This window comes from Loxodonta africana, chromosome 2 (genome assembly GCF_030014295.1).
Source record: "Loxodonta africana isolate mLoxAfr1 chromosome 2, mLoxAfr1.hap2, whole genome shotgun sequence".
In the NCBI taxonomy this organism is placed as follows: domain Eukaryota; kingdom Metazoa; phylum Chordata; class Mammalia; order Proboscidea; family Elephantidae; genus Loxodonta; species Loxodonta africana.
Genome location: NC_087343.1, coordinates 165126234 through 165404104, shown reverse-complemented (window position 1 = coordinate 165404104; position 277871 = coordinate 165126234). Strand labels below are relative to the sequence as shown.

Below are 277871 nucleotides of genomic sequence, written 5' to 3'. Positions count from 1 at the left end.
GGCAGAGCCCAGGGGGCAGACGGCACAGACAAGGGGCCCAGCCCTACCCCCCGAACTCATCCCGGGAGGGAGCCTAGCTGGTTGGCGTGGGCAGCATAGCAGCGCAGCCGGTGAGAGAAGCACCCGGGAGGCAGTGACTGATCTTGGAGCGGGGAGAGCAGCGTCCCAGCCGGGGAGCCGTCCCGCCAGGAGTTTGGCGGGAAGCGGGCGTGGCGCGAGCGTGGGGATCAGCTATATTTCCCTAAAGAGACCCCGGGGGTGGGCCCAGCCGTTCGTACGGGCGACGCCCACCCAGTTCGCGCGAGCAGTGCGGCGCACCGGAGGGCGAGGTCTCCGGGAGGAAATGACTGGTCTCGGAGTGGGGAGAGCAGCGTCCCAGCCGGGGAGATGTCCCACTGGGATTTTGGCAGGCGCGGGTGGGGCGTGAGCGCGGGGACTAGTTATATTTCCCTGAATGGACCCCGGGGGCGGAACCAGCCGTTCGTGCGGGCGACGCCCACCCAGTTCGCGCGAGCGGAGCAGCGCGCCGGAGGGAGAAGTCCCCGAGAGGAAGTGACAGGTCTTGGAGCGGGGAGAGCAGCATCCCAGCCGGGGAGCCGTCCCGCCGGGATTTTGGCAGGCATGGGCGGAGCGTGAACGTGGGGATCTGCTCTATATTCTGAGATGCTACACTCCTAGCTCTCTGATCCCTCCCCCACCCTCCCCAGGCGGCTCCATTAACATCCGAATACCCTGAGCCAGAGGGAGAATTCAGATAGGGATCTGACTGCATTTTTTTTTTAGCTGATTACCTGGAAAAACTAGTTTCCCAGTGATGGCTCGGAGACAGCAATCCATATCAAACCACATAAAGAAACAGACCATGACAGCTTCTCCAACCCCCCAAACAAAAGAATCAAAATCTTTCCCAAATGAAGATACAATCTTGGAATTATCAGATACAGAATATAAAAAACTAATTTACAGAATGCTTAAAGACATCACAAATGAAATTAGGCTAACTGCAGAAAAAGCCAAGAAACACACTGATAAAACTGTTGAAGAACTCAAAAAGATTATTCAAGAACATAGTGGAAAAATTAATAAGTTGCAAGAATCCATAGACAGACAGCATTCAGAAATCCAAAAGATTAACAATAAAATTACAGAATTAGACAACGCAATAGGAAGTCAGAGGAGCAGACTCGAGCAATTAGAATGTAGACTGGGACTTCTGGAGGACCAGGGAATCAACACCAACATAGCTGAAAAAAATCAGATAAAAGAATTTAAAAAAACGAAGAAACCCTAAGAATCATGTGGGACTCTATCAAGAAGGATAACTTGCGAGTGATTGGAGTCCCAGAACAGGGAGGGGGGACAGAAAACACAGAGAAAATAGTTGAAGATCTCCTGACACAAAACTTCCCTGACATCATGAAAGACGAAAGGATATCTATCCAAGATGCTCATCGAACCCCATTTAAGATTGATCCAAAAAGAAAAACACCAAGACATATTATCATCAAACTTGCCAAAACCAAAGACAAACAGAAAATTTTAAAAGCAGCCAGGGAGAAAAGAAAGGTTTCCTTCAAGGGAGAATCAATAAGAATAAGTTCAGACTACTCAGCAGAAACCATGCAGGCAAGAAGGGAATGGGACGACATATACAGAGCACTGAAGGAGAAAAACTGCCAACCAAGGATCCTATATCCAGCAAAACTCTCTCTGAAATATGAAGGAGAAATTAAGATATTTACAGATAAACACAAGTTTAGAGAATTTGCAAAAACTAAACTAAGACTGCAAGAAATGCTGAAGGAGATTCTTTGGCCTGATGACCAATAATATCAGGTACCAGCACAATACAAGGTCACAAAACAGAACGTCCTGCTATCAACGCAACTCAAATAGGGAAAGCACAAAAAGAAACAAATTAAGATTAATTCTAAAAAATAAACAAAATAATACACATAACAGGGAATCATGGAAATCAATAGATAAACGATCACAATAATCAAAAAGAGGGACTAAATATAGGAGGCATTGAACTGCCAGATGGAGAGTGATACAAGGCAATATAGAACGATACAAGTTAGGTTTTTACTTAGAAAAATAGGGGTAAATAATAAGGTAACCACAAAAAGGAATATCAATTCCATAACTCAAGAAAAAAGCCAAGAAAAATGTAACGACTCAGCTAACATAAAGTTAAACATTATGAAAATGAGGATCTCACAATCTACTAAGAAAAACCTCAGCACAAAAAAGTATGTGGAAAAATGAAATGGCCAACAACTCATATGAAAAGGCATCAAAATGACAGCACTAAAAACTTATTTATCTATAATTACGCTAAGTGTAAATGGACTAAATGCACCAATAAAGAGACAGAGAGTCACGGACTGGATAAAGAAACACGATCCATCTATATGCTGCCTACAAGAGACACGCCTTAGACTTAGAGACACAAACAAACTAAAACTGAAAGGATGGAAAAAAATATATCAAGCAAATAATAAGCAAAAAAGAAGAGGAGTAGCAATATTAATTTCTGACAAAATAGACTTTAGACTTAAATCCACCACAAAGGATAAAGAAGGACACTACATAATGATAAAAGGGACAATTGATCAGGAAGACATAACCATATTAAATATTTATGCACCCAATGACAGGGCTGCAAGATACATAAATCAAATTTTAACAATTGAAAAGTGAAATAGATACCTCCACATTTATAGTAGGAGACTTCAACACACCACTGCCGGAGAAGGACAGGACATCCAGTAAGAAGCTCAATAGAGACACGGAAGACCTACTTACAACAATCAACCAACTTGACCTCATTGACTTATACAGAACTCTCCACCCAACTGCTGCAAAATATACTTCTTTTTCTAGTGCACATGGAACATTCTCTAGAATAGACCACATATTAGGTCATAAAACAAATCTTTGCAGAATCCAAAACATCGAAATATTACAAAGCATCTTCTCAGACCACAAGGCAATGAAGCTAGAAATCAATAACAGAAAAACTAGGGAAAAGAAATCAAATACTTGGAAAATGAACAATACCCTCCTGAAAAAAGGCTGGGTTATAGAAGACATCAAGGAGGGAATAAGGAAATTCTTAGAAAACAACGAGAATGAAAACACTTCCTATCAAAACCTCTGGGACACAGCAAAAGCAGTGCTCAGAGGCCAATTTATATCGATAAATGCGCACATACAAAAAGAAGAAAGAGCCAAAATCAGAGAACTGTCCCTACAATTTGAACAAATAGAAAGTGAGCAACAAAAGAACCCATCAGGCACCAGAAGAACACAAATAATAAAAATTAGAGCTGAACTAAATGAATTAGAGAACAGAAAAACAATTGAAAGAATTAACAAAGCCAAAAGCTGGTTCTTTGAAAAAATTAACAAAATTGATAAACCATTGGCTAGACTGACTAAAGAAATACAGGAAAGGAAACAAATAACCCGAATAAGAAACGAGAAGGACCACATCACAACAGAGCCAAATGAAATTAAAAGAATCATTTCAGATTACTACGAAAAATTGTACTCTAACAAATTTGAAAACCTAGAAAAAAAAAGAAATGGATAAATTCTTGGAAAAATACTACCTACGTAAACTAACACATTCAGAAGTAGAACAACTAAATAGACCCATAACAAAAAAAGAGATTGAAACGGTAATCAAAAAACTTCCAACAAAAAAAAGTCCTGGCCCAGACGGCTTCACTGCAGAGTTCTACCAAACCTTCAGAGAAGACTTAACACCACTACTACTGAAGGTATTTCAAAGCATAGAAAAAGACAGAATACTACCCAACTCATTCTGTGAAGCTACCATCTCCCTGATACCAAAACCAGGTAAAGACATTACAAAAAAAGAAAATTATAGACCTATATCCCTCATGAACATAGATGCAAAAATCCTCAACAAAATTCTAGCTAATAGAATGCAACAACACATCAAAAAAATAATTCACCCTGATCAAGTGGGATTTATACCAGGTATGCAAGGCTGGTTTAATATCAGAAAAACCATTCATGTAATCCATCACATAAATGAAACAAAAGACAAAAACCACATGATCTTATCAATTGATGCAGAAAAGGCATTTGACAAAGTTCAACACCCATTTATGATAAAAACTCTTACCAAAATAGGAATTGAAGGAAAATTCCTCAACATAACAAAGGGCATCTATGCAAAGCCAACAGCCAATATCACTCTAAATGGAGAGAACCTGAAAGCATTTCCCTTGAGAACGGGAACCAGACAAGGATGCCCTTTATCACCGCTCTTATTCAACATCGTACTTGAAGTCCTAGCCAGGGCAATTAGGCTAGATGAAGAAATAAAGGGTATCCAGATTGGCAAGGAGGAAGTAAAGCTACCACTATTTGCAGATGACATGATCGTATACATGGAAAACCCTAAGGAATCCTCCAGAAAACTACTGAAACTAATAGAAGAGTTTGGAAGAGTCTCAGGTTATAAAATAAACATACAAAAATCACTTGGATTCCTCTACATCAACAAAAAGAACACCGAAGAGGAAATAACCAAATCAATACCATTCACAGTAGCCCCCAAGAAGATAAAATACTTAGGAATAAATCTTACCAAGGATGTAAAAGACCTATACAAAGAAAACTATAAAACTCTGCTACAAGAAATTCAAAAGGACATACTTAAGTGGAAAAACATACCCTGCTCATGGATAGGAAGACTTAACATAGTAAAAATGTCTATTCTACCAAAAGCCATCTATACATATAACGCACTTCCAATCCAAATACCAATGTCATATTTTAAGGGAATAGAGAAACAAATCACTAATTTCATATGGAAGGGAAAGAACCCCTGGATAAGCAAAGCATTACTGAAAAAGAAGAAGAAAGTGGGAGGCCTCACTCTACCTGATTTCAGAACCTATTATACAGCTACAGTAGTCAAAACAGCCTGGTACTGGTACAACAACAGGCACATAGACCAATGGAACAGAATTGAGAACCCAGATATAAATCCATCCATGTATGAGCAGCTGATATTTGACAAAGGACCAGTGTCAGTCAATTGGGGAAATGATAGTCTTTTTAACAAATGGTGCTGGCGTAACTGGATATCCATTTGCAAAAGAATGAAACAGGACCCATACCTCACACCATGCACAAAAACTAACTCCAAGTGGATCAAAGACCTAAACATAAAGACTAAAACGATAAAGATCATGGAAGAAAAAATAGGGACAACCCTAGGAGCCCTAATACAGGGCATAAACAGAATACAAAACATTACCAAAAATGATGAAGAGAAACCAGATAACTGGGAGCTCCTAAAAATCAAACACCTATGCTCATCTAAAGACTTCACCAAAAGAGTAAAAAGACCACCTACAGACTGGGAAAGAATATTCAGCTATGACATCTCAGACCAGCACCTGATCTCTAAAATCTACATGATTCTGTCAAAACTCAACCACAAAAAGACAAACAACCCAATCAAGAAGTGGGCAAAGGATATGAACACACATTTCACTAAAGAAGATGTTCAGGCAGCCAACAGACACATGAGAAAATGCTCTCGATCATTAGCCATTAGAGAAATGCAAATTAAAACTACGATGAGATTCCATCTCACACCAACTAGACTGGCATTAATCCAAAAAACACAAAATAATAAATGTTGGAGAGGCTGCAGAGAGATTGGAACTCTCATACACTGCTGGTGGGATTGTAAAATGGTACAAACACTTTGGAAATCCATCTGGCGTTATCTTAAACAGTTAGAAATAGAACTACCATACAACCCAGAAATCCCACTCCTTGGAATATACCCTAGAGATACAAGAGCCTTCACACAAACAGATAGATGCACACCCATGTTTATTGCAGCTCAGTTTACAATAGCAAAAAGCTGGAAGCAACCAAGGTGTCCGTCAACGGATGAATGGGTAAATAAATTGTGGTATATTCACACAATGGAATACTACGCATCAATAAAGAACAGTGACGAATCTCTGAAACATTTCATAACATGGAGGAATCTGGAAGGCATTATGCTGAGCGAAATTAGTCAGAGGCAAAAGGACAAATATTGTATAAGACCACTATTATAAGATCTTGAGAAATAGAAAAAACGGAGAAGAACACATACTTTTGTGGTTACAAAGGGGGGAGGGAGGGAGGGAGGGAGAGAGAGGGTTTTTTATTGATCAATCAGTAGATAAGAACTGCTTTGGGTGAAGGGAAAGACAACACTCAATACAAGGAAGGTCAGTCTAATTGGACTGGACTAAAAGCAAAGAGTTTTCCGGGATAAAATGAAAGCTTCAAAGGTCAGCGGAGCAGGGGCTGGGGTCTGGGGAACATGGTTTGAGGGGACTTCTAAGTCAATGGGCAAAACAATTCTATTATGAAAACATTCTGCATCCCACTTTGAAATGTGGCGTCTGGGGTCCTAAATGCCAACAAGCGGCCATCTAAGATACATCAACTGGTCTCAACCCACCTGGAGCAAAGGCAAAGGAAGAACACCAAGGTCACACGACAACTAAGAACCCAAGAGACAGAAAGGGCCACATGAACCAGAGACCTACATTATCCTGAGACCAGAAGAACTAGTTGGTGCCCGGCCACAATCGATGTCTGCCCTGTCAGGGAGCATAACAGACAACTCCTGAGGGAGCAGGAGACCAATGGGATACAGACCCCAAAAGACCATACTTAATGGTATGACTGCGACTAGAGGAATCCCGGAGGCAATGCTCCCCAGACCTTCTGATGGCACAGGACAGGAATCATCCCCGAAGACAACTCATCAGGCATGAAAAGGACTGGTCAGCGGAGGGGAGAGAGATGCTGATGAAGAGTGAGCTAATTAAATCAGGTGGACACTGGAGAGTGTGTTGGCAACTCTTGACTGGAGGGGGGATGGGAAGATAGAGAGAGAGGGAAGACGGCAAAATTGGCACGAAACGAGAGACTGAAAGGGCTGACCAATAGGGGGAGAGCAAGTGGGAGAAGGGAGTAAGATGTATGTAAACTTACATGTGACAGACTGATTGGAATGGTAAATGTTCACTTGAAGCTTAATAAAAATTAATTTAAAAAAAATACCAAAAAAAGGGTTTGACAAAAATCTATATCCATCACTAAAACTCTCAGCAAACAAGGAATTTAAAGGAATGTCTTCAACCAGATAAAGGGTACCAACAAAAATTCACAATAGAATGTTGAAAGACTGAATCAGGGACAAGGCAAGGATGTCCACTATCACCACTCCTATTCAACATTGTACTGGAGGACTTAGCAAGTGCAATATGACAAAAAAAAAAAAAAAAAAAGACATACAGAAAGAAAAGGAAGAAATAAAACTTTCTTTAATGATGATATGATTGTCTTAATAGAAAAATCTCAGAATTCACAAAAAATCTATTGTATTTCTATATTCTAGCAATGAACAATTTGAAATTGAAATTTTAAAATGATTACGATTAACAGCACCAAAAAACAGGAAATAGATATTAATCTAACAAAATATGTACAAGATTTTATGCTGTAAGCTACAAAACGTGGATGAGAGAAATCAAAGAAGACCTAAGTAAATGTAGAGAGATACTCTGTTCATTCATTGGACGACAGTATTGCTAGGATGTCGATTTTCCCCAAATCTATAGATTCAATACAATCTTGATCAAAATCTCAGGTGACCCTTTTGTGAAAATGAACAAACCGATTCCAAAATACATATGGGAAAGCAAAAGAATTAGAATAGTCAAGACAATTTGAAAAAGAAGTTGGCATGCTCACACTGCCTGATTTCAAGAATTACTTTAAAGCTACTGTAATCTAGACAGTATTGTGTTGACAAAAGGATAAATATGTAGAAAATGGAACAGGATAGAGAACCCAGAAATAGACACACATATGTATGGTCTGTTGATTTTTGACAGTTGCCAAGGCAATTCAGTGAGGAAAACATTCTTTTCAACAAATGATACTGAAACAATTGGATATTCACATGCAAAAAAAAAACCCTCACACCATATACAAAAGTTAACTCAAAATAGATCACAGACCTAAATGCAAAACCTATAATTATAAAACTTTTAGAAGATAATATAGCACAAGACCTTTGTGATCCTAGGCTGGGCAAAGGCTTCTTAAATAGGAAACAAATATACAAACCATAAAAAAAAAACTTAATGAACCTCATCAAAATAAACTGCTTTTCAAAAGTAAATAAAAAAAAACAAACAAAAAACAAGCCACAGACTAGGAGGAAATATTTGCAAAATACATACCTGATAAAGGACTGGTCTCTAGACTATATAAAGAAATCTCAAAACTCAACAACAAGAAAACCCAGTTTAAACAGTGATCAAAAGATTTGAATGGACAACTCACTAGAGACACAGATGACAATACCAAACCAAAAACCCACTGCCATCTAGTCGATTCCGACTCATAGCGACCCTATGGGACAGAGTAGAACTGCCCTGTAAAGTTTTCAAGGAGCACCTGGCAGATTTGAACTGCCAACCTCTTGGTTAACAGCTGTAGCACTTAACCACTACACCACTGGAGTTTCCCAGATGACAATAGGCACATGAAAAGATGCTCTACATCAATCGCCAATGGGAAAATGCAAATTAAATCACCATAAGATACTAAGTCACACCTATTAGAATTGCTAACATAAGAAACTGACAATACTGTACAAGATCAATTGAATTTCTCATACATTGCTGGTAGAAATGCAAAATGGTTCACCCACTTGAGAAATCAGTTTGGCACTTTCTCGTTGTGGTGGTTGTTAGGTGCCGTCGAGTTGGTTCCGACTCATTGTGACCCTATGCACAACAGAACGAAACACTGCCCGGTCCTGCACTATCCTTACAATCGTTGCTATGCTTGAGCTCATTGTTGCAGCCACTGTGTCAATCCACCTTGTTGAGGGTCTTCCTCTTTTCCGCTGACCCTGTACTCTGCCAAGCATGATGTCCTTCTCCAGGGACTGATCCCTCGTGACAACATGTCCAAAGTATGTAAGACGCAGTCTCGCCATCCTTGCCTTTAAGGAGCATTCTGGCCGCACTTCTTCCAAGACAGATTTGTTCGTTCTTTTGGCAGTCCATGGTATATTCAATATTCTTTGCCAACACCACAATTCAAAGGCGTCAATTCCTCAGTCTTCCTTATTCATTGTCAAGCTTTCAAATGCATATGATGTGATTGAAAATACCACGGCTTGGGTCAAGCGCACCTTAGTCTTCAGGGTGACATCTTTGCTCTTCAACACTTTAAAGAGGTCCTTTGCCACAGATTTACCCAGTGCAATGGGTCTTTTGATTTCTTGACTGCTGCTTCCCTGGCTGTTGATTGTGGATCCAAGTAAAATGAAATCCTTGACAACTTCAATCTTTTCTCCGTTTATCATGATGTTGCTCATTGGTCCAGTTGTGAGGATTTTTGTTTTCTCTATGTTGAGGTGTAATCCATACTGAAGGCTGTGGTCTTCGACCTTCATTAGTAAGTGCTTCAAGTCCTCTTCACTTTCAGCAAGCAAGGTTGTGTCCTCTGCATAATGCAGGTTGTTAATAAGTCTTCCTCCAATCCTGATGCCCCGTTCTTCTTCATATAGTCCAGCTTCTCGTATTATTTGTACAGCGTACAGATTAAATAGGCATGGTGAAAGAATACAACCCTGACGCACACCTTTCCTGACTTTAAACCACTCAGTATCCCCTTGTTCTGTCCAAACAACTGCCTCTTGATCTATGTAAAGTTTCCTTATGAGCACAATTAAGTGTTCTGGAATTCCTGTTCTTCACAGTGTTATCCATAGTTTGTTATAATCCACACAGTCAAATGCCTTTGCATAGTCAATAAAACACAGGTAAACATCCTTCTGGTATTCTCTGCTTTCAGCCAGGATCCATCAGACATCAGCAATGATATCCCTGGTTCCACGTCGTCTTCTGAAACCGGCCTGAATTTCTGGCAGTTCCCTGTCGATATACTGCTGCAGCCATTTTTGAATGATCTGCAGCAAAATTTTGCTTACATGTGATACTAACAATATCGTTCTATAATTTCCACATTCCGTTGGATCACCTTTCTTGGGAATACTCATAAATATGGCACTTTCTTATGAAGGTAAATATATACTTACCATATGTTCCAGTAATCCCACTCCTAGGTATTTATGCTTGTGAAATGAAAATCTATGTTCATACAAGGACCTATATATAAACGTTTTTAACAGCTTTATTCATATTCACCAAAATCTGGAAACAAACCAAATGTTAATCAACTGGTGAATGGATACAATAAAATCTTAAACCTGTGGTACATCCATGCAATGGGATTCTACTCAGCAATAAAAAGGGACAAATCACTGATGCATGTAACCATATGGATGAATCTCAAATGCATTATGCTAAGTAAAAGAAGTCAGACTCAAAAGACTATCAGATTCCATTTTATGATATTCTGGTAAAGGCAAAATTATGGGACATAACAGAGATCAATGGTTGCCAAGGGCTGGATATAGGAAGAAAGGGATTGACTACTGGCATGAGGGAATGTATTGGGATGATGGAACTGTTCTATATCTCGATTGTAATGGATGGAAGTTTACTGTATGTAAATTATACCTTAAATAAATCTGTTTTTCACTAGCAAGTGGCCATCTAAGATGCATTAATTGCTTTCAAACTACCTGGAGTAAGGAAGAATGAAAACACCAAAGACACAAGGTAATTATGAGCTTAAGAGACAGAAAAGACCACATAAACCAGAGACTACATCAGCCTGAGACCAGAACAACTAGATGGTGCCCGGCTACAACCAATGACTGCCCTGACAGCACACACAACAGAGAACCCCTGAGGGAGCAGGACAACAGTGGGATGCAGACCCCAGCTTCTTGTAAAAAGACCAGACTTAATGGTCTGACTGAGACTAGAAGGACCCCAGTGGTCATGGTCCCCAGACCTTCTGTTAGCCCAAGACAGGAACCATTCCCAAAGCCAACTCTTCAGACAGGGATTGGACTGGAATATGGGATGGAAAATGATACTGGTGAAGAATGGGCTTCTTGGATCAAGTACACACATGAGACTGTGTTGGCATCTCCTGTCTGGAGGGGAGATGAGAGGGCGGAGGGGGTCAGAAGCTGCCCAAATGGACACAAGGAGACAGAGTGGAGGGAAAGAGTGTTCTGCCTCATTAGGGGGTGAGCAATTAGGAGTGTATAGCAAGGTGTGTATAAATTTTTGTATGAGAGACTGGTTTGATTTGTAAACTTCCACTTAAATCACAATAAAAATTAATTTAAAAAAATAAGCCTTGAGAGATGCGGATGAAGAGTGAGCTATTTGTATCAGATGGACACTCGAGACTGTGCTGGCATCTCCTGTCTGGTGAGGGGATTGGAGGGTAGAGAGGGTTGGAAGCTGGCAAAATTGTCACGAAAGGAGAGACTGGAAGGGCTGACTCATTAGGGGGAGAGAAAGGAGGAGTATGGAGTAAGGTGTATATAAACTTATATGTGACAGACTGAATTGATTTGTAAACATTCACTTGAAGCTCAATAAAAATTATAAATAAATAAAAAGATTTAAATAAATAAAAATAAGCCTTTTTTTTTAAGTGGTAATTTAAACAACTGTTAGGTAGTGTCAAAAGAAACCGAGTCAATAATACAATTATTCTATTAAATGAGATTTATTTGGGCAGAAAATTCAAGAATCAGGTAGCAACAAATCACATGTGGAAAGATGTTCCACCACCATCAGCAGTAACTGGCTTATACTGTATTGACAAAACGAAGAAGCAAAAGAAGCTTATTTCTCTTCTTGGATCAAGTAGACACACGAGACTATGTTGGCATCTCCTATCTGGAGGGGAGATGAGAAAGCAGAGGGGGTCAGAAGCTGGTGGAATGGACACTAAAAGAGAGAGTGGAGGGAAGGAGCAGCCTGTCTCGTTACGGGGAGAGCAATTAGGAGTATACAGTAAGGTGTGTATAAATTTTTGTATAAGAGGCTGACTTGATTTGTAAACTTTCACTTAAAGCACATTAAAAACTTTTTTAAAAAGCTTATTTCTGATTGCCTTATACAATTTACTATTGAAATGCTGTCACAATTTCATTGGTCAAGGAGGATGGAAGAGATGTCAGAATCTCATTTGTCAGCGAGAGTGGCCTCATTACAGGAATGCTAGGCTTAGTTACAGTAAAGAAAAGTCTTAAGGGCATTGTCCACTTGACTGCTGATGCCATTTTGTCAACCACAGGACTCCATTTTTATTTCATGAAACAATTCCACCTTCTGATCAAGACCTTCAAAGAAAGTGTTTGATCAAGTTACTGACTTCTCATTTTGCCTTCTCCTGGGCCTTCTGCCTGGGTTTTGTTGACCAACGTTTGACAATAGCCTCTTATTTCCAAGTCTTCATTATGCCCTGATTGCTTCCAATTAGGATCCTAAATTCCTCAGTGATTTTTTTTTTTTTTTTTTAGGGTCCTTCCTGGATTTGGAAAATTCCTTTACAGTAGTGGGATTCTGGCTCCCATCAGAAGTGATATCGATAGACGGTTTAATCTTGAAGGGTATCTGTTGAGAGGAGTTAGGGTCAGAGGAAGAGGGGACTTCAGAGACAGGGGGAAAATGAAGTTCAGCCAGAAGAGACTTGGATCAGCTGGGCAGGGCACAGAATAAGCAGGCAAGGTAGGCTAAAGAGGTGGAGGGGCAGTCAGTGTCTCATACATCAGGTCTACTAGCATTCTTTGAGATGCAATTGATCAGTCTCCTGAACATTTGGAGGCTTCCAAATACCAATCAAGGAAAGTCACATTTCTTGAAGGCTCCTCTGATATGCTTTAACTTATGTATCAGAAAATTTCCCCATAATGGTCACAGTAATTCTAGATTGTTCTAACTCAGTTTCATCCATTTTTACCCACAAAGTTTGCCAGCATTCCTTAGACCCCCAGGATCCCGTGTCATACCTGCAAATAGCAGAAGACCTGGATGAATATAGTTCATCAAGAGGGCCAGACCCAGCCTGTCCTAGTCCTGAATAAAGCTCAGAAAACTCAAAATGCAAAAGGATCCTAGTTCAGATTTGAGAGGAAACTTACCAGACAACTTCCACAAACAGCACAGAGACAGAAAGCCCAAATGGTTTTCCTGGTACCAGCATCTGCAACTCCAACTTCCACAGAGTCCTTGGGAGTCACAGGAGTCTCCAACAGAATCCCATGGCTGATGCCAAAACTGTCAAAAGAAACTGAGTCAATAATAAAGTTAATCTATTAGATGAGGTTTATTTGGGCAGAAGAGTTGAGAATTGGGTAGCAACAAACCACATGTGGAAAGATATCAGCAGTTATCAGCTTATATTGACAAAAGGGGGCAGCAAAAGAAGCTTTTTCTTTTTTAGTTTTTATTGTGTTTTAAGTGAAAGTTTACAAATCAAGTCAGTCTCTCATACAAAAATTTATACATACTTTGCTATATACTCCTAGTTGCTCTCCCTCTAATGAGACAGTGTACTCCTTCCCTCCACTCTCTCTTTTCGTGTCCATTCTGCCAGCTTCTGACCCCCTCTGTCCTCCCATCTCCCCTCCAGACAGGAAATGCCAACATAGTCTCATGTGTCTACTTAATCTAAGATGCTCACTCTTGACCAGTATCATTTTCTATCCCATATTCCAGTCCAATCCCTGTCTGAAGAGTTGGCTTTGGGAATGGTTCCTGTCTTGGGCTAACAGAAGGTCTGGGGACCATGACCACTGGGGTCCTTCTAGTCTCAGTCAGACCATTAAGTCTGGTCTTTTTACAAGAAGCTGGGGTCTGCATCCCACTGCTCTCCTGCACCCTCAGGGGTTCTCTGTTGTGTTACCTGTCAGAGCAGTCATGGATTATAACTGGGCACCATCTAGTTCTTCTGGTAAGAGGCTGATACCGTCTCTGATTTATGTGGCCATTTCTGTCTCTTGGGCTCATAATTACCTTGTATCTTTGGTGTTCTTCATTCTCCTTTGCTCCAGGTGGGTTGAGACCAATTGACTCATCTTTAGATGGCTGCTTGCTAGCGCTTAAGACCCCAGACGCCACTCTCCAATGTGGGATGCATAATGTTATCTTAATAGATTTTATTTTGCCAATTGACTTAGATGTCCCCTGAAACCATGGTCCCCAAACCCCTGCCCCTGCTTCGAAGCGTTCAGTTTATTCAGGAGATTTCTTTGCTTTTGGTTTGGTCCAGATGTGCTGACCTTTCCTGTATTGTGTGCTGTCTTTCTCTTCACCTAAAATAGTTCTTATCTGCTACCTAATTAGTGAATACCCTTCTCTCTCCCTCCCTCCCCCCTCTCATAACCATCAAAGAATATTTTCTTCTCTGTTTAATCTATTTCTCGAGTTCTTATAATAGTGGTTTTATACAATATTTGTCCTTTTGCAACTGACTGATTTCACTCAGCATAATGCCTTCCAGATCCCTCCATGTTATGAAATGTTTCATGGATTCATCATTGTTCTTCATCAATGCGTAGTATTCCATTGTGTGAATATACCATAATTTATTTATCCATTCATCCATTGATGAGCACCTCGGTTGCTTCCATGTTTTTGCTATTGTAAACAGTGCTGCAATGAACATGGGTGTGCATTTATCTGTTCATGTAAAGACTCTTATTTCTCTAGGGTATATTCCAAGGAGTGGGATTGCTGGATCATATGGTAGTTCTATTTCTAGCTTTTTAAGGAAGTGCAAAATCAATTTCCAAAGTGGTTGTACCATTTTACATTCCCACCAGCAGTGTATAAGTATTCCAGTCTCTCCACAACTTCTCCAACATTTATTGTTTTGTTTTTTGGATTGATGCCAGCCTTGTTGGAGTGAGGTGGAATCTCATTGTAGTTTTGATCTGCATTTCTCTAATGGCTAATGATCGTGAACATTTCCTCATGTATCTGTTAGCTGCCTGAATGTCTTCTTCAGTGAAGTGTCTGTTCATATCTTTTGCCCATTTTTTAATTGGGTTATTTGTCTTTTTCGTAGTTGAGTTTTTGTGGTATCATGTAGATTTTAGAGATCAGGCGCTGACTGGAAATGTCACAGCTAAAAACTTTTTCCCAGTCTGTAGGTAGTCTTTTTACTCATTTGGTGAAGTCTTTGGATGAGCATAGGCATTTGATTTTTAGGAGCTCCCAGTTATCTCGTTTCCCTTCTGCATTATTAGTAATGCTTTGCATACTGTTTATGCCATGTATCAGGGCTCCTAACGTTGTCCTTATTTTTTGTTCCATGATTTTTATCGTTTTAGATTTTATATTTAGGTCTTTCATCCATTTTGAGCTCATTTTTGTGCATGGAGTAAGGTATGGGTCTTGTTTCATTTTTTTGCAGATGGATATCCAGTTATGCCAGTACCATTTGTTTAAAAGACTGTCTTTTCCCCATTTAAGTATTTTGGAGCCTTTGTCAAATATCAACTGCTCATATGTGGATGGATTTATGTCTGGATTTCAATTCTGTTCCATTGGTCTATGTATCTGTTGTTGTGAAATGGTATCTCATTGTGGTTTTGATTTGCATTTTTCTGATGGTTAATGATGCTGAGATCTTTTCAGGTATTTGGTCACCATTTGAATGTCCTCTTTGGTAAAGTGTTTATGATTGGATTATTTATCTTTTTGTTGTTAAGTTATGGAAATTTTACATACATTTTGATTTATTAGATTCTCTTTGGTTATATGGTTTCTGAAGATATTGTCACAGTTGGTAGCTTGTCTTTTCACTTTTTTGGAAAAGTCTTTTGATGAGCAAACATTTTAAATTTTTTTTACTTTAGATGAAGATTTACAGAGCAAACTAGTTTCTCATTAAACCATTAGGACACATATTGTTTTATGATATTGGTTAACAACTCCACAACATGCCAACACTCACCCTTCTTGACCTTAGTTTCCCTATTACCAGCTTTCCTATCCCCTCCCGCCTTCTAGTCCTTGCTCCTGTGCTGACGTGCCCCTTTAGTCTCATTTTATTTTATGGGCCTGTCTAATCTTTGGCTGAAGGGTGAACCTCAGGAGTGACTTCATTACTGAGCTAAAAGGGTGTCCAGGGGCCATACTCTGAGGGTTTCTCCAGTCTCTGTCAGGCCAGTAAGTCTGGTATTTTTTTGTGAGTTAGAATTTTGTTCTACATTTTTCTCCAGCTCTGTCCAGGACTCTCTATTGTGGTGGTAGCCAGGCACCGTCTAGTTCTACTGGACTCCCTTTGGTGGAAGCCATGGTAGATGTGGTCCATAGTCCTTTGGACAGTATTTCCCTTGTATCTTTAGTTGTTTTTAATTTTTACGAGGTCTCATTTATTTTGTCTTTTGCTGATTGTGCTTTTGTTATTATATTAGAGAATCTATTGTTGAGAGCTAGGCCTGACAGTGTTGCCCATTGCTTTTTCTTCTAAGAATTTTGTGGTGTTAGTTTGTACAGTTAGGTCCTTAATCCATTTAGAATTTGTTTTTGTGTATAGTGTGAGGCATGGATCCTCTTTCACTTTTCTGGATGTGGAAATCCAATTTTCCCAGCACCACTAATTGAAGAGTCTTCTTTCACCACTGAATTGACTTAGCATCCTTGTCAAAAATCAGTTGACCATAGATGTGTAGGTATACTCTCAATTCTATTCCATTGGTCTCTGTGTCTATTGTTATACCAGTACCAGGCTGTTTTGATTATGGTAGCTGTATAAAAACCAAACCTGTTGCTGTCAAGTCATTTCCAACTCATAGCAACCCTGTAAGACAGAGTAGAACTGCTCCAAAGGGTTTCCAAGGAGCGGCTGGTGGATTCTAACCGTTGATCTTTGGTTAGCAGCCATGCTCTTAACCACTGCACCACCAGGGCTACATAGCTGTATAGAATGTTTTAAAATCAGGAAATGTGGTCCTCCTACTTTGTTCTTTTTCAACATTGCTTTAGCTATTCGGGACTCTTGATATTCCACATGAAGTTGAGGATTGGTTTTTGTATTTCTCCGAAGAAGGCTGTTGGACTTTTGATAGGGATTGTGTTGAATCTATAGTTCTCTTTGGGTAGTAATGGCATCCTCACAATATTAAGTCTTCCAATCCGTGAACATGGATGATCTTTTCATTCACTTAAATCTGCTTTAGTCTCTTTCATCAGTGTTTTATAATTTTCATTGTACTCAGTTTCCTTTCCTATAAGAGAAGGCTAATCCATACTTGCCTAGAGGGTCCAGTTGCCAGATAAAATGATTGTTTGTTCAAAATTCAAATTTAACTGCGCGTCCTCTATTTTTGTTTGCTAAATCTGGCAGCCCTACAGAGAAGTTATTGTGAGACTTAGAGACACTGACATGGAAAGTCTTTCTCCCAGGGCTTAACACAATAAACGCTCAGTAAGTGATAGCTAATGCTGTTTTAATCCCAGTCCTCCATTCATTATTGTTCTTTCATTCTTTCGTCCAGTTTTTAAATAAGTCACTTGAACTTATGGCTCTTCATCCCAAGTAGGCACAAACTCTTTGCGCCACCCAGAAACCCACAAAGAAGCATCAGGCTATGCTACAAGCACGAGGACACTAATTAAGCGAAGAAATTCCAAGAGCGGACGACGTCATGACGCACAAGGCCCGCCCCCAAGGGCGCACTGGACGCACAAATAAGACGTAGACAGGCCAGGTACCAGCTTCCGGGCGCGGGGTTGTGGCGGTCCCCTCTTCTAAGTCGGAAGCCACCGCTGCCTCCGGACGCTCTCAAGATGGCGACCTCTTTAGGTTCTAACACCTACAACAGGCAGAACTGGGAGGATGCGGTGAGTGTGCCTGCCGGAGAAGGACGGAAGGAGGTGGCCACGCTGGCCCTCACGCGGGCGGGCAGGGCGAGGCTGCCGAGTGCCCAAAAGAATCCCGGGGAGGAGCGAGCGCCGCGGCCTAGCTTGGCCGGAGCAGGAGGCTGGAGGGGCAGCCCACATACAGGCTTGGAGAGAGGGGGCTTAGCCGGGTCCGGGTCCAGCCCCCTTTCCATTCCTGCTTCGCCAGGCTTTCGAGCTGGTTGTCTTTTCTCCCGCCGCCTGCCGGAAGTGCAGACAGCGCCCCCTCCCGCGACCGGGCCCGTGCTGGACCTAGGGTTCCTGCCCTGTCCCCCACCCTTGATTGCCGTTCGCCTGCCCGCATGAGGCTGGCAGAGATGTCAGGGTCTTCGGAACCTGGGCTTCAACCAGATTTCCCATTTTCACCAGGACTTCCCCATTCTGTGCCAGACGTGTCTTGGAGAAAACCCATATATCCGAATGGTGAGTGGTCGCGTGTGAGAGGGGAGTTATTTGTGTTGTGTCAGTGTTGTGGTACTTGGCTGGCTGTCCGTGACGCTTCTTTGCAGACCCAAAGTGCAGGCCAGTTTGCAAAGGAGTGTCATGCTTCTTTTCTCACGTTGGAGTTCAGCAACAATCCTGTCATATAGGAGTCATGATAATAGCTAATATTTGTTGAGCATTTACCTAGGAGGTTGGTCCATTAATCTGAGGCACAGAGAGTTTTATAAGTGTCTTTTCACATACCAAGTAATGGGTAGAGGTGGGATTTAAAATAAAACCTTGTGACTCCAGGGTCCTCTGCAAGTTAGGAAGAGAACCAGGACTAGAATCCAGGGTCCAGACTCCCAGTCAGATGCCTTTGGGCCACTGCACCTTGTACTCTCATTATTGTATGTGGGTGTGGGTCTTGGGTCCCGGGGTGAAGCAAGGAATCCCCATCCTTATTTATAAGTGTAAAATTTAGTGGCGGCTAACATTTAATAATTAGACTGGGGCGAGTTATTATATTGTGATCGGTCTTAGAGCGCATGTTGATACATTTGAGATGTTTGAAGAGCTTATGGGAACAGAGTTTACTATACTGTACAGGGCATCAGCACGGGGATAGTCTATAGTAGTTGCCTTCTGACTAAACTGGTAAAATGGGCTGGCCATGGCTGTACCTCCCTCATTTAAGGATCATGAAAACCATTAGGAATTTTAGTTCTTTACAAGAGAACTTGGGAGCCAGCAGTGAATCTTAAAGTGCTGTGGCTGTGGAAACACATGCACTTACCTAGTGGTAGATCCATGAGACTCTTGGGAGATTTATAACACTTAACAAGTGATTAGAATAGATCCCCGCCCCACCCCCAAAAGGATTTTTTTTTTTTCTGTTTAGAATGCCAGGGCTATATCCAGACACATTTTATGGGTTGTATTTAGGGAGGATGTAGACATCTGGTTGTTTTATTTATTTATTTTTCTGTTAATGCCACTTTTCTGTATTTTTTATTTCAGACCAAAGAAAAGTATGGGAAGGAATGCAAAGTAAGTAGGTCTATTAAAGAGTAATGATCTTACTTTATTTTCCTTTGTATACCAAACTCACCTTCAACTTGCTGAACTCCGAAGGCCTCTAATAAAAGTCAGTGAAGGAGTCCTGGTGATGCAATGGTTAAGCGCTCAGCTGCTGACTGCAAGGTCAGTGGTTTGAACCCACCGAGCAGCTCTGCAGGAGCAGAGACCTGAAGATCTGCTCCTGTAAGGATTACAGCCTAGGAAACTCTATGCAGCAGTTCTACTCTAGGTAGTCATATAGGTTCACTATGAGTCAGAATTGAGTCAGTGGCATGCAACAACACAATGAAAGTCAGTGCTACAGAACTTTCACAGGTCATTTATGTACTCACTGACTGGTAACTGTTTATTGTAGGAGGTAAGAAAATGAGCCCTTTAATGTAGAGGTTTTTAACCTGGTGTCGTAGATGGACTTTGAAGCCCCTGAGTTTGTGTACCATATGTTATATGATTATGCATGTGATCATTTTAGCTGAGGAGGAAGGTCATAGCTGTCTTAAGATTCTCAAAGGAGTATATGACACCCTCCCCCCAGAAAAAGTAGTTAAGGTCCAGATTGTTAAAAGCAATTATCTCTAGGGTAGGGAGACTTCAACTTTTTGAGTGTTTTACATTGCTGTATTGTGCGAATTTTTTAACTACTGGTAAATGGTGTTGTAAATAGAATGGGAACATCAGGTAGCATTCAGACTAGGCGATTGCCAAGGTCTCTTCCAAATCCTAAGTTCAGGACTCCTTTCTTCGAATCCTCTGCAGTTATTAAATCCCCTGGATTGATCGTCCAGCTGAGGGCCATTAACACCCTGTGGCTCTTGCTTTGTGTTTCAGATCTGTGCCAGGCCATTCACAGTATTCCGCTGGTGCCCCGGCGTCCGAATGCGCTTCAAGAAGACTGAAGTGTGCCAAACGTGCAGCAAATTAAAGAATGTCTGTCAGACCTGCCTCTTGGACCTAGAATATGGTGTGTCTGCCCTGTCAAATAGATCTGAAAATACGAAGATACAGGTGCCCTAGATAACAAACATGTCTTTTTGTCTCCCATCTCTCACTCAATCTCTGGTTCTGACCCAATTTTGCAGTGTAGTCTGCTTTCCCAGGGAGAGGAGAACCATGCTAAGCCATTCTAGAGTCCTCCTGAATAACAGTAGGAACTTAAGACAGATTTGGGAGTTAATCAGAATCGTCCTAACCTCCCCCATGTATATGCCTGTAGCAAAAGTAAGGTAAAAGGTATTGAGCCTGTGATAAATAATTTCTTGCCTGGGGCCTCTTTCTTGATGCAGAGCTTTTTTTCATAATCCCAACTCAAAGCTCATAGACTAATTCTGCTTTATATTTTTGTATAAAGAGTGTTGTTAGGACTATATATTATCACATTGCTACTGTTTCAGAGTAACAGCTTTGGGGAGTGGTTTTTTTTAATGGTGGGTGACATTCGAAGAAAAATAATAAAAGGGTTTGTAGTATACACCAAAATAAAAGAGAAGAGGGGAATGTGAGTTCATATATGTTTAAAAACTTTATTAATGAGAGTCGTGTCATGTTGTTTAAGATTATTTATATGTTTGTTAAGGAGGTATTCTAATTGTAGAATAGAATGACTCTTACATGACTATAACTGTGGTACAGCCTAAAATAAACCTTATTTTATGTTTATTTTGAAATTAAATCTCATAATATTAAAAACTAGATACATCATTAATCTGCAGGTCAAATCTAATATAGTCAGTTTGTTCATCTAAAAGATTTTCTAAAACTTTTCATCAAATTTTATGACAACTTAGGGATTTGGGCAATTTCTTAGAATGCTCTGTAGCGCTCAAGCTGATGGTACTAAGATTTTCAATAAAAATGTAATAAATGTCTGGTACCAAATGGGAGTAGAGAAAGGAAGGACGATGATATATTCTGTGCTGCATATATTTAAATACACGTGAGTTTTTTCCCTCCTTTCTTTTATACCAGGCCTGCCCATCCAGGTTCGTGATGCAGGGTTGTCTTTCAAGGATGACATGCCAAAGTCAGATGTCAACAAAGAGTACTACACACAGAATATGGAGAGAGAGGTGTGCTGCCACTTTCTTGATGTAGCTTTACATTTGATGTTTGATACAAGAATCCCTGCGAATTGACACAGTCTTATCTTTGGAATTTGTCATTGCTGTGTAGATTTCTAACTCTGATGGAACAAGGCCAGTTGGCATGCTGGGGAAAGCTACATCCACTAGTGACATGCTGCTCAAACTGGCCCGGACCACACCCTACTACAAAAGGAATCGACCCCACATTTGCTCCTTCTGGGTGAAAGGAGAGTGCAAGAGAGGAGAGGAGTGCCCCTACAGGCAAGAGCTGAACCATGTTTTCAGTATTTCTTTCAGATGCTATGTCATCCAAGAAGTGGGAGATGTTAGCTTACATTATTTCTGCTTTAAAATCATACAACTAGTTAATATATCTCATGTCTTGAAACTGTTATATTTAGAAGAGCTCAGTTAATTTATAGTTTGGATATAGCTAATAACCGAGCCTTGGAAACCAAGTTGCTGTGCCATTGTAATATAGATCTTGACCCTAAAAGTTTCTGCCTGAAATGTAAGTCTTTACTGTCATGGTATAAATAACTTGAATCCCAGTGTATAGGTGAAGTCAAATTAGGCCAGACTCTTAAAGGGCGTGTGAGTATGTTTCAGTCAAGACTGCCAAACATCTGGGATTGGGAATTCTTAACTTGGGGGTTGGTTCACACTCTCCCTGACCCGACCCCCTTCCCCCCCCCGCCCCCAGCACAAACACAAATTATAAATGCCTTTTTCTGGGGCTGGGTCCATAGCTTGAATCAGATTCTTAGTGAAATGCAGGACCTCAAATACATTAAGAAACATTGACCTGAAGAACGGTAACCATTCGTCCCATTTTGTCTTGGGGTGCATTGTGCCAAAAGTATTTCTTCATGTGGAAACTTTGACACCCTAGATGGCTGTTTAAAAGGCTTACAGGAGGCTAGGAAGTCCTTATGTAATAGGGTAAATCTCGTATTTCGATAATAACTATAGTAACTCTAGGAGTGCTGGTGGTGCAGTGGTTAAGTGCCTGGCTGTGAACCGATAGGTCAGCCGTTCAAACCCACCGGCCACTCCATGAGAGAAAGATATAGCAGCCTGCTTCCATAAACATTGCAGCCGTGGAAACCCTATGGAGTAGTTCTACTCTGTTCTATACAGTCACTATGAGTTGGGATCAACTCGATGGCAACAGGTTGGGTTTTTTGTTTTATAGTAACTATAGAAGCCCTGGTAGCCCAGCAGTTAAGTGCCTGGCTGCTAACCAGAAGGTCAGCAGTTCGAACCCACCAGCCACTATGAAGGAGAAAGATGTGGCGGTCTGCTTCTGTAAAGACTTGCAGCCTTGGAAACCCTATGAGGATGTTCTACTGTGTAGGGTCACTATGAGTTGGAATCTACTTGATGGCAGTAGGCTTGGTTTTTGTTTTTATAGTAACACTATTTTGATCATTATATTTTGGCATGACTTCTAGTTCAAAAGTCATTTCAGGGTATACATTTGGGACTTTAATATTACAGCTATTGTTGGGAGATGCTTGTAAAAAAAAATTTTTTTTCCTTTGTCTCCCATTTATGCGTTGTCTTCTCTTGATCCATAGACACGAGAAGCCTACAGACCCAGATGACCCCCTTGCTGATCAGAATATCAAAGACCGATATTACGGAATCAATGACCCTGTGGCAGATAAGCTTCTAAAGCGGGCGTCAACAATGCCTCGTCTGGACCCGCCAGAGGACAAGACTATCACCACACTATATGTTGGTGGTCTGGGTGATACAATTACTGAGACAGACCTAAGGTTTGTGGATACAATTCTGAGCTCTTTAAGCCTTTAATGGCCCTAGAAGAATTTACTGGTTAAAACATAGGCAAGCATGATAATTCTATATGGAGTACATTTTTCTTTAGCCACTGTAGTTAGTGTCGTGTTGACTAGAATTTTTATAAAATTGTTGGGTATGATGCCAGAGCAGTAATGCTCATCAACAATGCTTACTCCATCCTTGCACATGGTAATTGTTACATGGGGTTCTATTTGGCCTAATAGCCCATTAGAATTTTTAAAGGATGGCTCATGTCTAAGCATGGTTAGTTATGCAGAGGAGGGGGAGCTTCGAGATTATAAAACTCCTATGGTTTAAATGGTTGGCTTTTTAAAGAGACTAGTATTTGGTAAATTTGTATTTTGTTTGGCTAGATGAAACAGCTGGGCAGATGGAAATTACCTCTTCCAAAGAGATAAAGTCAAGAAGAAACTTCTTTAACTTTGTAGCCTGCCCTTGGTAGTCTATCTCCATTAAACCCTGGCTAAGTGAGCTAGATAACCCCCATGGGTTGGCAGACCTTTTCTTTAGCAGTCCAGATAGCAAATACTTTAGGCTTGTGGGACATATACAATTTCTGTCAACAACGTCTTCATTTTTTATGTTTTACAAGCCTTTAAAAATTTTAACAATCTTGGCTCATGGCCCATAGTTTGCCAGCCCCTGATAACGGGGTTTAGGATCCTTAAGGGACCCGTTGGAGCCTTCTTCCTCCCTGGGAAAGCCCCGAGATGTTTGCCAGCCTGTTTCCTCTCATTATTTTTCTTTTCCTGTCTCAATAGGCTGCACCCAGATTAAGGTAAGGTAGTTAGGCAGGTCACCATGGGGTCCACCTGCCTGGTGCTGAGTCATTGAAGGAGTTAATAATCCAGTTTCAATCTCCTGGGAATGTCTGTATGTTGTTGACTCTGATTTTTCTCTGGCTGCATCCTTTCAGAAATCATTTCTACCAATTTGGAGAGATCCGGACGATCACCGTTGTGCAGAGACAGCAGTGTGCTTTCATTCAGTTTGCCACAAGGCAAGCTGCAGAAGTGGCTGCGGAGAAATCCTTTAATAAGTTGATTGTCAATGGCCGCAGACTCAACGTGAAATGGGGAAGGTGAGAATTAGATAATTTTAAAATATCTTTATGGAGATTTTCAAGAAACTTTCATTATCTTGGGACTAGTAAGCTGTTTGAGCCCTGGTGGCACAGTGGTTAAGAGCTCAGGCTACTAACCAAAAGATGGGCAGTTTGGATCTACCAGCTGCTCCTTGGAAACCCCATGGGCCAGTTCTGCTGTGTCCTGTAGGGTCGCTATGAGTTGGAATCGACTTGACGACAACAGGTTTTGGTTTAGGAAACTTTTGACAAACAGGCTTAAATGAATAGGATCTTTAAAAAGAATTTCTTTTTAATTCTCTGTCTTATACTTGTTTCCTGTGGATGTTGGGAGAATCATGCTTTGAAAATTTGTTCAGAGTCTTGGTATAGTAATCTCCTTTGAAGGTTTGTATTTTTCTGACTGAATGTTATAGGGCAAGTATTACGCCAGGGAATGGAAAGTAGAATTGAGTGTTTACTAATGAATTAACACCTAGATTCTGTCCTCTAGAGGCTGATTGTCTAGTGGAGGCACTGAAACAGGGAAGAATAACTATTTTAGGTTTGAAAGTGATGATTTCACAAAAGAGATCCAGGTAAAAACTCCCCGAAAGCTCAAAAGGGAAATGAGTTTCCAGCTTGGAACCTGAGAGGGCGAATCACTGGTAGCAGCAGCTGCCCTTATGGTGTGCGTTCTATGTGCTAAGCACATAGGTGTTGCCTCTTCTAGTTCTTACAACAGTTCTAGCAAGGAAGTTTGGAACTCCAGGCTTTCTGGCTTCAAAATCTTTGCTGTTGTTCACTCTGCACTGTGGAATTTATGGGGGAAGAGTGGTGAAAAGAAGGCAAAAAGTGAAGGAACCTCATTTGAGTGCGGAACATGAGAAGCACAGGTGTGAGATAAGGTGGATAAAGTGCTGATGGCATGTGTCTGTGTCTGTCAGATCCCAGGCAGCCAGAGGAAAAGAAAAAGAGAAGGACGGAACCACAGACTCTGGAATCAAGCTCGAGCCCGTTCCAGGACTGCCAGGAGGTGAGTGTGGACTTCCTGCCCAGCCAGCAGCTTGCTGACTTGAGATGCTCCACCTGCCCTGCAGTTCCTCTGTCTGATGAGGTGTTGAACCTCCTCTGGCAGCAGCTCTGTTCTCCTAGCAGGACCCTGGAGGACCTAAAAGTGGATGGAAACAGTGTTGTGTAATAATTGTGTTCCTCTCTACCCTTGGCTGTTTTCTCTCCTCCAGCTCTTCCTCCTCCTCCTGCAGCAGAAGAGGAAGCCTCTGCCAACTACTTCAACCTTCCCCCAAGTGGTCCTCCAGCTGTGGTCAACATTGCCCTGCCTCCACCCCCTGGCATTGCCCCGCCCCCACCCCCAGGTAACATCCATCCTCCTTCTTAGTAAATAGATCTGACTTCCTTAGCTCAGAAAAATCCTTATGGAAGTCCCATCTTCACACTCACTGTCAAGTCTCAACCATCTAGATTCTTTGAGTTTGCCCTGAAGAAATTTGCAAGTAAACTTGATTTATTTAGAATTGCTGGTATTTTTTTCCTGGCCTTTCCAAAGATCTGAGTATGTGTATAATCAGAGCAGGAGTAGTTACTGGACTGCAGCCATCTGTCACTAATTTGTACCCTGTTGTAAACTAATCCCAAACTGATGACCTAGGCCACTCTTACTGAAAGTGTGGGCTGTGGACATGACATCTCACCTTCATCAAGGAAGTCTGATTACAAAAAAATGGTTAGATAAACCAAACAGTGTGCTTGGGAATGTAATTGAGTAACATTTTGGCTCAAGCCCTTCATCTTCTTGGTGACCAGTAATGACGAGCTCAGGGCCGGCACTTAACACACAGTCCTAGAGAATGTCAGTGATGGTAAACTGTGAGGAAGTCACAAGTAGCTGGGTCTCCTGTGGCAGCGATCCTGTACTCAGAAGAAAGCCCTGGTTTCTGAACACCCTCCATTCTGGTATAGAACATCTAGGTTAATCATCCAGGTTGTGCCATCAGCATGATGTCTCCCTCTCTTCCCAAATCCTGATTGAATCCTGCCCCTGTCTGGTGAGTTTGGGCATACTTGATTCATAGCAGGCTCAGAAGACATACTAGCAGGCACATGAGTTGTGTGGAGTTTTTTGTTTCTGTTTTTTAACTTGGACTCAGGGGAAAGGTCTCCAAAACCAAGGAAATCATACAGGTAGACAGTCCTAAGCAAAGCAAGTCTTTGTTGGCTGATATTTTCTTAAGCCCCTTGTCAGTTTGATCTATGTGTAGAATATTTTGACCTTAGGATGATTTCGAGGTATCAGATATTGTCAAGAGAACTGCAAGTCTGACAGATCTGTTCTCTTGCATCTGCAGGTTTTGGGCCACACATGTTCCACCCGATGGGACCACCCCCTCCTTTCATGAGGGCTCCAGGACCAATCCACTATCCTTCTCAGGACCCTCAGAGGATGGGAGCCCATGCTGGGAAACACAGCAGTCCCTAGCACATTGTCACCACTCCTGGGCTCTACAGAAGAAAGGGCGCTTAAAAATCCCAGTAAATGAATCTTGGAATAAATATATTTTTTTCTTCCTTTGTAGTTTCAGTGGTAGCTGAATGTGTTCAGATATGGGCAGTCAGAGAACTACAGCCTTGCTTTCCTACATGTATTCAAAGGACTGATGGACCTCTAATCAGCTGCCATTAACACATCTGGTTACTACTGTAACATTACTAATAAAACCTAATGGCTGTTCCCGTACCTGGGTAGGGGACAAGTGACTGGTGAATTGGAATGTTCAACAGAGTTACCATCCCAACTGTATGTTCATTTTGTATCTTTTTTTTTTTTTTGGCGGGGGGAAGGGAAGGGAGTTGACCGGAAAAAAAAAAAACTTGACCATTTTTATGTCCATTGAGTATTTTCCTTTTTATCATCTAAAAAAAGAAAAAAAATGACTAGTACTAATCATTGTAGTGGCAGGAGTGTGATTTAACTCTTCTGAAGTCACACCCTCGGAAAGATAAATAGAAACCAGCACCTAGCACAGCCCGGATCTTTTCTTTTCCTCATTTCTTACTGAAGGAATCTGGCTGCCATTAAAGTCTATGCCACCAATAAAAAAGACGAAATTACTTTTTCTTCCTCTGAGTCACATGGAAATGCCAATATCATGGAGCTGTGCATCATCGAACAAGCGTGGTGTCTGGGATTGATATGATTTTCAAGAACTTCCTGTGAAACACCTTAACAGACAAATGAAAAGCCTTGGAGTGTGTTTGAACGGAAGCCTTGACGGACAGCTGGAACTCCGGTCCGCAGCAACCACCTTCATCTTCAGCGTCTCCTTTCCATTCTCTGCTGCTGGGCAGGGGTGATCTGTTTGGTCTTAGAATGTTTGGCTATAACTGAATTGTAGATGGCAAAGGAAATGTGAGGTTGTGTTTTGTTTTTAAATAATTAAAACGGGTCAGTTTTCCAAATGTCATCGACTTACTCTAGATTGCTGTTTTCTTTATCCTTGGGTAGCAGAACCCAAGGTCAGTGGAAGTTGGAAACAAGTTGTATATAAATGTGAATGTTTTTTAAATCTTGCTTTAGACCGTTTTGATTTTTATCTCTATATTCGTTCCATGCTGATAAAAACACCCAGGCCTTTTTAGTACTTATGTCAAAAGTTGGTTGTGAGGTTGAAATAAGAAAATGCACAGAAAACACTTAGCTCAAAGCGCAGCGCGTGGCCTTTGATAAGTGATAGCTTTAGAAAAACATCCTCATATTACATAAGTCATTTTGAAGGGAAACAGGCAAAATTTTATCTACAAATCCGTTTTTCCTAAAACCAGTATCATGTCACTTTTACCTAAAATATGTACTTAAGAAATGTATGTGCCGCACATGACGCTGTTTTAGCTTATTTGGAAAGTCTGTTTTTCCACAGAGGGCTTGACACATGCCCCTTTTTTTTTTTAATTTAAAAATCTAGGAGCACTTAGAAAATTTCATTGTGTTTCTAGCAATAGCAATTGTGAAGCAGTGTAGGGTACCTCCAAGTATTTTTACAACCTGTCTTAGTTATCTAGTGCTGCTGTTACAGAAATACTGCAAGTGAATGGCTTTAACAAATTTATTCATTCACAGTTTAGGAGGCCAGAAGTCTGAATTCAGCGGGCTGGCTACGGGGGAAGGATTTCTCTCTCTGAGGGCTCTGGGGGAAGGTCCTTACCAATTTTCCCTAGGTCCAAGCTTCTCAGCGCAGGGGCCCTGGGTCCAAAGGATGCACTATTCTCCTGGCTCTTGTTTTTTGGTATGAGGTCCCCCTGTCTCTGCTTGCTTCTCTCTTTTATATCTCCTAAGAGAGTGACATTTAACAGACAACCAAATCTTGTAGAGTTCTGCCTTATTAATATAACTGCCTCTAATCCTGCCTCATTAACATTATAGAGGTAGGATTTGCAACACAGGAAAATCACATCAGATGACAAAATGGTGGCCAGTCACACAATACCGGGAATCATGAACTAGCCAAGTTGACAGATGCTTTGGTAGGACATAATTCAACCCATGACTCACCTTTTTAGTTTTCTGGTGCTGGGGGGTTTGTTTTGTTTACTTTGGAGCATGTAGAAGTTGTGTAACGAATTTATCTAAAAAGCTGATGTGAAATTTATGCGTACCTTTTTAATAATTGGTCAAGTTCAGTGATTTTATATGAATATAACTATCCAATCGTGTATGCTTGCCTTTCATGTGTGTGTGTGTGTGTGTGTGCGTGCACTTTAGGCGAAACTTTTGAGCTCAAGTTAATTTCTCATCCAAAAATTTATACACACATTGTTTTGTGACATTGGTTGCAATCCCTACAATGTGATAGCATGCTCTCCCTTTCCACCCCGATTTCCCTGCATTCATTCATGCAGTTCCTGTCCCTTCCGCCTTCTCGTCCTGCTTTTGGACAGGAGCTGCCCATCTAGTCTCATATATTTGACTGAACTAAGAAGCACATTCCTCATGTGTGTTATTTTTTGGTTTATAGGCCTGTCTATGTCTGAAAAGTGGGCTTCAGGAATGCTTTCAGTTCTGGGTTACCAGAGCGTTGGGGGTTGGTGCATAGTTTTGGGGATTCCTCCAATCTCTGGGAGATCAGAAAGTCTGGTCTTTTTATGTGAATTTGAATTCTGTTCTACATTTTTTTCCTGCTCTATCTGAAGCTCTGTTGTGATTCTGTCAGGGCCGTCCTTGGTGGTAGCTGGGCACCATCTAGTTCTTCAGTTCTCAGGCTGGTGGAGTCTGATTCATGTTGTTGTTAGGTGCTGTCGAGTTGGTTCTGACTTATAGCAACCCTGTGTACAACAGAACAAAACACAGCCCGGTCCTGCGCCACGCCCACAGTTGTTGCTATGCTTGAGCCCCTTGTTAAAGCCACTGTGTCAGTCCATCTTGCTGAAGGTCTCCCTCTTTTTCATTGACCCCGTACTTTACCAAGCTTGATGTCCTTCTCCAGGGACTGATCTCTCCTGACAATGTGTCCAAAGTATGTCAGATGTAGTCTCACCATCCTCGCTTCTAAGGAGCATTCTGGTTACTTCTTCCAAGACGGATTTGTTTGTTCTTTTGACGGTCCATGGTATATTCAATATTCTTCGCCAGCATCACAGTTCGAAGGTGTCAGTTCTTCTGTCTTACTTATTCATTGTTCAGCTTTCGCATGCATATGACTTTATTGAAAATATCATGGCTTAAGTAAGGCGCACCTTGGTCTTCAGGGTGACATCTTGGCTTTTCAACACTTTAAAGAGGTCTTTTGCAGCAGATTTGCCCAATGTAATGTGTCTTTTGATTTCTTGACTGCCGCTCCCATGGGTATTGATTGTGGATCCAAGTAAAATGAAATCCTTGACAACTTCAATCTTTTCTCCATTTATCATGATGTTGCTTTTTGGTCCAGTTGTGAGGATTTTTGTTTTCTTTATATTGAGGTCTAATCCATACTGAAGGCTATGGTCTTTGATCTTCATCAGCAAGTGCTTCAGGTCCGCTTCGCTTTCAGTAACCAAGTTTGTGTCATCGGCATAAAGCAGGTTGTTAATGAGTCTTCCACCAATCCTGATGCCCCGTTCTTCATATAGGCCAGTTTTTCAGATTGTTTGCTCAGCATACATATTGAATAGGTATGGTGAAAGGATACAACCCTGATGCACGGCTTTCCTGACTTTAAACCATGCAGTATCCCCTTGTTCTGTCTGAACAACTGCCTCTTGATCTATGTACAGGTTCTTCATGAGCACAATTACGCATTCTGGAATTCCCATTCTTTTGATGATGAATGCAGCACCATTCCTCTGGTTCATATGGCCCTTTAATCCTTTGGGTTAGTGTTTTCCTTGTGTCTTTGGTTTTCTTCATTCTCCTTTGCTCTGGGTGGGGTGGGACCAATAGACATACGTCACATGTAGCCTTTTGAGATCCCAGACACTACTCACCAAAGTGGAATATATAACATTTTGTTTATAAACTTTGTTATATCAATTGACCTGATATCCACTGAGACTATGGTCTCCGGCCCCAGTGTGGTCCCTCAAAGTAATTGGATGTGTCTAGGAAATCTCTATGCTTTTTGCCTTGCTGTTTTGAGGAAGAGGACATTCTAATTTTTGTGTACTAATTAATGAATTAAAAAAAATTAAAAGCCATAAGCCAGCATAAATTTAGCTATAGAATAGGTGCTCAGTCTTTCTTGAATAAATCAGAATATGAGTGATTTGATTGTGATAAAAACTCTTAGGCACTTTCCAAATTCCATTTCCTTTTCCTCTAGGGCACACAGCTGAGGCACCACTTGGTGAAAGCAACATTTGCCATTCCCAGACCTGGCCTGTGAAAATAACACTACGTGCTCCTCCTCCAACTGCTGGCTGAATGCAGAGCAGGACGATGCCTGGAAGATGGCAGCGTCACACAATGGAAGAAGCCTGGGTGCCTCTACCACCACTTAGAGGAGAATGTTGTGAAACGAGAAATTTTTGTTTATGAAGTCGTTGAGACTGGGGGATTTATTTGTTACAGCAGCTACTGTTAATCTAACACGAACGTAGTTAAATCTGTTCATAAAAATTAAAGAGAAGCCCTGCTGTTGTTTACTGAGTAAAGCATGGTGGTTTGAATGTAAACTCTGAAACCAAAAAGCCTGGGTTCAAATTCTCACTTCAGCACCTCCTAGCTGTGTGACCTTGGGCAAGTTATTTAACCTCTGTCCAGTGGTCATAATGCCCCACTTCCTGACCCTTCTTGCTGCCTCTAGTATTTTGAGCTCCTCTGCCACTGAGAAGGGTTGGGAAGTGAAATGGACAATTGGACTAAGGCATTGACTGTTCATGGGGCAAAGAGTAGGATGTGACATGTTTTGGATATCGAGTCAGCAAGACATTTTGACCTGAAATAAGTGGAGATGAAAGAGGAAGAGTCTAGAGTGACCCCCAGGTTTCTGGTTTGGTCAACTGCATGGGAGGAGACCTTTTCCTAGAATGGGGAATGCTGGGGAAGAGAGTGAGACAGGGAAGTAGGAGTAGGAAAATGTGAGTCCAATACAGGATCTGGAGGGTTTAAGGTGCCTGTAAGGCAGGCCAATGGAAATCCCTAGCCCAAACGGGGAGGGAGCTTAAGAGAGATCAAAGTTTTAGAGTCAGCAGTGAAGTGGGGGCAGTTGAAGGCCTGGGTGTGGAATGAAATTCAACAGAGATGGGAGTAGAGAGCAGTAATTATTAAATGTCTGTGGGCCCACTTAAGTGCCGGGGAAGAATCTGTTAAAAATGCAGTTTATCAAAGCCACTCCCATAGATTTGGAAATGTGCGTTTTTAACAAGCACCCTTGGGTGTTTTACATGTTGGTGAGGCGAAGTCTACCCTTTGAAAAATGCTAGTTTAGGACAATATTGAAAATGCTACTCCTCACAGAGGGTCTTTATATTTCCCCCTAACATTTTATTATAAACATTGTCAAATATGTATACAAAAAAATTCAAAGAATTTTACTCTGAATAGCCATACACCCACCAATTAGATTCTACGATTAACATTTTGCCATATTTGGTATACCACCCATCTATCCACCCTCTATCCATTATCAGTCTTTTTTTATGTGTTTCAGAGTGAGTTGAAGACATCAGTACACTTCACCTTTAAGCGCTTAAGTATGTATATAATTGACTAGAGTTCAATATTTGTTTATTAATTTTTAGGTCAAATTTACATAGGTTGAAATGCACAGATCTTGAGTATGCCATTTGAAGAGTTTTGACAAATGTATACATCTATGTGACCCAAACCCCCATCAAGATATAGAACATTACCATCACTCCAGAAAGCTCCCTTCTGCTCTTCCCAGTCAATACCCACCACCCGCATCACCAATCTCCAGAGGTAGCCACTGTTCTTAGTTTTGCCTGTTTCAGAACTGCAGGTAAACAGAATAAATCATGCTGTATGAACTCTTCTGTGTTTGGCTTCTTTCCACCAGGATATTTTGAGATTCATCCATGTTTTGTATAATTTTATTGAGTAGCATTCTATTGTGTGACTACCGTAATTTATCCATCCTTCTGTTAATGGACACCTGGGCAGTTTTCAACTTTTGGCTATGAATTAAAGAATGAATGAATTCATTAAGTAATAAAAATTAATGAATTAAAGCTGCTATAAATATCCTTGTACAAGTCTTTTTGTGCACATGTGTTTTTATTTCTTTTAAGTGCTTAGGAGTGGAATTACTGAGCCATAGGATAGAGGCGTGTTGTGTTTTAAAAGAACTGGACAGATCTCCTCCTAAAGTGGTTGTACCATCTTACATTACCATCAACAATGTATGAGAGTTCCAGTTGCTCTACAGCCTCATCAATATTTGGGTAAACAGTTGTTACTCATTGAATTTTGCCCCCCAGAAATATGTGTTGTAAATCTTAACCCTTATACCTGTGGTTTATAATCCCACTTAGGACCGAGTTTTCCTTGTGATGGTAATGAGACAGTATTAGTATAGGGTATGTTTTAAGTCAATCTCTTTTGAGATTTGAAGGATGCAGATTAAGCAAGCAGAGACGGGGGAAGTGAGATGCCAAGCCACATGAAGATCGTGGAGGAACAGAAGCTCAAAAGAGACAAGGATATCCTCTAGAACCGATACAGAAAACCTTCCCTTAGAGCCAACACCCTGAATTTGGACTGCTAGCCTCCTAACTTTGAAAAAATTTCTGTTTGTTAAAGCCACCCACTTGTGATATTTCTGTTATAGCAGCACTAGATAACTAAGACAAATCTTTTGAATTTTAGTCATTCCGGTGGGTACTGGTGTTATTTCCTTGTGATTTTAATTTGCATTGCCATTATGACAAATGATGTCCAGCAGTTTTTCATGTGCTTATTGGCCATTTATATAACATCTTTTATGAAGTATCTATTCAATTATTTTGTCCTTTTTTTTTATTATATAGGAGTTTTTGTATACTGTCAATATTAATCCTTTCTCAGACATATGTTTGCAAATATTTTCTCCCAGCCTATGATTTGTCTATTCGTCTTCCTAATGATGTCTTTTGATGCTTTGATGCCTTTGTCAAAAATTTAGGGTCTGTATAGATGCGTATGTCCGTTTCTGGGCACTCTATACTGTTCCATATATCTGGGTGTTGATCTTTACACAGTACCACATTGTTTTTGTTGTTGTTATAATTTATTTTATTTTTGTTGTTGTTGAGAATATACACAGCAGAGCATACATCAAGTCAACAATTTCTACATGTACAATTCAGTGACACAGCACCACATTCTTTTGATTAACCTATGCCTTGAAGTCAGGTAGTGAAAGTTTTCCAACACTATCCTTCTTTTTCCAGATTGCTTTGAATTTTCTAAGTTCTTTGCATTTTCATGTGTATGTTAAACTCAGCTTGTCAGTTTCTACAAAAACTCTGACAGGGCTATGATTAGGGCAGTACTGAGCCTATAGATCAATTTGAAAAGCATTGATATCTTAACGATATTGAGCCTTCCAATCTATGAGCATGGCATATGTCTCCATTTATTTAGATCTTTAGTTTCTCTCAGCAAAATTTGAGGTTTTTCAGGTTGTGTGTGTGCCTCTGTGTGTGTGTGTGTGCCTGCACACGTGTGCGTGAACATGCATAAAATTTGTTTTTTGTGTCTATGTTCATGAGAGATACTGGTTTTTAATTTTCTTTTCTGAACATCGTAGTCAGGTTTCTGCTGGCCTTATAAAACCCATTTGGAAATGTTACCTCTTCCTCTATGTTCTGAAAGGGTTTGTGCAACCTTGGTATTGTTTATTCCTTAAATGTTTGATACAATTCACTGGTCCACCTGCCAGGAATGCCCTCTCATCACCCCACTTCCTGTGATGGATTTGTACCTCTCATCCAAGGCCCTGCTCAAATTCTCTGGGAAGCTTCCCTGAATCCCACCCCCAACCCAGGGTTAGGAACCCCACCCCCACCTCACAGCACTTTGTTCCCCAGTTGCCAATTAGCACACTTCAGGGAATTTTAGGGTGATTTTTTGCTTTACAAATGCGCCTTCCCAATTGTCTTTTCCTCCTCTAGGTCAAGGCTGGGGCTTACTCACCACATACTCTCACCAGGTCCACCACCTTTCCTAGATATATTCAAAGGCCTGATGGGCCTCAAATAAGTTGCCACGAACACATTTGATTAATAAGCTCAAAGAAGTTTCTATTAACACACCCCATTCAGTCTAGCACACTCTAGGTGATGAGCACATGTTTACAGCATGAATAAATAGATGGGGACTGGCTGCATCTCAGTAAAAGGAAAAACATTCAAATAATTCTAGAAGGACTAGACTGTTACTAGTTTATGGGAATAGGGCAGAATGCAGGAGGCTGGGAAGGTCTGTCTATGTACCTGGGGGAAGCTATGTGTCCAGATACTGTTACATTTTACTGCCTCGTTTACTTATTTATTTAGTTAATTTTTTACAATAAGCATCCTTATCTTTTTTACAACATCAGCAAAAGTTACATGATCAGAAGAAGAAAGGAATGACGACTTGCTTTTGGATGCAGTGTGCTCCGCTCCAGGCTCTCCTCTTTGTGCCAGGCGGCAGCTATTACCCCGCAGAGCAGACAGAGCAAACCCAAGGCAGAGTCCTGAATTCTAGGCTCCCGACAATTTAATGGCTGGCCTCCAGCTCCAGGAGTCATGGCTTTACACAGAAGTCCTCAAATTCAAGAGAACACAGCGATTGCAAACAATTCTCAACAGTGAAACTCCAGAGCAAAAGGAAAAGGCAACCACTATCCTGTCCACCCCAGAAACCATCCAGACTCCTGACCTCCTCTCCTTCCCAGGAAAAGGAGGGAAGCAGGCAGAAGACAGAGAAGGAGGTCATTCATGTCCAAAGGGTCCCTCCTTCAGGTTTCAGCATTACTGACCCCAAATGACATCTTAGCAGCCTGCTTCTCAGGCTGCAGCCACTACAAGAACATCCTTTCCAGTCAAGAGCAGTAGCTGCACAAGACCTAACACTGATTAAGCCCTTTTATGTATGTATCCTGCACTGTGCTTCCAACAGCCCTATAAGGAGCTTCCATTCTTGTCCTTTTTTTATTATACCTGGAGACACCGAGGCCCAGAGGTGAGAAGCAGCTTGCCCAACATCACAGGGCTAGCAGTGGAGGGCCCGAACCCAGCCCATCTGGCCTGACTCCTGAGCCTGCACTGCCAGCTTGGAGGCAGGGCATCAGGACTGATGCCAGAGTGAGTGACCATCAGTTCAGCCACCCAGTGCAGTACAAAGAGATGCTCATTGGAATCACACAGGCTCCCATTTGGCTCTGCCCCTGGACAAGCCACTTCCCCCTTTGAGCCTTGGTACCCATTTCTGTAAAATGGGCATGACACTACTTTTCTCTCAGGGTTGTGCTGAGAACTGGAAATTGGATATGTAGAGAACCTACTACTAGCCCAAGCCCTGAGGCATTCCATAAAAGGCAGCCATCATCATCGTCATCACCATCCTCATCACTTGAACTGAGAAGCATTAGTTTCTCTCCTTTCCCTAAACAGCTAGAGCAAAGCCCTAAACTAAGGGGGGTGGGGGCAGAAATAGGACGAGATCTACTCTTGGGGCCTGCTCAGAATAGGAGGTGGAAAGGAGGAGCCCTGTAAGTGCCCCCACTTTGTGCCTGTCTGTAAGATGCCCGGGTTGGGGGTGGCCCCTTCTCCCCACCCCCCATGGCCATCTCCCTAGTCCTGGCCTCATTACTTGCAGACTTCCCGGCTTCCAGCATTACTCCTTTCCAATGTGTTCCCCACACAGCAATCAGCAAGATCCTTTGAAAATGTAAACCTGGCTTGTCACTACCTCACTTAAAAACCTCCCCATTCCCTCGGTAATGCCCCCACCCCGCCCTCGCTGCCTCCTCTCACACAGCCCTCTCCCTTCTCCAGAGCACCCCGCCCCAATGCAAGACCCGGCATCCATGCTCAGGCTGCTCCACCTGCCAGGAATTCCCTCCCATCACCCTCTTCCCTAGGTGGATTTGTACCTGTCCTCCCAGGCCCTGCTCAAACCCTCTGGGAAACTTCTCCAAATCCCAGCCCTCACTCTAACCCTGGGCACTTTGTTCCTTGGTTGCCAATTAGCATACCTTCCTCTGCTAGTTTGATTTGTTGAAGGAGCCCTGGTGGCGCAGTGGTTAAGTGCTCAGCTGTAAACCAAAAGGTCGGTGGTTCAAACCCACCAGCAGCTCCACAGGAGAAATAGGTGGCAGGAGAAAGGCATGGCAGTCGGCTTCCTTAAAGATTAAAAAACCCATTGCTGGGAAGTCGATCCTGACTCATAGAGTAGAACTGCCCCATAGGGTTTCCAAGAAGCACCTGGTGGATTTGAACTGCTGACCTTTTGGTTAGCAGTCAAACTCTTAACCACTATGTCACCAGGTTTTCCTCTATAAAGATTACAGCCTTGGAAATCCTATGGGGCAGTTTTACTCTGTCCTATAGGGTTGCTATGAGTCAAGATGGACTTGGCGGCAACAAGTTTGGCTTTTTTGGTTTTGGAGAACTTTAGGGTGATTTGCTTTACAAATATGTCTTCCCAAATGTCTTTTCCTCTTGTAGATCAGGGACTGGGGCTTACTCATCATACACGTTCCCTAGGTCCAGTACACTGTAGATGATGAGCAAATATTTACAGCGTGAATAGATGGATGGAGACTGGCCTTGTCTCAGTAAAAGAGCCCTGGAAGTGCGATGGTTAATTGCTTGGCTGCTAACGAAAAAGTTGGCTATCTGAACTCGTCCAGCCACTCCGAAAGAGAAAAGACCTGGTGATCTGCTCCCATAAACATTACAGCCTACGAAACCCCACAGGGCAGTTCTACTCTGTCATATAGGGTCGCTATGAATCCGAATCAACTCAATGGCACACAACAACAGCAAAGATGGGCTGCCAATTACCTCCCTGTCACTGAAGGGGCGTAAGCTGGAGCACGGGGCGGGAGGAGTTGGGGCATGGAGGTGGATTCCACCAGTGGTTTTGACTCCTAATGGCACAAGGCATGGTCAAGTTACACTGGAATCATGTGGGAGAGTCCCTTACTGATACAGAAGCCCTAACCAGGAGATTCTGAGGCTGCCAGTCTGGGGTGGGCCAGGAATCTGCATTCAAAACATTCAGGGGATTTTGAAGCATAGCCACTTTGGGGGACCAGTGAACTTTGTGACCTTCGAGGCGATTTGCAATAAGACTTTGTGTGTGAAGGCCCTTTGTAAACTGTGAAGTGCGGTCCACAAGCCTGAGCTCCAAGTGTTACCCGAACTCCAAGACTGGGGAGTTGAAGATTCAGGCTGGGGCTACAGGTCCTCGGATTCTGGGAGGTGGCGGACCCAGCCCTGGGCCACTCTGTTGAAACTGGGTCTGCGGCGGAGGAGTTCCAAGCCAGTGGTGAGCTCTGGGACAAAGGGCATGGCTGCCTTGGGAACAGTGTCCCCAACAAGGGGTCCTCCAAATGGCACCGGGATCCTGGGGAAAGAAGAGAGGCAGGAGGGGTAGGCTGTACAAGAAAGGGATGGCAGAGCAGCGATGGGTGGGCCACTATGTGTGGCCCCCTCCCCGTCTCTCTCTGGGCCTCAGTTTCCCCTTCTATACAGCACGTTTTGTACTACTTTTGACAGGGTTCTCCCACTCTGCCCTTTTCTGAGACTTCCCCTAGAGGGGTGGTTTATTGTTTAGGAATAGTCATTTTAGAGCTAGAACTGACTTGTCCTAAGCTAAACTCTAAAACTCTAGGCTCCCCTTAAGTAAACTCCAGAAGGAGCAGAGTTGGAAGTGGAGTTTTTCCGTCCTCTCATCACCTCCCCTTAGAACAATACACCCACAGACAGGAGAGAGGAGGCGGAGTAGAAGGAGGATGGAGAATCAGGGAAATGAAAATGACAACAGAGACATGCCATTTCTCACCCATGAGACTGGCAAAATGAAATAATTTGAGAAGAGAGCAAAGTTGGTGAGATGGTAGGGGCAAAGTTTCACTTATATAGTCCTAGTTGGAGAGTAAATTAGTACTGCTGGCTTAGAGGATAGGGGCAGTGGTGGGTCAGTGGTGGAATTCACACCTTCTCTGCAGGTGACCTGGGTTCGATTCCTGGCCAATGCACCTGAGGCCCAGCCACCACTGGTCTGTCAGTAGAGGCTTGTGTGTTGCTATGATGCTGAACCGGTTTCAGTGGAGCAACTAGACTAAGATCAACTAGGAAGAAAGACTTAACGATCTACTTCTAAAAATCTGCCAGTGAAAACCTTATGGATAACAATGGTCTGATTTCGTCGTGCATGGGGTCGCCATAAGTTGGGGGGCTGACCTGATGGTAGCTGACAACAATCACCTTGGCGGACCTTTTGAACCCGAAAATACGTAAGCCCTGTCGCCTCCAGGCTTATAGTTTAGGAAAGCACGTGCACGTATGCATAAGGTGGTAGGTGTGAGTCCTGCGTTGGCGAAGAACTAGAAACAATGCGCATGTCCATCAGCAGAGGAATGGACAAGACAGATGCAGAGTAGCCACACGGCAGAATACTATACAGCAGCTTAAAAGGCATGAACTAGATCTATGCATATTAACTAGGGTAGATTTCAAAAACGTAATGCTGAGTGAAAAAAGCAACTTACAGAATGAAATGCAAAGTATTAAAACACACATACATACACACAAACAAAGCCATATCCTCTACAGGTAGGTAGCTGTCCATGCAAAAAGTTCTGGAGACAAACACGTTAACCTGACAACAGTGCCACCTTTGGGGAGAGAACTAGGAATGGAGGACAATGGACAAAGGGGGCCTAGCTTTATCTGTAATTGTCTTTTTTTTTTTTTTTTAAGAAAATACTCTTATGTGATTTAAAAAGAATTTTTTTTTTTTTTTTTAAGAAAAATAAAAAGTAGCCCCACATGCAGAGTTTTCCCTCAGTCTGGGACCATGGGAAGAGGAAAGTGCTTCCCCCTGGGGCAGAAAATCTTGGGCCAGGGCCTGGGGTCCAGCCAGGAAGTTTACTGCCTGAACCACCCCAGCTTTGGCGGCAACAGCAGGCCCCACCAGAGCAGGCTGGGCAGTTTCCAAGCTGAGCAGGCCTCAAGTTCACCCTTGACTGGGAGCCCAAAACACTGGGGTCTGAGCCGAGCTCGACCACCAACATTGCCATTCTTCCTCTCTAAGACTAGCTGCCCCTTTTGTCCCAAACGGGGACTGGGCTCCGGCCTCCCTAGGCCCTCCTTCTACTTGTAGTAATGTGCCTCAGCCTACCACACCTGAGGCTTGAGCTGGATGGGGGCTGGGCCGAGCTGGCTGGCCTGGAAGCTACCTGCCAGGATTGAATGTCTGCTGAGGGTTTAGATAGCCAGGTAGAGGGGTCTGAGGGCCCCAGGAGAAGTGAGAAGTCAGTCCTGCCTGGCCAGAAACTCCAGAAGGTCTGCCATGGCTCGTGGCTCACACAGCGCCTGTTGGCCCAATTCTTCCTATAAGTCATTCCCCGGCTCTTCAGCTGTCTGAGAGCAGTCATATCCCTCCCGAGCCATTCCTTCTCAAGGCTGACCACTCCCAGTTTCTTCAGCCCTTTCTCATGTGGCGTGGTCTCCAGACCTAGCCAGCTCCTGGTGCCTAGCTGTCTGTCTGTCAGACAGACACAGTCTCCATGTGTGGTCTGAGCAGGTGCCAGAAGAGCTGAACTGGGGCCTCCTCTCTGTGGACCCTCCTCCTCCTCCTCACTTAATGCAGCCCAAGCCAGAGGAACATTTCCAGAAATAGCATCAGACCAAGGAAGCCAATTGCAGTTGAAATGTATCCTCCACCCCAAGGCCTTTCTGCAGTGCCAAGTCCCTCTCTTCACTCCTATAACTTGTTTTAGGTCCCCCAGGACAGAATGTTAAGTTTACCTCTTTCAAATTCTACCTTGTAGCTTTTCCATGATTTCAGCCTGAAAATAATAATTTTACCAGTTGCCGTCAAGTTGATTCTGACTCTTGGCAGCCCTATGTGTTGCAGAGTAGTACTGTGCTCCACAGGGCTTTCAAAGCTGTGATCTTTCAGAAGCAGATCACCAGGCCTTTTTTCCTAGGCTCCTCTAGATGGGTTCAAACTACCAGCCTTTCATCTAGTAGTTGAGCACCACCCAGGGACTCCAATAATAATAATAACTATTGTTTATTGAAAGCTTAGTGCTGGCCAGAAACTTTCCCTGTGCCTTCTCATATCATCCTCATAACAATCCCATAAAATAGGTACTATAATAGCCTCATTGTACAGGTGGGAAAACAGAGGCTCCGAGAGGTAAAGTCACTTACCCAAGGTCACACAGCCAGGCATGGAGTCTGCATTTGAGCCCACATTGAGGGTCCATGCTATAAACCAGCACAGGACACTCCTCTGTGCTCTCGTCTTAGGGGGCCAGCATTTCACTGTTAGTCCCCACTTTGGGGCAACCCCAAAGCCACCCTCTAGGCCTCTTCCAAAGGAGCCCTCCTGGAGCACTTGTTAAGCACTTGGCTGCTAACTGAAAGGTCAGCAGTTCAAACCCACTAGCCGCTCTGCAAGAGAAAATACCTGGAAATCTGCTTCCATAAAGATTACAGCCTAGGAAACCCTCTGGGGCAGTTCTACTCTGTAATACAGGGTCACTGTGAGTTGGAATAGATTCGACTGCATCCAACAACAACAGGCCTCTTCCCAACTATTGATGAAAGTGAGGAGAAGACCTGGCTGGCCTAGCACTGATGAGATTTGGGGCCCCCACCCAGGGAAGAATGTGCACCTGGTGTCCATCAGAGGGACTGCACACAGCAGTTACAGAGAACAAGAAACTGGGCCCTGGAGTCAGACAAACCCAGACTTGACTCCCAGCCCTGCTGCTGCGTCCTTGCTTTGTGATTTGGGGCAGGTTGTTTGATATTTCTGAGCCTGAGTCTCTCCATCTGCAAGATAGGAAAAATTGTAGTACCCACCCTACCCTGATGTGGCAAGGACCCAACAAGATGTGTGGCACCTTGGTCCATTCAGTTCAAGTACGTTTATTGAGCACCTACTGTGTGCTGAGGCACTGTTCTAGCAAGAGCTGAACAAAGGTATATAGTGTCTCAGGTAGAACCTGGCATGCAGAAAGTGTGCAGTAAATGCAGGCTACTGTTGTGGTTGGCATTGGCTACCTGGGCACCAGAAAGCCCACCCCATCTTACTTGTTAAAATTGCGGTACTCAGAGGCGCTGGGGATGTAACTTCGCCCATCCCCTTGGTAATCTCGGTAGCTGACGAACTCCTCCCAGGGGCATCGGTAAGCCTTGGGGATGGCTGTGTGGTTGAACTTCTCGGGCGGGACACTCTTCAGGGGCTCTGAATAGCCTGCGGGAGGAGAAGGGCTCGTCAGAGGCTGGCGGGAGCGGGCGCCCCGCTCCTTTCTCCCTCAGCCCCCACTCCTGCCCACCCCACCGACCTGGTTAGAATAGGGACGACCAGAACTAGAAAAGAGGTGAGTGGCGGAAGTGACGCCAACGTTGCCCAGCAAAGGAGACCCTTTCCCATCCCAGGAAACTGGAGGACCAAGGCAGAGGAGCCAGCAGTTCCGGACGCAGGTTCTAGTCTTGGCCCGGACTCTACGCGCTGCGACCTTGGGCGCGTCACTGTGCCTCTCTGGGCTTCAGTGTTGCGGACAATAGCTTGGTCTAGATGTTCTCTGGGGGCTCTTCCTGCCCCCACAGTGGAGGATACCCATGGTCCTGGCCGCCTGCCCTGGTCCCAGGACCCGGGGAGGCCACTCACCGGGTGCCAGGGCGCTGGGGGTGCGGGGGCGCTCCGCTGAGGCGGTTGCGGGGCGGGCATCCTGGGGGGGCCCGGACGTGGCTGGGAAGATGTGGAGCTCCGAACGGTAGTTCTCCTGCCCCTCGGGACCGTTGACAGCCTGGACACAGAAGTGGGCGCTCAGAGGCCACAGGCGACCCTATCCGAGCCTCCCTGGCCGCTTCCCCTCAACTCCCCCTCCCTCAGGGCCTTCGTCTGTGCTCATCGTCCCTGGCTCCCCTGTTCTGAACACCTTCTCCTTGGCGCTTCCAGCCAGGATGGGGGTGGGGGGCGGCAAATAAACCACAGCATGGCTCGGCGGAGCAAGGGGCCAGAGTCTCCACCAAAAAATATGAACATAATCCTAGCGCCCATCTCGTGGGGGTTTGGGGAGAGTTAATAGTGTAGCCAGCTAACCCAGCACCTGGGACAGAGAAAGGCTAAGAGTTATTGTAATATTGGCCCTGGGCAAGCAAGCCTCAGTTCCTTCTCCATAAAATGGGGATGATGATAATATCTGCCTCATGGGGTTCTACAGCATTAAATGAGATGATACATGGAAAGTGCTTAGCTAGCAGTGTTAGGCACATAGGTGTTTTGTTATCTTTTTTATTCTGCCACATCACCCCCCTCTCAGTTTCCCTCCCTTCAGCCCAGAAATTGAGTGGAACACATGGGCGGAATGCCCTGGACTTCATAAGAAGGACTGGAGACGGCCTGTTGCCTTTCTGAGGCCTGGGAATAAACATTCTTGCCACCTTTCTCTGCCAACAGACTAGGCTGTCCTGTGGCCTCTTCCTTCTTCCAGTGGGAAGAAAAGAAAAGGGTATTTTGTGTTTTCCATCTTAGGTTGAGCTCAAGCCTCACCTAAATCCTGCTTGTTGCAAATTCGGCCCAGAGCATGTGACGGTCGTTCAGCACTTTTTTGTAGGAGCCAGGGCCCCTTGACCCACAGATCACCTGCCCAATCGACTTTATGTTTTATATCTGGGCAAAGATGCCTACAGAGATAATACTTCTAGGACCACACAGCAAGTCAGGGGCTCAATCTGATAAGAATGTCACAGCTAGAGCTTGAGGGACTCACCAGGGGCCAGAGGTCCTCAACCTCGCTCACTATGTGACTTTAGGCTAACCACTGGCCCTCTCTGGGCATCAGTTTCCCCATGAGCACCAGGAGGGGCCGCTCACCCCCCGTTGGCTGGCTGTAAGCTCAAAGATGAACCTCTGCACACGGCGTTGCCTCTTCTGGAAGAGGAGGGAGCCCCGGTTGTTGCGCAGCGACAGCTCCTCCATCATCAGGTCCTGGGGCACACTCAGCTTCTTGCCCAAGTCCAAGGAAGGGACTGCCAGGAGAAGCCAGAGCAGGCTTTTACTACCCAGTCTGGAAGGCACCCCAGGCCACAGCCTGTAAGGCACTGCTTCACAGCACTGCACCATGTGTGTGAAAATGTCTGTTTCTCCCCATATTTGCCAACACTGGGTATCATCATTCTTTGGAGTCTTTGCCCACTCGTTAAGCAGAAAAGACACCTCAGAGTTTAGGAAATTCACATGTGTTTAATATTGACCAACATTGAGCACTGTTTCAGAAGTTTAGTGGCCATTTGTATTGATCCCCGTGAATTTCTGGTGCAGCTTTTTGTCCACCGTAGTGGAGGTAGAGAGAAATGATCAGATTCTAGACGTCTTTTAAAGCAAGCTACGGGTATGGGACATGAGCAAGAGAGGAGTCGTGGATGACTGCAAGGTTCCTGGCCTGTGTCACTGGAAGGGTGGAGCAGCCACTCACTGAGACAGGGAAGACTGGGGTGGGGGAGGGGGAAGGTTTAGAGAAAGATCTGGAGTTGTTTTAGACATGTTATTTTCATTTTAGAATAGCCTTTTATTATCATACAAAAGCATCTGTGTACATTGTAGAAAATTAGAAAATATAAAAAAATATAGGTAAGGAAAAAGAAAAGTACTGTTTTCCACTACCCAGAGATTGCCACTATTCACACCTTATTATATATCCTTTCATATCTTTTTCTATAACTATATATTCATATACGTGTTTTTAGCCAAAATAATGTCATATCATACATGTTTTGTAAATTGCTTTTCTCAATTAATGATCTTCACCTTTGCAAGTGAACAAACTTTTGTTTATTTAATACCTAGTATTAAATTCACATTCACCTAGTATTCACATTCCCCTCACTGTCTCCAAAGTCAGGCATGTTAGGTTTGAGGAGCTTTGTGGACATCTAAGTGGAGATGCTGAGGAGGGAGGTGGATGTATGAGTCTGGTGTTTATGGACAAGAAGTGACCTGTAGACAAAAACGTGGGCGTCAGCAGTTTATAAATGGTATTTTAAGCTGGGAACCTAGATGAGTTCACCAAGGGAATGAGAATAGAGAAGAAATCCAAAGACCGAGTCCTGCAGCTGCCAACATTTAGACGGAGGAGATGGGGAACCAGCCCAGGAGCCTGGGAAGGTGCACCCAGTAACCCAGAAAAAAAAAAAAAATCCCAGTGCCGTCGAGTTGATTGCGACTCATAGCGACCCTGTAGGACAGAGTAGAACTGCCCTGCACCCAGTAAGGTAGGGAGAAATCAAAAGAGTGTCCTGGAAACCAAATGATGAAAATCTTTCTGGGAAGACAGAGTGGTCAGTGGAGTCAAATGCTGCTGACATGTAGAGTAATATGATGGCTGGAAAGTGACGATTATTATATTTAGCAACATTGAGTCACTGGTAATCTTCACAGGAGTAGTTTCTACGGAGCATTTGGGTGTGAAGGCCTAATTAGAACAGGTTCAAGAGAAAATGGACAGAGGAATAAGTTAAACCACACCACAGTGAAGCAATGAGCCAAATCCAGCAGGTGGCACATTCTGCAGAACAACTGGTCTGGTTTCTTCCAACAAGTCAATGGCATGGAAAAAAGGTTGGGGAGTTGTTTTGGATTAAAGGAGAGTTAAGAAGCATAACAACCAAATAAGAACAAAGTTTGGATCCTGATTAAAACAAACTGACTGTAAAATGACATTGTAAAGAAATTAGAGAAAGTTGAATATGGAATTGGTTACTCGATGGTATTAATTATTGTTAATTTTGTTTAATGGACTAATATCTTTGTGGTCATGTAAGAAAAGTCCTACTTATTTTTTCCAATAATTTTTTTTTAATTTGTGGTAAAATATATATGGAATCCCTGGGTAGTGCAAACAGTTAATATGCTCAGCTGCTAACCGAAAAGTTGGAGGTTTGAGTCCACCCAGAGGCACCTTATCAATTAAGCAGTAACTCAACATTTCTCCTTCCTCCAGCCCCTGGTAACCTCTAATCTACTTTATTCATTTGCCTATTCTAGATATTTCCTAGAAGTGGGATCATACTATACTTGCCCTTTTGCATCTCAGTTACTTCACTTAGCATGATGTCTTATGATTTTTGAAACATTCTGAAATATTTGGGGGATGAAATGGCATGCTCTTTAGGATTCGCTTTGAAATGACCCAGGAATAAAAGGAGGGGGGTGTCCTAGGGACATGTACTTTCTACTTTTGTATTTGTTTGGAAATTGTTATAATGAAAGGTTGAAAAAAAAAAAAGGGGAGAGTATGGTAAAAAGTACAGACAACTGCTTGGAGGACTTGTGCTCTAAGGAGCACAGCTGGAGGCAGCTGTGGAATCAAGTGGATTTCCCTTTGTTTTGCTTTAAGAGGGAAAAATAACAGCGTGTTTGTAAGCTGATGGGAGACTTGACAATGCAGAAGCTAGGGAAGGCTTGCTGAAGGAATGTCCTCTAGCAGGAGGGAGGGGAAAGGAGGGTGTCCAGGGCACAACCAGAAGGGTGAGCTGCAGACAGGTGCAAGGAGCATTCGCACACACCAGGAAGGACAACTGAGGATGTGAGCACAGGTGCAAGCCCGGAGGGAGCTTGGAGAAGTTGTTCCTTGGTTGCTTCATTTTTCTCAGTGCAATAAGAAGCAAGGCTATTAGCTGAGAATGAAGATGGGGAAGGAGGTACTGGAGGTTTGAGGAGAGAGGAGAAGGGTTGACAGAGTCACCTAGGAGGTAGTACAGGAGAGTGAATGGACGAGAGAAGTGGGAGTGGTTACTGGCCAGTGCTGAGGGCTCACTCAGGAGCTGTGACTGACTCTACACAATGGAATACTAAACAGTCTTTTAAAAAAAGAGGTTGGTTTTTTTCATTCCTTTAACAAATATGTATCGGGCACCTTCTACACACTACTAGTAGAAGGATATCCACTGTATGTAGGTTAAATGGAAAAAAAAAAAAGGTCCAGAAGAATATATATTGTAAGATCCCACTTGTATATTAAAAAAAATAAGTATGTGTTTGTGCATGCATTGAAAAATCTGCAAGGAGACATACCAAATATTAGCAGTGACTCTTATTCCCTGAGTAGTGCAAATGGTTTGTACTTGTTTACTAAGCTAGAGGTTGGCAGTTTTAACCCACCCAAGGGCACTGCAGAAGAAAGACCTGGCAATCTGTTTTCATAAAGATGACAGCCAAGAAAACCCGATGGAGCAGTTTTACTGTGTAACACACGGGGTCGTCATGAGCCAGAATTGACTCCACAGCACCAGGTTACTTACGGGACATATGAAGAAGGAAGACTAGAGATTGTTTTCACTGGGGTTTTTTTTTTTTTTACTTAAAGGTATGAAAGACTATACCTAAAAACAAAAGGCCCACTTGCATCATATTCTCAAATACTATCCAGATGAGCTGAACTCAATATTTTTAAAAAAAGGAAGGGATGGAGGAAAGAATGAAAAACAATAGATAAAACATGTTTGACGCAATTCCATTTCTAGGGATTCATTTGTGGGGAAAAAGTTAAATAAACATACCCAAAGATAGATATAATATATATATATATACATATATATATATATATATATACAAGGATGTTTATTGCAGTGGGTTTAAAAATTATGGAAACTGGGTACCAGTCTTGTAGCGGACGTTGCTGCCCAGATGCCCTTTACCAGCAGCTAAAAGTTCACAGCTGTCGCCTTCTGCAGAGAATTGCCTGGGGGCGTGGAAGCTGCCATGGTCCCCTTGCCTCAGGCAGAATGAATTCTGTGGTGCAATTCCTGCTCCTGAGCCTTTCGCAGGTCATACTGAACCTGGACCACATCCTTGTTTAAGCAGTTTCCCCAGGCCATCCTGCTTCCCTCACTTCCCTGCTCCTGAGAGCACACCCTCAACAAGTCACTTGACGAGAGTCCATAGGCTCTACTCCTAAGCATTTCAACGTTCATGACCACCACTGGGTTGATGAAACATATTCTGATCTGTCCAAACAATAGCACTCTGGGAGAGTGGGGAGAGGGCAGGCGGTGAGATAAATAAATCATACTGGGAACATACAGGGTTGTTAGGAGTTGGAATGGACTTGATGGCCGTGGGTCTGGGTAAGATGGAAAGAAGTTTGTGGTATGCTGCTAAATGAAAAACAACCCAAGCTGAAGAACACAACATACAGTACACATGTTTATATAAATAAGCTTATATATGAACAGAAGAAGGGTTCATACAAATATGTTAACAGCAGTTATCTCCAGGTGGTTCCATTACAAGGAACCCTCTCTTTCAAGGCATCATGTGTGTCTTCTCTAAATTTGTAATAAAATGGATTATTATTTTTATAACCATATAATAAAAAAGTGGCTCTGTAGACAAAGGGATCTAGAGTCAAATCTCCGCTGTACCACCTCTCAGATGTCTGACCACCCAGCCCCCCTCTGAGCCACAGTTTTCTCAGCTTCAAAATGGCAGCAATGAAATATTTAATTTACAGGGTTGTCGTGAGGATTAAATGACGTAAAATGTAAAAGCTCAGCACAGTGTCTTGACACCGTACGGGCACAATGAGAGTGTTTTTGTTTTATCACTTTACAATGGCTGTGTTTTGCTGAGGGTTTTTTTTTTCTTCAATTCTAGTTTCAAAATTAGTTTTTAATTAATACTCTAGCGATAATGAACAATTGATATACTTCAAAAAAAAAATACTTCAAGTCAGGCATAAATGATGTGTGCCAATATTCGACAGCAACTGGCTTGGGTTTTTTTTTTTCCCAATTATTTTTGGTTCTGTAATTAATTACTTAGACATAAGAGAAGGGAATTTGAGGCCCGGCTCTAGAGCGTCAATACGTCACCAAGAAACTTGGCATGAACAAAGGGAGGCAAGAAGGCACAAAATAGGTTAAAGTGATAAGTTACAAATTAGGATTATGTACTTCTTAGCTCTCTGACGGAGTCAAAACAGAAGTGTTTACCAGAGCTGGGTTCTCTGTCCACCTGCATCAGAATCACCTGGGCACTTGTCTAAAAGGCAAATGTATGGGCCCCACTCCAGGTCACGGAATCAGGATCCCTGGGAGTTGGTGCCAGGAATCTGTATTTTTAATCAACATTGCCACGTCACTATGATTCATACTAAAGTTTGAGAACTCCGACTTAGCTGAATTAATTTTAAAAATACTTCAAGTGCTCTAAAGTAGGTCAAATTAACAGACTCCAAAATTAACCCAAGAGTTCCGGAAGAGGTCTTGTAGAATCGATAAACATGAATTTTAGCATGATTTAGTCATTTTTTTTTTTTTTTTTTAGTCATTAGATGAGTAGGCTTTTAGGTAAAATTGCTTGAGTCAAATTGGGTAGCCTGCTCTATCCCACACCCCCCATGCCTCATCTCTAGCCTTGAGGCTGGGCTGTCCTGAGCCATCTTGGAGGCCTTGGTGAAACCCACGGTTACGGTAAAACCAAAAAACCCAAACCCGTTTATGTCAAGTCAGTTCCGACTCATGGCGACCCCATATATTACGGTAGGGTTTTCTTGGTTGTAATCTTCATGGAAGCAGATCACCAGACCTTTCTCCCACGGCGTTGGTGGGCGGGTTCAAACCGCCAACCATTAGGCTAGGAGTGGAGCACAAACCATTTGTGCCACCCAGGGATCCTTACAGTTACAAAAGACAAGGGTAAAGTGTGGGGAGCTTGTGGCCACAGATAGGGCGAGGTCTGGGACCACAGCCCTCAGAGGTCTCTCAATTGAGTCCTTACCTCAGTTTGGGGCCAGGACCAGGGTCATTTTAGGACCAGGGATAGAGCTCAGTCTGGGGCACTCAACCATAGCTCCTGGATTTAAGGGACGCGGCCCTTCCCAATACCTCAGTAAGCTTCCCAGCCCTGGTGGCAGATTCTGTGGGTGCTCTCTCAGGACTGGCCTGGAACTCACACCTGTTTGCCCAGGTCTGGGACCCAGAGGGGATGGCGCCTGAGGAAAGCACAGGCTGGGCCCATCTTACCTGGTCCAGAGAGGTCCCCCATGGCACTCATATGTTCCTTCTGCTCTTTGGGGATCATCCTGTGGAGAAAATACTCCTATAAATGAGCCAGGCTGCATTCCCCCCGCCCCCTCCGTCTTCCTCCACAAACCTCCTCCACCGCCCTGCTTCATCCTCTCCAGCCCTGCACCAGCCTTAGCCCACTCCAGAGAGTGGGGTCTCTGTACAGAGGAGTAGACCTAGGCCCAGGGAAGGTTAGGGTGGTGCTCCTGGTCACATAAATCTGCTTCTATGTTGCTAGGGAAGCACTCTGTCTTCGGGGGCGGTCTCTTCCCAGGCCTAGAATCTCCATCAGGAGAGCTGGTGGTACCAGGGACACAGGAGAGGAGCGTTGAGGGGAGAGAGGGTTTCAGGCATTCTCGTCAGCTGCTGACCCTGGAAAGCTCTGATCAGAGAATGAGAGGTAGGAGCTTTAAGTCAGAGGCAGCAGACTTGTGGACTACCGGGAGCGAGGGAGCTGGGCTGCCACAGCAGGGCCTGCAGGGCTGGCCCTCCCCCGCTATTCCCCCTTACTTGGCCCCGAGGAGACTCAAGGGGACAGAGGTCCAATAAAGCTGTAAGACCATCTCACCTCCTCCCGTTCCTCCACAACCCTGGGCCAACCTGCAGGGCACCCTCCTCTCCCTCACCCCCTGTCCTTCCTCCTCTCTCCTTCCCTTCTCCTCTTCCATTCCCCAATTTGTGTCTCCTGGCTCTTTCCATGAATCTTGGAGGAGATTTACAAATAACACAAGGTCCAGAGCCCCAGAGAACCCTGGCGGGCCCAAATCCAGATTCCCTAACTTACCCCAGGAGAGAAGGCAGAGAGACCTTGAGCTTCCCAAATGGCTGTCCACCCCTGTGCCCACCTCTTTGCTTCCAGATATTTTTAAGCTCCTTCATTAAAACAATCCGCCTTCATCTGTACCCCCCGATCCCAACCCCTGGCCTCAGGTCAGTGTGTTCTGGCCCCTGACTGCCTCTGTGACTGCGAGCAAGTTGCTTTCCTGCTCTGTGCCTCAGTTTCCCTGTCTGTAACATAAATAGGTTGGGCTAGGTCATGGGGACCCATGGGTGGGTTTCAGGGTATCTGTGAACCTCTAACCGTATGCAAACATGAGTGTGTCTGCATACATTTGAGGTGAGAGTCATGAAGTGACTGAGAATGCCCTGACTGTGACCATTGAGGATCCCACAGTGCACAGATACATTCTTGATAAATTCACCCCTTGCAGAGACTCACAGGCACTGGGAAGGGCCCCTCACTGTACAGACAGGGAAGTATTTCCCTTTATTGCCTAAAGATGCTGACATCCTGAGCAGAACCATTACCTACCCCCGCCTCTAACCCTAGGCACCCCTTCCCCATTTAACAAAGAGTAACCTAGAGCTTAGAGGCCCTCTCTTCCTAACCCAGGGCTCAGGCGCCAGGAGTCCCATACTCCCCCAACCCTCTGCACGGCCCTTCCATTGTCTGTGGGGAGGTGCCCTGGGAATTGGCTTGGCTCCCCTGTCTACTCCCCACAGGTCCCCTGGGATCCCGGTACCTGAGAGGATGGGGCCACAGTGGGCAGGTGGGAGTGTCAGGCCCTCAAGGTCAATCCCTCTCTCAGGAGCTGAGAGTGAGTGGTCAGGGTCTGTGTCGGCAGTTGGTGGTCATTAAGCAGTGTGTGCCCGCAGCTGGCTCTGGCCTCAGCTGATGAGTCGCGACCCTACCCTGCCATGGGTCACAGCCTTATTTCGGGCTGCAACAGGAGCTGGGGCCAGATGCTAAAAGCACTAGGCCCTAGGGAAGACAGGTGCCCCGGCAGCAGGCCCTTGCAGATGGAAGGGCTTTCGTTCATGTGCTCTCGCACACGCACGCAGGCACGCACGGACACAGGCACGCAGGCATGCACGCACACAGGCACACAGGCACGCACACACTTGCATGCACACCCCAAAATCACCTGGAAGTGCTAAGACTCAGTTGCCACTCACTTCAGCTTGTTATTGTTGTATCCTCAGTGCCTAGAACAGTGCCTGGTACGAACTCAACAGGTAATCATTGAATGAATGAATGAGTTGTCCCCCAATATCTTGCTTGACTTATTCTTTCCTTCCTTCTTTTCTTCTTTCCTGCATTTCCCCCTTCCTTCTTCCTCTCTCTTTCCCTCCCTCCCTCCACCTTCTCACATTCTCCAAGCCTTTCTCTATGGGCCGAAAATAAATAAGGTGGAGCTCTGTCCTCAAGGAGCTCAGCCAGGCCAGAGTCAGATAGTAAACAAGCCTTTGGAATACATGATGGGAAGTGTTCTGGTTGAGCCCAGGGGAGGGTGTCACCAGCTCACCTCAGCCTGGGTATAGAGGGGGTGGGGAACGCTTCCGAGAGGAGGTGACATTTGAGTTGGGCATTGAGGGATGAGTGGGAGCTCAGTGGGCATAGGAGGGGCAAAACTTGTCAGGAGAGGGCACAGCATGTCTAAAGAGGTTAGAGGATCCCCAAGTAGAGCTAGGGTGTGGGGGACAGTGGTTAGAGATGAGGCCAGACAGGTAGACAGGTGCCAGATTACAGCAGGCTTTTCAATGGGGTGCTGTTGAAGAGTTTAAAGCAGTGGAGTGGAGTTGTCAGATGGGCATTGTTCAGGGATATCTCTGAGTGCCATTGTAAAATGACTGGAGGGGCGAGACTGGAGGTAGAGAGACTGTGAAGAGGATTTCATGATAGCCAAGTGAGAGATAGGAGCCCTGATGGTGGTTCAAACCCACTATCCAGGGGCTCCACAGAAGAAAGACCTGGCAATCTGCTCCTGTAAAGATTACAGCCTAGGAAACCCTATGGGACAGTTCTACTCTGTCACATGGGGCCACTATGAGTCAGAATCGACTCAATGGCACCTAACAACAAATGAGAGATGGTGGCTGGACTAGGGCAGTGACAGAGGAGACAAAGAGGAGAACAGGGATTTGTGGGGTATTTGGAGACTAAGTTTTGGTAAGAGATTGGATGTGGGGGGTGGAAGGAAGGTTTCTGGCATGGGTGACTAAGGTAGGTAACAAGGGGAGGAGCAGGTTGGGGTTCGGGAAGCTACAGAGTTCAGTTTTGGATGGACTTGGTCTGAGATGTCTGAGCACTGGGATGTGATGACCAGTAGGCAGAAGGATGCTGCATTTGGGGGAGGTTTCAGGTAAAGATAAAGATCGGGTCAGAGGTACACCAACCACAGCTCCCGGAAAACCAAATCAACGTACTGCCATGAAGTTGATCCCGACTCATAGCGACCCTACAGGACAGAGTAGAACTGCCCCACAGGGTTTCCAAGGAGCAGCTGGTGAATTTGAACTGCCAATCTTTTGATTAGCAGCTGAGCTTTTAACCACTGTGCCACCAGGGCTCTAGAGCTCCCAGGAAAGGGTGAAATCAGCAAGGTGCCCTGGTCGTGGGGTGAGAAGTGCTTGTATCTGTGTGTGGGTGTGTCTCTGAGACCCTCTCAGGGTAGAAACCTGAGCTCTGCTGCTGTGGACTTACCCTTAGTCCCCTGCCCCTCAGGTTCCTCTGCCCAGCCTCTGCTGGGCCTGGGCTTCCAGAGAGGAAGGGTGAAGAATGTAACAAGGGCAGGTCTGGCCTCACCTGGGAGTGGGACCCCAATCCCTTCTCTAGGCATGTGATGATGCCCCCGTCAGGAGAGGAGGGCTCCTGGTGGTCTGGGTCCTGACCTCATGAGGGTTTCCTTGGCTCAGTGTGACCTTTCATAGTGGCTCCTCCTGCTGCCCTGGAGCCCCGACCTACCCTGAGGAAGCAACCCCAGAGCATTGGGTCCAGACCTAGCTCAGCCTCCATTCCTCCAGTGACTGGGCCCTGTGACCAGAGCCTGAGATACTACCCTGAGATACCACCTACCCCAGCGCTCTCATTACACAAATGGGGAAACTGAGGCCTGGAGAAAGAGGGGACTTAGCCAGGGACACCCAGTGAGACAACAACAGGACCAGGACTTGAACCTATAACTTCTCCTATGGCCCCAAGTTTTTTTTTTTTTGTTCCCATCTCACCTTCCCAAAACTCCCATTCCATGTGTTGTAAACATTCCTACCCACTCAGAGCCCCCATGTATTCTTGCATGGTTGGGGAGAAAGAAAGGGCTCCAGTGCAGCTGAAAATGACATAGGAGGCAGAAGGATGCAGGAAGCATTTATTGAGAGCTGGGGCTGATTTCTACATGAGGCAAGGGCTGGACACAGGCAAGCTCTCGTGGGTTAGAGCTGTGGGCAGGGAAGAGGCAGTGACCAGCAGAGAACAGCCAGAGACAGAACTGCAGCTTCTCAAGGCTGCCTCCTGCTGGCCCTTTGGGGAAATGCAGGTAGAAGTGGATCCTCTACGCCACTGCACCAGCCAGAGTTCAGATCGTGTCTCTTCTCTGAGACAGCCCTTCTCAGCCCCCTCCTCCCACACTACAGGAGACCTTACAGCAGATGGGCAAGTGGTAAATGTGATGACTCATCATTGACCCAGCAGGAGCACCCTCAGCTCTTCCCACCACCAGGGCCTGTGTTCCAAATCCTCAGGGATCTCTTTTATCCCAAAGCACTCTGCTCCCACCCCAACTCTTCTACCCTGACCTCAGCTGTCCCCAACCTCACTTAGGGGCCCTGGGTCTAAATCATCCTAAGGGGTGGGTGACTCCACTGGTACCCCCAAATCACACTCTGTCCCTCAGCAACATCCTAGCATCCTTTCCACCAACATACTTTGATCCTCACCCAACCCAGAGCATCCTGAAGCTGACAGTCTGATCTCTAGAGGGCGCTATCAGCCAGCTGTAGACCAATGGAACTCACCGCCACATTCCTTCCCTGTCCCTTCTGGGGATTGGAATCAGAGCCACCAGGCTTAGAGGACAGGCTAGAGCCTGCAGCCAGGCTCCCCAAGGTCGCTGGGTACCAGGCACTAGTTAGGCCAGTGTTACAGGAAAGAAATTAGGCAGAACAGCCATTCCACTCATCTGGGCCCAATGTGAACCCTGGGGCTGGGGCCTGAAACTGAAGAGGTGGGTACCTCCTACTGGGCCAGAAACACAGGCAGATCCTGGCGCAAACCCCTCACTCACCCACCTAAGCTCATCTATCTCCCCCTAAGTTCAAGCCCCCATCCCCCTTCATAATATCATGGAATCCATTTTGGAACTGAAAGACCTCCTCAGAGGTCATCTGAGCTTAATCCCGCCCCCTGCTGGAATCCCCTCTATTGCATACCTGCCCTAACAAGGAACTCTTCACCTCCCTCTTTCCAAATGGACAACCCAAAACTCAGGGGCCATCAGCTAAAGCCACAAGGTTGCTCCTTATCTCCCTCTCTCTCCCCAGCTCAGCTTTGAGCCCAGAGCCTGCCACGAAAGGGTTCAGAAGGGAGAGATGGGTGGGAGGCACCTATAGAGACCAGGAGGCCCAGACTCTGGCCTGAGGGAAGCCATAGTCTCACAGCTGTCCTCCCTGGCTGCAGATGAGATACCCTGGACAGCCTGAGCTGGGGTGGAAGAGAACGTAGCATTAGCAGAGCTTGGGGGAATCATCCCACTTCTCTCCAAAGGGGCCAGCGGGCACCTTGAGCTGGCCCAGGAGGCCTCTCTAAAGGTCACCATGGTAAAAATAGAGCTTGTCTGGGAAAGGATGGAAAACAGCTGCTCCTGGCTGGGACTTGGTGCCAGGGAGCCAGGTGGTCAGGCCAGGGCCTGGACAGGGGACATGGGCCTAGGATCTTCTGAATACACTCATTTGCCAGGCTCCAGAGTACAAAGCCAGGAGGGGAGAGGAGTCTGGAACCCTGGAATGCAGCAAGTCTAGGGGTCCATATACACAACGCCCTGCCTCTTAAGAAGCAGCTGCTGGATTCTAACTGCGCCTTTTGGTTAGCAGCCGACCGCTTAACCACTGCGCCACCAGGGCTCTGTATATTGATAGGAAGGGGGGATTTAGACGTTCAGAGATCGCCTTGGCCAAAGCCCCATTAAACAGATGGGAAAGCCGAAGGCCAGAGAGACGGTCTGTTTAGGGTCACACAGCGACTGAATGACAGAGTAAGGCCTAGGATCCAATCTTGGATCTCTAAGTCACCCCCAAATCCAGAGCTGTTCTCCCCTGCCCCTCCCCCCAATCTTTGGAACTGTGCAAAGAGGCCAGACCCCGGGGGACGTGATGCCGGAGTTCATCAGGCCCGACGGCTCTTCTCCGGGCCCGGCCCGCCTGGGGTGGAGTGGGGGACAGGATTTATGTGGTGCAGGAGGCCTCGGCTGGCAGGCTGCCACGCTTGAGCCTCAGGCTGCCGTTCCACCCGCGGGGGCAGATGTTATAGCCGAGGATGCCTGGAGACTTGGCTCCGGAGTCCTCGGAGTCGAGGGACACGTCGGAGTCCGTGGGCGAGCGGCGGTAGGGGAAAGGCTTGGGTGCCGCTGGTAGCGGGCTCCGGGGGCTGGCGCAAGGCGAGGGCCCGGCTGGCAGCTGGCTCCGCGGAATCGGGGCGAACGTTGTCCCGATCGCGGCTACTAAGCCCGGGCGGGCTGGCTGTGGCGAGCGCATGCGCGGCGGCGGCGGCGGCGCCGGCGCCTGGGGCGGAGAGAAGGGCCGCAGGCTCTCGGCGCCGGGTGGCCGCGGGGAGGCGCTCTTGCGCCGGGCCGCGTTGATGATGTTTCGCGCCAGTAGCGCCTGCAGCTGGCGACTGGGTGGCCGCGCCTCGGGCTCGGTACGCAGCGGGGATATGGAGCGTTCGCTCCACGAGGGGGACATGGGCGGCGGCGGCGGCAGCGGCGGAGGGCTGCTCATGCTGCTCCCGCAGCCTGGCTCCCAAGGGCCCGGGCTCACCCAGCCGTCCAGGCTGCTGGGGGGCCGGGACGCGCCGGGCGTCCAGGGCGGGGAGGTTGGCAGGTTCTCCCGGCGGTCCTGGGGAGAGAGCAGAGAGGGCAGGGGCAGGCATTAGTGCTGGAGTCCTCTATAACGGGGTTTGGAAGGGACTGAGTCTGATTTGTCCATTGTACACAGCCGGGAAGTCAACACCGGGCCAAATAGTGCCTACAGTAACACACAGATACCCCAACTGAGCCCCAAACCAAAAACCCAAACCAGTTGCCGTCCCAAGTGTTTTCAAGCCTGTGACCTTTCAGAAACAGATCGCCAGGTGTTTCTTTCAAGGTGCCTCTAGGTAGGTTCAAGCCACCAACCTTTCAGTTAGTAGTGGAGTGCTTAACTATTTACACCACCCATGGACTCCTACTCAGCCCAGAATGTTTTAAAAGACACCATGCTGTGTGCTCTTGTACTTAGCAGGGAGGCAGGTGACTAGTGGTTAAGAATGCTGGCTTTGGAGACTGCCGCCTTCACTTACTGAGTGAACTTGGGCAAGTGGCTGCACCCCTCTGGGCTTCAGCTTCCTCCACTGTAAAATGGGGGAAATAACAGCACCTACCCTATGGGGTTGTTGTGTTGTTGTGAGGATCAAAGGAGCTAACCATTAAAAGAACATTACATGTACCAGAACACTGCCTGGAAGACAGAGTCAGGGTTCAATAGATGTTAGTTAGCAGAAAGACTGGAAGGATACATATGAAAGCGGTTACCCATCAGGAAATGGCATAAACAGGGACAGGGTGTACAACCACAGAGCGCAGGAAAAAGGCTTTTAAAATGTATTTATATAAGTATAGACTTGTGAGCCATATGAATGTACTACCTATTCAAAATCTGAAAATATTAACTGTTATTAAGGCTGAACTTGGTGAAAGGCCTACTCAGCCCTAACTGCCTTACCATGTTGCCATGGTCACCTCCTCATTTTCTCTTGATGCCTGAGCAGAGAGGACATTCCCACTGACAGACAGAAACACAAAAGGAAGTTGGGTCATTGTTCCCTAGCAGTACACTCCCCTTGCTGAACTACTTGCCAGCATGGGGTGGGCAATGCGGCTTTGGTGAACACGCTCTGAGGTTATAACACTGCTCTGCTATGTACTGCCATACCTGCTTCCTACCTCTTTGTGGTGCAGTGACTTATTTAACATGGCCCTTCTAGCCATAATCTTTGTGACTCTCATACAACGATTGGGTAGAACTATGCAAATAAGATGCTTAAGGCCCATTAAGGGGATTGGACAGCTTGCTGCTAATGCAAATAAGGTCCATAGAACCCTTGTGGGAGTGGGACCATGCAAATGAGGTGTATGGAACCCTAACAAGGGCATTGATCAGGTTTACCATCCCTCTAGGCTTAAAATGAGGCATCTTAGAGGCAGGAAGGGGGGACCTCACTACCATCAAGAAAGAAGAGCCAGGAGCAGAGTGCATCCTTTGGACTCAAGGTCCCTGTGCCAAGAACCTCCTAGACCCAGGAGTCAGAGAGAGTGTAACACTGGAGAAGGCAGCAAGGTGGCAAGTGCAGCAGAGAAATGGCAGCAGCAGAACTAGAAGACTGATGCAAGATGGTGCAGTGGACTTCCTGGCCCGCTGAGTGAGGTGGCTTCATCGATGTGTAGGCCCACAGAGCGAGAGAGCTTAGTGCTTTCGAACAGGAGGATTCCTGGTAGAGTGGGGTGCCTCCTAGCACTTATTGGTGGAGTTAAAGAGCTTTGTAGCACTTGACCAAGGAGGGCAGAGGCCAGGCCTGAGAGAGGAGGCCTGTCCTGAGGGGGACAAGAGGACCCTGTCTTCATGGGATTGAGAGGAGCCTGTCCTCAGGGGACCAGGATGAGGCCTGCAAAGCCAAGAGGAGCTGAGAGAGCCATCCTGCACTGAAGAAGGGAGACTTTGTCTACATGTTTCCTGATCCTGATCCCAAGTTGTAACTGGTTACAGGCAGTCCCCAGGTTGCAAACAAGACCTGTTCCTAACTGTGTCTTTAAGTTAAATTTGCAGGTAAATTGGAACAGGAGCATATGGTTCTTATTTAGCCTTACTTTAGTGCAAAAGGAAATCCTGGTGGTGTAGCGGTTAGGAGTTCAGCGGCTAACCAAAAGTTTGACAGTTCACATCCACCAGGTACTCCTCAGAAACCCTATGGAGTAGTTCTACTCCCCTCTATAGGGTCGCTACGAGTCAGAATCGACTTGACGGCAACTGGTTTGGTTTGGATTTTTTAGTGCAAAAGAAAAAAGGCTCGAAGCCTTTTCAGTGATTTAAAAGCTGCACGTGCAGCAAGCAAAGGTGATTATGGTGACAAATTTGTTGTGAGTAGGGGTCGGTGCAGTCCGTTCAAAGTGAGGGCAAATTTACATAATATTAAAGAGCAAGTATGAGTTGTCTGTAAGTCAGACACTTCTAACCTGGGGGCTGCCTATATGTACCTAATAAACCCCATAAGTGTGAGTATGGTCCATGAGTTGTGTGTGGCCACTGCAACAAATTATCGAACCCAGCAGAGAAGTATGGAGCCCTGGTGAAGCAGTGGTTAAGAGATCAGGCCGCTAACCAAAAGGTTGGCAGTTTGAATCTACCAGCTACTCCTTGGAAACCCTATGGGGCAGTTCTACTCTATCCTATAGGGTTGCTATGAGTCAGAATCAACTCGATGGCACACAACACCAACAACAGCAGAGAAGTAGAGTGCCGTGGGAGGGATGGCTGGTGTCAGAATTAGTGAAAAGTCTGGAGAGAGGAGGCATGTCTGACCTCTGCCTCGTAGCAATCTGCCTTGGGCTGATGCCGATTCTTTCTCCCCTTCCTGGTGTCAGATGAAGAGGTCTGACACCACAATGCCATTTTTTTTACACTCTTTAAATTAAGGACTTTCCAGTCTACATGGTTCAGTCTTATCCTTTATCTCTCATAAGATCCTCACAGTAGACTGGTGAGGTAATTGGTATTATCTTTTCCATTTTACTCATAAGGAAAATGAAGCTCAGAGACATAAATAACCATCCAGTGTGTTCTGTCCCACTAGGCAATGTGTGTGCGGTATATGTATCTGTGTGACACTATCTGTTGTTCAAAAGCTAAACCATGCTGAAGTAGTTGGAACTGATTTGAAAGTGGAGGGCTTGAGAACCCACATCCAGCATGCACCTGCTAAACCATTCAACTATTCTTCCAATCAGATTCCAGCAATAACCAGCCCACTCGGCCTCTCACCCCAATCCAAATTCACCAGCAGTCATCCATCCGAGTCCAGAGCTAGCCAGTCCTTCAGTGTCTCCTACCCAATCAAAATCGAGCACCATCCATGAGACCCAGGCTCTCATCCAGTCAGTAATCAGCCATAGTCAAGCCAGTCACTCTTTCATCCAACCAGAATCTAATTCCTCCCAATCTAAAGGAAGCAAGGGACATAAATTGTATGTATTTTTCCAAACAGAATGCAGCAGCTGCTAGATGAGCCCAGACTCAGAAGTGGAGCCCTTTAGCCTAAAGGGGAATGTTGTCCTGAATAGGAGATTTTTTCATGGGTTGGTAGTGCTGGAGCCATCCTTAGACACCGCCTGGGGACATACAAGCCCCTAGTCATCAGGTGAGAAAGTTAAGGCTCAGAGTGGGACCCACCCCCTTTTATCTCCAGAGTCAGTCATGTACACCTGAGACTGAGACACTGGGAGCTGTTCTCTGTGTGTGTGACATCCCAAGAAGCTTTCAGATAGCTTGGGGGCAGGAGGCAGACCTGCAAAACGGGGAGAGGAGCTGGGAAAGAGGTCCCTGCCCTGGGGCCAGAGGGAAGGGCTAGAGGCTGAGACCAGAGTCTCACAGCCAAATGCCAAGTCAGGGTGGGCTCAGGCATGTCCCAACACCCACCCACAGTGCCACCCTTTGCGGGGAGGTGGGGCCAAGAGCTCATGATCCAAGCCAGTCCACAGTACTGAGGCAGAGGAACCAGGGCTCTTCCGCTGCCAGAAGAGTAGGCTGGGCGGGGAAGCTATAACGGAGCATTTCTAAAGGGTCTTCCCTGTCTTTGGCAGCCACGAGGGGAATGCTAGGACCAAAGAGTGGAAGGAGTAACAGAATTCAGCCTGGACTATGAAACAGGATGGCTCAAGTGTGGGCTGGAAGGTCTGGGGCAGTGGTGAGCAGCTCCCCATAGTTTGGAGGTGGGCAAGCAAAGCCAGAGCCAACCTCGTACTGACTCCCTGTCTGAATGCCGACTGTGTGTGTCTGTGTATGTGCGGGGGGGACACAATACTAAATGCTGCAGGAATTCAGGACTGTTTACTTTCTGACAAAGATCTCAATGCACCACACACCAGAACTCCTGGGAAATGCGGCAGGTGAGAATGCAGAAGGCAGCACCCACTTACCCCAGCGTCAGGTACATGTGGGGGGTGAGGGCATGAGGGGAGCAGCGTCAGACACGAACTATCAGAGACCAAAAAGAGCTCCCAGACCACCTTCTGCAATTCCCCTTCTTTGCACAGAAGGGGAAACTGAGGCCCAGAGCTGGGAACGGGTTGCCTAAGATCACACAAGGAGTCAAGTGTAGATTGGGGCCCAGAACCCAGTTCTTCTGATTCGGTGGCAGTTCTTTCCCCCCACTAGGGGTATGCACTCAAATGCTTTCTGGAGCCAGGCAGTAACTAATGTGGGAAATGGCCTGAGTTGTTTTTTTTTTTAAGAGAAGAGGGAGCAGGGAGGGAGCCTGAGGGAACAGGAGAGTGAAAGCTCTGGTTCTAGGCTTTTAAATTCCATGTTTAAAGAGCCCAAACAGACCTGGGGCCTTAAGGGGCCATGGGGTTTTCCCATACTTTACATCATTTCTGGCCAAACTCCAAGGGAAGGAGAAAGCAGAAAGTGATTTCCGCAGGATTCTGGTTTCCTAAGTGCTGGACTGAGGAAGAGAGGGCAGCCCTCACTTCCAAGCCAGCCTGTGTCTGTCCCCCGACACATCGAGACACCCTGCAGATGTCGGAGCTTGCAGACACCCCACAACCACACTTTCACATAGAATAACGGACCTTGACGGCTCCTGCTCCACTTCCTAGGCCAGAATCAGGGAGAAGGCGGGGAGACGGCGAGCGGGGAAGAAAGAAAGAAGCAAGACAGATTTGAGGCAGAGTGTATTGAGAACAGGAGAGAAAACAGAGTCCGAGGAAGAGGTTGGCTTGGCCACAGGAGCTGCAGGATGCAGGGCGGGCTCTTCCACTGGCGGCCCCCAGGGGTCAAAGGGAGCAGGGGTCTGGTGAGGTGGGGATGGGGGGCATCACTCTGTCCTGGAAGGGCCTGGCAGGAAAGAGCTGAGCTTGCTCACAACTCCCCCACATAAAACCCCCACGTTCTAGGTGGAATGAGCTCACCATGAAGGCACCCCTTGTTCCCATGGAGACAAGCCCAGAGCTCAGGAAAATTGCAGGCTCAGCCCAGCATGGGCACCGCCCCCACCACCTCTCGCACCCTGGGGAGCCCAAAAATAGGGCTGGGAAAGAGAAAGTGGGTGTCCTCAGCCCCCAGCCTAGGGAAGCTTCCATCTGAATCATATCTCTTGCGTCTGTCTTCTCTCACCCCCCACCAAGCCTGGTTTTGGGGGGCTGCAACACATCGAAGGTATCAGAGGTAGCAGGCACCTCAACTACCTGACTCAAAACCCTCACTGTGTAAATGAGGAAGGTGAGACCCAATGACACACAGAGTGAGTCTGCTGGGATCCAATCTCCTAAGTCCCAGCCTTTTCCTCAAATATTAAGGCCTCTTCCACCTCTTTCCACCAAGCTGCTCTGCTGCTGACCCAGCCCCAGCCACACTGCCCAGTCTCCAAGCAATCCTGAGCCTAAGCCAACACAGCCTAGGCTTCGGATCCCTTGGCCTCCTGCGGCCGCTCGTTCCAACTACACCCTCACCAGGGTGCCCTTGCCAACATCTAACCTCTATCTGTCCCTATGGCAGCTGCCCATTTCCTTTCCCTCTTTTCCCAGGGGACTGTCTTGTCATTTACAAAGCCTTTCTCCGAAAGCACCAGCCTATCTTCACAGACTGTCATGGCTGGAAGGGCCCTCATTATATAGATGACAAGAAAACTGAGGCCCAGAGAGGGAAAGTGACTTGGCCAAAGTCACACAGCAAATGGGTATCTGAGTTGGGACCAGAACCCTCCTCTCCTGCCTCTCTCCCGGGGGCCCATTCCACTGCACCAAGATGGCTGCTTTTTTGTTGGGTAAATCTTCGCTGAGGTTGAAGCCAAAACCAGCCAATGGATACGTCGCTGAGGCCTCTCTCCTAGCTGCACGCCCACATCTCCACATCCTCCTCCTCTCGGGGATCCTTTGGAACATCCCCCACCCCAGGGCAGTGGAGGCAAGCTGGGTGGAACCAGGAGTGAGGTCTGAAGCAGAGCTAGATGCTTGGAGAGGGCGAGGAGGTGGCTGAGCAGAGGGGCAGGAAACAAGAGTCAGACAGCAGCGTAGGGCCACTCGTGCAGCAGAAGGACCCTAGGGGAGGAGGAAAGGTGGAGGCCGAGGCAAAGCTCTCTGAAGCAGTGGAGAGGAAGTGGTACCTGGAAGGCAAAGGTGGAAGAGACAGGCCTCTGGAGGTGAGAATCCAGCAAGAGAGAGAACGATGCCAGGAGCCTGGGCCACAATGAGGGAGGCCCCCCTCAGGCAGCTGAGGAGTCAGACACTTGGCTAGCTGATTTCACGGGAATGGCAGGCTCTGTTTGCTCCAAACGCCCCTATGAGGGCCCCATCTAGGCCACTTCCCCAGCAAGACGCTGGCATCAGACCCTGGCACCCCTATAGCTTACGAAAGTCAAAGGAAGCCCCTGAAGCCTCGTTAGAGCCTGCCAGGGAGTTCGCTCCCCATGACCCTCCTCCCCACGCAGAATCAGACCTCAGATCTGTTGTGGTAGGAGAGGGGCAACTGCCGCTCAGAGAGGGGAGATGACGCGCCCAAGGTCGTAAAGCTAGCTAGCGGCAGTGTCAGACCTTGGATCTCAGACTCCCATACTCCTGACTCTCAACCCTGTGCCATCTCCTGCCCCATTCGCTCTCCATCGGGCCCTCAGAGAGAGGCCTTGACAGGCAGTGGGACCCCCTGTGGGGTCTGGCTACTTGAAGCAGAAGGAAGGCTTCCACACCTGAGCCTCGATCCCGGCGTTGCGGGTGGAGAAAGAGGGCCGTGGGGCCTGCTTAGCTCGAGGAGACCATGCCCTGGAGGGAGACACGGGGGAGATATCGCTGCTGTAGGTAGGGCTCACAGCAGTGGGCTGGAGACCATCTTGGCCAGGCGAGGTGTAGAGGCCCGGTGAGGAACGCGAGGGCCGAGGCAGGGCAGGAGATGGTGGCAGAGCCGCCTTGGGCAGGCTGGGCGCCAGGTCCAGGGAGCTTGGTTTGGCAGGTGAGGCAGCTCTTGGTGATGCACCTCTTGGTGAGGCAGCTCTTGGCGAGACCATGGCAGGTTCCTTGATGGGTGAGAGGACAAAGAGTGAGGACCGCATCTGGTATGGCGGCTGTTTGGTGGGCTCTGGGCGCAGGACTCCATTCTCAGGCAGGTAGCCATGGTAGAGGGAGGCAGGTGGGGTTCGGGCCGGGCTGCGAGAGGCTACTCGGAGGCTCCCAGGGACATTAGTAGAGTATTTCCAGGATGAAGGCAGGGACATAGTGGGTGAAGGGCAGCGGGCCAGCTCGGTGTGACCTGAAGACTCAATGACATACTTCTCCATCCGAGACTGCCGGCGAGCATAGAGCTCAGCCCCCTTCCCAGAGGCCTCAGAGAGGTTCTGGTTGGGTTTGGGCTTTGGCTTGGCCTTGATGCGGGGCGACTTGAGGCACGAGGCCCACTCCGGAAGGGCCTCCTCGGTTGCTGCATGGCTGGCCCTATCCCGGGGCACTGGCTCCTGCTGGAAGTTGGAGGCCTCGGCCCCCAGTGCGAAGGGCTCCTCCTCCACGCCCACCTCCCCCTGGTCCCTCTGCCTCCGCTTCTCATCAGCCGTCTGCACCAGATCCAGCAGGTCTGGATTCGGAGTCACCTTGGGCTTCTCCACAAAGGTGAACATGGATTTCCGGCTGCCCCGGCGGGCCATTGACTCCTCCAAAATGCCTGTCTTGCTGGTGGGAACTGCCGGGCCCTTCCAATGGGAAGGCTTAGGGTCAGAGCTGGGGTACAGGGCAGAATAAGAGGGTGGAGACCTAACCCGGGAAGCCAGGGGGGCCGTAGACAAGGTCTCGGCATAGGTGGGGGGTGGGGTGAAGTTCCCCAAGGGCCGTCTCTCCAAAGCTGGACTTCGTTGCATTAAGGGCTGTCTCTCCACCATGGGGCTGTAGGACATTGTGTGTCTCTGTGGCTGGGGGCTTCTATCTGCCAGGCTGGGGGTATGGGGGGCCAGGGCCTTCTCCCCGAGATTTCGTCTCTCTACCATCGGGCTTCGTTCCATATGGCTGGTACCCCCTGATCCTTGGATCCCAAAGGGCCTGGCCGTCCTGTTAACCACTGACTGAGGTTTGGCCAGTGTGAGGTGGACCTCACTATACAGCTTGGCAGGTGTGGTGGTGGCTGCCCGCCCAGGCATCTCTTGTTCTGCTGACATCCCTAGGCCAATGGGCTGGATGTCGATGAGCAGAGAGCTGGACATGAACTCTGGTGTTGAGGCCTCCGAGCTGGGGATGGGAGTGGCTTCCTTGGAGAAGGTGTTGGTGACGGAAGCTGGAGTTGATATCTTATCAATTAGGAGTGTGCTGGATTTCACTTCTGCAGCTGGCGCCTGGGGCTGCCCGCCAACACACAGGGTGCTGGGTTTGGAATCTGGCACTGTGCCATTTGGCGGGAGCTCTTCCTCAGAAGAATCCTGTTGGGTGCTAGAAAGTGCCAGGCTCTGTGGAATGACAGTTGCCGGTGGGTTCTGGTTGACATCAGTGTCTGGCAGGTTGTGGTTGCTGTTAGAAGCTGGTGTAGTGAGTGTGGTGCTGGGTGAGGAAAGATTTTGGTTGACACCTGCAGTTGAGCTATGGACTTCAGCCGGAGGCGGGGTCGGTGGGGCCTGCTGGGCCTCGCGGTTCTGGGACAGGTGGAGCCCATTGGCCGTCAGCAGGGCTGCGTTCTCCTTTAAATAAACCACCAGCGGCACCTCTTCTTCCTCACTGGCCACCTTCTCCAGGTGCCGCAGCAAGCTGGCCTCGTCTGAGTACCCTTCCATGCTGTGGCCTGAGATCCCTGTGCCAGGGCTCTGGGGTTGGGGGTTCCTTGGACGGCCTGACTCGGCGAGTGATGTGGGACTCAGGCCGGGCCCCCGGGCATGGCCTGTGGGGCTAGCAGGGTGCAGTCTGAAGCACTCCTGGCTGGGCTTCTGGTCTCTCCGGCCGTGGCTTTCCAAGGTGAACTCGTTCACCCTCTGCCGGCGCCTATTGAAGAGCTGGACGCCACGGGAGTTAGAGCTGGGAGGGGTGGTCAGCTGGGCTGCGATCTGCTGGCTCCGTGCCTTGGCCTCTTTCAGATCCCTCTCGGTGAGGCTAGTGCTACAGCCCAGTGCTGCAGGGGAGACAAAGACCCAGTTAGCAAATGGGAGTGCAGAACCACAGGGGTATACAGACAGACAGAGATCTGGTCACTCCGCCCCTCCTTCAACATAATCTTGTTTTCTGGAATTTGATCTTCACTCACTACTTCCTAGAATCACCTGTTCTTACAACAAACTCTGACCCACCCTTCATGGCCACTCAGATGCCACCACCTGGGTGAAATCTGCCCTAATTAACCCTCCAGGATTAGCAGATCCTTCATCTGGATTTCCCCTGAAGGTTGTTGATACGATATTTCACCAAACTGGTACAAACCTCTCACCCTGGTAGTCAAGGCCTCTGCTACATCCCTGACTCAGCTCCTTCAAACTTTCTCCTCTCTCAGTAGGCTCTGCCACGCTGGCTTTCTATTCCTTGAAAATGCCAAGTTTGTTCCTGCCCCAGGGCCTGTGCACTTGCTGTGCTCTGCTTGAAATGATCTTTTTGCAAGTAGCAATTCATGTCAGTTCCCTCTTGCCACTTGGGTCTCAACTTGAGTGTCGCCTCTCTGAAGAGGCCTCTTTCCAAAATCAGCCTTCTCTCCTATCCCATCTCCTTGTTCTATTTTCTTCATAGCACTCATCACAAGTTGAATTATCCTTTTTATATGTTTCCTTGTTTATTGTCTGACTTCCCAATTAAAACATAAGCTTAGGGAAAATGACCATGTCTACCTTGTTCATCACTCTAACCTCGGCCCCTAGAATAGCACCTGGCAGAAAGTGGGCCCCCAGTACCCCAGTACATGTTACTGAATGCATGAACGAACCCCTCAGGACATTTTCTATGTGCCTTGCATAGGACCCTTGATACTTTCAAACTCATAGTACAGTAACTGGGTTTGATTTTAAGAGAGATGCTACTAACACTTCCCTTGGTAAGAACAGACAATATGTTCATTCACATGATCCAAGAGTAAAAGCTTATAAGAAGGTATACAATGAGTCCCCTCCAACCCTGGGTATCCCACGCCACAATCAGGTAACACTGTTACCAGTTTCTTCGATATCCTTCCAGAATTTCTTTCCACTTTTATTTAAACAATCACTTAAAAATCCTCATGTTTTAACATTACAAAAGTAATAAATGGTGCCAACTGTCGCAGCAACTACACAGGAACTTTGCATTATTTTATGAAACACTTTATGAACGTTATGAGACAGGCATTATCGCCCCTATTTCACCGAAGAGGAAACTGAGGCCCAGAGACTTACAAGTAATGGACCCAAGGTCACATAGCTAAAGGTGGCAAAGCTAGAATCAAATCCAGTTCTCTCTGGTCTACAGCCCAAGCTGTCTGCTCATCCCAAAAGGTCCCTTTGGGACATATGGGAGACAGAGTCAGGGAGAGTCAGGCTTAGTATAAGGCTATAGTCTGGGAACTGGGGTCAGAGATCAGGCTGGTCAGGCCCTTGTTAATCTGTAGATTCATTGTTGTTGTTGTTAGTTGTCGTCCAGTAGATTCTGACTCATGGCTACCCCATGTGTGCAGTGGAGAACTGCTCCACAGGGTTTTCAAGGCTGTGACCTTTTGGAAGCAGATTGCCAGACACTGTAGGCAACCTTTTCTCTCCCCAGTTTCAGCATTCACCACAATTTGAAATTATCCTCTTTACATGTTTCCTTGTTTATTGTCTGTCTCCCCAACAAGAACATAAGCTTAGGGGCAGTGACCTTGTCTGTCTTGTTCCCCAGTAGGTGCTCCATTTATGCTTGTTCAACAATGATGCATGAATGGATGAGTGGATGGACAGATAGATGGATCACCCAGTGGCCAGTGTTAAAAGCTCAGTCTGTGGCTGGGAAAATCCCTCCCTCCATCTCCTCCCCCACCAACTGTGGGAAGCTAATTAGTTCCTGAGGAATCTGACCCTGCCCTCCCTCCTACCTTGCCCTCATTAGCACTGGCCATGACATGCTGAGTGGGTCTAAGGGACAGTCTTTCTAGGCATCCTGCCAGGCAAGCTCAGGATTCATGGACTCTCAGCTGGAAGGGCCCTGTTGAGGAGCTATTTCCCCACCACCCCATTTTATATGTGGGGAAATTGAGGTCCAGAAAATGGCCCAGAGTAGAGCCCATTGACTCCCACACTGGCCAAATGGAGTTGGCAGGGAGGCCCATACAGAGCAAAGGAGCTGCAGACAACAACTTCACCATGACCAGGCCCACCAGCCACAGGCTCTCTGGCCCTAACCTCTTTCTTCCCTCCTTCCGTCAGGGCCTGGCTCCCCACCCCACAACCTATGAGAGCACGCAGCCTGCCCCACCCATCCATGACACCAGCTCCCTCCAGGTAGGATTCCTCTACTGCCTGGATCAACTCATCTGTAAAAAATGAAGGGTTTGACCAGGAAGCTCCCTAGAGGCAGCTGAGAAAGGGGGCAGCAACCACCCCAGAAGTCCACAGTGGACGATTACTCCTGTTACGTAATCTCCATCTCCTCTGCTCTGCTTAGGAACCAGCCTGCCCGGCCCAAATCCAAGCTCTGCCATTTGCAGGCTGTGTGACCTTGGCAAGTTAGTACACCCCTTGGAGCCTCACTGCTCAGTTTCCTTAACTGAGAAGGGGTATTTAAAGCACTCATGTTAGGGTTGGGAGCAGCAATAAGGCAACAGATGTCAAGGGCTTATTGTTATCAAGCTCAGTTGGGATGAGGCAAAGGCTCATGCTACCCTGGAATGAGCTGGCAAGTGGTGACCCCACTCTACTCCCTGGAAGGGGTCAGATCGGCTTCTAGCAAATTCACTCTATAGATCTGGGGCCCTGAGGGGGGATGTGACTCTCTTAAGGTCACACAGCAGAGGATTCCAGAGCTCTGAGGAGGCAGAGCTTGTTAGCCCAACTCACAGAACCTCAGAATTTCAGGCATGGCTATCACCAGGTCCAATTCCCCATACAGTTCTTGCATCCCCAAAGCCCCCCTCCTGAGTGTGCAATCTTTTGCTTACACACTCAACTGACAGGGAGCTCACAGCCCTGGGGAGGTACCTTCCGCTAATTAGCATCTCTTAGCTATAAAGTTGCTTCTTACAGCAAGCTGGTAATAACCTCCACCGCCTCTTGACAGTTCTGTCCCCCAGGACACACAGACAGAAAGCTTTCTCCTTCTAATCTGACAGCCCTTCAGAGATGCCCAGATGCTCATAACATCCCCATGGGACGGGGTCAGGATAAACATCCCCAGTCCCTACAATTTCCCTGATGGCACAATTCAGTAACAGTAGCTAACATTGATTGGGCACTTACCGTGTACCTTTACATGCGCATTACAACTATTATCTTACTTAATTCTTACCACAGCCCTATGAGACGCAAACTATGATTACTGTTATTTTACTGGTAAGAAAACCAAGGCTCAGAGAGGTGAGGTGAGATGCCCAAGACCACAGAGCCAGAAAGGAGTGGAGCTGGATTCAGACCTCGCTCTACCTGACTCCAGAGAGCACGGAGCTCCCTGGCTGGCTGACTCCCACAGTACTAGGCACACAGAAAGTACTTCCGTGTGTGAACAATCCAGACCCCTCAAAGTCCCTGCATTTTCCTGCTTTTCTCATTTTTCTGCTTCAATTCCATCTCCAGCAATTCTAAAAGGCCAAATTAAACTAGACCCATTGTCACCAAGTTGATTCTGACTCATGCCGAGCCCATGGGTTACAGAGTAAAATTGCTCTATAGGGTTTTCTTGGCTGTAATCTTTACAGAAGCAGTCGCCAGGCCTTTCTTCCATGGAGCCACTAGGTGGGTTCGAATTGCCAACCTTAAGTTTAGCAGCCGTGGGTTTAAAAAATCCTCAAATGTCAGAGGGTGTAGGGCCCTCAGAGATAAGCTGGCCTAGGATTTTTTTTTTTTTTTAGGAGGCTTAGAAAGGGAAAGGGCATTGTCCGGGGTCACACAGAAGCCCGTGGGCCCAAGACCTAGGTCTGCTGATTTCCACCAGGCTCCATTCACAGCCTGGGCTGCCGCTAATTCCCCTGCCTTTCTGAGCCTGGCACCTCCCCTGAGCTGCTGTTCTGGAATAAGAGGAACTGGACAGAAAAGGCCAGGGGTGAGTGAGCCCTGCCCTCAGAGGAGAGCTCCCATGCCCCCACCCCAGCCCGCAGTGACTCGATGGAAAAGGAATTCGGCGGGAGGCTTGGACTGGACGCAGCCAGCAATCCAGGCGATTTTTGCCATCTTGCACAAACAAAGCTGGCGAAGTAGAGGCTTGGCCAACAGCAGGCATTGCAGAGTCCCCCATCTGGGGCACCAGGGAGGCAGCTGGGTCCGAGATGATGCTCCATGGTGTCAGAGGGGTGGGAGGTGGTCAAAGGCCACAGAGGGTAGGTGCCTCGCTGAATCCCCAATCTGCCTGGCTGCAGCCTGCACCTAAGGGGCTGGCCATGGTACCCCCGCTAGTCTAACCCTCTGCGGGGACAGGTTGGGATGCTGGCCCTTTAAAGACCCACCGTGGGTGCAGATCAGAAGCCCTAAACACAGGCCTTCAAGGGAGGAAGAGGTCAAGGGCAAACACAAAGTACTGCCTAAGGTCAGGAGACCTGAGTTCAGCAGGCTTCAATCCCAAAGTCGGGGAGACGATGAGGAGCCCTGAGCACAATCATTAGAATGAGGATTCTAGCAATGGTTGCTGTAATTACTGAGCCCTCACTACAGCCCAGGTGCTGTGTGGTGCACTTTATACTCATCATCTTATTCAGTCCTCTCAACAACCCTGAGAGGCAAGTACTATTATTCTTCCCATTTTGCAGACGAAACAGACGAAGAGAGGCCAACCCAGGGTCACACAACTCGTAAGTGGCAGAGCTGGAATTCAAAACTCAGACAGTTCAGCCACTGAGTCTCATCTCTCAACTACTCTGCCTTCCAGACCTAAACTCTGGAGGGAGGGGCGCCAATAGAAGCCCCAGGATGATGGTCAGCAGAACTCTATTTCCTCATCTGTGATCACTGTCCCTCAGCAGTGCCTGCTCCCCTGCAGATTCAGCCACCTAGAACAACACACACTTTCTCTCCCTTCTTCCTCTCGGGAGAAGAGCTGGTAAACTTATTTTTACTAAGGTAGAAATGACTGATAGGGCATAAAAGACTAGTGGAGTGGGAAGAGCATGGGGTTGGGAGTCAGGACACCCCAGTCCTGGTTTTACTCAGGCAGGGACAAGCTCTTTCCCTCACCCTACCCCTCTCTGCTGCCTGTTCTGCCCACCATCAGGCATGTCTGGACCAAGGATCCACAGGAGGGAGGTGGAGCAGGGGAAGGGAGGCCAGAGCAAAAGGTCAGGACAAGGAGAATTCAAGGAAATGCTTCTTCACAGGGCTGCCGTCAATGGGAGTGCCCCGGGCTGGTGGGGTGGGACGTCACGGGCTGGTGGGGTGGGACGGGGAGCAGAGGTAGGAAGAGAGACTGGCTGGAGGCAGCCCATTGTGGCCGCCCAGGAGTCTTGGCAACGGGAAGGGTAAACAGGCTGGGTAAGCTGCCCCCCTGGTGGGGTCAGGAAGGAACCAGCACTGGCTTAGCTAGGGGCAGGAAGATGAATGAAGCCTGAGTAATGGCCTGGCTACCTTGCCAGCCCCTGCCCTGCATCCTCCCCCTGAAGGAGGAAATGACACAGCCTCCATTCCCTGGGGAGTTCTCCATCCACAACAGAGTCCTGGTGAGTACAACCTGCTTAGTCCCAGCAGACTGCCAGCCCTTCTCTCCCAGGAGAATAGGCCATGCTAAGGTAGAAACGACTGCCAGGATGCCCGAGACGTGCAATGGGAAAAGCATTGGAACAGGAGGGGATGCCCCAGTTAGCTGGGATGCCCCAGCTAACTGACAATCTGGGAGAAGTCCCCATAGGACTCTCCCTTGATGCCCAGAGGGGAAACTGAGACCACAGAGGGGATGTCACATGCCCTAAGTCACACACCCCCAAACCACAAAGGCCCCTTCATGTGCTCCTCCTACTCACTCTGCTGGGTCCTCCCTGCAGCCTAGCTTCCTGCTAGATGCTCCCAGCGGCTGGCTGAGCGGCCTCCATCCCAAAGCCTCTGAGAAAGGCAACCAATTGCCTAGCTGACAAAAAAAGGAAAATCCCACATCCACAGCACCGAGGAGGAGCTGGATGTGACTTCTCTCCTCCACAGATGACTCAGCCCGGGTCTTTATCAGGAAAACCGATTTTGCAACAGCCTTTTAAATGGCCTCTCCGCCCCCAGTCTCTCCCCTGCCAATCTACCCGCCCCACGCTGCCAGATTCATCTTCCTCCCGCCTCTCCACTCGTGGCTCTCTCCTGCTCAAAACCCTCTCTCCTCCCCAGGACACGGAGTATCAGGCTGAGAGTCTTTACCCTGGCAGGCAAGGCCCCTGACATCAGGCCTCCCAGATAACTGGCTAACCTTCTCTCAGTACCCTCAGCAGTGGCCAGAGGAAGTTCAATGGCTCACGCTTCCCACCTGCCCTGTGACTGCCTGTTTCCGGAGCGTAGTTTGCACAGGTTCTCTACCTGGAGCACTTCTCTGTCATCACATCCTTTCTACATGCCCTAATCCTCCCAGCCCTCCCACCGAAACCAAAAACCAGTTGCCGTTGAGTCAATTCTGAATCATGGCGACCCCACGTGTTGGAGAGTAAAACTGTGCTCCATAGGGTTTTCAAGGCTGTGATCTTTCAAAGCAGATCACCAGGCCTGTCTTCCCAGGCACCTCTGGGTGTTTTAAACCACCAAACGTTCCGTTAGCAGTTGAGCACCTAACCGTTTGCACCACCTAGGAGACTCCTCAAATGCCACCACCCCCTCCAAAGAGCCTTCCCTGATCTACCAATGGAACATTTTATCTGTACTGCTGAATGATGTCATCACTTTATATATTATTCATCTTAGTAAAAATTACTCTTCAGGGAGTTCTCACCACATGCCAGGCATCATGACTGGCCCTTGCTCCATTTAGTTTCCTAGTGGCCCGTGAGGTCAGCTGGACCTTCATCTCTGTGTTAGAAGAGAAACGAGCTCAGAGAGGTGAAGTGACTTGCTCAGGGTTGCACAGCTAGTCAGAAGCAGAGGTGGGATTCAAACCCAGGGTGGCCCGCCTCCCAGTCCAGGGCCCATGGGCCACGCTGCCCCTGCCCATTACTTTGCTTTGCAGAATCGAGGTCTGGACCTTACTGTCCCACACAGACTGCAAAAGTCTACAGGGCAGGGACCTCATCTGCTTTACTTCTGTATTCTTCCTTTTCCCCCACATCTTCCACAAGTACTTGTCAGAATAATGATGAGGACAACAATAGCCAATACTTTCTGAGCACCACATGCTGTCAAGCTAAGGACTTAACATGTATTTTCTCATTTAATCCTCACAGTGACTCACAAGGGAGGGTCTCTTATCCCCATTTTACAGATGAGGAAAACGAGACACAGAGAATTAAAACAACAACTCACCCCCCAGGTTCTACAGCTAGCAGGTGGCAGAGTAGCGTTGGGACCCAGGCAGTCTGACTGGTCCCAGCCTGGGGTCTTTTCCTTCTGAAGAGCTGCTCCCACAAAGCACACTCACTCATACTACCTCCCTTTCCCCACCCACTGTCCCAGGCCCAGCCCAACTGCCACTTCCTCCAGGAAGCCCTCCTGCCACCCCCTCTCAACCTGGCCTAGATGCCTCAGAGCAGGAAGGGGCTCAGAGGAAACAGCAGGTTGAGAAAGTTCAGAAGCCAAGGCCGCCAGGGAAGGAGGCTGTGTCTGGCCAAACTCCTGGTGTCTGCCTGCTGGCACTGGGTTGGGATCAGGCAGGCAGGGATGGTCGGGTGGGGGAATGTTAGACAAGGGCTCCGGAGTCAGCTCAGGCCTCAGCGGGCAGCTATCTCTGCAGGCCACAAGCCCTGCTCCCTGCTCACTGACCAGGGCACTGCTGCAGTGTCCTTCAGGGCCAGGAACCATTGCCTCCCTCCTGCCTGCTCTACTGGATCTAACTGCTAATCTACAATCAGTAGCTTTTCAGGGACTTGGAAAGGGTGGTGCAGAGTGTGGCAGGCCTCAGCCTCAGGTACACAGCAAACTGGGAGGGGCTGGTTCATACAGAGCCAAGATCAGAATCCAGACTAAGCCAGACCTGCATCCTCCGAGCCTCCTCCTGCTCCGTCACCCTCCTTCCCAGCTCCCTGGGAGTCTTGGGATGCAGAAAGGACTGCCACGCCACGTCATTCCGGAGAATACACTTAATCTAGGAGACAAAAAGCTGGCAAGCCAGGGCACAGAAGAGGTTGATTTCTCTAAACTGTTCCTCTGCCGGGGCGGGGCTGTGCCTAAGTCATCTTGGGGTTTCCAGGGGCTAGTGTGGGGCCGGGCACACTCTGGGCCCTCCACAAAGATGTGGCCCTTTCTCTTAGCCCTGCACCAGCCTAGGGCCAGAGCAGGTCTCCATCCTCACCTAATGCCCAGGGCCAGCAGAGGCCATCACCCAGGAGGGGTTCAGTAAGTGTTGATTGAATAAATGATTGCAAGACAAGCCCTCTCACAATCATATTTTGCTCCTCTGAATCTCCCCCAGAGATCTAAGATCTGGAGGGTGGTTCCTAGGAGAAGGGGAGATTGGGGGTGGGTGAGGGAGGGAGCAGCAACAAGTCTGTGGGTGAAGAGGGAGATGAAACCTGAAATTCCTGTGTTAGATCTAAAAGACAGAATGTTCCATGAAATGGTCCAGAGAACACAGAATTTAAGAGACAGATGAAAGGATGAAGCAATCTGGGAAGGCTTTCTGGAGGGGGTGCCATATGCCCTAGGTCTTAAAGGACGGAGATGCGGATGCATTCTAAGCAATGGGATGGCTCAGCAGAGGCTGCCGAGGCTCAAGGTAATCCCCACCCCACTCCTCTACTGCCACCATCCATGCCCCAAATCAAGACCAGCTGGAGAGGAAGGAACCTTTGACAGAGAAACACACCCATCTGGGCTTGTCCAGAGGCCCAGGGTGAATGGGATGATCCTGGCACAATTCCACGGGAGCTATGTACACTTCAAGGCTCATGCCCAGAGACCAGAAACAGTGGTGTCTGCCCTGGGCCTCTGAGTGAGTTACATAATCACCCCACGGCTCAGGCCATAGATCCAGCCAGGACCCTCCGCTGCTTCCTCTGCCATCTGTCTCGGCTGCTTCCCTCTTATAGAAGGGGCCGCTGAGCAGCCGAAAGTGAAGGCCAGCGCCCTGTGGTAAATTCCCTACATTCCTTCCTCACAGAAAAATAAATAACCAGGGGTAAAAACGCAGGAGGAATGATAATGGCGCCCCAAGCATGCCGGAGTCACAGAGCATGGGTAAACCTCAGAGCTGTCCTGGGACAGGGCTTCTTAGACTGCTACTTCACCAGCCTGGGCTCTAAGACAGACAAATCCACCACCAGCTCCTCACACATCACCCAGGCTGAGCTAAATAAACCTCTCTGGGTCTCCGGCTTGCTCACATCTGCCAAAGAAGGTGTGGAGAATCCCTCAGTCATGGCAAGTGGTCACCGTGGGCAAATCTGTCACAGGCCGGGTATGCTCTGCCTCTGTTTCTAAAGTGGCAGTTTACTGAGCCCTTCTTATGTGCCAGGCATTTGGTTAAGTATTACCATTATTTTATTGTGTTGTTTTATTTTATCTTCACAAGCTGTGAAGTAGGGAGTACCACTATCCCCATTTTACAGATGAGAAAGCTAAGGCTCATGAAACTTTTGTAATTCACCAAGATACAGTTTCTAGCGCAGCCTATCAATTCCTCATACATTTGGCCTCCCTGCTCCTTCCCCAGGCAGCCCTCCTTTACCAAATCCACCCAGAGGTGCAGACTGTTCACCTCCTATCTTCCGCTAAACGAGGCATCGGAGATTCTAACTTGCTGGGCTACTTTTAGTAAATCATGTCACCTCTCTGAGCTCCCACTTCCTCACCTATCTTCTATGTTGCACAGTAGCTGTTGAGCAAGTTCCTGCAGAAATGATTTATGAAGTATAAAGCAGCTTGCACGCCCGAGTGAGGACTTTACCCTTTTGCACAGACCCACCTCTGCACAAGTCTCCCAGGCTGGGTCTCTGTCTCTCTTCCTCTCCCCCTCCCTTCACCAACCCTCTCTGGGTCTGGTCTCCCAGTGTCTCCCTCTCCTGCCCACAATCAGAAACAGATCAACCCCCCAGCTCCCAGCATCCTCGCCACACAGGGGACACCAGCATCAACCTCTACCCAATGTGCTGGAGCAGAAAGAACCAGGTTTGAATTCCAGCTCTACCTCTTACTAGATGTGTGACCTTGGGTATTATGGATTAACTTGTGTCCTCCAAAAATAGGTGTTGGAGTCCTAACCCCTGTACCTGTGGGCGTAATCCCACTTGGGAATAAGGTTTTCTGTGTTATGTTAATGAGGCCTTATCAGTTTCAGAAGTGTCTCAAACCTACTCACTTTTAAGATATAAAAAGAGCAGATTAGGCACAGAGAAGCAAATCAAAAACGGAGAAGATTCATGCCACATGGAAATTGCCAAGGAATGCCAAGAAGAACACTAGAGAAGCTGTGACAAGGATTGTCCCCCAGGTTGGATAGGCAGAGCTTTCCCCTGGAGCTGGCTCCCTAAATTCGAACTTCTAACCTCCTAACCCATGAGAAAATAAATTTTCTGTTCGTTAAAGCCACTCATTTGTGGTATTTCTGTTATAGCAGCACCAGGAGACTAAGAATGCCTCTTACTAGACAGGTGACATTGAGTAAGTCCCAAAACCTCTATAGCCTCCATTTTCCCAGCAGCAAAACTGGGTTGACAATCCTGACCCTGCAGGCCTGCTGTAGGAATGAATGAGGCCCCGGGCTTACAGTGGCCGGGCATACCAAAGGCCTTTTTCCCTCCCTTGCCATCAGGTCTCAGTGCCCAGGCCCCCTCTACCAGCCTGCAGACTCCTGGAAGGGAAGGCACAGCCTACTGGCACCCACCACTTGGTTCATCCCCAGCTTGAGCCCCAGCCAAGCAGCCAAGAGGGCACCATGGCCCTGGGTGTGCTAAAGGCGAGACCAGAGCTGCTGCCACTGCTGCTGACCCTGCCATGGCCCAGCCACCGCCATTCACCAATTACCAGGCAGGTCTGGCTCCACTCCAGCAAGAGGAATCTCCTGCCAGAGGAAAGGCTGACTCATCTGCTCCCCCTTCCCCGGCTCCTCTTTTCCCTCAAACTATAAAAGAAAAGAAGACCGGAGGTCGGGAGACTCAGCTCCAGTGTTTGCTCTGTCACAACTTAGGCCAGACATTGGGCTAATCTTTGACCCTCTATGGGCCTCAGTTTGCCCATCTGTTCAAAGGGAGATGGGACTGGATCAGTGATTCCCAGATATTGGTGCCCCCATACTTCTTTGTTGCTGCTGTTGTGTGCTGTCGAGTCGATTCTTACCTACAGCCACCCTATAGTATGGAGCAGAACTGCCCCATTGGGTTTCCAAGGAGCGGCTGGTGGATTCAAACTGCCAACCTTTTGGTTAGCAGCCTGAGCACTTAACCACTTCACCACCAGGGCTCCCCCACACCTCTAGTGGAAGCAAAAGAATTTTAGGTGGTACCCCGATACTTTAAATCTTAATAATTACATATATCTCAAAGGTTTATTGAAGATGAGTATAATAAACACACTAAATCTGCGATCTCAAATATATTACTTCTTAGGGAGAGGCTAAAGTAGATGCTTCCCTAACAAAAGTTAGACAATTTAAAGAAAAGAATTCAATAAGTATAGGTGGTATGTGGATTTCACAGATATTTATTGTATATCAACTAAGGGCTAGGAACATTCACAGCCATGAACAGAAACAAAAATCCCTGCTTGCATTCTAATAAAGGAGCAAGATAATACATATATGAGTAAATAAACAAGTCAGGTAGTAAATGCTGCAGAGAAAAAAAAAGCAGGAGTGGGAAAGATACAATATATGGAGATATATGGTAATATAAATATGATGGTCAAAGTGAGCCTCAGCGAGAAGGCGCCATCTGAGGAAAGAACGGAAGAAGGCAACATGTGCATGTCTAGGGGTGAAGAGTGACCAGGTAGAAGGAACGGCTAGTGCTAAGGTCCTGAGGCAGGGTCGCCCCTGGTAGGTTTGAGGACGGTGTGCATATGGGAAGGTGGGCATAAATAAGGAAAGTAGGTTCTCTAATGACCTTCTACCTCTGCCCTCTGGGATCTCAGGGATCCTACTGAGTTTCAACACCTCGCACATGCATGCGTGCACACGCACATACACACACACACCCGCATTCTCAGTAACTTCTTAAGGCCCCAGCCAGCAACAGCACACCCGCCTCCACACATGCCCATGCACAGAGGTGCTGCGTTGCTTCAAACCTGCACTACATAGCAGAGCGTGTGCAGGCATGCATGCGCCCTCAGCACACAAGAGGATGCAGAGGCACCCACAGAAGGGGCAGGACATACACATAATCTGCACACACTGAGCACCTGCAGGGAGGCACATGGTGGCACACGTACCCAGGGCACATGTGGTACTCGTGGAGCTGACTGGCATGGATGTACATGCACCAGGTACACACACACCTTGTGAGCGGGCACATGTGTCTCCTTCCTGCCAGCCTGTCCTGGCTTCAGGTAGCCAAATGGCCAGACAACTCTGCCTCGAGGGCACATGCTACCAGAGAATGGGGCGTGCACCAATGGCGTGGTTTCAAATTCACTTCTCCAGTATCTGTACCGCACTCCTGGCTTCCCTGTTCCAGGGGTACTTTAAAATCTGCCGCCTGATGCTCAAATGCCCCAGAGGATCACGGTGGTGTGGAGAATGTCCCCTTTTGTACCCCTACTGCAATTAAATGGGATAAAAAAAAAAAGATTTTTTTTTTTTAAATGGGATAGGCCATGTCAAATGACTAACACAGGCACCGTAAATGTTAGCGGCTGCTACCAGCATAATCACTCATTATCATCATCACCTCCAGTTTCATTCCTTTAGGGTGCTCGAGGGCAGCTTAAGAGTAGGGGAAAAAGACCTCACTGGGAGTGGGAAGCCTGGGTTTTAGTCTCAACCTGGTTTCTACCTCACTGGGAGGCCTCAGGCAAGACACTTGCCTTCTCTGGGCCAGATGAGAAACCTGCAGATTCCTCAGAATCCATCAGGGAGTGTGTTCAAGATGCAGGTTCCTGGGCCCTGCCCCAGACCTGTGGGGCCACAGAAAATACACTTTTCACAGGCTCCTGGAGTGGAGTCTCATGCACGGCAGGCTTGGGACCCACTGGGGTTTACAGCCCATGATTGTATAAATGTGTTTATAAGTGAGCTACCACCTGGGGAAGTCCCTGGAATGTTGCATGGCACACAGTAAGACTCCACAATATTAACAAAAAAATAGCTTTAATAAATATATTTATATATATATAACTTATCCCCGCACTTGAATACACACAGTGCTTTTATAGTTTCCTAGCACCTTCACTCCCATTGGATCTCATCAGAGACGGAGGTAGGCTGAGCAGGGATTGTTATATATTTCACAGATGAGCAAACTGAGACAGAGAAAGGCCAAGGGATTTGCCCTGGATCTCAAAGGCTGGGGAGCAGTGTTGGTCTCCGACTCTAGCCAGAGACCTCTGCACAGCCTCATGGGATGTGCCACCTTGGGGCCTATCAGCTGCACAGCCTCACAGGACGTGTCACTTGGGACCTTATCACCTGATTCTGTATGATTTTGAATTCCAGCCCACAATGAGCCTGTCCTTCCAGTCCCCAGTAACTTGTTGTTCACTGAGAGTGGGGTAACCTCAACCAGTTAATTTCCTTCCAGTCATAAGCCCCCCTCACTGGGTGGAGCAGGGGTCCCCAAAGCTTAATGTTACATGCTATCACTTGATCTAAAATCATCATTGTGTTCTAGCCAATATGAGTTCCAATTCCAGCTGGGCTGATCACTAGCTATGGTGACCTTTAGCAAGCTTTGTACATGCTGAGCCTCAGTTTCCTTCCCTGAAAAACCAACCAGTTGCCTTTGAGTCAACTCTGACTCACGGTGACCCCATTTGCGTCACAGCAGAACTGTACTCTATAGGCTTTTCAATGGCTGATTTTTCGAAAGTAAATTGCCAGGCCTTTCTTCCAAGGCATATCTGGGTGGACTGAAACTTCCAAATTTTCGGTTAGCAGCCGAGCACTTAACCATTTGCATCACCCTAGGGGACTCCTCCCTGAAAAAAGGGTCTCTTAATTCCTCCCCTGCAGGGTAATTGGGAGGATCAGCTCTCAAATGTGCAAAGGCTTAGCAGCAGGCCTGGTGGTAATGATTGTGATGATGGGAAACCAGGCTCAAGCGTAAGCCCCTTGAAGGCAGGACTTCTGTCTCATTCATCAGTGCATCCACACCTAACTGCATGTAATATGTGCTCAATAAATATGTTGAATGACTGAAAAAATGAAATGTTATCATCAGAGCAACTCTCTTCTAGCCTAGCTTTCTGTAGTATTTCATAGCCTACAGCTAGAGGCACTGAGCAGGAATGGTCAGGGCCAGAGGAGTGGGCTGTAGGTCCTGGGAAGCTGCCCTCCTGCCTGCAGTGGGCACATTGGCCACGGGAGTGACGAAGGCCCTCCTGAGAGGGCTGCCTTCCCAGAGCCGTGAATGTAAGTCTGTTGACTCAGAGACATAAATATTGCACTAGGATGTTCTCTCCTTGCCACCCTGTCATGCTAAAAATAGCACCGGCTACTCTTTCAGAGATTCGAAAGAGAAGAGGGCAGGACACCCAGATGGGGACAAGCAGGGAAAGATGTCACCCAGCTGTGGACCATCAAGCACCCTCCCTCCACGCCCACCTTCTGAACCTATAGGACAGAGGAGCCCAGCACCCTAGAGATAGGAGCTGAAAGGGCTCTTATAGGCCACCTGGTCCGGAGCTCTCAGGGGTAACGGAGGGACCTAAGGAAATGGGGTACCAGGTACCCCACCCTCTTCCACCAGAACAGTTTTACCTTTTCCTCTTCCCCTTTGATGCCCATCCTAACCTCTAACCCCCTCCTCCACATTCCTGCCTGTTCCTATTATATAACCAAAAACCAAACCCGTTGCCATTGATTCTGACTCACAGAGACCTTACAGGGCAGCATAGAACTTTCCCATAGGGTTTCCAAGGAGCAGCTGCTGATCTTTTTGCAGCTCTTAACCACTGCGCCACCAGGACTTCTCCTATTATACACCCAACCCATTGCTGTCGAGTCGATTCTGACTCATAACTCATAGCGATCCTATTATATATGCCCCTATAAATACAGAGTGGGTGGTTCTTCTGTTATATGTAAAACTTTGCAAAGGAAGGAAAATTCCATAGCTTTTAATTTTTTTAAGTTTGAAACTGACTGACTAGAGTACTTTCATGTGCACAGGAATTACTCAGGGATGTTGTTAAAATGCAGATTCTAACTCAGGGCATCTGGGATAGGGTCTGAGACTCTGCATTTCTACCAAGTTTCCAGGTGATGGCCCATGGGCCATACTTTGAGTATAGAAAACCTAGAGTATTTCCGTATAATACAGATGGGGAAACTGAGGCTCAGAAAGGAAACAGGATGTGCTCAAGAGTGTACAGCAGAGCTGGGCTCAGAATACAGGCTTCCTGACTGTCAGACCAGGACTTAGGTTCTGGGAGGTGGGGTGCTCTGGGATTGGGTGGAGGTACCTGGAGCAAGCGGGTCAGGGGACAGGCAACAATTCAAGTTCAGGGGTCAGGGTTCACTTCAGCCCAAAGCTGAACCTCCGGGAGTCCACAACTATATGCTTCCACAAGGAACAAGAGAGAATATGAATTCACCTGAACAGAAGCACACTCAGCTTGAGAGTCTGTGGCCTCCTGCTCTAGAACATGACCCTCTCTGGCCCACATCTGAACCCTGATCCACCACCATAGCCCTTGGACATAGCCCTCAGGTAGTTATTAAAATCCTAAGAAGACCCAGGGAGAAGAAGAGATGCCCCATGCCCTCTGCATTCAGTCACCACATTGCTTCACTGGGTGAGTGAGGAGGGGCCTGTTCGTGGTACAATTAGGATGCGCATCTGAGGGAAAGAAGAGGAGGCAAGACCAGCTTCCAGGCCAGAACCAGGAATTGTCCCTCCTTTCTTGGATCCCTGCCCCCCAGGCAGCCTCCCCCACTTGTGGTGCTTACAACCCCCAACCCTCAGCCATGATGGCCCTCCTTCAAGGTGGTCTTCCAGGTAGACTGAGGGGCCAAGCACTATCTCACCTCAGGGCCTTTGTATCTGCTGTCTCTTTTGCTTAGCACCCTTTTGTCCCTCATTCCCTCGGGTCTGCTCACAGGTCTCAGGGAGCCCCTCCCTGCTTGCCCTTGGGAGGTCAGGTCGCATTCCCCTGCCATAGCACCCTCCGCCTCTCCTCCAAATTCTTGTCAGATTTGTAATTCCTTTATTATTTGTTTTCACGTCAGTGCCCTACCGGATGGTAAGCAGCCCCCGCAGGGCAGAGATCTTGGTTGTTGGCTAGTCATTTTCCCTGCTCTGTCCATGGCCCGTGCCTGGGCCATAGCTGGGGCTCAATAAATATTTGTTGACTGAATGAGAGACAAAATGAATACAAACACTGTTCCCATTTTTGCAAAGCCTTCCACCTCCTTGGTTCCACATGGCCTCACTTACCCCTGAGAAGTCGTACAGCACTGGGATTTACAAAGATAACCTGGGCACAGGCCTCTGCTCAGCACTATCCAGCTGTGTGGCCTCCACCAAGTCACATCACCTTTCTGATGGAGTCACACCTCCCAGCACTGTCTGTGAGGCCTAAATGAGAGAACGAATCTGGGAAAGGCTCTGAAAGTTGTAAAGAGCTTCAACTGATAGCACTGCTCTATTTTTGAGGGCCAGAGAGGGAAAGGGCTTCCTTCAAGGCCACACAGCCAGTGTGCGGTCACGCCAGACCCTCTTGGCACCACTTAAAGCCCCAGCTGAGCTGCAGGCCCAACCAGGCTCAGTGAGGGCACCATCTGCCTGGGGGCTGAGCAGGGTGGAGGAGGGAGAGAAGGTGGCTGGGGAGGATTCAGTCTCAGGCTCAGAGCCAGGGGGGTGGGCGGGGCCCCAGCAGGAGCCAGGAGTGGGGCTTGGCAGCTGGGCATGGGGGAGCCAACTGGCGCAGGCTGGGTGGTGGCATGTTTGTTCCCATGCGCGTGACAGTCTATTTTTTAATCAGTACTCTCCCCTTTCCCCTCCCCCAACTCCATGTACCCTCCCAAAGGACCCCATATTAGGAATCGTGTCCTGGCTGGGGCAAAGGCCACCTTGGGGATTAGTGGGAAGGTCCTTAATGTTCCATCCCCTCATGGAGCCCACAAGCACCAAGCAGCTCAGAAGACAGGACAAGAGTTCCAGGGAGGGAGGGGAAATGACCCAGTGGCATGGAAAGAGGCCCAAGCAGAGGAGAACTGAGCCTCCCTTCTGCCTGTGTGAACTTGACCAGTCCCTGCTCTCCTGGCCTCAGTTTCCCTCACCTATACAATGATGGGAGTTCATTACAGCCCAGGCACTTAGCGGGATCTGCTCAAGCTCTAAGATGCTAAAGACACCCACGCATCAAGCCCACTCAACACCTGACCCTCCCTGACCTACTCCCAAGGGAAGACAGGAAGGGAAGAGGCTGAGCTGGCTCAAATGCCAACCTCAGAGCCCCAGACCCCAGACCGAGTGAGGTTCCTTCTTCCAGGACCTGAGGGACAGGGATGATGAGGATCAAGGAGGAATGCTGTGCGTTCTTGGGCAGATGTCTTGGCCCCTCTGAGCCTCTGGCACACCATCTAAAGCAGGAGAGACCATCTCGTACAGGTGTTAAACACGTGGGCTTTGGGGCCAGACCACCTGGGTTTGAATCTGGCTACTTATAAGCTGTGTAACCTTGGAAAACTCACTTCTTTGTGCCTCAGTTTCCTCACCTATAAAATGTTGACAATAGCAGTATTAACCTTATATATTAAGGAACTTAGAAGGCCCCTGGAACATCGTAAGTAATAATAAACATTAACTATTTCCCAGGACTTGGGCTTTTCTCAATCAAGCATGCTTCTCTTAGTCTCCAAGGGATTTATTCTGGAGGATTAGATGCAAGGGTCTCCCACTCCCTTGCCCAGAGACCACAGAGCTCATTGGAAATGACTGGCTGACTCAGACCCACTGCCTCCAACCCCTGTACAGTCCAGCAAGTGGTCACAGTCTGTATCTGATCCACACCCCTGGGGGCCCTGACACAGGGGCAGAGTCACTGGTAAGAACCAGGTGGGATCAGGTATGTGGTCCCTTGAGTACTAAGCATGCCCCCTCCCAGGCAGTCCAGCAGCCTGGTGCCCCACCCTTGGTACCTGCCCCAGGGGCTACCCCTCTCTTCCTTGGCCGGGCAGCCCCTGTCCCCAGGGTCAGCCCACTCTCCTGTCTGCGGGGGCTCATCCAGCCTGCCCCATCACGGTGACAGCCCCTCCTGCTGGCCCCACGATTTTGGTGGCTACTGAGCCCTTCCACACCCATGATCCCCTCTGATCCTCACTAGCCCATTTCACAGACGCTTAGAACTGGAACCTAAGGCCCAGAGGAAGCAAATGATTTGCACGAAATCACCAGCAAATTAGCTAAGACTGGGGGTTCAAGCATCTATTCCTACAACTCAGTCCAGTCCCATTTTCACTGCACTATGCCCATCCTCCCACCACCAAAACCTGTTCCTGGCAAAGTGTCAAAAGGTAGTTTATACCTGAGCGAGTTCCAAGATGGCTTACTATTTTACAGGGGTCAACCATAATAATACTGTTAATAAAACTATTGACTTGACGGCACCTAACAATAACAACAATTTTTTTAGCATTTATCATCACCTCATTTTTGTTATTTTTTATAACAACAGAATAAGATAGAGTCTATTATTGTTTCTATTTTATAGATGAGGAACAAAGACCCAGAGAGGTTATGTAATATGCTCAAGATTGCACAGCTAGCCAGGAAGTGAACCCAGAGGTCCAATAACAGGATCTATGCATTACCCACTCAGGAAGCAGGTAACGTGGAAGCAGATTTAGTTTTGCTCCACTTGTGGCAGCCCTGGGATGCGGGGTGTGGTGGAATAGGGCAGGTCAGCATAGAACTACACTACACTGCCTTATCAAGTGGAAAAGATGAAGCTAGGATGGTGGAATTTCAGACAGCAGCCAGTTGGTAAAGATTTCATTCCAGAGAGAGGGCTTTTATAAGCCTCAGGCCCTGAAGGCTGTCCCCATGTTGACTTCTCCTCTGGCCACACTGGGTAGCCATTGAGGCCTAATGTCCAGGGACAGTTCACATAAGAACTCTGAGCTCACACACACACCAGTCTAACTCAGCGCAGCCTCCCAGTGGGCAGGCTCAGCCACCCCTCAGCCCAGATCACAGGCCCCGGGCTCCCCTGGATCTGCAGCCTGAAATCCTTGGGGGATGAAAGTATTTCATAATCTACAGCCAATCCCCTCACCCACCCAATTGAGACCATTTATCATCCTCTGAAAGTCCCCGGTTGGCACAAATGGTTTGCACCTGACTATTAATCTAAATGTTGGTGGCTCAAACCCACCCAGTGGCACTGTGGAAGAAAGGCCTGGCGATCTGCTTCTGGAAAGGTTACTGCCAAGAAAACTCCAGGAAGCAGTTCTACTCTGAAACATGGGGTTGCTGTGAACACCTTTCCTCCCAACCAAATCCCTCCCATTCTTCTAGGCCCCAGTTCCAGTCATGACTCCTTCAGGAAGCCAGCCTTGACCACACCTTCAAATAACATTCAGGTCTCCACTCCCAAGCTACCTCTTGAGAGAGCCCTTCCCTAACCACCAACTCAAAGTAGTCCCTCTAGCTGCGCTCCATCTCAGCAGCATGGCATATATATATATATATATATTTTCCAACCATTTTTATCTCTCTGAAATTATCTTCCTCATTTATTTGCTTCTGTTCTGTCTAGCTCCCCAATTAAAATGTAAGCTTCTTGAGGGCAGGGACCTGTCTGGTTCATCACTGAAACCCCAGTGCCTAAGAACTACCCCATTCCCATCCCCCACTGCCAGCCAGGGACACTGAGATCCATAAAGGGTAAGGAATTCACTCAATGTCACACAGCAAGTGAATGGCAGAGGTGGGCCTAGGGCCCAGTCCCTGCCCTGCAGCCCAGGGCACTTGGCCTGCCCCCTGCCCCTGGTTAACCTTCTGCTGGCCTATCGTACCCCCACCCCACCCCTTACTGTGATGGGCCCAGAACCTGCAGGTCCTCACCAGCAGCACCTCCTCCACTTCCCAAGGGGTGCGGTGCCCCAATCTGGGCAGCCCTGCCTGCTTTTCCCTCAGTCCCTCCCTTCCTGGCATCAGTAACTCTGATGAGCTCATGTCTGGAAGCTACCCTGAAGGAAAATGTGCCTCCCAGGCCAGGCCCCAAGGCCAGAGGTGCGTCCAGTCTTGTGGGAGGGCAGCACTGGCAGGTGGAGGGAACCTGGGAGGGAGGATGCTGACCCCTGCCCGGCCCCACCTCCCAGATCTTCGAAGTGAGCTCAGGGAGACAGATGCCAATCACGGAGATGGGCAGGCCAGAAGGTGGAGAGGGGCTGGAGAGAAGGCTCCTCCATCTCTCCAGATGCTCCACTGCCACCTGTGCTCCTGCCTCTTGTCAAGAGGCTGCTTTTCCCCGGGGAAAGGGCTTTCTGCAGCCTGATATGCACAGAAACACCCTGGGCAATCTCTTCCCCTACCCGGCCTCAGTCTCCCCAACTCTCAAATGGGGGCATTGGATAAAATGTTGGCTGAAGAGCCTAGGGATCAGACAGGTACCAGGCACCTGACTATCAAAGGTTTTTTGGTTTATTTATTTTTAGACCTTAGGGAAGGAAAGTGGAGAAGGGCAAGCAGACAGGGGAAGGAAGGAGTTAAAAGTCTTGTTTTCATCATGTAAATGCTGATTCCAATTGCAGCTTGACTTAGGAAATAGTAGGGTGGGGGTGGGAAGCTGACTTACAGAAAACTGGGGGTCAGGAGCAAGGGTGGCACAGCAGCCAACAATTTGCCTGAGAGAGGTTCTGTAAACGGCCCACTAGACTGAGGCTAATCTACTCCTCTCATTGTACAGATGGGGAAACTGAGGATCAGGGAGAGGGAGGGACTAATCCAAGATCTCATAAGGAGACAGAGGCAGGGGACCCCCCTCCCCAAGCAAACCAGGTATCTTCAACTCTCTTGGGAGGTAAAGTAGGAAATACTAGAGTGAAGAGGACATCAGTTGCCATTTGTGGCTCTGCCCCTCAACATGGGATAGGAGCCAAGACTAGGGTTGGTGACAGGGCAGGCTGACACCAGCAAGGCTTCCAGTCCCTGGCCCCAGTGCACCCTAGTGCCCAAGATCCGAATCCGACCTTATCCTCCACCTTCCAAAGTGATGGGGTTGAGGCACCCTCCAATTGCACCTACAGCCACCACCAGTGCAGCTTTCCCTAATGCAGTTGCCCCCAGAGAAGCCACCCTGCCAACCCTCTTACTGGGACCCAGAGAGGGCAAAGGGCTTGCCCAAAGGCACACAGCAAGTTGGTTTAGTCTAGTGCCACCTGCCACTCAGGATAGGATAGAGTGGGGGGATGGGGCCCTTGCTACTTCCCCCTCAGCTCCACCTCTTCTAGACAACCTACACATAGAACACAAAGGGTCCCAGCCCCCATTAAGTATAAACCCATAAGTTGGGGTGAGGATGGGGGAGCAAAGGAGACGTTTTTTTCCCCAGGCTCCTCACAAACGTCGTGCTAGGGCCCCAGGATGGAACTCCTGATTCCACAGTGCACCGGTTAGGAAGGAGCCACGCCCTTCACTGGCTACCTGGGCTGCTAATTTCAGCTCTAGGACCTCAGTTCCCTCCTTGGCGAACGGGGTAACAGGGGTGTTGTGAGAAATTGATGTGGAGCGCTAAGAACAGCGACCCCCTTCTCCCTGCAGGCGTTCAGGAGGGGCCTCAGTTTCCCCAGGTGGGGCTTGGGCCAGGTACTCCCCGCGGCGTGACGGTTTGGCCGTCCCACTTGCCCCGCCCGCATAGCCAGACCGAGGCGCCCAGTCGCCCCGCCCGCGGGGAAGGGGGACTCGGCCCGGCCCGGCGTACGCTGTTGCCGCTGCCCCACAGGCGCCCATGTTGGTCAACCCCGGGCAGAGCCCAACTCGCCGTGTTCCTGGGTCCAGCCCCTGCGACCGTTTCCAGAGCTAGCTGGGGTGCGCAGAGCGCGGGCTAATGCCCACCCATGAGCCGGGGGCTGCCCCCGGCCACCGACTTCGGGGGCGGGAAGGGGCGCGAGGGCTGGAGCCTTCACGCAGCCCCGGGGTGCTGCTTCCAGGCGTAGGGGCTCCTGAGCTGCTCGAGAGCTTCGAGACGCCTCCAGCACCCCCTCCTCCACTGTACAGATGGGGAAACTGAGACCCGAAGTGTAGAAGCGACATGGCCAAGGTCACCCCGTGTGCGGGGGCCGGAGCCCAGATGCGCCACTTCTCCCGGGCAGCGCCGGGGACAGCGCAGGTGGGAAGGGGCGAGGCTCGCCAGGCGCTGGCACCCAGCCGGCCCGCGCCCCTCACTCACCTCCAGCCGCCGCGCGCGGTCCTCCCACTCCTGGTCGCCACCGCCTCCGCGCACCTGGCCTCGTCGGTCAGTGCGCCCCGCCCCGCGAGCCCCGCGAGCCCCGCGACCCCCACCCCTCCCCCGGCGCCCCCTCGGCGCCCGAGCCCCCTCCTCGCCGCCGCCGCCGCCACAGCCTAGCCGGCTGCTCCGGGACCGGGAGCCGGGAGCGCAGGGCGGGCAGCAAGCCGCGCTCCTGCCTCCCGCTCCCCAGGGCCCTAGCGCCGCCCCACCCCGTGCGCCCCGCCCAGCCCGGGGGTGCGACTCCCACCCCGCGGCTCAGCCGCCGTCTCAAGGCCTGTTCCCCCTCCCTCTTTCCTTTCGTTGTGCCTCAGTCCCTGCTGCCTGGGTATCTACCTCTCCGTTTCCTCATCACCTTCTGTATCTTTCTGTCCATCTGTCTGTCCTAATTTTTTTTTTTCCCGGCTCGTGTCTCCTCTTCGTTTCTCTGTCACTCCCGTTAACCGCTTTTAGATCTGTCTTTGTGATTTTGACCCCATAACTGACACGTCCTCTGCAGTTTTCTGTCAGATCCAGATGCAGGTCATTGACTGTCATCAAACCTCCCCAGGCGAATCTCCCCTTTTTTCTCACCCCCAGTAACTAGAGTAACTGTTTCCATTGGTGGGGCTTAGCAAAGTATCCCCAGCCTGTTGACACCCCCCGACTTAACTAGGGGGCCAGCAACAAGGGCAGGGATGCCTGTGGCTCCTTTGGCCGCCAGTTCCCCATCTGTACATTGTACCAAATGAAATTCCAACTGGGCTCAGTGAAGCCCCACGGCAGGGGTCAGTGTGCATCAGAATCATAGGGGATGCAGTTAAAAGTCCAGATTCCAGCCTCCCTCCCAGTCCGGAGGCTGGGGGAGGCTTGGAAACAGGAGTGATAGCTAGCACCCTCCACACCCCCAACGATTTTGAAGCAGAATCACATTTGGAAAAATGGTGGCCCGGGTTTTCACCGAAGTTTCCCTGGGTTCCAAGTACCCCACCCCTTCCACCAGGGCAGTTCCACTTTCATCTGTCTTATGTATCATGGCTCTGTGTTTAGATTTCTGCTAAAGGAAGTTATAAGCCCACCCCACCCGAGGTTCTGTGAAATGCAGAGCTTGCAGGTGGCCGGGGTTCAGGACATCCCCTGCTGGCTCAGAGTGTGGGAGGTCAGGTGACAGAGGGGACAAGCCCTCCCAGAATACACACACCAGAATGCCAGAATGCCTCACCTCAGGCTGCAGAGCTTTCTTCCAACTCTGCGACCCTGCCCCTGTGGCTGTTCTTGTCCTGAGGCAGCCATAGGTCAGCACTGGAGTTAGGGAGGGGGGACTGGGTACTAGCATCGGGCAGGGTGTCAACTACCCTGTGAGTGCGTGTGCTGGGAAAGTGGCTGCAGCTGGTCTGTGGGAAACCAGGAAACAAACTGTGTGGGTGAGAGAGAGAGAAAGGCTGGGATTACTGCGTGGGTGGGTATGAAAGAGAAAGAGATGGGAAAAAGGAAGAAGGAGAGAAAGTCGTTCAATCTGTACGTAGGTGTGTGACAGTGGATATGCCTGTAGGAGAGGATACATGCCTGCAAGAGAGATTTCAGATGTAGGTGTGTGAGCAAACGAAAATGGAAACAAGACCATGTTTTAACCTGTATATCTATGGGAGGAGATGTGTTTCCATGGAAGTGTGCACATGTCTGCTTGTCTGTTTTCAGGTGAGAGGGTAGCTATGTATGCAAGTGTGAGGCATGCGTCCACACATGAATGTTAGGTGTGCATGGGTGAGGGGGGGCTGCGGGGGAGTATGCTAGTGTATTCCCCACGCATGGTTGTATGAGTGCACATGTGTGCAAATGTGAGTGTATACACATGTCAGCATTTGTCTAAGAACATGGTGTATTATACCGTGTGTGTATACATGAGTGTTTATGTGTTTGTGAAAGTGTGTATGTTCATGAGCATACATGTGAGGTATATGTGAACCTGTGAGCAGTTCTCCTACACCATCACACTCCTGTTAAGCTCACTGTAATATGGGGGAATGGGAGGTAGACTGGGGGGCTTCCTGCCCAGCCTCCTGCTCTGTTGCCCTCACACCCACAGGCCGGAGGAGCAGGGCTTTGCTTTGTCCTTGGCTCAGTGACCACTGTCAGCTCTTATGGGCATGTGTTCCACTGCCTCAACAAGACAGACATGGCTGGGGTAGGCTCATCTGACAACCCAGATCCAAGCCCCATCCCCACCCCAGAGGCTTGAAACAGTGTCTGCTAGAGTTGGAAAGACTCCTGATCCTCCAGGTCCTCCCGTCCCCAGTAACCAATGGCCTAGAGAGGAGGAAAAGCAGCTCCCCTAAATCTGCCTGGCCAAGGAGAGGCTGGGTCCGCAGTGGGTCCCAGGTCTCCCCGAGTGCATTTTAGGGGCAATCAGTGAGGCTGGCAGAATCCTCCATAATCCCACAGAGTCTGAACAACCTTTTTCCAGCCCCAGGTGGGTGGAAGAACACAGCCGGCTGCCTCATCTCCATGGAAACAAGGCACCACAGAGGGTGGTTAAGAGTATGGGCTCAGATGGCCCAGGGTTCAAATCTCCGCTCCTCCACCTACAAGCCCTAACCCTTTGACAAGTCACATAAACTCCTTATGCCTTAGCTTCCTCGTTTGTAAAGCAAAGGTGAAGAAAATATGAACTTCACAGGTTCATACGATCTTCATAGTTTCATAGAGGATGAAATGGAGTATTCCATACAAAACAGTGCCTGGCAGCTGAACAGTGAGGTAGAAAAACTGGCTGTCTCTGGCCTTCGGAGTCTCAATCTGCCCAATGATCTCAAGGAGCCCTACCACTTATGACCAGCTGAGACTTTGTGGAGAGAGGATTGCTGTAGTATGGGACTCTCTTTGTGAGCTATGGGCTGGCTAGTACTGTCATGAGCCTGGTCACGAGCCCTCTATTACAATTGCCTTCCCACATGCCTGCTCCCAGTGGGCTGCAGCTGATGGCAGGAAACTTGAGTTGCAGGCTGCTGCTCACTTCACCTCTCCATACCTCTACCCCTCCAGCCTGCCAAGGACCCCCTTCTGCCCTCGCCAGCTGGTACTCAGGCCTTAGAACAAAATGCCCATGACCTTCCCCCTGAAAAACGAAGGCCTCCACAGTGCTCAGAGCAGAAGATGTGGCTCATCTTTAAAACTGCCAGGGAGCACTCTGGAGAGGCAGGTATAATTGCGGAAGGACGGGTGTAATTGTCTGAAGGTGCTTATAATCCTCTGGCGGTAATGGGGGAAGCTTTAAAAGGAAGCTCTAATCCACTAATAACCTGGCAGCTCCATAGGCCTCTTCCCTCCAGATCTCTGGGCAAAGAGAAGGGACTTTGGCCACTCCCTTTCCCGAGGGAGCAGAAAGGCCAATGTGGGCTCTGACTCAAGACCACCTGGATTTCTCCTCTCTGGCAAGACCCAGCTTCCTTCCTGTCTCCACCTCCAAGAAGTCTTCCGTGCCCCTTCCAGCCTCCTGAGATCATTCCTGCCTGCTCTCTCCCTAGAAATGTTCAGGCCAGAACTGGGTGACCATCTGGCTGGACATTAAAAAGAGGAATGATCCAGACTGTGAGAACAGCAGAAAAACGATCATAGTTGCAGCTCCAACATTGCCTGTGTGACCTTAGGCAAAGCAACTTAAGTCTCTAAGCCTCAATTACCTTGTCTGTAAAACGGGGAGAATAATGCCTGCGTTTTTGAAAGACTGTAGTAAGATAGTGAGAATGAGATATTAACAAAATGACCTAGCCTAGTGTATAATGCCAACAGGGACCAAAAAAGGAAGCCCTTTCTTCACCTCCTCCACTCACGGTCTCTTCCACTCCCAAGTATCCACAAACAACACTTTTCCCTTACAATTCCAGAGTAAAGTGGTGACTATGAGTGCAAGCCCCATATTCAGAAAACTGTGGTTGAATCGTGGCTTAGCAGCTTGCTAGTGATATGTCTTGGACAGGCCATTTATATTCTCGGAGCCTCGATCTTCTCATCTGTATAATGGAGATAGTAACAGTATGCCCCTCATGGGGACTGTGATGAGATTAAATTAAACGGTACATGTAAAGCACAGGAGGCTTAGCACATAAGGGCTTAACAAATAGTAGCTGTTGTACAGTTGAGCTGATGATAATTTTAATTAGTATCAACATCCCTCGTTTGCCTATCTAGATTATTCTAAAATTTCCAAAACACTGCCGTACCTAAGACCATTTCAATCTCATATCAGCTCTGTGAGGTAGGTAGGGCCCATATTTTTATTTTAGTTTCACAGATGAAGAAACTGAATCTCACTAAGAGGAAGAGTTTTGCGTAGGGTTTGGTAGCAGGCAGTCAAAGCCAGAGTCTGCACTCAGGTGTCCTAACCTCCAGCCATGGTCCATGAAAGGGCAGGGAGCAAGTCCTGGAGACTTCCAGCTCTAGGGGATCTGAATTTTAGCTTACCCTGGTGTGAGGTCCCACCTCCAAGTTCAAGGCTACTGGGCCCTCTCTGGGCCCCCACAAGGCTCCATCTACCTGCCCCAGATCAATTGAAGGCCCTCCCCACGCTCCTGCCCTGTGTGACCCAGGCCCCAGGGGTGATTTGGTAGCCATTGGGGCTGGGGGCGGTTGGTGGTGGTGGTGGTGGTCAGAGCCTAGAGAGAATTATTTCAGACAGAAGAGTGGTGAGTGGGACGGCTGGTGCCACGCCAGCCAGGGCGTCAGCAACGCCCGCAGAGAAATGAAGTGTTCCTTCAGCTTCCTGACGCACGAGCCCTCCCAGGTCTGTGTTCCCCCCACACGCTGCGGCCCCCGGCATCTGCTGGCAGTGGCTCCCGCCTGAGCTGAGCATGGCCCGGCTCACGTCCTCCCCATCTGGACCCACTTCAGCGTTTCCATGGGCCTGGCCCCTGGAGGTGATTTCAGTGTGGATTTCCCTGTCCCCGCCCTGCTTTGAGGACTCCAGTCGCCTGCAGGAGAGCAATCATCATTCCTTCCTTCCATGCAGAGCACACCGAGCTTTTCTGACCTGTTGTCCTTGGAGCCTCACTGCAGCCCAGGTGACCCTACTTTTGTCACCTCTGTGTACCGTCAAGCTGATTCCGACTCAGAGCAATCCCATGTGACAGAGTAGAACTGCCCCCATAGGGTTTCCTAGGCTGTAGTCTTTACAAGGAAGCCATGGTGGCTCAGTGGTTAAGAGCTTGACTGCTAACCAAAAGATCGACAGTTCAAATCCACCAGCCGCTCCTTGGAAACCCTATGGGGCAGTTCTACTCTGTCCTATAGGGTCGCTATGAATCAGAATTGATTTGATGGCAACAGGTTTGGTTTGCTTTTTTCATTTAATCTTTATAAGAGCAGATTGCCAGGTCTTTCTCCATGGAGCATCTGGGTGGGTTCAAAACACCAACCTTTCGGTTAGCAGCCAAGTGCTTAACCAGTGCACTACCAGGGCTTCTTTTCGCCACTTCTAACTGAGGGAAGAAAGAGGCCCAGGTGAAGAATGTGGACCCGCCTCAGCCACTGACACCCCCAGTGACCTCAAGCAGTCTCTCCCTCACTCAGGGCCTGTTTCCTCACTTGTGATTAGAATAAGCTAGATTAGAGAAGAGGCTTCAGTCTCTGCCTCGGCAGCTCCAGGGGGCAGTGAGCACATCTGTTTTGTTCAGAGCTGCCTCCCCAGCAGCCAGCACATAGCTGGCGCTCAGTGCGTCCACGAGGGAGTTCTGCCTCATCACTCCACAGTCACTTGTTAACACTGTGATTAAAGGGCAGACGAGAGCGAGAGATGTACTTTTTTTGAACCAAGCCTGATAATGTGGCTTTCTCTCACTGCCTCCTCATGTGTCCTCTTTGGCAGAGAAAAGAGTGGGGTTAGATGTGGCACCGCCAGACTGAAGTAACGCACAGCCTCCCCTATCTCTCCACAGCTGTTAATCTGGGCAGCCCATGGGGCTGTGTGTGGGATTGTTCTGTATCTTGAGAAAATATGGTTAGGAGCCCTGCATGAAGGACCAGGAGAGAAGCAATGCAAGCTTACCTGGTTTCTGGGCCACCCTGGGGCCAGGGCTGGGGCTGGGGCTGGGGCTGGGGCTGGGGCTGGCTGCCATCACCTGCTGGGCCTTTGCTGCATCCCAGTCCTGGTTGGCCCTGTCATCATGCTGGGACCCACCTCGTGCCTCCCTGGAGCAGCTTGGTGGCTGAGTGCCCAGAGCTCTGGGCAGCTGTAGTGCCCCTTGGGTGGTTCTGCAGGCCGATTTGTCCCCACTCCTGCTGGCCACCCCGTCCTCCTCCAGGTCCGTGAGCCCTACCTCTCCCTGAAGGCCCTCTTCACCGCCACTCTCCTCGGTCTCCAGGGCCAGACACCTGTAGCTCCCATCCGGGATCCCAAAGGTGCAGGGAGTGGGACCCTCTTCATTGAGCCCAGCAGGTGGTGGTGGGAGGTGGGGGCCCAGCATGGTGCTGTCTGTTCTCAGCAGTGCAGAGAAGCTGGCTGCTGGGCCTCGGCTGGGGCTGCTTGTGTGACCCCTGGTCTCCACTCCTTGAGGGCCTCCTCAGCTCGCCACAGCTTCACCTTCCTTGGCCAACACAGAGCTGGGGCGAGGTCAGGCTGGCAGGAAAGAAAAGTCCTTCCAGGGCTGGGTGTGGTGGTAGAGCCCAGAGCCCTCCTTCTTGTCCCGTGTCTGGTCTGTGAGGCCCCCTCTGAGGTGATCTGTCTGCACGGGGAGGAAAGAAACGGCAGGTGAGACAGCTCACTGGGTGTTCCCAGCTGAATTTCTAAGAACTGTTCATCTTGGGGAGTCCCTGGGTGGTGCAAATGGTTAACATGCTTGGCTGCTAACCAAAAGCTTGGGGGTTCGAGTCCACCCAGAGGCACCACAGAAGAAGGTAGACCTGGTGATCTATTTTCAAAAAGTCAGCCATTGAAAACCCTGTGGAGCACAGGTCTACTCTGACACACATGGGGTCATCATGAGTGGAGTCACTTGATGGCAACTGGTTTTTGGTTCATCTTGGGGTAGCCCTGAGAACTTGGGGTGCAGGTCCCTTACATCCACCGGAAAGTGTTTACCAAGCTTCAGTCATTAGCCATCCCAGATTTTTGCCATATCCTTATGCCACCTGAAGCTTTATTTATTTAACACGTTTCCTTAAACTAACTTTAAATAACTTGCCTTTGTTACTTGCGACTTAAGCAATAATTGTAGGAAAACCACAAGTATGTTGCTCTAAGTCATTTTTTCCTCAATGCACATTAAATAAATAGCTAGTTATTTAAAAATTCTTATCCGGAAAGCACCTAGAGTGAATTCTCCCACATGCCACCAGAGGCACATGCTCCATTTTGGGAAATACAGGAACAGTGGGGCAGAGGACGCAAGACTGGAGGCTGGGCCCCCCAAGGAGGCTAAAGCAGCAAGATGAGCCAGTGCAGTGATGTGCTTCTGTGCCCAGGATTTGTGTTATAATCCCAGCTCTGCCACCAGTGTGATGGTCAGCAAATCACATGACCCCTCTGAACCTCAGCTTCCCCCTCTATAAGATGAGGATTGTAATCTCTCTGACTCTACCACCCGTCTGTCAGTTTGTTGTACTGCGGCGGTTTGCATGTTGCTATGATACTGGAAGCTATGCCGCTGGTATTTCAAATACCAGCTGGGTCACCCATTATAGGCAGGCTTTAGCAGAGCTTCCAGACAAGGAAGAAAGGTCTGGTGATCTACGTTAGAAAATCAGCCAATGAAAACCCTGGGGATCACGACAGAGTATTGTCTAATACAGTGCTAGAAGATGAGCCTCCTCGGTTGGAAGTCACTCCGAATACACAGCGGCCATAACAATGGACTTGAGCATACCACGATCGTGAGACTGGTGTAGGACCAGGCAACATTATGTTCTATTGTACACGAGGTCTCCGTGAGTCAGAGCTGACTCAACAGCAACTAATAACCACAACAATATCTCTGACTTAGTGATACATTGAGGATTAAGTGAGAAAATGAATGCAGAAGATTTAGCACAGCGCCCGAGACATAACTCAATACATGTTGGCTATTCATTCATCTCACAAAAATTTCTTGAGCTCCTATTATATTTCAGACACTATCAAAGGTCCTGTGCAGACAGTAGGGGATAAAATCCACACAGTGCCCTGGCTCCTGAAGCCTTAAAATCTGGGGTGGGGGCGGGGGGGGGCGGTGGCGGGGGGAGGGAGCTGTGAATGACAACAACAACAATAATAGTACGATTGCTTTTGAGTGCTAACAAGGATGAACACCCAGAAGAGGGAATGGAAGCCTCCTCTAAGGGGTGGCGAAGGGGGGCTGGATGGGAGAGATGCTGGGTGGTAGAGTTGGCAGGGCTTGGAGGCAGATGGAGAGTGGGTACAGAGGAAGAGGGAGGAGTTTAGGATGCAGTCCAGGTTCCCAGCTCTGCTGACAGTGATTTCGTTAATAGAGATCAGGAATAAGTGAGAAAAAGCAGGTGTTCAGAGGAGGAGAGTTAGATTTTGGATTTCTGGGGAGAGATGAGCAGCGGGCAGTTCCACTTGGGGGCCTGGAGAATAGGGAGGGTTCCAGGCTGGGGACAAAGGTTTGGAAATTACCTGTGGAGGTATAGCGTGGAGGTGGGTGGGATGTCCCAGGATTGGCAGAGAGACCCTAAGACAGGGCCAATGGCCTATTACATTTGAGAGAAAACCTTGGAATGAATAGATCTTGGTTAAAGGCTCAGTTCTGCCACCATTTAGCTCTGTGAACTCAGGCAAGTCACTCTACTCCTTTAAATTTCACCTATCCTATTGCAAAACAGGGAGAAAGATTCTCCCCCCACCGTCCCCCCACCCCTGACACTGGCTGCCCAGGGGCAGTGAGAATCCAGTGAATTATGAAAGCCTGTGGACACCAGTGGCAGGGCCTGGGCTAACCTCAGCGGCTGTGGCACCTCGGCCTGGAGGAAACACTCCGCCCCCAGGAAGGGTCAGGCACCCCACCCCCCAGTAGGCTGGGGCCATGGCTTCTGGGCCAAGCTGCACCAGGAGACTCTGGTAGGAAGACAGCAGAGATAAATGCACTGTCAGGCCCCAGGGCAAACCCGAGCCAACCGGGAGAAAGACAAACAAGCCTCAGGATCCGAAAGATAACTGGGCACCTGTTAGAACAGCCTCAGTGGCAGGGAAATCAGGAAAAAGAAGCCAACCTTCTGTCAAGAGGAAGAACAGGAGCTCACAATATTGAACACGTATTAAACCCATCACCGCTGACTCTGACTCAGGGCGACCCCATGTGTGTCAGAGTAGAACTGGACTCCACAGGGTTTTCAGTGGTTAAAATCTACTCTTTTTCTGTTTGTTTGTTTAATCTTACGGAAATAGATCACCAGGTCTTTCTTCTGTGGCACCAGCGGGTGGATCCAAATCTCCAACCTTTTGGTTAGTAGCTGAGAAACAATTTGTGCCCCTGGGGAACTTAAACCAGTTGCTGTTGAGTGGATTCTGACTCATGGTGACCCCATGTGTGTCAGAGTAGAACTGTGCTCCATAGGGTTCTCAATGGCTGGTTTTTCGGAAGTAGATCTCCAGGCCTTTCTTCTGAGGTTCCTCTGGGAGGATGTGAACTTCTAACCAAATGCTTAACCATTTGCATCACTCAGGGGCTCCCAAACACATGGTATGAGCTGGGCATTATTATTATCCCATTTCAGAGATGAGAAAATTGAGGCTCAGATAGGTGAAGTGAATTCTTGCCTAAGTCACATAGTGAGTAAACAACAAGGCTGGGATTTAAATCTAGCTCTAACACCCTGTGGTGGACACAGAAGCACAGAAGAGACAGGCCTTCATCCCTCTCCAGTCTTCCTCACTCACCAGCTGCTGCCTGACATTCCTACCATTAGAGTTTCAAAGAGCCTTAGACTCTCAGGAAGGGCCCTAGAATTCCGTGGAGACCTGTCTGGCCCTAACTGGCTGTGTGGCTTTGGGCAGGTGCCTTCTGTCTTCTGGAGTAAGTTTCCCCAAGGACACAATGGGGGGTTGAGCCAGATGGTGTGGGAGGGTCCATCCACCTCTGTCATTGAAGATACTAAGCACTGGAGCCACCCCCCACCCTGCACCCGGCACCCACCATGGAGCCAGATGGCAGGAGGCAGAAGGAGTGGGCGTTGGGAGGGAGCAGGGCTCCCTCTGACTCTCTGCAGGGGCCTCGCTTCCCTCTATTCCTGCTTCTGTTTTGCTGTATTTGACGGTGGCCACGGTTTCCAGGAAAGAAGAGAGAGGCGGAAAAGTTAACTTTCCGCCACCCACACAAATATTTTTGGCCGGCGTTGTCTTCAGGCTGCCAAGCCAGGAGGGAGGGGTTGGCAGGAGTGCTCCAATTCAAGGATCCTTCCCCAGGAGTCACTATCTGAGTCCCAGCCCAGCTAGGGGGCTTGGGCAGGCAGCGTGCAAGTGGGTCTGGAATACCCCCGCCCCGGGAGCCATGGGGACAGGGACCTGTAACAGTAATGGCAGCTGTGACTTCTGAGTATCTGCTATATGTTGACCCAAGCTCTTGCCCTAATGTTCCTGTGAGGGTAGGCGTGAGAGCGCAGTTTACAGACAAGGAAACTGAGGTGCCAAGAAGGAAAGTACCATGTTCAGAGTGACAAAGTGACATGGTGCAGACCAGAATGTGAGTCAAGGCTGCTGGGCCCTGGGCTCTACGCCGCTCTCTGTTGCCACAGACTCCGACTGCAGGGACCCCTGAGCTGTCTGTGTGGGCAGATCTCCAAGGTGGCCAGGAAAGAGACTCCTTCAACCTCAGCAGAAATGGGCTGGGGCTCCTAAGAAGCTCTCATTCCATCTGCCCCAAGTCACTATTCCTCTTCTGGCCACAAGGCTCCAGAGCACCTGAATTTCAGCAAGTCCGGTGGAGTCCACCCAACCCAGTGCCCTCATCTCAGAGGGAAACTCTGAGCCCAGAGACGGGAAGGACTCATCCAGGGCTGGACAGAGTTAGAGGCACCCAGGCACCCAGACACTTCCCCTCCAGCTCCTCAAATAATCCCTGATCCCCTAGAGGGGCCAGCATCCCCTGGCCCCTCCCCCTGGCCCCCTGCAGGCCTGGAGGCCGATCTGAACCCATCTGCTGGCATCAGATGTTCACAGTCCCCGTCCATGCAGGGGCCTCCTGTTGTGGGCTCTGAGATAGGTGGCCCTGGAGGAGGTAGCCTTGGGACCCTGAAATCCCTTCTGCAATTCCCTCTGTGGAGGGGGAAGGGCACTGGCTTTAGAACAGCATCTTGGCTTCAATTCTGGCTCCACCACTCAGTGGCTGCCTGATTCTGGGCAAGTCTCCATCTTTCTGAGCTTCACTTTCCCTGTCTGCAAAACAGGGGTTAAAACAGTACCTGCTTCGCAGGGCTGTTGCAGGGATTCGTTGAGAAAACACAGGCTCATTTATCTTTTGGCAGGTAATGAGAGTACTGCTGTGTGTTGGCTGTCAGCTGGAGTCTGGGAGTGCTAGGTGAGCCTGGCCTTCTGGCCCTGAGTGCCTGGTACACAGCACGGTCCAGTCTTCCCCAGGCAACCTGAGTCCCCATTGTCTGCAGTGCCCCAAAAGAGCCTGCCTGACTTTTGGCCTGGGAGGAAGGTAAAAGGGAGTGAGCGTCAGGGCTTAAGCAGGTGCCCCGAACCAGGGTCAAGGCAGGGGGTCCTTGTTTTGACTCTGTCACTGATTACTGACCTATGCTGGAGACGCACAGGATGTGATTCCGTGGACTGACAGAGCCTGAGGGAGGAGGCAGCCCTAGAAAGACTAGACGGTCATTCCTCCGAAGGTCCTTCTGCCCCAGGAGTCTCCCTACCTGACCTCGCACTTGCAGTCTCCCTGTCTCCATCCTATGTAGGTTCTGATCCATTCATTTCAAATGCAGCTCTGGATGTGTCACTTACCTGCTTAAGAACTCTACATGGCTCCCCATTGCTCAAGGATAAAGCAAAGTTGTGAACAAGGGGCAATGCAGATTCAAAGGAGGAGCCCGTGATTCTTTGCTGAGGGAAGTGAAAGAGGGCTTCCTGGGGGTGATGATGCTTCAGCTGGATTTGCAGGACTTTGACAAGAAGCGTTTGGGATGCTGATAGACAGAAGGCACTTCAGGTCAAGTGAAGGCGAGAAGGCAGGACCATTTGGGGATGAATCTGGGGAACCACACGGACTTGGAGAGGCTGAGGACAGGCCATACATGGAAGAGTAGTGGGAGATGAGGCTGGGAGGGAAGGTGGCCAGATTGTGACAAGCTTCAATTGCATGGACTCTCCTGCTGACAGAAGAGACGACGGAGGGGGCAGCCCAAATGACCAGGGAGCTGTTGCGAGGTCAGCAATCGGGGCTGGGACTGGAGGCAGCAAGGCCAGAGCAGAAGGTGGGAGGCTGATAGAGGGCTGGCTTGCAGGGGTGCCTACAAGAGGAGCATTTGAAGGCTATGTCCTCAGCACCTGGCACAGTGCCAGGCACATAATAGCAATAACAATGATAACAGCTAGTATTTACGGAGTGCTTGCTATATCAGATGCTATTTCAGACACTTAGCATGCATTAACTCATGTTATCCTCATCAAAACCCTGTAAGATAGGTGCCATTATGATCCTCATTTTACAGATAAGGAAACAGCTCACAGGACTTGCCAAGCTCACACAGCTAGTGAGTGGTTAGGCCGGGGCTCAAACCCTGATAGTCTGGCTCCAAATATCACTCTTATCCATAAAGCTGTGCTGTCTGAATAATAGAAATAGTTACTGAATGAATGAAAGGATGAACAAAAGAGAAGACAAGATGGAAGAAGTAGAGGGAGGTTGAGAGAGAAGCTTGTCTCCAAAGCCTGGTGAATTGCTTGGCACATAGTAAACACTCAATAAATATTTATCAAATGAAATAATGAATGGGGGTGACCTAGGAATTAGTATTATATATAGCCTAGGGACAAAGATGGGGTTACCCTGGGGGAAGGGGTAACTCAGAAGTGGCCCAGATGGCTCAGGATACACCTGCCAGTCCCAACCTTGCCTGACAGCACTGTGGTGACTTGCCAAGGCATGGTGTCCAGAGTGTGTTCTCCCTGCAAGTGGGAAGGGAGTTGCTGTTGTCCTCAAGAACCTGGGCTGAGAGTACGTTCCTGCCAAGAAGGGGATGGGAGCCAAGACAGGGAGTTCCTTCTCTATGGCTCCGACAGTGGGAATCCCAAGCCTCTCTGACTGTGAGAAGGCCCTATGTCTGCCATTACCTTACTATGTGTTCTTGGAAGAGTCACATCCTTCCACTGGGCCTCAGTTTCCCCAGCGTAAATGGTCTTGGACCGTGTGGTTGGTGGGGAGGTAGCAGCCAAGGTGGGAGCCGCACCTGAATCCTCCCTGTTCTGGTGTTTTCTAGTGGGCGGGACCAGTCCCAGAGGGATGCACAGCTGTGATGCCATGTTGCCTACGCACCCTTCCAGTCCTGCAAGGCAGACTGACCAATCCTGGCCTTCTTCCTTCCTGCCTCAGCAGCCTTAGGCCATCGACCTCCCTGCCTGCCCAGCCTGTTCTGACCTTTCCTCCTGCCTCCCTACGTTCCTCCTCCCCTCCATTCCTGTCCACCTCCAGGGCAGAGGGGCTAGTGTTGGATGGGCATGATATGAAGCTGGGGGAGAGGAGAAAGACTCTGGGAACATCAGGAAAGCATCCTTTGGCAAGAGGTAGCGTTGGGGGGCTGGGACTCCCCCAAGAGCTCCTCAAGCTGGGCAAACCAGGTGGTCTCTGGAGAAACAAGTATCAGCCAGACCTCAGTTCAGCCTGAAGAGAGCTGGGTAACTTTGGACCAGTCTCTTCATCTCACTGAATCTCAGTTTTCTTCTTTGTAAAATGGAGACTCAGCCACTCATTTATTCGTTCATTCAACACGTATTCTCTGACTGCCTGCTAAGTGCCATCTGCTATTCTAAGCACTGGCAGCACACAGTGAACAAAAGAAAAAGAAACCCTGCCCACAAGGAGCTCACGTTAGGTGGGTGGGCAGACAATAAGTAAATACGAATGTCAGTGGAAAAAGAATAAGCAGGAATGGGGGCTAGGGAGTGCTATGTATCACTAAGAGTAGATGATGGTATTAAGATGGGAAACCTTGACAGCTGTCTGTCTGTGTTTGGCATATGTACCTGAAATTTGCAATTGTGTTAAATTCTCACATGCAATTGTAAAACACACAAAATCAACATTAAGTGGCAAGTTCAAGAACATAGCCCTGCAAGCCCCTAGAGATATATTTCTTAGAGTGATGTTCTGATTATTCAACTGTTCACCATTTTAGAACCCTCACGTTCCACTGTGAACGTGTCTATCACTCTGGGATTATTTTCTGTAATCCTGTATATAAAATAGGAGCCCCGGTGGTGCAGTGGTTAAGCACTTCCATGAAGATTACAGCCTTGGCGCTCCTTGTAAATTCTGTGGGGCAGGTCTACTCTGTCCTACAGGGTCGCTATGAGTTGGAATTGACTCGACGGCAATGGGTTTTAGCTTGGTGTCTAAAATATAGGCCCCTGGGTAGTGTAAACAGTTTGCTCTCAGCTACTAATTGAAAGGTTGGCGGGTTGAATCCACCCAGTGGTGTGGCGAAAGAAGGGCCTGGCAATTTACTTCTGAAAGATTACAGCCAAGAACACCCTGTGGAGCGCAGTTCTACTCTGAAGCACATGGGGTCGCCATGAGTCGGAATCCATTCGATGGCAGTGGGTTTGGTTTTTTGGTTAATATAAAATATGATTCCACAATCAGCATTTATTTCTTTGAGAACATCTTTTTCCAAATTCATTAAATCGATAAATAGTCTTCTCAGTGTGAAACGCTTGATGCACAATGAGTACTGGGGATAAGAATAATACTGACATCATATGGTTGTTGTGAGGCCCAGGCTCTGCCACGCTCTCTGTGACCTTGGCCACGTCCCTCCGCACCTGGGCTTCAGTGACCTCCAACTGCACAATCACAGAGCTGGGTTCAGGGTCTCCAAGGACTCTTTCCTAATTGCCTGTTGAACTTGGCCCCCAGGACACTGGTGGACCTGAGCCTGTTACAAATGGACTCACCTAATCCAGCCTGCTCATAAAATCAGCCAAGTCCCCTGCAAGTCACATCTATTTCTGCCCTGCTTGGTTTATAAATATGTGGGCTATGGAACCAGCTTCAACAGAACTGGAGAGACTGAAGTCATGGTTATAAATACTGGGGTCGGTGTGCAGGCTGCAGGCAGGGCCAAGGCCAGACTGGAAAATCACAATCTGGGGGTCTCGTGGGAAACCCTAGTGGTGTAGTGGTTAAGGGAAACCCTGGTGGCATAGTGGTTAAGTGCTACTATGGCTGCTAACCAAGAGGTCAGCAGTTCAAATCCACCATACGCTCCTTGGAAATCCTGTGGGGGCAACTCTACTCTGTCCTGTAGAGTCACTATGAGTTGGAATCCACTTGACAGCAATGGGTTTGGTTTTGGTTTTGGGGGTCCTGTATCCAGTCCAGTCTCCTCCTGGACACACAAGAAAACTGAGATTCAGAGACGGGAAGGGGCTTGCTCAAGACCACACAGTCAGCGCGGGTCAGAGCTAGGCCTGGCTCCAGTGGAAGCTACTCTTCACTGCCACCCAGTGCCCACACTCACAAGTGCCCCTTTGCCCTGCCCTGAGGGATCAAGCTGGGCTAGCCCAGTGTCTTAGTCATCTAGTGCTGCTATAATAGAAACACAAGTGGATGGCTTTAACAAACAGAAATTTCTCTCACAGTCTAGGAGGCTAGTTAAGTCTGAATTCAGGGTGCCAGTACCAGAGGAAGGCTTCCTTTCTCTGTTGGCTCTAGGGGAAGATCCTTGTTATCAATCTCCCCGTAGTCTAGGACCTTCTCAGCTCAGGGACCCCGGGTCCAAAGGACACCCTCTGCTCCCAGCACTTCTTTCTTGGTAGCATGAGGTCCCTCTCCTTTTTGCCTGATTCTCTCTTTTATATCTCAAAAGAGATTGACTCAAGATACTGCCTAATCCCGTAGATTGAGTCCTGCCTCATTAACATAACTGTCTCTAGTCCTGCCCATTAACATCATACCAAAAAAACCAAACCTGTTGAGTCAATTCCGACTTATAGTGACCTTATAGGACAGAGGAGAACTGCCCCATAGAGTTTCCAGGGAGCGCCTGGTGGATTTGAACTGCTGACCTTTATGGTTAGCAGCTGTAGCTCTTAACTACTACGCCGCCAGGGTTTCCATCACAGAGGTTAGGATTTATAACACATAGGATAATTACATCAGATCACAAAATGGTAAACAACCACACAATACTGGGAATCACGGCCTAGCCAAGTTGACACACATTTTTGGGGGGACACAAGTCAATCCATAACACCCAGTTTGAACAATAGCATGCTATTCTGTATTAAAACTTATAAGCTTCTACTGATAGCCTACTGCTTTTCATCTATTGTATATCTGTTGGGGTTCTCAAAAATTTCATTTAGGGAAAGGTTCTAACTGAAAATTTAGAAAGTTGCTACCCATATGTACCTCGCACTCACTAGGACCTGTCATCACCATGCAGAGCAGCCCAGTGGTGAGCTGGAGCTGGCCCCTGTAACTCAAGAGCTCATTGTGCCCATCTCTTCCCAACTCTGCATTCAGGGACTTCACTCTGGTAGAGCTTGAAATCTGCCATGGTAGAAGTATTTACACCACAGAAATTGGCAGCTCTTACTTTACACATTAGGGCTTTTATTCCCTAGAGAGCTTGTTGTTAACCATCTACCAGCATGCCACTGGTTAAGACCATGGCTAGTGTACCCCCTTCAAAGCCCACTTCCTGGCTGCTGAACTCAGGTCAGTTACTTTATCTCCATGAGCCTCCATTTTCCTATCTGTAAAGTAGGAATCATAACCACACTATGTCATACCATTACTGTGAAGATTAAATGAGCTCATGTCCCTGATGGCTTAGCACAACGGTTCCCAATCTTGTCTGCATATTACAATCACTTGAAGATCTTTTAAAAATGCCAAAAACCCAGGTCACAACCCAGACCAATTATAGATCGCAGCCTCTGGGGGTAGGTCTCAGGCATCATTATTTTTTGAAGCTTCCCACATGATTCCAGTGTGCAGCAAGTTTGGAATCTGCATGTCGCCTGCCTCTTCGCAAGCACTTGGCAAACACTGTCCAGGGACCACAGAGGGCTGAGAGGGAGGAGTGCAGACCCCTCATCCCTGCTCCATTTTTTAGTTCATGGGGTTCCATGAGAAAAATTATATTTAAAAAGAGTTTGTTTTTTATTGTTTTTTATTTCTGCTTAAAGGCTAACCTAGCCTAAAGCAGGCAGGATGTGCTGCTTCCAGGAACCAGAGAAGGAGGGGCTTTTATGCCCTCCCTGCCAGATACGGCTGGATGTCCCACACACTCCAGAGCAGATGGGCCTTAGGCTTAGAAACCCTAAACAGGCCTCAATTCATGTGGTACCCAGCTGGCCAGCCGGTGAGACAGAGAGGCCTCAGCCCTGGCCCCTCCCTCCCCTCCTAGAGCTGGCTGGTCTCAACCTACAGGCCAAGGGTGCAGGAAGCTTGACTCAGCCTGGGAGTCTTCAGGATGCTGGCTGGGAGGACTCAGATTAAGAACAGAGACATCAGTGCACAGTTTATGCCAAAGGCTTGGAGCCTCAACCCAGCTTTTCCCTGAACCAATAATAACAACAGCCAATGATAAAAATAGTAATAGTGGCTGATATTTATTAGATTCTTCCTATGCCCAGGATATACCACAGGAAGCACCTTGAAAGGCATACGTTGTCCAGTATGGTAGCCACTAGCCACATGTGCTACTGAGCACTTGAAATGTGGTGAATTTGAATTGAGATGTGCTGTAAATAAAGAATACATACTAGATTTCAAAAACTTAGTAGCAAAAAAAAAAGGTAAAATACCTCATTAAGAACTTTCTTACATTTATTACATGTTAAACCAGTTGCCATCAAGTTGACTCCAACTCATGGTGACCCCATGTGTCTCAGAGTAGAACTGTGCTCCACAGGGTTTTCAATGGATGACTTTTCAGAAGTAGACAACCAGGCCTTTCTTCCAAGGTGCCTCTGGGTAGACTCCAACTTCCAACCTTTCAGTTAGCAGCCAAGTGTGTTACCTGTTTGTACCACCTATGGTCTCCATTACATGTTAACATCACACTCTATTGCCTTGGTGGTTCAATGGTAGAATTCTTACATTTCATGTGGGAGTCCCAGGTTCAACCGAGGGCCAACGCACCTCATGCGCAGTCACCACCCGTCTGTCAGTGGAAGCCTGTGTGTTGCTCTGATGGTAAATAGGTTTCAGTGGAACTTCCAGACCAAGATGGATTAGGAAGAAAGGCCTGGCAAGCTACTTCTAAAAATCAGTCAATGAAAGCCCTATGGATCACAATGGTCCATTCCCCAACCACCCATCGGGATGAGGAAGGACCAGGCAGTATTTTCTTTCATTGTGCTGGGGTCACCATGAGTCGGAGTCCAACTCAACAGCAGCTAACAACAATGACAAAATATTACTATTTTGAGTTAAATAAATGTATTATTAAAATTAATTTCATCTTTTTTTTAAATGTGGCTACTGGAAATTTTTTAATTACATATGTGCTTACATTGTTTCTATGGTTAGGAGGATATGCTGTCTAGTGCCAGACTCCCAGGCTTCAAATTATATTCTGCAACTTCTCAGCGTGAAACCTTGAGCAAGTTATATAACTCTCTGTGCCTCAGTTTCCTCCTCTGTAAAACAAAGATAATAATAGTACCTACCTCCCGTGACTGTGGTGTGAATTTAAAACTACTCAATAAATATCAACTATCATGGGACCATTTGGCACTGGGCTAAGTGATTTCCTTGAATTATCTCATGCTTCAATAGGTGCTGAGCTCCCTGTCACTAGAGGGAGTCCAAAAATAGAATGGGGGGGCCGTTGGAGTGTTTTTTTGAAGATGGCTTCCAGCACTAACACTACCTAATGCTGCTGTCTGCCCCTGCTTGGTGTTCTACACTAATTTTCCTTTCCCCATCATGCCCTTCTTGCTCTTCCCAAATTTTAATTCAACCCGACTGAATATAACAAACACCTGTAGGTGCCACTGGGGACCAGTATCATGGCTTATGCCTTCAAGGAGTCTAGCGTGGGCAGAAGGGCATGAGACAGGGGCTTGCATATTTATAATACAAGGTGGGAGGTAACAAGGGTTGTGATGAGTTCCTTAACCTCTCTGAACCTCAATTTCCCCATCCATAAAATGGGGCCAATGATAGCACTGCCTCTCAGGTATTATTGTGAGGATTAATGAGATGGTGCAAGAGAAGCACTTGGCGCTGTGTCAGACACATGGATGGACCCAGGAAGCATTGGTCGTTATTCTAGTTCTGTTAGGGCCTGGCACAGCTTCAGTTTTGCTCACCATTCATTCATTGAGCAAGTGTTTTGGGACACATACCGTAAGCCAGGGCTGTTCTGGGAGCCGGGAGTACAGCGGTGACAAGGCACACTCCTGGACTTGGAAGTGGGCAGGTGGGACAGGAAAGACAGTCAATAAACTAGTGGGTGAATAAATAAGCCAGACGATTTCAGAAAATGCAAGTGCTTTGAAGGGTGGCAGGGTGGGAAGAAGCTGTCACCTCTTACCCTAGTGTGGTGGTCATCACCTCCCAGGATCTACTGTAATGCCTAGCACCTAGGAGGTGCTCAGAAGGAGCAGTGATGACTCAGTGGTAGAATTCTCACCTGCCATCCAAGAGACCCAGGTTTGATCCCTGGTCAGTGCACTTCATGCATAGCCAGCGCCCATTTGTCAGTGGAGGCCTGGGTGTTGTCATAATGCTGAACAGGTTTTGGCAAAGCTTCCAGACTAAGATGGACTAGGAAGAAAGGCCTGACAATCTACTTCTGAAAATCAACCAATGAAAGCCCTATGGATCACAATGGTCCAATCCACAACTGATCAGAGGGATGGCACAGGACTAGCATTGTTTTATTCCATTGTGCACGGGGTCATCATGAGTCGGAGGCCGACTCAAACAGCAGCTAAAAACAACAATGACAGCAACAGAAGGTGCTCAATAAATGCATGTCGAACAGATCTCAAAAGAGGAACACTGGGGGTTATGGAAAAGATTGGACTGATTCTGCCTGGAAGTTTCTCTGATTGGGGAACTCTAACTATGTGTTGACCAAAGACCTGAAAATTGGGGAAGTAGGCTCCCTGGGTTGGAGACCTGGGTTCAAGCTAGAGTTACCATCTGCCATATTCTACAAGCCCACCAACTTCAGGCAAGCCTTTCTCCTCATTTGCCTTGGCTTACCCCTCCATAAAGGGAGAAGGGAGCACAAGATGCTCACAAAGTGTTTTCCGACTCTGCTAAGTATGTGGATTTACCATGTCCAAGAAACTGTGCCCTGGCCCTGGTGGGCAGTAGGGTGGGGGTGGGGAGTTAAACCATGCAACATGCAGAGAGGAGCTGGGGGACATTTCTGGGTCTCCCCAGAGGATCCCTCATCCTCATCGCCATCTGTTGGAAGAGCCAGGAGCCAGGAGCCACTGATTCAAATATCGAGTCTGGAGGGACTAAAGCCTCCATCTGGTTCTTAAGTCCCCTTGTGCTTGGGCCCCCAGTCTCAGCCATCCATATATTCCCAGTGTCAGGGTCTCACTTCCTCCAGAGGCAGCTCAGTCCATCTTTCGCACACCCTTTCTATGGAGGCGAACTCTCCCTCATGGTATCTCTCCCCCTCCCCATTGATCTTACTCCCTCCCTCTGAGGATACACAGAACAAGTCTATTCCTTTTATTCTATTCCTGCCCTCAAGTTAAACCTCACCAGTTTTTTCAGCTCTTCCACACAGGTGGCACTTTTGAGACCCCTCTCCATCCTGTTTACCCTCCTCTTTCCTCAGGCCAATCTGTCAGTTTCTCAGAGGTGAATTGATCACAACATTCCAGAAAAACCAGACCAGCCCAGAAAGCAGCAAGTCCATCACTTCCCTCATTCTGGACGTTATAACTTTATTAATGCAACCTAAGATCTGATTAGCTTTTAAAATTTTTCTTTCAACAACTACATCCCTGCTGGCTTTTGTTATGCTTGTGGTTCACAAAGACATCACTGTACAACTGGTAGTTTTATGCCACATCCTGTACCTGTGCAGTTGGCATTTTAAGCCCAACAGAGGAACTAATATGTACTTTAGTTTGGCCCCTTGTTGGCAAGAACTCTCAGTAAGTGATGGAGCCAGGACTGGAGCCTATCAAAAGAAGCAGATACTCCCCCTTCTTCCCTCCCACAAGGAATGAAATAAAATCGTGGAAGAGAAACATGTTTTGTCAACAGTAAAACAAAGCTATCATTAAGGAAGCTCAGGACACACTTGTTGAGGCAATGGCTGGATGGGCAAACAAATGTGAGAGTGTGAGATGTTGGACAGGAAGGTGTGGGAGATAGAACGGTACGGTCTCAGGGGCTGTGGGTAGGTTGGGTGCTGGAAGAGGGCAGGAGAAGATGCTGGAAGAGGAGGCAGAAAGTGCTGAACCTAATTTTGCAGGCCATCAGGTTCTCATTCTCCTCTCCACTGAAAACTTGGCTCAACACACACTAGATACCCCAGCCCTGCTCCTTTTACTCTGTGTCACTTCCCCTCCCTGAGCCCAAGAAAGGGCAAAATCATGTTGCTCTTCACTCACTATGTTAATAGTTGGGGTAAAAATGCCGATCCCAGTGCCGGGCCCAGAGCCAGACCTAATGTCCTCAGAGGCAGTAGTGGTTAGCCAGTGGGCTCTGTGCTCTGGCAGCCTGCTTTGGAGTAGCCACTGAACACACTGTGTGACCTTCGGCAAGTTACTTAACTGCTCTGAGACTCAGTGTCTCCATCTGCAAAATGGGTCTAGGAATATTGCCACTTCCTAGGGTTGTTGTGAGGATTAAACAAGTTAATATAAGTAAAAGGCTTAGAATAGAGCCTGGCAAGTGGTAAGTACTCAGTACATTCTAGATGTTGTTATTACTACTGCAATGAGGAGTTGGGCTACAGTAAGTTGATGGGACAGAGGGCAAGGAGGAGGTTGAGCTAGAAGGAGCTATGGAAACTCCCCAGCTCAGCGTCTGCCCTCTGGCTCTGAGTCTCCCGGTTGTATGTCTGTGTATCTATGTGTATGCATATTTTGTTTGTGTGTGTGTGTCTCTAGTTGTCTTGGTGTATGTGTCTGTATCTGCATGTCTGTCTATATCTATGTGTGTATGTATGTCTGTGTGTATGTGTGTGCCCGCCTGTGTCTCTGTGTGTGTATGTGTGTTTGTGTAAGTCAGTCTGTGTGTGTCTGGGGTGTGTGTCTCTGCATGTATGTGTGTGTGTGCGCACGTGTGGTGGGGATTGTCTGCAGAGCTGCTGGGAGTGGCCCAGAGGTGGCTTAGCCAGACCAAACAACCCCAGCGAGCTTCAGCTCCAGGCATTTCTCCTGACTCTGTTTGCTTTCTTCCTTTCCTTTCCGGTTTCCCCTTAACCCATTCCTGCTTCCAACAGAACTGGAAGGGAGACCCTGCCTGGGTAGGTACCAGGGCCCTCCTATTCCCCTCTTACCACCTTCTCGCCTCTACCCCGCTGGTCCCTGTGTCTTTGCCACATTCCCCTCTTTGAGCCCCAGTTTCTCCAGTTTTCTCGTTTCCCTAAAGGTCCTTCAGGAACAAAAGCACCCTCACTACTCCTGCTGTGGACAGTAACGAAGAGTACCCAGCCAGCACCTGGGTAACCTGAGGCACAGCAGTCCTCCAGGAGGGGTTCTGTGAGTGTCCATGGGTAAGACTGGAACCCAGCCCTTGGGGGAGAACCCCTCCTGGGCCTCCCTACACCTCTGGCTGCCTGGCCTTACTACCTACAAAGGCTGTAGCCCTTTCTGGAGAGCAGAGGAGCTGCTTGAGGGGAGCTACTTGAAGGACAAAGGCCCAGGTCAGACCTCAGGCCACCAGGTTCCCACTCAGCTAGAGCAGTGTTTATGTGCCAGGAGCTTTAGGTTGGCTTATTTAATCCACAAGCAGCTTTATGAGGTAGTTGCCTTCATTACCTCAATGTTACAGATGAAGAAATTGAGGCTCAGAGGGGTTAAGTAATCCACTTGAAGTTACACAGTTAGTGGGGGCAGGGCCAGGACTGAAACCCAGGCCCTAGAAAAGGGCTGCTACTCTTCCATCACTCGGTGTCTCTGTTCTCCCTTATGTAAAGTGACAATGACATCCCTCTGTAAGTTAGCAAGGAGTTATTGACAGATCCAATACCTTTGAGCTACTACTTATTAAGTGCCAGATGCAGCATGTGCCAGGATTTCTGTACCCTTCCCATGACTCTTGGTGACAACCCATTTTACAGATCAGCAAAGTAGAGCTGAGAGAGACACAGTGACCCGGCAAGGTCCCACAGCAACAGCAGGAGCAGAGCGCAGGTTCTCCTGACTTCTGTTCTTCATTTTCCCTTTTCCTAACCCAACAGCAAACTTCAGCTTTCCTTTGCCCAAAGTTAATATTATCACCAGTAGACACTGGTGTGACTCTATAGATTGACTGCTTTGCCGCCATGTTCACGCTCTGACTCTAGCAAACCCGGGAAAGAGAAGTCAAGGTGAAATCTCAGGATATGGAGTGCCCAGGGCATCCTCGTTGATGGGTAAGAAAAGCTTAACTGGAATTTCTGCCTCCATCTGAACTCATTGCTTAGCCCACCAAGGGGTGACATGTGATTATGCAGACAGTTCCATTTTCTAAACGAGAATATTTCTTTGGCGATAAGTTGCTCTTTAAGCACACGTCCTGTCCACTGAGCAGTGCCACCTCCCACACCCTGGTCAAGCAGATCTCTCCATAATGGTGCTCATAACGCTGCACAGGGCTTCATGAACAGGTCTCTGTTAGCTCTTGGCCTTGGGTGTAGCTGCCTGTGGCTTCAGTGGAACCCTCAAGGCCACTGAGGGTATGTGAGGATGTGACAAGTTCTGCAAGCAAGAAATGTGCCGGACCCTGGTCAGCTGCTTTCCCAGAGTGTGAAGCACTGACCAGACCACAGGGGAACCTGAGCCTAAGGAGTGTGGACGAGTCTGTGTGGCCCATCCCTGCTCTGGGGTGCCAGGTTCCAAAGTTCACAGAGTCCTGGTCCTGGAGAAGGCACCCTTCTGGAAGCCCCCAGAACCCCTTACAAGTAGACAGATGCGGATTCACCCTATGGCAGAGCCAGAGTATTGCTTTAGCCTCACTGAGGACAATGTCTTTGGGAGCACTGAGGACACTGAGGCCCAGAAAAGGCAAGGAACTTGCCCAGGGTCACAGAGCAAGTTCATGACAGCGCTGGGATGGACACAGCCCTGGTCCCCTTCCTCTGCACCTGCTGCCTCCCCAAGAAGGGCCATGAGTTCATCCCCACCCAAGGATGCTGTCCACAGCCTTGAGCCAAAATTTGGCACCCTCTGCCCATTGCAGGATGAGACAAAAAATGACAGTCCTGGGAGTTCCACTTCCTGCAGCAGAGCAGGGTCTCACTTGCTAAGCAAGTTGAAGATAAGATAAATCACCAGTGAAGATTCATGTATAAACAGTCACCACTGTGAATAATAATAGCAGCAAGCCGAGCAGGAATGGGGAGTGGAGGGCACACAATACTGGCCCAGCCTGGAGAAGTGATCTAGAGACTCTGCCAAGGGAACCCCCACACCCCTCCACCCTTCCAGTGCACCCCTCCTGGGCCGTTCCTGGGCTGGCAGATAAAATGCAGCCAAGTGGCCAGGGAGCTGGGCTGAATGGCAGGAAAAACCAAGGCCGGGGTGACCCCTCGCCTGCCTGCCCAGTGGCCCCGGGGATTCAAAGCAAGTCTGGAGCTGGACAAAGCACTTGAAATTGTCAGTCAGGGAACAATCTCTTTCCCAAACTCCCTGCCTTTGACCTTTGGCACCCAGCCTCCTCCTGGGAAGGGCTACTCTTTTCCCCAGCTCCGCCCATCTCATCCTCTGCTCCTTCCCATACACCACACACACACACATACACACACACACACACACACACACCATACACATCACACATACCACACACACCACACATATGTACACACACATCACACACACACCACTCACAAATCACACCCACCACACACACTTCACACACACCACACCCATGCGCACACATCACACACATGCACACACACACTCGCATACTACACACACACACACACACATATCACACACACACCACACACTGCATGCACACCATACACACATTATGCACACACTATACACACATTGTACACACATCAACACCACACACAAATCACACACATCACAAACACCACACACATAACACATACTGCATACACACAACACACACATCATATACCCCACACACAAAGACTAAAGCGGCACCTAGACTTGTCGTTCTGTCATCACAGAGTTACAGCGCTGCTAATCTGTGGCGCCAAAAGGCAGTCCACGTGACAGACCACATCTTCGCATCCCAGACGGCTGGAATCAACACTCTTACGAGTATTTAAAACGGTAGAAGCATAAAGAGAGTATGTTGCCATCTGGACAGGACCCCAGGGAACTTCTACTGGTCCCTAATCTTTATTCATCTGAGTAGTTTATATTTTTATTTAAATCCACATGCTGGTTTGATGTGCCATTTATATACGTTTCCCCAGTGCAGGTGAAAATAGCAAGCAACACTTGTTCAAATGAAAACTGGTTGCCCACGTGGCATCACCTTGTGTGCTGCCAGAGGTGTGTGCACTGTGCTTTGGGAAACACTAGTCCTGGCCCAAACCTTCCATTGTAGACATGGGAAAACTCGGCCTCAGAGAAAGAGGAGACCTGTCCAATATCCACAGCAAGGTAGTGGTGGGGCCACTACCAGAATTCAGAGCCCAACCTCCAGCAAGGCTTATTTTCCAGGGAGAGAAGGCCAGGGCTCAGGTCCCCTGGGCCCCTGAGGGTGCCCCATTTGCCACAGAATCTGAGAGGGTGGCCTCCGGCCTTTTCTCCAAGGCTGAGTCCATGACTCAGTAATCCTCTGGCCCCTTCCCAGTCTAGGCACTCCCCAGCACTGTCTCCCTGAGGCCATGGGCACGGGTGTCCCCTCTCTCAGGGTTGATTTCCTCACCTTCCAGGGCTACTTTGAAGATGACAAGCTCCTGGAGGTGAGTATTCTGAAAAAGATGAAAGCAGACATGGGATCAAGGATTGTTATCACCGCTTTGCTCTATGCCTCAGCCTTTCCCTTGGGGAAATGGGTAGAAGTTTTTCAGATATGGGAAGGCTGGGCTGGAGGAAAAACGAAAATGGATGGTGACCACAAGGGAGTCCCAATACAGTAGGGACTCACCCACTTTGGCATAGCTGGGGTATCTCCTCACCCAGAGCACCCTCCCAGGAGGCAGCTAGTAGGCTCCCAAGCTTGGGTGATAGCAGATCAGAGCTTGAGCCATGGGAGACCAAGAGGGAAGCCAATTCGGCCCTGTGCACAGAACGCTTCGCCTACCTGCAAACACGCTCACACACACACACACACGTATACACATGCACACACTGCTGTGTTCCTTGCCCCCTTGTGTGCACAGAGAGGCCCACAAAGTACATCTACACTCACACTTCCACAGGCCTGTGAGGAATACTCAAAATGACGCTCTCTGGTGTGCCCAGGCATGTGCGTGTCACATGGTCATGGGCCATTGTGCATGCGCTCAGGCCCTGCGGGGGCACAGAAACCCCAACCGGTATGCACCCTTAGACACACACACACACACACACGCACACACACCCGTCTCCGCGACCTGTGCACACGCAGCGCTCAGACATCTACTCATGTTCTTGGACACGCTCTCACTGGCACCCGTGCAAACTACCCCAACCCTTCTGCTGCAGCCCCCTCACCCACCCTGGGGCACACGGTGGGCAGCAGGTCCAGCCTGCATCTTTCCTCCCCCCAGCCCCCAGTCTCAGGCTTGGCGGTTTCTCGATCCCGCTGCCTGGGAGACACATGTGGTTTCAGTTAGCAGCAGAGAGGGCATTTCCGTCCCAGACAGCCAGGCCCTGCCAGGGTCCCGGCCCCACAGAAGGGCCACCTCGACCCCCATGCCTACACTGCCCATCCCAGGCACCCAGAGGCCCCTCTTCCCTGGAAGCCCCTACCGTCCTTCTCCGCCGTCTTCCCCTCACCTGGAGCCAGACACCGCACCCGCAGCCACAGGGACCGGCTGTGCCTGGGCTCTGTCCACAGCTGCCCAGCTGCCCGGCTGCCTGCCCGCCTACCTCCTCACGCTAGCTCTGTCTCGGAGCAGGCTGAGCGGGTGGGAGGAGGGCAGGGTGTCAGGGGGGCGGGCGGGAGGGAGGGGAGGGGGCGTGTGGAAATGAAACTTTAATAACAGAGCCCCTTTTGTTTCCGAGCATATGGGATATTTCATACATACTGAAGACATTAGCCGTCTATATTTTTAAGGGCTCGGGCGAAAGGATGAATAAATACAGCCCATACTCTGCTCGACAAACACACACATGCAGAGTGCAGACTTCTGGAGCATTTCAAACCCCAAAGAAAAAGCCCCCAGTGACACAGGACACTGAAAAATAAATATGTTTCCAACGCCACAGGCCAGCCTTGTCCCTTCTTGCAGCTACCTGGAGGCCTTGGGGCTCCTTTTTCCCACCACTCTCCTTCCACCTTCTGTACTTTATGCTCCATAGCTGGAAAGCAAGTCCTTGGAATCCAGCCCCCACCCAAATTCTCTTTCCCAGACCTCCCCCCCACCATGCCCAGTAGGATCCCAGAGGGTTCGAGCTCCGAAAGAGCTTAGAAGTCTTTGCCCTCCTTGTTTCAGAGATAAGACCAATGCCCAGAAAGGGGCAGGGACTTGCCTGAGGTCACAGAGCAAATCAGGATCTTGGGCCAAGGGGCAGTGCCTTCTTCTTGCAATAGGAGGGATCCCCCCCCACTTCCCCACCTCGGGGTTGGGGGTGGTTAGACCCCGGAGACCCAGAGGAAGAGCTGTGTGTGGGCTGGGCAAGTGCCCGCCTGCCTTCCCCACTAGAGATTGCTGCTCTGAGGGCACCCTCCACTCTGGGCACCCATCCAGGGGAAACGTCAGCAGGGCTGGGAACTGGGCCGGCCCCAGGAAATCCCCTTCAGGCCGGCAGATCCCAACAGGCCTGGAGGCCTCAGGTGTGGGAGCTTCCTCCCTGACGGCTCAGCTTGGCTCCTTGTCCCTCACCTCCTCCATCTGTCCTCTGGGAAAAGAAACAGAGACCAGAGAGAGCTGGGCCTTGGCCAGTCACACAGCAGGATGATGAGCGAGTGGGGTCAAGCCGGGATCTGCAGACCCTGGGCTGACGGGCATGGCCCTTCTGGCGAGCTGTTTGCCAGCTTCCCCCAGCCCAGGGCCCCTCCCTGTGGTCTGCAGAGGGCCTGGCTCTGTCCAGTATCCCCCATGGGGTTGTAGTCACCCCCCCCAACAGGGGCCTCAGCTCCCCACGCCTGCTAGAATTCACTTCGCCCTCCACCTATGTCTAACAACCCATTTGGTTACGTACTCAGCACAGTGCTGGACACACTGTCCATGCCCATCATAACCGTGAACGATTTATGGTGATGATATTCACTGGTTCCTACTATGCACCAAGCCCTGGCTAGGGATTCAACAGTCACTGGGAGACAAGCCCACCCCTCTGGGTGCTCACAGTACAAAAAGGGCCCCCATCTCTGTAGACACCTTGTCACGGGCCCCTCATGGCTCCACTTTGAGGACAATACCATGGGCATCCCCATTTGGGAGAAACTGAGGCTTAGAGAGATTCAGATGCTTCCCCAGGCCACACTGGTAATAAGGCATGGGGCTGGGACTCTAACCCAGGTTCTTCTGACCACAACCAGTGCCCCAAACCTCCTGGGGCCTACCCATTTCTTGACCCCACTCTGCCCCAAGACTGCCTGGTGCTGTGCTACTATTGAATATCTCTACATTGAGTCATAGTCACTTTCCTGGCCCCGGCCAGGCAGAGCACCCCCCAAACCTTCTGTGGAAAAAGGGTCATGATGCCGGAGCTAGAGACTTGGGCTCTTGGCCTCACCCTGCCACTTAAGGGAGCTGTGTGAGCTCCCTCCTCTAAGGACACAGTCTTCTCATCTGTGAAGTGGGGGTAACTGCTTCACTGAGTTAGGAAGATCGCGGGATGTGAAAGGGGCTTTGTCAGGCGCATAGTGATCTCCCTATCTGGTGTTTCATGTGAGGGTCCCAGCATTAAGTTCTGTGTATCCCAGCAGACCCTACCCAGCCCTCTCACCAGCAGGATGTCCCTTGGTGTAACCTGCCTCAGCCCCCAAGAGTAATTTCCCTGGGGAAGCTCTTCCATCTCATCACCCTCTATGTGAACCCACAGCAGCTCCCCTATGCCACAGGGGATCTACTGAGCTAGAGGGGCATGCAAGACCCCTGTGAGTCTGCCCTCCACCCAACCCTCCATCCTCCCCAACCCAGACCCTCTGCCCACGTCAGCCTGGCGTCCCCAGGCCACCCAGAGCCCCCTGTCACCCACCCCTCTCTCCATTTCTATCCTCTTACTGACGAGCAAAGGCCAGGAGCTCTGGTGCACAGACCTGATATTCCTTATTGGAGACCCCTCAAAGGCCTCTGTAGAAGGGGAGCATAATGGTTCTCGGCTGGGTCCTGCATAAGGAAGGTTTTCAGGTAAATGAGAGGTTATTGTCTTGATGCTAATTATTTCATAAAATAATACTAGAACCACCATTCGTGGAACCAGGCCCCAGGCTGAGTGGCTCATGTATCTCCAGTTCATTCCTCACAACCGTATGAGGCTAATAGGGAAGTTAAACGGTTTGCCCGAAGCCTGCCGCCTGTGGGCGGCAGAGCCGCTGTTCAAATGGGTCTCAGCCCTCACCCCACCCCGGCTCCAGAGCCTATCCTCGTAACCACTCTGCAGGCTGCCTTTTCTGTCAGGGTTTTATATCCTCAGTGACATTATAAACCCCTGAGGAGTGAGATCCCGCCTCATGCTTTTCATTCTCCCCACAGCAGAGCTGAGCACAGTGCTTTGTTCTTAATTGGCACTGGTGAGTATTTGCTGAACTGAGCCCTAGAGTGGACCTGGTTGGAATCTCCAGTGGAAGGAGGGAGTGTGTGTGCATGCACGTGTGCACAAGTGTGTGTGCACGTTCGCATGTGTGTGTGTGTGCGTGTGCATCCGTGTGTATGCACTGCTGCCCTGGGCTGGCAAGCCCTGCCCAGCCTATGCAGAGCTGTGACTTGGTGTCACCTGAAGGGCAGTGGGTATTCACAGGCTTGATCCCGCTACTGCTGTGAACGGGAGTTTCCACTTGCTCCACTTCTGACCTGGGCCGTTCACCCCTCCTTAGGCAACTTGGTGGTCCCCTGCTTCCAGGAGGTCACCATATTAACACTAAACTTAGTGTGGACACTCGCTCAGCACAGCACACTGTGGCCCAGAACTCTGGGCTGAAGAGATCCTCCTGTGTAAGTTGGGGGTGAGGCGTGTAGGGACAGCAAAAAGGTACAAACAATGTCCAGGAAAGCAATCCTTGAGTAATGGGCCCAGAATAAGATTTGCTAAGTGGAGACTTGAAGAAACAGAAAACCCCAAAGCTCACTGTTCCCAACTAGCTCAGCAGAAGCCACAGAAAGCAAAAAAAAAAAAAAAAGCAAACCCATTGCTGTCAATTCCAACTCATAGTAGAGCTGCCCCATAGGGTTTCCAAGGAGTGCCTGGTGGATGCAAACTGTCGACCTTTTGTTAGCAGCCACAGCTCTTAAGCACTGTGCCACCAGGGTTCTGGTACGCATTATATCAATTTCCCAAGGTGGGCATAATAAAACACAACACTGGGTTCCCAAACCCTCATTATCATAGCCTTGTGAGTAAGCACCAGCCTTGGCCAGCCAGGCTCCTCCTCTCAGGGGTCAGAACGTGAACAGAAACCATGAGGAGTTACACTCCTCACACAGTCCATTGGCCAGGCATTTGGCCAGGCCAAACCAAAACCAAACTTGCTGCCATTGAGTTGATTCTGACTCATGGCGACCCTACAGGACAGAGTATAACTGCCCCATAGGGTTTCCAAGGAGCGGCTGGTAGATTCGAACTGCCAACCTTTCTGTTTGCAGCCCAGCTCTTAACCACTGAACCACCAAGGTTCCCCCAGTGGGTATCTGCCCCTGCCCTCCCGTCTCCATGTCCTGATTCAGGTCTTGATTGAATGGAGGGCCTGAGACAAGGCAGAGGTGATGGCCCCTTCTGGGTCCCCTCCCCCTCGCTCAGCAGGATGCTGCTCACCAGGCCCTGTCTCCCCAGGGGCCTCAGGCAGGAGCTCCGGGCTGTGAGCTGGGGGAATCACAGGCCCAGGAGCCCTCATCTCTGGCAGAGCAACCTTCACCAGGGCCCCTCTGACACATGAGCCGTCCTGATCAGATCACCGGTAATTGAGTTGCTTTGGGGATAAATTCCATCCAGATGTGGAGGGTGGGGTGGACTTCCTGAGCAGAGCAGGGGCGGGCACTGATACGTGGTGGCCCCCGCAGACCACTCTCAAGCACCCAGGAGGCCAGGGGTAGAACAACATCCTCAGAATGCCAGGGGTAGAATTTCAGGGTCAGAACATCCAAGTTCAACACCTTGACTGGGCAGATGGGGAAACTGAGGCTTTGAGAGCTTAGAGAGCACAAGGGACTGGTTCAAGAGTGGACTTGTTGGGTCAGAATCCCAGATCTCCTGTATGACCATATCTCTGAAGTCTGGGGAGTTTAGGTGGAAGTAGGAAGGATAACCCCCCTTCCCCAGAAATTCCCATCAGGCCTTGGATTAGGAGGTCAAAAGAAGGGGTCAGGGAGCAGAGCATCTGCATTTGGGGGAGGCTGTAATTGCCTCCAGCTTAAACCCCCAAACCAGAGAAAGCTCTGGTTTTGTGTGTAGGGATTGTGGGGGTGGGGGGGGCCCGGGGGGAGACGGCTCCCAGGAAAACCCATAAACAACATGGCCCCCTCTGCCGTTCCGCCATGCACAGTCGTGGGAGAGCCTGTGGCCTGGGCCTCTGTCCCCAGGGAGGCCCCTCCACGAGTCTCTCCCTTGACCTTCTCCAGGCCACATACCTTCCTGGCTCTTTTGGGCAGACTTACTGGAAGGCAGGAAGAGGCTAGCCAGCAGCCAGCTTTGGGCCGGGGGTGGGGGGGAGGGCATGAGAACTTAGAGAGAATGAGAGGAAATGAGGGGGGAGTGGGCTCGGGTGGGGGGAGATTAAGAAGGGAATTTTTTTCCTCCTGCCTCATGTTTTGGCTGCCTTAGTGTGAACATGTCTAGGCGCCTTATCGCGAAGACCAGCAGTCTGCACGAGAAAGAAAATAGTGTCGGCAGCGGGAAAAATTACATCTTGATAAAATATCCCTTTGGAATGGCATTGTGGGTCTCTTATCAGCGGGTAGCTGGGCCCCACATACCTCTTGTCTGCCTGTCCCCAGGTCCAGCCCCTAGCCTCCTCGATTCCTTCCCCCTCCCCTTCCCCTCCCCACGCACCCCCCGCCCCGCCCCACCCCACCCCTCCATTGCCTCCCCAGACAGTGGCCGTGCTGAAACTATCAGGGAAGCCAGGAGACCCAAGTTCTAATCCTGTCTCTGCCACTGAAGCTGTGTGACCGTGGGCCAAATTCCTCCCCCTCTGGGCCTCAGCCTCCATCCAGTATAGGGCAGGGATGTATTGGCCAGATGGTCTCTAAAGACCATTCCAGCATTAATGTTCTGGTGCAGACATTTTCATTCTTTACGATTTTATGTGTTGTGAAGTTTTCCAAACTCCACCCAAATGCCATCCCCCACTGAGTATCTCTGATCTAAAACGTGCAACCCCCCTTCATTTCCATTAGACATGTGAAGCTCCTGCCTAAACCCCAGATAAAGCTACCCAACCCAGAGCTTGTACAGCTAAGAAGGGGGTGTCTCCCCCTTGAGAAGTCTTGGAGCAGTACAGGACTTTCAAATTGTCTGGCCACAAATAATTTTTCTTGGAAATACCGCGTGCTTGAAAATTCATATAGAAAGCAAGCAAAGGGAAGCAACTGCGCCTGCTCGACCTGATCCTCCTCCTCCCCCATATTCTGGGACCTCAAGGCTCTGGATCCCCCTCCACAAGCGTTCAGAGTCCCACCGAGCCCTCTTGTAAGCTGCTGGTACAGTGGATGAAGGTCTGAAGTGCCAGTCTGAGTCCCAGCTCATCATTACCTCACTGGGTGACCTTGGAAGAGATTTTTCCCCTCTCTGAGGCTCAGTTTGATCATCTAACAAGCTGCAGGGATAACATTCAGCATGCCCACCTCGCCAAGTTGTTGGGAGATAAATCAAGTGGTAAACGGGAAAGTGCTCTGTGAACTATAAGAGCTTATTATTTTTATTGTGGAGAACTTGGAGTCTGCGAGTGTGATACCTGGAAGGTCTTTTAGAAACCATCTATCTAAGTCCTTAATCTTATAGTTGGGGAAACTAATGCACAGAGCGAGAGGGGGGAAAGAGACTTGACAAAGTCACATGGAGAGATAGTAGCAGAACCAGGGACAGAAATAGAGAGCCATGGAGGTCACGAGACTGCCTTTTTTGCCCGTCCTCCAAAGCCAGAGATGTCATCTCTCAGGAAGGCCTGACTCTAGGCTAGGAGAAGGCAGAGTTGACGTTTAGGGATTCTTTTAGCTTGAGGATTCAACATGACCTTTCTGAGATACTCTGAGTCCAGCCTCTCAGGGCCTGCAGGGCAGGGATGGGGAGAAAGTCCCTTTGTGTAATAACCGAGCCCTAGCTCTGACCCGTAGTTTTATTCCCTAAAGACCTTATCCCTGGCAGAGAACCCCATCTGTATACCCGCCTCCCCTCCTCCCAGCCAGACACCCCTGCCGCCTTCCCCACCACCCTTAAGCCATGAGTCTTGGCCTGTTCACAAGACTCCACAGAGGGCCTCTGTCCTCTGGCCGTCTGGGTGGCAGAGAGTGTGTTAGCACACGTGTGAGAGTCTGCAAGTGGGAGACATAACCATGCAGGAGTGCCCCCCTCCTCCCAGCGGGGCCACCCCTACCACATACCTAACTTCACTGATCACCTCATGGGCTGCTTTATCCTTCCAGAGCCACACACTTTCAGAGGCCATCCCCTCCCTTAGGCCGTGGCCCCCACATATGCAGCTCCAGGACCACCTTTCCACTGTCCACGCTCTGCCCGTCTTCCCACTGAGCCCAGACACAGCCTCAGAATCCTTCCCATCATAGAACTTCAGCCAGTACAGGCTTTAGCTAGCTAGCACCAGCCAATCGGAATAAGCACAAATGTTTCTACCTATAAGAATAGGCCAAGATAATATGTAGTATAGATGATAAAGATACAGGTAAAGTATAGATGGAGATAGAGCAGAACTAAGGCCTAGAAAGGAGAGGGGAATTGCCTGCAGTCACACAGCAAATTAGAGAACAGAGCCCAGGTCTCCAGACCCGTGGTCCAGGTCCCTTTCTGTAATTCCTGCAGGCTGAGCATCCCCAAGAATGGAACTTCCCTCCCTGTCTTGGTTCTTGCTCTAGCCTTGGCTCCTAGCATTCCCTGTGGCCAGCTTCCTCCCTGCTCCCTGCCTGAAGACAGACAGGGCTACCCAGGCAATGCCTCAGTCCTGGGCCCCAAGTCCACTTCCCTGCAAATGAGGAAGCCAGACACCCAAAGCCATAAGAGGAGCAGGTCAAAGAAATGGGCCTGTTCAGACCCAGTGGGCTATCATCATGGCTGCCAAATCTCTGAAAGACTGTACTAAGGCAGAGGGGGTATTTTGTTCACTGAGGGCAGAAAGAAATCTATAAAAATAGTACCGAAAGGCAGATTTCCGTTTAGTCTGAAGAAGGGCTGTCTAATAGTCAAAGCTGTCCATTGATGGAAAGAGAGTCTCTGGAGGGTAGCGAGCACCCCATTACTGGAGAAGTGCAAGCCAGCTTCAGATTTCTGCGAGAGGTAAACAGGGGCTGGCAGGGGGAGGTGTTAGAAGAGATGCCCTCAAAAGCCCTTTCCTGTCCTGAGAACGGTGTGATTTGGGCAAACACACAGCCACTCTTGCTCACAAACGACAGGCACTCAAACACAAGTCCCTCTGTCCTCTGAAAGGAAGGTCAAAACTTCATCCCTGAGGACCATCCTCTGTCCCTTAGGCCATGGGGTCGTCGGGGGGAAGGGCGCTCAAAACTCCAAAATTGTTGCCTTGTACTCCTGGACCTATGGGAGCCAGCCCCAAAGCCTCCTTTCTCTTTGCGGGGCTGTTCAGAGTGTTCCCAGCTGGAATGGTCTGTCCCCGCTCCAAATTCCCATTGTCTGCTTCCACCTTGAATCAGAACAGCCTTCTCCTAGATTATTTTTGGTGGCATAGGGATACCGCATCATCTCATCTCTTAACAGTGAGAAAGTTATTCCTTTAAAAATTCTCTTTCATTCCCCAAAGACAGGGATGCCAGGTTTAGCCAATACAAGTAAAGGACTCCCAGTTAAATTTGAATTTCAGATAAAAAAGGACAAATGAATAGTTTTCTAGTATAAGTATGTCCCATGCAATATTTTATTTTATCCGGCAAACCTAGTCAATGAGAAAGTCTTAGGTGAGCGCTAGCCTGCCTTTAACATAGTTCTCACACTTGCTAATCTTTTTTTTTTTTTAATCGGAGAGAGAACAAGTCTGGGGTCTAGCTGGAATTTAACATTGTTTTGTGTGTGTGTTTGTTTTATGGTTACTATTTATAGCAAGAAGATCTCTGGGTAGTGCAAACCGCGCTCGGCTACTAAGCAAAAAGTTGGCGGTTCAAATTCACGCAGTGGAGCTTGCGAAGAAAGCCTGGAGATCCACTTCTGTAAGATTACAGCCATTAACAACCCTATGGGGTGCAGTTCTACTCTGACACACATGGGATTGTCATGAGTCAGAACCAATCGACAGCAACAGGCATTTCATTTATGAAATGGTACAAGTTTATTTATAGTAGCATATGAAGTTCCTTTTAAAATAAATGTATTCAAGTTTTAAAAAGTGAGTCAGTTTAAAGAAAAATATTAAGTAAGTAATATCACAGACTAAACACAGATATGACAAAAAATAACAAGATGGAGCTTGAGGGATCAAGGCTTGGGGCCATCTCAGAAGGTGCTTTTCCCCTTCCCCATCTGTGAGCATGGGGGTGGGGGACAGAGTCCCTTCCTCCCCTGTCCTGGTCCCATGTCCCTTGTCCTGCACAGGCTCCAGGGTCAGAATTCTCCAGCCCCAGGGCAGGCCTACAGGAAGTGCAGGGGGCTTGGCTGCGGGTGTTGCAATTCCGGGGGAAAGATTCCAGTCGGTTCTCCACTGCGGAGGTCCCCTGAGCCCCTTTATACAAAACAGCCTCCCCTGCCCGGGCTCAACTTCAGAGAGGCCGTTCTGAGAAGGCAGCCGCCAGGGACTTCTCAATGTCTTTCCAAGTCAAATCCAAACCTTTTCAGCTTTGCCAGGAAACAGTCCCCCCTTTTCCACTCTGGCTCCCCACCTCCTGGAGCAAGGGCTGCAGGGCCATGTCCTCCCAGATACCCGTCCCCCCTGCCAGGGCCCCAGCCCAGACACCATCGCTGCCCCCTCCCATGCCTGGCACCCTTCACCATCCACCGCACCTCCTCCAAAGCCTCAGCAGTTGGTACTCGAGATGCAGAGCTGGGAGAGGGGTGGAAAAGGAGCTAAATCCCTAGGTTGCAATGGAAGCCCAGTCCCTCCTTAGAACATGACAAGGGTGGGGGGTAGAAACCCTTTCCCACTCCCCTTTTACTATTATCCTCCACAGTGATAATAACAGCCATTCTTTTCAAGTCTTACCCTGTGCCAGGGCCTTCCATGCATCTTCTCATTCTACCCTCACAGGGACCCTCCAAGGTGGGAATCGTCGTGATCCCATTTTAGGGAGAAGAAAGTTCAGGCTCAGAGGTGTTAAATAACTTACAGAGCTATGGGGGAAAGCGCCTGGGTTTTGAACCAAGACAGGATGCCTGCAGACACCCATACTTTACTAACACCCTCAACTGCAGAGTGTCAAAGCCAGAAGGGCCTAGGAAGCAAGGAAGGAAACTGAGGGATCAAGAGAACCAAATGCTGCTGGGCTCATGACCCTCTCCACAGCCTCCCCCAGCCTCTGATCATTGCCAGAGCTGGAGGTCTCCACCAATATGCTGTGTGGCCTGAGGCAGACCCATTGCCCTCTCTGGGCCTCTGCATCCCCTTCTGGGCTTTATCATAGGGGCCTTTCAGCCTGGCCAGGCTGTGGTGGTCCCAGTCAGAGTGGAGTGGGGAGCACATCAGGAAAGGCCTGGGGACCGTCTTGGGCTTGATTCTCCTCCTGATACTCAGCAAAGCTGCTTCTCCCCCAAGCAGAGGCAGCTCCAGCCCAGACATCAAAGGGCCTGCACGGCTGGTGCTTTGATGGGAGCCTTGTAAAGTAATAGGAAACATGAGGATGACACAGTGCCCCAACCCAAAGCACAAGACTTGGAAAAATGAAAAGAAACTCTTGGCAGCCCTCAGTGCGGGCTTTGGCTGAACCCAGGCCTCTCACAGCTGCCGGCAGCCTGTCCTCTCCCCACCAGGCTGTTTGCAGCCACACCAGGGGATGTGGGCCCTCTCCTCACAGCAAAGACACTTGTCCACAGGCCACTTTCCCCAGGCTTCAAGGTGCTGGGAGGACCCACACCAGAGCTGGGAGCTTTGAAAGGGCTCACAGGATTAAAACAATCCTTCATTGGAAGATCTTTAGCCCAGCTCAGACCTAGAGACTATGTGGCACATAATCAAATCCCTTCCTCTCTCCACCCCCTGCCAAATGCAACAGTAGCAATTGACCAGATCATGGAGGCCTGTCATCCCCCTGCTCACAGCCTTCCCAGCAGGCAACCTGGTGGTATCTATTAAATGCTAAGGGCACTACCCTTTGAGCCCACAGTATCACTTCAAGAACCTATCTGACTCATATGCCAGCCCATGTGTTCAAAGGTGAATGCACAATGATGTATTCATTGCAGAACTGTTGTGGAAGCGAAAAGCATAAAACAATCTCAACAGCCTTTGATAAGGACGGGGCTAACAAAATGCAGCTCGTCATACAGTGGGACAGTCGCTGAGATGGGCCTACGTGTGCTGCTGAGAGATGAACTGTAGACCAGACAGGGGAGCAGAAAGGTGCACATAATATGCTCCCACTGTGTAAAAAGAGGGCTGAGTGCCTCAAGCAAACACAGCCTAGACATCGCTCCAAGGACATGCAAGAACTGGCAACAGGGTTGCTTCTCAGGAGGGAACCGTGGGGAGGGGAGAGAGAAATGGATTTTCTATTGAACCTTCAGTTGTGCTGTTTGCTTTTTTTTTTTTTTTTTTGCAACCGGCATGCAATATGAAGTTTTTAAATGTCAAATAAATTAACTGTGAAAGCCTTTAAAAAAAGAAAAAAAAATGTTCCCTGCTCTCTGGAGGATAAAGTCCAAAGGCCTCAGACTGACTTTATGGCCTCTGGGAGCCACCTCCCAGCCTCCTCGCCTCTTCCTCGCACTACCTCTACACCTTTGCCAGTTGTGTGGCCCTTTTTCCTTAATCTTTCTCTGTCTTTCTCATAAACACACACACACACAGAATGAGATCCCCTCCTCTCTGACTCCCTCTGTCCTGTGCCTGGGGCCCCTCTGAGCACAATTAAGGACTTTCTTCCCCTGCTGCCACAGAGGCCCCTCTCCCCATCGACATGTGGAACCCCTTTTCTTTTGGACTGAGGCAGGCAGCCCAAGGCCGGCTCAGGGGAGCTCTCCTTGCTGCACGCCTCCCCGCAGCTTTGGGGGCTGGGGGTTCAGGAGTCCAAGCAGCAGTGAGGAGGGTCCAGGCAGGGTGTGGGAGCCAGGAACTCACGGAGGGGCCCTTCCACCACCTGCAGTCTCCCTGGTGGCACTCACTGAGGTGAGGCTGGAGGCCAGGCTGGCTCAAGGGAGAGATGGAGGCTGGTCCTCCTACTCCAGATTGGGCCGTCGTCCAACCTGATGGCTCCAATGGGCATTGGGAAAGGTGTGGGGAGGGGGATCTGTACTCAGGCCTGACAAAGCCCAGCAAGCCTGGCCTTCCCAAGAATATAAGTGAAACCCTCAATTTTGGCCCTGGGAAGGACTCTCTAATGATCCATCCTTTCTCTTGAAAGAGAAAATGGAGGCCCAATGACTTGCCCAAGGTCACTCAGAAACATGGAAAGACAGAACCAGAACAAAGGGGTTTTGACCTCTTTACCAAAAAAAAAAAAAAAATTTTTTTTTTTTTTTTTAAAGGCTACTTCAATTGCTTTTCCAAATGCTGAGGAAACAAGGATTTGGGGTCACCTAATTTGCTGTGTGACCTTGGACAGCTCTACTTCCCCTCTCAGAGTCCATCTGCTCATCTCATATAAGAGGGAGTTGAGCTCTGTAATCGTCGCTGTTAATTATGACACAGAGCTATGTTTTATTCTAACGATATAATAAATAAATGTGACATGACTTCAGCATTCTAGAGTTTCGTGATTATTAACATTCTAACAGTGCAACAGAGTCCCTGGATGGTGCAAACAGGTTCGAGACTATCCAGAGGCACCTTGGAAGAAAGGCCTGGCCATCTACTTAAAAAAAAAATCAGCCATTGAAACCCTGTGGGGCACATTTCTACTCTGACACACGTGGGGTCGCCATGAGCTAGAACTGACTCCAGGCAAATGTGTTTTTTTTAAATAACAGTCTAACTTTCTAAGGTTCCATCGACACAGCCACCCATCTATTCATTCATCTATGCAACCATTCTTCCACCCACCCACCCACCCACCCGTATATCCATCCACTAATGCAGCTATCCATCTGGACATCCAGTCATCCACCCACCCACCCACCACCCATTTATCTACACATTTATTCACTCAACCATCCACCATTCTCCCATGTAGTCATCCTTCCACTCACCTATCCATCCATCCAACCATCCGTAAACACGTTCATTTGTACACCCATTAATTCATGCATCCATTCTTCTATTTACCCATTCATCCACCCATCAATTTGTTCAACAAATATCTACTGCATGCTTAGTTTATGCCAAAGCCTGAGGATGCTCTGTGAACATGACAACACATCTGTCCTCTCAGAGCTCACAGCTAGAAGGGGCACATGTATCAATCAAATAACCCCACAAACAAGTATATAATTACAAACTATGACAGGAAAAGCTCTAGTTCTATAAGCACTATTCCAGAGGAATTTGACCACATCTCCAGGGTGTGGTGGACATGAGGGAAGTCCTCCCTAAGGAGCAGTCACCCAGCTGAGCTGAAGGATGAGGACGCGTTTAACTAGAACAGGGGAAATCAAGTTGCTGTGCCCAGGTGGTATGTGAACCCATGGGCTGTGGTTTAGGAGGTTCCTGCCTGAACAGTTTACTGGTTCTTCTAGGGTATGATTCTAACTTCTGTGATTTGGGGATTTTTATCGCAGTACTGACCTCAGCTGTCCCACCTAGAGAAAAACAACTGGTTCCCCTTCTCCCTTCCTATTTACCAGCCCCATCAGGTCTGCCAAGGCTGAAGGCAGCCTCTGCCTGGGTACTCACCTCTGCCAACCTGGTGTACTGGCCCACAGTTTCCCCATATACGATGCTGACACAATCCAAGAGCCTTCCGATCCTGGTACCTGTGCCCCCTTCCGGCAGTGTCCGTCTCTGGGGGTGGCACAGCCACCACGGGCCTCTTGGCTCCTCCTTCCATGGGGCCTGGTTAGTGACGCCAAGGAGACCTTTGCCCAGCTTAGGCCCTCCTGCAGCTTCTCCGGGACCAACCCTGGCAGAGGCCCCAAGAGTGCCCCAGACCCAGGTACCAGGGCCAGGCTCACCTCTCCACTCCTCCTTCGAGGAATAATCAAAGGGTACCAAGATCTCACCTGGCTCCCTTAACCACAAGCCTCCCCTCAGACCTGTCTGTCCCCTCCTTGGTCCTGGAGCTCACCACGTACATTACAGCCTCCCAGGTAGCACCCACTTCCTAGAACATTCCCTCTCTCCTCCATTTTTGCCCATGCTTTAAGGCTTCTCAAATTTCAGCTCCTCACCAAAGCTTTCACCTGTTGAATGACCCAACTCCTTTCTCATTCAAAGCAGTGGAACCTGGTGAGAGAGGTTGCATTTTCAAGAAAACAGAACTAGGTTTGAGTCCTGGTTCTGCTATAGACTAGCTGTGAGGCTTGGTTTCTTTACCTGTAAAATGGGGGAAAGATGGTAATAATGTTATTGTTGTTAATCGCAGTTGAGTCAGCTCAGACTCATGGTGATCCTACGCATAACAGGACGAAACGCTGCCCAGTCTTGCACCATCTTCAGGAGTGTTGGTATGTTTGACTCCATTGTTTTGGCTATCGAGTATGTCAGTCCACCTCACTGAGGGTTTCTCTCTTTTTCGGTGACCATCTACTTTACCAAACATGATGTCCTTTTCTAGCTATTCGTCTTTCCTGATGATGTGTCCAAAGTAAGCGAGCCAAAGTTTTGCCATCCTCACCTCTAAGGAGCATTCTGGTTGTATTTCCTCTAAGACTGATTTGTTCATTCTTGTAGAAGTCCAGGGTATATTCAATATTCTTTGCCAACACCACAATTTGGATGTGTCCATTCTTCTGTCTTCCTTTTTCATTGTCCAGCTATCTTATGCATGTGAGGCCATTGGAAAGACCATGGCTTGATTCAGGTGCACCTCAGTCATCAAAGTGACATCTTTGCTTTTTAAAACTTTAAAGAGATCTTTTGTATCAGGTTTGAGCCATGCGATACGTCATTTTAGTATCTACCTCATTGGGTTATCACAGGAATTAAATAAGAGAAATGTATCAGCGCGTGGCACATATAAGGGCCCAATACGTTGGAACTGTAACGAGTGTTATGCTCACTCTGAACTCTTGGAGCGGGCCATGTCTGAGCCCCACATTTGACATGCAGCACAAGCTGCCTTTGACCAAGAGTTCTCCTTGTGTGTCTGCCATGTCTCCCCAGATTAAAGGCGTGGATTGGATGTAGGGAGGCTTAATTATTAGACCTGGTTCTGCCACCCAATCCAAGTGACCTTGAGCAAGTCCCTTCCTCTGGGTGTCACAGGATGGGATGAGCTGCCCTCCCCATGAGAACTCCAGCATTGGCCTCGGTGCCAGGCCTGCTGTAAGCAGGTCCACAAGGTTGCCCCTAAGGGAGTAGGGGAGAGAAAGAGATGAGAAGAGGCAGGTGAAGGAGGGAAAGGGAAAGGGCTCAGAGACACGTGGGGCGGGGCTCAGGGGGGCGGTGGGGAGGGAGGACCTGCTACCCTCACAGCTCAGAAGCACAGGTCTGGGAAAAACTCTGTGTCTGTACAAGAGCCAAAAAGGTGGTTTACAGCCTAGGGCTACTCTGTCTCCTGCTGCCTGAATCTGGACAGGCCGGGTCTGTTCAACTGTGTACCAAGGGCTGGGTGAACCCCTGTGGGGGATTCATGTGGCCAGCACTGTGCCACAGCTGCCTGGGCAGGAATGCTGCGCGCAGGGACAAGGTGGGCCCAGTGTGTAGGGAGTGGCGAAGCGGGTGTGCGTGCTGAGGGCGGGGCTGTGCTGCTCGCCTATCTCTGTGACCTCAGGCAAGTTACTCCGCCGCATCTGTACAATGGAGCTACTGACTGCACCTGTCTCCTAAGGACTGCTGTGAAGACTACACACTGCCTGGGCTGTGCCTGGTGCTGTTGGGATTGCTAGCTGTCTTCAAGCCGACTCCAACTCTTGGCAGCTCTATGTACAACAGAAAGAAACATTGCTCAGTCCTGTGCCATCTTCACAATCGTTGGTATGTCTGAGTGCACTGTTATGGCCACTGTGTATTTTGAGTGCCTTCCAACCTAGGGGGCTCGTCTTCTAACACTCTGTCAGACAATGTTCTGTTGTGATCCACAGGGTTTTCACTGGTGGATTTTTAGAAGTAGATTGCCAGGCCTTTCTTCCTAGGCTGTCTTAGTCTTGAAGCCATCCTGAAACCTGTTCAGCATGGCGGACCCTGCTGGTATTTGAAATACCGGTGGCATAGCTTCCAGCATCATAGCAACACCCAAGCCACCACAGTACACAAACTGACAGATGGTGATGGGGGAAATGCCTGCCACAAATTAAATACTCAGTAAATGTGAACTATTATTAAAACTATTACTCTTATTTTGTGTCTGGTGTGATCGAGGGTGTATGAGGCAACGAAAGTGTAGACTTCATTTAGTGTATACGCACTGTGCACATGCCTGTGTGTACACGTGCTGGCGGAGGGAAAGGAATTCTTTGGGGAGCAGGAGGCTGCAGGTGTGTGTCTGAAGCTAAATGAGAGTGCGTACATGTGAACACTATGAAAGGTGCTGTTGGTTCAGTGCAATTCACAGGTTTCTTGGGTTCCAAGAACCCTGCAGAGGTCACCCCCAAGCTGATTCCCCTCCTCCAACCCTGCTCTGAGAGACCACAGCTCATACTACCTTGTCGCAATTGCCTCCCCAAGAACGTCTCCCTCAGTGTCTGTCTTAGCTCCTTAGTGCTGGGGGTTACAAAATGTACGACAGATGGGTGACTTTAAAGAGCAAGAATTTATTGTCTCACAGTTTCTGGAGGCTAGAAATTCAAAGCAGGGCATCAGTTCTAGGGGAGGGTCTTTTCTTGTCAGTAGCCCCAGGCATTCCTTGGCTGGTGGAGGGATCTTCACATGGCTTCTGCCTTCCCCTGTGTGTCTCTGTCTATTCTGCTCATTTTAGAAAGACATCTCTCCGAAGGGATTAGGCTTAGGACACAACCTCTTCTGGCATGACCTCATTAATATAGCAATGCTGTTAGGTGGCTCTGAGTCAGTTCTGACTCATAGCGATCCCATATACAACAGAAGTAAACACTTCCCGGTCCTGCGCCATCCCCTTAATTGTTGTCATGCTTAAGCCCATGACTGCAGCCACTGTGTCAATCCATCTCATTGATGGTCTTCCTCTTTTTTGCTGACCCTCTACTTTACCAAGCATGATGTCCTTCTTTCTCTAGGGACTGGTCCCTCCTGATGTGAGATGTAGTCTCGCCATCCTCACTTCTAAGGAGCATGCTGGCTGTATTTCTTCCAAGACAGATTTGTTCATTCTTCTGGCAGTCCATGGTGTATCCATTATTCTTTGCCAACAGCATAATTCAAAGACGTCAATTCATAACAATAGAATACCACCATTTCCAGAGACACATGGACAGGTACGAGGGTTAGGACTTCAACATTACTTTTTGGGAGACACATTTCAATCCCTAACAGTAGCTCACTTCTAGGCTGGGCTGCCCTCACCCTAGCCAGTTCTTTCTCATGTCTGCCTGGTGGCCCACCTGCTTCTGGTGGTACACAGAGGATCATCGCCCAGGCCCAGGCCTGAGGGTGAGTACTCACGAGGCGGATGTCCTAGCTTCGTGCCCACCACTGTCCCCATGTGGCTGCAGAAATCTCTGCCAGCCAGGTGGGGCACAGAGGAGGCACTGTCATTCGCAGACTGTATAAACTGGAAGAGAGCTGTGACATCGGCTTCCCTGGTTTACAGATGGGAAAAGTGAGGACCAGACAGGATGAATCCAAGGCCCATTCTATTCCAACCCAGGGCTTCCCCCACCCTGCACTGTCCTCTAGAGATCAATGGGGAATGATGCAGACAGACCCCCGCTGGGCAGAGTGACCACTGCAGCCACAGGTAGGTGTCCCTGCAGGCACCACCACCCAGCTTCCTCCAAAGGGGGGCCAGGGTCAGGAACATCGAGGGCAAGCTCCAGGGGGAAGGACAAGAGCAGAGCCAGAGGAATGAGGACCTGCATGTGCGAGTTAAATTGGTTCAGGCTTGCTGGAGGTCAGTTAGATCCTAAGTCCCCAGAGCCCCCCACACAACATACCCTCTGATCCAGCAATCTGACTTCTTGGACCTTAACCTCAGAAGATAAACCACACGCGTGTGCAAAGGTGTGGGTACAAAGAGATTCAGCGCTGCATTGTCCATATTAGGGAAATTTTGAAAATAACCGGAAAGCCTGGCAATGCAGACCAGCTGCAAGAGGAAAACCACCCGAAAGGTCGACAAGACTCTCTCCTTCCTAACATGGGCAAATGTCCACGCCTCGCTGCCGAAAGAGGAAGGCGAGTCACAGAGCTAGGAAAAGACGATGAGTCTGTTTTTAGGAAAAAATACACACATAAATATTTATATACATACATAGACCTAGAATATAAAAAATAAAAAAATGTATGCCAAATAGTTAGCAGTTAATATACGGGTGCTATGAGTCGGAATCGACTCAACGGCACTGGGTTTGGTTTTTTGGGTAATCATTCTACCTAATTCTCTCTTTGGGTTGTTCCTTATCTCTATTTTTTCTGTTGTCTTCCAATGATGACCTGTTTCATAACACAGTCCCTGGAAGACCCAGAGATGGTGCTGTGCAACTCTTTGCTTCAATCCTGGTGCTGGAGCGGAGCATATAAGGCAATAAGCCTTGTCTGTGTCTTAACAGCTGCTGGTGGAACCATGGTCTTCTTGCCCAGAATCTGCCTTAGTCATCTAATGCTGCTATAACAGAAATACTACAAGTGGGTGGCTTTAATGAACAGAAGTTTATTTCCTCACCCTTCAGGAGGCTGGAAGGCTGAATTCAGGGTGCTGGCTCTAGGGGAAGGTTTTCTCTCTCTCTCTCTCTCTCTCTCTCTCTCGGCTCTAGGGGAAGATCCTTGTCTCTTTTCAGCTTCTGTTCCTTGGTTCCTGGGTGATCTTCATGTGGTGTGGCATCTATTTGCCCCCAACTGTGCCAAGTCTGGAAACGCTGGTGGTGTAGGGGTTAAGAGCTATGGCTGCTAACCAAAAGATCAGCAGTTTGAATCCACCAGGCGCTCCTTGGAAACCCTATGGGACAGTTCTACTCTGTCCTGTAGGGTCGCTGTGAGTCGGAATCAACTTGATGGCAATGGGTTTGGTTTTTTTTTTTGGGTGCCAAATCTGCTCATTTTATATCTCAAAAGTGATTGGCTTAAAATACACCCTACACTGATATGGCCTCATCAATATAGCAAAGAAAAGCCTATTCCCAAATGGGATTTCATCAACAAGTATAGGAGTTAGGATTTACAACACACATTTTGGGGGACACAATTCAATCCATAACATTCCCTAAACCTCAGACTCAGAGACCACACCCCCAACCTCCCTACCCCATGGATGGCTCTGGCCCTATTCACTCACCTCACCCTATGGCTCCAGCCAGAGTAAGACAACAACCTTAGGTAGGTGGGGCTTTTTCCTCTTTGGAGCTTAAAGCTCCAGGGCAGCTTCTCCCAGCAGGACAGGGAGGTGAGGACCACCATTCCCAGTCCTGGCCAGTCAAAGCCCAGGGAAGCACAGTCACTGACCAAAGGTAAACAGCAGAACCAAATCACCTGAGTCCAGCTGCTAGAGGAAGGATGCAGAGGCTCAACATCTGGATGGCTGCCCCCTGGCCCACTGCCGGCCTTCCCTGCCCCCACGCCCACTCCCCAAAGGCCAGGAACATCTGGCTGCTGGCCTCGCTCCAGGAGGGGTGGGGGGACCTCCTTCCGCCAGACCCTGCTGCTGCCTCGGTGCAAGGCGCATCAATCAAGGCCACAGGGCTGGCTGATGCTGAGAGAGGAGCTGACTCCCTCCCCACCCCCTCCCCAGACATTCCTGCGTAATGGAATCTCCTTTCCTGTTCATTTATTACCAACTTGAAGAGCTCCGCCTTGGCTGCAGACATGAGCCCCTTCAGCCCTGCCTCTTCCTGGGGAAAGGGGTGCCCTGGGGGAACCTGGGTGGAGCACCACCCCCTAATGCTCACCAGTGGATCCCCACTGTGCCCCTCAGCCCTGTCCATGGACTTGACCAAAGAGCCAGATCCTGAGCTGAGCCCTTCACAAAGGTGATCGCATGTGTTTATGTCTGTGATATGGGCACTCTTTCACTATCTCCATGTTAACAGATGAGAAAACTCAGGCTCAGAGAGGTTAAGTCACTTGCTCAAGGGCACACAGCAAGAAAATGGCAGAGTCTGCTTCATCTGCAAACACTACTCTTTCTTTTTTCTTTTTTGAGTGTCCAGGTTGGAGATTTATTTTCTCACTACCACCATCAAAAAACCCTCACATGGATGGCCAGAGGGCCAGAAACTCACTGTGGTCACTGGGAAGAGATCTTGAATGCCCAATTCTAAGTGTAGATATCTTACATAAAAGGGGTGTATTATATAAATTATTGTCTACATAACTTAAAAACCTTTCTAAGTTAAAGCAGATTATTTTTTAATTTTTCATGTTACAACAATAGAGTATTTAGAGAAACTAAATCACAGTGTAATCATTTAATACTGCAAGCAGTAAAACTGAAGAGTAAAGGAAGGTGCCGATAATTCTCCAAAACAGAAAAGACTACTGGCCCTCTGGGGTCTTGTGAATTCACTTAATTGTTACAACGTTCTGATTTCTAGCTGGGGCATGCAAAATCATAAATTACAGCTTTTTAGCACTTCTTACAAAGAATACTTTTGAGTTTTAATGCATCATTGCCCTTCAATATGAGGTCTCTGTAAGAACTGATCCAGTAATATGTTGGCCCTAAATACTGAATAGACATATGTTGCTATATACATGTTTATATCTCAAAAGATAATTTTTAATACATAGTTTCTCTAACAAACCCTGCTCTTTCCTTGTCCTGGCTTTTTTATACCCTATCTCTCTCCTCTTCCTTTCTTATGTTTCCTTTCCCTCTCCTTCCACCCCATCTGGGGGTAAGGGTGAGAGATACCAGGAGAAAAAAAAGAGAAGAGTGTATATACAAAGTAAGTGGCAACAGTAAAATAAGAAAGAAGGAACTCAATTTATTGGGCACCTAAAAAGCTCAAAGAATATATCAGTATCCCCATTGTACAACTGAGAAAATTGAGGCCCAGAAAGAAAATATGACGATTAATATTTATCAGGCACCTTGCTGTTGGTAGGTGCCGTCAAATCAATGCCGACTCCTAGCAACCCTATGCCCAACAGAATGAAACATTGCCCAGTCCTGCACCATCCTCACAATCATTGCTATGTTTGAGCCCTTTGTTGTAGCCACTGTGTCAATCCATCTCCTTGAGGGTCTTCCCCTTCTTCGCTGGCCCTCTACTTTACCATGCATGATATCCCTCTCCAGGGACTGGTCCCTCCTGATAACATGTCCAAAGTACATAAGATGAAGTCTCACCACCCTCGCTTCTAAGGAGCATTGCGGCTGTACTTCTTCCAAGACAGATTTGTTTGTTCTTCTGGCAGTCCATGGTATATTCAATAGTCTTCTCCAACATCATTCAAATGCATCAATTCTTCTTTGCTCTTCCTTGTTCACTGTCCAGCTTTCACATGCATCAAGCATCTACTACATGCCAAATACACAGGATACAAAGATGAATCAAATCTGGAGTTCAAACCAAGATCCACTGACTCCAAAGCTCAACGTAGGCCCACAGGGCCATCTTGTAAAATGAAAAAAAATGAAAAGAGACCCATCTCTGTTACTTCAAAACCTCTTCAATGTCTGTGGCAGGTTCATAGCTGTCAGGAAGCCAGGGGGGTGGACAGTCTGATTCAGGTTGAGGCCCCTACTCTTTCACTTCTCAGATGTGGGATTTGGGGCAAATAATGAGCTTCCCTGAGACTTAGTTTCTCCTTCTGTGAAATGGGAAGAATTATAGTAATTACCTCATAGGGCTGTTGTAAAGATTAAATTAGTTAATATGTGAAGTGTTTAGGAGGTCCCTGGGTGGTGCAAATGATTTACACTTGCCTACTAACCTAAAGGTTGTTGGTTCGAATCTACCCATCAGCACCTTGAAAGAAAGACCTGGTAATCTGCTTCCATAAAGATTACAGCCAAGAAAACTCTAGGGAAGAGTTCTACTCTGTAACACATGGGATTGCCATCAGTCATAACTTGACAGCAATGGGTTTTTTTGTTTTGAAGTGTTTGTGTGGGGGGGCCTGGCATGTGTATACAAGTGGTTATCCCTCGTGTTTGGCACTGGTATGAGAAGGGATGGGGCTGTGAGGCTGCCCCAGCTGGGGACTTGAGATGGAACTTATCCTTACTGCCTTGGGCCTCTCTGGAGTCATGGAAGAAACTGTTGTGGCTTCTGCTTGTCTTGTAAGAAGGGGCTCCATGGCCATTTGCCAAGAGCTTACTATGTGCAGACCCACTGTTGGGGACTTCTCAGAGAGATGATAATAATAATGATCATTGCTATTAAGCTTACTTTGTGTATCAATCAGGGTTCAACCAAAGCAGAACCAGTAGGACATTTATGTTAAGAGATTTATTGCCAAATAATAACGAAGAGACAACTCGGGTGGCAATCTTAATATCAAAGTAGACTTTAAGACAAAATCAATTAGAAGAGATAAAGATGGACATTATACAGTGATAAAAGGGTCAATTAATCAAGAAGATTTAACAATCATAAATATATATGCACCTGACATAAACCCAAAAACCAAACCCATTGTCATCGAGTCAATTCCTACTCATAGTGACCCTATGGTCAGAGTAAAACTGCCCCATAGAGTTTCTAAGGAGTGCCTGGTGGATTTGAATTGCCAACCTTTTGGTTAGCAGCTGTAGCACTATGCCACCAGGGTTTCCGCCCCTAACACAGGGGTATCTAAGTATATAAAGTAGACACTGATAGAATTGAAAGGAGAAGTAGACAGTACTACAATAATAGGTGAAGACTTCAATACACCACTCTCAAAATTGGACAGAACATCTAAAAAGAAGATCAAAAAGGAAACAGATGACCTGAATGACACTATAAACCAACTAGACTTAACAGATGTATAGTACACTCCACCCAAAAACAGCACAATATACATTCTACTCCAGTGCACATGGATCATATCATTCTCCAGGATAGACCACATTTTAGGTCACAAATCAAGTCCTGATAAATTTAAAAAGACTGAAATCATACAAAGTATTTTCTCCGACCACATCAAAGTGAAACTAGAATTCAATAACAGAAAAAAGCCTGGAAAATACATAAACATATGGAAATTAAACAAAACACTGTTGAACTACAAATGGTTCAAGGAAGAAATCACAAATTTCTTAGAGTCAGATGAAAGCACAACATACCAAAACTCGTAGGATGCAGTGAAGGCAGTACTCAGAGAGAAACTTGTACTAATAATTGCCTAAATGAAAAAGAAGAAAGATCTCAAATTAACAGCCTAACTCAACAACTCCAGGAACTAGAAAGAGAAGAACAAACTAAGCCTAAACCTATGAGAAGAAAAGAAATAACAAAGATCAGAGCAGAAATAAATAAAAGCAAAAACAGAAAAACAGAATCAATAAAACCTGAAGTTGGCTCTTGGAAAAGATCGGTAAAACTGACAAATCTTTAGCTAGACTGACAAAGAAAACATACAAATAACCAAAATAAGAAATGAAAGAGGGGATATTACAACTGACACAGTAAAAATAAAGAGAATTAGACAGGATGTTATGAACAACTACACAGCAACACACTGGATAACCTAGATGAAATAAACGAACTCCTAGAAGCACACAAACTGACGCAAGAGGAAATAGAAATAGAAAGTCTCAACAGACCCATAACAAGTGAGGAGAGAATCAGTGGTCAAAAACATCCCCCAACCAGGGACCTCCCCCCCACCCCCCACCACCAAAAAAAAAGACCTGGACCAGGTGGCTTCACTGGGGAATTCTATGAAACATTTAAGGAAGAATTGACATCCTTACTGCTTAAACTCTTCCAAAAGACAGAGAGAGAAGGAACACTCCCTAATTCATTATATGAAACAAACATAACCCTGATACTAAAACCAGACAAAGATACAACAAGAAAAGAGAGCTACAGGCCAATATCTCTTATGAATATAGATGCAAAAATCCTCAACAAAATACTAGCAAACAGACTGTCATGGATTGAATTATGTCCCCTCCAAAATGTGTGTATTAACTAGGTTGGGCCATGATTCCTAGTATTCTGTGTTGTCCTCCATTTTGTGATTGTAATTTTATGTTAAAGAGGATTAGGGTGGGATTGCAACACCCTTACCAGGTCACATTCCTGATCCAATGTGAAGGGAGTTTCCCTGGGGTGTGGCCTGCACCACCTTTTATCTCTTAAGAGATAAAAGAAAAGGGCAGTAAGCAGAGAGTCCGGGACCTCATACCACCAAGAAAGCAGCACCAGGAGCAGAACGTGTCCTTTGGACCTGGGGTCTTTGGACTCAGGGTCGCTGTGGCTGAGAAGCTCCCTGACCAGGGGAAGATTGAGGACAAGGACCTTCCTCCAGAGCTGACAGAGAGAGAAAGCCTTCCACTGGAGCCTACACCCTGAATTTTAACTTTTAGCCTACTTTACTGTGAGGAAATAAATTTGTCTTTGTTAAAGCCGTCCACTTGTAGTATTTCTGTTACAGCAGCCCTAGATGACTAAGACATTGACCAAGCGGGATTTATTCCATGAATGCAGGGATGGTTCAATATTAGAAAGTCAATCAAGATAATACACCGCATCAATAGAACAAAGGAAAAGAACCACATGATCACCTCTATGGAGGCAGAAAAACCATTTGATAAAATCCAACACCTTTCTTGATGAAAACCCTAGAGAAGGTTGGAACAGAAGAGAAATTCTTCAGCATGATTCAGAACATATATGAAAAGCCTACAGCCAACATTATACTTAATGGAGAAAGACTGAGAGCTTTCCCCTTGAAATCAGCAACAAGGCAAGGGTATCCACTCTTACCGCTTCTATTCAATATTATATTGGAAGTCCTAACTGGAGCAATTAACCCACTGCTGTCGAGTAGATTCCGATTCATAGCGACCCTATAGGACTGAGTAGAGCTGCCCCGTAGAGTTCCCAAGGAGTGCCTGGTGGATTCGAACTGCCGATCTTTTGGTTAGCAGCCGTAGCACTTAACCGCTATGCCACTAGGGTTTCCACTGGAGCAATTAGACAAGAAAAATAAATAAAAGACATTCAGGTTGGAAAAGAAAAAGGAAAAATATCTCTATTCGCAGATAACATGATCCCATATGTATAAAATCCTGAAGAGTCCACAAGAAAACTTCTAGAGCTAATAGAGGAATTTAGCAAAGTTGCAGGGTACAAGGTCAACAAACAAAAATCAACTGGGTTTCTCTACACCAGCAATGAGAAATCTGAAAGGGAAATTAGGGAAACAATTCAATTTACAACAGCATCTAAGGGAATTAAATACCTGGGAATAAATATAACCAGGGACGTGAAGGACTTATACAATGAAAACTATAAAACACTGCTGAAAGAGATTAAAGAAGATAAACAGAAAGATGTTCCATGTTCATGGATTGATACTACCCAAAGTGATCTATAGATTCAATGCAATCCAGATCAAAATTCCAACAGTCTTCTTTACAGAAATAGAAAAACCAATCCTCAACTTTATATAGAATGGCAAGAGACCCTGAATAGCTAAAGCCATGTTGAAAGAGAAGAACAAAGTAGGAGGATTCACACTTCCTGATTTTAAAACATACTATGCAGCTACAGTAATCAAAACAGCCTGGTACTGGTATAACAACAGACAAACAGAAAAATGAAATAGAATTGAGAATCCACACATTTATGTCAACTGATTTTTGACAAGGTCGCTAAGTCCATTTAATGGGGAAAGAAGAGTCTCTTCTATAAATTGTGCCGGGCAAATTGGATTTCCACATCCAGAAAAGTGAAATAGGATCCATGCCTGTTGTTGCTGTTGTTGTTGTTAGGTGCCATCGAATTGGTTCTGACTCACAGAGACTCTATGTACAACAGAACAAAACACTGCCCAGTCCTGCGCCATCCTCACAATCGTTGTTATGCTTAAGCCCATTCATTAGCCACTAAACCAAAAAAACCCGGTGCTGTTGAGTCGATTCCAACTCACAGCGACCCTATAGGACAGAGTAGAACTGCCCCATAGAGTTTCCAAGGAGTGCCTGGCGGATTCAAACTGCCGTCCCTTTGGTTAGCAGCCGTAGCACTTAACCACTACGCCACCGGGGTTTCCCATTAGCCACTAGAGAAATGCAAATCAAAACCACAATGAGATATCATTTAATTCCCACTAAGATTGCTAAGATTTAAAAAAAAAAAAAAATAACAAATGTTGGTTAGGATGTGGGGAAATTGGAACACTTACCCATTGCTGATGAGAATACAAAAATGATACAGTCATTGTGGGAAACTGTGATAATTTCTCAAAAAACTAAAAATAGAACTACCATATGACTTAGCAATTCCATTCCTAGGTATATACCAAAAGACTTGAAAGCAGAGACTTGTACACCAATGTTCATTGCAACGCTATTCACAAAAGCCAAAAGATGGAAACAGCCTAAATGCCCATCAACAGATGAGTGGACAAACAAAATGTGGTATGTATATACAATGGAATACTACTCAGCCAGTAGGAGAAATGAAGTCTTGATATATGCTACAGTATGGACAGAGGTGGAAGAGATCATGCTGAGTGAAATTAGTCACAAAAGGACAAATAGTATATGACCTCACCTACACAAAAAGACAAGGAAAAGCAAATGTATAGAGAACAAAGTTTACTAGCGGTTACCAGGGGCGAGAGGGAGGGGGAAAGGAGAGATTAATGGTGATGGAAATATTGTGTCAACTAAGGGTGGGGTTACACAGTTGGTTATTGTAATTGCTGTCAATAAGTTGTCCACCTGTAAAACGTTGAATTGGCAAAAGCTTCGTGATAGATATATTTATAACAATTACCAAAAAAAGAGTAGCTGTTGAGGCTGTTGTGTCCAGCCAAACACCTCATGAGATTTGGTTTCTTGGTTTGAAGGTTTAGGGTCATGGTTTCATGGGACATATTAGTTAGTTGGCCTAATGACATGTTTAGTGCATCTCTTCTACCTTCTAGTTCAACGCGTACTGCCTGGGGTCTTAAAAGCTTGCAAGCAGCCACCCAAGGCACAAGAATTAGTCTATCTGCCTGGAGCGACAGAGGAAGGAGAGTCAGGAATAAAAGGAGGATTATGGAATGCGTGGCTAATTGCCTCCATGAACAAGTGCCTCCTTTGCCATGAAACCAGAAGAACTGGATGGTGCTCGACTACCATTACTGAACATTTCGATCAAAGATTCCATAGAAAAATCCTGATCAAAAAGGGGAAAATTCAGAATCATTTTCAAAATCTCATGGAATCCAGACTTCCTGAAGCTGTTATGTTAGATGAATCCCTGAAACTATTGCCCTGAGATAATCTTTAAACCTTAAACCAAAAATATCTCCCGAAGTCTTCTTAAAACCAAACAATAACTTAACTAGACGGCGCTGGGTTATAGTGAAAAATGTCTGCCTTGAGCATTATACTCTTTTAAGAACTCTCTATATGGGATCGAATTGACAACAGCAACTCAAAAGATCAAATAGGAACCTCAGGGGACAGTGAATTTACGTTAACGGAGGAGGAACAACTCAGAAAAAGAGGGTAAAGATGGTTACACAACTGGAAGAATGTAATCAATGTCACTAAATGGTACGTGTGGGAAAAAAAAAAAAAGACTTATCGCAAGGAGTTGTTTTACACAATTGTTGGGGTTAGCAAGGCAAGGCCAAAATCTGTAGGGTGGGCCGGCAGGCTGGAACTCTCGGGCCTGAGCTGAAGCTGAAGTCCACAGGCATAATTTTTCCTTCAGGGCAACCTCAGCTCTGATCTTAAAGCCTTCCATCTGACTGAACCAGGCCCAACTTAAAGCTGACTGATTAAGGACTTTAATCACGTTTACAAAATACCTTCACAGTAATACCTAGATTAAAAAAATAGTGCTTGAATAATTGGGAACCATGGCCTCCAAGCTGACACAAAAAGCTGATCATCAAGACATGTGCCAAACATGATGCAAAGCCCATTACTGCCTATCAGCTGATTTAGTTCCTTCAACAATTCCATGAGGAAGATTGCTTTCTCTTTTTCCTAGAAGAAAGTGCCTTGCCCAAGCTCACAGAATGGGGAGGGGAAGAGCGGGGATTTGAGCCCCATTTGCCTCTGGATCCCCACGTGTCTGTCAGTTTGTCGTACTGTGGGGACTTGTGTGTTGCTGTGATGCTGGAAGCTATGCCACCGGTATTCAGATACCAGCAGAGGCACCCGTGGAGGACAGGTTTCAGCTGAGCTTCCAGACTAAGACAGACTAGGAAGAAGGACCCGGCAGTCTACTTCTGAAAAGCATTAGCCAGTGAAAACCTTATGAATAGCAGCAGAACATTGTCTGATATAGTGCTGGAAGCTGAGCCCCCCAGCTTGGAAGGCACTCAAAAGATGGCTGGGGAAGAGCTGCCTCCTCAAAGTAGAGTCGACCTTAATGACATGGATGGAGTAAAGCTTTCGGGGCCTTCATTTGCTGATGTGGCACGACTCCAAATGAGAAGAAACAGCTGCAAACATCCATTAATAATCAGAACCTAGAATGTATAAAGTATGAATCTAGGAAAATTGGAAATTGTCAAATATGAAATGAAACACATAAATAGTGATATCCTAGGCATTAGTGAGCTGAAATGGACTGGTATTGACCATTTTGGATCGGACAATCATATAGTCTACTATGCTGGGAATGACAACTTGAAGAGGAATGGTGTTGCATTCATTGTGAAAAAGAACGTTTCAAGATCTATCCTAAAGTACAACCCTGTCAGTGATGGGATAATATCCATACGCATACAAGGAAGACCAGTTAATATGACCATTATTCAAATTTACGCACCAACCACTAGGGCCAAAGATGAAGAAATAGGAGATTTTTATCAGCTGCTGCAGTCTGAAATTGATCGTACATGCAATCAAGATGCATTAATAATTACTGGTGATTGGAACGTGAAATTTGGAAACAAGAAGGATCAGTAGTTGGAAAATATGGCCTTGGTGATAGAAACAATGCCGGAGATCAAATGATAGAATTTTGAAGGACCAACGACTTCTTCATTGCAGATACCTTCTTTCACCAACATAAACAGCAACTATATACATGGATCTCACCAGATGAAACACACAGAAATCAGATTAACTACATCTGTGGAAAGAGACGATGGAAAAGTTCAGTATCATCAGTCAGAACAAGGCCAGGGGCCGACTGTGGAACAGACCATCAATTGCTCGTATGCAAGTTCAAGCTGAAACTGAAGAAAATCAGAGCAAGTCCACGAGAGCCAAAATATGACCTTGAGTCTATCCCACCTGAATTTAGAGACCATCTGAAGAATAGATTTCACGCATTGAACACTAGTGACCGAAGACCAGACGAGTTGTGGAATGACATCAAGGACATCATCCATGAAGAAAGCAAGAGGTCTTTGAAAAGACAGGAAAGAAAGAAAAGATCAAGATGGATCAGAGGAGACTCTGAAACTTGCTCTTGAAGATCGAGCAGCTAAAGCTTTAGGAGGATGCCAGGCTCAGAGAGGTCAAGTGCTGCCTGGTTGTACACCCAGGAAGTGGCTCCAGGTCCCCTCCTCACAAGAGCCATCTGCTTGCTCCCCGTTTCCTCAGCTGCCCACCCTGTCCATGGCCTCTCTGAGGGATGCAGGCACCCCTTCCTCTCTAGCTCAGTACTATCCTGTGTAAGGAGGGGAGGACTCTTCCAGGTCTGACACCAGAGAGCCTGGCCTTGGAGCGGGGGTAGAAGTGAGGAACTGCTGGCTCCAAGGTCTCTTAATTTGGGGCTAGTCCCACCCTCCAGGAGGAGGTATCAAGAACATCCTCTGAGAGGAACCCAGCCGAGACCCAGCACCCTCAAGCCATCTGTCTCCCCAGACTCAGGCTGGAACGGGCCTGAGTTACCCAGTAGAACATGTACTCCTTGGGAAACCAGGGCCTCCTTCTGAAAGACCAAGCCCCTGAAGGGTCCCAGCTCAGCCAAGGCTGTGGTCAGTGTGGCCTGTCCGCCCACCCCTTCCTGTGAGGGCTTCATTGCCAGGGGAGGCAGCCTGTGAACAATGCTCCTCTCTGTTCCTGGCCTGGGAGGGGTGGCTAATTCAGCTGCACCTCACACTGGGCCAGGGACTCAATGCTCTCCCTGCTTACCTCAACTCACTGGCACCTCTAGGTCTCAGAGCAAACTCAGGTACCCCGAGCTTAGCACCCTCCCAAATCCCCCTGAGGGCCAAACTCAGAGGTGAGGAGCCAGGGCAAAAATGTTTGGAGAGGGGGCTGGAGCTGGGGGTTAGGGGCGGCACACCAGCAGGGCCAGCATGGGCTCCCCAACCTCACTCAGCCATTATGGCTCCATCCTCTGCTAGCGTCATTAGGTGTGGGAGGAGAAGGGGCTCGGAGAGGCTGGGCAGATTGGCCTTGATCACACAGCTAGGAAGCGTGGAGACGGAACTTGGACCCAGGCCTGTGTGACTCCAGAGCCCGTGGTCATATGCTCTTAGTCACACAATGCACCGCCCTTTGGAAACCCGAAGTGGTCATGAGTCCAAGGGCACAGGGTAGCTGATTAAACCACAAGGTTTATTGTAGCCTCCCTTCCACAAATGCCACCCTCAGCATATTTGGAGGCAGCCCTCTTCTTCTAAGCTGGGGTCCTCTCCCCTCTCGCCCTCCCCCCTTGCCCCTGAAAGGTTGAGCCAGACACTACGTACAAAAGTCAGGCCCTGAGCTGAGCACCATCTCACTGAATCCACATAGTACCCCTGTGAGGAGGGTGCTATTATTACCCTTTTATATGGAGGGTGAAGCTAAAGCTCAAAGAAGTTGTTAAGCCGTGCAGACTCAGGCAGCTGGTGGCAAGGCCAGAACCCTACCCCTCCCACACACACCCTCCTTACTAGCCAAACCCTGCCCACTGGGCCTGCCCTTCCCAGACAGCCTTGGAAGGTGCCTTCTGAGGGCCTGTGGCATTCCAGGCCCAGTTCTCCACCCTCACCTGAAATGGGCCTCTCTGCCTTCCAAACCCCTAGTCGGAGCCTAGGAGTCAGATTGGCAGTCCAGAGTCCCCGTGGTGTGTGTGAGGAGTGGGTGAGGGCCTGCCTGGAGCCCCCCGCCCCCTGCTGCCGCCTGGCAGACCTGTGGGTCAGCGGGACCCCTCCCCCAGCCCTCCCAGGGCCCCCAGCCAGCCCTGGCTTCCGGAGCTGCCGCCACCTTGGCCGGCTGCACCACACATGTTTTCAATCAGCTGGATGAATGGTGCCTTGTGAGAGCACCACAGGGCTCACCTCCACTGCAGGACAGCCAGGTGGGGTAGCCTCAGAGGGAGGAGCGTGAGGGGACACCGGGCGGATGGGGGGGACGTACTGGGCGGCAAGGCAGCACACGGTTACACAGCCAGGGCCTGTGGTCAGATAGAAGGGTAGGGTCCTGGCCTTGCCACCCACCATCTGAGTCTGCACAACTCACTGAACCTTTCTGAGCCTTGGTTTCACCCTCCATAAAAAAAGGTGCTAACAAAACATCAATGAACAGTTTGTATGGAAAATGCAAAAAAAAAAATCCATTGGGGGATATACAATTTTGCAATGACAGTAATAACTTACAAATATGTGCGTAGATAGGTATGTCTGCATGTATGTACAGGAAGGCAGATATGAATATATGGATACCCATGTGTAGATGTATTTGTAGGCATATGTATATACATGTTTATGTGTACTGCATATATTTTCAAATATAAAGCACATAAGGGATACTGTTATGCATATTTGTTAGACATAACCAAACGCCTCACGGGATTGGCTTACTGGGTTTGAGGGCTTAGGATCATAGTCTCGTAGAGCCATTCAGTCCATTGGCACAATAGTTTGGTGAGTAGCATCTGGGGTCTTAAATGCTTGCGAGCGGCCATCTAAGATACAGCTATTGGTCTCTACTCATCTGGAGCAAAAGAAAAAGAAAGAAACCAAAGACGCAAAGAAGAAACTAGTTTCCAGAACTAATAGTCTACACTAACAATGACATCACCTACCTTGAGACCAGAAGAATTAGATGGTGCCTGGCTACCACTACAACCATTCCGACCAGGGACTCTGTAGATGGTCCCAGATAGAAGGGGAGAAAAATGTAGAACAAAACTCAAATTCCTAAAAAAAAAAAGGAGGCCAGGCTTACTGGTCTGGTAGAGCCTAGATGAACCCCCGAGATCATCGCCCTGGAATATCCTTTAAACTTGGAACTCAAGCCACACCCAGAGGTCACCTTCCAGCCAAATGACTGGTTGGCTCATAAAATACATAATATCAACTGTGATATTGCCATGCTTTTCAAAATAATTGTCTAAATGAAACCAAATGATAAATATTTTCCCTAGACCAAGGCAAGAAGATAAGCGGAGACAGGGAAGCAAGATTAAGGGAAACAGAACAACCAGAATGGAAATAATGAGAAAGCTGGTATATTGTGAAGAATGTATCCAAAGTCAGTGAACGATATAAATAAAAACTGTTAAATGAGAACCTAATTTGATGTGTAAGCTTTCACCAAAAACACATTAAAATATTTTTTTAAAAAAGCATACTAACAACACCCCCTTTGTAGGCATGCTGTGTGGACTCATTGAGATGGTGCTCAGTCTGGGGCCTGGCACGTAGTATGCCCTTTGTACCTAGTATATGACTCAACATTTCAGGAGGCCAAGGGGAAGGGGAAGAGGATCCCATCTTGGAAAAAGGGGTCTGGTTTCCAAAGAGGCTGGGGTTGACATTTATGGAGGGGAGGCTACAATCAACTTTATGGATTAATCAGCTCCCAAGACCTGGCCTTGGCAACTCCCTCCACACTTCAAAAGGGCCTCATAAAGAGAGCTTCAGAAGCTGACCTCAGCTCCAGGAAGAGGCAGACCAGGAGGAGGCTGGCCTGCACCACCCCTCACTGCTCCCTACGCCCCCCACCCCACCCCCCCTCACTCTGCAGGAAGGCTTCAGGGTAGACACAGCCCTGATAACTAAGGTTATTGAGCACTCACAGGGGACCTCACTCTGTAGTTCTTTCAGGCATCATCTCACTCAATCCACATTTAATCCTTGTCCTCCTGATGTTTCCATATTACATATAACAAAACCGTGACTCAGAGAGGGTAGGCAACCAGGCCAAGGCCACACAGCTGGTGAGAGGCACAGCCAGGATGCCCAAGCTCTTACCTCCCTACCAGCCTGCACTTCAAGGAAGCACTGCCTCCCTCATGGTGCCTGAGGGTGTTTAGAGCCCTTCTCCAGTGGGTGGGGCTGTCAGGAGACAGGACTTGCTCCCTGGCATCCCTTCGTAATCTCCTTGGGACTCCTCCTTATTTTCCTCTGACCCCTCTGGCCACTCATTTCAGGCTCCTTTGCTGGTTCTTCTACCTGTCCCTTAAGTCTGGGGGCCCTAGGGCTCTGTCCTGGGTTCTCCCTCTGCTCTCCCTCCCCCACCCCACAACCTGAGGCTCACTGCAAAGCTCCCAAATGCCAGTTCTGGGCTGAGAACCCACATCCTCTTCCCGCCTCACTCCTGGCACCCAGCACTGAGTCTGACCTGGAGAATGGAGGGGAGAAGGAAGTCAACAGCAGGGAAGGCAAAAAGTTCATCACATCTTCCCGTACCTAACCCTTGGGGCCGCCCTACCTAACTTGTGGGGCCGCCCTGCCATGGTTAGGATAAATTACAGACCCCTCCCATGACTCCCAAGGCCCCCATGACCTGGCAAATGTCTCCAGTTTCATCAACCCACCACCCTGACCTCCATCCCCAGACCAAGACCTCTGGGCTCTCGACAGCCCTTGGCCCTCTGTCTGCACCTCCAGGTTTTGCTCGTGTTCTCCCTGGCCAGAACCCTGTCTTCCTCCCACCCTGGCTAACTAGTCCTCTGAGACTCAGCTGAGCTCTGTGTACCAGGACAGGACTTCTGCTTGGCCAGACCCCCTGGGCTCTGGAACACCCTCAGCACTGCTGGGAGCAGAGCCCCGGGGCCTCGTGGGCCTTTCCTCTGGTACCCTTTGCTGTCAAGTTGATTCTGACTCATAGCGACCCTATAGGACAGAGTAGAACTGCTCCATAGGGTTTCCAAGGAGTGGCTGATGGACTGAACTGCCGACCCTTTGGTTAGAAGCCCAGCTCTTAACCACTGGGCCACCAGGATTCCTTTCCTCTGGGAGCTGCCCCCAATTCAGAATACATATCCGCAGAGGAAAAGGATGCTCCCCTCCCTCTGATGGAGACAGAGATGCCCCCTTTTCAGGCTGGTCTTCTCTGCAGGGCTGAGCAGGCTGTGCTCCCGTGTCTACATGGACTAGGGGTCGTTTGATGAGGGCTTGTTTCCAGCTCCTTGCCGTTCTGTGGTCCTCTGAGCTCACTGAGACCGTTGCTGGAGGGCTGTGTACAGGACGCACCAACCATCCTGCTGTCTTCCAGATGGGCTAGTGTGTCTCCTCCAGCAGAGAGGGCAGCGAGAGCCAGCTGCGCACATCCCACACTCCCTCCTTGCCCTGAGGTCCACTGGGTCCTCGAAGCTCACGACAGGCAGCCCTGGAAATAACTACAAACGTGCTCAAGGGTTATGCCACAAAAATGTTCAGCATGGCTTTGTTTATGATACTAAAAAATCTAAAGTAACCCACATAATCAACAATTAAATAAAATGTGGTACAGTCACAAAACTGAATCCCAAGGAGAATACTCAACGACACCAGGAGATGGCCAAAATTTACCCCTAAGTGCGGGGGTGGGGGGGGAGGAAGCAGATTAAAACCATAATGTTGAAAAAGAAAACCTCCTGGTAGAAATATAAAAGCAGCAGAGCAGGGGCATATAAGGGGTGCTTGAGACAGTGGCCTTGGGAGTTAGAAGGCCTGGGTTCAAAGGCACACTCTGCCTTGTTCTAGCGAGCAGACATTGAGCAAATCACCAAACCTACAAGCCCGAGTTGCATCGTCTGTAAAATGGGTGTGATAACAGCACCTACCGATGACTATCAGGCACTCAGCACCGTGTGTGGGGCACAGGCTGAGCACTCAGCAGACAGGAGCTCTTGTGATTATAGACACCACAAACGGGGGAAAGGGTTGTGTTTATCTCCTCCATACTATGGATGATTTTCATCTTAGGTTTGCTTATTTGTATTTTTAAAATCTTCTGCAACAATCCCACTTTGAAATGTGGTGTCTGGGGTCTTAAATGGTAACAAGCGGCCATCTAAGATGCATCGATTGGTCTCAACCCACCTGGATCAAAGGAGAATGAAGAACACCAAGGTCACATGATAACTATGAGCCCAAGAGACAGAAAGGGCCACAGGAACCAGAGACTTACATCATCCTGAGACCAGAAGAACTAGACGGTGCCCGGCCACAACCGATGACTGCCCTGACAGGGAGCACAACAGAGAACCCCTGAGGGAGCAGGAGATCAGTGGGATGCAAACCCCAAATTCTCATAAAAAGACCAGACTTAATGGTCTGACTGAGACTAGAGGAATCCCGGTGGTCATGGTCCCCAAACCTTCTGTTGGCCCAGGACAGGAACCATTCCCGAAGACAACTCATCAGACATGGAAGGGACTGGACAATGGGTAGGAGAGAGATGCTGATAAAGAGTGAGCTACTTGTATCAGGTGGACACTTGAGACTGTGTTGGCATCTCCTGCCTGGAGGGGAGATAGGAGGGTAGAGAGGGTTAGAAACTGGCAAAACAGTCACGAAAGGAGAGACTGGAAGGGCTGACTCATTAGGGGGAGATTAAGTGGGAGTATGGAGTAAGGTGTATATAAGCTTATATGTGACAGACTGACTTGATTTGTAAACGTTCGCTTAAAGCTCAATAAAAATTATTAAAAAAAAATCTTCTGCAACAAATGTGTATTACTTGGAGCAATTAAAAATAAAAACAAGCATTAGTTTAAAAGGAAACAGCCTCTAAAAACCCTCCCCTATCTTTATCAATCATTACAGTGAATGTAAACGGACTAACACTCCATTCAAGAGACAGAGAGTGGCAGAATGGATTAAAAAAAAAAAAAAAGACCCATCTCTATACTGTCTACAAGAGACACACCTTAGGTACAAAGACATAAATAGGTTAAAAGGCAAAGTATGGAAAAAAAAAAAATTCCAAGCAAACAGAACACGAAGACACACGAGTGGCAATATTAATATCTGACAAAATGGACTTTAAGTCAAAATCTATTACCAGAGATGAAGAAAGACATTATAGAATAAATGGGTCAATTCGCCAAGAACATGTAACAATTGTAAATATCTGTGCACCTAACATCAAGGCACCCTGGTGCAGCGGTTAAGTGCTCAGCGGCTAACCAAAAGGCTGGTGGTTCTAATCCACCAGCTGATCCTTGGGAGAAAGATGTGGTAGTCTGCTCCCATAAGGACTACAACCTTGGAAACTCTATGGGGGCAGTTCTACTCTGTCCTATAGGGTGGCTATAAGTCAGAATCAACTCGACGACAATGGGAATGGGATGCACCTAACATCAGAGCCCCACAATTATAAAACAAGCTCTAACAGAATTAAAGGGAGAAATACACAAATCTACAATAATAGTTGTTGCTGTTAAGTGCCATTGAGTCGGTTCCGACTCATAGCAATCTTACGTATAACCGAATGAAACACTGCCCGGTCTTGTGCCATCCTCACAATTGTTAGTACGCTTCAGCTCACTGTTGCAGCTACTGTGTCAATCCATCTCATTGAGGATCTTCCTCTTTTTCACTGACCCTCTACTTTACCAGGCATGATGTCCTTCTCCAGGGACTCACCTCTCCCTATGGTAACATGTCCAAAGTATGTGAGATGTAGTCTCACCATCCTCGCTTCCAAGGAGCATTCTGGTTGTACTTCTTCCAAGACAGGTTTGTTTGTTCTTCTGGCAGTCCACGTTATATTCAATATTCTTCACCGACACCCTAATTCAAAGGCATCAGTTCTTCTTTGGTCTTCCTTATTCATTGTCCAGCTTTCACATGCATACGAGGCAATGAAAATACCAAGGCTTGGATCAGGCACAACTTAGTCCTCAAAGTGACAACTTTGCTTTTGAACACTTTAAAGAGGTCTTTTGCAGCAAATTTGCCCAATGCAATACATCGTTTGATTTGACTGCTGCTTCCATGGGCGTTGATTGTGGATCCAAGTAAAATGAAATCCTTGATAACTTCAATCTTTTCTCCATCTATCATGATGTTGCTTATTGGTCCAGTTGTGAGGATTTTTGTTTTCTTTATGCTGGTGCAATCCATACAGAAGGCTGTGGTCTTTGATCTTCATCAGTAAGTGCTTCAAGTCCTCTTCACTTTCAGCAAGCAAGGTTGTGTCATCTGCATATTGCAGGTTGTTAGTCTTCCTCCAATCTTCATATAGTCCAGCTTCTCAGATGATTTGCTTAGCATACAGATTGGATAAACCACGAAGTATCCCCGTGTTCTGATCGAATGACTACCTCTTGGTCTAAGTACAGATTCCCCATCAGCACAATCAAGTGTTCTAGAATTTCCATTCTTCGCAATGTTATCCATAATTTGTAATGATCCACACAGTCGAATGCCTTTGCATAGCCAGTAAAACACAGATAAACATCTTTCTGGTATTTTCTGCTTTCAGCCATGATCCATCTGACTTCTGCAATGATATCCCTGGTTCCACATCCTCTTCTGAATCTGGCTTCAATTTCTGGCAGTTCCCTCTCAATGTACTGCTGCAACTGTTTTTGAATGATCTTCAGCAAAATTTTACTTGCATGTGATAGTAATAATACTGTTTGATAACTTCCACATTTTGTTGGATCACCTTTCTTTGAAATGGGCACAGATATGGATCTCTTCCAGTCAGTTGGCCAGGCAGGTGTCCTCCAAATTTCTTGACACTGCACCTCTACCGCTGCATCCGTTCACTGACACATCTCAACTGGTATTCCATCAATTCCTGGAGCCTTGTTTTTTGCCCATGCCTTCAGTATAATAGGAAAGAGTCTCAGCGTGTTGTTGAGGACATTGCTCATTATGTTGCACTGATGAGGTGTCCTGGGAGAAACTGTGATCCCTCTTGGTACCTGGTAGTTTTCCTAGTCACATTGACTGCCTGTAGGCTTCGAGCCACAGCTATGTACCTAACCTCAATGCCCAACGTGAGGGGATCAGCTAAATAAACTATAACCCGTTGAAAACCCGTTGCCATTGAGTCGATTCCGGCTCATAGCGACCCTATAGGACAGGGTAGAACTGCCCCATACAGTTTCCAAGCAGCGCCTGGTAGATTCGAACTGCCGACCTTTTGGTTAGCAGGCGCAGCTCTTAACCACTATGCTACCAGGGTTTCCCCCAAATAAACTATAGCACAGCTACCTGTACAATGTACACATGTTTGTAATGTGCATAGGAGGCTATCTGAAGGATTCATAACAAAGAGAAGCGTTACCCCAGGGAAGAGAATAAGGAGAAAACTTTCAGTTTAAATTTTGTGTACTTCACTCGTTTGCTATTTTTTCCCAATAATCCTGTATTACCAAAAATAATACTTTGATGTAGTAGAAAAATATTTAATAATACATAAAGATGTTTACAATTTATGATGATTAAAAGGTTGGCAAAACAAAGTGCAGTTTATTCTCATTTCTACAGAAACAACTTTAGATGTAAGGTGGAAGGAAAAGTTCCTAAAATGTGAACAGTGGCTCTCCGTCAGTGCTGGGATACAAGGCATTTTAATTTTCTTCTTATTTCTCTGTTTTTTCTAAAGTGTTCACAATGTACACATAGAACTTTTGTGATTTAAGAAGAATTCTTTTTTCTTAAAAGGAAAGACGTGGCCCAGGTTTTTGCCTGCACAAAGTGTCTAAGTCACGGCAGGCTGCATTTTTACCCTTTTTCATGCCTCCTCTTCCTCCTACCCTTGTACATCTGTCTCACCCGCTTTTAATTTGTGCCATGTTGCTGTCCTTCTTGTGTCCTTGTAAAGGGCCCGACATCCTTGCTGGAATGAGGCCAGGCAGAAATCAGGGTATGGGCCCAGCCCATGGCTCCCCATCCAGTGGTCCCCCACCTCCCCACCACCCCACACCACCTCCCGGGGTATTGTTCTAATTAGTGGGGACGGTAAGCAGAGCCAAAGGCGGAACTATAAACACTAGAGGCAAAGACCCATAAACAGCTGGATAACTGACTCCAGCTGTGCAGATGGGCCCGGTGCTCCGTGCTCGTTCACGGGAGGCAGGGGGTGGGGAGTGGACAGGCCCGAGGACTTGCCCTCTGCCTCTGCCTCCTCTCCTTAGTGCACCAGGCCAGCCAAGGATCAGGGGGGCAGGGAAGCCTCTGCCAACCTGGGTGAGTTTACAGTCCAAGTGGGAGGGGGCCATGAGGCCAAGGATACTGAAGTTACCTGAGTCCCATTACCTATGCCCTGGACCTCAATTAACCCATCTGTAAAATGGACACGAGAAGAAGTATCAGACTGGATGGGCCCACTCAGCTGTACCATATCGTGATTAATCCACAAATCTGTGAGCTGGGCCTAAATGCCTGTAATATAATTATTTGTAATATAATAAAATATATCTACCTGTTACCAGTTGCCATCAAGTCAACTCTGACTTATGATGACCTCATGTGTATCAGAGTAGAATTGTGCTCCATAGGGTTTTCAATGGACGATTTTTTTAGAAATAGATCGCCAGGCCTTTCTTCCAAGACACCTCTAGGTAGACTCAAACTTCCAATCTTTCAGGTAGCAGCCAAGCACATGAACCATTTGTACCACCCAGGGACTCCTAAAATATATATACCCAAAAAACCAAACCTACTGCCGTCGAGTTGATTCTAATTTACAGCGACCCTATAGGACACAGTTGAACTGCCCCACAGAGTTTCCAAGACTGTAAATCTTTACAGAATTAGACTGCCACATCTTTCTTCTGCAGAGCAGCTGATGGGTTCGAACTGCCGAGCTCTTTTAGCCACCGCGCCACCAAGACCCCTTAAAATATATATACCATGTGGTAATATGCTCTTGTAAAATTATTTGCATTATAATCTACATATTATATTATATATTATTATATCATACTGTTTAATATTATATTGCTACTTTTTAAACATCTCTGTGGACATCTTCAGTCAGAGAGTATGTGGAGGCAAGCCAGGAAGACTTCCTGTAGAAGAGAGATTTGAGGGCTTTAAGTTTGGCAGGCAGGAGAAACGGACCTCCAAAAAGGTCATAATGGAGGGGACAGGAGAGGCTTGAGGGTGAGGGGATTTATGGAGCTGTTTGGGGGTCATCCAGGCAAGGGACCCATGTCCATCTCCCACCGTAGAAACGCACAGCCTGGCACTGTATAGGAAGACGGCACATCGGACTAAACTGATCAAGACTTGCCAGCCCTAAGAGCTCCCAAACCTGGCTACACAACAGAACCCCAGGGAACTTGGGAAAACACAGATTCCTGGGCCCCTCCCAGAGCTTCTGAATGAGGCTTTGGGGCAGCAGGTCCCGGGCATTTGAATTTTTGATAAATTCCTTGTAGATTCTGAGGCCAGAGATCTGGCACAGGTGAGTGTTTAGAAACCCCAGGCCCAGAGTCCTCACAGAGAGGATGGCGGTCAGGAGGGGAGGTCACCCATGAATTTCATATTGTGCTTTGTGTCTTCTCACCCAACTACAAGGCACAGTCACTGCCAGGCAGCCAGGCGTCACCCTACACTTTGTGTCTGACTGGGGTGGGGCCTGGAGTGTGTCAAGCAAACCCTCTTGCTTGTCAAGTTTAATCCCTGTAAGGACCTCCTAATGCTCAAGTAAAGGGTCCAGAACCCATCGGGTGGTCTTGGCTCCTCAACTGATTGTAGATGTAAGGGTTTATTTCTGGACTGTCACTTCTATTCCATCGATCTATTCTCTATCCTGGTGCCAGTACCACACTGTCCTGATTGCTATTGCTTCGTAGTAAGTTTTGAAATCGTGAAAGTGTTACCCATTGCCGTCGATGGATCCCGACTCATGGCAACCCTGTAGGACAGGAAATGTGAGTTCTTCTTTATTCTTCTTTTTCAGGATTGTTTTGACTCCTCTGGGTCCCTTGCAATTCCATATGACATTTAAGATCAGTTTGTCAACTTCTACAAAGAAGTCAGCTGAGATTCTAATAGGGATTGCACCGGCTCTACAGATCAGTTGGGGAATATGGCATCTTAGCAATGTTGAGCCTTCCGATCCATGAACACAGGGTTTTTTCCATTTACTTTTGTTGTTTTTTGTTGTTAGGTGCCAATGAGTCGGCTCTGACTCATAGCAACCATATGTATAACGAATGAAACCTTGCCCGGTCCTGCGCCACCCCCACAATCATTGCCATGTTTGAGCCCATTGTTGCAGCCACTGTGTCAATTCATCTCATTGAGGGTCTCCCTCTTTTTCACTGACCTTCCATTTTACAAAGCATGGTGTCCTTGTCCAGTGATCAGTCCCTCCTGGTGACGTGCCCAAAGTAAGCGAGACGAAGTCTCACCATCCTCGCTTCTGAAGAGCATTCTGGATGTCCTTAGATCTTCTTTAATTTCCTTCGACAATGTTTTGTAGTTTTCAGAGTATAAATTTTGTGCTTCTTTTGTTAAACTGGGTTTTTTAAATTTATTCCTAAGTATTTTTTTCTTTTTGATGCTATGGTGAACAGAGTGGTTTTCTGAATTTCATTTTTGGATTGTTCATTGCAAGTGTATAAAATACAACTGATTTTTATATATTGATCTTGTATCCTGCAGCCTTGCTGAATTATTTATTCTAATCATTTGGTTTTTTTTTTTCAGAGGATTCCTTAGGATTTTCTAAGATCATGTCATCTGTGAACACAGACAGTCTCACTTCTCCCTCTCCATTTTGGATGCCTTTTATTTCTTTTTCTTGCCTAATTGCCCTGGCTAGAGCCTTGAATACAATGTTGAATAGAAGTGGTGAGGGCAGACATTCTTGTCTTGTTCTTGATCTTAGAGGGAAAGCTTTCAGTCTTTCTGCATTAAGTCTGATCTCAGCTGTGGATTTTTCTTAGCTGCCCTTTATGAAGTTGAGGAAGTTTCCTTATATTCTCAGTTTGCTAAGTGTTTTTATCATGAAAAGATGCTCAACATCATTAGTCATCAGGGAAATGCAAATTGAAGCCACAAAGAGTTACCACTCACGCCCAGTAGGATGGCTAGACTCAAACAGCAGAAGTGCTGGTGAGGGTGTGAAGAAATCAGAACTCTCAGGCACTGCCGGTGGGGCTGTAGAATGGTGCAGCCACTTTGGAAAATAGTCTGGCAATTCCTTAAACAATTCAACTTAGAGTTACCATATGATCCAGCAGTTCTATTCCTAGGAATTAAACCCAAGAGAAATGAAACTCTACGTTCACACAGACACTTGTACATGAATATTTGCAGCAGCTTTATTCCTAAGAGCCAAAGGGTCAAAACAACCAAATGTCCATCAACAAACCAGTGGTTAAAAAAACCAAAACCAAACCCGTTGCTGTCGAGTCGATTCAGACTCACAGCAACCCTAGAGGACTGAGCAGAACTGCCCCACAGAGTTTCCAAGGAGTGCCTGGTGGATTCGAACAGCCGACCATTTTGGTTAGCAGCTGTAGCTCCTAACCAGTGATATATCCACAAAATGGAATATATTCAGCTGTAAAAAGGAATGAAGTTCTGAGACACGCTACAACACGGAAGAAACTTGAAAACACACGAAGTGAAAGAAGTTAGTCACAAAAGGCCACGTACTATATGATCCCATTCATATGAAAATCCAGAAGAAAAAAATCTATAGAGAGAGAACGATTAGTGGTTGCTTAGGGCTGAGTGGTAGAGGGGTAAAGGAGTGATAGGAAAAAGGTATGAGATTTCTTTTTGAGGTGACGATAAAAACATTTCTAAAATTGACTGTGATGATACTTGCATGTATATGTGAATATACCAAAGCTCACTGAATCGTACACTTGAAGTGAGTGAGCTGGATGGTATGTGAATTAGATCTCAATAAAGCTGTTCGAAAAAAAAGAGAATGAAGTATTGACAGACACTACGACATGGAGGAACCTTGGAAACATTATGCTAAGTGAAGGAAGCCAGACACAAAAGGCCACATATTGTACAAACCATTTCCATAAAATGTCCAGACTACTCAGACAGAAAGCTTAGTGGTTCCCAAGGCTGGGGGGCAGGGAGAGTGGGGAGTGACTGCTAACGGGTACAGGCTTTTCTTTTGGGAAATGAAAATGCTCTGGTATTAGATAGTGGTGGTGGTTGGACAACTTCGTGAGAGTACGAAAAACCACTGAACTGTACGCGTCAAAAAGGGAATTTTATGTATGTGAACTGTATCTCAAAACAAAACAGCAGAGCCACCTTTGACACTATATGTGTAAAATGAGGGGTCACTCTCAGGGTCCCAGATCATCCAACCACTTTCATTTCATGGGTCCCAGGAAGAAAAATCAAATGCAATGAGCGTCCAGATTGCACATGGGCTTTACTGCCTCTCAGCTCCATCCTCGGCGCCTCAGGGCCAAGGTGGAAGTGCCACCTGCAGGCTCAGGGATGGGGCTGCAGGAGTTGGATGCCAAGAACCAGCTCAGCCCTTACTGAGCACTTGCTGTTTCACAGATCAGGAGACTGAGGCTCAGAGACATGAGGTACCTGTCGAAGGTCACACAGCCAATATCAGCCTGTACTTGAAACAATTTGTCTGTGTGTATTTTGACTACTATGCCATACCACAAGGAGCCCTGGTGATGCAGTGCTTAAGCACTCGGTTGGTTGTTTGAACCCACCAGCTGCTCCACAGGAGAAAGACGTGTGACAGTCTGCTTCGGTAAGATTACAACCTTGGAAACCCTATGGGGCAGTCCTACTCTGTCCTATAGGGTCGCTATGAGTTGGAATCGACTCGACGGCAATGGGTTCAGGTTTTATGCTGTACCTCCTCACCACTTCCCAAGGGACAGCACCCCAGAATGAGGCAAAGACTGGTGAATGCCAGCTCCAGCTTCCCCCTCCCTGCCTGAGAGGAGCAACAGGGCAGGACCACCCCAGGTACCTGCCACGTAAAGCAGCAAATAATGCTCTACGTGGTACCCAGAGGCGTCTGTGGAAAAGCAAGGCGCAGAAAAGCATGAGGACTGCAAGCCAGCAGAATAACTATCCAAAAAAAAATCCCAAACCCATTGCCATCGAGTCAATTGCAACTCATAACGGCCCTACTGGACAGAGTAGAACTGCCCCATAGGGTTTCCAAGGAGCGCCTGGTGGGTTCGAACTGCTGACCTCTTGGTTAGCAGCCATAACTCTTAACCACTACACCACCAGAATAACTATAGCTGGTTGTAAATGCAAAAAAAATTCTGGAAAGATACCCCAAAACTGGTAATGGTGGTTTCCTCTGAAGAGAGGTGAGCTGAAGCCTGGGGGCAGAGGTTGGAGGGTGACTTATTTCTCACTGTATGTCCTGGTGCACTGTGTGATATTTAAAAATCATAAGCATGTACTTTGGTTTTAGATTTGTGCGTATACACATGCTTTGAATCATCATTGGAGGCTCCCCATGACTGTCCAGTCCCCAGCCCAGTGAGGTGCAGGGCCAGGCTCTGTGAGTTTTCCCCATCCTGCCTCATGGGCACTGCTCTTCTCAGCTCCCAAAATAAGGTCAACTCCTGGCCACCAGCCCAGGAGGCAGAACTGCCCAGTGGGCCCCAGGCTGTGAAGTCTCATGGACTGGGGACTCCCAGCTGTGTGACCCTGGCAGAATTACTTAACCTCTCTGAGCCTCAGATGTCTCATCCACAAAATGGGAATGAAGATACCTACCTTAGAGATGGTTCATTACGAAGATTAAAGGAGCTAGCACTTGACAAGCAAAAAGCCTGCCTGAGTAAGCAATACCTTTTATTATATTATTTAATGTATTGATATCATTATTCATCATAGTATAGTCATAGTATTAACTAGTTGCCATTGAGACTCATTTCTGACTCATGATGACCCCGTGTCAAAGTAGAACTATGCTCCATAGGATTTTCAATGATTGATTTTTTGGAAATAAATCACCAGGCCTTTCTTCCAAGGTACCTCTGGGTGGACTTGAACCACTTTTAGTTAGCAACCCAGAACATTAACCCTTTGCACCACCCAGGGACCCCAATCATATTATTAGCCCACCGCTCTTAACCACCAGGCCCATCTAAGTCACACTGACACAAACCTGAGGTTGGGTGATGGCGCCCCCTGGTGGACACACACTTACTGCACCCGGTAAGTTCCAATCTCATCCACTAGACAAATCAAACCCCTTGCCGAAGAGTCAGTCGATTGACTCATAAAAGACCCTACAGGACAGAGTAGAACTGCCCCATAGGGTTTCCTCCCCCATTTCTTCCCTCTTACCCCTAAATATTTCAGCTCATACTCTTACAGTGATATTCTCTTACATAACTGCACAAAAACCAAAATCAGGAAATTTCACCTTGAAGCAGTATTATCATCACTGTCCCTATTCACGTTTCACCAATTATCCCAATAGTGTGTTTTACAGCTAATTGTTTTCTGGTCCAGAACCCCTCCAAGGCCACACATCACATCTGATTGCCAGCTCTCCTTTAATCCTGAGCCATTTCTCAGCTTTGATCTTTTGTGACCCTGACATGTTTAAAGTTCAGGCCAGTTATTTTGCAAGACTGTCCCTTAATATGGGTGAGCCTGCAGTTTCCTCGTGGCCAGATTCAGTTTATGTGTTGTTGTTTTGATCAGAAATTCCACAGGTGCTATGCTGTGTCCTTCCCAGGGCACATGATGTCAGTTTATCAGGTGACGTTACAGCTAACTCTCCCACCTGCCAGAATGGGGACACTGAGGCTCAGGGGGCCAGAAAGGAGCCGAGACTTGTCCACAGACACACAGCAGGTGAACACCAGAGGCAGGATCCTCAGTTCAGAAAAAGTGTAGGAAGGCAGAACCTTCCCCCACCCGCCTGGGCTGCCTTAGGACCTTCACTCTATGGGAGCCTAAGGGCTAGTTAAGGACACCCGCCCTTGTGACATCATCCATACAACAGTCCAGCTGCCTGAAGTCCCCCTTTCTGCTTCACCCATTTCATTTTTAGTTGTTTTATTAAGACTTTTCCATTATACAAATGATACATGAATACATCGTCCTTGTTAAAACAAAAGTTTCAGTCCCCTTTGAAAGCCCCCCTCCCAAACTCCGCACCCTCCTCCAGAAGTAGCACTGTTATCAGTTTAGTGTGAAAGATACATACACCTATACCCCCCGGGAAAAATACATCTTGTGTAGCAGTCTGTCTTAGTCCTCTGGTGCTGCCATACAGAAATACCACAAGTGGATGGCTTTAACAAAGAGAAATTTATTCTCTCACAGTCTAGTAGGTTACAAGTCCAAATTCAGGGTGTCAGATCCAGGGGAAGGCTTTCTCTCTTTGTCGGCTCTGGAGGAAGGTCCTTGTCCTCAATCTTCCCCTGGTCAAGAAGCTTCTCAGGCACAGGGAGCCAGGGTCCAAAGGACACGCTCTGCTCCTAGTGCTGCTTTCTTGGTGGTATGGGGTCCCCAACTCTCTGCTTGCTTCCCTTTCATCTCTTGAGAGAGTAAAGGTGCTGCAGGCCACACTCCAGGGAAACTCTTTACCTTGGATCAGGGAGGTGACCTGAGTAAGGATGGTGTTACAATCTCACTCTAATCCTCTCAACATAAAATTACAATCACAAAATGGAGGACAACCATACCATCCTGGAATCGTAACCTAACCAAGTTGATACACACATTTTGGGGGGGACAAAATTCAATCCACGACACAGTCTCTTTTCACCAATGGTCAGGCTTGTAGAGACTTCCCTGCCAGAACGTGGAGATTGAGTGAGCTATTTTTAACTGTATCATCATTGCAGCACCATTTGCAGGTTATTAGCAGATCCCCTGTGGATGGACATCTGGGTTGTCACTAGGGTTTTGCTACCATAAAACACACCACCCTATCTATGTACACGGCCCAGGGCTTCTCCGAGGGAGCTGCCTGCCTCTGGGAGCCGGACCGCTACTGGGGGTCCAGATTCTGAGTGGGCTCCTGACTGTGAGGGGCGAGGAGACTCTGATGTGCTTTACTCACTATCGCTAGAACTGCAGGACTCTTGGAGCTTGAGAGAAGCTGGGCTGGGTTTTTGCAATGTGTTTCAAGGACTCTTAGGGTTTCAAGATAGGATGGGGGACAGGGAGAAGGCGTTGAGCTGGTGAAAGTCCTCCCTCTCCAACCAGATCACCCCTACCTTTATCTGGTTTTTCAATTAAATTTTTCTTTCAAAAAACGTCTTAGCTGTTGAAAGTTCTAAAATCTCTGATGTAGTCTGGTCCCTTACCTGACACAAGAATCCCTTTGGTATCATGCTGGGAAGTGGCCATCCAGCCTTGGGTTGGATCTCCCTCAAAAGAGGAAGCTCCTTACCCCCATGGTAGGCATAATAATAGCCCCCCAAAACATCCACATCCTAGTGCCAGGAACCAGTGCTAGGTTTGGTTACATGGCAAGGGGGAATCCAAACTGCAGATGGAATTATCCAATGTAATCACAAAAGTCCTTTGTGGAAGGTGGGAGGAAGAGGAGGGCAGAAGTGCTCTGCTGACCCCTTGATTTCAGCCCACTGAGACCTATTTTGGATTTCTGTCTTCCAGAACCGGGAGATAATAAATGTGTGTTGTTTTAAGCTAGTAAGTGTGTGGTCATTTGTTACAGCAGCAACAAAAACTAATACACACACTTTGGCCAATTGTGCCCATGCCTGCAGAACAGCTCCTTCCTCTCCCTGTAACTCTCAGATGCCAGCCCTGGTCCTGCCCCCTTGGCCCTCCAGAAGACTCTTCTCTTTCCCCCAACCTGGAGCAGCCTTTTAGAAACTGGAAGACAGTGGCCAAGTCTCTCCCAAAGTCCTCTCCAGGCCAACAAACTCTGCCCTCACGTGATGTGGCTTCCACGTCTCCCTCAATGGCCTGGTCACCCTCCTGAGGATGATACATGTGGTCAGTGTTCATCAAAAGGTAGAACCCTGATCAGAAGTCCAGCCTCCAGGCATAGTCTGAGCACCATGGGTTTCTCACCTCCCTTCTTAGGAAGGCGCTGTTCTCATTAACACAACCTCCAGCTACATTCTTGTTGATGATGGCCACATCCAGCTCACAGCTGATATACCCCAGAGGTCTCTGCAGGTGTTGCCCTTGTGCCATTGGGACTGGTATTTTGGTGTGTTCACTTGGACCTCTCAGTCCACTCTCCTAGCTCCTGGTCATGGAGTGGGACCTCTCAGCACACCCCTCCCACACCCCTTGGGAGCTGTCTGTCTGCAGTTCCATGGATCTTCTCCTAGCTCGTAGGTGGTGGCCTGATTCACGGGTTCCCCCACGTTCCCATGCATCAGGGATTTTTTTGAAATACACACTGCTGTCCCACTCCCAGAGGTTCTGAGTAAATTTGGGGGAGCCCAGGAATATGCATTTTTAAAAGCTCCCCAAGGGGATCCCATTGCAGACAGCTGGCCAGGACCTCTCTGCTTGGCCCCAGCGCTCTCCCCTCCAGGCAAATCTCAAGTCAGGCCCTCAATTAGGCTGTGAAGGGTAGAAAGTGATTTGCTTCAACCAAAGCTGCAGCTCCTTGGACAGTGGGGCTCTCAACCTGAACTAGAACCTGTGGGGACCATCAGCCTGAGGCAGGGTTTTCTACAGCGGGAAGCTTCAGCATGCTGGGGGGCTTGTTAAAAATGCAGATGTTTCGGCCCCACCCCCTTCTACTTGAGAAGAATCTCCCGAAGCAGGATCTGGGAATCTGCATTTTAAACACGTTCTCCCAGAGAAGGCACGACTAAAGAGTAGCAGTGACTTGCCAGTCACAAGACCCATCGGTGGCAGAAGTCATTCTAGTCTCTGCGCTTCCTGGCTCTCAGAGCCATGCTCCATCCCCAGCACTTCTGAGCTATCTAGTTTCGGTCATCTGAGCCGCTCCAGGTGGCTGCTCCTGAGATAGGCCTATGCTATCTGCAAAGGGCAAATGGGGCACAGACATTGGCCGTGCACGCAAACATCCCCATCTCCACACCCCCCCGCCCTTGCAAAAAGATCTCACAGACAGACAAACAGGACCAATGTGTACAAACAGAACCCCACTTTATTAGCAGTTAGTTCAAGATTGTACATTAATGGAGGAAGGTTGCCACTTTTAACACAACCCAAAACGGCTGGTTTGAGAGCCCTCATCAGATGAGCTGGGTAGCGCCTCCTCTCCAGCCCTCCCCACCCCCCAGCATGGGAAGGAAGCCTTTGCCTGCTCCCCTGATGTGCCCCCACCCTCTCCAGTCAGCCCTCTCCTCTCCCCAGGAAATGACATGAATTTCATGCAATAATTACAAAAGGAGCCCTCTTGCTGATAATAAAAGCTACACAGTCATAGAAAACCCCTCCTCCTCCTCCTCCTCCTCCTCTAGGACCAGAGAAGAAGAGGAGCAGGAAGGATGGACTTCTTAGAGTAAAATGCAACCCGTTTTCCCCCAGGCCCTGGGCCTTGATTCCACACAAAGCCTGGCCCGCTGGAGGAGCTAAGCCACCTCTGGCCACCTGAGCTGGCAGGGCAAGTCCCAAGGGCAACCACCTCAGGCTTGGCAAACCCGATCCCAGCACGGCCTCGAAGGCCTCTGGATGAGGGAGTCTCTGGGTCCCCCAACCTCACAGCAACTGGAGCAGACCTGGTCCCTTCTGCCCTACCTGCTGTTTCTGCTGAGGACTCTGATGTTTGAAAACCACTGCTGCAGCCCCATCCATTCATTTTGCAGATGGGGTAATGTGGGCCCTGGGAGGATGGCCATCACATAGCCACTAAATGTACCCGGTGGGACTCAACCTCAGCTCCCCTGCCTCCAGCCCAGTGCTCTTCTCCCCAACACCATGGCCTGGGGAGGCAGCTCCCCACGCAGGCCTTCCCAATGCGTCCCAGGGGCGGCTCTGCTCAAGTGCACACCTGAGTCCAGAACAGACCATGGGCCTCTAAGGAGTGAAAACCCAAGGACCACGAGAGAGAGAGACAGACAGACAGACAGAGATGCTGTTTGGTGCCTGTGGACCATCCTCAGCTCAAAAGGGCAGCACAGGCTCCTCCTGACCCAAGTGATCTCATTCTCAGCAGGGCCCCAATGCCTTCTAGGGTGTCCACTATCCCTTCCCTCCTGGGCCCAGTGGAACGCTGTCTTCTCCAGGAAGCCCCCCCTCACCCTCCCCCAAGCCCCTGGAGCTCCGGCTGCCCCTCTGCCAGCTTGGCACTTGGTTGGTACATGTGACAGTGGGAGCACACCTGGGCAGGAGTGACACTGCCAAGTCCCAGCACAGAAGACAAAAGCCCACACAGCCAAATCACCCTTGACAATACAGGGGAGAGAGGAGCTGGCTACGCGATACCATGAGAGACAACCAGACAAAGCCAGGATGTGGGGCTTCTACCTGCAGCAGGCTGTAAGCTAGCCTCCAAAAATCAACATTGTTTACAAAATCAAAGTGTGTGTATGTGCTGGGGGTGCAGTGGGGTGGGGTGGGGTCTCTTCAGCATTCAAAGAGATGAAAGAAGCACTGTACAAAATGCAATGTGTGCACCTTGACTGGATCCTGATTTGAAAAGCAGCTACAAGTTACATGAGAGACAATTGGGAACATTTAAATATGGACTGGACAGCAGCTGCTGTTAGGAAATGACTGTTGTCTCGGGTGTAATATTGGGCCAAACCCATGGCCATCGAGCGGATTCAGACTCACGGCAACCCTATAGGGCAGAGTAGAACTGCCCCAGAGGATTTCCAAGGAGTGGCTGGAGGATTCCAACTGCCGACCTTTTGGTTAGCAGCTGAGCTCTTAACCACTGCGCCACCAGGGCTCTGACAAAAAAAATATTTAGCCAATATTAAGGAAAACGTCCTAATTCTTAGGAGATGCTGGCCAAAGCATCTAGGGGAGAAGTCTCATGATGTTTGCAACTTTTAAAACAGTTCAGAAAAATACATATATAGAGAAACAAAAGTGGCAAAAATGTTAATCATTTTAATTCTAGATGGTAGGGGTATCGGTGTTCATGATAAAATGACGGCAAAACATTTTTTTACTTGCTCTTCTCACTAACAACCTGTGGGGACGGCACCACACTGGGGACCGCCAGTTTCCGCTAGGGCAGTCCAGCCAGCCGGACGTCCTCTGGCGGTCACAGACTGCAGCTTCCTCCGCAGGGCCCCAGAGGCATGGCTGCCCCGATTGTATGTTATTGTTAGGTGCCGTGGAGTCGATTCCGACTCATAGCGACCCATGTGACAGAGCAGAACTGTCCCACGGGGTGTTCTAGGCTGTAATCTTTACGGGAGCAGATTGCCACAGTTCTCCCACAGAGCCATGGGGTGAGTTGGAACTGCTGACCTTTCGGTTAGCAGCCAAGCACTTAACTGCTGTACCACCAGGGCTCCTTTCCTTGTATTTAGGGGTTGGGAAAAGGTCCATGTTTAAACTGCAGACTTGCCCTCCCAGTGGTAAGACGCCCGCACCGTGGGAGTCTATGGGGACCTGGAATGACAAAGGCAGCTGCACCCACCTGGGGACAAGGCTCATGGATCACCTGCACCATTCAAGCTATTTCTCTCTCTCCCTCACTTTTTTGGCCAATCACTTACAGTGAGTTGGTAAAGATTAGAGATGCTGATGATGCTGCACCCACTGGTCCCTGGTTTTACTTCTCATGGGGGAATCTGTGGGCCCATTAGCTGAGCACCCCTAGGGAGACCTATTCCCATCCCTGAAGGTCCTGGCAGTGTCCAACCCAGGGGTCCTTAGGAAAGATTTGTTAGTGGGAAGAGAGGCAGCAGCTGCGGCCAGACAGACTTAGAACACATGCAGCTCAGGTGTCCAGTCCCCCGGAAAGGGCCTGGACAAAATTCACAATATCTCCTCTGTTCCCACAGGGCTCAAGCCTGTCTGCTCCTTTCCCAGGCCAGAGGCAGAGAGAAGCTAACTGTCTGCGCTGTAAGTGTCAGCTCCATTCAGTCAACCTGGGCCTCCTGGGCTCCAGGAGACAGAAGCAGGCCTCCAGGCCCAGAGGATAGACCAGAGAATGTGGGAGCTGTAAGGTCCTCACAGACACAGAGCCCAACCCCTCAACGACAGATGGGAAGTGAGGCCCAAGAGCTGAACTATGAAATCACTGCCCCACTCTGGCCATCTGATCCCACTGTGTGGGCCACCTTCACACGTGTGTGTGTGGACATTCCATTCTGACCTCAGACACTCAGCTCTTCATCTGCGCCGTCCTCTCATGGCCCAAAGTCTCCAGGTTTAAAGGACCCAGTGAGAAGCGTGATGGTAACTCTCCTGTTGGGACACGATGAAACTACATAGCTGGTCCAGTACTCAACTTTCTTCACCCCAGTGTAGAACTTGAGAAAAGGGAATCGGTCCAGAACTGAGACAGATCCAGGTCCTCCAGGCTGGGGAAGGACCCTTTAAGGTAGGAAGAGCAAGACAGGGACACAAATGCCAATCTGGAACTGAGAAGGCTCAAAGGCACCCTGGCTGGGAAGGAGTGGTTTATCCCCTTATCCTGGAATGACGAGGGTGTGACTGAGGGCGGGGCAGGAACCTGGCACAAAGTAGGGTCCCAAGGATGGGCTCAGAGGCAGTGTGGCATTGGAAGAAGAGCAGTGGACTCAGGATCAGGAGCCTCAAGTTCAATTCTCGGCCCTGCTCCCACTCAGCTCTGTGACATCGGCCAAGTAGGCCACCTCCCCTTTCTGGACCTATTTCCATACCTGTCGAAGGATCCTTCCAGAGCCAAGATGCTAGAGTCTTCTAACAAGACAAGGCTCTCCAGAAAGTATTTCCTGGGTGTCAGTTCAAAGCTGAGTTGGCAGTTGGAGGGGGCTGGGGAGAGGCACCCCAGCCTCAGTCACTTCACATTGTTAAAAGAAGAGGGGTGTAGGAGCAGACCCCAACCAGAAAACAGCCCGGAGATCCCACTGTCTGCAGGGGGCCTGGAGGCAGTTCTGTGGGTCCCAGTGGGCATCCCAGTTCCTCGGGTAGCTCCCAACCTAGCACCACGTGAGGGGGAGGGGGACGGGCCAACCATTGGCCCCAACTCTCCTACCCGGCCCCAGCTGTTTCCTTTGGCCAAAGTCCCCCCAGGGTCACCAGGCTTCATGAAGCCAGATTTCCTGGCGAGGGTTGTTCTTCCCTGCACATCTCACCACCTCTTTTCAACTGGGGTACCCTCGGGACAGACATGGAGCTTGGGAGAGGGACGGAATCCTCTCTAAGAGCTCCTCCACACTGTCTTCTTGAGGCCCCAGATACATCAAGACTCACCTCCCCCCCTCCCTTCTATCTCATTCTCTAGCACTGAGATGTGATACCCTTTGGAACTGGGGCTTGCCACCATTTTGTACAACTGAATTAAAAACAAACCCAACCCAAAAAAATAGAATATATATATACACATTATATATATATATATATATATAACACAGTGCGACCCCAGCACCCAGGGTATAAACTCTGGCACCAAGAAAAACAAAAACAAAATATTAAAATACTTTAGCTTCTTAGTATTTGGGAGGTTAAAGGGGTTTCTCAGAATCCTCAGCCACAGGAAGCTGGGCAAAGCAGTGGACGGTAGTCTCACCATCTCTGCCCAGTGTTTGCCAGGGGCCGAGGCTGGGTGGGCATGTATGTACATTGGAACGTGTATACTGGCAGACTCCTGAACCGCCTCAGTCTTTTACCACAGGAAACACCACACATGTCATATCCCAGGGTGAAGAAAGTGAGTACGGTGGAGGCCTAGGTCTCTGGGTTCAAATGGCACGGCAGTGCCCCAGGGCCTGAAGAAGGCCTTGAGGACTGGGTAGACACTGTAGGAACCAGAGATTCTTTCCCCAAAAAGGGAAGGTGAAAGGTGACGGTATTAACCAGAATGTATGTGCAGGTTCAGAGTTCTCTCCAGGTGGCCACGCTCACATCCAACCCAGTGACTGACTCTGAGTACCTACATGACCCCTCTGGATGGCCTGGCTTGAAACAGTCAGGGAAATGTTCAGTCCCTCTCACTGGTTTGGCAAAAGGCCCAGTGGGGCTCTTCTCCCTTATTGTCTGGAGGACAGGGAAAATATGGCAGCTAATACTGAGGGGACACCCTGCTGGGGTAGGTGGTGGGATGAAGGAAAAGGATATAGTTGGTAGAACACAGTGAGGGAAAGAGAGAGAGACTCATGGAATCTCTCCTACCAGGAAGTGGCCTTCCACCAATAGGAAGTGGCCTTCCACCAACAGGAAGTTGCCTCTCCCCAAAAGGAAGTGGCCTTCCCTCCAACAGAAAGCGGCCTCTCCATAGAGAGGCTGTGAACGGAATTGACCTCTGGTGGTTAGGGAGGTCCTAGAGGCCACAGACCCAGCAATGGATGCTCTGAGGCCCTTGTGGACCTGCTTGGGCTCTTCTCCTGGCCCTGTCTGGGCCTCAGCAGAGTATTGCTCATAAGTGCTTGGCCAGCCTAGGCCCAGCTCCCAATCCTGCAGGTCAGTCTGGCTCAGCGTGCGGCAGGACATCCCTGCCGTCACAAGTGTTCAGTCTGGCTGTGGTGGCCACAGCTACCTGGTGTTCTGGAGGTCCTCCCGCAGCCAGGTGGGCAGGGTCTGGCCCATCTTGTATAGCAGCTTGGAAAGCTCGATGTTGTGGTCTCGGTAATAATCCTTCAGGAAGGCTCGAGACTGTAACAGGAAGGAAAGCTCAGATCTTGGTGATGTGTTGATTCAAGAGGGAACCCCTTTCTAAAACCACCATTCTGTTGGCTTCATCCCATACATCTAGTATTTATTCACAGTCTTCTACATGGTAGCCTCCAATAGTGAACTTCTATACAGTAGAAGCACCAAAATATTGCACACAAGGTCAAAATTCTTGTGATAAGGAGAAAAGAGAAAGAATTAATCAGAACAATGAGGCCAACAAGAAAAGGGAAACCTAACAAAGATTCAGCCTGTGACCTTTCCCCTATATGCTTTTGCACACACTGTTCTACCTAGCGAGAATGCCCCATTCCACAGGTCCGAATTCTACCTCATCCTTCTAGGCCCAACTGCAGAGACACCCTTCCCCTCCTGTGAGAAGCCTTCCAACCCCCTCCCGGCTTCAAGTGGCATCTCCTTGTTCTGAAGTCCATAGCACTGTGGATACCTCTTACTGCACTATGTGCTTTCTGCTTTATATTCCTGTTGGCGTGTATGGCTCATCTCCCTCCTAGACAAGGAGTCCCTGAAGACAGGGACTATGTCTGGCTCATCCTCAAAGCCCCAGAGCACTCAGCCCTCAGTAGCAGATAATAAACACTTGTTGAACTAAATCAATTCTGACCACCATGTCCCAGCCTGTATTCTCTCCTCTTAAGAACTCTGTGCAAGAAATGCCAAGGCCATTAACGTCCTGGGCATGGGGTAAGGGGGAGAAAAGGCTCGCTCCAGTACAGGAAACTCTTCCACTTATCCAGCTACTGCAGGCAGCGTGTCCATCACTTACATCCAAGTCCATCTCTGGGTATTTCCGGCCCTTGCTTTTGCCCAGACACTTGGTTTTTCCTCCTTCGAGCAGTTGGCACCAAAATCCTTTCTTTGGATCAAACCTGTGGAGGTGGGGAAAGCCTGTGGATTGGGAGCTGGCCCAGCCCAGCTCCTTTCCACCTTAAGGCAATGTTCACAGACCCCAGGAATGGCAGAGCCTTGGAGATCAGGAAATCTACTCCCCTCCACACACATGCACATACATACACAAGCACACGCTCACACACACACTTTTATACCCACACTGATTGTGTGGGGATGATATTTACTTCTTTGGCCCTAGTTCTGTCCCTGGGCTACAATAAACACTGAGTCTCCTCTCCTCCTGGCTGAGTGGCCTCAGCTCCTTCAGGAATCTATAACACAAACCACTTTCCCATCCTTCATTATTCTGAGCAACCTCTTCTGAGCATTCTCTTAACTCGGTGGTGGGCAACACTTTTTTTTTTTACCCAAGAACCCAATCCAAAACCAAAAACCCATCGCCTTTGAGTCAATTCCAACTCATAGTGACCCCAAAGGACAGAGTAGAACTGTCCCACAGGGTTTCCAAGCCTGTAATCTTTACAGGAGCAGACTGTCGTGTCTTTCTCCCACCGCGTGGCTGGCAGTTTTGAACCCCTGACCTTCTGGTTAGCAGGCGAGCACTTAACCACTGCTCCACCAGGGCTCCTTAAGAACCCAAGGGGGAGGGGGGAATTTACTAGAGGTTCTTTTGGTTTTTAATCAATTATATCTTTATCAGGAAATGCAATCTTTGCAGCTGTTTTAAGCATGTTCATCCCTGAGAGGTTTCATCTTATGGATAAATCTCAGAAATGACACAGCCCGCACATCTTCAGTGTCCAATGTCATGCTGGGCCTTCAAAGACATTTTGGACAGATGAGATCTGAAGCCACCACAGGGAGTACACACATATCGGCAAGAATTTAGCACCAGATCCAGAACCATCAGGAGGTTGTTGAGGAGAAGAGTATCAGGAAAAGGAATTCACCTTTGGAAGATAAGCAAACTAGTGGGTCACAGGGTGGGCAAAGTCATTAGCACTAATAACAATAGTAACAGTACCATTTATTGAGCACTCAGTACATGCCAGCCACTGAGCTACGAGCTCCCTGTGCATGCTTTCATTGAGTATTCACGGAGACCCTTAGGGAGTTGGACTTACTAACTTTATCCCCAATTTACAGATGAGGAAAGCGAGGCTTGAAGAAGTTAAGAGTCCAAGATGACATAACGGATTTGGGACTCTAACACAGGCATCTCAGACGCCATGGCCCTCATTCTTAGCTGCTGCTCCATTCTGCCTCGAGGTGCAGGGCTGACTTCCCTTCTTCACTTTCATCTTCCAAGAGAGTGAGAAGGGAGCACATCTGCTGTAAGGCTTCCCCCAGAATGCAGCCAGAGAGGGTGGCTTTACTCCTCCATCTCTTGGAGCCCTCGTCTGGCTGAGTGAGTCACTTGTCTGTGACCCGCACTGGGAGGCAGCCTCTCCCGAGCCCTGACCCCTGCAACACAGGCTGGCAGTTATTCATCTTGGGGAGAATATTCTCAATGACTGGCTGTGACTAGTAACAGTGATATTTTTAGTTTTCTTTCCCTGAAATTATATTTTAAATCATAATCTAATACTAAGAGATCCTTGTGGGAATAGGGACTGCTCATTGCTGATCTAACTTAGCCCAGACTGAAGAAAACATCCCAGGGGTGGGCTGACCATCACCTCCCTTTCTCTTGAGTGCATGCCTTCATTAATATGATTTATGATCAGCTTAGCTTTTCTGCTACCCTGCCATCAGGGAAGTACTGACTCTAATTAACCTGTATCTCTCCCTTAATCATTCAAGACTTTGGCTTTTTGGCCTAGGTGCCTGATCAGAGGAATCCCCCTGTTGAAAAACCGAAGTAACACTCACGCCAAGGTTTTGTGGTAGTCAATGGTGTTGGCCACCCCAAGGAACTTCTGCACAGTATCCATCACTTTGGCAGGTTCTGTCCGCAGCAGTTTGCCATCCAATACCAGAATCTGGAAAGAAGTGAAGGGGGAAAGGTGATCTGAACCTATTTCTACTTCACTGCCAAACAGGCTCCCAATCTGCTGAGTCAGCAACCATGGCAGCAGGAATTGAGCTGGCCACAAATTTGGGACCCTGCATTCTAGAATCTTCTCCTTCCACCTTTGAAGGGCAGGTGTCCCCCAGCCTCAGTCTTCTCTATTGTCTAACTCCCTGCTCTCTACCAACTTCCCCTGACCAATGTCATCCTCTCCTAGAGATTTCAAGGTACCCCTCGTACCCTTACAATATCCCTCTTTTGGCCTTTCTCCAAGCTCCCACCCTACACATCACTCCCTGCTTAAATCCTCCAAGGGTTACCCTAAAAGGCCTCGTGTGATCTGGCTCCTTTCTACCATGCTCCAGTCTCCCCTCCAGCTGTGCACCTAAGAGATTTCCAGGTCCCCTGCTACAGAGCCTGCTGTGGTGCATAAAGACTTGGGGGATTCTCACATATCAACCTTGGGATAAACCGGACTAAAGCTCTTGAAGACCCTGGAGGTATAACTCACTAATAGTGGCATTTCGGGCCCTGTGACTGAGGAAACTGAGGCTTGAAGAAGTTAAGAGTCCAAAGTGACACCTCTGAGGAAGTACTGGATCTGGGACTCTAACATGGGCGTCGCAGGTGCCATGGCCCACACTCTTAGCTGCTGCTCCATTTTGCCTTAAGGTGAAGGGCTGACTTCCCTTCTCCACCTTCAACTTCCAAGAGAGTGAGAAGGGAGCACGTCTGCTGTCAGACTTCCCCCAGAATGCAGCCAGGGAGGGTGGTTTTAGTCCTCCATCTCTGACCAAGTTTCACCTCTGACTGGGATGGTGAGATATTCTGAGGCTCTCTATTAACCACAGCAAACCAGGACTATGGTTGCCCTCCCATGGGTCAGGGACAGGTAGTTACCTGGTTGGCGTGAAAGGTGCTGAGCCAGCGCTCGATGTGGGTGGCGTACCAGCCGGGGACCAGGCAGCGGTTCTGGAGGGCACGCAGCTTCGAGGACATGTCGGGACCTGCAGTGATCACCTCGTGGAAGGTGTACTTCAGGGCCACTGGGTCATCATGGGCTCGCTGGTGCTGCGGGGAAGCAAGATGTCAGCATGTCATGTGGAGAGCACAAAGGAAGAGGCCTTCTTGAACAATAGCCTGGGAGTAGGCTAAGGAGATCCTGGGCTGGAACCAGAAGCTCTGGGTTCAAGTCCTGGCTCTGCCTCTCACTGCTGCTTGATATATAAGCAACGTTCTCAAATTCCAGCCAGACACAAATGTCTATGGCAGGCTTTGAACCCAAAACTTGTTCTCTCTTTGTTGAAAATGGAGCTTAGCGGTGTTAGAAAGGGTTTAATTAAAGGCCACTTGCACCAAATTAAGAATTTCTTCTTTACCGAACTCGGAAAGATTAGGAAAGAAGTGCAAACGGGAAACGTCAAGTCTGAATCACCTAAAACAATGTCATGGGTTGTTGGGTGGGTGTGTGGCCCCCTTGGGACGGAAACACTGGATGAGCTCTCAATGCTCCTGCAGAATTCCTGGAATTCTGGAGCTCAGGATCCTGCACCTCAGGGGATAACCCCCACCAGCTGACCACTGCCCCACCCTCTACACACAGCCCAGGGCAGTGAGCTAGCACAATAATGGTGCACAAGAGCCTCCCTTCAATCTGACCTCCAATAGGAGACAGGCCAACCTCCTTCCTCTCCTTCCAGCACCTTCCTGGATCCTCTAGTGGAAACAGTCTCCCTTCTCCTTGTCTCCCTTACCCCCTTGACCATGGACAGAAGAACAGGGTCTTAGACTTCGAAGACCTGGGTTCAAAATGCCACCCCATGAACTTGAGCAAGTCACTTGACTTGCTCAGTCTCGGTTTTCTCATCTGTCAGAAGGGCCAATGTGCACAAACTCCACTGGCTCCTAGAAAACTGCTGTGAAGCTCCAACAAGGTGGCAGATGGAAGACACAGCACTGTCATGAGTACACAGCGTGGGACCGATTCAGCCCATGTCAGCTCTTCCTTTATAAACTGGTATTTTCCCTCCCCCTGCCCCAGGACACCAACAGCCAGCTCTCTGCTCACTGCACATGGCGCAGCAGAAAAGAGAAGTGGCCTTCAGGCCTTTCTCACTTTTTCCCCCTAAAGACAAAGCCCATAGGAGAGGAGGGTTTCAGGGCAGAGTAAAAATGTCTAGACTAGAAGGACCCCAGTGGTCATGGGCCCCAGACCTTCTGTTGGCCCAGGACAGGAACCATTCCCAAAGCCAACTCTTCAGACAGGGATTGGACTGGACAATGGGTTGGAGAGGGACGCTGGTGAGGAGTGAGCTTCTTGGATCAGGTGGACACTTGAGACTATGTTGGCATCTCCTGCCTGGAGGGGAGATGAGGGGGTAAAGAGGGTCAGAAGCTGGTAAAATGGACACGAAAAAAGGGAGTGGAGGGAGACAGCGGGCTGTCTCATTAGGGGGAGAGTAATTGGGAGTATGTAACAACGAATTCTTCATTGCAAATACCTTCTTTCACCAACGTAAATGGCGACCATACACATGGACCTTGCCAGATGGAACACACAGAAATCAAATTCACTACATCTGTGGAAAGGGACGATGGAAAAGCTCAAGATCATCAGTCAGAACAAGGCCAAGGGCCGACTGTTGAACAGACCATCAATTGCTCATATGCAAGTTCCAGCTGAAACTGAAGAAAATCCGAGCAAGTCCACGAGAGCCAAAAGATGACCTTGAGTCTATCCCACCTGAATTTAGAGACCATCTGAAGAATAGATTCGACGCATTGAACACTAGTGACCGAAGACCAGACAAGTTGTGGAATGATATCAAGGACATCATCCATGAAGAAAGCAAGAAGTCACTGAAAAGACAGGAAAGAAAGAAAAGACCAAGATGGATGTCAGAGGAGACTCTGAAACTTGCTCTTGAGCGTCGAGCAGCTAAAGCAAAAGAAGAATTGATGAAGTAAAACAACTAAACAGAAGATTTCAAAGGGCGGCTCAGGAAGACAAAATAAAGTATTATAATGACATGTGCAAAGAGGTGGAGATGGAAAACCAAAAGGGAAGAACACGCTCGGCGTTTCTCAAGCTGAAATAACTGAAGAAAAAATTCAAGCCTTGAGTTGCAATAGTGAAGGATTCCATGGGGAAAATATTAAATGACAAAGGAAGCATCAAAAGAAGACGGAAGGAATAGACAGAGTCATTATACCAAAAAGAATTAGTCAGTATTCAATCATTTCAAGAGGTGGCATATGATCAGGAACCAATGGTGCTGAAAGAAGAAGTCCAAGCTGCTCTGAAGGCTTTGGTGAAAAACAAGGCTCCAGGAATTGATGGAATATCAATTGAGATGTTTCAACAAACAGATGCAGTGCTGGAGGTGCTCACTCATCTATGCCAAGAAATATGGAAGACAGCTTCCTGGCCAACTGACTGGAAGAGATCCATATTTATGCCTATTCCCAAGAAAGGTGATCCCACCGAATGTGGAAGTTATAGAACAATATCATTAATATCATACACAAGCAAAATTTTGCTGAAGATCATTCAAAAAAAACGGCTGCAGCAGTATATCGACAGGGAACTGCCAGAAATTCAGGCTGGTTTCAAAAGACAACGTGGAACCAGGGATATCATTGCTGATGTCAGATGGATCCTGGCTGAAAGCAGAGAATACCAGAAGGATGTTTAAAAAAAAAAAAAAAAAAAAATTTTTTTTTTTGTGTTTAAAAAGTGTTTTATTGACTATGCAAAGGCATTGGACTGTGTGGATCATAACAAACTGTGGATAACACTGAGAACAATGGGAATTCCAGAAAACTGTGCTCATGAGGAACCTTTACATAGATCAAGAGGCAGTTGTTCGGACAGAACAAGGGGATACTGATTGGTTTAAAGTCAGGAAAGGTGTGCATCAGGGTTGTATTCTTTCACCATACCTATTTAATCTGTATGCTGAACAAATAATACGAGAAGCTGGACTATATGAAGAAGAACGGGGCATCAGGATTGGAGGAAGACTCATTAACAACCTGCATTAGGCAGACGACACAACCTTGCTTGCTGAAAAGTGAAGAGGACTTGAAGCACTTACTAATGAAGATGGAAGACCACAGCCTTCAGTATGGATTACACCTCAGCGTAAAGAAAACAAAAATCCTCACAACTGGACCAACGAGCAACATCATGATAAACAGAGAAAAGATGAAGTTGTCAAGGATTTCATTTTGCTTGGATCCACAATCAACAGCCAGGGAAGCAGCAGTCAAAAAATCAAAAGACGCGTTGCATTGGGAAAATCTGCTGCAAAGGATCTCTTTAAAGTGTTGAAGAGCAAAGATGTCACCCTGAAGACTAAGGTGCGCCTGACCCAAGCCATGGTATTTTCAATCACATCATATGCATGTGAAAGCTGGACAATGAATAAGGAAGGCCGAAGAGTTGACACCTTTGAATTGTGGTGCTGGTGAAGAATACTGAATATACCATGGACTGCCAAAAGAATGAACAAATCTGTCTTGGAAGAAGTGCGGCCAGAACGCTCCTTAGAGGCAAGGTTGGAGAGACTGCGTCTTACATACTTTGGACATGTTGTCAGGAGGGATCAGTCCCTGGAGAAGCACATCATGCTTGACAGAGTACAGGGTCAGCAGAAAAGAGGAAGACCCTCAACGAGGTGGATTGACACAGTGGCTGCAACAGTGAGCTGAAGCATAACAACGATTGTAAGGATGGCGCAGGACCGGGCAGTGTTTCGTTCTGTTGTGCACAGGGTCGCTTTGAGTCGGAACCCACTCGACAGCACCGAACAACAACAGCAAGGTGTATATAAGTTTTTGTGTGAGAGACTGACTTGATTTGTAAACTTTTACTTAAAGCACACACACAAAAAAAAAAGCCTAGAGAAACCAGAGGAAGAGGGTGGCTTCCCCACCAGGCTCAGGAGGGGAGGTGGGGAAGAGAGGTCTGTGGGACCCGGGAGCAAGGAGGGTCTGGACCCTACCACCTGCCAACACTGCAGGGACACAGCAAGGCCCCCGAGAGAGAACGGTCTAGTGAAGCATCCATGTGAACAGGCTCAAGCGTGGCAGGGAGCTACTGAAAGTGGCCAGGCCTGAGAGGCCTTCCTATCCAGGCTGGTGGACTCCTCCCAAGTTACGAGGGGCTAAGGCCCAGGTAACACCCAACACCCTGGCATTGTGGCATAATCCCAGGAAGACTGACTGCAGGGGATGAACCCCCCTCAAAGGTCTGAGCTTAAGCTTCACTGTAAACCCAGTGGAATGGTCCTGAAAGTCAGGACTAAGTCAGGTCACAGAAATGGAAGTTCTGGTCCTTGTATACCTCCAGTAAGACCTAGGACTGGCGACCTCTCTAACCCGTATCACAGGGTGCGCTTTAACTTTCTCCCTGATCAGGTGTTTGCATCCTGGTCTTGTCCATCTCTGAATTCCCACTGCCACCCCTACCCTGGAGGCTATGGGGTATACGAGCCCAGACCACTGTTTGCCAAATCCAGGCTTCATCAAGATGGAACCAGCCTCCACCTCTCGCTGGAGTCAGAGGCAGGAGCCCGGGTGAAACTGGCAAAGTAGGTAGTTAACTGTGGGCTGGGGTTCCACATGGATTTCTGCCAGTCTCCTCCCAGGCGGGCAGGCTCTTATTCTTCCTTACTACCAGGTACCTAGCTCAGAGCTGGTACATACTGGATGCTTAATAAATACTGGGGTGAATGAATGAATAGGTAACTGAGTGGTAGACAGCCTCCCAGCCACTACGCAGGGACTCCATCCCAGCCCCGGCTTACCTGGTACCAGGAATAGGCCCGGTCTGCAGGGTTGATGAGGATGGTCAGGACCTTGGCCTTGGGCAACAGGGCAGCTGCCCGGCGGGGCGCCACTTCTGAATCAAAGTAGTTGGCGCTTTTCTCAAAGTAGAAGTCGGAGGTGGTGTTGGAGGGGATGGGGAAGAACTCCATGTACCTGTGGGAAGCCCAGGGAGGGGGTTCACAAGCACGACTCATAAGGAGGGGCCTGAGGAATGCAGCGTGAGAGGCTGGGATGGGGGTAGAACTTCCTCAGAAACAAGTGGGAAACATCGCTCCCATCCAAACAAGGACCAGTCGGGATTCCTTGACAGCAACGGCCATTCGGCAGCCTCCCTTTTCCGAATTCATTCCTTTTCAGGGGAGACCTTAGGGTCAGAAGAATCTTAAGACATATGGGTATGATGTGGTCTCTGGGCATGGGAAGGAGTTGTCATTCAATCCTAAATGCTGGCATCCCACCCACCCCATCCCCTGCCAAGTCCAATGCACCCGTTATAGGGCCCTAACTCTCTCTTTCTCTAGGGGGCGAGCTGGGACTCAGAAAGCCTCCACCTCTGATGGAGAGCGGGCCAGCACCTAGGGTAGGTACCGCCCTCTTCTGCTTCCAGAGGGCAGGGTCTCCACCCTGAGCTGGGCAGCACTTTCTGGGCTGTCACTGTAAACCAGAAGACCAAGGAAGGGCTGGGGTCACCTCCTGCCACCCAGTCCCCCTTCTGGAGCCTGCTGTGGGTGGGCCTGGCAGTCTTTCAGACAAACATCCCTCATCCCACCCAGGGTGACTGTCCACACCAGTCCTTTGGGACCACCTGTGGGTTGAGGATCCCTCTGTAAACTAAATGAACACTCCAGACTCTCCCAGGGACACTTATGAAAAATTAGAGGCGTAACTTCAGAGGTTCATGAGAACCAAAGCCCACCCTAGCTGAGGGGTCTATAGAATCCCTACTCCACCCTGGGGGCTGGCTGGATTCCTGCACCCTGCCTAGAGCCACCTACTAAATCGAAACCTCAGGAATAGGGCCTAGCAATCTATATCTCTTTCATCTTTCTGAATTTTTTTTTTTTTAATAAAATAGCATCTGTATGTCTATAATACCTAAATCAAGAAAGTTCTAAAAACAGATAATTTTTTTTCCCTAAGTTTGTAGCTAAAGTCGGCTGGCAGCAAAACTGGACCAAATTATGGGCAAATCTGCTGCAAAAAGATCTCTTCAAAGTGTTAAAACGCAAAGATGTCACCTTGAGGACTAAGGTGTGCCTAATCCAAGCCATGAAATTTTCATCACCTCATATGCATGGGAAAGCAGGACAATGAATAAGGAAGACCAAAGAATTGACACCTTTGAATTGTGGTGTTGGCAAAGAATACTGAATATACCACAGACTGCCAGAAGAACGAACAAATCTGTCTTGGACGAAGTACAGCCAGAGTGTTCCTTAGAAGTGAGGATGGTGAGACTTTGTCTGACATACTTTGAACATGTTCTCAGGAGGGACCAGTACCTGGAGAACAACGTCATGTTTGGTAAAGTAGGGGGGTCATCAAAAAAGAAGACCCTCAACAGATGGACTGACACAGTGACTGCAACAATGGGCTCAAACATAGATAGCAACGACTGTGAGCATGGCACAGGACCAGGCGGTGTTTCCTTCTGTTGTACATAGGGTTGCTATGAGTCAGAACCAACTCGGCACCCAACAATAACAACAGTGTAACTATTAATATATTTTACTACATGTTACTGTATTTGCTAAAGGAGTGCTGCCCTAGGCCCTGCTGGAGGTGTTGCTAAATATACAGTATCACACCATATTACCTTTCTAAAATCCAAAAAATTCTGACTTCCAATAACACATCTAGACACAACAGGTTTTAGACAACAGACTGTGGGTATGTTAGAGAAATAGATGATAGCTAGATTAGATAAAATACAGACAATAGAAAGACCTAAACCCAAAAACCAAACCCGCTGCCATTGAGTCGATTCCAAGTCATAGCGGCCCTATAGGACAGAGTAGAACTGCCCCATAGGGTTTCCAAGAAGCACCTGGTGGATTTGAACTGCCGACCTTTTGGTTAGCAGCCGTAGCACTTAACCACTACGCCACCGGGGTTTCCAACAGAAAGACAGACAGGCAAAAAAAAAAGAAAAATATACCCAGAGAAATATCAAAAAACAAATAGGACATGGCCCATAATCTCTCCACCAAGCTAGCTCACTGACATAAAAATAAAAATAGCAATATATGTATAAGATGAGAAAAGTCATATAGTAAAGAAAGATACCAACTGGAAAATTAGACAGTAAAACAATCCCCGAGCTGGTCCCCCACACCCACCCTAAGGTGACCTCTGTTGACATGGTCCAGTAGGAAGCTGTAATTTTAACCACCTCCCAGGGCAAGTCCCTGAAGGCCAGGCAGCCAGCCCACAAGAACACCTCCTGCCCCATGGTCAGCCTAACACGGTGGTAAGGGCCAGCTCTCGGTCAGGACATTCAGATTTTAGCCCCTGCTGTACCCAGTTCTCAGGCCCTTGGATGAGTCCCTCTCCTCTGGGACTCAGGGTGTTCCTGTTCAAGCAAAGTGGGGGGCTGGACTCCAACTCCCAGTGGTCTGACTTCAGGTGATAATGCAAAGGGGCAAAGGGCTTCCTCATTGAGCGTTCTGTCCAGGACAAGGCTCCAACATTGTGACCCAAGGGTTACTGTGCTTCATCCCTGTTTACAGGAACTCCAGCTGCGCGTGAACAAGAGCCAGCTGCTTCCTGCTGTGGCCACTGTAGACCGCCTCCTGGGGAGGCCCGTGGTGGCCTTCCCATCCTGCTGTGGACAGAAAGACCCACTCACCAGTCGATGCCTTTGTGATAGTTGTGGCCGTTAAAAAACTGGATCTCCTCAAAGGTCTCAGAGCTGGGGTAGTTGCTGCTCAGGTCCGGGTGCATGCCCAGGAACAGGTAGAGAGCTGTTGTGCCTGTGGGAGGGGGACACAGCTGAGACCCAGGGCCCAGCCTCCAAGAAGAAAAGGGAGAGAGGAGGCAACACACAGAATAGGGAGTCTGAAAACCTGGGTTCTGGTCCTAGCCCTCCATTACTCCCTGGGAGACCCTGGGTAAGTCCCTTCCTCTCTGGGCCCTAGTGTCCTCACCTGTACAATAAAGGAATTCTATTAAACCCAGGATGAGAAATATATGGCACGCATGTGGACACCCCAACTCCTGTACCCTCTGTCCACTACACAGCAGATTCGAACTGCTGACCTCTGTAGATATCACTAATCCATCACAGCACTGTTCATCACTAAAGAAGGACTCAGCCTCAGATCCTCACCACTCCACTCCACAGCCACATCCAATTGATTACTGTCTCCTCACAATCCCAGGACTAGATGGTTTGCATTGGTTCTTTCCAGCCTCTGCCCTCTCTGGCACTTAGAAGAAGGTTGGAGAATGGAGAGCTCCAGACCCTCCAGTTCTGTTGACATGAAATTCTTGAAGGGCCAAGAAATCTAGCTCAGATATCTCCTCCTCTGGGTGCCCTCCCCACACTTGAGCTCCCTCCTCCATCACAGTCCTGGGGAGTTCATTCATTCCCCGTGGTGTGAGTCCATGGTTTATCTGCTATATAAACCACAAATCTGGAAGATCCCAGAAGAGGAAGAGGCTGTAGAATTTCAAGATTAAAAGTATAAACTTTGGGGTCACAAATACCAGGGTTCAAGACCCGAAGCTGCCATTTCCTAACTGAATGTGTTTGAGGAAGCCACTTAACTTCTCCAAAATTTTATTTCCTTGTCTGTAAAACAGGAGTACCCATTCATGACTTATAGGGTGTGTAGATGGCAAATATTCAGCAATCATGTCATCACTTCTTTCTGCACCTCTGACAGATCTGACTAATTGATCACAGTTCCCTTGGCACTGAACTAGTTTTGTCTGGCGCTGCTCGGACTTGCAGAGCAGCAGATCTGGGCTTCTCTGCTTAAACTCAGAGACTCCCAGGAGGATATACGGAAAGGTCCCTGAATCTGTGACTCAGGACAGACAGGAGAATTCTGTATCCACCCCTATCCCAGCTTCTACCCTCTTCCCACCTACATACAGACAAGCAATTCATGTTTACGCCAACTTCACTCCTACTTCCTGGGGAAGAGGGAGGTTAGCGGGGACCAGAGAAAACAGGGCAAGACAGTTCCCAGAATTTTGTGGCTGAGACAGCAGGAAGTGCGAGAGGCTAGGTCAAGAGTGGAGAGACCTGCCTGTTTTCTGGGGGCCAATGATGAGGAGCTTCGGGAAGCGGTCACACGTCTTCTCCTTCGACCAGATGTCTTTGTGGCGCTTGTCCTCACAGGGGTCCTAAAGCAATGGTCAAAGAGGCATGACGGGGGTCCAAAAACCAATGAATGGATTCCAGCGCACGTGGATATGTGGCTTTTACAGCCCTGCCTGACAAGGATAATAGTTACATGTGTCCTTGTCACATCCCCACCTCAGGACGCTAAGCTCCTTGCAGGCAGGGACCATTTCTGGCACGTCTCATGCAACCCCACAGACCCTAGCAAAACGCGCAGCTCCATGCTTGGCACATAATAGGAACTCATGAACACTTGCTGAATTTAGCTGGACGAGCTATGTCTGAGCCAAGGGTCAGCAAACTTTTTCTGTAAAGTTTAGTAAATATGTTAATAGCTTAGGCTTTGCGTATCATCCGGTCTCTGTTGCAACTCCTCAACTCTTCTGTTGTAGCATAAAAACAGCCACAGATAATATATAAAAGAATAAGCATGGCTATGTTCCAATAAAACTTTGTTTACAAAAACAGATGAGAGTCAGGATTTGGCCCAGGAACCATGGTTTGCGGACACCTGGTCTGAACTATGACTGCTGCTTCTGCTTCCACGGGCAGGCTTCCTCAAGAACTATCCCCCCAAAATCTTCGCATCATTCCCTTTCCCATGGCTCAGAGCCTGCTGGAGACAGAAGGGGCATCAGGGATTATCCAAGAGTCTAACCAAGGCAGGGCAGTCATCTTCTCATCATCTACACCACGCTCTGACAGTTTTTGAACACCTTTTTCCCCCCGGAATTCAGAAATATTTTAATACAATCAAAGTACAGCCATGAAGTCGCATTCAATCCACTGAATATACTCAAGGTATTAATAAAAAGATTATAGATCTTTATTCACTACCTTAACATAATTAGAGTATCTGGATCTTATAGATGAGACTAATCATCATATTCGCTCATATTTGCACTGCTAGGCAAACAGCAGTAAGTTAATCTATGGACTGTGATAAGGGGACCTCGGTCCTCTTTGATTTGAAGCCTAAGTATCAAAAATTCATGTGTTCTTTTCCTTTTTTAAATACCCTAATACTTGAATCCTAGGAAGAACAGTCAACCAATTTCAGGCAAGATAATGAGATTTTTATACAACTCTGATTTGAAAAAGAATATCTTAGCCAAGACCGTACATACTTTAACATCCAGATACCTATGGATTCATATAAAGACAGTAATAAAAATGTCAATGCAAGTTTTATATTGTATTCCTCAGTAGAGAACATAATAGGTTCTTGGAGTAAAACATTATTTTCAAATCCGAAAACACGGCCGAGAGGGTAGGATTCTGATGCAGGATTTACGTGTAGAAGATGGTGTAGGTATAAAACACGTGATAATACATAAAAATCAGTATCATGGCCGGTTTACTTAAACTTCTGTTTTTACCGTGCTGCAAGCTTTTAAAAAATTTAAAAATCCTACTGATATTAAATCTATTGGTAGCAGTAGTGTAAAGAGGCTGAACTCTGTCTTTAGGAAGCTGCAGATGAGTGTGCATGTACACAGGACTGTGTGGGGAGGTGTGCACATGGACACGCGTGCATACGTGTGCACGGGAGCAAGTGAATGTACTCACTCCAGTGAGCAAGTACACACCTGAGTTACATTCCAGTGTGACTGTGAGGTGTGAAGGGCCCAGGCCCTTGAGCCCATTTCTGGAACATGTGCCTGTGAGCAGGTGGGTATTCCATCCCTCTACCAAGGCACCCAGGCCACCCTGCCCTGCCATCCCTCCACCGACCTGCCAGAGGGGGTCCTTCTCTTCAGAGAAGATCTGGAAGTACTTCTGGGCCAGCTGCACCGGGGGCAGAGTCTGTAGCCGGAGGTTGGTCCAGGAGTGCAGGAAACGCACCAGGTGCTTAAAGGTGTATAGACCCAGGCGGTCATTCCCATAGTTGGACAGGTGCGTCATGAAGATGCTGATCTGTTCCCGCGGAGGGAGGAGGGAGGCCAGTCAGCATCTGGAGCCACCCTTGCCCTCACGTCTGAGCCTTCTGGCACTGCCTCAGGTGCAGGGCCACCAATGATCAGGTCAAGGTATGCTGGGGCTGTCACCAAACTACGGCACAGCCAGGCGTGAATCCACCAACTATCACAACCCAGAAATGGGAAGCTGACCCAAAGCGGGAGTTACCTGTGTTTTCGTTTTTTTTTTGGAGGGTGGGATGCATGGAAGATAAGGAGTACTCAGTTACCCATAAAGCCGAGTAACAACACACACCTGGTAGTTATTTAATATTATTTAAGCATGGATAGCTGTTTTTATTTTACGAGAAGGAAAGAGAGACTCAAAAAGCTCAGGTGAATAGTAATACATATGCACGCTTATGAGCAAATACTGAAAAGAGAACCTGAACAAAAATGTTAATGCTATTATATTCAAGTGTAAGATTATGAAAGAAAAGAGAGCTCAGGTGCCTCAACCAAGGCCACTCTGCAGAGGACAGACAGAGCCAGGGATGGAGAGTGTCCCCAGGGCCCAGCCCCGCACTCCCACATCCACCTTGTCCCCAAGTGCAGGCCAGCCTGCCTGAGCTGCAGACACCGGTCCGGCACCCCCACCTCACACCAGCCCCGGGTTGTGGAGCACTCACAGGATTGAGGAGCACGGTGAGGAAGAGCTCGCCCCCGTTGATGATCTTGTCCAGCTCGCTGGAGCCGCCAGGGTACTCGTTGTAGAAGATGGTGTGTGTGAAGAGGCCGCAGGTCTGCCGTGGGAGGACCTGGGGATGGGGTCGGGGAGAGGAGCTGTGGCATCTGTAAGGCCAGACAGCAGTGGGAGCACCCTTCCTCAGGAAAAGGCTGTCTCCTCAGAAAGCCAGCCTCCCGTGTGACCGCAAAGAGCAAGGATGTGGCCTGTTCTCATCTCCTCTCACAGCCCCCACCCTTGGGGGTCCTCTCCCCCAAAGACCCTCTGAAGCCTCCGAACCACCCACTTCTGTGAGCCCACAGGCCCTTGCCATTTTACATACTTCACTGCTATCCTCTGAACAAGAAGAACAGACCCAAATAACGGAGACAGGGAAGTGAGAATGTTTCTGAGAGCTCAGACCATTTGCCCAGCAAGGAGTTTTATAGGAGTTCCTGGTACCGAACAGGTTCACAGTCAGTTGGTGAATGGATGAATAAATATATGAACAAACCCTGCACTTCCACAGCTGCCCCATCTGGGCTAATGACAACGCATCCTTCTGGTGGCTCAGGCCAAAAACCTTGGAGCCATCCTTGACTCCTCTCTTTCTCGCATACCCTACATCCAACTGTTGGCTCTATGTCATGGATTGAATAGTGTCCCCCAGAAATATGCATCAACTTGGCTAGGCCATGATTCCCAGTACTGTGTGGTTGTCCTCCATTTTGTGATCCTATGTAATTGTCCTATGCGTTGTAAATCCTAATCTCTCCCTGTGGTTAATGAGGCAAGATTAGGTTATGTTAAAGAGGATTAGGGTGGGATGCAACACCCTTATGCAGGTCACATTCCTGAAATTCCCTAGGGTGTGGCCTGCATCACCATTTATCTTACAAGACATAAAGGAGAGAAAAGTGACCAAAGAGACAGGGAACTCCTACCACTGGAACAGTGGTTAAGAGCTTGGCTCCTAACAACAAGATCAGCAGTTCGAATCCACCAGCTACTCCTTCGAAACCCTACAGGAAAGCTCTACTCTGTCCACAGGGTCACTACAAGTCGAAATCAACTTAACAGCAACAGGTTTTTTTTTTTAACCACCAAGAAAGAAGAGCCGGGAGCAAAGTATGTCCATTGGACCCAGGATCCCTGTGCTGACAAACTCCTAGATTCTGGGGAAGACTGATGGCGAGGGCCTTCCCCTAAAGCCAACAGAGATAGTAAGACTTCCCCTCAAGCTGGTGCCCTGAATTTGGACTTCTGGCCTCCTAAACCATGGGAGAAAAAAACTTCTGTTTGTTAAAGCCACTGTGGTATTTCTGTTATAGCAGTACTAGATAACTAAGACCCTCTACCTTCAAGACAAGATAGACTATCCTCACATCCCAACATCACATCCTGATCCAGGCTACCACCATCTCTCCTCTGGATGACTGTGGTGGCCACCTGCCAGGTTCCCTGCTTCCACCTGTGCCTCCTACAGTCTCTGTTCCATACAGCAGGCAGAGTGATGGAAATCCTTTTAAAATATTAGTCAGATCGGAACACTCAATACCTTCCCATCTCAGACTAAAAGCTAATGCCCATCCAATGGCCCCACGTGGCCCTGAGTGATCCACCCATCACCCCTCTGACCTCATCTCTTACCAGGCTCCCCCTCCAGCCACACTGGCCTAGTTGGTCCTCAATCACACCCAGCACAGCCCTGCCTCAGGACCTTTGCACTTGTTGTCCTCTCTGCCTTGAATGCTCTTCCCTCAAATAGCAGCATGGCTCATTCCCAGGAAGGCCTTCCCTAACTACCTCATTTAAAATAGTTTCTCCTCTTCCCACAGCACTCTCTACCTCCCCTCCCAGCTTGATTTGTCTCCATGGCACTTACCACCATCTGACCGTTACATACCTCACATATTTACAAGCACAATGTCTGTCTCCTGCCCCTGGAATGTTAGGTCTATGAGCACAGGATTTTTGTCATTTTGTTCATGTCTGTGTTCCCAGTGCTTAGAACAGGGACAGACATACAGAAGTTCAGGGAAAATTACTGAATGAGCAAACCAGTGCATGACACAGAGGCCTGTCCCAGGTCCTCACTGGAGCTGTCTGGGCCAGCTTTAAAGAATGCTAACTCCTGATCCCTGTTCATCACAAAAGCTAACAGGAGCTCGTGAAATGGGCCAGACTGGCAGCCCACCTTCCTCGGAGTGAGAGCCTCAGGGCAGGCTGCCCATGACAGTGTGTGCATACAGGCCAGGCCAGGCGGGCCCGTGTCTCCCCGCCTCCCGGCTGCCAGGGCCCACTTACCATGATGCCGTTGTGGATGAAGCCGCGGCGATAGCGGGCTGGCTTCAGGTGAGGGTACTCCTCTGTGCTGGTCACGCGGATGCTCCACACCTGCTTCCAGGCCTCATACAGTTGCACATGCACAGGGTACACACCCGAGTGGTGGGGTGCCACGGCATACCCCATGTCTGTGGGAATGCCGTGCTCCTGTGGAGAGAAGGGTCAGGGCAGGGTGAGCATGGGGCTCCTTCCCCTCTGGGCTTTAGTTTCTCCTTTGGAGAACGGGAGAGAGAAACCAGAAGCTAGAACATCAGGGCAGCTGGGCCAGATGGAGAAGGGAGGTGCCCAGAGTCCAGAGTGACTGTCAGAGCAGGGCTAGTGCCCATGTCTCCTGACTCTCAGTCCAGTGTTCATGCCCACCCTCCTCCAGCACAGAGGACTCAAGCACCTAGTGGTGAAGGACAAAGACGGGGCTTTTCCTGCCTTCTCTTGGCTCTAGTTGGCCTTATTCCCTCCTAAGTACCTCCTCAGCTTCCAGAAGATACCCACCCTAGCCTAAAGGTAAGAGCTTGGGCTCAGGGAACAGCCAAGTTTGGGTTTAAGTCCTGGCTGGCTTCTCCTTAGCTGGTGTGACCTCCTTGAGCCTCAGTTTCTCGTCTATAAAATGGGGCTATCAATACCTGCCCCTTGGGGGTCTCTGTGAGGCTTCAACGAGACAGTGTCTATAAGGGAAGCTAGCCCTAGCCCTAGCACAGGGATGTTAACCAAAAGCTGTCAGACCCGCTGCAAAAGCAGCCAGAGAGCAGCAGTCTGGACCCGGGCAGCCCCCAGCCCCCGGCTCTGCCCTGTAGGGAATCTTACTCACGACAGCGAACTTCTTGTTCAGGGCCATCTGCTCGGCCAGCACGGACTGGTTGTGGAAGAGATGGGGCTGCATGTGGCTCCACATGTGCGGAAACCACCAGAACTCCTTCACGTACGACAGCAGCAGGTCATCCCCAGCGTCCTCGGCGTCAGTACCTGCAGCCCAGCAGAGGCAGCTGAGCCGGCCCACCCGGCCATGAGGCCCCCCAGCCTGGGCCCAGCCCCAGACGCGTCATCTGGGCTATAGCACAGGAGCGGCCAGAGCCCCAGTCCGGAGCCCTAGGTTCCAGTCCAGAATGTGCCCTTGACCAAGTCCTTCTCCTCTCTGGGCCCTTGTGCCTCATCTGCGCAATGTAGGGTTTGTAGTCAATTGCCTCAAAGGTTCCTTCCAGCTTTCACCTGCCTGTTCTTATCCTCTTCCTATTTTTCCATTAGGTCATTTGTCTTTTACTTATTGATTTGTAGAAACTCTTTATATATGATAGGATATTTACTCCTCTGTCTAATGTACATTATTACAATCACCTCCGATACATTAAGAGTTGATAATATAATACGTATTGTCTCCTATTTGGCTCTGGAGCTATATTGCCCAGATTTCCCCCAGAATTATTAACTAATAGAGTTTTGCCTAGAATTCAAGAAAGGATATCTTCACTGTGCCCTGAGTAGAAGTCAGCTAGAGGGAACGGCCACTGAAGATGACCTGCTGAGGGTTGCTCCCTCTTGCCCAATCCCTGAGGGCAGGGTATGAGGAACCTGGGAGAGTCCAAAAGTAGAAGGAAGGCATGAACCATTCAACCCACAGCCCACAACCTTGACTCTTACAACCTTACAGTGACAGTAGTCATCTTGGGTAAGTACAGTTACACAACATTTTTACTTTCTATACTGTGTATTTCTATACTGTTCTTAAAATTCAAACAAATTTATGTATAAGCAGAAACATCACAAATAATTTTAAAAGGTAAGGGGTTGCATGGGAGTCAGGAGGGAGAAGATGCCCCAACCAGGACAGCACAACCCGAAAGCCTCAGGGAAGGACGAGTGGAAACCCATGTTGCTGTTACCTTGAAATGGCCACTGCCTGGGCTGACTGCTCTTGTGGGCTGTTGGCTCTGGGGAGGCCAAAACCAAAAACCAAACCCAATGCTGCTGAGTCGAGTCCGACTCATAGCGACCCTACAGGACAGAGTAGAACTGCCCCATAGAGTTTTCAAGGAGCACCTGGCAGATTCAAACTGCCGACACTTTGGTTAACAGCCACAGCACTTAACAACTACGCCACTGGGGAGGCCAGAGGAGTCAAATTCGCTCCTAATGTGAGTCGGGATTGAATCGACGGCACTGGGTTTTGGGTGGGTCTGTAAACCCACTGCTGCCCTTTGTGGCACAGTGCTCTGAGGGTCTGGATGTCGATAAGCCCCTGGAAGTTGCTTGTGGCGGCAGGGCCAGGCTCACTTACCTGTATGGAAGAATTTCCCTGAGTAGCCCAGGTTGAAGGTGAAGTTTGGGATGTGTGCGCGGAGTTCATTCTGTGTGTCAAACAGGGCCTGGCAGAGAAAAGGGGAGAAAATGGTGAGGGCAGGCCAGGAGCATCCTGCAACTCCCACTGAGGGCCCAGGAAGGGTCCTGCTGCTGCACGACCGGCTACAGAGTGTGCAGGGCCCAGATCAAAACGAAAATATAGAGCCCCTTGTTAAAAAAGTATTCAGAATTTCAAGATGGCGGCAGCAGAGCATGGAACCGTATGCTCTTCTGAGTGTAGGCCCTGAGTGGCTGCACAGGTCTCATGTCCATGAGCCCAGCCCTGAGCTGCCACCTCCACCAGACTCTGGCAAGAAAAGCCCTAGATCCAGCCAGTCACTGCTATGCGTCCTTAAGAAAGCTTCATCACTTGTCTAGGCCTCGGTTTTCCCAACTGTAAAGGGGGACAATAATATCTCCCTCATGGGGCTCTTGGGAGAACTAAAAGAGTGATTGTGTGGAAAACTGCCTGACGTATGCTAAGTAACGAAAAATGGGAGCCGCTGCTGTGTCTGGGCTCACTGCCACTGTGTGCTGCTCTGTGCCTGTCTGTCAGATGTGAAGGGTTTCTCCTCCTTGCAGGGCTGATATCCAAGGACCATGACTTTTCCCAAGATGCCCGGGGTACCCTGCCATGCAAGGTCCCAATGCACAGCACACCCAGTGCTTTGCAAGTCAACGATGGGATGTTGACGCTTCTGAGACAAATGCTCAGTTATACTCTGGGTTTAGGATTGAAAAAAAAAAAAAATCCCTCTCCTGAATGACTCACAAGGCTGCTAAGAAACCTTCAAGATCCTAATTTCTGAAGGCTTTGCAAACTAAAAGTCCTGGCCCTCCTGGGGCAGCCCTGTCACCACCATCATCCTACGGAGGCTGTGCACTGCCTGGCAGGTGGGCATGCTTCAGCTGGGTGGCCTCAGGCACTTTACTTCACCTCTCTGAGCCTCAGTGCCCTCCTCTGTGAAATGGGGATGATACCAATTCCCATCTCCAGGGCTACTGTGAGGATCAGCTGGGGTAATGCAGGGGAAGGGCTGAGCACAGAGCCTGGCACTCCCCAAGCCCTGAAACAGCAGCTGCTGTTGGCATTATTTAAGCTATGCTGTACAGCCAGTCCTGTACAAGTTAATGAGGTGACACTCATGTCCCTAAAAGAAAGGCTCAGTTGTAGCGTTGCTTGAGATTAAAGGGAAAAGAATGCTGCCCTTTCTGACTCACAAGGATGTTCAAGGCAAATGAGCCCAGGGCTGGTGCAGCTCTGTGCAGTCTGTACTGCTGAGCACAGGAAGGGGGCGCGTCTATTAATATTTGTCTACAGAAATGGCTCCAGACTACAATTACTCCTCTCACCTTAAAAACAGGGACAGTGAGAAACCAAGAAGGGCAACCCCAGGGCTCCTGGGAACACAGTGAACCTGGCAGCCCAATGTCCTCAAGGGTCAAGCCTGGACCGCAGCCTCATCAGGACTCGTCCCCAGACTGGCAGTCAAGGACCTGTGTTGCAGCAGGAGAGAACAAGACTGGGCCACTGGAAGGGGGTGCTAAGTAGAAAGCCGCAATCCCCTCAATATAGACGGTGGCATTGCATAAAGTTTTAGAGCTGGAAGGCACAACAGGAATCATCTTAAAAGTTTCACAGGAAGGGCCTTTCTTCATATGAAATCTCAAGAGGCAACACCATGTACCAAACAGATCAAAGTAACACCACCCTGCTGATCGAGGTGGGGGAGCCAAGAAGGCTCTGAGCCTGGTCTGGCTGCACGTCCCTCCTCACCCCCATCCCCAGCCATCCAGGCACCTCTGGGAAACCCTGGGGCTCCAGGAAATAGCCTGCGAACTCCCGTCTACCGTCTTGTCATTTTACAGCTGAGCCTCTGAGATGGGAAAGGACTTGCCCAAGAGTCCCCAGTCAACTAGGGTCAAATTGGGACTGGAAGCCAGGTCTTGGCTCCCCATACAGCTCCTGCTCCCCAAAACCCCCGCTCTGAAACATCTCTGGGGGTGTAAGGAAGAGACGAGAGCGTGCTCCATGTACAGAGGACACTCCTGACCAAGGAGGGGCCCAACCACAGCAGGGCCTTCCTTCCAGGCCCCAGGCAAACCCCCACCAGAGGGCGAGAGGATTCCAGGTGGGCCAGGGACACCAACAACCCTGAATTACTCAGGAAGAAAAGTACGCCTTTTATAAACATTTTTTTAACTCCTGCTATTAACATCAAATCCTCAGTGAGACGGAATGACACAGTGGGTGCCATGATGGGCTGAAGCACAGCAATGATGGTCAGGATAGTGCAGGACCGGGCAGTGTTTCATTCTGTTGGACATGGGGTCACTGTGAGTCAGAATTGACTCAACTGCACCCATCAGCAACAACTAACATCAAATAGAAGTCTTGGTTTGGTGCTAATACGTTTCTAACACTTGCTAATCTCATATGAGTGAGGACAGGCGGTCAGCAGGCAGCATGACCTCTCTGTAACTTAATCCCACTGTCCCGTTTCCGCTGGATTTATTGTTATGGTTGTCCTCTATTTACGACAGCTGATACTGATTTTCCACTTACACCCGTGATGTGGTTTCCTTTGCAAATAACTTTAATAATTGAGTTGATGAAAACTGTATTTTAAAGACTGCTTAATGATCTTAATTTTTAGATTTCTCTTTAACAGTGATTGGTCACATGTGTGTAAAATACTGTGGTTTGCAAAGTGTTTTTACACACAGTTCAGTTTGGTAAACACTTTTTGAACTAAACATACGCATCCTACTATCTATCTATGTCAAGTTGGCCCCGGACTCAGGGTGACCCCATGCACAACAGGATTGGACCATCGTGTTCCATGGAGTTTTCACAGGCTGATTTTTGGGTGTAGATCGCCAGGCCTTTCTTCCTGGTCTGTCTTAGTCTGGAAGCTTCACTGAAACCTGTTCAGCATCATGGCAACATGCAAGTCTCCAGTGAACTGACATGTGAGTGGTGGTTACGCCTAAGGTACACTGGCCAGGAATCGAACCGGGGTCTCCCACAAGAAAGGTGAGAATTCTGCCACTGAACCACCACTACCGTCATCTGTATATATATTGCTGGAAATATGACTGATGTACACTTCAAGCTCTAGTTCTTGTTTTACGAGTTTTGTCAGAGCTCTGGCATTGACACAAGCATTTTGCGAGTTAATGGTACATTTTGGTGACGGGTCTCATTCTCCGTGTCTCAGTTGTAAATCTTGCTATACTCAATACTTCAACATGATTTTAAATGACACTTGCTCCTAATAAAACAATTAAAAACAAGACTAGCCTAGGGAAGGGGGCCATTACCTTAGGTAACTAATAGCATCTACGAGATGCTGATAGGGCAAAAGTCACAACAGGGTGCCTGAAGGTGTCACATCTGGGAGGCCCTGCCTTACCCGTGTGGCACCCAGGCCATACCTTCACGTCCTCCACCTTCATGCGTGTGCCCTCCTTGCCCACGAAGATGTCATCGATGTCCACCAGGATGTAGCGGTCTAGAGGCAGGGAGAGGCGCTTGCCCGTGAGGAAGGCCACAGCGTCGACGAAGACCAGCTTGTGCAGCCAGAAGTTGAGGTTGTTGCCAAACAGCACGCGCTGGATGCCGTCGTGGAGGCCCAGGTCCTGGACCACAGTGGCGTGCAGTGCGGCATGCAGGCCAGCGTCGGCACCCAGGTGCGGGATGGACTCTGACGAGCGTGTCTTGGCCAGCAGCACTGGCTCGTAGGTGGAGTGGTTCGACTGGAACACGGTCCAGTCCTCGCCGGGCAGCACACCCTTCTCTACCTCGCTAGGCCGCGTTACGTAGAGCAGCGGGGACTTGGGGTTGATGCTACAGTCCTTCAGGCCCAGGTTCGAGTGCAGGAAGAGTGGGAAGCCTTTGAGCTGTGCACTTAGCAGGCTGTTCTCATTGGCCTGCAGCAGGGTGGGGGGTGGGGGGGAACAGTGCTGTCAGACCTAGAACCCAAAGGAGCCATGGGGTTTCAGGTGTATAACAGTAACATCAACAATATTCACTAACACTCCTGGAGGGCTCACCATATTCCTGGCCTGTGCTAACCCGCCATGCAAGCCCAGATCCACCCCCTTACAATAATCTACTAACAAGTACGATGCACTTCCCTAAAGCCAGGCACCAGGTTCCATGAACTCTGTACACAGAAACGCTGCTAATCCTCACAAAGCCCCCATGATGGAGACCCTGCTTTCACCCCCATTTTATACATGAGGAGACTGAGGCACAGAAAAGCTAGGTAACTTCCTCAAGATCACTAGGAGAAAATCTAACAGTGGTGAGCATAAACTGTGCCATCAGACTATCTGGCCCTGGATGAGTTACTTAACCTTTGTGTGCCTCAGTTTCCTCTGCTGTAAAATATAGCTAAGAGTAAATACCTCAAGGGGAGATGGGAGGATGATAAGCGTTGATGCTGCCAAAGTGCTGGGAACAGAGCCCGCAGTATTATCAATCGCTCATTTAGTCCTCTCATCAGCCTCAGGAGGCAGCTTCCTTGGTCACCCCACTTCACAGGTGAGGAAACTGAGGCTGTACAAGGAGTGCTGCCCTCAGTGGATCAATGCATAGCCAGGAGGTCTGGCCCTGGAACCTCTTGTACCTAACCACCAGCCTTACTGCCTGCGGCTTCCAAACTGACTTTGCCACATGACCCCTTCCTCAGGAGAAATCTCACATGGACACAAACTGAGAAGAGATCGAAGAGGAAGAGTCTGCTGCAGGGAGCAAAGGCACCCCTCCACAGCCCTCCTGACCCCCAATAAGCCCCTAGCACCCCCTGAGGTACTTGAAAACCACTGAGGCCAAACCCTGTCACTGCCTGTGGTGGTGAGCTCTCTGCTTCTCTTCTCCTCCCAGGGCCTCCTACTGCCCAGCTCCCGGGGGACCTGCAGACAGTGGCCACAGTCCCCTCTTCTTCCCTACCCTAGGTTCAGTGTCCCTGCTCCTTCATGTTCTCCCCATGGACTTCAGTGTCAAACCCCTTCATCCTCCCAGCAGCTGTGTCGGGATATAGTTCAATTTATCCTTGTCCTTGTGCTGCTGCATTCTGTCTTGCTGGCCTGGCGAACTCCTGCTCATCCTGTAACACCCAACACATATACCCTCTTCTCCACACTGGCCTCCCTGGGACCACGTCCAAGCCTCAGCTGCAGCAATTCTCTCGGCTGCTGCATTATCTGTTCAGGGTCTCTCTCCCACCAGCCTGTGCCACCTCAAGGGCAGAAGCTATGTCGTTTGTACCTCTGGATCCTGACACCCAGTGGGAGCACACAGGTGTCTGACGAATAACTGGGTTTTTGAAAAGAATGAAAAAGAAGGAGACAGCTCCCCAGTACCTGGCACATGATATGTGTTTCATACAGGAGTCATTTGCTCATTTCACAACTGTTCACTGTGCCAGGCACTGTGTTAAGTGCCAAGGATATAGTGAAAAACAACAGACATGGCCATTGCTTTATGGACCTTTGAGTCAAGCAGGGAAGAGACATATTAATCAAATAACCACAGGCATAAACATAAAACTACAATGTAGCACATGGTGTGCAGAGAAAGTTCAGAAGAGTAGATAACCAGGGCACAGTCCCCCGGCTCAGGGAAGACTAGAGGAGAGGTTAGGGGGCCAAGTTCCAAGAACAAGTACAAGGGCCCTGAGGTAGGAAAGGGCTCATCATGGTCAAGGAGCACCAAAAGGCCAGTGGGGCCAGTGCACAGTGATCAAGAAGGCAAGTGGAAGAGATAAGGTAGAAAGGTCTGCTGGGGCCAGACCTGTGAGGACCCTGAGGCCTGAAGGAGGAGTCTGATTTTGTTCTACAAGCACCGGGAAGCCATTAGGACTTCATCAAAGGTTTTTGAACAGAGGTGTGACCAGTTCCCATCTGCATTTTTAAAAGCTCCACCTAGTTGCGGTGTGGGGGATGAGTGGAGTGGGGCAAACAAGAGTGGACAAAGGGCATCAAATGAGCTTGGAGAGGGAGGCGGGGTCTTGTACAGGGCCACCATGGCAAGCTGATCAGGTGGGCATGCACAAGTGCCCCCAGTGGGGGCTGACATTTCAGCGGAGCCTAGTACCCCCACACAGAGCTGTGTCTGCCCAGAAGGGCACCTTTTACTAATCTCCTCCATGCAGAAGTACTTTTTGCTAAATCCCACAAAGGCTCTGCAGGGCCCTGGCCTTGTAAACCATGATTAGGAGTCTGGATTTGATTCCCAACACCAGGAGGGCCAGCCAACTTCCCACCCTGTCCCAAGCCTGCCTCAGGTGTTGAGCCCAATGCAGAGTCCCATCCTAAGAGACCATCCCCCTCGCCAGGGATGGGTTACCCAATAGGCAAGGTAAGCGTGTGTTTAGGGCATCAATAAAACAGGGGTACCAGTTGTCCAAAGCAAAGACCCACAGATGCTAAGCAGAAAGGACACAAAGAAAAACACCTCAGTGGAAGGGAATTGGCAGAGCACTAAATGGAACTGATCCCAGCTCCAGTGCAAGAGAATGTGCAGGCTAGAAATAGAGTTCACGCAGGGTCACAAGGGTGCCCATGCGCAAAACTGTTTAAGCTATGAGGCCCCCACCACTTCAACACCTTCGTTTACATCTGTTTCCTATGGTCCCCTCCTGTGTAACTGAAAACTCCTTATCTCAGCATTTCTCTTGGGAATATACTATTTCTTTCTAATAAAAAAGAGGTGGGGGTGGGCTGTTGAGTCTAACTCTTGCTATATTCATCCAATATGCAACTGGATCCATCATGAGCAGTTACTGGGCAAGGACAGATTATATTAATAGATAACAGGCCTCTGATCCATTCTGAGAGAACGGTCTTGTAATATCCACATCTACCGATCCAGCAAACCCAGCTAGGCGGGCCAGCAATATATAAATACACACACATATACATGTACATACACAACTCACATATCCTGTTTGAATGCGTGAGTAAGCAGAGGAGGGGGCACCACATATTATCAGTGCTTAGGCCCTCATTAATCCGGCCCTACCCCTAGCCCCAGGCTGCCCCTCACCCCTAGGCCAGCACTAGCCAAGGATGGGGACTGCCTGGGCTGCAGGAGAAAGGTGGCTGGGGCCAGTGACATTTCAGGGCCTGCCCATCACCTGCTGTGGCCTGGGAGGCCACACTGGACAGCGTGCGCTGGGGGATCCCATTTCAAAGTCCTGACCCTGAGCTGACCACCAGGTGCTGGCAGCTCTGCCAGCTGTTCAGCTGGGAGCCATCAAAGAAGGGAGAAAGCCAAGTTGCTGATCATCTATCCCAGCCACCAACGAAAGGAGCCAGCAGGGTAGGGAATGGACAGTGAGCCTCATTGCAGGCCTCAAGTCAATTTGGACTCATGGTGACCCCATGGGTTAGAGAGTAGAAATGCTCCATAGGGTTTTCAGATCATTAGGCCTTTTTTCCGCAGTACCACTGGCTGGGTTTGAACTGCAAACTTTTAAGGTAGTAGCCCAGAGCAAATCGTTTGCGCCACCAGGGATCTAGCCTAACCCCACAGGGGTGGATATCCTTCCTGTTCCTTAGTCCTGAGGAGTCGCTCCAGGGACACCATGGTGGTAAATGCTCTGCCCCATCCAATCAGCAGCCGTTACCACCTGTTCTGGGCCAGGCCCCTTGTCAGGAACGGGAGCTACAAGTGAGTTAGACCTACTCCCACGCCCAAGGGCCTTACAGGACACAGGTATGTCAGAGCCACAAGACAGACCAAGTGCTCCCACTGGCTGTATATGCTGAACCGGAAGATAACAAAACACTCCAGCTGCCTTTATTGAGAGGCTCTGGGTACCAGGCACTGTTTGGTGTCTTCCAAAAATCTTATTTTATCTTCGACACAGCCCAATGAGGCAAGTGCTGGGACTGGCCCACTTCACAGAGGGGCTGAGTGCCCTGCCAAGGTCAAGCGACTGATGACAGACAGAAGAATTTAAATCAGGACCTAGACTTTTAAGCCCTTGCTCTCACACTGCCCTGAGAATTCAGCCACCAGGGGTAACTGGAAAATCAGAGTCACCAGATTCCTGGAGCCAACAAACCTTCCCTGTTTGGCAAGCCTGTTACAGAGCATGGAAGGTGGCCTTGCAGAAAGAGCTGAAAGATGCGGTATGGCCACCAGAGGGCGCTGGTTTGAGCAGAAAATCAAAGGCTCAAAACCACGGAGGGGTCTTGTCTTATGCAAAGGTAGGAAAAGTAAGACCTGGAATTGATACTGACCACCACACTGAAATTCTGCATTCACCTTCTGTAGATAAATAATTGGGGCTAGATGGGATCCAAGCACAGTCGTTACCAATTGTGCCCGATGAGCCGGCCCACTGCCTGGGTCTCAGAGGTTGTGTGGGAAGTCTGCGTGCTGGATGAGCCATCCGATGCAATGTCTACTGAGTCAATGGTATTCAAGGCTCCTGGACTCACGGCAGAGTGGTTAAGACAAAGGTCTCTGGAGCCAGAATGCCTGGGTTCAAATCCTGGATCTATGCAGAGGGCAGGGCACCATGTGAGCGAACACTCAGTAAAGTCAGCCATCCTGATGTTTCTCAGGCCTGGGGCTCTGGAGCAAACAAACTGGAGTTCATGGCAGGCAAGGGTACAGAGTCCAGAAGAGAAGGAAAAACAGGCAGCAGAGACACTCTGATTTTATGCCACTGTAAAGCCATAAACCAGGCCAGCATTTCCCCAAGGGTACACTGTGACGTTAAGGGCACTCTGTGAGCCAGTCAGGTGGGGAATAAACCTCCCTGGGGGCTCGACTGCAGGAGCCCTCAGAGCCTCCAACTTCTGGCCTGCACAACCTCTCTTAGTTGCAGAGTATCCTGCTGGGTGAGCATGTGAAAGAACACGCCACAGGATGCCCTCAATGAGACCAGCCGCGGCAGCACCAAGCACGGGGCAAGTGAGTCCGGGAAGGCTGGGGAACAGATGGACACCCCTAGGTGGACATCAAGGAGCCCTGGTGACTCAAAAGTTAAGCACTGGGCTGCTAACAGAAAGGCCGGCAATTCAAACCCACCCAGTGGGTCCGCAGGATAAAGGCCTGGAGATCTGTTTCCATAAAGATTACAGATAAGAAAACCCTATAGGGCAGTTCTACTCTGTCACATGAGAATCGACTCATAGCACCTAACAACAGGTGGACATCGGCTACTCTGACCTACCTCCTACTACTCTTCTTCTGGCTCTCACCAAGCAGAGCCCACTCCAGGGCCTGGGCACTCACTGTGCCTTCTGCCTGGAAGGCTCTTTACCCACAGAGCTGCACGGCTCATTCTGTCACTCCCCTTGAGTCACTTTATCATAGAGGACAAAATAGCGTCAACCCCACACCCACTACCTTCAGTGCTCTTTCCTGCTTTCGTTTGCACACTTATCTCCACCTGCCATATCATGTTTATTTGTTCACTGTCTATGCTCCCTCCCCACTGAAACGTCAGCTCCATGAGAGCTGGGACTCTGTCCACCTTGATCACCACTGTGGTCCCCAGTGCCTAGCACAGGAAAGTCTGCGTGCTGGATGAGCCAGGAACATAATAAGCACTTAAGAAATATTCGTTGGGAAAAAACCAAAGACATAAGGAAAATATTAAGCCAAAGGACCGATGGAGCACATGAACCACAGCCTCCACCAGTCTGAGCCCAGAACTACCTGGCAACCATCATTAACTGCTCTGAGAGGGATCACAATAGAGGGTCCCTGACAGAGTGGGAGAAAAATGTAGAATAAAATTCAAATTCACAAGAAGACCAGACTTGCTGGTCTGACAGAGAGACTAGAGGAACCCCTGAGACTATGGCCCCTGGACATCCTAGTAACTCAAAACAGAAACCACTCCCAAAGTACACCTTTCAGCCAAAGATTAGACAGGCCTATAAGACAAAGAGTAACACACATGAGGAACATGCTTCTTAGTTCAGTCAAGTATATGAGAACAAACGGGCAACACCTTCCCAAAAGCAAAGACGAGAAGGCAGGAAGGGACAGGAAAACTGGAAGAATGGACAAGAGGAACCTGGGGTGGAGGAGGGAGAGTGCTGACACATTGTAAGGATCGCGACCAATGTCACAAAACAATTTGTGTATGAATTTTTGAATGAGAAACTAATTTGTGCTGTAAACTTTCACCTAAAGCACAATAAGAATAAAAAGACAGAAAAATTCATTGAAGGAAGGCACAGAGGCCCCCCAAAGCACCCTTTGAGTTCCAGTAGCTCCTGCTTTTGTCTGGCAGGTCAGAGTTCTCTGACCTAAGCCTCCCCTCCCCAAGGACAGATTCTCTACAACAACCTTTCAGCAAGGACCCCACTCCCCGCAGCTGCTCTCAGTGCCCCACAGAGCCCAAGGCAGCTCCCCACCTGCCCACTGGAATTTCTTTCTTTTCTCCCAGTGCAAAATAGCTCTGGTTTGGCAAGTGCATAAACTCCACACCCCACTACAGCTAAGAAGGAGCATGAGATACAGATTTGAACCAACCTGGGTTCAAATCTCGCTCCCCTACATCCAGGCTACACAGCCTCAGAAAAGTAACATAACTCCCAAGCCTTGGTTTGTTTATCTGCAAAATGGGGACTTACTCCCTCCCTTGGGAGATTGCCATGACAGGTTTAGAGGCACCTAACGGTGCACATCCTCTCCTACCTCAAACCATCCCTGTGGCCTGCTTCGCGCAACTGCCTGTGTGTGCTGGACCCCGTACACAGCAGGCAATGCCCCTGCTGTGTGCCCCTAATAGAAGCTAGTACTTATAAAGCACTTACTAGGTACCAGGCCCTGTGTGCTCCCAGTGCTTGACATACACTCACGCATGTGACCTGTAAGGCAGGCACTATCATTACACCCATTTCACAGATGAGCAAAATCAGGTACACAGCTAGCAATAGTGAAAATACAATTCAAACCGCTAAGGGCCCCACTCCCTGCGTACCTTGAAGAAGCCAATGATGCCCACACCGTAGGCCACACAGTACTTGTCGAGCAGCTCCCGGTTCCAGGCGTCCAAGTTGACGTACTTGAGGATGTTCTCATAGATGACGAGGGAGAAGCGGCCGCGGCCCTTGTCGGTGAGCGTAGGCATATCACCCTTGCCTGGTGCGATCTCTGTGCGGTACTTGAAGCGGCTGGACTCCAGGATGGCCACCACTTCCTGGCCCAGCTGTGAGTAGAGGCTCTCCACAAACACCAGCACCAATGGATCCGTGCGGGAAGGGGCGGCCGCCTGCACAGGCTTGAGCGGCAGTAGGCGGCTGGGCACCACGGGCGGCGGGTCCCCACAGTCAGGCTCAGGGGCATCAGCTGAGGGCTCCAGGCCCCGCTTCCAGCCGTACAGGTAATAGGCTGAGACAAAAACACTGACCACGCAGAAGATAAACAGCAGGAAAAGCACGGTCTGGGGGGACATGTGCCGACACAGCCTCCGGAGGCGTCCCAGGGTGGGCATCCTGGCCCTGCGACCTCGGCTGCCAGAGGCCTGGGCTGCCCTGGCCACCCCAAGGCCACACGCTGGAGACACAAGAGTCCACCGACCAACAAATTCACAGAGACTTAGGAAGCGAGGTCCTCAGCGGGCAGAGGGCGTGGAGGATCGGGCCCCTGGCCCTTCCCCCCAGCCAGGGGCGCAGTCCACTGGTTGGTTGTGCTCCTTCCTTCCTTCGCACCCCTTTATGTCACCATGGCAAACCCTCGCGTGGTCCTTCGCAGGGTGGAAGTGCCCCAGGGCGTCAGGGCCTCCTAGGAGGGCTAGGCAATAGGCCGAAGGACACCGGGCTGGCCCAGGGGTGCCACATGCTGCTCACTTGGTGGGGCCCACGGGGCTGAGGCTGTGGGAAGAACAGGAGAGTCAGAGGAGGCAGGTGGGGACTCTAGGGTCAACTGACAAGGATGCACAGGACCTGACCTCAGCTGGCCCAAGTTCAAGTACTGCTGCCCAACCTGCTGGTGGCATGATTTGGGGCAAGCTCCTTAATCTCTAACAATAGTACCCCCCTACAAGGGGTTGAGAGATTAAATTCAATAATGTGTATAAATCACTTACGGCAGTGTCTACCATATGGTATCTCTAAATGGTAGTTGCTATTTATTATTATTATCATTACCAGAGTCCAAGATTAAGCCAAGAAAAATCCAGAAATAGGAAGGACAAAGTAAGAAAATGAATATTTACAAGCCCTGGGAGCTGGAGGTAGAATTCTAACAGGGCCAAATATTATGCTCTCACTTGTCCATCCATTTAGCCCTCTGAACAGGCCCAGCAGCCCCATCAAACAGACGGGAAGGCAAAGGCTCAGGAGAAGCAGCTGAGGCAGGATTCAAACCGAGGGCTGTGCTGCATCAGCGCCTCGGCTGTGCAGGAAGGCTGTGGATGAGTCACCGCCCCCTCAAGCATCAGTGCCCTCTTGTGTAACATCATCACCTCCACAGCACAGAGCTGTGGCCAAGCGTTAACCAAATAAATGTGTTTGAAAAGCCTGGCACAACGAACACTCAAGAAATGACAGCTGTCACTACTTGCCCCTAATGCAATCAGGTATCCTTCATCTTTGTGGCATGTGCCCATGAGTGCAGCCACCAGCCCAGTGCAGTGGGTGATCAAACTCAAGGGACCAATGGGGAAGCATCCCCCTCGCTGGGACCCTCTGCCCACCCAGGAGGCCAGAACTCTGGATTCCCGGGGGCAGGCCACCCCCACCTGTCTCACTAGAGAGAGTTAAAGAAGACTCATGCACCGACACACATAAACAAAGGCCCAAATTTTCTCACTCCAAACTGCTCCCCACATTCATGGCCCTCTGGTCTCCCTTTAACACGAGCTGAAGCCACAGGGAGTATGAGATTTTCAAACAATCCACGAAGCAACTTTCTATCCACCCCAGCTGCTGAAAGCTAGGAGAACACCCATGACAGAGGGCATGAGGGCTTGGGCTGGGGAAGCCAGGCTTGGGGGGAGTGGCTTGGGGTTGAAGGTCTGTGAAATCCCACCCAGCCCCAAGACTGCACAGCATGCTCAGAGTGGGTGCAGCAGACCGGGGCCCCAACAATCGCACTTCTAGGAATTTAACCTAATAGTAACTGCAGAAGTCGGTAAAAATTTCCTTACTAAGAATACAAATCCCAGTGCTGTTTATAACCTCGAATGTCCAACAAGAAGGGATTTTCTTGAGAAACAATAATGTAGTAATGATGGAATCCTAGGCGGTCACTGACATCACGTTGAAGAAGGACATTTACTAACACTGAAATATAATTACCATGTGTATTGTTAAAGTGGAAGACATTTATAAAGCAGTATGTGTGAGCCAATTTTTGCTAAAAAGTTTTTATTCGTTGACCAAAAGTAAGCATGAAAATCCAAGAATTGTTAACGGTGATTACCTCTGAGTGATTTTTGTTTTCCTCTTTTGTTTCTCTGTTTCCTGCATTCTCTACCCTAACCGTTTATTATTTTTGTGAGAATAAGAAAACGAAGGCTTTAAAAAGACGCGCTCAGAAATGAGAAGCAGGAGTGTACCATGAAGAGGAGGCTGACTTGTGAGCTGGGACACAGGGTCCTAGTCCTAGCTCTGCGGGGATGTGCTATGTGGCCCCAGGCACACCCTGTCCCTCTCTGGGCCTCCTGCCTGTTAAAAAGAGCTTGGACCAAATGCTCTCTGGGGCTGATCCACTGTGGATATTCTACAGTCCAGCTCCTACTCTGTGCCAGCACCACGGTGAACCAGAGGCAGTCAAGAAAACAGGCACCCACAACGCAGGCTGACAAAGGCAGCAGTGGGGGAAGGCAAAGGTGTTTGGAAGGACTGAGGACCCCTGGGAGTGGAGGAATTGGGGAAGACTTCCTGCAGGAGGTAGTACCTGAGCTGACCAGAAGAATGGGGAGGGTTGGCCAGGGGTAGAAAAGAGGAAACAGCGTCTGCCACGGCTTGGAGATAAGGGAATGCACAGAGCTTTGTGGGGACTCCCTGCAATTCTGGCTGAGTGCAGGGCAAGAAGGGCAGGTTTCCTGGCCAGAGCCAGGAGGGCTGGGTGACTGGTACTGTTCATGCCCAGGGTGAATCAGTGTCCCTTTTTCCACTGATAAGGGTAGCCCTCTGCCCTGTAGCCACGCCTGAGCTACACCCCTTGGTCCGGAGCCAGGACAGGAGCACTGTGGATGGGGAAGTAGAGAGGCCCACTCCAGTCACCCTACCCCACAGAAAAGGCTGCTGCCCAAGATAGCAGCAGCCAGCCGCTTCCCTGCAGGCCTGAGTGTTGTGGTTTCAACGACATTCACAGCTTTTCAGCATGTTAATGATGCAACCATCAGAGAGCCTCAGGCATCTAGAGGTCATGGACCCCTGTGGGAATCTGGCAATACTTTTCCTCAAGAAAATATGCACATATGCTGGCAAATGTAATAACTTCAAGGAGTTCAGGCCCTGGCCCCCAAACTCCCACCAAGCTCATCCACGGACCTAAAGCCCAGTGGTCACCGTGCATACTGCAGCCAGGCCACCTTAGTTCAAATCCAAGTTCTACCACTTCGCAGTTGCATAATCTTGGGCAAGTTACTCCTCTGTGCCCTAACTCCCCAATCTGTAAGATGGGAAAATCTCTCATACTTTGCAAGGTTGTGGAAATTAAATGAGTTGACACAGAACCATGCAGAGCACATGGTGGGTGCTGAATGAGTGTCACTTGCTATTATCATGCACTAACCAGTTGCTGTAGAGCTCATTCTGACTCATGGTGACCCTCTGCCTGTCAGAGTAGAACTGTGCTCCACAGGGTTTCCAGCAGCTGAGTTTTCAGAAGTAGATCACCAGGCTTTTCTTCCGAGGCACCACTGGGAGAATGTGAACCACCAACCTTTCCATTAGCAGCTAAGTGCTTAAGCATATGAGCCACCCAGGGACTCTACCATGCACTACTGTTGCTTATTTAACATACGACAGCTCTTCGTGATCACAACTTAGCTTACCAAGCGCTTCTGAGCTCATAGTCTCTCACCGAACTCTCAATAGCACTAAGGGAAAGTGTGCCCATTTTACAGATGGACAGAAAAGTCTCAGAGGGATATACACCTGCTCTTTACACAGCGGGGCTGGGCTGCAATGCTACCAACCCACACAGCCTCCTCTCACTACACACCTGAAAAGAACGCCCATCTCCTGAAGTTGTGGCCTTTCTGTGGAGCAGGATGAATGGGCAGAGCCAGACGTCAGATGCCAGAAGGCTGGGGGGAAGGCTGTGGCAAAACCCAGGCCAGTTACCATTACTGGACACTTTGATCAAAGATTCTATAAAAGAATTCTGATCAAAAGGGGGAAAATACAGAAGAGATTTTCAAAATCTCATGGAATCCAGAGTTTCTGGAGCCATGGAGGCTGGATAAATCCCTGAAACTATTACCCTAAGATAATCTTTAAACCCTAAACTAAAAATACCCCTGCCAAAACCAAACCCACTGCCATTGAGACGATTCTGACTCACGGTGACCCTAAAGCTGCCCCATAGGGTTTACAAGGCTATAAATCTTTACGGAAGCAGACTGCCGACCTTTTGGTTTGCAGCTGAGCACTTTAATTACTATGCCACCAGGGCACCTAATATCTGCTGAAGTCTTTTTAAAAACCAAGCAATAGTTTAGCTTAACAAATAAATTATATCTGCTTTGAGCAGTATGCTCTTTTAATATTTATATGGGATCAAACTGACAACAGCAACTTGAAAGAATAGATAAGAACCTTAGGGGGCAGTGAGTTCATGTTAATGAAGGAGAACAACTCAGGAATGGAAGGTAAGAACGGTGGTACAACTCCAAGAATGTAATCCATGTCACTGAATTGTTCATGTAGAAACTTGAATTGGTGTATGTTCTTGCTGTGCGTATTCTCAACAGCAACAAAATAATATAAATTATTAAAACAAAACAAAAAAACCCAGGCCAGGGAGGGGGTGAAAGGAGAAGGTACAGTGGGCCAAGCAGTCCCTGTCCCCAGAGGAGAACAATAACCTCAGAGATATGATGGGAGAGAATGGTTGCTTTGTAAACAAAGCGTTGGCCACCCAGCTTGCTGGCAAGGGGCTCCCAGCACTGCCCTACTGCAACCTGACCCTCTTCCCCAACTGCATGCCAGAGCCCCTGTGGCTGTGGCTCCAGGGCAGAGAACTAGGGGGCTTCTAATCCCCCTGGAGCTACCAAGGCCCCAAGGACAGCTGGTGGCTGAGGCCCCAATGCCCTCGACCACCCAAGCTCCCCGACCCCTGGGCCTCACCAGCCATTTCCCTCAACTCCAGCCTCACCCAGCCAGACACCAATCCTGGTCACACCCAAGGCCTTTGCTAATGAAGTTCCCATTGCCTGGAATGCCTCCCCCCTACCCCTTGGGACACTTACTCATTCTTCAAGACCCTAGTTCTAATGTCCTCACCTCTCTGAAGTCATCTCCAGCCACCACCCCTGCGTCACCCCACACCCCATTCCTTAGACTCCCATCCACTCCACTCCATAGTGGGGAGGCTGAAAACAAGGACCCTCTGGCCAAAACAGAATGCAGATGTGTGTTCTTTGGCTTGAATGGCTTTCTCATTTTTTTTTTAGTTTGGGGTTAGTTACCAATATTTTAAAAGCAGGACACGTCATATAAAAGTCCTAACTTCTAAGCTCTCTTTAAAAGGGGCATTTTCTAATGACACCGGGCACACGTTCCCACTGGCCACGATTGGCAGAGGCTCCTGTAGCTGCCCACCTCAAATGGGCCACGTACTCTCCAGTTCACATAGACCCTGTCTCTCTACAACTGTACACCCGACCTCCTTCACACCGACCTCCTTCACACCGACCTCCTTCCTTGTAGAACTCCCTGCCCGGCCCCCAGCGCGTGGAGTGTGTGGTCTGTGCAGAAAAAGCTCTGGGAGTTTGTGTGTCCATGCCTCTGTCTCCTGCAGCCTGCAGATCCGCAGGGCAGGGCCACAGCTTACTGACCTGGTGCCTGGCACACAGTAGGCCGACAAGTACCAACTTCCTTTCTTGCCCCTCCCCACAAGCCCGGGTGTCCCTCGAGGGCAGGGACCAAGTACTTAAGTACTCAGGATACTCAGCTGCTATTACCCCCAACTTACAGATAAACTGACTGAGGCTTCAAGGTGAATTGACTTGTCACAACCACATAGGAAACAGCTAAATCTTGACTCAAACACTGTTTTCCTTCTTGACTTCAATTCTGGGGTTTTATTCCCCGATGATACCCAGGAGTTTCTACAATAAACATAATACTGCCATCATGATAACTATCATCATTATTATTATTGCTACCAGGTATTGAGTATTTACTGTGGTCCTGGTTAAAAACTTTTACATACATCATCTTATTTAATCCTTACAACCAATCCTGTCGTTATCCACATTTATAGTTGAAGAAAATGAGACTCAGAGAGGTTAAGTCTCTTGCCTAAAATCACATAGCTCGTCAGTGGCAGAGCTGAAAATTGAACCCAGGCTCCATAAGAGGGAGATAGCTCCAGAGCCTGCAGCGGAACCTTGGCTAGGATTGGTGGAGGAAAAGGGGGTATGGGGGCACCTCTGCCACTGAGGCTTCAACCCTCAGTCAGGCTCCCACCGTGCTCTCCCAGCCCTAGCCCCAGCTTCCCCTGCAAGGTGCTAGGGGTAATGAATGAGATGCTCGGGTTGCTATGGAGATGCCATGGCAACGCAGCACTTTCGGGAAATACCACAGTAACCGTGGTCACTGCTCTGGAGTTGAAAGTCATTCTCTACCCCATCCCCACCTGAAAATGTTCTGGCTCTCCCCAGCCCTCCCCAGAACCCACAGAAGCAAAGGGGCAGAGGTACAAAGACCTGCTTAGAGAGCAAGCTGTCCTGAGACCTGGGCCCTGATGGGTGGGTGGGCTCCAGGAATGAGACCTAGAGCTCCCTGAGGGCAGGCACAGACTGAGGTTCTCATGCATCCCAAGGTGATGTGCCCCCAATGATCCCACCTCAGGTGCTCTGAGTGCCTGGGACGCACCAGCGGCCTCCCAAGAAGGGCTGTAGGTGTCATCTCATTTTGCCCTAACAATCTTAGAGGCACCAGTGCAGTGGCCGTGAGCAAAGCAGTCAAGAGCACAGAGTGGAGTCTGCCTGCCTGGACTTCAATTTTAGCTCCATTGTCTACTACCCTTGTGACCTGTGAGCACACTTCTCAACCTCTGAGCCTCAGTCTCCCCAACTGTAAAACGGGGTTTATGCTACTTATCTGTTGCCAAGACTAAGGGAGACAACGTGTGTGAATCACTCAGCTCAGTGCCTGGAACACGAGAATGTAGGCTAAACATTACTCCCTTAACAGATGTGGAAACTGAGGCTCAGAAAAGAACTGGTCCAAAGCCACATACCAAATCAATAGTGGATCCAGAAAGAGAGAGGGAGGGAGATCAAGATGAAGCCAGAGAGGAAGAGCAAGGGAATGGGCTCCAGGAAAGAGTGAAAGATTTAGGATCATCCTGGGGGTTGGGCATAAACTAATGATCCATTCCCTCATCCTGTATTTACTGAGCACCTACTAGGTACCAGGCATGGTGCTAGGCACGAAAAGTGCAGTGGTGACCAAGGCCCTCCCACTATGATTTCTAAAGGCCTTATGTCTCTGATGGGATGCTGCTGCAGGATGAAGAGGACAAGGCCCCCATGGCCCCATGCTCACCCAGCTCAGATTTTATACCCTGTCTGGGTCATTCCTGACAACGACCCCTGCAGGCTCCCACCACACACACACACACCACACCACACCACACACACTCACAGGAATGCAGAGACAAAGTCACATGGCCTCACTGCAGGCATCTGAGCCAAACCACAAGTACCAGGGGGAGCTAAGAGGGGGTCAGGGCAGGGGGTCAAGTAAGTGAATGGGCACTGGCTTGGGCGGGGGCTGGGGTGGGAGGGAGTGGCAGTTGCAGGCCCAGGCACTGGCAGCCCCAAATCCATGCCAGGGCCACTCCCCACAGCTGATCCAGCCCCTCCCAGCCTGTCAAACCCCCAGCACAGTCACACCACCACCCACTACCCAGCCACACCCCACAGCCACCCAGCTCCACCAGTCAGCCTGCCACAGCCTGCTCCACCCACCATCTACAGTGCAGCAATGAAAATTCTCTACATTTGCTTCCCAGCTGTGCGGGAGTTTCTCCAGCGCAATTATACCCCTGGGAGGCTGAGACCAGAAGCAAATCCCTTCCTCTGCCGGAATTCACTGCAAGTCCCATCCCCCAACCCGGCTGGTCCCTGCAGTGCTGCTGGGCCAGAGGCCACGCTGTTGCCTGTTGTTTACCCCAGAGTCCAGCGCCGCACCATCCAGGGACTCTCAGAGATCTGGCCTGGAGTTGTAGGGTGGCAAAGATTGCAGTCCACCCTGCAGTGAGCAGATGGCAACACTGAGGCCCAGAGAGAGAAAAGGACCCATTATTGATGTTGCCCTGGCCAGGCCTGCCCCGCCCCCACCTACCCTGGTCCGGACTCTGAAAGGGATTCCCACACTCCACACTCAACCCCCGCTCATTTTCTTGTCCATCCCCCTCCAAGGCCAGCCTCGCCTAGAGTCGGGCTCTGCTTGCATGGGGCTCCCGAGGCCTGGACGAGTGCTCCAGCCACCACGCAATGCCAGACTCTACGCTGCTCTCACTGCTCTCACAGCTCCAACCCTGTCTCCTAACTTCACTGTGCGCTCTCCAGGGCAGAAGTGTCTCCTCCTTCCGTTCCTCATTTCACGCGCAGAGCAGCACCCACGGCAGGTGCTCAACAGCCACGTGCCCTCCCCACTACCTTCCCCTTTGTGAGCCTGCTACGGGGAGTCGCCAGGCTAAATGCGCTCATAGTTTTAACGTTCACTTATTACACACAATATTCCTGTACTACATGCTATTATTTAACCTTACAACAGCCCTGCGACCTATTAACCACACACATCGAGTCCACTGCGACACTATAGGACAGAGCAGAACTGCCTCGGATAGGGTTTCCGAGGCTATAAATTTTTACAGAAAGCAGACTGCCACATCCTTCTCCCACAGAGTGGCTGGTGGGTGCGAACCGCCGACCTTTTGGTTAGTGGCCAAGCATTTTACCCACTGTGCCACCAGGGCTCTTTCTGTGACCTATTACATCCCTCATTTTACAAATGGGGAAACCCAGGCCCAGATGGGGCATGTGACTGGCCTCAGCTCCCAGAGCTAATGAGTAGATGAATGGGACTCTCAGCACAGGTGCCACCTGCCTCTACAGTCTAGGAGCTTCCTCCTAAGTCCCATGGGCCCCTTTGGGCTTACCTACAACAGCTTACTTGTGCCAGGTGCCCTGCACATCCCATTTTCTGCTCTCTCTGAATGGTTTGCATTCTGTTTTTGTTTGTATTCTGTTTTATGTGTGTATTACCATCACAAGCAGCCTCTAATGATCCTTCTTGGAAGCAGACCCATAAATTACCCATCAATCAACAAGCAAACAAAGCATAAAGTGGCTGGTTCACGCCCCAGTTCTTTACTTGGGCATTCGTTCTGGGTGCCCAGGCAGGGAAAACCTCAAGAACTTAGACCCCACTTGTTGGGAATTTGTCTTTATTCCAACAGAGTCTGAGTTGAGAGTCTACCTTTGTACCAGCTCTGAAGAAAGGGTTTACCGAGCAAACAAACAAGGCATGTAGTGGGGGCAGTGTGGAGAACAGCCCAGGTCAGGACAAGCTGCCCTCCAGGCCCACCAGAGCTCCTCACTCAGACCAAGGGCTGGAAGGCCGCTTCCAGGTTATACTTATTCATTAGCCCATGAAGCTTCCCAAAATAGGGCTCCATCTCTGCCTACACCCCAACTCTGCCTAGGACAGAGTCAAAGCCATCCATTTATCTGTGTCTCAGAATTACAGGCACTTGAAAAGGATGGAACATTTTCTTACAAATATCCTTATCTCCTCATTGGTAGCAGTAGCAAGAGCCAACATTTACTTAGCTCCCGGCCATTCACCAGGGCTGTGCAAAGAGCTTTCCCTGCTTATGACATCCAGTCCTCATGACAATCCTGAGAGGTGGTGTCATTGCTATGAGCACTTTACAGATGGCAACACCAAGGCTCAGAGAGGGTGAGTGACTGACTCAAAGTCACACAGCCCAGCAGAGGTACAGCTAGGACTGTCCTAAGCCAGCCCACCTCAGAGCCCCTGCTCATATCCCCTATGTGGTTTCTCTGCCCAGCATTCCACTACAGTCCTGAGCCAGCTCTGTGGCCGAGCACACCCAGGAGAGAGGCTTCCTGCAAGTGACAGGCTCCAGGGCTGCTCAAGGCCTGCCAGGAATCCGCATGAATGCAGGCTGACCCAGCTTCTCCTGTGACATGTAGCTCCAGCCTCCAGGGAAAGCCTGCCCTGGCACAATGGGGTACCATGGGTCTCCCAGAAAGGCAGGACCTCAGCCAGAGGGTTCTCACCTTCCTCCACCCCAGGGGGCCTCCGTCATCCCATACAGGTGGGGCCCACAGAAGAAAGTGGGGCTACCTCCACGCCCCAGAAGACGGCCTCGCTCTCAGGAAGAGGCGAGAGAGGTAGGAGTGGGGGCAGAAGCAGGACTGCTCACTAACAGAAACAATGCAAGGGAGAGTGGTAACTAGCATGCCTCACGGGTATGCTATGTGCCAGGCTCTATATCAAACACCGCAATCATTACCTCATTTATTTGTCGTTTATGTCCAAAGAGGTAGAAACAACAGTATCATCCCCTGAACTTCTCCCCTGCAGAGGAACTGGGAAATGCTGGTCATCACAGCCCCTACCCTCTCCCTTCCCACTCCTCAACCCAGATGCCCCTGAGAGATTCCAAGAAGCAGGCATGATCAGAGGCCTCCATTCATAGATGTAGGAGCCAATATCCATGTGGGCCTGGAGTCCATTTCAGCACTTAGCCCATCCCCCAGCTCTGAACGCTTGGGAGATGAGGGCAGTCTCTCCTGAGTTAGCCCACAATGTCCAGAGTGAAGGATGCTGAGGAGAGACAGGGAGATGGAGCCGAGAGCTCAGGGCCTGTCCCAGCATCTCCACTCACTCCCTGGGCACCTCCTGGCAAGTTCCTTCCCTTCTTTGAGCCTCTGTGCCCTAACCTGCACAATGAGGGGTCTGGGCTGGATGAGAAGTCGTGACCTTCTGGGGGTTGCAGAACCCTTTGAGAAACTAATGAAGGCAGTTGTGGACTCTCTCCCCAGATGGACGCAATGTCCAATATATATTCAGGAAGGTTGTGAAACCACCCCCACCAAAAGCCAAGTTAAGAACTTGGAAACACTTTCTAAGGGCCCCCTTGCTGTCACACTCTAGAGAAGACCTAAGCCACAAACGTAAATCTGAGCATCTATTCCAGCTTTCCTCTCAGCCCAGCGGTAAATCTTTAACTTGCAGGCCGATTGGCTGCAGGTGGGTCTGGGGTCCTGCCTACCTGTGAGGCAGAGCCTCATCAAAAACTGAGCCTTCCTTCCCATTCCTCACCCTCCCTCTTGTCCTCCTCCACTAGGGATCTGCCAGGTCAGCCTTGGGCCATCTTCCTGGGGCGGCCCCAGGGCTGGGACACCTGAGGAACCTGCTTCTGGTCCTGAATGTTGACAGGACCCAGTACCAGGCTCAGGGGCCAGTCCTGCTCCAAGCCCTGTGTCCCAAGCCCACACATCCAACGTGCACACACACATTCAGGCAGACGGGGCGGGGGGGGATGAGACATGAGGAAGGGGACTATGGACAGGGTCAGAGGGTACGGGGAAGCCAGGTGAGACTGGGTGAGACAGAAGAGAATGACAAGACCCACCAAAGCTCCAGGCAGCAGCCGCTCGTCTTCTCTTCACTTCAGCCTCGTCCTCTCAGTGGCTCCACACTCCTCACTTAGCACCACCTACCCACTGCCATCGAGTCTGCACCTAATCCCAGAGCCAGGACAAATGGCATTACTGTTGGCCTAGTCCCCTCCCTGGAAGGGAGGGAGAAAGAGAAGGAGGGAGGTGGCCCTAGGGCACCCTGAGCCGCCAACCACATTCCCACAAGCCTCTGGCCCCAAGCCTTGCCACATCTCTCACCGGAAGCTACCAGCCCCACCTCCATGACCTCATGAAGGGGATGTCCTCCCTGGATTTTACCCCAACCCAGGGATCCCCCTGCAGGCAGGGACCCCTGTTTGGAGGTGTTCTCCCCGGAAAAGGAGAAAGCACGTCCCTGACCCTCATGCTGATGGGTCCTCCTGTCCCTCTCGAGAAAGGTGATAGTCTGGAGTGAAAGCAGCCCTTGCTGGCAGCTAAGGATAACTGGGTTCTGGTCCCAGCTCTGCCCAGCTCCCTATGTCCCTATGTGACCATAAGCAAGGCCTTTCCCCATCTAGGCCTCAGTTTCCCCACCTGTCCTGAGAAGAAGAGGAAGAAGGACTGGTAGCTCTTTATCAGGGCCAGTTGGGGCCTAAATGTGTACGAGGTTGGCTTTGGCCCCCGCCTCACCCCAACTCAGCTGCCAGACCTTTCCATTGCTCCACCTCCTGCCGGGAAGAAAGGTGACTGACAAAGGTGTGGAGGGTGTTAGAATCTGTGTCAGGGTGTTGAAATCCTAGAGCTGAAAAGGGATTTATAAAGCCAAGGCCCAGAGAGGCGGAGCAACTCAGCCACCATCACACAGTAAGCTGGAAAAGGGCAGGATTCATCTGGGTTCAGAGTCCCTGAGTAGTGCAAATGGCTATTAACCGAAAGGTTGGAGGTTGGGGTCTACACAGAGGCACCTCAGAAGAAACATCTGGCTATCTACTTCCAAAAAATCACCCATTGAAAACCCTTTGGTACTGCCACGAGATAGCCTTTAAAACTTACACCAAAATTATCCCCTGAAGTCTTCTTAAAACCATACAATAGTTTTGCTTAACTAGTAACAAAATGCCTACCTTGAGCATTATGCTCTTTCAACAACTATCTATATGAGATCTAACTGACAACAGCAACTCAAAAGATTAGGCGGGAATCTTAGAGGGCAGTGAGTTTATGTCATTGCGGGAGGAACAACTCAGAAAAAGAGAGTAAGAATGGTTGCACAGCTTAAAGAATGTAAGCAACGTCACTGAACGGTACATGTAGAAAAGGCTGGACTGGCATACATTTTGCTATGTATATTCTCAACAACAACAAAATAAAATTTAAAAAGAAAAAAGGAAACCTTTGGAGCACAAACCTACTCTGACACATATGGGATCGCCAGGAGTCAAAATCACTTCAGTAGCAACTGATTAGCCTGGCTTCACCTCTCAGCAGCAAACACTTAAAAGCGTCCCCCTGAAAAGGTATTTGCCTTCTTAGAGGACTCCAGGGAGAACACAGGCAACTGGCTACTGGCTGAGTCTCAGGCCCCGCGAGCAGGAGTATTAACAAAGATGGTGTGTTTGTGTGCGTGGAGCTTAGGCATGGAGACTGGGCAGAGTTGCCAGGGCCCTTCACGTCATACCATGAGGGTGGCCTAGGATCCCGCCAGTCACCGGGAAATACTAGGAACCCCTGCCAGGGATTAGTGCCTTTGGTCGCTCTTAAGAAGTCACCTGAGGCTCAGCCAGCAGGCTCAGGGTGGTGACAGGGAGACTGGCCCAGGTGGACTCCCTGCCACAGCCATCCTGAAGGCACCAAAGCCGGGGGTAAACTGAAAAGCCTCTAGGCCTGGTAGCCAGAACATGGGGCGGCGGAGCGGGGGGAAGGGGAGGCGGGTGGCAGGTGTGCTGGGGCGACAGAGGAAGGGAAAAGCTTTGAGGCATTTGGAGCCGCAAAAGCCCCTAATCTCCTGGAGGCCTAGTGGGCAAACATGGGCCCTGCTGAGACCAAGGGGATCCCATGAAGACCCACATGAAAGCAGCCTCGTCCCACCAGACTCGCTGGAGCTTGTCACCCTGACACAAGCCTACTGCCAACACGCCTCAGGTGTGAGGGGGTGCGACACGTTTACAAGGAGGCATAGCTGGCCAGGGGTGGGGGCAAGAGGTGGGCAAGGTAGGCGAGAGGGCCTCGCTTCCTCTAGAACACAGACAGCTAGAGTAGAGACAGACACAGAGCAAAAAGCGCCAGGTGACCTACTTAAAGCAAGCTCCCAAGCTCCTCTTACATGGGCCCAGGTGGCCTCGGTGAGACTCTGGAGGATGCCTCTCAGGTGTCCTTGCACTCCCAGGGCTGTGGGAACAGTACATAGGGTCAGAAGATCTGAGTTCTAGTCCTAGATCAGGCACTAACCCAGGGTCTGGGTAGGGTGAGGCAAATGAAGAACTGAAGGCACAAAATTTAAGGAGGTACACTCTCAGGATGTTCAAGTGCAAGGCTAGCATCTCAGAGAGTGCACTTCCTTAAATCACGTGCCCTAGGTGCCTCACTTGCCTCACCCTAGCCTGGCCCTGCACTAACTTGCCAGTGACCTCAGCAAGCACCTGCTCCTGTGTGAGCTTTGCTTTGCTCACCTGTAAAATGGGAAAAGCACTGAGGGTCAGACCAGATGATTCCAAGTGCCCTCCTAACTCTAAGCTGGGTGATTCTGTAGGGAATGCTCTGTGCAGCCCAATCCCAGAAATGGGTACAATGACCCCAAATCCCCACCACTGATAAATCAATAAATTACTATTTTCCAGGCTGAAGCATATTACACAATGACTCTATATAACTATGTGGCCCTTTGCCAAATGCTTTGCCTCCACCTCACTGGGGCTTCATTTTACAAATGTGGAAACTGAGGCTCACAGCAGTGTCATGCATTGAGTTACGTCCCCCAAAAAAACGTATGCATCAATTTGGCTGGGTCATGATTCCTGGTATTGTGTAATTTTCCTATATATTGTAAATCCTGCCTCTGTGATGTTAATGAGGGAGAATGGATGGCAGCTGTGTAGCGAGGCAGGACTCAATCTACAAGACTGGGTTGTGTCTTGAGACAATTTCTTTTGAGAGATAAAAGAGAGAAGCTAGCAGAGAGACAGAGGGACCTCATACCACCAAGAAAGCAGTGCTAGGAGCAGAGCTCATCCTTTGGATCCCGGGTCCCTGGGAAGAGAAGCTCCTATTCCTGGGGAAGATTGATGAGAAGGCCAACAGGGAGAGAAGGCCTTCCCCTGGAGCTGACGCCCTGAATTTGTACTTTTAGCCTACTTTACTGTGAGGAAAATAAACTTTTCTTTGTTAAAGCCATCCACTTGTGGTATTTCTGTTATAGCAGCACTAGAGGACTAAGATATTAAGCAACTGGCTCAAGCTTCCAGTTGGGAACTATAGCTGAGGTTTGAACCAGGGTCTGTCTGACTCTTAACTCCCCCATTCCATGGCATCAGAACGGATAATCCAAACCCACTGCGGCCTGGAAGATGCTGCTGGATCTTTTCACCTCCCACATTTTCAAGTACGTCATGCGAGGCTAATATTAAAGGCCAGCTCCTGCACAGCAGGGAGCAGGCAGGCAGTGGTGGGGAAGCCCACGTGGGCGTCCAAGCATTTCGCAGATTAACCAGCCTCCAGCCAAGCCAGTTGTCCATTGCTGTGGTTACAACGTCTTCATCGTCATTAGCACACCACAGCCACCACTTGACCATTTTTAAAGCACTGCACAGAGGCAAAGCTTTCTCACAGACATTTCCTTGTGTTACGTGACAACTTTATAAGAGCAGAGCAGGGATTTCCTCCCTCTTTCTTAAATGAGGAAAGTAGGGCTCCCAGAGGACGACTGACTCCCCAAAAGAGCACAGTGAGTCAGTGTTTGAAAGTAAACTCGAAACCCAAGCTTTCCGCCTCCCTGTTCAAGGTTGTGTCTTCTCCTGCACACCCTAAGCTTTTCAGTCCAAACAGCATTTATGGGCCTTTTCAGCGACAATGATCGTTTTTGAAAACTTACTACATACCAGCTATTGCACTCCAGCACTTCATGTATTGTCTCATTTAATCATCACAACAGCCCTGTAAATTAAGCACTGCTAACTGGTGGTTCAAAGTCCCTGGGTGGTGCAGACAGTTAACGCACTCAGCTGCTAACAGAAAGGCTGCAAGTTCAAGTCCACCCAGAGGCATCTTGAAAGAAAGGCCTGGCGATCTACTTCCAAAAAATCAGTCATTGAAAAGCCTATGGAGCACATTTCTACTCTGACATACATGCAGTCACCATAGGTTGGAGTCAACTCATAGCAAGTTTTTTTTTAATTAGTGGCTCAGTGGTAGAATTTTTGCCTTCCACGTAGGAGACCTGGATTCAATTCAGCCAATGCACCGCACGCACAGTCAACACTCATCTGTCAGTGGAGGTTTGCATGTTGCTAGGATGCTCAACAGGTTTCAATGAAGCTTCTAGACTAAGACAGACTAGAAAGAAAAGTCCGACGATCTACTTCCAAAAATCAGCCAGTGGAAACCCTATGGTCACAATGGTCTGATCCACAACAGAACACAGGCACAGCATTTCGTTCCATTATGCACGGAGTCACCGTGACTCAGGGGCTGACTCAACGGCAGCTAACAACAACTGTTTTCATTTTAAGGACAGAGACACTGAGGCTCAGAAATGTTGAGTATCTTGCCCAAGGTCACTGTACTAGGAAGCAACAGAGCTGGAGTGCAAATGGAGGTCAGTCTGGCTCTGGAGCCTGAGCCCAGCATTCCTGTGCTACGCTGTTCTGTCTGGGAGAATCAGCCACAAGTATTCTCGCTGGAGGGGGACAGAGGACCAGACGAACTCAAATAGTGCGTACATGGTAGGCTATGGTAATCCTGTGATAACAGGAGGACAAACAAAGCTCTTGAGGAGCGGAGCCCACAAGAGGGAGGTTGTTCCAATTGCCTGGGCAAAAGGCCAGGAGCCTGAGCAAGGGACATGGGAACAGAGGGAGGTGACAGATGTGAGGGAGGCAGCCCTGTGAGACCTTGGTCAAGTGCCCTGCTCTCTCTGGACTTCAGTTTACCCAGCTGTTGAAAAAAAAAAAAATCCCCAGATCTCCAGCGTCCCCTCCATCCCTGAAGACCCTTGGACTCTGGAAAAACAGGTCATGCCTGGCGACTGCTGGGCTGCGAGCCCTGGAGAACTCTGAAATGTCCTTGGGCGTCCTGGTATGGCTCAACTGCTAGAAAACAGGCTTGCAGGAGCACAGGCTTGGCTGACATGCCAGGGCACCAGTGAAGTGTGGGTCCTGAGGGGGCCACATTCCACCCATTGTCAATCTCTCCACGACTCCACTGGAGGGGGCACCACCCAGCATGCACCCAGACCAAGAACCGAGGTCACATCTAACTGCCCAGTGGAATGCCACTCCAGGGCCTTCCCTGCCCCACCAGCCCAGTCCAGAGCCCTACATGCAACTCAAGTCCCCTCAATACCAGGCCCCCTCAAAGTCCCTCAGGTGCATTTCCCTGAGGCCGACCACTGGGATATAAAGATAAAGGGCACTGCAGGAGCTCAGTGATTTGGAGAGAGGGCTCAGCCCAGACCCCTACACACACAGACCACACTCATAACATGCTCTTGCTCAATAACTTCCCATGGCTCCCACTTCACTGGGCAAAATCTAAACCCCTTGACCTGACTGACTACGACTACATAGGTCCCTTTATTAACAGACTCTCTTAACTGGGGGTGGCATACGCCAGGGCCTTTACTAAGTGCTTTATGTATGCTGGAAACCCTGGTGGTGTGGTGGTGAAATGCTACTGCTGCTAACCAAAAGGTCGGCAGTTCAAATCTGCTAGGCGCTCCTTGGAAACTCTATGGGGCGGTTCTGCTCTGTCCTGCAGGGTCACTATGAGTCGGAATCGACTCAACAGCACTGGGTTTGCTTTGGTTTTGGGTTTTTATGTACATTATATTATTTAACCTGTGAAACAGGTATATATATAATTTGCCCATTTTCATAAGATGAGAAAAGTGAGGGTCAGAGAGGGTATGTCACTAACCCAGGGTCTCACAGCCAAGCAGCAAAGCAAGGATTTGCACCACCTGCCTGACTGCAAGCCTAGGCTCTTAACTGCTGTTACACAAGTGCTCCCTGCCAGTTCAACACTTCTCAGTAAAGGAGGGCAGACCTCCTGCTGGCACAGAGCCAGGGCAAGGCCTGAGGCTTCTGGCCTCCCCTTCCAGGGCTCTCCCCCCATCCCCCGCCCCAGGAAGAACTCTGCCAGGCAGAAAGGCTGGGACCACCCCAGTGACAGCAAGTCCTCAGAATCTGCCTTCTTTCTCCGGCCAGAAGGAAGAGGAAAGCAGGGGGAGGTTTGAAAAGAGGCGAGAGCATGAAGGGGCCAGGAAGCATTTGTTTTTACAGAACAGACTCTCAGGGTTGGGAAGGGTCCTCCAGGTACCCCCCGACATGCCCCTACAGAAATCACCCCTACAGCAACGGGAGTATGCAGGGCCCAGGGCCAATCTCCACCATGTAGTCCTACCAATGAATGCCCCCTTAGCACATCTCACCCAAAATCTCCATTTCTCTCCCCAAACCTGCTTGTCTTCCAGTTTTCCCTCTCAATAAATAGCAACACAACCCTTCAGTTCCTCAGGCCAGAAACCTTGCCGCTGACACCCTCTTCCCCTTATAGCGCACACCTAATCCATCAGCAAACCCCGGCAGCTCATCCTACGAAGCTAAGTCCAGGGTCCGACCACTGGCTGCCGCCCCTGCCATCACCCCCACTAGCTGTCCTCCCTCACCTGCGTGGCTGCAGCCACCCCTGCCATCACCCCCATTAGACCGTCCTCCCTCACCCTGCGTGGCTGCAGCGGCTCCCAGCTCGCCCTTCTGCTCCCACCCTTGCCACCCTCCAGTCTCTTCTCCAGACGGTAGCCCAAGGGATCCTTCCAGAATGTAGGTCAAAACAAGTCACAACTCAGCTCAAAACCCTCCAGCAGCTTCCCATTCACCTAGACTAAACAGCAAAGTGTTCCCGATGGCCCAGGAGGTCCTATGAGGTCTGTGCTACCCATCCCACCCCTCTGGCCCCATCTCCTACCATACGCACTCTTACTCTTCCTGCCCCAGCCACACCGGTCTCTTTGCTCTTCCTCAAACACGCCATGTACCCGCCTGCCTCAGAGCCTTTGCACTGCTGGTCCCTCTGCCTGAAATGCTCTTCCCCAGATACTCCGTGGCTCCCTCCCTTCCAGAGGCTGCTGCCTCCTTACCAGCGAGACCTCCGTGACTACCCGTTATAGAATATTAACTCCCTCAAGGTGCACTCTCTCCTTTAACTCAGTTTTATCCTTCTTCCTGGTATTTCTCACCACCTGACAAATGGATGTGTCTGCTGGTTTGTTGATTACATCTCAGTGCCAGCCCCAAGTCCAAAGCAGGTCTGTTTTGTTCACTGCTGTGTCCCACCTAGTGCCTAGAAAAGTGCCTGAAACAAACCAAACACGTTGCCGTCAAGTCAATTTCAACTCATAGAACAGGGTAGAACTGCCCCATAGGGTTTTCAAGGAGTGGTTGGTGGATCTGAACTGCTGACCTTTTGATTTAGCAGCTGAGCTCTTAGCCACTGCCCCACGAGGGCTCCACCTGAAACCATGCTGGTGCTTAATAAAAAAGGGTTGAACAAGGGACTATTACCTCCCTCAGCCTGAGGACATGTTTTCGTTTCTGCAGTAGCTAGGAGGACAGGGTTGCCTGGGGGCTGATACTACACTGGGGTCAGCTAAAACCCCTCAGGTATACTGTCCTGGGACAATTGTTGACTGCTTGGACCAATGGACATTTGTCCCTGTCTGATGCCTTTTGGTCACTGAGCGGGGAGAACTTCTGAGTCTGAGAGCTGGGCCTGCACACAGTGGCTCCAGGTGCCAGAAGGGACATGGCTTGGTGGCTGCTGCCCTCCCTCACTGCCCCACAGTGCTGCCAGGGTCTGGTGTCTGACAAAGGCTGCCCGTGCTCCCGGAGAGAGGAGGCAGAGGAGGAGGCCCGGTGACACACTTACCCTTTTCCTGTTGTTAGCAGGAAGACTGTCAGAAGGAAGCTTTGTTCTAAGAATCAAGCGCATGAAGCCCAGTGCCAGGTGGAAATGGGCACGGGGCAGTGGGCCCATCTGAGACAGCTTAAGGAAAAACAAAAAAGTGGGATGAGGATGTTGGAGGGGTAATTTGCACACCAGACCAGTTTCATGCCTCCAGGGTGGCAACGACTGATGGTGGCTTCCCTTTTCCAGGCCCTTGCCTCCAGGTCCTCACAGACAATCAAACCATTGTCCTACCTAGGAGTCAGAAGACCTGAGATTCAGACCAGGCTGTCCATTCACTCACCCTGTGACATTGGGAGAGGCCCTTCCCCTCTATGTGCCTCAGTTTACCCAACTGTAAAGCGCTTGTTCAGGTCTACACTTAGAGCCTCAGCTACTCAGTCTGTGGCACTTGGCTTCTGACTGATGGGCCACTCAGGCCAGTTCCCAACGTCCGTAGGCTCAGCTCCCACCCCACCCCGACCCTGCCGTGGGGACAGACATCCAGAGCAGTGCGTCTAACCACTCTGACCCTGATGCCTGGCCTGCCTCCTCTCATGGCATCGCATCCTGTTACCTAAAGGATGTGAAACCCCTCTGGGCCTGGCCAGGGAGGGGCCAGGACTGGGAGCCCTCACCCCACTCAGACACTGGCCACTTGGCCCCATCCCCTCTCTGCCAACCTCTCCAAGAATGGCAGCCAAGGCATGTACAGCCACGACAACCCAGCGGAACCCCGCATGATGGTGCAGAGGGAGAAAGAGAAGTCCAGAGAGGAAACGGGGCATGTTGATGTCACTCAGCACAACTGCCACCCAGGTATCTCCCCCACCAATCCCAGACAGGGTTCCTTATTGATCTGCAGACACCCCCACCACCCCAGCTCCCTCTTGCGCCCCGCCAACCGAGACACTGGGTTCTGGACCTGATGCCCTCTGAAGGCTGCTGGTCCCAGCTCCCCTCCCCATCCAGCTCCTCCAAGCCCCTTGGGAGAGGAAAACCTGGGGAAGTTGCAGGTGAAATGTTCCTCTCCTTTGTGATATCTCAGGGTGAAGGAAGCACTTTCAGCGAAGGTTTATCTGCAGCTTAAGCTTCCTGGGTCAGTGGCTAAGCAGCTGCTGCTTATCTGGGAGGAGGGTTTGAGGCCCACAGGGCAGGCTGATCCAGAAGCCTCTATTAAATGGAACCTTCACAGCTGGCAGGGTGGCACCACTGTCATGCCTTTATTCACAACGAGTGCATTTATTATGCTCCTGCTGTGTACATGGCTCTGTGCCTGAACACACTGATGTGAGAGACACAGAGATGAATGAAACCACCCCCCTCCCCAGGCACACACATACACACTCTGTCCTCAAAGAGCCCGCAGAGGAGACAGATACCAACACCACACCATAATGCAGAGGAGAAAGGATTCCATCCTGTAGGGGCAGGGTTGCAAACTCAGGGTCTATGGAGGCTAAGAAGATCTGTTAGCGCTGGAGGTGACTGGGTGGGGATGGGGCAAAGTGGAGAGCACGGGCCCCATCTGAAGGGGGCAGCAGTGGCCATTGGGGAATGTAGGCTCAGGGGTTTCCAATCTTCCAATATTTGAAGCAAGAAGTAGGATTTTTATGTAAAATCTCCTACTGGCAACTAGCTCCATATTTGGCAGGGGCCAAGTAAATTCTGCCTGTGGGCCAGATGTGGCCCGTCAGTTTGTGGCCTCTGTTCTCTTAAAAGGGATAGAGAATACACTGTGGAGTTCAGTGGAGGCTGACTTCCCTGCAGATCAGTTATCTGGGAAGGCTTCCTGGGAGAGGTGGCACTGGCGCTGGTCTGCAAGGATGGAGAGGACGCTTCTGGGTAGGGAGTCATACCCACTGGAACTGTAAGTCAGCAGCCCCTAGCCTTAAGACCTGAAAGGCAGGACCAAGGGCCCTGGCCATCTAGAAAGCCCATCTTCCCCTCAAAGAAGACCCCGTCTCCATCCCGAAGCAGGCACAAAGGTATCAGCTCTGTTCTGTCCCCAGGCGGCAGGAGGCGGGGCGCCCACCCAGCCAACCTCCGAACTAAATCAGATAACAGAAAAGCCAGGGTCCAATTTCACCCCTGTAGCTTGGGGAACTGGTCAGCTAATGTAATTGCTCCGTTGGAGGAAGGGAGAAAAAGGGACAGCAGAGGGACAAAACAAGGTTGAGAATCATGTCCTGTCTGGTCAAGCCCGGCTGGTTACATAACCCAGCCTTCAGGACAAAGCCACACATAGTGGTACCAGGGAGGGCCTGGCCTGGGTAGTCTTGGAATGCAGAAAGGGCCTCCCTCCCTCCCCTGTCCAGCCCTGCCCTCAGCCTTGCCCTACAGCTCCTGGAAAGCCCACCACAGACTGCAGAGCTGGAGATGGAGACTAAGACCCCAAGATAAGGCACTTACCAGGATCACACAGCAAATTGAGAACAGAGTCGGAACTAATAATAATAATGAAAACTTTTACTAAGTGATTACTTTGTACCAGACACTGGGATAAATCCTTCATACGTATTATTTCACTTTAAAGCCTAGCTATGACACCATACGATAAATACTCTTATTATTCCCATTTTACAGGAGAGGAAACTGAAGCACAGAGAGACAAAGTAACTTATCCAAGATCATCCAGCTATTAAGTGGAGGAGTTGGCTTAGACCACACTCTGAATGAACTGTAATGCCAGTGGGCTACTTTCTGCTTGAACCACATCTCCCCGTCAACAACCCTCTCTCAAGCCTGTACGCGTGCAAGCAGCCCCGACATCCTACCAATATTTCAGGGGGTCACCATGAAAACTACAGACTCTCTCTTCAGAAAAATCATACCTATAAACGCCTACAAAATGTTACACATGATTTCAGGGGTACAGACCCCGGAGCCGGTGGAAATAGGATGGGTCAAGATCATGGGATACACAAGAGACAGGAGGTGGCAGGAGGAGGAGACTCCCCCAGGCTCCCTGTGCGCCCCCATATCTGCAAAATCAGACCCCAAGCTGGCAGCAGCCTTAGTCCATGTGCGTGGGCATGAATCAGGGCTCAGGCCTAGTCATCCAATCAGGGCTGGGAGAACAAGATGAATCACAACACACACTGGCCAGAGCCTCTCTGCACCCACTGTGGGTGACTCACAGCTCCCAGCTGCTGGGCGATGGTGTGCAGCTGGGTCCCAGCATCACCAGGCACACCGTCTCAACCTTCTGCCCACCAAGGAACTCATCAGACCAGGCAGCTCAGAGGTACTGCCAAGGGGGGATCCCTTTATAGCCCCTGCCTAGCTTCTACCCCAGCCAGTGACCCAGGGCTGGGGGGAGGGTGGTAAGTCAGGAAGAACAGCCCCTGACGAGGCACTGAAGACGCAGGTTCTGATCCCAAGTGCTCTGCTACTTCACGGTGCAACCTCTAGAAGGCCCCTTCCCACCTCTCCGCCTCAGTTTCCCGAACAGTAAAATGGGGAGAATGGACCCGAACAATTTCTTCCCAGCTCTAAAGCCCTGAGTCTATTTAAAAACAAAAAACCCTGACAACGCTATGAGTCGGAATAGACTCAATGGCACTGGGTTTGGTTTTTTTTGGTTTTAACAAACCTCAGGAACAAAACTGAGATCCTACCCTCAAGTGGTAATATAAACATCCCTCGGAAAAACAAAAGTCAAACTTAAAGACTCTACTTTTTTTTTTTTTTAAAGGATATCGAGAAGCCCTTTTTATAGTCCAGCTTCCCCCATCCCACCTCCATTGTTCCAAATATCCTCTCAGGACTGAGAAAATACATTTGGTTTCCGTCTGGGGTTTGGGCTTCTTAGTGTTCTTCCTCTTGGAGGCTGCCCCACCCTCCCTGGCAGCTCTCTCCCCAGGGTACACCCACCTCTGTCCCCAGCATTGGTCCGGGCCACCCTGAGGGCTACAGCTACCCAGCCTGCGAAGATGGTTGTGAGGCGAGGGGAGAGTATAGTTTCGGGAAACAAATCCTTCCCTGCAGAGGGGTAGAGGCAGCTCTGGGTTCTGGTCCCAACCATGACACGGATACCCTGTGTGGCCTTGGGTGAGTCCCTGCGCCTCTCCAGGTCTCAGCTCCCCAGTTGTGAAATGCAGGGGTTCCTACCCTGTGTCAGTGAAGGCTTTGGGCTCCTGAGGCGGGAATGAACATGCAGGGAGGATGGTGGACTCTGATTTTGATTCCCATCCCCTCCTGCTAGAACCAGAGGAGACCCACTTTTCTCTCTCTAGTTTTGTCTCTCGTCCTAGCTGTGGAACCTTGAACTCATCACTGGGTTTGAGCCTCAGCTGGCCCACCGATAAAACTGGAAGAATGACAGTATTTGCAGTGGTGGCCCCAACACAATCTCCATCAGCCTTCCTCCGAAGCCTGATCCACTCATTTGAAGGAATGGATTTTTCATACCTTCAGAAAATCAATCTAAGTTATGCCTGCTGCACAAACATTCCAAGACAATCTCCTACTGAACCCCTTCCAATGAGAGTATGCTCCCAAGCACCTCCTAGATAAAATTCCTAGATCTGTGGAGCCCTGGTCGGCAGTTCAAATCCACCAGCCATTCCTTAGAAACCCTATGGGCAGTTCTACTCTGTCCTATAGAGTCACTATGAGTTGGAATCGACTAGATGGCAATGGGTTTGTACCACCTTCTAGCCGTATGACCTCAGTATTCCCATCTATAAAATGGGGACAGCAGTGCCTACCTTATAGGTTGTTCTGGGGCTTAACCCAGATGAGATTACATGGAAAGTACCTAGAAGGCGCATGCAAGCTGTCAATCAATGTTAGCAGCAATTATGATTATCATCATTACTAAAATTATTAAAACCACTGGACTGGTCAACCTCAGCCCTCTTGGACCACATCTGGCCTTGCTGTAATCACCTCTACACACCAGCTGCAGCCCACACCCTTCTCTGAAACACGACCCACCCTCTCTATCTGACCCCTGCCCACAGCCTGCCATCAAAAGCACCCAGAGATTCCCCATCCTCACCACCCTCAAAGCCCCCACCCTTCCAGTCCCCCTTGCCATTTGTGTCTTCCTCAAGTTGCCCCAGTACTGTCTCCTGAAAGCAGGCTGGGGTTTGCTGTGTCCCATCATTGTGTCACAAGGCGGTTTCTGGGGGACAGGGAGCTGGTACAAGATAGTGGCTCCTTGAAGGCAGGGTAAAGAGAGACTGGGCTTTGCTCTAGATCCCAACATTTGCTGAGCGTCTCACTATGAAAACAGAAGAGCCCAAGGAGAGAGGCATCAATGTTTTGGGTTTTTTTTATGACCTTCCCCAGTGGTTTTAAACTTTTGTGAGCAGCAGAGTCCCCTGGAAGACTTGTCGAAACACACATTATGGACCCCACCCTCGGCGTTTCTGATTCAGTAGGTATGGGTTTGGGCTAGATAATTCGCATTTCTAACAAGTTCCCAGGTGATGTTAAAGCTGCTGGTCCGGAGGCCAGCTTTGAGAACCACCAATTTAACCCTGCAGGTGGATCAGCCGGCATTTCCCTAAATAGGTGATGCTAAGACTCCTGTAAAACCATAAGCAGGAGTTACCCAGGGATAAAGAGGCAGAGGGCGCATCACCGGTAAAGGCCCTGAGGTGATGACATGCACTTCTCCTCACCTGGCCTCTGCCTGGGCAGGCAGCTATTGGCAAGGCTGGTGGCGTAAATCAGAGGTGGCTGCCACTGAGTGATGACTACAGCAAGCCTCCACCTACCGCCCCTTGAGACCTGCCCAGGCAGGCCAATTCTCGGCCAGCAGGGGCTAAGGAGAATCCAAGCCCCTCCCTCAAAGAGCCAAAAACCTCAAGCTAGGACTTGGCCAGAACCCCCACCAAAACATCTCGCTATCTTGCTGTGGGCTCCTGGATTCTGCTCCACAGCTCAGAAATGGGGAGCTCGCTTCTCCCAGATACATGCCTTCCATCTTGGTAGCTCTGCTTTTTAAAGTTTCCTCCTTACTCTGGGTTGAAATCAGCCTTCTCTGACACATGCACTCATCGGACCTGCCTCCTGATGCCTCACAAAGCAAGTCTGTGTCCTCCAGCCAGAGCAGCCCCTCGGAAGTCAGCAGCCCCTGACCGTGATCCCCTGAGCCTACACTGCCCTAAACTGAGCCATCCACCTTTCTGAGCCTTGTTTACCACATCTGCTAATAGGGGATAATCTTTGGGAACCATATATCTGAAAAGGGTTTATAATCCAGAATATATAAAGAACTTTGATTCAACAACAAAAAAGGCAAACAACCCAATTAAAACATAGGCAAAGGACTTGAATAGGCATTTCACTAAAGAAGATATACAAATGGCCGATAGGCACATGAAAAGATGCTCAAAATCATTCGTTGTCGTTGCTGTCAGATGCCGTTGAGTCAGCTCCAACTTACAGCAACTCTGTACAACAGAACAAAACACTGCCCAGTTCTGCACCATCCTCACAATCGTTGCTTTGTTTGAGCCCATTGTTGCCGCCACTGTGTCAATTTGTCTCATTGAGGATCTTTCTCTTTTTCTCTGACCCTCTACTTTACCAGGCATGCTGTCCTTCTCCAGGGACTGGTCCCTCCTGATAACATGTCCAAAGTACCTGAGACAAAGTCTTGCTGTCCTCACTTCCAAGGCACCTGCTGGCTCTACTTCTTCCAAGACAGATTTGTTCGTTCTTCAGGCAGTCTGTGGTGTATCCAATATTCTTCGCCAACGCCATACTCAAGGGCATCAATAAAACCACAATGAGATACCACTTCACCCCCACTACGATGGCTATTATCAGAAGATGGAAAGTAACACCTGTTGGCAAGGAAGTCGAAAAATGAGAACCGCATCCACTGCTACTGGAAATGTAAAATGGCGCAACCACTGTGGAAAAGTTTGGCTGTTCCGTCAAATTTAAACATAGAATTAGCATTAGAATTATCAATTCCACTCCTAGGTATGTAACCAAAAGACTTGAAAGCAGGGACTCAAACAGATACTTGTACACCAACATTCACTGGGGCACTATTCACAATAGTCAAAAGGTGGAAACAATCCCCATTTGTCCATCAACAGAGGAAGAAATAAATAAAATGTGGTCTATCTACACAATGGAGTACTACTCAGCCATAAAGAGAAGTGAAGGTCTGGTAACTGCTGCCATGGAGATGAACCTTGAAAACATTATGCTGTGTGAAGTAAGTCAGACACAAAAAGACCAATATTGCATGATTCTACTTACATGAACTATCTAGAACAGGCAAACGTATGGAGACCAAAGTTTGTAAGTGGTTATCGGGTGGGAAGGAGGGGGAAGTGGAGAATTATTGCTTAAGGGGTACTGAGTTTCTGTTAAGGGAATTAGGAATGACTGCATGGAAGAGGTGACACTGGGGCTGGGCACTGGAGGAGGAGGGTTTTTGGGGTGGTGAGCGAGTGCACCATCCTCATCATAAGCAGAGCTGTGGAGGCAGGAAAGGACAGGGACACTCACAGAGAGTGGAGAAGAGGCAGTCCTGCTTGAGCACTGAGAGGGGCTGGGGGATGGGGCTCTGTGGTCACAGAGTGGGCCACCTCCAATACCTTGCCCTCAAATCATGAGTGCTAAATAAATGCACATTTGAGAAGCACATTTTTACATCAGATTAATCCAAACTGTTTCAAGGAATAAGACAAGTGGGAATCGAAGGACCAGGAGGCAACTTAGCATGAAGTCCCCTGGAGAGAAGAGCTTCAGCACCCTCTGCCACTCCTTTGGTGACATCTGCCCCCAAAATATCCATCCGTTCCACCAAGCTCCACACCTCTAGAACCAAAGCGGATGGACAGAACTTTGTTAGGGCCCCACGCACAGGAGAAAGCACCTTTGCTAGTGGGTCCCAGAGACCAAGAGACCCTCCTTTAGCCTCTACTGCAGGAGGGAGGAAGACAGCCCTGCCTCCCCTATCCCAGTCTACTCCTTACTCACAAACTCACACACCCACCAGCTTCCCCCCAGCCCACCCATTACTGACTCACATTTGAGGAAAAAGGCTGAGCCCATTTCACAGAGTGGGAAATGGAAGCAGAAGGTTCGACTCCTCCATAAAACCACAGTCCCCAGCAGCCTAGGCTATGGCCACCGGCCCCAACATCCCCAAGGGGCACCTCTAAGGCCAGCTGGGCCAAGTGTATACCAGAGGTCAAAGAGGCTCCTAGGCAGAACACTGAGGGCCAGGCATATGGGGAACTTACCAATATGTGCAGGAAGAGGCAACTCAGAAAGGCTGTGTGAAAAGCAGGGTGGGGAAGTGGGCCAGCACCACCCCGAATGCTGAGGTTCTCAGATGAAAGGGGAACTGAGAGAAGTCACCTAGGCCTGACCCACTAAGGCACGCCTTCTGACCATTTGCCAACTCGCCAGACTCTTCGCATACCTTCAGCGACGGGGACCTCACCTCCTCTCCATGCAGCCTATTTCCCTGTGAGCTTCCCTGTAGCTGCTACCTTTGAGGCTGTCTCCGCCCTTGGGAGCCCCACAGGACAAGACTATGTCTCTCTACATAGCAAGAGCCCTTCAGGGCTTGGAAAGCAGTAGGGCTGTCCCTTAAGGCTCCTTCCCCAAACCTTAGGCTATCTTTGATGACCCTGACCCCAAGGCAGCTGCAAAGTCCTGCAGCCTCCTCCTCCCTCTTCATTCCACTGCCTGAGTCAGAGCCTGGTCAGCTCTCTACTGACCAGGATAAGCACCATCTCTGAGCTGGCCTCAATACTGTCAGTCTTGCCACCATCTTTGCCCAAATGATGCCTGAGAGAAACAGCACAATGGAGCAGAACTAGCTCAGGCTTGGGGGCAGGCAGACTTGGGTTCAAATTCCAGCTCTGTAAATAAGTGAGTCAATCTCCACGCCCCCATCTGGAAACGGGGTGGGGGTTACCACCACCACCCCCACCAGCTCCTTTGCAGGGGTATTGTACAGTTTCAATGGGGTGTCTGTACAGAGCCTGGCACAGCGCCTGGCACAAGGCACAGTAACAGGCATCGACTCAACGAGCTGCTTACAACCCTCTGTCCTCTCCACCAACTACAGAATAAAATCTGAGCTCCTGAGCAGGATACTGCAGGGTCCCCACAGCCCAATCTTGACTCCCGCCGCCCCCCTCTGCACAGCCTGCATCCTCTCAAACACTTCCTCCCCCAGGAAGCCATGCTGACATTGACAACCAGAAGTGCTTTTTCCCTCCACTGACTTCCCCAAGCCCACCTCCTGCCTCACAGCCATCACTTGGGCCCTCGTCTTCTCTCCCCCCTCAGACCAGCAACCTCTCCAGGTCAGAAATCAATAGCACCTCACCCCACTTTGTTTCCCCTGCCACCCCAAACCACAGACATCTATCGTACATATTTAACAAATTACCCTAATGTTCCATTTCAAGTCAAGAATGTCCAAGTCCTCCAAACAGTCCAGATATTTCAAGCCATACTCAAAACCAAATTCCAAGCCAGCAGAAGTCAGCCAGTCACCAGGGACTTAAAAGCCTAGCTCTGATCCTAAGTATGGAAGAAGGGTCAGGCAGGTCCAAAGCCCAGGGCAGAGAGAGCTTCAGGCTGCTGAGACCAGAGCCCACTTCCAAGTGTCTCAGAGACAGTTTTGCAGTTGGCCCCTAGGCCAGCCCCCAGCCCATGCTTTAACACTCTTAACCACATCCTCAATTTCACTTGTGAAAGAGTTCCTTGCATAGCCCCATGTGATGGAAGGCTCACTGTCCATCTTCTCTTGCCTGTGGCTCCCTCCCTTCATCTGTTGATTCTTCCACAGACATCTCCTCCTGCCCTAACTGATGGACAGACAGTCCCACGCCTCAGGCCCCCCTTCAGTCTTCCCGTCCCTCCACTTAATCCCCTACTCTTCTGTTGTTGTCGTTGTCAGGTGCCATCAAGTTGATTTTGACTCAAGGACCCCACGTGACAGAGTAGAACTGCCCCATAGGGTTTTGTAGGCTATAATCTTTATGGGAACAGATTACCAGGTCTTTTTCCCATGGAGCCACTCGGTGGAACTGCTGACCTTTTGGTTAGCAGCTGAGTGCTTAACCATTGCACCACCGGGGCTCCTTCCTGCTTTTCTGAGTCGCCTCAAAGGCCAGCTAAGTAGTAGAATTTCTACTCTTACTATTGCAAGCAGGCAGTGAACTCTCAGTCCAGAAGGGCCCTCTATTCCTAGGGCCCTGGAAGAGCCGACAGACCCTGTAAATCACGGAGGCAGTGCTGAAACAGCCCTTGAGCAGTTAGGACTGGAGTGCACACTTTCCTCCCCCAAGAATTTTGTTCATTATCTACCCCACCCACCACTCTCTCCCTAGGTCATGGTTTTAAGATGTTGTTTATTAAACAGCAATTTGTTTTCCATATTTGAAGTAATTACTCCAGGCCCCCAATTAGAGCCTGATCACCCCCACCAAAGACTGGGGCAGCCCAGGTGCAAAGGGCAGTGGCAGCCTGGGCGATCCTGTACAGTCACTTGCAGGGTACTGCTTGAGGGCCAACAATGTACCTGATGCTGTGCTAGGCTCACGAATTCCGTATTCGTGTGCATTTTCCATTAGGATTCTGCAGTCTTGACATTGCTCAAAGTCCACCCCCGTTACTGTCTTCAAGGGCCTCTGGGGCTAGGTCACCCAGGGCTGGGACCACTGACCAGACCAGTCCCTTAGTTTAGCAATGAGGACCTTGTCAACGGTCAATTCAGAAAACAGCAGTCTTGGAATGGAAGGCCCTTGGCCTTGGGTCTCTCATCTCTACCCAATAGCTCCACTTCTCAGCCCCACCTCTGCCCCCTGCTGATCTGAAAGTGACCTGGTCAGAATGCAGGCGGAAGGCTCTGCTGTCTCATGGATGCTAGGGAGAGAGAGGCCTGTTGACAAAGCTACCAGCTGCCCCCAGTTGGAGCCAGGGAGATGGGCCCTGTGCAGCCGCACTGGGAGGGTATTCCTGCCACGGACCCAGCCAGCACCAAAACGTGGACCATCACAGAGCTCCAGGTCCATCTGCCTGCCCCTCCTTCCCCAGCCGCCCACAGTGACAAGAGCTAGGGCACAAAACCTCACCAGGAATGAGTACCAGGCAGAAGGGAGCATCACCTGGGGGGTAAGGGCAATGGAATGGGGGTGGAGACACATGTTCTCATAATTTCAACTGAAAATGAAACCGTGAGCTCAATCACAGCAAGACCTTGTAGAGAGGGCCCTGTGGCTGAGACACAGGCTAGGGGAAAAAAAAAAAAAGGCTAGGGAAGGGAGGGTCAAATCTCAGTTCTACCACTTCCAACCTGTGTGACCTTGGACTTTACCATTCTATACCTCATCTTCCCTCTCTGTAAAATGTGGTTAATAATAGTGTGGAAAGATTAAATGAGATAATGTATTAAAGCAATTAGCCCAGTGCCTGGCCACAGTAAACACACAATAAATACTTGTTGAATGTAAACATGCTATCATTTATTGAGATACAAATAGGCTCTCAATGCATCCTTACTCTGGCAGATACTATATCTTTCCCAGGTGAGGAAACTGAGGCTCAGAGAGGACAAGGAACCAGCCCAAGGTCACACAGCTGGGAAGTGACAAACACCCAGATCTGTCTGTATCTCTGACCAGGACACACTTTGCCAGGTCATTTTGGAAGCCCTCCTTTTAGGGGCACTGGGGCGTGAGGGGGTGTGGGGCTCTGTATCCCCCGTGTCTGGCACGCCGGGGTACTGGGATCTGAGAAAGAGCTGGACGACCACTAGCCCTCCCCCCATCCTCCGCTCCTAGAGCCCACGCGTCCCAGAGAAACCCATCCTCATCTCCCTCCTAGGGCATTAAAGAGCAGCGATCAACAGGGGACTCGCTGCTACGGAGAACCTGAAGAGGAGGGAAGTTAGAGACCAGGCCGCTAAGAGCCTGAAGAAAACCGGTCCGGCTGCCTTACCCTTGCCGAAGCTGGGACCCGGCCTCTAACCCCCTCCCTCGCCAGACAAAAGTTTCCCCTGTTCCGGAGCAGAAGAGGGGGAGGAGGCATTCCTCTTGAGTGACATTATCCGTGACCTACAGCTGCCGCGCTGCCCTCGCCCGAAACCCGGCCTGCCCCCGGCCCCCGCGCGGCCCCCCACCCTTTTGTCCTCTCACCCCCGCGCGCGGATCCCAGTAGACGCCACCCGCCCGCCCGGCGCCCGCCCGCACCAAACTTGCGCCGGCGGCCGCTCGGGCCCCGCGCGGCCTGCACGCCCGGCTCGCGCTCCGCCGGCTCAGCAGCAGGGGATTGGCCGGCCCCGGCCCTCCTGGCCTTCTTACCTGCCGCGGCTGGGGCGCCGGCCGGACACCTGGGTCACCCAGGCCGTGCGCGCGCCGCCCGGGCTCTGGCCGGGGCTGGGGTTAACCCCTTCCCGGCCGCCTCCCGCCGCTCCCACCCCCGCTCCACGCCGCAGCCGCCGCCCGCTCCGCCTCCCGTTCCTCTTCTCCCCTACCCGCCCTCCGGGTGCCCAGCCCCCAGTCCCTACCCCCGGCACGGCGCTGAGCAGCTGGCAGCCTCGCCCCTTATCCCGCGGTGGGGAGAGGAGGTCTTCCCCGAAGACTGGAAGTTGGGGCGCGCTACCTCGCTTCCCCCGGGCCCTCGGAGCACAAAGGGGCGTACCCGCGCGCCGAGGGCCCCCAGCCTGTCTCCTAGTACCCCTTCGGCCCCAGCACCTACCTCCCCGAATCGCGGCCGCTGGGAGTCGGGTTCGATCCCGTGATGGCGCGTGGGTGCCGGCCGGAGACCGGTTCCGGAGGCCCGGACTGCCGGCAGGCGTGCGGCGAGCGCCCCGGGGCGGGGGCCGGGGCGGGACCGGGCGCTGCTATCGGGGCTGGATTTCTCGGCTTCCACCCGGATTCTCCCGGCCGATTCGGTGCTGCTCGGCGACCACGTGACGCGGCTGCCTTTGACCCCTGTCTCCGAGCGGGTAGGGGGCGGGGGCCGGAGGGGGCGTCAAATGATGGACCCACGAGGGCCGGGGGCGGCTGCCGGAGTCCCGGAGGCAGTGACCCCGGGGAAACAAAGCCCCGGGGAAACCAACAAGTTATTCGGGGTCAGAGAGGGAGCAGGGCTGGGGGTCGGGAGAGGCGGCAGAGGGAATAGGAAAACAAAGACTCGTGCCTGCCATGTTTCTGAGGGGCCTGGGAGCACCCAGGCTGGACCCAAGGGGGCCTCCAGGCTCTGCCACCACCAGGCTTGTGACAACCCTCTAGGCCCTCCTCAGAGGGCTCCCGGCCAACCAGGTCTCTGCCTGGAGTGACCCTTCCTGGGCAGGCCTTCTCCCCTCCCCCCATCTTTGCCCTGACTCAGGCATCCCTCTTTATTGCCTTTATCGTGATTATCTGGTTCACTGTTTACTAGAATGTCCTCTTGCCCCAACAAGTTGTTCCCAGCTGAACCCCCAGCACCTGACACAACAGGCAGATGAAGAGGGGGATGACCTTGTGCACACAGATGTCTTCTTCCACTGAGCCTCAGTTTCCTACCTCCTGGTGTTATTTCAACCACCTCAAGGACCCCGCCAGTTAGATGAGGTTACAAAGGTTGTCACCATTAAACAGATAGGGACAACGAGGTCCAGAGAATCCAAGCAATTTCTGGGAGTCACATACATAACTGGGAGCCCAAGATGGCGGTCGGATCTGACTGCTGCGAGAGGGGTGTTTTTTGTTGTTTTCTTTTCTTTCTTTCTTTTTTTTTTTTTTTTTTTTACCATCCATGGGGCTTGGATTGGGCATGACTCCCTTAAGAAGCCTGTTAATGATACACATCTGTAGACCTCCCCACTGCAGATCCTGATTCTGTGGGTCTAGAGGAAAACCAGGGCAAATCTGGAAAACAGTGGATTGATGGATTCCTAAGATCCCCAAAATGCTCAAGATTATCTAACTGTAGGAGCAAAGCTCAAAAAATATAGGAGCAGCCAGAACAAAGCAAAGGGAGACAGAGAGGCTGAGCTCGGCATGTGAGGATCTAATAGACTCACCCCATTTCTATCAAAGGATGACCTCCCTGTACCGGGGAGAAGGGGCATTCCATTGGCCCACTCATGTCTCTAAGGGGGAAAGATGTTGAGGCCTGGACCAGGAGAGATGCTGAGCAAGTTGGGGATAAATCCCCGGCTCCTAATTCCCAAATATGCCCACGTGGGACCTCTGGATGCAGTATAGTCAGACAGGACTGAGCCTAACAGAGGTGGCCAGGAGCCCAAATGTCAGGCCATTTTTCAAAGACAGGTTGTGACTTCCTAGCCCACACTCCAGCCACCCTACCCGTTTGGTTAGAGAAATCAGCAAGTTCTCCTTGGGAATATGTGTTCCTATGGCCAATGATCTAAAGTCCTTGCAGATGGCCTGGGCCTTGGGCATGTTAAACAAGCCCCTAGAATCTTACTCATGCTATTATCTGCTTTAGAAGATCGTTCCATTCACATGAGGCCCTATAAGCATCCTCAGTGCCAGGCTCTGTGCTCCTGGTAAGGGGATGCAGGGCTGAAAGAGGCATGGATATGTACCCTCAGGAAGTGCCCAGGCTTGTGTGGCGGTGACCTGCATTGCATGTCCCTTCCTGTGTCTAGATGCTGGCTGTGTTCAGGGCCTACTGGAGGCACACACTGGTCCTTCTGCTTCCATTTTCCTGACTGTGAGGAAGAAGGGAACAATCTGAGGGGGCTTTTGGGAAAAGTAGCCCAAAGAATGGGTGGGTTCAGGGTGAGGAGTGGGATATTTTCAGCAGAAGGAACAGCCTGTTCAAAGACCAAATGGAAAGGGTTTAGGAATAGCTGAGTGTGGCAGTTGGGAGCGGGTCAGGGGAGACAAGAAGGAAAGAGTGATCTAGAAAACTGGAGAGGCTTGTTCAGATTAGGGGTGACCTTGGGTGAGTGCCTCCATAGACTGAACACTATCCTGAAGGCCCAGAGGGATGAGAAGGCTGTCAGCAGGTGACAGAGGTGTGGAGAGGAAGGGAGGGACCAGAGGCAAAGAGGCCCATCATGTCACAGAACCGTCCTCCTGCCAGAGCTGGGCTAGAGCCGGCATCTCACCAATGGACCTAAGGATCCAGAGCAGACTCACCCTCAGCATTGAGGGCACAGCCATGAGGTGGGGTGACTGCCCATCTCTTCCTACTCTTCTCAAGTTTTCACAGTTGCTGTTCTGTTCATTGAGTTGGACCCAAAGCCTTCCAGCTCACAGTCACCCAAAAACCTATAAGGAGGAAAGACTCAAGCCTCACCCAAGGAGTTGGCCTCAGTGGGTCCAGGTGAAGCTGGGCACCTGCATTTCTAACCACACCTCAGGAGGTTCAGAGGAAGACTGCCCTTGAGATGCCAACTCCTCCATCCTGCCAGGACACACTCACCTCTCCCAGAGCTTTGGGACCTTCTTTATGCTGACTGCTCCTACTACATAGACTCCCTCCTCAGCTCAAGTGGCCTCCCTACTGCCCAGCTGACACTTTTCTGGCTGTGCCAATGTCACCTCCAAGTCAAAAGCTGAAATCATCATCTTCCCCCTAAACCTGCTTATCCCCTTCTCCTGAGAGCCCAATCCGCACATCTGATCCAGAAACCTTGGACCTCCCCCTTATCCTCACATTCCATCCATGAGCGAGTCCCATTGGTTCTGCCTCAGTTTTTTATTTTTTGTAGCCCAACCACATTTCTTCACCATCATCACTGCCACCCTAGTCTTAGCCACAATCGGCTGTCTTGGTCCATGTTAACAGACTCTTAACTGCTCTCTTCCCCTCCAGCTTTGTACCCTCTAATGCAATCTCATCATGCCTATTTTCTACTTAAAACCATCAATGGCTCCCATTGTTCTCAGGATAAAATTCCCTGCCTTGTTGTCCAGCCTCATCTCTTCCTTGTTCTAAATGGTATACCCCAGTCCTCCCCTTTATCTAATTCCTTGTTAAATGTATAGAGCTAGACAGCCTGGGTTTGATTTCTGTCTTGGTCACTTACAAGCTGTGTGACCTTGGGCCAGTTATTCAACCTTTCCCTGCTCAGTTTCCTCATCTCTAAAGTAAGGATAATAGTATCTACTGCATCCGGCTGTTGTGAGGACTAAATGAGTTGTAATATGTAAAGTACTTGGTGTGGTACCTGTCACATAATAAGCACTATCTAAATGTTAGCTAAATGATTAATTCTGATCCTTTAGGTCTCAGGTTAAACTTCATTTCCTCCTGAGACTTTCCCTAGGCCCCTAATCAAGAACAGGCCTTCTGGTATACACTTCACATCCCTCTCTCTACATCCCCTGAACAGCTCCATTACCCATGTAGTTACTTGTCAGTGTCTGTCCCTCTAGAACATAAGCTCTTTGTGGGGCAGGGCCATGTTTGTCTCAGACACCGCTGAGCCCTAGTGCTACCTCCCCACCCCCACAGGGCCAGGCAGATGGTAGATAACCACACATATTTGCTAACTAAACAGATGAAATGAAAGTTAATAGATTTGTGACAAAACAGAGAACATTACCTACCTACAAAATGCCTACCAAGGGTACTTCCATTCATTCATTCAACATTTAGTAGTTAAACCAAAACCAAACCCATGACCATCAAGTCAATTCCGACTCAGAGCAACCCTATAGTACCTCTCCTATATTCTTCCTCATACCATCTGGGTTGGGGTGGAGGTGAATACAGAGATGAGCAAAAAGATCTGGCCCCTGTGCTGAAGGAACTGATAGTCTACTGTGAGCCACAGACATGTAAATTCATGGGAAGATACAATGCAATGTGACCATGTTGTTATAATGGCCTGTAACAATTTTATTTCCCAGGAGGCAAGGGTGGGCCTTTAGAACAATGAAAGTGAAAAGTAAAGAAAAGAGTAAAGTGAAAAAGATGGTTTGCTACTTTAGCTAGCATCACCAGTTCCCAACAGTGTTGTCTAGAGCAGGAAGAGTAGGTGGGCTCTACAGAAGCCTGATGCAGTCCTGTCTCAAGGGCATTCAAGCCACTGCCTCTTTCTCTTTCTGGAGACCTCCTATTGAGCCTTCAAGGCCCCACTTAAGCAGACCCTCCTCTTGGAAGCCTTCCTACTTCTACCAGGGCTCTGTATGGGCCCCAGTCATGCCTCTAGTGATTTTCTTGGAATATAGTGGGATTTGTCAGGGACAATTCAAATTGCATGTCATTTGCATCTTTTAAAAAAAGTAATCCGATGAATGTGTAACTACATGTGATTTCATGTTTGGACTTCAGTGGAGGCAGAAAATAGGCTCTGCCAGTCCACACGACCTGATTTGTGGTTTGGAGAACACAGGTCACCATAATGACAGCACTGACCACACAGTTAGTGTAACAGTGCTCTCTCTCACTCTCTTTCTCTCCCTCTCTCTCTCATACACACACCACTGTGAGCTCTTCAAGGGCAGAGACTCTTTTCTTTCTGGCAGGAAATCTGTAAAATAGGCAGGTTATCCATGCTTCAAATGGACAACAGATATGAATGGTTCTGGAAACCAGACTGTCTACAAAGTGTTACTTACTCTGGTGCTTGCCACCTACTTTCTGTTTGTTACTTCAACAACCCAGATAGCATGAAGTTCAGAGAGACCAAGCAACTTTCCCAAGGTCACACAGACAGTAGTGGCAGAAGAGGTTTCAAATCCAGGTCCACTCAACTAAAAGCCTGAGCTCTTGTCACTACTTACTCACCTCCTGGTCCCCAAGTGCCACGAGCCCCCAAATACGACCTAGGTTCTGTGTCTTTTTCTGTGGCAGCACACACCCACTTTCATCAAGGATGCTGCTGTTTAGAGAGTGCTTCCAAATGGTTCCCAAAGCAGTCCCATTTCAGGGGCCAGGTTTCACGTTTCAGGCAGAGCCTAAGGATGCTTGTCACACCTTCCCTGGCCCATCCCTTGCTCCCAGGGGTAGCCAGGGGAAGAGTGGGCTTCCGATTCACCTAGCATAGTCCCTTTCACCTGTAGCACTTTTTCAGCTTTTATAAAGCACCGTACAACAATTCTGAGGGCCGCACAGCAGCGAAGTGGTAGATACAGCAGAGACTTTTCATGCCCATTTTACAGACGAGAAAATGGAGGTCTGGCCAATCTACTAGAGATACCCTTAGCTTGCAAAAGAACTGAACTATGCTAAACACAGACACAGATCTTCAGATCACCAGCCCACGCTCTTTCAAATCCCTGGAGGGTTCAGCTTGACCTAAAGAACAGGAATGAAAGAGGAAAGATGAAAATCCTCACACAGGGAAGAGAAAGGCTTCTAGGAAAAAAAAAAAGTAAATTTGCTTTATAACTTATAACTGTAACTCACTGATTACAACCTGACAATCGGAAAAACACTCCCCCAAGTGTGCTCTCTAAAGGATTGTTATCAGTGCTAGGCTCTAAGCCCCCTGAGGGCAGGACAGGGGTAGGGCGGAGTTCAGAACAAACAGAGGTCAGAGTGGAAAGCTCAGACACTCTCAAGAGGGGCTCTGCCCTGGCCTTGCCCTCACCTCCAGGCCATTTGTCACTCACTCTTCCACTACTGACATCTTCATTTCCTGATTCTCTTTACTAAAGAAAGAACAAGAAAAAAAAAAAAAAGAAAAAAAAGCAGCTGTCAATTCTGTCTCACAGTGACTCCACGTGTGTCAGAGCAGAACTACGCTCATAGGGCATTCAATGGCTGATTTTTCTAAAGTAGATCGCCAGGCCTTTCCTCCAAGGCACCTCTGGGTAGACTCAAACCTCCAACCTTTTGGTTAGCACCTGAGTGCTTAATCATTTGTACCACCCACAGACTTCGCTTCGCTACCTGGAGTCAAACACTTTTAACATCACTCAAATCAAAAGGATAAACAGAAAAGAAGTTTCTCTACACCTGTTCCCATCAATTTAGTTCATCCTTACCACTCCAGTGGGGCAGGGGGTAGGCATTACAACTTTCATTTTCCATTTAAACAACGGCTGAACAGTTGAGTAGCTTTCCCAAGGCCCCTTGTCTCCCCACAAGTCCAGAGGTGTCTCCATGAGGTGAGGACAGGAAGGGATCATTGAGGTCACAGATCAGGAGGATGATGTCCAGTTCTCTGGCCCCACCTCTCCATATGCACACACCCAAGCCACTCTGTTCATCTTCATTACCTTCTTGGCCCCGTTAGCATCTGAGTCTGTGATTCTTGAATGAGTCCAATGCGCTTCATTACAGAAATTGAGACACTGAAGCCCAGGGAGGGGAGGGACAGGGCCTGCTCAGATATCGTAACAGGTGGTAGAACTAGGACTAGATCTGAGGCCCCTGACTGTCAGGAGCTGGGAAGGAGGTGGCACCAACAAGGCAAGGCCTCCCAGGTCCAGACACAATTCCTGGGCCCTTGGGGATGTTCCAGCATGGTGATATGGGCAGTGTTGACCCTGTTGGGAAGTTGGCTATGGGACTGGCCAGATGCTTGTCTGGGGGCGATCTGCTCTGACAGGCATAGAAATTCTTACCATTCCAAGGCCCCGACTTCACATGGACCTGCCTGGGCTGGGTCTGTCTTGAGATGGAGCTTGGGTCTGGAGGAGGGAAGACTCAGGAAATAGCAGGGATATCCTACATACACATACACACACAGCACATAGTTGAACTCATTCGCACGCATACGCTGCACACACCACACCACTCCCCTAACTTCCCTCCTCCCCAGCCCACCCTCCATCCAGTGCCTAAGGGCTTTAGAGTTTGACTGTCTTGAGTTTGAATCCAGAGACAACCCTTACTTATGGTTACTTAACTATTTGGCTTCATTTGTTTATTTGTAGAAGGTGATAACTGTAGTTACCTCACAGGGTAGCTGACAGAATTAAATATTAGGAAACTGCGGAAGCACAATGCCTAGTATAGCTATAGCTGTGTCATGAATTGAATTATGTCCCCCCCAAAATATATGCATCAATTTGGCTGGGCCATGATTCCTGTTATTGTATGATTTTCCTCTATGATATTAATGGGGGGGATGGGTGGCAGTTGTGTTAGTGAGGCAGGACTCAATCTACAAGATTGGATTGTGCCTTGAGGCAATGTCTTTTGAGATATAAAAGAGAGAAGCTAGCAGAGAGACGGGGGCGGTGGGGGGGGGACCTCATGCCACCAAGAAAGCAGTGCTGGGAGCACAGCACTTTGGACCTGGGGTCCCTGCATGGAGAAGTTCCTAGGCAGGGGAAGATTAATGAGAAGTCTAACAGAGAAAGAAAGCCTTCCCCTGGAACTGACGCCCTGAATTTGGACTTTTAGCCTACTTTAAAGGAAACAAACTTCTCTTTGTTAAAGCCATCCCCTTGTGGTATTTCTGTTATAGCAGCACTAGATGACTAAAACAAGCTGTTACTGTCATTTTTATCCAACACTCCCCTAGAGCTCACCCGAGTTCTCCCTCTCTCTCGTAGGCACAAAGGCACACACACACCCCAGAGGTTCACTCCCAGGCTGCCCTTAGCCAGCTGGCCTGCCCTCCCAGCCCTATCACACTGTGACCCCCCCATTCTGGGCAGCCAAGTCCCCTCAAGTCCTGAGCATGGGCCATGTGTGTTCAGGATTCCTTCTGCCCAGAATGCCTTCCCCTCTGCTTCTTCACAATTCTATCCCCTTCCCCCATCATTCAAGGTCCAGCTCCAGCCCCACCTCCTCCTCCCGTCTCTCCTGACTGACCTCTAGTGTTCTTTCTCCTCTGAGGCCCTCTGAGTCAATGCCACTGAGTCCTGCCTTGGAATTCCTGACTCTGTCGATGATAAAGCCTCTTCCTTTTTCCTCCCCACTTTTTTAAATAGAAAAAAGCATTTTCCAAGCAGATTTGGTATACCCTAAGTTCACCTCTTGATCCCTGTGACATTCCACATGTCAACACCTGTAGTCAGTCACCCATCGCTCATCTACCTGAAGCTGGGAGCAGAGCAGGACCTAGGGGCCATGTGGTACCGACCAGTCACCCAGATGGAGAGACAGGATAATCTACAAAATGAAAGAGACTGCCTGAAGTAACAGAAGAAGGAGAGTCAGGAAAAGGAGGAGGAAATGGAATGCATGGCTAATTCCCTCCATGAACACTGCCTCCTTTGCTATATGACCAGAACTGGATGGTGCCTGGCTGCCATTACTGAATGTTTTGATCAAAAATTCTAGAGAAGAATCCTGATTAAAAAGGGGGAAAAAATGTCCACATTTCAAATTCTCACGGACTCCAGACTTCCTGCAGCCATTGAGGCTGGATGAACTCCCAAAACTATTACCTTGATATAATCTATAAACCTTAAAATCAAAAATATCACCTGAAGTCTTCTTAAAACCGAACAATGGTTTAGCTTAATTAGTAAAGACTGTCTGCCTTGAGCATTGTGCTTTTTTAAAGAATTACCTATACGGGATCAAATTGACAATAACAACTTAAAAGGTTAGACAGAAAGCTTGAGGGGCAGTGAGTTTATGCTAACGGGGGGAGGAACAATTTGGAAAACAACAATGAGAATGGCTGCACAACTTGAAGAATGTAATCGAAGTCACTGAATTGTAAATACAGAAATTGTTGAATTGGTGTATGTTTTGCCGTGCATATTTTCAACAATTTTGCTAAAGGTCATTGAACGATACCCATCATCCTTCTAGACTTTAATTTGTGAACACAAACATGTCTGCTCAACCCATAAAAATAACAGCTGAAAACAAAACTGGCGAGGCTGGAAGGACCCCGCTCTGTTATTGGTGTCCCAGAAACAGTTCTGCAGAGGGATAGGGAAGCGGAGTGGGCCATCTGGGGCTGAGGGTCCCTGCTGAGTCCTGGGAGCCCACATGTTGGGACATGTGTTGGGGTGGGCCCCGTAGCCTGTAGGACAGCAGCTCGGGAGGGAGAGGGAGAGGAGCCAGGCTCCCCACCTTTCCTGTGAAAGAGAATGAAGACTTGGCCTAAAGGCCCCAGAAAGTACTGTCTTAGCAGCCTTGAGGGCAGTGAATTCTCCACAGGGAAGGAAAGGGCGAGGCAGGGGCTGGGTCAGCACTAGTGGGCTAGGGGGATCTCTGCTTTGGGTAGGAGATGGGCCAGGATTCTTCTCAGATTCCTTCAGGCTCTGAGAGTTAGTTAGTAGCTAAGATTCAAAGTCAGTGATGTAAAGTTCTGGGAATCTGGTTTTAAAATTCTGTTACCTTCAGATTCTGAAATGTTACAATTCTATACTCCAACTTTTTACATATACAATTTCATGATCCTGAGATTTTTAAGTATTATGAATCTAAGGTTCTAGAACAGCTCTGCCCATAGACATACAATGCAAGGCACATATAAGATTTTAAGTTTCCTAGTAGCCACATTTTAAAATGTAAAAAGAAACAAGTAAAATTAATTTTAATAATATATGGACTTTTTTTATGGACTTAACCCAACATATCCAAAATATTACTATTTCAATGTGTAATTAGTATAAAGAAATTATTAATGAAATGTTTTCAATTCTTTCTTTTGTATTGTGTTCAAAACCCACTGTGTGTTTTACATTTACAGCACATCTCAACGCAGTCTAGTCAGATTTCAAGTGCTCCTTAGCCACACGCGGCTACCGGCTACAGTATTGGACAACACAGCTTAGAAGCCTACAATCCTATGACTCACTTTTCTAAAATTCCAGGATGCTGTGCCTCAGATATTCTAGAATTCTGTGGCATACTAGGGTTCTGTAATGCTACAACTGTGATTCCACTGGATTGAAATGTTCCAGGAGCCCCAAGGCTGCTTGTGGGGAAGGCTTCTCCCCACACCTTTTGTGTGGAAAGAAATCCAGACCCCTGCAGAGCCCCTGAGGAGGGGAGGAGCAAGAAGCCCTCACCTTGGCCGCCCCCACCATCTGCCCCAGCTGGTGGGAGGGGGTGGGTGTACCCATGCACCCGGCAGGCTGGTCCCTCCACATGGAGCTGCCTCACTGGCCACCCCTACATATAGCTCGTCAACTCTCCATCCACGGCACAGGCTCTGGAAGTGAGACTCCTGCCTTTGCGACCTGCTGCGGAGGGGGGCCTGCCCCTGCCTCCCTTCCTTGGTTTCTGTCCACTCTGGAGAGCATCCAGGGTCTACTGCAGCAGATGGAGCTGGGGAGTGTGGCTAAAACCCCAGCTGGAATCCCCTGAGAGTAGAACTGGTCTCCATTTGCTCAACACTGGAGCCTGGAGACCTGGGGAGGGCAGAAGTCAGAAGCCCACCATCTGGGGCTGGGAGAACACAAAGGGCCTTCTAAATATGTCCCCTTCAGGTACAGATGGGGAAACTGAGGGCTGAGAGCGTAAGCGGCTTCCCAAGTTAGGCACAAGGTGTTCGAGCATTATGTTCGGCTGGAAAAGCGCTTTCTGGTTGGCAATAGGTCTCCTCTTCCAACTCCCAAACTCCCCCTCCATCTGGCTGTGGGGAAAGCCAAGGACCCAATCCTACATGGCAGGATGTCAGGGAGGCTGCAGGAAGGCCCCACAGATGTTGTATCTAGGTTGTGAATTCTTGCCTTCAAGATGCTCACGCCAGTCCCAGAAATCTCCTGGTTAGTGCCTTGGCCCAGGTTCCTCCATGACCCAGGAGGGTCTAGGGGGTGGGGGCTTGGGCATAGGCAGGAGTCTGGGTAGGGCAAGAAGTCAGAGCTGGACGGTGAGGATGTTCAGGGCCTCGGTCCATAATAATTAGCCTCTGCATCAGCTCCGTGACCCAGCCTTGATTTCAGTTTCAAAGTTCTTTCATAACCACTGTCTCATTTTATCCTGACAAGGGCCCAAGAGGAAAGATGTGCAGAGGATTGGCCATCGGCACATAAACTCCCAGCCCAAATGGCATGCAGAGGGCCCAGTGCCAGAGCTTTTACAGGTGGGGAAACTGAGACCCAGAGAGGGCTATGACTCGTCTCAGGCCACAGAGCAAGAGGGAGGCCAGGTCTAGGCCTCTGGGGAATCACTGGCTCAGGGCCCATCTTGCCCCAACTCCCAGCCACCCAGACACTCTGCAGCTGAGGAGACAAACATCAGGAGTCACCTGCAGCCACATTTTCCATGGGCTCCTTCCAGGTTGGGTTTCCCCTCTCGGGAAAGCCCCAAGGTTGTTCCACATGGTCAGGAGAACCAGGGAGGAAATGACAAAAATCCTGCTACAGAGGGGAACAGAAAACAGCCTGGATCTTTGGCCTCTTGGGAGCTGGCTCTGCCAATGTAGGGACAGGAAGGCAGGGTGTGTAGCACAAAAGCAGACCTGGAGTCTAGACTTAAAAAAGCACAAACTTTGCAATGAGGCAGGCCTGGGTTCGAGTCCCAAGGCTGCTACTTATTTAACTGTGTGAGCTTGTGTCCATACTTTACCTCAGCTCCCTCCTCTGTTAAACTGGGGTAACACCCCATTTCCAGGGTTGAGGGAATCTGAGTGTATATAATCTAAGCCAATAGTTGGTGCTGAATAAACATTACTTCTCACTAAAATGGCCCTCCAGGAACCAATCAGGTCCAAAGCCCCCGCCTCCATCTGCCACCCTTTGGTGGCATAAACACACACCATAAATACTTACTGAATAAAGGAATGAATGAATGAATGCTGCCAACCAAGAGATGCAGCAAAATAGAGGGAAAAGCTTTGAATCCATCTCCCAGGAGATCTGACCAACTCTGTCACAACTTGCTGGGTGGCTTTACAGTTTAAAAGAACATAACTAACCTTTCTAAAGCACTTCCTATATGCTGGGCTTTGCTAAAAGCTGACGCCATTGGGTTTCTGGGTACATACCATTAGCGCACTCAATTCTCCCAACGCTATGGGAAGGCATGACTATGACCCCTGTGTTCTAGGCAAGGAAACTGAGGCATGGAGTGGCTAAGTAGCCCTGAGGTCACAGAGCTGGTTAGTGCCTGAGCCTAGATGTCGGTCCAACTGACTCCAGAACGCACACTCTTCACTCTAGGATGGCTCTGAGGGCCCTTTTAGCTCCCCCACCCCTGGTTCCTCCCATCAGTGGGGGATGGGGTTCCCCCTCGCAGGCTGGTGCTGCTCAGGGTTTCTCAAGAGTTGTGGCGGCGCCTGCAAATCAGCCTTTGGGGCATATGAGGGAGATGAAGTGGGGGCTCTGCTCACCCTGGGGTGTCCTCCAGCTAATTCTTGCAGCTTTCCAGCTGCTTCCTGCCCCCAGAGTAAGACAGGAAACAAGGCCACTGGAAATTTTGGCTTTGGGTCCTTTGTCCTCCCTCAGCTCATCCTCCCCGTTTCCCCGTCTCAACCTCTGGACCTCCTCTTCCTTGCCCAACCAAGGACCTTGAACTTGAGGTTCACTCCCAGGCAGACTTTCCAGTGTGATGACAAAACTCAGGGCTGGGAATCAAAGGACTGTGTTCCGTGATCTGCCAAGAACCAGGGTGTCCTTATGAAGCGGAACTAAAATTCTTATTTAAAAAAAAAAAAAAAGTCAGGCAAACTGGAACAGTAGAGAACAGAGGACTCCCTGAGACCATTGCCCTGAAACACTCTTTCAACCTAGAACCGAGCCTACCCCCTGAGATCACCGTTTAGCGAAATAGCAGAGCGGCAACACAAAATAAAGGACATTACCCATAAGATTGGTGCCCTGTTTAAAAACCATCAGCATGACACTACAAGGTCAACAATTACTCCAAAGCAAAGATGAGAAGGTAAGGGGGCAGGGAAACTAGAGTACTAAAAAGGGAACAAACAGAACACAAAGAGAATCTTGACACATTGTGATAAATGTAACTAATGTCACAGAAACAATTTGTGTGGAAATTGTCAAATGGAAACCTAACTTACTGCATATTCACCAAAAATTCCAAGTATTATTTAAAAAAAAAAAAAAAGATTTTGAGAAAGACTGCCCAAGATGGCGGAGATGGCAGTTAGGAATCTGAGAACAACTCACATTTGCACGTCAATGTACAAAGAGGCTCTCCAGTGGTGATTGTATTGGATCGTCCCAACCACCCTGGTTAGAGATAGGTTAGATTGTCATCATCCCCATTTCACAGAAGAGGAAACTGTGGCCAGGAGAATTCAGTGACTTGTTCATGATTATGCAGGCATTCAGTGGCAGAGGCAAATATTTACACAAGTCTCCAGAGATCGTATGATAATAATTATTATTGCAAATATTTACCAAGCTCCGAACTCTGCCAAGGGCTTTCCTTTAAGAGTCTATGAAGTAGTGATCTCCAGTTTACACAGGAGGAAACTGAGGATCAGAGAAGCAAATCACCCACCCACAGATGCTTAGTCACATCCACTAGGCAGAGTATCAGATTCAGATTTGAACTCAGGTCTGTTTGGCTCCAAAGTCTCACGCAAGACAGGGCCACCTCCATTTGGGATGGAGCAGTCACCCTGTTTCCCAAAGCCTGGCCTCATCCACCTGTTTACAGCGCTGCTTCAGGCCTGGTGCACAGAGCTTCCGGGACCCCTCAGACAGTGAACCCTTAAAACAGTGTCAGGGCTGCAGACTTCAGGCCACGTCTATGTGTGAGCCCTCTCCACGCGGCAGCAGCCCCTGGTCAAGGCCACTGTGGTCCTCAGATACCCTCTCAGAGGAGCACGTCCATATGCACACATGGATTCATTCACTCATTCATTCATTCAACAAACACCAGCCATGTGGTCCTCATATTTCTACACACAGACACCCACTTCTTTTGCCAACCTCTCTAATCGGGACTAGCTTCATAATTTGTGGTCCCAGTACAAAATGAAAATGCAGAACTACTGTTCAAAAATTATTAAGAATGTCAAGACAGTGACAGCAGAGGATTAAACCAAGCACAGAGCCCTGTGTGATTACACAGGTCACATGCTCATGAAGCTGGCCCTGTCCCCAACTTATCTTGCCCCTTCTCCCTCTCGCTCTCCCCTCCAGCCACCTTCTCTTCCTTCCATCTCCTCAAACGTGCCAAGCTCTTCCCCACTCAGGGTTTTTGCAGTTGCCACTCTGCCTGCCAGAGCTCTTTTCTCAGCCTTCTCTCACCACTGGGTCCTTCTCGTGATTCAAGTCTCAGCTCACATGTCACCTTTTAGGGAGGTCTCCCTGGTTCCCCCAGTCTAAAGTAGTCCCCCACGTAGCACACCATCCTATCTGCTGTTTAGTCCCTTTACAGTGTGCGTCACAATCTGTGACCTCATACTTACCAGTTTACTGCCTATTGTCTGAATGCCAGCTCTTGAGGGCAGGGCCCAGGTCTGTCCTGTTCAGCATTGAATCTCGGAGCCTAACCCAGTGCTGGGCACAGAGTGTTTTGATGCCTATGCGTAAGATGGGGGATGAATGAATGAACAGACTCCCTGACACACTCACCCTCCACCCCTACATGTCCTCCCACTCTCCCACTGCAAGCCAGACAAGCACAGGGGTGTTCTCTGAACATCCCGGTGCCCCAGACATCTCCAAACAGAGAGCTGATGAGATCAAGTGAGGCAGGCGGACTCCAAAGCCTTGACACAAGGACAGACAGAGTGACAAGGCCTAGAGAAGAGAAAGTGGGTGGGAGGAGCAAGGGAGAAGGAGGAAAAGAAAAAGGAGATGGAGCCTGCAGGAAGGAAAGAAAGACAAAGGGGGAGAACAAGTTGGACTTGGTGGTAATCCCACTTCTTCTCCTTATTAGTGAAACTAATAATTACTATTAATACCTGGCCCCTCCCTGGCCCTTTCATCCAAGCTGGTGGGGAGGTTTTGAAGATGGAAGTCTGGGGGGGCCTCTCAGATGCTACAGCTCCTCTGCTTGGGTTCCAGGGCTCCGCAAGCACTAATTAAGCTTGGCAGTCCCACCATTTACCCCCTCCCACCCTCCAGGGATGCTGTGCCACCTGACGCAATGCCTTTCCAGGTGGGAATGCAGAAGGTAGCTGCTCTCTAGGCCTGGCCCTCCTCTAAGAGATGCTGAGTGGCTGCAGTTGGGAGGGAGGGGCCTGTCAACAGAGATGTCCTAGGGGAGGGACTCCCCCACTCCCAAGGTGCCAGAAAGAGGAACCTCACACCAGGTGGCATTGGCATCGGAAACTCAAGAGCCCTGCCCCCAGCTGTAATTACATCCCTAGGGCTGTCCCCACCCCATGCACCACCCCAGGGTCTGAGTCGATGGGCCCTCAACAGATGGCAGTAGAGGGACGGGTGCCACTGGGAAAGGAGGATGTAACCAGACAAAGAAATAGAGTCACCACGTCCAGCTCCTCCTCATAGCCTCAGGGCCACCGGGGTCCTGGTCTCTAGCAGTGGGAAATGATCATCCTCAGAGGCCATTCTCTCCTACCTCCTCTCAGAGAGGCTTCCCTCTCCAGCAGCCATGACTGGTATCAACCGGCCTCTCCTTGCACACCTGCAGTGACAGGGCCCTCACTACCTCCCACTGCCTGGGCTGTGGGCTGTTTGAAGTGATCCCATCTAATCCCTTGACGTTAAATACAATCTAGATGCTCCTGAACTGACATCAGCAGCCCCGATCTTTCCAATGAGCTACAACTGCCTGTCCCATCTTTCTGATGGAATGTCACACAGGTGGCTCCAAAAATGACAGGGTCAGAGCTGGACCCTTTCCCGAGTCATAGCTTCCCCCCAGGCTTCCTCACTTTAGTAAATGGCCTGCCATTCACCCATTGCTCAAGGCAGGATCCTGGGGAGCATCCTCACGCCTGCATCCAACCCATCTGAAAGTTCTACAGATTCTACTTCCAGGACATTTCTCAAATTTTGACACTGCTCTCCGTCTTTACTGCTGCCATCATAATCCAGCCACCAAACCTCTCACTGCGGCACCGTCTTAACCTCCTCCTGCTCTCACTCACCTTCGGCCAATTCTCCAAACAAAGCAAGAGTGGACTTTTAAACGCACAAATCGAAAACCTGTCACCCCTTCTCATGTCATTTAGAATATAACCCACAGTCCTTACCAGGGCCCACAGGCCCACAGGACACGGTCCCCACCCTCCTCACTGGCCTCACCTCTCTCCCCTCTCCTGGCCCCACTCCACCTCCTTGCAGTTCCTCAAGCTCTGCCCTGCCTAACTGTTTCCTCAACCTGGAATGTTGTTTGTCCAGGCAGCACCTGTTCACCCTCCAGGTCTCACCTCAGTGTCTCCTCTTCAGACAGTCTGAGTAAGCCCACATGTGGGGCCTTCTTGGGTCTGTTTCCCTCACAGCACTTATCACAATTTGCAAGGATCAAGTTATTGACCAGTTTCCTTGTATAACGCCTAACTGCCTCTCCCATTAGATTGTCCCGTGCATGAGGAAAGGGACCCATGTCTACGTTATCCATTGCATTATCTTCACCAGTGTCTAGCACAGTGGCTGGCACAGAGTAGGTGCTCACTAAATGTGTTAAATGAATAAATGACCCAAGACCCACGTCCCGTTACATCAACCCATTGGGTCTTGTTCTTCCCTTTGAGATGACTCAGGGCAGGTCCTTCGCAAGGTTCGTGGCCAAGTACACCAACCCCTAGATATGGATCTAGAAGGCCCAGTTGCAATCTTTGAACACTTATTCCACTCTAAACCAGCTGAGTGACCTTAGACATGTCCCTGCCTCCACTTTCTGCTCTGTAAAATACAGATAATAATTCTGAGCTTCTGAGGGTGTGCTGAGGCAGAAAGGGAGTGTGCATAAGAAGGCCCTCGTCACATCACAAATCACCAAGTCCTGGGCAGGATATCCTGGCTGAAGTCTTTTCAGAAGGGCCTTGTAAGTGCTCGGGCCACAGAGACTCCAGGGTGTCTGAGTTCAGGGTTACACACACACACACACAACACACACACACACACACACCAACCACCTTCTGGGCACAGAAACTATTACACACACACACACACACAACACACACACACACACACACACACCAACCACCTTCTGGGCACAGAAACTATACTCCTTCCCCAGATGTACCAGGCATGTCCGTCCACCAGCAGTGCGGAGACCAGGCGCCATCTAATGGGGACATAGGCAAGAACAGGCATTCTCAGCCCCTCTGTTCCTCTCACCCTGGGTAGGGGAGCTCCCTAGAACCATGTCCTGCCTTTCCCCTATGAAGAGCTGGGCTTAGGAGCAAACAGAGGGGCTGCCAATGGGGGGTTCTTATCCTCACAGGCTTCTCACCCGTCAGCATAAAGTCCTAACCCTGAACCCCGGCTTAAAAGGCCCATCCCCAAATCTTTGCTCTCGCCCCCCACCACTCTCTCCCTCCTTCCAGCCATGAAGGACTTCTCCCAAATCTGTGAACTAGCCAAGCTTTCCTTTGCCCTAAGACCTTCCCACAGGCTGTTTCCTCAGCCTGCTAATTCTCCCCTACCCTCTACTCCTTGCCCTGGCTGGCCTCTACTCACACTCTGGGCCTCTACTTAATGGCACCTCCCCCAGAGACCCCTGAACAAGCTAGACCTGCCCTCTGTTCCCTCACAGGTTCCCTCACCCCTACTCCTTCGTCCATGCCCCTTACTCCTTATTCCTGGCAGGCCCAGTCACGTACCTCTGTATGGTAAGTGGGAGAGGGTACTAGACCCATACAGGGCCCCTGACTGTGGTGAGGCCTGTGAGCATCAAAGGCAGATGAACCTCTGGCCTGAGCAAAATAGAGACTGTGGGCTTTTAGGAATGGGTGCAGGGCACTGCCTCAGGCTGTGCCACTCCAGACCCTTTGCAGCTCTCTCCCCCGGAGGGCGTGACCTGGCCTGAACCCAAACACACATAACATGCCGCTCCCTCCCTTGTTTGCACTTAGACAAGCAGGCCAGAGCTGGCGTGGTTCTAGGGCCCAGCACCCACTGCAGACCCATTTCCTCACACCCGCACCCTCTCAGGAATGACAATCACAGGGACACTCAGGATTCTCAGGAATGAGAATCAAGGGAGCAGTTTCCTGGATTGGGCTGTAAACCTCGAAATAAGTGTTGTACTGAATGCTTCGAAGGCCAGTGTAGCAGGGGCAGGGGTCTGGGGACCATGGTTCCAGGGGACATCTAAGACAACTAGCATAATAAAATCTATTAGGAAAACATTCTGCATCCCACTTTGAAGAGTGGTCTCTGGGGTCTTAAATGCTAGCAAGCAGCCATCTAAGATGCATCAATTGGTCTCAACCCACCTGGATCAAAGGAGAATGAAGAACACCAAGGACACAAGGTAATTACAAGCCCAAGAGACAGAAAGGGCCACATGAACCAGAGACTACATCATCCTGAGGCCAGAAGAACTAGATGGTGCCCAGCTACAACTGATGACTTCCCTAACAGGAAACACAACAGGAACCCCTGAGGGAGCAGGAGAGCAGTGGGATGCAGACCCCAAATTCTCATAAGACCAGACTTAATGGTCTGAGACTGGAAGGGCCGCGGTGGTCATGGCCCCCAGACCTTCTGTTGCCCCAGGACAGGAACCATTCACGAAGCCAACTCTTCAGACACGGATTGGACTGGACAATGGGTTGCAGAGGGATGCTGGTGAGGAGTGAACTTCTTGGATTAGGTGGACACTTGAGACTATGTTGGCATCTCCTGCCTGGAGGGGAGATGAGAGGGTGGAGGGGGTTAGAAGCTGGCGAAAAGGACATGAAAAGAGAGAGTGGAGGGAGAGAGCAGGCTGTCTCATTGGGGGAGAGTAATTGGGAGTGTGTAACAAGGTGTATATGGGTTTTTTTTGTGAGAGACTGACTTGTAAACTTTCGCTTAAAGCACAATAAAAATTATTAAAAAAAAAAAAAAGAAGTGCTGTAAATCCTCACCTCTATACCTATGGTTATAATCTCATTTGGGAATGGGTTTTCTTTGTTGTGTTAATGAGGCAGTATTAGTATAGGATGAGTCTTAAATCAATCTCTTTTGAGACATAAAAAGAGCAGATTAAGTGTAAGCAAGCAGAAAGGAGAGATGGGGGAAGATAGAGGCCAAGCCACATGAAGATCATCAAGAGAAGGAGGATGGAAGCTAAACAGAGACAAAGACCTTCTTCCAGAGCTGGGAGATCGAGAGGAAGCCTTCCCCTAGAGCCAGGAGCCCTGCTGGTGCAGATGTTAAGAGTGTGGCTGCTAACCAAAAGGTTGCCAGTTTGAATTCACCAGCCACTCCCTGGAAACCCTATGGGGCAACTATACTCTGTCCTACAGGGTCGCTACAAGTCTGACTCAACAGCAACAGGTTTGGTTTTTTCCGGTTTTAAATTGTAAAAAATAAATTTCTGTTTATTAAAGCCACCCACTTGTGGTGTTTCTGTTATAGTAGCACTAGGCAACTAAGACAGGGGCCAATACTTTTGAGGAGGCCCCCGTACCAACTAGACTGCAGTTGGTCTCTGACTCCTGGCTATGTGTCTACGGTGAACTAACTCCCCCTTTCTGAATCACACCTTCTTTTCCCCACCGTCCTCTCTCTCCCTTTTGTAAAACTTCCCTCCGAGGGGAGGAGAGATGGAGCCTAATGACAAATTAAAATAAGAACTGTTGTTACAAAAAAAAGACAAATCACCCAGTTAAAAAATGGGCAAAAGCTAAGGAATCCTTCAGAGAACTACTGAAACTATTAGAAGAGTTCAGCAGAGTATCGGGATACAAGATAAACATACAAAAATCAGTTGGATTCCTCTACACCAACAAAAAGAACATCAAAGAGGAAATCACCAAATCAATGCCATTTACAGTAGCCCCCAAGAAGATAAAATACTTAGGAATAAATCTTACCAGAGATGTAAAAGACTTATACAAAAACTACAGTACACTTCTGCAAGAAACCAAAAGAGACTTACATAAGTGGAAGAACATACCTTGCTCGTGGATAGGAAGACTTAACGTTATAAAAATGTCTATTCTACCAAAAGCGATCTATACATTTAATGCAATTCCAATACAAATCCCAATGACATTCCTTAATGAGATGGAGAAACAAATCACCAACTTCATCTGGAAGGGAAAGAAGCCCCAGATAAATAAGGCATTACTGAAAAAGAAGAACAAAGTGGGAGGCCTTACTTTACCTGATTTTAAAACCTGTTATACCGCCGCAGTAGTCAAAACAGCCTGGTACTGGTACAGCAACAGATACATAGACCAATGGAACAGAATTGAGAATCCAGACATAAATCCATCTACATATGAGCAGCTGATATTTGACAAAGGCCCCAAAACAGTTAAATGGGGAAAAGACAGTCTTTTTAACAAATGGTGCTGGCATAACTGGATATCCATCTGCAAAAAAATGAAAAAAGATCCATACCTCACTCCATGCACAAAAACTAACTCGAAATGGACCAAAGACCTAAATATAAAATCTAAAACGATGAAAATCACGGAAGAAAAAATAGGGACAACGTTAGGAGCCCTAATACATGGCATAAACAGTATACAAAACATTATAAAAAATGTAGAAGAAAAACCAGATAACTGGGAGCTCCTAAAAATCAAACACCTATGCTCATCCAAAGACTTCACCAAAAGAGTAAAAAGACTACCTACAGACTGGGAAAAAGTTTTTAGCTATGACATTTCTGATCAGCGCCTGATCTCTAAAATTCACATGGTACTGTAAAAACTCAACTGCAAAAAGACAAATAACCCAATTAAAAAATGGGCAAAAGATATGAATAGACACTTCACTAAAGAAGACACTGAGGTAGCTAACAGATATATGAGGAAATGTTCAAGATCATTAGCCATTAGAGAAATGCAGATCAAAGCTACAATGAGATTTCATCTTACTCCAATAAGGCTGGCATTAATCCAAAAAACACAAAAGAATAAATGTTGGAGAGGATGTGGAGAGACCGGAACACTTAGACGATGCTGGTGGGAATGTCAAATGGTACAACCACTTTGGAAATCGATTTGGCGCTTCTTTAAAAAGTTAGAAATAGAACTACCATACAATCCAGTAATCCCACTCCTTGGAATATATCCTAGAGAAATAAAAGCCTTTACATGAACAGATATATGCACATCCATGTTTATTGTAGCACTGTTTACAATACCAAAAAGATGGAAGCAACCAAGGTGCCCATCAACAGATGAATGGATAAATAAATTACGGTATATTCACACAATGGAATACTACGCATTGATAAAGAACAGTGAGGAATCTGAGAAACATTTCAAAACATGGAGGAACCTGGAAAGCATCACGCTGAGTGAAATTAGTCAGTTGCAAAAGGACAAATATTGTGTAAGACCACTATTAATAAGAACTTGAAAAATAGTTTAAACTGAGAAAAAAAACATTCTTTCATGGTAACGAGAGCAGGGAGGGAGGGAAGGTGGGAGAGGGACATTCACTAATTAGATAGTAAGAACTACTTTAGGTGAAGGGAAAGACAGCACACAATACAGGGGAGGTCAGCACAATTGGACTAAACCCAAAGCAAAGCAGTTTCCTGAATAAACTGAATGCTTCAAAGGCCAGCATAGCAGGGGCAGGGGTCTGGGGACCATGGTTTCAGGGGATATCTAAGTCAATTGGCATAATAAAATCTATTAAGAAAACATTGGGCATCGCACTTTGAAGAGTGGCCTCTGGGGTCTTAAGCGCTAGCAAGCAGCCATCTAAGATGCATCAATTGGTCTCAACCCACCTGGATCAAAGGGGAATGAAGAACACCAAGGACACAAAGGGATTATAAGCCCAAGAGACAGAAAAGTCCACATGAACCAGAGACTACACAATCCTGAGACCAGAAGAACTAGATGGTGCCCAGCTGCAACCAATGATTGCCCTGACAGGGAACACAAGAGAGAACCCCTGAGGAAGCAGGAGAGCAGTGGGATGCAGACCCCAAATTCTCACAAGTCCAGACTTAATGGTCTGACTGAGACTAGAAGGATCCCAGTGGTCATGGCCCCCAGACCTTCTGTTGGCCCAGGACAGGAACCGTTCCTGAAGCCAACTCTTCAGATATGGATTGGACTGGACAATGGGTTGGAGAAGGATGCTGATGAGGAGTGAGCTTCTTGGATCAGGTGGACACTTGAGACTATGTTGGCATCTCCTCCCTGGATGGGAGATGAGAGGGTAGAGGGGGTTAGAAGCTGGCGAAATGGACACAAAAAGAGAGTGGAGGGAGAGAGCAGGCTGTCTCACTGGGGGAGAGTAACTGGGAGTGTGTAGCAGGGTGTATATGAGTTTTTGTGTGAGAGACTGACTTGATTTGTAAACTTTCACTTAAAGCACAATAAAAATTATTTTAAAAAATTTCTTTTTCAAAGTGTTCCTTGTTAGTATGTAGAAATATAATTGATTTTTGTACAGTGATCTTATTTCCTGAAACTTTGCTCAGCTCATGTATTAGTTCTAGTGGCTTTTCGTAGTTTTTGTAGGATTTTCTACCTAGATAGTCATGTTGTCTATGATTAAAGACATTTTTACCATTCCAAAAAAAAATGGGCAAAGGATATGAAAAGGCACTTCACCGAAGACATTCAGACAGCTAACAGATACGTGAGGAAATGCTCATGATCCTTAGCCATTAGAGAAATGCAAATCAAAACTACAATGAGATACCACCTCACCCCAACAAGGCTAGCATGAATCCAAAAAAGCACAAAATAATAAATGGGGAGAGGTTGTGGAGAGACTAGAACACTTATACACATACACTGGTGGGAATGTAAAATGGTACAACCACTTTGGAAATTGATCTGGCGCTTCCTCAGAAAGCTAGAAATAGAACTACCATACTACCCGGCAATCCCACTCCTTGGAATATATCCTAGAGAAATAAGAGCCTTCACACAAATAGATATATGCACACCCATATTCACTGTAGCACTGTTTACAATAGCAAAAAGATGGAAACAACCAAGATGCCCATCAATGGATGAATGGATAAACAAATTATGGTATATGCACACAACGGAATACTATGCACGATAAAGAACAATGATGAATCTGTCAAACATAACATAGAGGAATCTGGAAGGCATTTTGCTAAGTGAAATTAGCTGCAAAAGGGCAAATATTGTATGAGACCACTATTATAAGAACTCAAGGTTTAAACACAGAAGAAAACATTGTTTGATGGTTACAAGGGCAGGGAGGGAGAGAGGGAGGGGGTATTCACTAATTAGTAGACAAGAATTATTTTAGGTGAAGGGAAGGACAACACACAATACAGGGGAAGTCAGCACAACTGGACTAATTCAAAAGCTAAGAAGTTTTCTGATTACAACCAAACACTTCAAGAGACAGAATAGCAGGGGTGGGGGTCTGGGGACCATGGTTTCAGGGGACATCTAGGTCAACTGGCATAACAAAGGGTATTAAGAAAACATTCTGTATCCCACTTTGGTGAGTGGCGTCTGGGGTCTTAAAAGTTAGCACGTGGCCATCTAAGATCCATCAATTGGTCTCAACCCACCTGCAGCAAAGGAGAATGAAAAACACCAAAGACACAAGGAAAATATGAGCCCAAGAGACAGAAAAAACCGAACCAAAAACCAAACCCAGTGCCATTGAGTCGATTCCGACTCATAGTGACCCCATAGGACAGAGTACAACTGGCCCATAGAGTTTCCAAGAAGCACTTGGCGGATTCAAACTGCCAACCCTTTGATGAGCAGCCGTAGCACTTAACCACTATGCCACCACGGTTTCCAAGAGACAGAAAGGGCCACATAAACCAAAGACTCCATCAACCTGAGACTGGAAGAACTAGACAGTGCCCGGCTACCACCAGTGACTGTTCTGATAGGGAACATAACAGAGAATCCCTGATGCAGCAGGAGAAAAATGGGATGCAGACTTCAAATTCTAGTAAAAAGACCAGACTTAATGGTCTGAGACTGGAGGGACCCCAGAGGTCACGGCCCCTGGACTCTCTGTTAGTCCAAAACTGAAACCATTCTCAAAGCCAACCCTTCAGACAAAGACTAGACTGTACTATAGGACATAAAATGATACTGGTGAGGAGTGTGCTGCTTAGCTTAAGTAGACACATGAGACTACGTGGGCAGTTCCTGTCTGGAGGTGAGATGAGAAGGAAGAGGGAGACAGAAGCTAGCTGAATGAACACAGGAAATACAGGGTGGAGAGAAGTACTGTGCTGTCACATTGTAGGGAGAGCAACTAGGGTCACATAACAATGTGTGTAAGTTTTTGTATGAGAAACTGTCTTGAATTGTAAACTTCACTTAACACATAATTAAAAAAAAAAAACTGTTGTTAAAAATGGGAAACCCTGGTGGCGTAGTGGTTAAGTGCTACGCCTGCTAACTAAAGGGTCGGCAGTTCGAATCCGCCAGGCGCTCCTTGGAAACTCTATGGGGCAGTTCTACTCTGTCCTGTAGGGTCGCTATGAGTCGGAATAGACTCGATGACACTGGGTTTGGTTTTCGTTTTTTTGGTTGTTAAAAATGGGAAGTGAAGGGTCTTCCAGGCTGGGCTTTGAGGAAATGGCTTGGGTTCTGGTTTCTCAAGGTCAGTTCCCTGCTCTGCTCTTCATTCATTCAATTAACAGATATTTACAAAAAGCCTGGGACCAAGGTTAACTGGGCTCTGAAGTATGACTGTCTAGGCTTAAGTCCTGGCTCCTCCATTTACGGCTGTTGACTGTTTACTTGTTTTCTCAGCTGTGAAGTGTGGGGAATAAAAGTTTCCACCTTACAGGGTTACTGAGAGGATTCAGTGGGATGGATGATACATGCAACGTGCTTCATAAAGGCCTGGCGTGTCGTAAGTCTGATTGAAGGCCTTGTTGCTGCTATTATGATTTACTGAGCAACAACCACTTTAAGTCACTATTCTCATTATGACCTTTACCTCTCACCCCTCTCCCAGGCCCAGGACATCCCTGGTCTCCCAAACTCTAGGCCCCGTGAGTCTCTAGACAGCCCCTCCTTCCTTCCCATCCCTTCCTCAACTCCTCAAAGACTTCTGCTGCCCTCAGGGATTCTAGAACATCCACAGCAGAATCTCCTCTATCCACAATTTTTTGCTGAATGTTCCTGTCTTGTCCTCTCTGGAAACCTGGCTTTCCCCTAGGATGCTGCATTCCCTCCTGCAGGCCTCTCGGTGGCTTCTCCTCTTACCTCCCACAGCCTCATCCTCCTGGTTGGGAGGTGAAGATGCTGTCCTCCCTACTCCTCACTGCCACTTTCAGGCCATTCTCACTCCCTCCTCCCTATAAGATCCCAGCTTTGAATCTCATGTCATCACAACACAGCACTCACTCCTCCTTCTCAGCACAGTCATCTGTCAGTCACTGGGTCCATCCCCTCCTTCCTTGAAGGTTTTAGCCCCGACTCATTGTCATCTCAATCAGTTTGCCCCTGTTTTAATTCTTGGGTAATTTCAACATTCACATGGATGATGCTTCTAATACCCTGGCCTCTAGTACCCCCTGACCTCCTCTTCTCCAGTGGTCTTGACCTCCACCCTATCTCAGCCATTTGTTCCCACGGTCATTACCAATACCTGTGGCTCCTCCACAAACCATCAATCTCATGCCTCCCAGTCCCTGAAAACAAGCTCACCCCTACCCAGCTGAAATTGCTCTCGTCAAGGTCCCCATGCTCTTCCATGTTGCTACATACAGTGGTCGCTCTCCACCTTTTTACCCAGCCTCCCAGCAGCACTGAGATAGCTGCCCAGTCCTCCTCCTTGATTCCTTTTCTTCAGTGGCTTCCAGGACATCCCTTCTCTGGGTTTTCCTCCCACCTCACTGTTCACTACTTCTTCCTTGGTTATCTCCTTCTCTATCTCCATGCTCTTAATGTTGGAGGTCCCAGAACTCAGTCACCTGGACCTCTACTCTACTTACATTCAGTCCCTTGGTGGTCTCAACCAGCCTCATGACTTTAAATACCATCCATATGCTGAAGAATTCAAAATTTACACCTCCAGCCCAGATCCTCTCCTCAGTTCCAGACTCATATCCCAACAACCTCTGCAACTTCTCCACCAGGATATATAATAAACATGTCAATCCCAGGCCTAACACTGAACATCTGATTTCCCCCCAAAATCTACTTCACCCTCAATCTTTCTTATCCCATCCTTCCAGCTACTCCAGTCGTAAACACTGGAATCATCTTGGACAATTCTCTCACACCCCCGTCTAATCTAGTAGGATATTTGTTGGATCTACTTTCAAAATCCACCCAGATTTTGACCACTTCTTCCTACCTCCACTGATGCCATCCTGGTCTGAGCGACCAACAGTTTTCACCCAGTTTATTGTTGAAGCTTCTTAACTGGGCTCCCTGCTTCTACTTTTGGATCTCGATGCCCCCACCCCTGACGGTCTACTCTCTACAGAGCATCCACAGTGATCTTGTTGAAAAATAAATCAGATCCTGTCACTCCTCTGCTCAAAAGCCTCCAATAGCTCCACTCTAAGTCAATACAATGACCTAAACAACCTACCTGATCTGCTTCTACCACCCATTACCTCTCATCATTTCATGTCCTCATCTCCTATCCTGCTCCCCTTGCTACTCTACTCCAGCCACACTGACCTCTTTGCTGTTCTTAAAATATGCCAGTTGTGTGCCCACAGTTGGGCCTTTACACTTGTTATTCCCTCTGCCTATAATAGTTCTCCATCTCTGCTCAAATCTCTCCTCAACAAGGCTACCACTGACCTCTGAAACCTGCCTTGCCTCTTTACCCTGGCCCCCAATATCCCTCACCCTGCTCTACATAGCTTCTTTCAGAGCACCGATCACCTCCTAACAAAATAGAAAAGTTACTTGGTTATTATGTCTGCCCTACCCCTCACTTTTCACCCCTCACTTTTCACATGTGAAGTCCAAGAGAGCAGGGCTTGTTGTCTGTTTTGGTCATTGATGTATCCCCTAGAACAGTGCTGGAAACATACTAAGTGCTCGGTAAGTATTTATTGAATGAATAAATGAACTATAAGAGATGGTGGCAAGCACAGTGTTGACAATACATGGGTGTGGGTAGGGTGAGAATATAGACACAGCAATAGAGAGGTGTTACATAAATGAGCCAAAGGTGGCCTCTGTGTATTGGTCCCAGGCTGTTTCCTCCATCATAACAAGCTGAGGCCCATTAGCCCAAAAAGCCCACTGGTGCCAAATGCAATTGTTTTAAAAAATAGCCCAAAGAAGCAGATTTCTAGCCACTTAGAGTGTGCCTGCTTTACATAACCCACAAAACTATGTTCAATCACCGCTAGCTATGGATAAGGTAAAACACTTGGTTACAAGAACCCTCAGCTGCACCTGTTCTTCAGAGCTCTCTCACCCAAAGATTCCCCACCTTGCTGCAGAAGGATATCACGAAGGCATGTGTAAGCCTCTCCTTCCTCCTACTCCCCTTCTGGGGTCTCCCTTGCCTCTAGAAGGTCTCCAGCTGTGAGGGACCAATCCCTGTATTCAGCTGTTCTGCTATCTTGTGGTTGTATCTGTTTCCACGATCAGTCCTGAACTCCTTCAAGCTCACTACAGGAGGTAAGGCCCTGCAGGAGGTGGCTCCTGCCATGCCTCCAACCTGATCTCCCATCACTCTTTCCCTGTTTACAATACCACAAACATATTGGCTGTTTTTTTTTTTTTAAAGTAAAAAGAAAGTTTTATTCATCATATATTCAGAAAGACAAAAGTTGAGAAGTGAACAAGCATGCTGCCAGAGCTAATGTCTGCCCAAGTCCCAGGAAATATTACAGAATAGGCAAGAATGGGAAAACAGGCAAGCATGCTACCACAGTCACATCTGTCTGAGTCCAAGGATATTACTGAATAGACAAAAGTGGGAAAACGGATAAGCATGTTGCCACAGCCACGTCTGCCTCCAAGGAAGGTTACAGAGTCACCAGGGTATGTTAACATTACAAATGGGCAAAACCATTGAAAGCTTCACCTTTTCACAGATTGGCTAGAAACTGTCATCCTACATTTTGAATTGTCTTTCTTAACAATCATTGGTACAGGTTTCAGTAACCACGGTCAGGAGGGTCTTCATTGGTCCAACAAATTTCTGTTTACTAAATGTTAATAAAAAAAGATAAGAGTGGAAAGTCTTTTGTGTTCTGGCTTCTGTGAAAGTTTCCCTAAAAGATATTTTCCAAGATTATTCTATCTATTGTTATTATACCTCAGGGCCCAGTTGAGGTGTCCTTGTGAGTCCAGCTCCAGCTGGGTCACATTCTCTACGCTCAAGGACAGGGAATAATGACTCCAATATTATTTCCTAAATCATTTCCTCCTTTTGATTGGAGATTGGAGATACCACATCAATGATCAATAACTCGACTTAGTCGAGCTCCTAGATGGCGACCATGGCAGGTTCTTTAAACTCACGGTGCTGGTTTTCCACCGGATGCCATCTAGTTCTTCACCAGGATCTTAAGTAAGAGCAAAGTTCTCATCAATTGTATTGCTAAAATGAGCAGACTCAATGTACATCCACAATTTAGCCCAAGGCCTTCTTTTGCCTTTTAGGTATATAAGACAAGAGAGTACAAATTTTATTATCACTGGCTGTTTTTTAATGTCTTGAACTCTCTGAGCACATTCCCACCTCAGGACCTTTGCATATGCTGTTCTCCCTGCCCAGAACATTCTTCCCATCTTCATCAAGCTAATTCCTACTGTACTTTCAGGCCTCAGCATAAATGCCATTATTACTGTATCCCAGTGCCTGGCACAGAGTGGGATATATACATGTGTGTGTATGTGTGTGTGTGTGTGTGTATATATATATATATATATATATATATATATATAAAGAAAACAAAAATCCTCACAACTGGACCAATAAGCAACATCACGATAAGTGGAGAAGAGGTTGAAGTTGTCAAGAATTTCATTTTACTTGGATCCACAATCAACACTCATGGAAGCAGCAGTCAAGAAATTAAACAATGCACTGCATTGGGCAAATGTGCTGCAAAAGACCTCTTTAAAGTGTTCAAAAGCAAAGATGTCACTTTAAGGACTAAGGTGCGCCTAGCTCAAGCCATGGTGCTTTCAATCACCTCATATGCATGTGAAAGCTGGACAATGAATAAGGAAGACTGAAGAAGAATTGGTGCCTTTGAAATACAGTGTTGGCAAAGAATACTAAATATACCATGGACTGCCAGAAGAATGAACAAGTCTGTCTTGGAAGAAGTACACCCAGAATGCTCATTAGAAACAAGGATGGCAAGACTTCGTCTCACATGCTTTGGACATGTTATCAGGAGGGACCAGTCCCTGGAGAAGGGAATCATGCTTGGAAAAGTAGAGGGTCAGTGAAAGAGAGGAAGACCCTCAATGAGATAGACTGACACCGTGGCTGCAACATCAGGCTCAAGCATAACAATGATTGTGAAGATGGCACGGGACCAGGCCATATTTCATTCTGTTGTACATACGGTGGTTTTGAGTTAGAACTTACTTGACGGCACCTAACAACAAATATGTGTGCGTGTGTGTGTGTGTGTATGTATGTACGTATTTACATATATATATACATATATGGAAACCCTGGTGGTGTAGTGGTTAATTGCTACGGCTGCTAACCAAAGGGTTGGCAGTTCGAATCCGCCAGGCGCTCCTTGCAAACTCTACGGGGCAGTTTTACTCTGTCCTATAGGGTTGCTATGAGTTGGAATCAACCCAACAGCACTGGGTTTTGTTTTTTTGGTTTGGTATATGTATATATATAATATGTGTTTAAAAATACTATTATTACCCTATTTTACAGATTAGAAAAATAAAGTCCAGAGAGGTTACAAACCTTGTCCAAGGACCCACGACTAGAAATTGCAGAGATGGAATTTGAATCCAAGTAGTCTGACTCTAGAAACCACCGTCTTAACCATTAAGACTAAACTATTTGAAGAAGCAATAAACATGTTGATTAAATGATCAAAGCAGAGTTTTGAAAGCAGTGACTTTGATGGTTTCCAGGATGGAGATGAGACTTCCCTGTGGAAAAATTTGTCCTGAGGCTATTATGCGGGCTGCCTTCAGCTATAGGATCAATCCCTGCTCCCTCCAGGAAGCCTTCCCTCACTGAGGAATAAACAGAGGTCTGTTTATTTAATATAACTCTTATTCAAATCAAAGACTTACTTCACAAAACTCCAGTCTCTGCTAACATACCTCCTCTACTGGGGAACTCACTACTTGAGAACAAAAAAGGCCTCTTCTTCAAGGAATATAACCAAACAATGCACAGAAGAGATGCAAATAGTCAAAACAATCTATAAAGAGTTATTTGGCCTCAATTATCATTAAAGAAATACAATACGGAAAGGAGATATTTTTCTCAGTGTAGCAGAAATGAAAATTGATATGGACTTTCTGGAGGATAGTTTAGCAACAGGTCTCGAAATTTAAAATATATATTCCTTTTGACTTCTAGCGATTTACTCTAACGAGAGAATTGCACAAATTTGTTTTTACAGTCTTGGTTATATGTCCTAACTCCAGAAATAATCTAAATGCCCATAAATCAAGAACTGGTTAAATAAATTATGATACATTTTTACAAAGGAATATCATGTAGCAGTTAAAGATGAGGAAATAAGGGTATCACTGACTGTCTGCAGGGAGAGGATTCAGTTGCTGGGAATGGGGTGGGAGGAGGGGGAGGAGGATTCATTGTACACTTTTTGGTAATTTTTTGTAGTTTTAATTTTTTGAATGCATTTCATATTCAAAATAATAGTAATATCTAAAAGATTTGTAGAACATGTAGATCTGTACTGTTTATTATGGAGAAATAGCCGAGACAATGTTGAGTATGAAAAAAGTTACCAAGTAGCATATAGAATATAATTTTGTTTACATAAAATTGTACGTTATATAGATAAAGTTACATATTGGTATAGAAAGTTATTTCTGGAATGATGTTCTCCAATTTGATAATGGTGGTATTTCCAGAAGAAAGAATTTGGGGATGATTTTTATTTTTTCCCCACATACTTTTCTGTGTTGCATGAATTGTTTATAATGAGCATAATTTAAAACCATCAAAGAAAAATATTGTAAGATCATTTTCTATTTAAAAAAAAAATGCTTCTCCTGTGTGTATATACTTAGATGATGTTTAGGAAGGACATACACCAAGGTATTAACAGCAGTGGGTAAGAGTGTTGCTTTGTTCCTTTTCTGCATATTTATATTTTATGGTTGTTCTGTAATTAATTACTCTTGTAAATGGTAAAGAGGAATTATATTTTTAAAAAGTTCTTCCCCTAAACTGAATGCTTCGAAGGTCAGCGGAGCAGGGGCAGGGGTTTGGGGACTATGGCTTAAGGGGACTTATAAGTCAATTGGCAAAATAAATTCTATTATGAAAACATTCTGCATCCCACTTTGAAGTGTGGTGTCTGGGGTCTTAAATGCTAATTAGCAGCCATCTAAGATGCATCAGTTGGTCTCAACCCACCTGGATCAAAGGAGAATGAAGAACACCAAGGTCGCACGTTAACTACGAGTCCAAGAGATAGAAAGGGCCACATGAACTAGAGACTTACATCATCCTGAGACTAGAAGAACTAGATGGTGCCTGGCCACAGCCGATGACTGCCCTGACAGGGAGCATAACAGAGAACCCCTGAGGCAGCAGGAGAACAGTGGGATGCAGACCCCAAATTCTCATAAAAAGACCAGACTTAATGGTCTGACTGAGACTAGAAGAATCCCAGCGGTCATGTTCCCCAAACCTTCTGTTGGCCCAGGACAGGAACCATTCCCAAAGACAACTCATCAGACATGGAAGGGACTGGACAATGGGTTGGAGAGAGATGCTGATGAAGAGTGAGCTGCTTACATCGGGTGGACACTTAAGACTGTGTTAAGCATCTCCTGTCTGGAGGGGAGAGGGGAGGGTAGAGAGGGTTAGAAACTGACAAAATGGTCACGAAAGGAGAGACTGGAGGGAGGGAGCGGGCTGACTCATTAGGGGGAGAGTAAATGGGAGTATGTAGTAAGGTGTATATAGGCTTATGTGTGACAGACTGACTTGATTTGTAAACTTTCACTTAAAGCACAATAAAAATTATTAAAAAAAAAATTACAAAAAAGTTCTTCCCTAAACTGAGCTGAAGTCTCTAAATTGAATTCCGTCATTCAGCAATGTCTACTCCAGCTCACAAAAAAACTATATGCCCTTCTAGATATTGGTTCACTGTTAAATATATATATATATACATACATATATATATATACACACACCCATTGCCATCGAGTCGATTCCGACTCATAGCGACCCTATAAGACAGAGCAGAACTTCCCCACAGGGTTTCCAAGGAGTTCCTGGTGGATTCGAACTGCCGACCTTTTGGTTGGCAGCTGTAGCGCTTAACCACTATGCCACCAGGGTTTCCATACATGTATATAAAATCTCCTACTGTTTGCCAAGCTCTGCTAGGTGCAATTCTTACCTTCCCCCACATTTACATCTGCATTCTCCCAAGCTTTTGAGGTCCAGGTCGTTGTTATTAGAGCAGCATGTGGAAGTTAAGCATAAAGGCTTTGAAGTTAGCATTCCCAATCTACCACAACTGTGTGATCTCAGACAAGTTACTTAATATCCCTTATCTGTAAAAATATTGACTATACCATGGACTGCCAGGAGAATGAACAAATTTGTCTTGGAAGAAGTACACCCAGAAGGCTCATTAGAAGCAAGGATGACGTGACTTAACTCATGTACTTTGGACATGTTATCAGGAGGCACCAGTCCCTGAAAAAGGACATCAAGCTTGGTAAAGCAGAGGGTCAGTGAAAAAGAGGAAGACCCTGAACGAAATGAATGGACACAGTGGCTGCAACAATGGGCTCCAACATAACAATGATTGTGAAGATGGCGCAGGACAGGGCAGTGTTTTGTTCTGTTGTACATGAGGTCGCTTATGAGTAGGAACCTGACTCCATGGCACCTAACAACACCACCACCTGTACAAAAGCAATGAATGAGACAGTTACCTACTTGATAATGTCGTAAGGATTAAATGAAGCAATACAGTAAACCGCTTAGCCCAGGCTGGGATATAAAAAATACTGAATAATTAATTTTTATTTTTATGATTACCAGCTAGCACAAAGCCCAGTACCTAGTTGACCGAAGTATGGGATTACTGCGGTTTTGTTATTGTTATTTCCCTCCGTGCCACGAGGGACGGTGCAGGCTCCAGGCTGCCCAGGCCTGGGGTCAGGATAGCGGAAGTTCGTCTAGCCATGGGCACCGCCATCTGGGAGCACAGCCCCGCCTCACCCAGCAGGAGTAGCCGCTTCGCGCAGTCGCACGGACCTACCTGCTCGTAGCAGCATTCCTCGCACCCTTGCTTTCTTTCGCCCTCCCGCGAGTCAACTGTCTTTTCAAAGGACGCACCTTAATCTCTTTGGAAACGCCAAAAGCGGCATCTTCCGGGAGCCGGGGCCTCTCCCCGTGACCTTAGAAGCAGCACTTCCGGGAGCGCGGAAGTCACTCGTCGCTCCGCCTTGTCCCAGCCTCTTTTTCCGGTGGCGGAGTCTGGAGACGACGCGCGGGTAAGAGGCCTTGCTGGGTACAATCTGGCGGCATCCTTCGACTTGGGGGTCCGGCATGGCTGGGGACCTGGGCTTGGGGTCTTTCCACGGAACTGACTCGGGTGCCGGGTGGGATGGGTGTGGCCGGCGGATCCAGACCCGAATCCCAGTTCGCGGTCGCCCAGACTCAAGTTCGCGCCCTGCGTAGAGAGAGGCAACCTCTCTACAGGAATGCAGCTGGTGAAGCTGGGGTGAGTGCGGGCTCTGCCGGGTCCCCGCGCTCGGCCACGGCCGCATTTGGGCGGCCGCACAACGTGATGGAGAGGAGCGGGGACCCTAGTCAGATCTGGACTTCCACCTCTGTTTTATCAGCTTCTTTATGGGCGATCTCAGGCCAGAGCTTAATCTCAAAGTCTGCTAACTAGTTTGGAAAATGAGAGTAACAGGAATACCGATCCAACGTGATTGTAGAGAGGCGTCAAGGAGGGAACGCAGTGAAAGCCTCTCTGCCCTGTGTTCGGTGCTTCTAAATCTGAACAGGTCTAGCTGTTGCAGAGAGGAACACGTTGCAAGTTCTGGGCGTTTGGGACAGGCCTCTCAAAGCCAGAAATTGGGGTTAGGGACTGCAAACCAGTGTTTCCTGAGGGCCTACCACGCATTTATATGCCCCCAAGTGACCTTTCTCCTCATCCCCATCTGGGATGGGGGAAACTGCAAAATCAGTATTTATTGAGTAGCTACCATGCCGGAACTCAGATTGTTACCTGAGGACTCAGACCAGATCTACTGGAGCCTTTCAGAGTTTCTCCAGGCAGAATTTAGAGCTTCTGTCCCGTAAACCTGCATGGCACCTTCCTTAACAACACTTATCCCACTGGATTGTGCTCTATTAGTCTAATTTGAAAGTAAGGACAATTAACTTTGTACACCTAGTAAGACCTATACTTTCACTGTTTCATATATTAGGTACTGGCTAAACATAATGAAGAAGGCACTGCTGAGACACTGGAACACATGAAATGTGAACTTTTCCAGGGCCAGGGTAGTTGTTATTGGTGTGCAGAGTAGAAGCATTGTGGGATAAGTGCTAGATGGGGAGTCAGGACACTTGGATTCTGCCACTGTCTTTATGGCCCTAGACAAGGGCCTCCTATCTTTGTCTTCTCCATCTGCAGGCAGTAGGACAGCCTGGTTTCACTTTAGCCCTTAGTTTTCCCGTGTTTTGAAAATGTTAGGAAATTGTGCCGATGCTTGAGCCTTGGAGGAGGCAGAAAGTCTTCCACATTCTCATCTACTTTTCCCTTCTCTAGTCAACTGTCACCCTTTCCTAGGTCCCATGACACTGGTTGTATTTACATGCTATATCAGATTACAGCTATTTGTCTCATGTACACTGGATTTCTGCGGTGGGTCTTTTCCATCAGCCTCCCTGGAGGACATGTTTTAGTACCTTATACTTGGTGCTAGTAAAAGTTTAAGGACTTAGATTTAAATAGTTGTGGAAGGATTATGAGGAGATGTCTTGCTAGGGGATGGGAGGTAGCATTTAAATTGGTTTTTCTAGGGATCAGGTAGAACACAAGAAATAGTAGATGCGTCTGGAGGGGTATGTTGATAAGGAAGCCTTGGATTTTAAGCTAATGAGTTGGTACAGAATTCAACAGGCATTGGGCTTTTTGTCAAATAAAGGGTCTTCAGAACAGCTTCCATTGGTGCATGGGTACATATTGGCTTTGGCGTTCTACTCAGTTTTGGGGGTGTGGTCTTTCAGGCTTCCTATAAATAGTACCTGGGGACCTGAAAATGTGGGATCAGTTTTAGCATTGAAAGTGTTGTGAGATGTGTGGATCTAGTCCCCTAACTTGGTTCGGATCTCTCTGCTTTGCAACTGACTTCCTTAAGTCAACCTGAACAAAATTCCTCACCTTTTCACTTCCGTAAAATGAGAGTGGTGGTGTATCCTTGGGAGGAGAGCAGTTGGTAGAAGACGGAGTGCTGTGCAGACAGGTCTGTCTGACTCTTTTACATATTGGGAACATAAGGCCCAGAGAGGGGAATTGATATGCACAGGTTTACAGAGCTGCTATTTGAACTCAAAGGTCTGCAGAGACCTAAGCCAGTGTGTGTTTTTCATGGTATGGAGGCCAGTTGGTTAAAAATTCAAGAGCTGCTTAGCATCATCTGCTGCTAGAGCCCTAAGTTTCTATCCTCTAGGTGCTGTAAGCTTTGCTTTTGGTGGTTGCTGGCGACAGGACAAAAAAGGGTACTTTGCCTTTTTGGCAAAGTACCAGTAGTTTTCAATTACCAGTTGAAATTTTTGGAGTGCATGGAGAAATGTGTTTGAGATAGGCAGAAATGAGTGACTTTAACAGTCCTGGGTGGAGGCAAACAGGCATAGGAGCAAAATTTGGGGTTTTCTTTAATAGCCAGGGAAAAGAGGTTCTGGAAACCTTTTGTTGCCAACATTGGAGTTCTTTTCATTCCATTCAGACATGGCGCCTCGCAAGGGGAAGGAAAAGAAGGAAGAGCAGGTCATCAGCCTTGGACCTCAGGTGGCTGAAGGAGAGAATGTCTTTGGTGTCTGCCACATTTTTGCATCCTTCAATGACACTTTTGTCCATGTCACTGATCTCTCTGGCAAGTAAGTACCTGGGTGGTTAGTCACAGAGCTCCGCAGGCCAGGGGCTGGGGGAAGAAATGACCCAGGGACTAAGTGGCAGTTTAGGGTATTCTCCCAAAAGAATTATTATTTTGTCCAGATGAGGTGCCTTATGTGAGGGAAGTGTTCCTATTTTTGCTGTGGATACCAGGCCAACTAAAAAGTAAATGTTGTGCTTGTCATTAGTTCACAAATATTTCAGTGCCTCCCTCATAAAGTAATTTTGAGGATTAAATGGAAAAATGAATGTCAGCGTTGATACAGAGCTAGGCTCTATGAGGTCTTCCAACTCCAGTAGTCTGTGAGGCCCATGAAGGCAGAGCACATGTGGTCTTGCTCACTTGTATCCCCAGTGCTGTACAGTTAATAGGCTGTAGGCACTTAGCATTTGTCAGAGGAACAGGACACATAATTCACGTTGACCATCCATCCTCTAATACTAAGCTGTCAGTGAATCTTTGCTGAACAGGGAGTAAATGACTGCTTTTGTCCCCAGGGAAACCATCTGCCGTGTGACTGGTGGAATGAAGGTAAAGGCTGACCGAGATGAATCCTCACCATACGCCGCTATGTTGGCTGCCCAGGATGTGGCCCAGAGGTGCAAGGAGCTGGGCATCACTGCCCTACACATCAAACTCCGTGCCACAGGAGGCAATCGGTATGGGGCTGGGGCTGAGTGGTGATAAAGACCGCTGGGCGTGGGCACCCAGATTTGAGTCTTCATTTTTTCTTACAACTTTAACAAGACATTTTACATATTTAATAATTTGCCCACACCCGTCAAGCAAATCACTGTATTTATTGAGTATTTACTGCATACCAGGCACTGTGCTCTAGGTACTGGAAGAGGGTGGTGGGAAGAAGTAGGTAGTCTGTACCCTGGTTTGGTACCTGGGCTAGTAGGGGATTCACACTTAAAACAACTTAGAGCAGGGAATATGTGGTTTCCATTTGTGGCGAGTGCTAGGAAGCAAAAGTGTCACGTTGGCCAGGGATGAGCCACTGATAAGGTGCAATTTAAAGTAAGACCTTAATGGTGAGCCAGGAGTCAGCTTGGTGAAGGAGGGAGATTATCCCAACTAGAGACAGCTGCAAGGAAAAGGTCTTGAGATGAGAATGACCTTGGCCTCTTTGAGGAAGAGTGGCATGAGGTATGATCAGAGGTAGGCAGGGGTCTTGTAGGATATGGTAAGGATTTGAATTTTAGTCAAGAGAGGGGTGGGAAGTCATGAAAACATTTCAATAGTGGTGACTTGAGATTGTTTTGTTTTAGATGACTGCTGAATGGGAACATATCAGAAAGTTCTAAAGTGGTCTGTGGGAGAGATAGTGGTATCTTGGTCTAGGGTAGGCAGAACAACGACAACAAAAAACATTGCCATTGGGTCAATTCTGACTCCTGATGACCCTGTAGGACAAAGTAGAACCGCCCCATAGGATTTCCATGGAGCAGCTGATGGATTCGAACTGCCAACCTTTTTTTTGTTAGCAGCTGTAGCTCTTAGAGGTGCACCAAAGAAGACTTAAAATCACAACATGTGGTAGGAAGAGACAGTGACTTAAACAGGCTGTAGGCAATGTGAGGCAAACTGGCCTGCCATTTGTTCTTCTGTGGTCCTGGTGGCATAGTGGTTGAGAGCTTGGCTGCTAACCAAAAGGTCAGCAGTTTGAATCTACCAGCCCCTCCTTGGAAACCCTAGGGGGCAGTTCTGCTCTATCCTATAAGGTCACTATGAGTTTGAATCGACTTGATGTCAACAGGTTTTGGTAGGCTGAGAAAAGGTTTTTTTTTTTTTTTTTTAAAGCATCGTTAAAAAAGTGGCAAAAACCGTAAATTACCTGCCAAGCCTAAAATAATGTATTATTTGGCCCTTTACAGAAAGCTTTTAGAGCCCTGAACAAGAGGATTTCGGTATCTGAAAATGGAGAATCCCAATTCAGTAACTTGATTACAGGCTTTAAGAATTAAAACAGCCAGAGGTGGCCAAAGGCTTTTGTTAACTTAGACTTTGTTTCCTAGGACCAAGACCCCTGGACCTGGGGCCCAGTCTGCCCTCAGAGCCCTTGCCCGTTCAGGAATGAAGATCGGAAGGATTGGTAAGTGCCTTCCTCTGGCTAATGCTGTGTTTTGGTTTGAACTGTTGACCTCAGAAATGGTGCGTCTAGCAGGTACAGGACCTGGTCTGATAACTGTTGGCAGTTAGGTTGATATGGGGGCTGCAGGGGACCCTGTGGGAATTAAAATCTCTCCCTTAATGTGGGTGTTGTCCTTCCCATCTGCAGTAGGATTTTCATTTCTGAATCTCTGCCCCACGCTCGCTGCCTCGTGCAGCGTTTGAGGTGGCATCTGGTGGAACTGACGAGAGACAGATTGTCTTTCCTTCCCAGTGTTTCCTGAGGGGTTGCTGTTGGCATTTTGTGTGTTTCCTGCATTGTAAGACATTCTACACCCTTGGTCCCTGCCCACTAAATCCATGGCAAGTGCAATATTCGTGTAGCACCAGTTGCCCTCATGTCATCTCTTGGTTTCAACCTTTTACCTATTGAAGAGGAGACATTGGTCTGTTTAGGAGGCATTTTCTCTACAGAGTCAATGGACTAGGTGACAGGAACGTGTGCATTTGTCATATCTGCCCTTGACACTATGCAAGTTGTTTACCCTCACTGAGCCTCAGTTTCCTTTTCTGGAAAGTGAGATTAGACCACACTCGGAATTTTCAAGAAGCAAGAGGTGGGCAGCTCCACATTCTCCTGTTCTCTTTGGGGCTGAAGAGGGTCCATTGCAGCTCAGTTGGACTACCAGCCTAGGGAGGCATGGAGACCTTCCCGTCTGGCTCCAATGATGTTTTCTCTTCCTCCCCACAGAGGATGTCACCCCAATTCCCTCTGACAGCACCCGCAGAAAGGGGGGTCGCCGTGGTCGCCGTCTGTGAACAAGACTCATCAGAGTATTTTCTGTTAATAAATTGCCTTCGTGTACACTGTTTCGACTCATCTCCTTCATGTGGCGGGCCACCCCTCAGGGATATTTGATTTCTTCCTCCTGTCTAGGAAGCAGCAGGTATTTAACAGAGTATGCTGCTTCAGAGGATGTAAATAACCCTTCGAGGAACACAGGAGTTGGTTCAGCCCCTGAATGGGACAGAGGGTGTGAGGAGAGGTGAGATGGTGATGCTGCGCTTAGCTTTTTCCACAGTGCTCCTGATGGCATTAGGTTGCCTCGGCCATCTAAAGCTGACCGAGGCCTTGGAGACCTTGTTTCAAAAATGGAGATGTTGGTTCCAAAAATGGACCACTTAAAGAGTCGGGGGGCGGGGTGGGAACTGTGGAGCCAAGTGTAGCCTGAGCAGAAGAGGAGGCTTCCAGACATGCTCCATATATAAACACGTGTGGGCGTGTGTTCTCCCCCCACACCTTCTGTGCAAAACTGATGAGAGCACACTCTTCAGCATCTTGCTTTTTTTTTTTTTTTTTTTTCACTCAGATCTTGATCAGTACACAAAGTACATAGAGATTCAGTCACTCCACAAATATACATTGAGTCCTATTTTCATCAGCAATGAAAAGACAAAGTTCTTGCTTTCAGGAAGCTCATCCAGCTCCGAGGACTGAGGGTACCAGATGGTACTGTTCTGCAAGGAATTACTGTAGGTCCATCCCTGTGATAAAGGAGCCCTGGTGGCACAGTGGTTAAAGCATTGGCTGCCAACCAAAAAGTCAGCAGTTCAAGCTCACCGGCCTTTCCATGGGAGAGAGTTGTGGCAGCCTACTTCCGTAAAGATTTACAACCCTGGAAACCCTACAGGACAATTCTATCCTTTGAGTCAGAATTGACAGTGGCTTTGGTCCCTGTGGTGGTGACTGCTGTGCTGGGCGGGTGGTTGGAGAGCTTCACAGAGAAGGTGGCATTTAAGTTGAAGTGTAAATTTCTTATGAGGGGCCCACCGCGTGCTTGTGGACAGCAGCATTCCAGGAGGGGAAGGCCCTAGGGCAGGATTGAGCTAGGCCTGTGGAAAGCAGGACAGTGGTTACTGGATGAATAGGGTTAGCCAGGCCCAGTAGAGAGGGGAAGATGCCAAATGTCCCACGCTGAGGAGGTAAGAGGGCACTGGAAATGTAATGGTAAATTCTAGTGGAAAAAGATCAGTGAAGAGGGGAAAGTATCAGCACGCAACTGAGGGAAATCAACCCAAGGCATATTTGAACAGAAATTGGCAAGAGAGTAAAGTGTGTTTTCGTGCAGAAAAGTTCAGGCAGAGGGAATAAGCAAGCAGACAGGTCCTGAGGTGGAAATGGGCTACCGTGATGAAGCAGCGTTTGTTACATGCCAGACCTTGCTAAGCATTTTAATCATATCATTAAACCTGATAGAAGAGGAGCTCTCATTCCCAGGTGAGAAACCCAGCGTAGAAAATAACTGGCCAAAGGCTCCTAAGAACACCAGTTCTGGCTCCTGGCCAGCACTTTTTTAATAATCATACAATACACCTATTTAAAGTGAATAATCCAGTGGGTTTTAGTATATTCGCAGTTGTGCAACTAACACCACAATCAACTTCAGAACATTTTCCTCACACTACCTACCCCTGCAAGAAACCTGTTAACAAAAAGATTAAGTTCGAATCCACCAGGCACTCCTTGGAAACCATATGGGGCAGTTCTACTCTGTCCTATAGGGTCACTATGAGTAGGAATTGACAACAACGGGTTTGGTTTTTGTTTACACCGCCCCCCCAAAAAACATGCCAATTATCAATCACTCCCGTTCTCCCACTTCCTCTGCTAGACAACCACTAGTCTACTTTCTGTCTCTAGATTTCCCTATTCTGACGTTTCCTGTAAATGAAATCTACAAAATGTAGTCTTTAGGGTCTGGTTTCTTTAACTTAGCGTGATATTTTCAGGGTTCACCCAAGTTGTGACGTGTATCTGTACTTCATTCCTTCATATTGCTGAATACTATTCCATTGCCTGGATTTACAAACCTCCACTCTTAACCACAATTCTGCTTCACCCCTTGGAAGAGCCCTGGAGACTTGGGATGTAGCCATGGCTCCCACCAACTTACCCTGTGAACTTGGATAAGTCAACTTTAACTTGTTTCTTCATCTTCAAAATGAAGGGTGTGATTACAACCCAAAGTATAAATGAGTCTGTACCGATAGGAATGAGGAAGGGACAAATATTCCTTACAAAAGAATTATAAATGAAAGTAGATATCCTTCACTCCAGAAGGTGGGACTTAAGCCCGCCTCACAAGTGTGGGCTGAACTTAGTGCTATCTTTAAAGGAACAGAATATGGAACGAGTGAAAGTAGTAACTTCACAGTGGAGAAGCCTGGCAAAGACTACCTTAACAACATTATTAAGGTTGGTACCACTAGTGGGAAGATGTTGATAGGCACCACCTGATAGGATATGATGAGGGGAGCACTTCACCTATGTGGTATTCCTAAAAACCCATAGGCTCATTCTGAACATGAGAAACCCATAACCCAATTAGAGGAACAGTCTACAAAATACCTGACCTTAAACCATCAAGTCATAAAATAAAACATTCATTAGAAAAAGTAAGGTTGCTGCCCTGTCAGCCTGGTTTCTAAGGTAGGGTGGGCACACACGGACAAGAGGTAGATGTGCCTGGATGAAAATCCCAGTTCTACAACTTCTGACTGTAACCTTGGGCAAGTAACTTAACCTCTCAGCCAGTTAGTGAAAATTCCTCGTAATAATGGCTGCCTCATAGGATCTTATAAGAATCTACCAAGATTAAAGTGTTTTAGCACAGTTCCTGGCATTGAAGATGCTGCTGCTATTCTTATGCCTGTTCCTTTCTCATGCCAAGCTGCACCAGTGACAGCTGGCAGGAATCCTGGGGGGAAAATGCTGGCGATTGCCCGAGCATTCTTTTTATTTCCTGTGATGGGACTTTGCAACTTAAGTTGTTGTTTCCTTGTAACCAGGGATATGATCAGCCAGGTGTTTGAAAGCAGTTCCTTTCGGGGGGTTTGTTTGCAAGGAAAGCCAAGCCATTGTGGGGGGTTCAGGACAGCATACAGGAGCCTCTTGGCCACTGAGACAGACAGTACAGGATAGATGGGCTATTGCCCACCTGAGCCTGCAAACCATGGAAGCCCAGACTTGACAGGTGATCCTGAAGCCAGTCAATAAAACTGCAATTCCAAGCTGGTTCCATAGAGATGGTCCCTCCAGCCCTTGAATCATGTACTCTGCACTGCATCTTCTCTCCTCCAGGCCACC

The 277871-nt window shown here is 48.6% G+C and overlaps 5 protein-coding genes across 23 annotated transcripts; 2 read left to right on the top strand and 3 right to left on the bottom strand.

The window, feature by feature from the left end:
* The first annotated feature begins 17707 nt into the window (after nucleotides 1-17707).
* On the top strand, nucleotides 17708-27982 carry RBM22 (RNA binding motif protein 22). Its single transcript, XM_003404604.4, has 11 exons — nucleotides 17708-17867; nucleotides 18294-18347; nucleotides 19368-19397; nucleotides 20256-20388; nucleotides 21393-21493; nucleotides 21597-21769; nucleotides 23089-23289; nucleotides 24252-24416; nucleotides 25346-25434; nucleotides 25643-25774; nucleotides 26765-27982. Exons 1-11 carry the CDS (start codon nucleotides 17814-17816, stop codon nucleotides 26893-26895), a joined length of 1263 nt encoding a protein of 420 aa, XP_003404652.1. The 5' UTR covers nucleotides 17708-17813; the 3' UTR covers nucleotides 26896-27982.
* Nucleotides 27983-38279: 10297 nt separating this feature from the next.
* Nucleotides 38280-50148, bottom strand: MYOZ3 (myozenin 3). Its single transcript, XM_003404603.3, has 6 exons — nucleotides 50091-50148; nucleotides 43944-44096; nucleotides 42944-43032; nucleotides 42733-42847; nucleotides 42153-42315; nucleotides 38280-38448 (listed from the first exon to the last, which is right to left on the bottom strand). Exons 1-6 carry the CDS (start codon nucleotides 50146-50148, stop codon nucleotides 38280-38282), a joined length of 747 nt encoding a protein of 248 aa, XP_003404651.2.
* A 4100-nt stretch (nucleotides 50149-54248) lies between these two features.
* On the bottom strand, nucleotides 54249-95624 carry SYNPO (synaptopodin). Of its 2 annotated transcripts, none has more exons than XM_064278225.1 (3): nucleotides 95207-95624; nucleotides 64117-66503; nucleotides 54249-57020 (listed from the first exon to the last, which is right to left on the bottom strand). In XM_064278225.1, the coding sequence occupies exons 1-3, from the start codon at nucleotides 95622-95624 to the stop codon at nucleotides 56352-56354; spliced, it is 3474 nt and encodes a 1157-aa protein (XP_064134295.1). In that variant the 3' UTR covers nucleotides 54249-56351. The 2 variants fall into 2 exon arrangements, with proteins under 2 accessions (XP_064134295.1, XP_010590213.1); XM_010591911.2 differs by lacking the exon at nucleotides 95207-95624 and adding an exon at nucleotides 89131-89194.
* A 14-nt stretch (nucleotides 95625-95638) lies between these two features.
* Nucleotides 95639-268904, bottom strand: NDST1 (N-deacetylase and N-sulfotransferase 1). 18 transcript variants are annotated; one of them, XM_064278273.1, is made up of 17 exons: nucleotides 235234-235253; nucleotides 229135-229337; nucleotides 202513-203404; nucleotides 194990-195484; nucleotides 191490-191577; nucleotides 190026-190180; nucleotides 189182-189367; nucleotides 186840-186968; nucleotides 185987-186169; nucleotides 184158-184254; nucleotides 182750-182873; nucleotides 179880-180054; nucleotides 174970-175140; nucleotides 173931-174040; nucleotides 171973-172075; nucleotides 171052-171167; nucleotides 95639-95882 (listed from the first exon to the last, which is right to left on the bottom strand). In XM_064278273.1, exons 3-17 carry the CDS (start codon nucleotides 203023-203025, stop codon nucleotides 95639-95641), a joined length of 2889 nt encoding a protein of 962 aa, XP_064134343.1. In that variant the 5' UTR covers nucleotides 203026-203404; nucleotides 229135-229337; nucleotides 235234-235253. The 18 variants fall into 18 exon arrangements, with proteins under 18 accessions (XP_064134343.1, XP_064134342.1, XP_064134331.1 ...); XM_064278272.1 differs by lacking the exon at nucleotides 235234-235253 and adding an exon at nucleotides 234837-234859; XM_064278261.1 differs by lacking the exon at nucleotides 235234-235253 and adding an exon at nucleotides 231920-232828.
* Nucleotides 268857-274589, top strand: RPS14 (ribosomal protein S14). The gene is made up of 5 exons (XM_064278337.1): nucleotides 268857-268972; nucleotides 271442-271592; nucleotides 272107-272268; nucleotides 273631-273707; nucleotides 274476-274589. The coding sequence occupies exons 2-5, from the start codon at nucleotides 271444-271446 to the stop codon at nucleotides 274541-274543; spliced, it is 456 nt and encodes a 151-aa protein (XP_064134407.1). The 5' UTR covers nucleotides 268857-268972; nucleotides 271442-271443; the 3' UTR covers nucleotides 274544-274589.
* Nucleotides 274590-277871: the final 3282 nt, after the last annotated feature.

Excerpts from the sequence above, each read along its gene's own strand:
- RBM22 (XM_003404604.4), top strand. The coding sequence starts at position 17,814 with ATGGCGACCTCTTTAGGTTCTAACACCTACAACAGGCAGAACTGGGAG. Across the intron at positions 23,290-24,251 it reads ATTACTGAGACAGACCTAAG|AAATCATTTCTACCAATTTG; the intron begins GTTTGTGGATAC and ends GCATCCTTTCAG. Across the intron at positions 25,775-26,764 it reads TGCCCCGCCCCCACCCCCAG|GTTTTGGGCCACACATGTTC; the intron begins GTAACATCCATC and ends TTGCATCTGCAG.
- MYOZ3 (XM_003404603.3), bottom strand. The coding sequence starts at position 50,148 with ATGATCCCCAAAGAGCAGAAGGAACATATGAGTGCCATGGGGGACCTC. Across the intron at positions 43,033-43,943 it reads GCTTACAGCCAGCCAACGGG|CCATCCTGGCTGGAAGCGCC; the intron begins GGGTGAGCGGCC and ends CGCCCCCCACCC. Across the intron at positions 42,848-42,943 it reads AAGGCCCTGAGGGAGGGGGA|GAGAACTACCGTTCGGAGCT; the intron begins GTTGAGGGGAAG and ends CCCGAGGGGCAG.
- SYNPO (XM_064278225.1), bottom strand. The coding sequence starts at position 95,624 with ATGCTGGGCCCCCACCTCCCACCACCACCTGCTGGGCTCAATGAAGAG. Across the intron at positions 66,504-95,206 it reads CAGGGTGGCCCAGAAACCAG|CACTGGGCTGTAGCACTAGC; the intron begins GTAAGCTTGCAT and ends TCTCCCCTGCAG. Across the intron at positions 57,021-64,116 it reads ACGCCGGGATCGAGGCTCAG|GACCGCCGGGAGAACCTGCC; the intron begins GTGTGGAAGCCT and ends CTCTCTCCCCAG.
- NDST1 (XM_064278284.1), bottom strand. The coding sequence starts at position 203,025 with ATGCCCACCCTGGGACGCCTCCGGAGGCTGTGTCGGCACATGTCCCCC. Across the intron at positions 195,485-202,512 it reads GCATCATTGGCTTCTTCAAG|GCCAATGAGAACAGCCTGCT; the intron begins GTACGCAGGGAG and ends ACCCTGCTGCAG. Across the intron at positions 184,255-185,986 it reads AGAAGGACCCCCTCTGGCAG|GACCCCTGTGAGGACAAGCG; the intron begins GTCGGTGGAGGG and ends CCATTGCTTTAG.
- RPS14 (XM_064278337.1), top strand. The coding sequence starts at position 271,444 with ATGGCGCCTCGCAAGGGGAAGGAAAAGAAGGAAGAGCAGGTCATCAGC. Across the intron at positions 272,269-273,630 it reads CGTGCCACAGGAGGCAATCG|GACCAAGACCCCTGGACCTG; the intron begins GTATGGGGCTGG and ends TTTGTTTCCTAG. Across the intron at positions 273,708-274,475 it reads AATGAAGATCGGAAGGATTG|AGGATGTCACCCCAATTCCC; the intron begins GTAAGTGCCTTC and ends TCCTCCCCACAG.